The sequence below is a fragment of the Lissotriton helveticus genome, chromosome 4_1, assembly GCF_964261635.1.
Source record: "Lissotriton helveticus chromosome 4_1, aLisHel1.1, whole genome shotgun sequence".
NCBI lineage: Eukaryota > Metazoa > Chordata > Amphibia > Caudata > Salamandridae > Lissotriton > Lissotriton helveticus.
Window position 1 is genome coordinate 21,864,494 of NC_136063.1, and position 288,358 is coordinate 22,152,851.

Below are 288,358 nucleotides of genomic sequence, written 5' to 3' on the forward strand. Positions count from 1 at the left end.
TGAATGGAAGATACCCGATTGCATCTGCATGTGTCAGTCAGTGTAACTTGGGACACAAATGCCAACCCAAGGGCATATGAACAGAGCATAAGTGGCTGCTGGCTCCTGCTGTTCCCATACTGCTGTATTTACCACTAGTCTCTGATTGTAAAGTGCACTCTCTGGTTTATTTTGGCTGTTAGCACACATTTTCCACTAAGGAACTAACACTAAATGCAGATTTACCCTACTTGCATAACTTGTGCGTAATTGTATGGTAATTACCCAATGGCTGGCGGTAGAATGATGGTTTACGTCCTATGGACCACCTGTGATGCCATGAGTCTTAAGAAACAATTCCCCAGCCTGCAGGAAAACTCCACTCAGTTCAGAGAAAAATTGGAAAGTGAGTTTGAGGTAAGCAGACCCAATGGTGTGGATGAGAATCATTGGGTGCGATTGGTGGTGAGAGAATGAGTGTTGGATGATGGGGACTTGAATGCATGAGAAGGCATTACTTTATGCCACTGTGGATGTGTGTCCACTGAAAACCCATTAGACTAAGATATCAAATTCCAAAGAAAATAGGGGTGAAACCCCATCTGATTATTTGGACAGACTAAAGAATGTATTTGAAAGCAATACAGGCACAGCCCATCTGATCAAGTACGATGCTGGTGATCCCACATGCGGCTTGACTACCACCATGTTTACAATCTGTGAGAGCAGGTGCAAATCTTCTTGAAACGTCTGAAAATATATTGTTGAACTATTACTGTGTCCCATTTTGTGGTTGTGCTCCTTCTTTTCACACAAACCCAGCACTTCGCAAAAAGTCTGATTGTCACGATATGAAATACTGTTATTGTCTGCTTTCCATATTATCTGAGTCCATAATCCAAACTTGAACCCTAATTTCCTAACACCCAGAGATTCTCACAATTCTTTTTACTACTACCTAAGTTGCTAAACCTAATATTCATTTGACCCAAATATTGACTACAAGTTAACATATTTTTTGAGTGGATCAAATGGTGAAGAGATGTAATTTACCAACTGTAAATCAGCTCAATTTGCAGAACATATTGCTTTTACCCAGGCCTGCATCCTATCCAAACAAACAACCGCTACTGTGTACACAGACTAAAAGTATGCATTTGGTGTACCATATGGTGGGACATGACATGATGTCACTTGCAAACTACATAACTTGGTTAGTCCCCCCACTTCTCTTTTTTAGGACTTGTGCCTTGGAGGAGGGGGCGGTGGTAGGTGGAAGGTGGGAGTGAGGGGGTGTCAGTCAGTATAATCACATGTGCAGCTTGTTGTTTACTGTGCAGTTTTAGTTGCATGAGCAGCCGGGAGATAATCAGATTACAGCAAACCTTTGTGTAAGCTTGTAAGTAGGGTTGGTAGCGGGAGAGTGGAAGGGTTGATGCCACTGGTCAGGGTAGGGGTGCCTGCACACTGTTCAGGGGCGAGAGTAGACCGGAATCAGGGAGCAGCGTTGGGCACCAACTCTTCCCATCTCTTCTTGTTTCGGGACCCAGCAGGGGTGCATTTAAGCTTGGGGGCACACTAATTTAAAAGCAGAGAGTTAAGATTGGCCCTGAGATTTTTATTTCACTCGGGCCTTCTCTCTCCTGCGGAAGTCAGAGTCCCGCACGTTCTCTGATTAGCTCCAAGTAACATGAGAAAATTGTTGCTGCCAGCTATCACAGGACTCGGGGACTTAGCATAGCAAATGGGTACTCTCAGACACTTTAAACATGCCTATTTGAAAGTAGAATGCTCTGCTAAAACAGTTTCCATTGATTTAAGACTGAGAAGGAATGATTACAAGTAAAATAAAACTAGCAGTACCGTTATGATGATGATTCATGGGGCAACATCTTAATTGATTCATCTGCTAAAACTACTGCATTGTCTTAGATTGCTGATGTTGCCATTTATGTTATGAAAACTGATTTATTTTTAATGTCTCAACATTAAAAGACTGCTCTCAATTGCCAGAGCAAGCCTCTGAAAAGTAAAAAGTGTTCAGGATCAATCAGAAGTATGAAAGGGATTCTGAGGGGTTGTGGACCAATAGCACTGAAATGTCTACTTCTCAACCTCTGTAAGTTGTATCCTAGATCAGCCCATGTTGCTATGGGTTGATGGATATGTGCCATAGCAACTCATTGGTATGTTCCCTTCTTTTCATCCATAGCCCAGATGTATTGCCATTCCTGAGCCATCTTCTTGTCACACATGGTCAGAAAAGGGGGTTAAGGCTTCACTTGCTCCTCACTCTGCCCTTTGTGTGCATCTGAATAGACTTTATCCAGATGCTTACACATGTAAGGTTTTTGCATGACTTGGTCATAGTTTGTTTGCTTTCCGGATGGGTGGTGGTATACCCCTCTAACCATGCAGGTGCCGTTACACCAGTTAAGCAACTAGTCAGAGATGTTACCCCTCGGTTCAGGACACATTTTGTGTCAGCAGTAGTTCAGGCAGTTGCAAAGCCCTGGAAATAGACCAGCAATTCCATTGGGCCTACCACCCAGAGTACACATGCAAGGTTGAAAGAAATAATGGTACCCTTAAGAGTAAAATGGCATCATATGTTAAAATAGCCCTGTGCCCTACCATTAGCATAATGGTTCTTCAGAGCAATTACTTCTCAGAAGGCAAACTTGAGCCTGCATGAAGTATTCATGGGCCCACCCATGTTGCCCCTTCAAATCCCTCAGTTTCTGCTGATGAGTTTGATTTACAATTAAATGATGATGCAGTCTTGAAAGATTGCAGACACGGTATGCCATGTACTATAGATCAGATCCTGGTCATCACAAACAGAGCTGTCAAATCTTGTGTTCTGGTGAATTGGATCCATTCTTCCCACTGTAAGCAAGTCTGTTTGCTTACAGACACAAGTGCTCCAATTGCTGCTTCAGGGACTGTGCTTGGCCTCAGTTCACCACCAAGGGAAATTTCTCCTGCAGCCTCTCATTGCTATGACATCCTTCCAAGGTCAGCAGCTTTCCCATTCCGGATACTGAATTCCGTTGAGGGTCTGGTCTGTTATCTTTGCCACTGTTCTTAGCATCTGGTTGGTGTTTGATACTTTCTTAAAGCAAAATGAGGAACTATCCTTAAATATCTGTATTAAACTTTACTTAACGCAGAGCCGCTACTCTGCCAACAAGACTAAATCCAATGTGTGTTTGTTAGAAAAAAATGCAGCTAGATTATTAATGTATTATTTTGCTAGATATGCACTTACATGTCTGATGATGATGTGGGGCATAGCATTCTGTGAATCAGAGTTCATGTGAGTTATAATAACACCTGCCTTCATCTTTTCTGATGTGTCAAAAGTGTGCAAACAACTCCCTCTCTCCCTTCCCATGCTTAGAAACATTTAACAATCCTTTGAAGTGTGACATGCCAGATGGGATTCAACGTTTCAATGACTGAGCACGGCTTCCAGTGAGCACTGAAAAGCAAAGATTTCAACTGTATTTACTGGACATAAAAATGTGATTTAACAGTGGAGGACATTCTTTGGAATCACCCCCTTTGCAGTTCCATCTTTCTCATGGATTGTTGTTGCACAGTCACTGCCCTTTAGGGCAAGCATATTTCATTTACAGGACCAAGCCTACCAGCGACTTCCCTTTTGTCTGAGCTGGGACTTGTTCCTACCATGAGACACTTTGATGACCATCCCTTAGAATGAAAAATGGGGAGGTGGCCATTTCAACAAATGATCCGGCTACCGGTCGGTTTCCCACAGAGCGTCTTCATCGGTGGCACACGCTTGAGTATCTGTATTGTTTGGACGTCCTTCACTGTATGATTAACACTGGGCAGCCAATCCATTCAGCTAAACGAGCTGCACCCAATGGATTGATTCATTCAGCCTTTATTTATTGCTGTGTAGGATCCCTATTTCTCCTGACTTTGACTGATTAGCTCGACCGCTGTGTGTATTCTGGGAATTAGGTCCCGCACTGGACTTCGATATCTTTTCATTGTTCCCCTACCAAGATACTGCAGCTGTTTTTTGGGGTTTTTTGCACCCTCATTCTGAAGTCCAGGCACGTCCCACAGCCATTGATTTTGGTATATGCGCCTGTGGAAGGTGAGACCCATATTGGGTCGAACACCGAAACGCGCGTCGGCGCTGAAGCACCTTCGTGGACCTCAATTGTTTATTGTCTCCTCTTAATCGCCCTGAGACTTATTTTTGAATATTCTGATCTGAACTCTATGGATCATCTGATTATACATGGTTGTTTCTCCATTTTTATCTGTTACATCTAATGTCTATGTTGTTTCTGTAAAAAATGTTCCCTGCTCTTTAATGGACAACTATTGAAGTAATTCTTGAGTGGGGGTATTGGTCCACTTGTTTTTTTATTCGTGATTTATGTATTGTTGTATTCCTGAATTTCAGGACGTATGAGTATGTGTGGGTATGAATTTGGATGTCTGAATGGCTGAGTGTGTGTGGTGTGGGATGTGCTCTATTTTTATTATGTTTCTATTTAAAAATTAAATATCATGATTTGACAATAACATTTTTTGAATTGTTTTGATCCTTACATTTTGGTGTGTTCTTGTTAGTAGGCCAGCATTTCAGGTGACTTTAAAAAATCTGTGATGCATTTCTCATAATGATTTTTACAAGTAGAGAATGTTTCTTTTGAGCAGTTGGCCATTCCAACCACCCTTATATTCTTTTTAGCATTAATCACCATGCTCGAAATGATTGTTATTTTAGTTCAAATAAAAGAAACTGCAAACATTTTAGAAGAAACAGCTAAATCTACTGTAATGGTTCTAGGCTTAGTGACAGAGCAATTACATGCGCATGCTAAGATGTGATGGAACAGGGGAAAGACAAACATGTTTGTGTGCCCCTTGTAAAGTCAATATCCCATAACAATAACATGTTTTAACCATGTGCAGCATTATAATTAATCAACAAAAAGCATACACAGAAAAAAGGTACACGTGGGAAAACTAACTTGCTGATTTGAAAAAACGAATGTACTAATAACGTGAAGAAGTCATACTAATATAGTGCAGTAATATTTTAAAATTAAATAAAGGTATGTATTTGTGCTTTAAATCAGTATTTGTGTGGCAAAACTAATAGAAATTGGTAAGTAAGCCATGGATATATGTTACTATGGGTAGGTAACCTCTAACAGGGAACATTAGAATGGTGGGAGGTAAACAGAATGGCTAAAATTCTAAATCTAACATCTGTTGTGTTTGTTTTCATATTAGTTCCCATTGAGGCTCGTGCGGCCTAGTTCGAAAATGGCTGTTTATGCGAAACTTTGAGAAGTGTGGTTCTACGCATGCGCGACTGTGCGAGAGATGCTTGAACGGCCTGTGCTTGGTGAAAAGATGTCAAGGTCAGCTTGGCCTTGGACACCGGAGTTGTGCCAAAGGATGCTTGAACTTATGAGCCTGGGGAAACTGCGTGCTGCAACTACATGATGTATAAAAGATACAAGGACAGGATGACAGATTGCAAAATGGACAGTTTTGACCGTGTGGGAATATGCAAAGATGACATAGCCCAAATGTAAAACCAGTTTTGACAAAGAGGATATGAGGTGATCTTCACCACCCCTCTGATTGACCAATGGGAAATGAGTATGGACCCTATAAGTTTCATTTTTGAGTTAGATTGTTAGGGAAAAAGGGTATAAAAGAGCCTGTATGAAAGCGGGAAAAAGTTGTTGGTTCCTGAACTTCATGGCGCACCACGACATGCTGTCGGACTGAACAATTTTTGGTGTGGAAAGACTTTGAATTATTTTTGGACTTTTTATGGGACATGAATGCGGAGTCCTGATGAGAGGTAGACATCGAGGAGGTTAGAAAGACAGTCAGCTTCGGAACCTGTGTCGTTTTAATCCTGTTTCCATCTATGGACCTCTGGTAATATAATTTCTAAATTTCTATTTCTTGAATGTACTAATAAATGCTAACATTTTGATTGAAAATGTTATTTCTTTCCTGACTAAAAAATTAGATAAAGGTTTTTAAATAAAAGTATATGAGTTTTGTGCTTGTTTAAATAAAAGCAATGACATGGTAGAAAATAAAGAATAAAGGGAAATCGTAATTGAGCTGGTCTTATTTTCCATTAACTAACTTCTACAAGCTGGTCCATCGACCAAAACAGTGGTGTGCCTTGATGTTATTTCCTAAAAGTCTAGAGAAATCGTTTATATATGCATACATAGATAATGTATACAATTTAGATTTAGGTTAATAGAGTGCTTCCCAAAATTTCCTTTTCTATAACAGAAAAGAAAATGTCAGGTACAGAGTAGGACAGATGTAAGTTTCAATGGCCTTGGACCATGAGTAATGAAAATATTTGAATCAATTGATGAAATAATTTTAATTGTGGTTGTTTTATATATTAGCAATAGACTAATAATGAACTTTGTTCAAGTACTGTGAATACTTGCTGTTTCCAGGGATGCCGGGAAAGAGACACTGAGAATGTAAACAAAGAAGGGTTGGGGATCTTTGATTTACTGAACGTTTTTTCCTCACAGAAAATGAGATGGAGAGTGTTGTGAAACCATAGGGGCCAGTTTACAAATACATGTTTTAGTTTGTTTAGTAGTACCACAATAGTAGTGCTATCATATTACAAAATGCCATTTACATTCCTAACTGCTGAGGTCTGTGTGTCTGCCTCAATGATGTTTTATATGCAGAGGTTAGCATACATGTAAGTATGCATTGTAGTAGTAAATGGTGGAGAGACAGAGGAGAGTTGCTGTAAAATGGGGAATATGAGAGTAGTATGGAGGGGGTTAGGCATGGATAGCAAGGTTTCTAAGTAGGGACATGTACCCACTGACAAAACAGTAAGCCCATTGTTATTCATAAACTGTACTTGTACTCCAAGTCAGAACTGGAATAAGTCCAGCAACACAAATGGCCAATCACTCGTGCTGCAACACCTTCCCATAGAATACAATGGCAGCAGGGATATAACATAAAACCCAAGAGAAACTTTTGATAAATTGAATTAAAGTATTTAAACAATTTAAAAATATAAAAAAATGATTTTCATTTTAAAATATTACTAGTAAGTAAAGCATATTTATTTAATTTGTAACTAAGCATCTATTGTAAAATCTATTTTAATTTTAAATTTAAGGTAGCATTAAGTTGATTAAAAGTAATTTAGTACATTTGAATTAATCATCTGAATAATGTTTGTTATTCTTAATGCATAATAAAATATTGCTTATTTTACTTTAGCTAGACGTTTTACTTAACATAAGATGCAGAAAAATAATTTTATTTTAATGTCAATTTAAAATCAAGGTATGAATATGGTAACATGTATGTATATTGTTTACATTTAAAATAGATATAATCCATTAATGTTACACCTGTCAGTCTTAGGGGGTCTTCATCCAAACCTTTTGCCTTCAACCTTCCAATTTTTTCTGAATTTGGCTTTGTTGACCGTGGGACTATGTGCACTTTACCATTGTTCACCAGTCCTAAAGTGCTTGCACTCTTTCTTTATCATGGCAAAATTGGCTTACACTAGATTGGAATATTTAGTTAAGGTATAAGACCCTTCTTGAGTGGTATACAATATACACAGGGCCAGAACATTAAATTCTACTATTGGGCTTGAACAACTTATGGTGCCACCCATAAAACATGTTCCATTAATGCCAATGCAGTCTGATGCAGTTTTAATCTGCCAATTCAAGACCAAATCAAAGTGAAAAAATATTGCTGACCATGAAGAAGCGTTAGTCGGATACAAAGAGAAGATTGAGCCTAGTCGGTGCTTACCCTCTGACTTTTGCAATTTTCAGTAAAATGCTCAGAGAATGTGACGTTCATCAAGGCGTGGCTGCAGGCGGAGTCCGAGGGGGGAGTATCATCATCATCAGAAAGCTGCTGGATGAAGTCGCAGTGAAGATTTATACCTTCAGACTTAGGGCTGATTACAAGTTTGGCAGTCTTTCTGCAGGCAGCCACGGCAGTGTCCCACAGGAAGACCACCAAACCCGAATTCAGACCACCTGGCGGGCAGTGTGTGCTGTGTCGGTTACACGGTAGTGCCTTTCGAACAGTCAAAGGAGAGCCATAGAAAGGCAGCATAGTGGAAAAACCGAAGCACGTTCCTGCACTGTACGAAATGCACCATATCATTTATTTATTCATGTGCAGGAACTGGGTGTGTAGAAATACAGGGTGGCAAAACATGCGTCCCCCTGCATGTGCCCCCATGCACAGTGGTGAAAAGGGGCCCTGTAAGGGTCCCCTGAGTTGACTCACCACCATCCTTTCCATGGGAGCATGACCGCCTTTGATAGGGTCATGGTGAGGCAACTTGTAATATGTTAAGCACTGCTTCAGGGGGACTACTAGCATATTGTGACTCAGACTACTACTCCACCGCCGCGGGATCACAGATCCCCAGCAGTTGCAGTGGCCCACTGGTGGTCAAACAATTAAACTTGTAATACAGCAGCTTGACCGCCAGTCTGCCACCCGACTAGTCATAATGATATCTTTAGTTTCTTTTTTGAAAGTCAAAACTCTCCAGTGGGATAAGGCAGGAGGCTATAACTGGATACCCCTTGAGCTCAGGACTGCTGAAAAAGACTTGCTGCTGTGTAGAAGAATTGAGTGGGAGCGGCTGTAAGGTCAGCCGACTGGCTGTGCACTTTTGGCAGGTAGACAAGCAGGTTGGTCCAAGTCTTCCCTCGGTTCTCAGAGCAATTTTTAGCCAAACATTTCTAAGTCCCAAGGTTTTGGATTTTGGCTAATGGGACACCTTTAGCATCACATGTATGCAGTAGGAGGGGAGTTCAAGGATTTGGAAGTGGGTCATAATGCCAAGTCGAATTGATCTGTTCTCCTGCAACTAGATGTCCGTGGTTGGTACTTTGATCTTCTAGGTGCTCGTTTTGACCTTAAACTGTAAAAATTAATAGCTCTGATTCTACCGCCTGCATTTTGGTTATTTGAATGCCAAATAATGCATTAATATGTTCCCATTCCTTCTAAATTGATGTTGGGCCAAGCTACCGGAGGACTAAGCACAGGTTAATTTAGTGACTTTTATAGTTCACCCTGACAGAAATTGTGGCTGTTGCTTTACCACGGGTAACATCTCAGTGTACCAACAACCTAATGTCTCACTGCTAACATTAATAATTAACATAAAATATGTCTTCTTCTTGATTAAAAATGTATTAAACATTCACATTTTACCTATACTTTCCCATTCAGAGATCCTTGGGTGTGAATTCATAAGGATTTGAAATACCCACTGAACTCTAATATGCTTGCTACATTTCATGGCTGTAGTTGGCCCAGAAGCCAAGTTATTCAAGTTTGTAAATTTGTAATTTTGCAAACTATTACCTCACTTTCAGTTCTGGGGACAGGAAGTACGATTTTGGGAGATTAGTGAGCTCAGTGATCTATTCATGAATTATATGTTGTCCATGTATTAGTTTTTATTCTGTTTCTGTTACATTTGGGAGTGATAAATATTATGACTATAATTACACACTCTCCACACACATCCTCTGCACACAGCAGTAGGTTATACACATGTTATGTCCATTTCCTGCATGGATGGACAAAGCACCAGGATGCAGGAGAACGGGCAGTCCAATATATAAACATGGTAGAGGTCAGTAGGTGACTCTCTCTAGCAGGGACAGGGCTCTGTACTCTTTTTGCTGCTACCAATCTCAGTCCTCTACAGCCTGGCAAGTCACATTCTGTGAGGAGCCTGTGTATGTTGTGCACCTTCAGACCACAGATGCCTCCAGTGCACATGCATGATTGTCATGTGTGCTGAGGTGAGGTAAAACATTTACAGCTTGCTATGATGATCTTGAGGCAGAGGTGCATGCTCTGCAGAGCTATTAAAAGGACTGTTCTCCTTCCCAACAGGATCATGTTCTAATTGGCACACTATAAGATACCATTGATTCTTATATCCTTTGTTTATATCCTCTAACAGTGTTAAGTAATAGTCAATTTTTTTACTGTGGGTAAGTTTCTATTTAAGATTCCCTAATTTTGAAATCTACACCAGTGCCTGTAATATTGTGCATATACATGTTCTTACTTTAACATATTTCTGTATTGCATCTTTTGTATGTTTGAAGGTGCGCCATGGTGATAGAACCTGGTGTACTGATCACACTGTTCATCTCTGCAGTTGCATCTGACACTTGCTCTGGATGGATGAGATCTTTAATACTGCATTCAACTTGATCTACATTTCAACTACTTGGAGCCTCTTTATCTTCATTTGTATCTACATTTTACACTGGCGACGAGGAGCGGTCTCAACCCATGCAACAAGAACTTGGTCTCAATATCCAACAGCAACAATATTTTATTTCAACATTGAATAGTGAATTGGACAAATCTCTTTTGGTGTGAGTACACTCTCCATTCTCTTTGGGACTTTAAACTTAACATTCATTTAGATTATTCGCCACATGTCTCACCCCAAAACTATTATTTAAAAAAAAATTGTTGTGGTTGGGAGCCTTCAGTGCGGGCTCTGGCTTTCTTGGCAAATATTTTCTGCGTGAGGAGAGTGCAGCTGAATGAAATTATGCTTTGGTGATAACCACTAACAAGATGGCCGCCGGGTAGGAGCTCTCGGTAAGAACTCCGGTGCTGGGGATCCCATTCTTTGGCTTTTATCCCCGTTAGCGCCGAGCTGCACCCGCAAAGCCACACAAAAGTAACTGGAACGAGTAACTGGATTTTTGTACCTGCAGGAACGAAGACTGCTGAAGATCCCCGACCTGCCTGGAGGCTGAGACCGACAGGAGAGGACAGAGCCGTTCCCGCCTTCCTCTTCGGACCAGGGGCTCCCCGCTGACCAGCTTGCGGAACACGATGAGGATGCCTGCTAACTAGAGCCCGCTGTGGATGACTGGTGGACCGAGCGGTGTCAGTGGTTTGCCTTCTGGACATCGCGGGAGCGGACCAGGATCAGGATCGCTGCAGGCGCCTGAAGCATAACGGAGACCCCACTGCGGAACGGTCCTGCCCGCCTGTGATTGCTGCCGAGACCCCCGGTGGCCCGCTCTCACTGGGAGCTGTGCACCTCGCCCCGCCAGCTGAGATCTGGACATCGCATCGTGATCTGGACATCGCATCGAGATCTGGACATCGCAAGTCATAATCTCGCTGCAGGCGCCTTAAGCACAACGGAGACCCCACTTTGGAACGGTCCGAGTAGGCGCCCCGAGGTAGTGGAGACAGAGGAGGTGAGAGGCATGGCGGACTAGCCGAGTTCGGGCGTCCCCACCCACTGGGCTCTACCCCTGACTGCTCACTGCGAGCTGAGCCCTGCGCCTCGCAGCGACGCCGGAGGAGACGGACAGTGCAGGTGGCGGGCGGAATCGACCCTGCACTTCATCATCTCTTTTTGCTGTTCTGCAGATCGGGGCACTTGCGGAGAACAGCTCTGGCCAGCCCTCCCCAAGCCTGAGGATTGTCACTCTCTGCCCGGAGTTTCTTCTGCAAGTAGAGCTACTTCCCCCCCCCCTCCCTCCCCCCCGCCCGCCCTGCAGCAGAGGAGTCCTGGCGGTCTGGAGGGCTGAGAGGGGCTTGGGCTGAGAGGGGCCGCTGGTTGTTGCACCGGGAGCCCTACAGACCTAGCGGAGGTCACGGGAGGCTGTGGACGCCCCACCCGCCACTCAGGGGTGACACAATTTCTCGCAGCGGACCCGCGAGAGCTAAGCACCGCTTAGACGAGGAGTAGAGAAAAGGTACTTGTTTATGTGCTTATGCCGACATTCATTATCAAAAACCCGTTGTTTAAAATGGCGGGGGTCCAAGATTCAAAAGCTAAGGCAATAAATCACCTCCTGTGGCCACAAGGCTCCTCAAGATAAGGCTCCCTCGAGCATGAAAGTGAAACTGCCCTCCCGGCTCACAAAGCAACCACAATAAACAGAGGACTAATGTTTCTTCCCCCTCTATGTGGCGGCCCTTTTGACCAGTCTGTTCCTCTCGGGCCGCCATCTTGGACTAGTCAGTATCGCTGGGCTATTAACTAATTCACTTTATAAACTGACACTAAGAACTTACCACTTTAGACTAAGCCCAACTACTTTACTTTACTCTGACACACACCTATCTGTGTCTTGTGTCTTGTCTTCATGTAATGCATCGACTGCACATATGCCTGTCGTCTCACTAGTGTATTTTCTGCCCGCTAGTGCCATCTCTTATCCTGATAACCTGTTGTGTTTGCATGTGCATCTTGCTCCGGCATATCACTAGTGTTCACCAACCCCTGCGCTATACTGCCACCATACCAACATGGAGCTCAGCGGCAAACACACATATAAAATAAACTACCCTCCCGTGCTCACCAAAAAAGCTACTAAACACTTTAAACACGACTTCCTTAGGTCCCACCCAGAAACACCCTTTGCCGACACCTACTTCTCATCGGTCAATGGACCCTTGAACACCGACATCATTTCCCACACCACACGCAGAGCGCAATGGAAAAAAAGTGTTCCTCACCCTATTCACCGTCTCCACCTCCAGGAAATCCGCACATGGCCTAACACTATCCATCACATCGTCCCAACTCCTCCCAGGCAGAACCACCATCACTATATACAACAACGGGATTGTCTTAATTCAAGCGACAGACAGGAATCTGGAACTACTTGACAACATGTTCCCCTCTCTCAAAGAGCACCTTTCCAATCCTCGGACTTACACGCATATCACCCCCTGTCCTACCTCTCCTAACGTCACAGCTCCCACCCTTAACTCTCCTAACCCAGTTCAGCAGCAAGAAGACACGCACCTCACCTTCACACCCTGCTCCACAATCAATCACCTGCCCGTCTCAGCTACCCCTCCCCGCCCCTCATACACAGACATAGACCTGGTCCCTCCACACACCACTCGCTTTCCCAGCCCCCCTACTAACCTTCGTACCTCCGCTCATCCTCCTGTCTCCCCCCCCACACTTTGCACTCCCGTACCTTCCCCCGCACATTTTTTCTCAGAGCACCCCTCCTCCCCCAATGGCACCCCACACAACATGACTCTCTCTCCGACTTCCGCCCCCCCACACTTAGCACTCCCGCCACGCCTAGCCTGCATCCCTCCTTCAACCTCCCACCCCCCTCGCTCACTCCTCAATATTCCACCTCCTCCCCCACAACAGCCAGCCTTCACATCGCCCCCTTATTCCCTTCCCCCCCTAGCACGGATGCGCTTCCCAATAACACCTATCCTCTCGCTAACGCCCCCAACACCCACATCAGCTCCGCCTCTCCACCCGGACTGCCCCCTGTCAACGTATTCGCCGGTTCAGCGCCAGTACCCTCCCCCAACACCGCGCCCATCATCACCTTGGACATTATTATGTCCACCCTCCTCCAATTGAAAGAAGAATTTCACTCCATTAAAGAGTTGTTCTTCACACACCCCATCAGACACCCCCCCCATCACCACCCTTACCACACCTAACACCACGTCCCCCTCACCTCCTACTCGCCCTACCACACAACACTCCACACACCGGACCTCTATCCCCCCTCGCAATACCAACAATCGCAATAACAATTGCAATCTCATTACTACCAAGCGCAATACTCCTCCTTCTTCTACACCTAACAACACTTCCTCCACACCTCCTACTCGCCTCATCACACATCTTTCCCCACACTGGTGTTCTAACCCCTCTTGCAATACCACCAATCGCCCCAGACGCACCACCAACACGATCTCTGACCTTGACGTACACAGCCTTCTCCACTCTTACGACCCGGCACCCCAAAAGCCACTAGCTACCAACAACATGTCCATCCCAACGATTATATCTAACCACCTCAGGCACCAAAAGGATAACAACAGAGGCGCTGTCCCCAACAACCTCACTAATGTACCCCTCGTTTTGGAATCATCCTCCACCCTTTGCACCCCTAGCCTTAAATGCATACTTCTCAACTGCAGATCGGCCCAAAGACATTCCACGGAGGTCGCCGACCTCATCATGTCCCTGGAACTGGACCTAGCCATTGTGACTGAAACATGGCTGTCTGATTCCTCTACACCTATACTGGATATCCTAGTCCCTCCCAACTACTGTATCATTAGACTTGACAGGGACAAAAAGATAGGCGGTGGAATTGCCTGCATCTACAGAAGCAACCTCTCAGTCTCCAAAGTGGCCGTCTCCTCTCTTACTTCCTGTGAATACCTCTGCCTTGATATCATCAGCGAAAGCAAACCGGTATGCTCACTACACATTATATACCACCCACCTGGGGACAATCTCTCCTTCGTCCAACAACTCATGGATACAATAACAGCCAACTCAGGACGGCAGCACACCCAAATTTTCCTTGGCGACTACAATCTCCACTGGAATGACAGCAGTGACACAGTGGTAAACAGCCTTAAAAGCTTTCTCAACGTACTTGATCTCAACCAAATATGCAACAGCCCGACCCATAAGAGAGGTTCTACCCTTGACCTTATCATCTCCAAAGAGGGCGCTATTCAACTGGAGTCAATCCAACCTTGTGACTGGTCAGATCACCGTATTGTCTCCTTCCTCATCAAGGAAAAAACCAGACTTAACTCAGTTCAACCCCCTAAGCACAAAGTGTGGAAAAGAGACTTGAAGAAACTCAACCCAAACTCCCTACCACCTAACAGCTGCAATCGGCTACTTCCCCCTCCCGGCGATACAGACGTTCAACTTCTGACTGACTACTATCTCAATACTATGTCCACAATAATCGATGAGGTGGCGCCCATGCAACTGAAAAGAGTCTCGTCCAAGAAGACTTCCAACCCATGGTATGACGGAAGCCTCAATGAGGATAGACGGGCGATGCGAATGGCAGAGCGCACCTGGAGGTCAGCCCCTTCTGCAGTGCACCTAAAAAGTCTAAAGAAACAGAGAAACGCCTACTTCAGGAAAATAAAACGCTCAAAAAGAGACTTCTTCAGCCTCCAGCTCGCCCAAGCTAAAAACCGTCCAAGAAAACTGTTTGAGTTAGTCAGAACACAATCCAAAGAGCATCCCCAGACAATCAGCTCCATGGACGTTACTCCTTCCTGCGAAGACTTCTCTGCCTTCTTTATCCAAAAAACTGAGAGAATAAGAAGCGATCTCCTCAATGACGCTATCCTGTACTCCAACCCCCGACACACAGCAGTGCCTCAACCAAAGAACAAAGCTACTTGGTCATCCTTTGACACTTACTCCGTAGAAGAAATTGGCAGACTGCTCAGCGCCTTGAAACCTTCCAATCACCTCTCTGACCCCCTTCCTGCTAACGCTGTAAAAGACTTTTCCCCTTGGCTTCTCCCACTCTGGTCTAAGATTATCAATAGCTCTCTTCAACAAGGATCCATCCCCAACGCCCTCAAAGTAGGGCAAGTCACACCGCTACTAAAAAAACCAACAGCAGACCCCACTGATCTAAACAATTACCGCCCTATTACAAACATTCCCACTCTCGCTAAACTGTTGGAAAAATGCGTACAACTACAACTGACTAAACACATAGATAAGTTTGATCTCCTAAACGCTCATCAGTCAGGCTTCCGAGCAGGGCACAGTACCGAAACTGCCATGACTCACATAGTGGACGATGCCCTCCAAATCCTAGACCAAAACGATACCTGTCTCCTCATCCTTCTGGATCTCTACTCAGCATTCGATACAGTTAAACATGAGAACTTACTCGAACTGTTAAACACAAGAATGGGCATATCTGGGACTGTCCTAAAGTGGTTCACCTCATTTCTACACAACCGGACACAAAGAATCAAAAGCAACAACCTGCTGTCCTCTCCGGTACCTGTATCGCTAGGCGTCCCTCAAGGATCCTCCCTCTCCCCAACACTGTTCAACCTAGTTATGGAACCTCTCACTACGTTGCTACAGGCTTCTAATGTGCACTTTCACATGTATGCCGACGACACCCAACTTTATCTCAAAATACAATCTCCCAAGGACATCATGCTGCTGAACACCACGATCAGAAACACCCAATCCTGGCTTGCTGAGAATCACCTCAAACTCAATGCTCTGAAGACCGAGTTCCTCCTGATCTCACCTCCCGCTAAAATATCCACGGCTCAAACATGGCTTAAGCAATTAACGGCTCTAAATGTACAGCCCATCGTAGTAGACTCAGCAAAATCTTTAGGCATAACACTTGACACCAATCTTAACATGCAGCAGCACATCAGCAAGGCAACCAAAGGAGCGAACTTCCAAATCAATACCCTGAGAAAACTTAAACCCTTCCTTCCTGCCAAAGACTTCCAAACTGCAGTACAATTTATAGTCATCCCGCACATAGAATACGGTAGCACCGCCCTCTGCGGGCTCCCCCTAACTACAACGGCACCCCTAAGAGCGTCCCTTAACGCCGCAGCGAGACTCGTCACAGGCTCAAAAAAACACTCGCATATCTCCCCGGACATTAAATCACTGAACTGGCTACCTTTTGAAGCCAGAATTCAACTGAAAATCGCATGCATGACACACAAGGCTGTGCATCTGAATTCACCCGCCTACCTCACTCAAAAGTTGACAATTTCGGGTGGCTCCCGAACTACTAGGAGCACAAACAATCTTTTGCTGAAACCTCGAAGATTTCGGAAGGAAAAAACGTATAAACGCTCCTTTTCAGGAATGGCACCCAGGATCTGGAACTCACTCCCTCCTGAAACAAGGCTCATCTCCTCCATCACAATCTTTAAGAAAGAAGTTAAAGCGATCCTCATGGCAAAATACACATGACCTATTACTCCGTATCACTCATGAATCTGCTCTGTAAGTCCTGCCCGACCTTGGCCTATTGTACCCTGTATTATCGAATTACGTAATTGTATACGCTCACTCTTTGTATTTTGTTATAATGTTTGATGCACCTGGTTGATTATGTATATTGTTATATTGTTGACGCACCTGGTTGACTTTGCACACTTTACCCTCTCCACCTCAACGATCCTTACTTCCCTTCTACTGTCGCACCTGTGGGACTATACATCCTGCACACACCCACCTCAACTTGGCCCACCTTTAAACTCTAAATACTCTAAACACGCTTAAGCAAGTATATGCTCCTTGTTATTTCACTTTATGCTATTGACGCAATTGTTTGTCTATACTCAGTGTACCTACACTACCACACCTGTGACCTACCTCATGTCCTTTGACCTACCTATGTAACTAGCACCTTGTACCTAACTACCTCATATATTACTTTGTATATACGCTTCTTTACTTTGTATTTTTACTTTGTATTTTTACTTGTAAAGCGCTCTGATATCTGCAAAGATCTTGTTCGCGCTGTATAAAACTCTCAAAATAAAAAAAAATAAAAAAACATGGACTTTTTCATGAATAAGTGATTTATCATCCTCTTGTTTTTTAAAGTGCTAACTAGATTACCTTCAATTCTTAAAACTGTGAAGCACTAATGTGAACTTCACTAAGGTACTGAGGCCATTGGATAACAGTGACATTTCTTGGACATTGATTATCAATTAGCTATATATCACCTTGTTCATTCCTACAAAGTAATAATTGAATGTCTCTGACCACCGAGTGTATAGTTCGTTTGACTTTCTGACAGTGACAGTTGTTTAAACAGTGAAGCTGCATCTGATAATCTACTAACGCATTAACCAAGCCATTTTGAAAAGGAGTGGCATTAACTCGTTTGAACTGTGGCGCTACATCTATTAATTTAAATAGCATTAGCGTGTTTCTGATTTTGATGGCGACCCTTGACCAGTTGGTTGGTCGCTCCCCCTCCCGCTACAGCTCGTAGCTGCCGATTGCCTCATGTTGAGACCTTCTGTGACCCACCGCTGCCGTCTGCCAGTTCCAGCGGATCTCCCGCCTCTGCCTGCTCACCCCGCTGTAGCCCCGGTTGCTGTGCCCGTTTTTGCCGCCCTTGCCTCGCCTCCACCTCTGTTCCCCGCCCCCTCCCTCGTGCCCCGCTCTCTTTCCCGCCGCTGACTCCCCCGTGGCCCCGCCCCCGCTCCTGATTCGCCGGCCTCCTCCAGCTCCCCTCGCCTTACAGCTGTGACGCCCACCACACTCCCACATTTATGGCGGCCGCTGCAAGGCCGGGCGCGCCGCTGCAAGGCCGGGCGCGCCGCTGGAGCGCCGATGGCGCGCCTAAGGCAAGCCCGTCTGCACCCATCCGTGCCTGGACCACGCCCAGCGCCACGACCCCTGGACCACGCAGCATCCAGGCAGCCCTCGTCCGGTATGACGCCAATACCCTCATCTCACTCAACCCCGGACGACCCTCCAGCTGCCACAAGGCTGCCCCAAAGCGCACCCATGGCCCCTTCACCTGTCGGAACTGCAGCTTCTCCTGCATCGTAGTCACCGAGACACTCCCCACGACAGAACACAACCAGCTCCGATGCATCCTGCTCAACACCCGCTCCGCACGCAAACACGCCGTCGAGCTCTGGGACCTGCTCGACTCCACATCGCCTAACATCGCCTTCCTGACCGAGACCTGGATGAACGAAACCTCCGCCCCAGACATCGCAATGGCCATCCCCGACGGATACAAGATCACCCGCAGGGACCACACCAGTGGCGTCGGCGGAGGAATCGCCATCATCCACAAGGACACCATCAGGGTCACTACAAACACCGCCGACACCCTCAGCACCGCCGAACACATGCACTTCCAGATCCACACGGACCCCAAGACTACCCTGAGAGGCACCCTCGTCTACCGACCACCAGGACCCCGCCTCCAATTCTGCAACTCCATCGGCAACGTCATCAGCGCACACGCACTGACCTCCACCGACTACATCCTCCTCGGCGACTTGAACTACCATCTGGAAAACAACTACGACAGCAACTCTACCACCCTGATCGACAACCTCACCTCCCTCGGATTGATGCAGATCGTCACGACACCTACCCACATCGCCGGACTCACGCTCGATGCTATCTTCTCCTCCAGTCCCCACGTTGTCTTCAGCCATACCTCCAAACTCACCTCGCACTCAACCCCCCGACCAACCCCACCAACCCCGAGGAAGGGGTCCGCACCCTCAGACTCTGGATGGAAAACTCCACCAATGCCTTAGCCCCAACAAGACAACTTGCCTCCAGAGATACAAGTCAAAGAGCCAGCTGGTTCACCCCAGAGCTCCTAGCCTCCACATGCACCAGCCGGAGACTGGAAAACACCTGGCACAAGGAGGAAACACCCAACAGCCACGCTGCCCTCAAAGACGCCATCCGCAACTACCACCAACTCATCAGGACCACCAAGAAAGCCACCTTCAAGAACCGCCTAGACAACAACGCACACAATAGCAAGGAGCTCTTCAACATCATAAAGGAACTCTCAAATCCCAGCTCCTGCACCAACGACATACCCACATCACACGCCCTGTTCGACGCCCTCGCTGCCACCCTGGAAATCTCTTTACTAACAGAGGATTTAACCCCGGACATCCTCTTCCTTACAGAGACTAGGCTGCATGAACAATCAGAACCAGACCTCGTTCAAACCCTCCCCCAAGGATACCAAATACTGCGTAATGATCGCAAAACAGGAAGGGGAGGTGGACTAGCAATAATCCACAAGACATGTTATGAAATAAGCAGCCTCACCACTCCTGTCCCAGACAGTGAAAGTCTACCCTTCACAATAAAATTCAGCCCCACTAACTCGTTTTCGGGTATACTTCTATACCGCCCCCCCGGGACACAAGGACAATTCCTTCCTGCCCTCGCACCAATCGTATCAGACCTTGCCTACAGCCCTGCAAACTTTACCCTCCTAGGAGATCTTAACACTCATTTTGACGACCCTAACGACCCTAATGCCAGAGAAATAACCTCCAGTTTAGACGCCCTCGAACTCCTACAACAGGTCTCTGTGCCCAACCATCAAAAAGGCCACCTCCTGGACCCTATGTTTAGTAATTGCCATAACCTACAAATCGGAATCCCATGTCCTCTCCCCTGGACAGACCACTTTCTTATCCCTTTTATGTGGACCCCCCCAAACACCCACCAATCCAAACCCACAACAGTGCAAAAATCCCGCAATTGGTCCAAACTTCCCCAGCCAGAATGGCTGGAGAGCCTTGAATCAACCAAACTGCCCATAACCTCCAACCCCGTAGAGGGTAATGAGAATTATAACACCTGGATCACTAAATCCCTCGATCTGGTGCTCCCACTCAAAAACATCAACCCCTAAACACGGGAATACAACTGCCCCATGGTATACCACCGACCTACAAGATGCCAAACGCAACTGTAAAAAAATTGAGCCGAAACGGGGCCTTGACTACTCACCAGCTGGAAAAATAGCCTACAGGGTGGCCATCAAAACCTATAAAACTAGCATCAAACTAGCACAGGCCACGTACTTTGAGGAACAAATCAATAAGGCAGCCTCAAAACCTAAGGAAATATATTGAATAGCGAAATCACTCCTTCAACTACCAGAGACACCTAAGGAGCATGCCAATGTCCCGGCTCATTGCGACGACCTAGCGGAATTTTTCCTTCATAAAATAGAAACAATAAACTCCTCTTTCACCCACCATGCCCCTCTAGCCAGCTGCCCTCTAGATGCCGTGCCACCGTCCCCAGCTAAACTTGAACAACTCCCACCTTTGGACCTCAGCCACTTAGAGGGAATTATGCAGCAGGTTAAATCAGGCTCACCTAACGACCCGGCTACTCCGCGGATTCTCCTCCCGATCACCACTCACATCACACCCACTGTTCTGGACCTGCTCAACACCTCCCTACACACCGGCACCGTCCCACCCCCTTGGAAACAAGCTATGGTTAATGCCCTTTTGAAGAAACCAAGCTTGGATCAGAACAACCCCTCCAACTACAGACCCATTTCCCTATTACCCTGGCTCAGTAAACTCCTAGAAAGTATGTAAACTCAGTTGTGACAAACTTTCTGGCGTCAAACGCTATACTTGACCCTTCTCAGACGGGTTTTTGGCCCCTCCATGGGACAGAAACGGCCCTGGTTGCAGTGACGGAGGAGGCAAGAAGGATCTTGGACAACGGTGGCTCGACGGCCATCATCCTCCTTGACCTTAGTGCTGCCTTCGACACTGTAAACCACAACATCTTACTTCACTGTCTCAGCAAGGTGGCCATCTCGGGAATTGCAATCACTTGGCTGAAATCCTTTCTCGCAGATCGCTCCTTCCAGGTATTCGAGAAAAAATACACTTCCCCCAGCAAACCCATGAATTGTGGGGTGCCACAGGGCTCCTCCCTAAGCCCCACCCTTTTTTAAATTTATATGAGCCCACTGGCTGAGGTCGTCCACCCCTTTGGGGTGAAAATTGTCACCTACACGGACGACACACAGCTAGTGGTAGTGCTAGACCCCCCCTTTAACTCACACCATGGACCATATAAATGCCTGGAAGCGGTCACCTCATGGATAACTTCATCCTGTTTAAAACTAAATGGGGAAAAAACAGAGCTTATGCTCCTTGGAAATAACATTGGCAAGTCCATTTGACCCAATCTGGCCCACCTGCCTGGGCTGTCCCCCCCCACCCAGAGAAGTAATCAAAAGCCTCGGCATATGGCTGGACAAGGCACTCAATTTTAATCATCAGGCCACCAAGTTTTCTTCCATTTGTTTTGGGCTCCTGAGACTCCTGTGCAAGATCCTCCCCCTTCTCTCTTTTCACTCAAGACGGATCATAGGTGCAAGGCCTCATCCTATCGTGACTGGACTGTGGGAAATGCCTATACCTAGGGGCCCCGCAGTCCACCCTAAACAAACTCCAAATTATCCAGAACTGCGCAGCCAGGACCCTTCTCCAAATCCCCCGCAGAGTCTCAGTTAAAACCCGACTGAAGGACCTCCATTGGCTCCCAGTAAAATCAAGGATTGCATTTAAGGCCATGAGCATCGCCCACCGGTCTTACTGGGGGACAGGTCCCTCCATCAACCCCCCCCCTAGTAAACGCCTACCATCCCAACAGACACCTTAGATCTGGGTCCTCCCACCTCACCACAGTACCTCGAGTCAAGAGAGCTAGGTGTGGAGGCCGCTCACTTTCCAATAACCTGGCCAAGCTCTGGAACACGCTTCACCTCACAATCAGATCTGAGCCCAAACTGCTGACTTTTCGAAAGCTCCTAAAGACCTGTCTTTTTAACAAACCTGTGTAACTCCCAGCAGCTCTGCCTTTGCCACGACCTCCACAGCGCTGGGACACCTTAGGGTAGCCATCGCGCTTTAAAATTATCTTTTAATTTCATTTCATTTAATTCATTTCATTTCTTCCACCGCAAGATTACAGACATTCACGACAGCTTCAATCCACAGACGGACCCCGCCAACCTCACCGCCCCAGCCCCACCGATACCTTCCAACCACGACCACCTCACCGTCTGGACCAGCGTAACCACCGAAGACACCAGCAAAACAATGAGCTCCATCCACTCAGGCGCCCCGTCCGACCCTCTCCCCCACCACATCATCAAAGAGGCCGACCGCTCCGTCGCACCCCACCTACGGAACATTATCAACCTCTCCTTCAAGACCGCGACCTTCCCTGAGAGCTGGAAACAAGCCGAGATCAACGAAATACTAAAGAAACCCAAGGCAGACCTGAGCGAACTTAAGAACTTCCGGCCCATCTCCCTTTTTCCGTTTCCAGCTAAGGTAATCAAAAACATCGTCCACACCCAGCTCACACGCTACCTGGAAGACAACAACATCCTCGACCCCTCCCAGTCAGGCTTCCGCAAGAACCACAGAACCGAGACCGCCCTCATCGCCGCCACAGACGACATTAGACTCCTGCTCGACAACGGGGAGACGGCGGCCCTCATCCTCCTCGACCTCTCCACGGCCTTCGACACCGTCTGCCATCACACACTGCGCACACTCCTCTTCGACGCAGGGATCCGCGACAAGGCCCTGGACTGGATCACCTCCTTCCTCTCCGACAGAACCCAAATAGTGTGCCTCCCCCCGTTCCGCTGCAGAGTCACCAAGACGATCTGCGGTGTCCCACAAGGATCATCCGTCATCCCGACGCTCTTTAACGTCTACATGGCCCCGCTCGCACACATCGCCAGACTCCACGACCTCAACATTATTTCCTACGCCGACGACACCCAGCTGATCCTCTTCCTCACCAACGAACTCCGCACCGCCAAAGCCAACCTCGACCGAGGCATGAAGGCGGTCGCCGACTTGATGGAAGAAAGCCAGCTCAAACTCAACACAGACAAGACAGAGATCCTCATCCTCGGACCCAATCCCTCAGCCTGGGATGACTCCTGGTGGCCCACCTCCCTGGGCACCGCCCCTCCACCTACCAACCACGCACGCAACCTGGGAGTCATCCTCGACTCGAAACTCTCCATGACCAACCAGATCAACACTGTCTCCTAAACCGGCTTCTACACCCTCCGCATGCTCCACAAGATCTACAGATGGATCCCTACCAACACACGAAAGACCGTCACACACGCCCTCATCAGCAGCAGGCTCGACTACGGCAACGCACTCTACGGCGGAGGCCCTGCCAAACTCCTCAGTAGACTCCAAAGAATCCAGAAGGCCTCTGCACGCCTAATTCTCGACATCCCCCGCCGAGACCACATCACCCCCCACCTGAGACACCTACACTGGCTCCCCGTTGACAAAAGAATCACCTTCAAGCTCCTCACCCACCTACACAAGGCCCTTCACAACACCGGCCCTGCATACCTAAACAACCGACTATCTTTCTACGCACCCAACAGGAGACTCTGTTCCGCCGACCTCTCCCTGGCTGCTGCTCCACGCAACCACAGGACTACCTCCGGAGGCAGGTCCTTCTCCTACCGCGCCGCCAAGACATGGAACTCCCTCCCTCTCCACCTTCGGCAGACGGAAGACCCTCAGACCTTTAGGAGACTACTCAAGACCTGGCTCTTCGACCACTAGTTGCAGCCCCTCCACTCCCCCAGCGCCTTGGAACCCTTACGGGTATGTAGCGCCTTATAAATGCTTGATTGATTGATTGATTGATGGATGTTTGAAGAAGGAAGTTACATTTATCAAATTTCAACCGGTGCAACATCTATTGATTTACATGACATTAACGTGTTTCTGACATTAATGGATGTTTGAACAGGGAGGTTGCATCTATCAAACTTCAACAACATTCACCAACGTATCTATTTGTTCTCGTGTCTCTTCACTTACCGAAGTGGAATACTACATTTAGTGGTTAACCTGTCTTTATATAGCTTTCGAAGACTAATTCATGCCAATTTTAGTATTCAGTAGTATTCTTTTTGGGAAGGAAGGTGCATGAAGACTACTGATATTTGAGTGGTACTTCTTGAATATTAACAGAATACTAAGCACATACTTATTTGTAATCGCATAGTCTTCATTTACAATGCAAAACATTTAGTGAATACAAACAATTTGAATACTACTGGACTTTATCCAGACTACTATTAACATCCTATTCAAGCTGCATGCTGAATAGTAGATTGTTGCCTTATTTATTATACTATTTCTATGCGTTATTTATTATACTATTGTGGCGTTTGTGTAGATTAGGGTAGTGTTTTAGGTTTTAGGGTAGTGCTTGGAACTCGTGCAGGTCAGTGATTGAGTGAAGGGACCGGACTGGAGGTCTGGGGATGGTCGAGCTGCGGGTAGTGTTTTAGGGTTTAGGGTAGTGTTGTGGTGTTTGTGTAGTGTAGGTTAGTGTTTTAGGTTTTAGGGTAGTGTTTGGGAGTCGTGCAGGTCAGTGATTGAGTGTAGGGACCGGACTGGGGGTTGGGGGAGGATCTTGCTGGGGGTAGTGTTTCAGGGTTTTGGGTAGTGTTGTAGTGTGGTACTCCACTCAATGCCACTCTGCCTTACTCCATTTAACACCACTCTGCTTTACTCCACTCCAGTCTGCATCACTCCACACAACGCCACTCTGCTTTACTCCACTCAACATCGCTCTGCTTTACTCCATGCCACTCTGCTTTATTCCACTCCACTCAACACCACTCTGCTTTACTCCACTCCAGTCTGCATCACTCCACACAACGCCACTCTGCTTTACTCCACTCAACACCGCTCTGCTTTACTCCATGCCACTCTGCTTTATTCCACTCCACTCAACACCACTATGCTTTACTCCACTCACTCTCCTCAATTATATTCTGTTTTACTCAACTCCACTCTACTCAACGCCATACTTCTTTACTCCACTCAATGCCAATCTGCTTTACTCCACTCCACTCTGCTTTACTCCACTCAAGATCACTCTGCTTTACCCCACACAATGCCAATACACTCTGCTTTACTCCACTCTGCTTTACTCCATTTCATACTGCTTTACTCCACACTAATCCTTGCCACTTTACTCCGCTCTGCTTTACTCCACTCAACACCATTCTGCCTCACTCAACGCCGCTCTGCTTGTCCACTCCACGCCGCTCTGCTTCACCACTCCACGCCACTCTGCTTTACTCCGCTTCAATAAACATCACTCTGCATTACTCCGCTCTGCTGTGGTTTACTCCACTCTGTTTTACTCCACTCCACACCACTCTGGTTTACTCCACTCCACTTAACTTCACTCCACTCCACTTTTCTCTACACCACACCACTCCACTCAACCCCACTCTGCTTTACTTCACCCTGCATTACTCCACTCACCACTCTGCTTTACTCCACACTACTCTGCTTGACTCCTCTCCATTCAACATCACTCTGCTTTACTCCTCATTCCATAACACATAGGTAAAAGGTATTGCCATTTATAATGCAAATAGCTCTAACACCAAGAAATGCATGACCGATTACATTTGCAGTGCTTGTTGAAAAGTGCATTACAGATGATATCCAACTTCTTGCTTAGTGTTTTTTTTGTTCCTGATATGTAAGGCACCGAGGCTTGTTTTAACACTGTTTGCATTATTTTGTATACTTGTTTTTTTCATGATATAATACTTGATTGACATTTTAAGAGAGAGATTTACCTATTTGCAGATAAATACGCAATAAAAAATATTTGACGGATTTAATAACGTTGTTTTGACATTTTAACATAATTGCCCAGAGCCTTTGCACACTGGTTCTGATGTGGGCGTAGGCTGTTCAATTTGGGAGGTCTGGCTGTATCAAGTGCCCAGCCCCTGCTTCAGAGTAGATCAATGGGCCACATTTGGGCTACTTTTGGTAGGATCCAGGCAACCATGCCGCAGCCATTCCTAACATTGGTTGGAACGGAAGCGGAAGCTGAGTTGTACTAGTCTGTGGCTAAGTGAGGCGAGTAACGTGCTGCTGCACCGCAGTGTGTGCACATGGATCGGGCTGAGAGGAAAAAAGAAAATTGCTCCTTTTGTTGGTATTTTTTTGGCTTGGAGTGCAAGTGAGACTTGCTGTATTCTTGAGGTCCGCTGCGGAGCGTGATTTTGCCAAGACAGACGCACCACACCTGCAGTCCTGCCAAGTATCACGCATCAACCGTGACGCTCAAGCATTTCAGTGCGTTGATCCGCATCACTGCACTGAAATGCATTGTCACGCATTTTGCCACCTGCCAGAACGCGCCACTAGCAGCACCTGTGCACGGACTCTCTGGTGCTCTAAGAGACATGCTGCTTGCTTGCTAGGCTCCTAAATAGTTACACCGATCTCTGCTCTCAGTTCTGAATAGTGGCTGAGAGCGCTAGCCACCACAATGTATCCACTCCCAGCTGCCTGCTGTTTCCTGGAAACAATGCGGCAAATAGTGTGCCGGTAGAGTCAGTGCCACGTCACGCCCGGAGGAAGTGGAACTGTGGGAGACTCATCAGAGTGTGCAGCATGAGACGAGTCTCTGATGGCCCGGCGCCACGCAAGAGGCATGAATGTCGATTGTGGCGGGAAGCTGGGCCGTGCAAAACACTGCAGTGCACTTCACCTGGTAGCTGAGCAGTCCGTGACTGTCACCTCGCCACAGTGAAATTTGAGCGGCCAGGTCTGGCCCCATTGCTGTGGTTTGCGGCCTCGCAACATAGTGAGTGCAGCCGAGTGTGTTAATTGAATTTGCTTTTTAGTGGCAGCCCACAATCAGCTGCCTGCAGTGCCAATCGTATAACTAGCTGAAGTTCTTCTGTCCTGGGCTGTTTTTACGCTCTTGTGTACTGAGGCAAAACACAGGTCAGTCATGAAATAGCTCACTGAAAACACATCTTGACATCTGGTGAAATAGTCAATCTCAGAAATGTTTCACCTGTAGCCCATTTTAAATATATGCATGCATACAGTACCACAGAAGCGGCCCTAGAAAGACGAGTGTTTCAAAAATAATAATCACTACCTACTGTGTTCTTATAGATAGTTTCTAATACTATTTGACATTAAACCTGTACAGATAGCTCAGTGAGTTAAGGCCCAGAGCTTTAGGAACAGTTTTAATACTGGTGAGAAGAACTCTGCCTTTTATCTTTCTAGAATAACTGAAATGCATAACAGTTAAGATGGATGAAAATGTATATTAGATAAATAGAAATGTATAAGCATGAGAGCAATGAGCACCAATCCAGTCACTGCTCCACTCCCCCCTCCCAACCTGGATGCCCTGCTCTAATAATCCTCCATAGTCCTACCCACTGTACTAAATAGCTCAATTCAGAAATTGCTCGTAACCACCTGTTCTGCTAGCCCAAAGAAACATCCATCTAGACCACAGTTTTCATAGTTCCTCTCTCTCCCATTTTCTATCCCTCCTCCACTTACATCCAATGCCACCAGATCTTTTTTTTGCTCTTACCCCAAGGTTAGATCATATATAGAGGCACATCTACATAAATATTCAAGGCCAAATAAACCTGACAGAAACACCCATAACCCCAGTCTTCACAGCTTCCTCTGTCTGTCAAAGACTACCTAGTCTTCACCTCTGTCTTTTCTCCTGGTAAGGTTTGAAGTTGGTGGGGTTGGAAGGTTAGAGAGTAGAACAGCGATGGCCCCTCCTTAGTGGTGAAGGGGCATCGCCCCCCACTGCTACAAGCCAGCAGATTAAACAATAAAACGATAATAAAAAATTTATCATTTTATTTTTCCTTGGGTATGCCAAGTGACCCGAGTATACAGCAGGGCCATCCTCTAGGGACAATAGCAGGGAGGAGGAGTGGTAGGCACAGTTAGTTTGCTTGTTGGGTTGGCCGGCCATCCTAGGACGGCCAAACCAACATGCACACTTACAGTTCTCTAACCCAGCTGTGTTGTATTTCCAGGTAGAGAATGCCACAGACTGATATGCCTTAGTGAGTGTTAAACCAGTCCGCTGAGACCAATCCTGGTGATGCTGTCATGCTGGGTAATAGCATGAGAGCAGCTTCGGGATTGGGTGTGCAGTCTGGGAGCTGGACTGCACTCGTGGAAGAAGCTGGACAGCAGCAGGTAAGTAATTTATTCTTTTTTAAATATCCGCTGCCCTACCACTTTCTATTGAAAGCAGCCACCACTGGGGTAGAGGCTTCTACATAGAGGTTTTCTAACTCCAAACATTATTGAGCTAATTGGATGAACCAATAAAAGATTTGTGTATGCTAACTCAAACGGTCCCTCAGATGCTAGCATTCTCATTTACTTCATTCTTCCTGATGTTCCTATCATAAGGATTGCAAATGTTTACACGGGTGTGGAGTCACTCATGCTTTCATTCACACCTACAGTTTTTACATAACAAGGGCTCTCACCACTGCAGTGTCCAGTTATCCACTCCTGCTCCTGCTTGCTGCTTTCATGCTCGCCTGTTTCAAACCCTCCCCCAGGCTGTGTCATTCTCTCCAAGTTGTCTCCTTCAGTCTACCCAAAGGTCTCACGTCCACTTCTCCCAGGAGTACTAACCGGCGAACTGCTGCTGTCTACGTGAGGGGAAAAGCAAGGCTGCCTGGAGCACCATTTGGCATTGTGACAGCAGTGATAGGTAATCTAAAAACACATTTAAGGCTCTGTTAGTGCTTGAGGGAGTAGTGCTGCTCCCATTGCCAACAATGGTGATCTGCCGACCCTTGCATAATGGTTTTCCTTGGCAACTAGGCAACCATTGCATCATGCCCAACCTTTGGAAAACTTTGGCCCAGTCACAAAAGGGTCATTCTTGGCCATATGTGAGCACGCATGATATGTTGGCTACCTCTGGTAAAATGCTGGGTTGGCTATAATGGTAGAAATTCCTGTCCTGTTGTTGGATTCCATGATATGATGGTGCCTGTCTTCGCATGTGCAAAGTGGTGATTGGCCATAGGATTTAGTATTTTACTTTTTTAATGTTTTATTGGTACCATAGTGGCTACTGCGCTGGGTACCCTAGTACCAAGCACTGATACCGGGGTGCCTGCGACCCAATCTTCTTATTCTCTGTTTTTACCTGTTTTGAATTTAAGTGGGGTGTCGCAAAGGCATGCCTATCTTGACCACTATGGGGCCTTTCATGTTTTTTCCCCCTTCAGGACTAGAGGATTGAGATGGCTGACCCAACATTCTAATTTTTGTGGCCAGCCTATCAGGGTCCATCCTTCCACTTTGAATGGGCCAATCACAGATTATCTGGCACCAATGGTTCAGTTATTTTTAAGTTTTAACTGGTGTTTACCCTAATGTAACATGTACATTTGTAATGCACACGTTCAGCGAAAAGGTATTTTCATTATCTCAAAAAAATGTCAATCTATGTAGGGTCCACTGGAATTATGCTGCTGAAGAGGACCAAATCATGGGTCATAGTTGACTAAATTATGTGGTAGGAAAAGGCATATTTTATAGATGAACGCAGCACATTTTGTGACATATTTTTGCATTTATTATTTTGGCATTTTTATTGTTGTTGTCACTGGCGTAGTGAAGTTTTACTCCATTAGTACTACTTTAAATATCAAACACAGCAATAGGCTACAGAAAGGTGACCTTCACAAAAGGACTTCCACTATGCAGCAACAGATTAGTAACTCCATTCTACAACACTCTATTCCACTCTTCGCAATTCCACATTGCAACACTCCACACCACTAGCTAGTGCACAACATGGCTAAAACACATTGGCAAAGCCAATAGCTCTTCCATAGGTAAATATCATTGAAATGTCATGTCAAGCAGTTTTGAAACCAACTCCATTTCCTTCAAAAAAATTTACAAGTCAAAGCCATAAACGCATTGTACAAACGTGTTTAGTGAATTGTTTTTATAAGTTCTAACATTAATGGAGTCTGGTGGACAAACAACACGGGAGGAATTAGAACAATTACTTTTTTATCTGACAACTAATTGAATTTTGCAAAATTGCTCATTTTGGGTGACCTGAAATTAACCTGTCATGGCGGTTGAGCCTTACATTTACACTGTGTTAAGTTAGCATGAGCTTATTAGAAGATTAAAAGGCATTTTCCTTTCTGCTGCCTTTGCACACGGCATGTCTTATTATAAATGTTTAGCGTCTAGATGGCTGTTTTGCTTCGCACAAGAATAATATGTTTGTCTATAATAACAGCTTGGCTTGGTAAGCTTTGTCTGAACAGTGAGTGCCGAGGCCTTCAAGGTTATTTAAACGCAGTGGTTGTTGTTCGGTCTGATCAGCACACGTTCTAGACATAACATATATGCAGCTGTGGCCACCTCTGATTTTGGCACGTTTAATAATGCACTGTGCAGGCATGCTCAAACACACTTTGGAGAACATTCGGATGCAGAGAGCTGGTATAAAAAATGATGTGATCATTTCTACCAGGACCAGAGGTATGGGGCCGCCCTTGTAAACCCAGGAGACCTTCTGTAGATATAAAATATTCTAATAGCAAGGGAGTGTGAAATCTAGGCATAATCTAGTCTATTTCCAGTTAGGATTTTAACATGCTGTCTCCTTTTGTATTTTATGGAATAGTAACTATGCTGATAATCTTGTTGCTTATAATATGTCTGCTTGTATTAGCTAAGATACTGCGCTTGAGAACATGGCATTAGAAATAAATATTTCAAACTTGCACGTGTCTTCATTTACTCCCCATTTTGGAGTAACTTGAGAGTATAACGAAAGAGTGTTCATGTGTTCCACATTGAGTGAGGTGTTCTAAGTTCCATGTTATGGGTTGTCTAATCATTGGGGGTATGGAAGAACCAATGAGACACTGATTGCTACTCTGGCATGCGATTTTGGCTACTAAGGTGAGTTCTGGCACACCCTAATTCACTGAGGTACCAAGTCTCTATGCACAGTTCTGTGTAGGAGCAGAATCCCTGCCACATGGCGCCCAACGCTGGTGGTCTTATTACATGACACTTGAGAAGTACATTCAGTCCTTAACCCCTTCGCTATTGTTTCCGGTTAATAGTAGCGTCGGACAAACCTACCTACCGAATTACTACCCAGTTGTGCTACTAAGTTTTACATTGTAGCTTATTGTTCTCTGTGTCACTATGGCTGACATTGTTATACGGCAGCATACTCGCATTGCGGTTCGCAATCATTTGCAAGCATGCAATGTTGGTTTGGAGGGCATGTATCAAGAACAAGCGAGGGTCCCTGAATACAATAATACTAGGAAGAGAAAGCAGGGAATAAATACCAACAAAAAACAGGAAAGTCTCTTCTAAAAAGCAATCAAAATGTAGGTAATAAATCCATTAATTTCTATATATAAACATTGTCCCACACAAGAATATTTATTTGAAAAAGATATCACTTTTTATTTTTTATCCATCAATGGTAGCTTTTTCATGAAAATATATACAATACAATTCAATAAATTAGACATATCATACAGCCCCCAAACAACATCAAACAAGCAGACATCCTCACAAGCAACCACACCACCAAGTACAATTACACAACACTACACAGATATAACAAATTACAATACAATTCAAAAGTACAAAGAACAAGAACAAAATTATACAAGCAAAAAGCGCCAACGCGCGTTTCGGAAAGGACAAGTATCCACAGTTCCTTCCTCAGGGCGCAAGGAAAGATATATACCATTTCTTAAGAAGGGTAGAATTTCTAGGTAAAAAATAACCGGGCTATCTTTTTGGTTAATGCAAATTTGTGAAATCTCTGTAGGGACAATGAGACAAAATAAGTTTAAAATAAACTGATCTAGGAACATAGCTGCTGGAGAACCCAACACCAAGGTAAGTAAGAAAAGTCTTTAAGTGTGTAAGAATGGAAAATGGTGCCAAAAAAACAGATTAAATGTGCAAGAGTAGAATAGAAAAGGATAAATAAAGATAAACATATTCCACCAGTGACAAACAATGGAGAAAGCACTACGTCCATGATAGTCTTAAGAATAGTCCAAGGAAGATACAGCAAACCGAACCTACCACGAGGTCCAAAGCGATACAATGCTACTAGGCCACACTCAAAATTCGTCCGGCAGAAACCTACCACAGTATCAGGGGCAAAAGTGCCTAATAAGAGGAAAATAAAGGAGACACAAATATATATCCTTCTACGTAGGTGGACAGCGTATTAAAAAAAAATTATTTAAAAAGTCACAGCCGTCCTAAACCCAGGGAAGTATCTAAGAACGGAAGGCCCAGATGTACCAGACAGGGTGAAATCTCCAAGGCCGTAGGGGAAGGAGATAGCACAATAGTAACCCAATTATAATTATATACCATGCCATCCACATCTGCAATCCCGCCCGGGTCATCCTCTGTCTACGGTGTGCCCCATACCAGATGGACAGGGCGCCAAACTAAGTGGACGTCAAAAAGGTCAAGTGACAACCGGGGAAGGGCCCCAACCCAAAACAACCAAATAATAACTTACCCTCACACAATGTATCCCATGGATATAAGGGATATTCTGAAAGTTGCTAAAGTACGTGTCAACGGTAACTGCAGAAGGAAAGTAAAATAAAAAAGAGACAAAAATCTAAGACAGTCCCTTAAACAAGGGAAGATAAGGGGAAGGACGAATAACGTACCTCAAACTAGATACGATACAGTGTTAGAAAATTCATTGGGGCCAATGTTTGAGCGTGCTCCCTCTAATGCAACAGGGTCGATCCCGAGGGGCCGAAATAGGTGTACTCCCTCCGAAGATACTTGAACTGAACAGAAAAAATGACGAAATCGGTGAAACGAACCCGGATAACTAAGATGCCCCCCAAGGACCCACACAGCCCCTATGTTAATACAACGAGCCCAGAATACACCATACCTGGGATAACAACATCCTCAAGCGATAGCAAGACTTCCAACGTTTTGCCGATGGAGTGAGACCTCCTCTACTTCGGTCTCAACATATACACCTGAGGCCCGAAAATAAACTCAAAACCCCTGAATGGAGCACAATGATAGAAACAGGACTAGCAGGAAAAAATGAGGGTGCCATGATGGAACAGGCAAAACAAACTATGTAAAAAGCACGAGGACACCAGCCATAGAGAAAGGGCTGGCAAATAGCACGGGCACTTCACGCCCACAGCATTAAATAAGGAGAATAACAGAAAATAGCTCAAACAATGTCCCCTAACACCAGGAAAATGTAACTAAACTGCAATAGAGGAGAGCTCAAAGTTTTATATATTGATACAACATATAAAAGATAAGCGAACAGCTAGATCACAATAGTGCATTATGCCACGGTATAGATTCATTCAGTCCTGTGACCGCTGTCTGTAAGGTATAGATCCAGAATACCTCTCTTTTTGCTCTTAAGCCATTGATGTTATTATCATGAGGCTTATGAACTTTCTCCAGAATTCTCCATTTGATATCAGATAATGAGTGTTGCTTTTCGTGCCAATGTGCCACTAGAGGAGCCCCTCTTTTGTTGTTCTTAATATCGGACCTATGCTCGCTGAGACGAATTCGAAACTTGCGACTGGTCTCACCCACATACCCCTTCGGGCACGGGCAAAGTATCAAGTAGACCACATTGGCCGATCTACAATTTGTCATTTCCTTCAAGGGGAACTTTCTCTTACCCCATCTGTGGCTACCATAGATGGGATTCTCCCGAGTGATGGATTTCTGGAGAGGCAACACAGCGGTATTAGATTTGGAATGAACCAAGTGGTATAGACGATTCTTATTCCTACGGAACACAAAAACAGGTTTGGGTATAGCTACTCCATGGGATCCTGAATTGAGAATATGCCATTGGGAGCAAACAATCTGACGAAGTTGGTTATTAATGCTAAAATGACGTGTGACACAGATGAGTTTAGGGTCACTAGTCTCCTTTTTATTTTCCAACAAGGCAACTCTATTATAGTATTTCATCCTCTTGTATGATTCTTTAAGGAGTCTAGGAGGATAGCCTCGTCTAAGTAATTTATTTCTAAGTTCTTCAGCGTGAATCTCAAAATTTCTCATGTTGGTACAATTCTGTCTCAGCCTCAATAATTGGCTCAACGGTATGCCATCTTTCTGACTACGTGTGTAGAAACTTTGATATTGAAGAAGCGTATTACGCGCAGTAGGTTTGGTGTAGAGTGATACTTCAATCACTCCCTCCAAAGTTGAATCCAGATGTCCAGGAATTCAATATAATTCTTGCTCGTATTGGTACTGAATTTGAGATGGGAATCGCATAGATTAAGCCATAAAGTAAATTCTTCTAGCTGTTCTTCCGGTCCCCTCCAAATTAAAAAAGGAGCAATTTCATTAAAGATGAAACGGTTCTCAAACTCTCGCATATAGATGTTAGCCACATCACCACCCCCTTTTGTACAGCCACATGTGGGGCACAAGCTGCGCCCATACTCACGCCCTGTACTTGCTTAAAGATGGATTTATTGAACTCAAAATAATTTTCCTGAAGAACTGTACCTAGACATTCCAAGATAAACAAATTATCCAGATGATTGTCACTCCTCTCTAGAGCTTTTTTAACTGCTTTTAATGCACCCCTTTGGGGAATGGCAGTATAAAGTGCCTCTATGTCCATAGAGACTAGGATGTCAGAATGATGGTTAAAGGTTAGTCCCTCAATACAGCTGATTAAGTGCCAGTATCCCTGATGTAAGCTGGGAGCATCTGAACCAAATGCCTAAGAAATGTATCCACATATTTTGATAATGGTTCAGTAATAGAACCGATTGTCAAAACAATAGGCCTATAGGGGGGGTTGTGAGATGCTTTTGTGTGTTTTATGTAGCCCATAGAGCACTGGTATACTGGTATAGGGCTGATTAAGGTAATCAAATTCCTGCTGGCAGATCGTCCCTCTACCTAACGCTCCTTGAGTGAAAAGGAGGATGTCAATCTTAATTCTTTTTCCCAGGCAAGAGCTAACTCGCTGATAGTGTTCTGGGATGCGAAGCATTGCTTCAATTTGCATTACATAATCTTCAGTATTAGGAGCCACAATGCCCCCTCCCTTGTCACAGGGCTTAAAAGTAATCTCCTGATTTATAGATAATGTATTGAGTACCGTATATTCCTCATAATTGAGGTTATATATAGGTTTTGGGACAACCTTAATCAGGTTCTGGATCTTAGAGTATACAATCTTTTCAAAAATACCAACCTCTGGTTCGACTTCGTCCAGGGTAGGTGCAAAAATAGAGTCAGGACGAAGGCCTGATAGATTGTTGACATATGGTGGGTCATGGATATCAAAGAATTTTTTTAATCTAATCTTTCTAAAAAAAAGATTGTATGTCCAGATTAAGTTCAAATTTGTCGAGTCCAGTACTCGGGACAAAGTATAAGCCTTTGGACAATAGGCTCAAAGTGTGGATATCAAATGGAACCGTAGATAGGTTGAAGATAGGAATGAGATCTCGCTGCCCAGATGCATCCATTGAATCAAATCCTACCTCTCTTACGGTATTCAGTATCTCCAGTACTGGTTCCTCCTCCCTTCTGGATGTCGAGGGTAACTCTCTGGATAATATTGATCCTCTGCTTGCTGATATTGGCACCTGCCCTGGGATCTGAACCTGGTTCTTGGAGTGTACTGTCTGTTCCCTAAAAACGACTACCTCTAAAATGTTGATCAAACGCTGGTCTCCTGTAGTTGTTCCCCTTATAGTAGTTAGGTCCAGCTTCTCCTTCAGAGTCAGACGACTCAGAGAAGGTCAGTATCTTTTTGTTAGACCAATAAGGATAATCCCCTTGGTAGCCCTGGTCCCTAGGAGGGCATGGCAGTGATGTTGGTAGTAAGTGCTGAGGTTGCTTACCCATTTGAGATATTCTACTCTTGGGTGACGTTTCCTGCAGTGGAAGCAGCTACGCCGGTTTTTCACACTTACACTCACACAGCCGTGCCCCGGGACTATGTCCCTTATAGGATACAGGAAATTCCGATTTCTGCATGGCAGCACCGAGTTTGGTTTGATGGCAGCCTTCCCAACAGTGTAACGGCGGCTAGATTGGCTCCTTTGTCCATTCCAGGCGCTTCCTGGCTGGTTTTGGCTGGATTCACCCCGCATCCTCGTGCGGGGCAGGTCCCCGTTGCTGAGTTACGGACCCTATATGACTCTTCTATTAGTGTCATTTGGGCCTTAGTTCAATATATTACCCGCAATTTCCAGGGCGGGCCCCTGGTGTTGCGGCCCCTCCAGCTGGACCGAGCAGAATGAAGCTTAGTCCCGTGATGGTCAATGCAGTGATGGGCAAGCGTCCCCAAGATAAGGATGATATGCCTTTTTGGCTTGCCAAAAAATGTGACCAGCTGGAGGCTGTTTTTCCGAATTCGAGTCCCATGGAAAAACACAGGATTTGTACAATTAGTTTACCGAAAGACTTGGTACCAGAAGCCGGTGACTGTGAGTCATGGGGTAGAATTTTTGCGGCAGTGTACACGAGGTGCTTTGGCACTCCGTCAATGGCTGTCCTTCCGACGGTCATTAAGCGTGTTCTGGATGAACAAGGACCTGAGGCTGAGGTTGAATTGGGAATGAGACTCTTGTGCTCATTAGATGTAGTTTCCGATCTGGTCCTTTCTAATATAAAGGGTGATGTGGTAAACTTTCAAGTGGCTAATGCCTTACGCGAGGTCCCCGATGGCGACAAACCCCGACAGTTACCGAGTATTATTACGGCTGCGTATAAAACCATTGGCCACAAATAGTTTAAGTGCCAAGCCTTTTACTGCTAAATATAAGAAGCAAACCCAGGGCGCGAAGTCTGAAACAGACGTTCAACCCACAGCTCCAAAGAAAAATTGGAGCAGAAATAAAAAACAGGTGAAACAGCAACAGAAACAGGAGTCCCGTCCCGCATCACCACTGCCTGAGTCTACTGAGCGCGTTTATAATTTGCGCGACCGCACTACGCTTAAGTCGCCTGATCGCTTTCAGGTTCCTGATCAATGCTCTCCTCATTCTTTACAGGACACATCGGCCTTATCGTCCGGTGGTGGAGGAGGCGGCAGAGGTCGGGGTGGCCAGCAGAATCACGACCAACCCCATCCGAAAGATGAAAAAGGCAAGCAGGACGATTCTTCACAGAAGAGACTCCAGTTTCAGAAAAAGAAAGTTGCCGCTTTAACATCGAGATATGCCATAGATAGTAAAAAAGCAGCTTCGGAATCAGACATGGGTGCTGACATAGTTGGACAGCGCGGCAGAGATTACCATTGTGCGAGAGGCTCTGCGGCCACTAGTGAAGGTGACAGCGACTGACCAATATGTTGTTGTGGAGACGGTTGATACCAGCGTAGATCCCCCTGAAAGACTTTATGAAATAGTCCTTTTAATTGAAGGTGACATACAACGTACCATGAAAGGGGTATTTTGGGAAAATCTTACAACTACCTATGACATTTTGTTAGCAGAGGCTGACTGGCCCCCACCCTTTGTTCTTGCAGCTCCTAGAGGGGAGGAGGTGATCCTCCCTAGTTTCACGCACACAGTCTCCAAGGAGCAGGCGCTGAATTTTGCAGAAGAATGGGCTAAAGCCCTTGCGCCGGCTCTGTACCATACGCACTGTGGTTGGGATACATTTTCCCCACACCACGAGATTCCCTTACGGTCTCTGCCACAGCCTCAACCTCAATATCCCATCCGATGTGAAGCTAAGGCTTCCATTGCGGAAATCCTTGAACAATTGGAATATCAAGGTGTAATTGAAACTTGTGTGTCACCGATGAATAGCCCACTTTTTACAGTGACCTAGCCGGACGGTTCGTACCATTTGGTATTGGATTACCGGCATTAAAACTCGCATTGCCATACCTATGTAGTACAGAATACCCACGGCTCTGCTCTAGTGGATGGTCTTGTGCGAAAATGGTATAAGACTGCACTTGACATATCCAACATTTTTTTTGCCGAAAATTTGGATCGTCTAAGTTCCCAATTGACCATTTTTACCTGTGGCGGCAAACAAAGCCAATTTATACGCCTGGCGATGGGCTATAAAAATAGTCCGGGTATGTTTGCTGCCCGTATTGTCTCTCTCTTGGAGAGAGTTGACCCAGATGCGTGTTCGTGTGTGGATGATATCTATCTCACAGAAAACTAAATTTGGGCGCATCTGTGTCACGTTGACCACATAATTTGTAATTTTGCGGACTTCGGTTACAAATTCAACTTTGCAAAGTCTCACATTGCAGAGTACACAGTGTTGTTCCTGGGCTACGAGCTCAACAATGAAGGTCGAGGATTGGCTCCTCACTTCTTGGAGAAATGCGCACAATTGCGCACTCCTACAACTCTGAAAAAATTATAGTCCTTGCTGGGATTTTTGGATTTCAGGCGTACTTACATTCCCGAATATGCCCAGCGTATCAAGCCTTTGTATGCTTTGATACTACCTACTTTCACCTGAACATTCAGCCATTTCGCAATCTTTGCAGGCTGATGTTCTAGAATCTAAATTCTTACAGACTCATGATAACCACACCAACCTGGTGATAAGAATCATCCTTGGGGTGGTGGGTTTCACTTACCTTACTTTTAACAAAGGAGACACAGTACCTATTGCTTACAAGTCACACTTGTACACGTCGGCAGAAATGCGGTTTTCCACTGTGGAAAAAGTTTAGACAGCAGTGCAAATGGCGATTTTTAAAGAACGTGCAATGCTGCAGGGAAAACGCATGTTGGTTGTTGCCACGTATCCTGCACTAGAGGCAGTGACGAAGGCCAGTGTACCAAATTCTAAAGCTTTGCACCCACGGTGGATTACAATGGGCAGCATCTTTGACGTCTCCGGATGTCACGTTTATTTTTGATGCCTCCTTACAGTCACAAGAGTTTTTGCAGTATGAATTTGTTCATCCTGCCCCTCTGGCTATGCGGCCTTTGGAGGATTTCCATTGTATCATATACACTGACGTTTCAGCGCAAGTTGCTCATGGGCCTAAGCACACATACCTCTCAGCTTGCACCATTGTGGTAGGTACCATGGTGAATGTTGAATTCAAGTCCAAAGTCGTGCTCACGCACAATTGGTAGAGCTCCGTGCTTGATGCTTGCATTGGAGTATGCATTGGAGTATACTGATCCTAGTGTGACGACTCTGATTGTAAGTGATTCTTACTACTGTGTTCAGTCTTACAATGAGAACCTATTCTTTTGGATTCAGAATGATTTTCGTGATTCCAAGGGTAGCACAATAAAACATAAAATGATCTGGGTCCGAGTGGCTGAGCTTAAAGAGCAGTTGCCACTCATGTATGTAATTCACACTCTTGGTCATCAGCCCGTGGGAGTTCACACTGTTGGCAATTCTTTGGCCACTGAGGCCGCAAAATCAGCAGTATCGACATATTTGGTTGCAGCAGTTACACGTTCCAAAGTAAGATTGATGATGATATCTTGGTGGCTGTAGCCGCAACTGAGAAGGGAAGTAAAAATGCCAAGGGTTTCCCTTTGAAGTATTCATACCATTTAAGTCCTGATAAAGTTCCTTATGTAAAACTACCGGACTTTGGTGAAAAGTTGATCCCCAATGCATACCGCAGGTCCACACTGATTACAGCTGTCCATGAAGGTGTTGCGTCTGCGCATGCGGGCGTTTCGGCTACTATATCTCAGTTACAACAACGTTTCTGGTGGCGGGGACTGTACAAACAGACGCGTGATTATGTCCTTCAATGTGACATTTACCTGCAGATTAAACCTTCGACTGCTGCGCGTCCGCCCCAGACACAGTTGTACATTTCTAATAAACCACTTGGTTGTGTTTATTTAGATCACTGCAGTCCTTTTTCTTCTGATACTGCATATAAGTACATCTTAGTAGCAGTTGATTCATGCACACGCTTTGTGTGGGTGTGGCCACACCACAGCGCTGATTCGCGAACTGTCATAAGAGACTTGCATGTCTTTAAAGGGATTTTTGCCTGTGGCACCTTCCATTCGGATCAGGGTCCTGCTTTCGCCTCTAAGGCGTATAGGGATGCTATGACTTCATTGGGGGTCCAAGTCAAGTTTTCGTCTCCATACAGACCTGAGGGTTATAGTGTAGTTGAACGAATGAACCGTGATTTAAAGCAGTCTTTGACAGCTAGGGTTATAGGCACTGGCAGGAACTGGCTGGCCCACCTCAATAGCGTGCAGCGTGCCCTTAATAATCTCCCTAGAAGGTCTCAGGGTGGGCGGACCCCATACAAAATGCTCTTTGGTATCAAGATGTTTGTCCCAGACCTTGGCGGTCTAGACCAGGCGGCAGTTGCTGCCTCCTTTGACGTAGATGAACATTGCAATGTTTTATAGGATCTACAAAAGACGAGAGACAGTCTTGCAAAGGAACACTTGCCCTCCACATCTGATAGTGCTTTGCTGATTCCAGTAGTTGGCTGGCTACCCGAAAATTGAGAACTGGTTCGAGAAAAGATCGAGAACAAGAAAGAGTTTTGTCCCTCATATCGAGCTCCGGTACCAGTGCTTGGTGTGAAGGGCACGAGAACAGTCATTTTACCACCGCTTCCAGATCGTGAAGAACAAAGGTACATCTCCATTGACAATGCCAAATTACACAGAGTGGTCGATTCTTCTTAGTATGACTCCGGCAGTCTCATGTCCGTCGATTTTGAGAAATTCTGTTTTGGCCCCAGCTGCTGATTCCAGGGCTGATGTTGCCCTTGAGATGCCTGCAGTTTCGAGTTCTTTATTGAGCTCATTACCTGGTGTACAACTTGATGAGACTCAATATGCTTGATTTGCAAACTTGCTTGGCTACGGAATCCAGATTTTCATTTGACACTGACTCTCACACATCAAATACCCCTTCCAAGGCTTCTGTTCTTACAACATTATTTAAAAAACATTTTTTGATTCCTCCTTGGACCTACATTTGGTTGGTGCTTTTTTCGATTTACCTGTTCATGTCTATTGGATTTGTGGTGTACTTTTTCCGCCTTGTCAACGGATACTATGTTGAAGAAAGAACATGCATTCGACATGTTAATGGAACATTGGCTCCCCATTCCTCATCACACAGACTGAAGAGGGACCTGGCTTTTGTTTACATCACTGCTTGGCCCATCTTAGATGGGCTTGTGTGGGATGCTATTCAATTTCAAATCCATGGGCCCACTGAGGTTATAAATGTCCCAAATGTCCTAAGAGTTTCTATGGGGGATGTAATTAAACAAAATATACATTCTGATGATTGGGATGTTCAGGCCATTGAGGCTTTGTTTTCTGATTTGAAGTATTATGCTGCCTTTGATGCTGATGATTTGTATGTTGATTCCGCAAATTATGGTGATTTGTTTTGATATGAACATTTTGGCAATCACTACCTGCATAAAGCAAATACCAGGAGGAATACTGTTAATTACACCCAGTGGTGGAACATTGTCCCGCTTCTGTAGAAGGCAGTTCCACTTCCTTTTTAAAGAGGTTCATGTACTTTACTGATTTTAATCAGTCAAATCCTAATGCATTTTATTATAAAATGACTGAAAAGTCCACTTCCAAGGTTAGACCTACCCACCCAAAATTATTGTATTCCAAGTCCTTTTTAGACCAATTGGCCATTGGGGGATAAGAGCTGTGGAAAGGTACTATTGATCTTGAATCTGTTTGGGGTTCTAAAAGTTGGCAAGTGCAAGCCATGGAGGCTTTGCATCATGCATACCTCATCCCGAATCATATGTTGTTTTTGATTTTTATGATTTCACAAACAACTTGCTTTGGATTGGCTACTATTAAAAAATTCCTGAATTAGAAGAATATTCCGGTTGGAATAATAATACCAAGTTTTCTATCAGTGAGTTACAGACTCTGTTGCTGAATTCTTCCTTTAACATATCCAGTTTGGATCCTAAGGGTTGGTTGCTCTGGCACAAAAGTGCTGATTCTTGCCAACATCGTTTTCTGGGTTTAGCTCCAGGCTACACACAGGTCAGGGTGGATCCCCGTTTTGAAAGTGGCCATTCTGTGACTACCAATTGTGTAGGCAAATTATGTCAGAGTTGGCTCAAACATTCCACTTTGGCGCCAGTTAAGCTTCACTTATCTAAATTGACTGATGATGTTGATCTGAATTATTTCGTGAAAGGCCCAGCTTACGGTAGATCTAAAGGATGGATATATGCTATTTACAACGAGGTCTGGAAACTGTCACAGATTGAGGCGGCTTCCCGCATTAGAGCGATAGATCAAGCTAATTTGGAAAAAGTGTTAGCAGTTATAGATAACAGCATTAACACGTTTTCTTCCCGCATTGAGACGTTAGATAATATTGTATCATCTGTTGTTGATATTGTGCAGGATGAAGTGTCTGTTTTGTACCATGGTCAAAATCAATTGCGTTCTATTATGCAGTTTGCATGGACCTTGCAAACTCTGAAAGCTGGAAAAGTGCCATGGCATTACATGAATATCTCTTCGTTATTTGCCCCGTTTAATTTGACTGAGATGCAACGTTTTATGTCAATGAAAGATGCAACTTTTTCTATTTTACACATTGAAAAGTTAGAACCGTTACCATTCTCTGTAGCTGAGACCAATTCGGCAACGTGGCTTATCCACGGGTTAATAACTCTACCTTTTCCTCTTTTCAAATTCGAGGCGTGTATGAAGTAATATGCATTTGGCAGATATGAACCTCTGGGCACTGCCTATCTCCATGAGGCTTGGTTGCTTCCATTTACCTATAGATGCCTTAGGGTGGGAAAAGAGGTTTTCTTGAATGGTGAGGATTGTACTACAACGCCTGATCATTCACTGATGTGTAGAACATGCTCTTGTAACCAGAACAAGCCGAATTTAGCCTGTATTTTGAAAGGCACACCAGCACCTGCAGTCGTACCAACATTCACATTACTGGCAAACGGGATTATTTACTTTTAAACAACGAAGATTGTTGTGGGATGGTTGCCGTAATTGCTTATGTTGTTACAGTTAGTGAGCGCGTGGTTTGCCATAAAAATGTAATATTCCCGCCTCCGCATGAGAAGCTTGATGTTTCCATCTGGCCGACGATTCTGACCTTGAAAGCAGAGTTCAACAAGATGAGCCATATAAGAGTCGCCCTCACATCTGCTCGTGAAACATTTGTCCTTCACGTGGCAAACACCCGCACAGAGGTGCATGCTTTATTGAATACTGATTTACCCTTGCATTTCAGTGAGTTAATCCACACTATCTTTAATGCATTCTCCACCACAGGGCTGGCTCACTTTTTTTAAGTTGTTAGCAGTGGCCTTATGACTTCTTTTCAAACTATATTTGGTGTCTTCCCGTCATTTTTTCATTCGATTTTTTTCCAGCCTTTTTGGTGGATTTCCATTATTGCTAGCTCTGGCTGCAGGCGTACTTCTGTTGTTTTGTTTATTTTCAAATGGATGCACGTCCTGTGTTGCGAGAAGATCTGTCACGACTGTTGCTGCTCCGCAACCGAATGCTTGAGTATTATGGAGCGCTGCCTCTTACTACATTGAGTGCAGCTTATGGATTATCGTTTCAATTTTCCTTCTTTATATGCGTCCAGCCTGTCTTTCATTGCCTGAGCTGCGATTTTGACTGGGCCCTGGATTTGCGTCTCTGCAATATTGTGTCTCCCAATGCGGATTATGATCAGCTTATGAGCCCCTTAGTTGCTCATGAATTGCTTTGTTCTGGCAGAGGGATTATGGCCTTTGCAGCGATGCATGGAGACCTGGGACGTTGGAATGTTGTCGCAGCTGCGCAAGATTTCTTGGCACGCAGCTTCATTGAAGAAACACCGAGTTGCCCTCTGATGGTACTAGAGGCTCCGGTAATTGAGGAACATGTATGTTCTTTCCCTTTGCTGGATTGGATGGCTGACATGTTTTCGGATGAGAACAGTGACTTCCTATTGGAGGCTGTTGCTACATTTTTTGCATATACATTGTTGGATTGAATGGCTTCTCTCTTTTTCTTCAATTGCCGAGGTCAAGTGTTGGACATTGGATATATTTTTGTCTTCTCTCAGTCTCAGTTTCAATGTTTTAATGCCCAGACCTACTGACTTCTCAAAGTCCATGGATAGAATTATTTAATTTGCAGTTCATTCCAATCATGGAATTTGTGTTCCCGTTTTTATCCCTGTGACAAATTTGAACTTGGTTCCAACAGTCGTTCTTGAACTCTGCTTTCTAAATTTGCCCTTTATCTTATCCGTGCTCGGTTCAAGGGAGGGTTTAATGGGGATTGGGCCTTGCATTTACACTGTGTTAAGTTAGCATGAGCTTATTAGAAGATTAAACCCAATTTTCCTTTCTGCTGTCTTTGCACACGGCACATCTTATTATAAATGTTTAGCGTCTAGAGGACTGTTTTGCTTCACACGAGAATAATATGTTTTTCTATAATAACAGCTTGGCTTGGTAAGGTTTGTCTGAACAGTGAGTGCTGAGTCCCTGAAGGTTATTTCAACACAGTGGTTGTTGTTCGGTCTGATCAGCGCATGTTCTAGACATAACATATATGCAGCTGTGGCCACCTCTAATTTTGCTGCGTTTAATAATGCACTGCGCAGGTATGATCTAGTATATTTCCATTTAGCATTTTAACATGCTTTCGCCTTTTGTATTTTATGAAATAGTAACTATGCTGATAATCTTGTTGCTTATAATATGTCTGCTTGTATTAGCTAAGAAAAGGGGGTGGTGATGAACAGAGTGTCTGAATTAAGCAGACCACTCTTACCCAGTCCAAAGATCAGGGCTTGATCCATCACCGTTTTTTATCTCACTGCACCATCCCAGCTCAGAACCTGACTACATGCAAATTAGTCTGTTCCTGTCCCAGTGCATGATGGGAACAGGGCAAACCAAACTACCAAGCCAATTCTTATACTGGGAAGGAAACAAGCTTCCGGGGACCGGTTTCTGGCATTTCAGCCGTCGTCGGCCTGGCTTGCTTGAATCCTGATGGTGCAATGAGCAAGGGACTCACATCTGAGTATACCCTTCCACGCTTATGGTGGACAAAATGATTCAGAAAAGGGGGTGGTGATGAACAGAGTGTCTGAATTAAGCAGACCACTCTTACCCAGTCCAAAGATCAGGGCTTGATCCATCACCGTTTTTTAGCTCACTGCACCATCCCAGCTCAGAACCTGGCTACATGCAAATTAGTCTGTTCCTGTCCCAGTGCATGATGGGAACAGGGCAAACCAAACTACCAAGCCAATTCTTATACTGGGAAGGAAACAAGCTTCCGGGGATTGGTTTCTGGCATTTCAGCCGTCGTCGGCCTGGCTTGCTTGAATCCTGATGGTGCAATGAGCAAGGGACTCACATCTGATTATACCCTTCCACGCTTATGGTGGACAAAATGATTTCTGAATTGTTTTTGGCCACTATAGGTGTGGCAGGGTATACTCAGACATGAGTCCCTTGCTCACTGCTCCATCAGGATTCAAGCAAGCCGGGCCAACGACGGCTGAAATGCCAGAAACCGGTCCCCGGAAGCTTGTCTCCTTTCTGGTGAAGAATTGGCTTGGTAGTTTGGTCTGCCCTGTTCCCATGATGCACTGGGCCCGGGACAGACTAATTTGCATATAGCCAGGTTCTGAGCTGGGATGGGGCAGTGAGCTAAATAACGGTGATGGATCAAGCCCTGATCTTTGGACTGGGTAAGAGTGGTCTGCTTAATTTAGACACTCTGTTCATCACCACCTCCTTTTCTGAATCGTTTTTGGCCACAATAGGTGTGGCAGGGTATACTCAGACATGAGTCCCTTGCTCACTGCTCCATCAGGATTCAAGCAAGCCGGGCCAACGACGGCTGAAATGCCAAAAACCGGTACCCGGAAGCTTGTCTCCTTTCTGGTGAAGAATTGGCTTGGTAGTTTGGTCTGCCCTGTTCCCATGATGCACTGGGCCAGGGACATACTAATTTGCATATAGCCAGGTTCTGAGCTGGGATGGGGCAGTGAGCTAAATAACGGTGATGGATCAAGCCCTTATCTTTGGACTGGGTAAGAGTGGTCTGCTTATTTCAGACACTCTGTTCATCACCACCTCCTTTTCTGAATTGTATTAGCTAAGATTCTGCGCTTGAGAACACGGCATTAGAAATAATTATTTCAAACTTGCACGTGTCTTCATTTACTCCCCGTTTTGGACTAACATGAGAGTATTACGAAAGAGTGTTCATGTGTTCCACATTGCCTGAGGTATTTTAAGTTCCATGTTCTGGGTTGTCTAATCATTGGGAGTATGGAAGAACAAATGAGACACTGATTTCTAGTCTGGTAGGGGATTTTGGCTACTAAGGTGAGTTTTGGCACACCCTAATTCACTGAGGTTACCAAGTTTCTATGCACAGTTCTGTAGAGGAGCAGAATCCCTGCTACAAAACGGTGGTGATCCTGTCTTGTCATGGACAAAGTGGGAATTCAGTCACGTTCTTGACAATTCAACTGGCTCTCTACTTGCAGGAGGAGGGGTTTCCTGGTACAATCCTGTGTACGTCTGAGTCCGCTCCGGTCTTCTCACATACCACAATTATAAAATGCTTACTAAATGTATGACTAATGAGTTTGTAACAGGCGCATTAGAATCATTGACTCCAAAGATATGTAACAGATAAAATTTAGTCCTAAAGCCATCATTAAAAGAAGCCTTGTGCAAGCAACCAAATGAATAAAAGTGCTATACATTAATCAGAATTAATGCGATTTGTGTTCAATTAACATTCAATTTGAATTCTGCTAGTCTTTCTAAACTTTCGACTGTCATTGCCATTAGTCTTCAGAAGTTGCTCAGAAAGATACCACTAATCTTCAATTAGCGGTCACAATAAATGAGACTAGCCTTTAATTTTGCTCTTGACATAGCACAATAGAGTTCAATTAACATTCACTTTAAATTCTGCTAGTCTTAATTGAGTCTTCATAATCATTGCCGTTAGTATTCAGATATTGCTTGCAAAGAATACCACTAGTCTTCAAACAGTGGTCACAATCAATGAGACAAGCCTTCATTTTGCTCTTGAAATGGCAGAAGAGCATCAAATAAACAGAATATTACTAAGCTTCAAATACTATTCTTCTTGAATACTTCTAGTCTTCTTTTAGCAATCAATTGAAGTGTCCATCATGTATTTGAAGGGTAGTTGAGTGGAACCAGTATTCCCTCATTTGCATAATTCGGCTTGTGGGCATACTACATAGTCTTCATGCATACTAAATATATACTATATTTTAATAGTAAATGAATATCGCTGTAACCACTGGAATCACACTAAGTGAAGATCTTCTATTTTGGTGAGGGTATCCTGGACACACAAGCGTTCCATGTTTCCTGAGCTGCTTCCTTCGTCAAGAGGATCTTCCTTCTGATTACCTCATCGCACCACGTCACGCAGGTTATGTTACGCACGTAGCATGACATCCATTTTAATTTACTACAAGTGTTTATATGAAGGTTCAATACGTGAAGAATTTTGTAAATTTTCATCACTTTGTGGTGATGTTTAGAACGTGCATGTTGAGTGGCATTTTCCAAGACATGGAGTATCAACAAGTTCAAGTAGATGTTCGTTTTTCTTTGAGTTGACAGTTGACGATCGGAAGACTTTTATTTTTTTAGGCTGATGGACTTTAATTCACACACAAATCTAATGCAACAGTGCCATCTAGTGGTTGTGAAACGGTGACATTTGGTTTCATTAACTTACTTCTTCTTCAGAACGACCAATGAGTATTGTCTAATAATTTTGGACTCCCATTTTCGTTCTCAAGTGAACTTTCAATATTTAGGTATTTACTTCAGGCAACACTTTTTTTGTTGTAGTCTTACTGAATTTTGTGCTACATATTTTTTTTGTTTTGTTATTTTAGTGCGGGGAACATCCTTTACAACGCAACATTTACCACGCAGTGCCTTTACGACGCAACTTTTACAACGCAAACCATTACAACGCATTGCGCTGGGGGGCGCTCTAGGATAGGGAATAGGTTTAATGTACTATCCAACACCTTCCCTACTATCCATGGGGACTGGAGTTAGAATAGTAAATTAAACTATTCACTATCCAGCGCCCCAAAGCACTATGGGTTGTAATGGTATGCGTTGTAAAAAACGCATTGTAAAAGCATGCGATGTAAAAGCATGCGTTGTAATGTCATACATCCTTTTAGTGCACATATCAAGCTTGTATTTTTCTCATGGTTCCTAAGAGTGTTTTAGACACACTTTCATGATAAACTAAGTTCCACATTGCTAGTACCATCATGCAGAATGTGTCAACTCCTCCATTCTTTCTTTCTTCACCAGGTGACTCACCAATTAAATGGCAGAAGTGGAAGAAAGTTTTTGAGAGATATTCCAAAATGTGGCACTAATCTTAGTGCTGGAAGGAAACTTCTCTTCTTCTTCATTGTCTCTGCTCTGAGGCACAGGAGGTGTTTGATCATTTACCAGAGGTAGATGATCAAACATTAAATAAATACGAACAGTGCATCTTATAATTTGATAAACACTATTTGCCGAATGTTAGTATCATACTCAAGCGATATCATTTTGGTAGGACACAAAATGATGGGAAGTCTGTTGAGAACTGTGTCACTGCACTAAGGAAGTTGGCATCCGCATGTAAATTTGGGGCTCTTCTTGATGAAAGAAAAAGGGACACATTTATGTTGGGGTGTATTGTGGAGAAGGTAAGAAGTGATTTGTGGCAGACGATGAACTTTCCTTTGAGGAGATAATAACTATTGCCAAACAAATTGAACACTCTTCGAAGTGTGTAGATATACTTTCAAAACGTGAATACAAAAAAACAATGTTCATTTGGTAAAAACCACTACAAAGGAAAGAGAGTTTAAAAACAAAAATATTTTTGCAAGACCACAGAAGAAAACTGTGAGAAATGTAAGGCTTAAATGTTATAGATATCAAAGTGAAAATCACTTGGCGAATGATAAAAAATGCCCAGGTCTTAAGTCCACATGTTCTTATTGCAAAAAGATAGGACATTTTACTTCAGTTTGCAAAGTCAAGCAAAACAGGGGGAAAGTTCTTGCCATTACAGATAACAGCAATAGTGATAGTGATGATGATTCAGAATTTTATTGTGGTTAAATTGTATCTCAAGTTTCTGACAATCACAAGAAGGGTCCATTGGATGATATAAGTGTGGAAGTTGAGTCTACTAGAGTGCTGTTTGATTCAGGAGCGAAAATTACCATAACATCAAAACAATTTTTAATGAATAAAGTTGCTAAGGATGTAAAACTGCTCAAAGCTGACATCAGACCTTACGCCTACGGGGGCGAACCCATAAAATTGTTGGGTTATTTTTCAGGCTTAATAAAGTATAAAGGCAGATATGTTTCGGGGAAAATATATGTCTCACATAAAGGTGACAGCATTACTGTAATAGCATGAGGAGACACTGTGTAAACTTCCACCTTTCGGATAACCTCCGCTTTCCAATTTTGGCAATCCTGTTTGGCTAAATCAATGGATTCCTTCAAAACACATTTGAAGCGTTCCACCATACCATTACTCTCGGGGTGATATAGTGCACACCTCTTATGTTTGATAGAACACCTCAACAAGAACTCCTCAATTTAATTGGAAGCTAATTGATTTACATTATCAGTGAGTAAGGTTCCAGGTAAACCTTCTCTACCAAAGACTTCCCCAAGAAACCCTATAACTTACTTGGTATCAATACCTCTTCTGATTTTCACATCTGGCCAGCTGGAATGCATATCGATCAACACAAAAACATAACTTTCACAACCAATCCTTATAATGGGCCCCAATATATCAAAGGCTAACTCTTCCCATGGCCTCTTGGGACGGTCCCAAATGACCATGGGCTGTACTCTAGGCTTCTGACATTTCTCCCTCATGCAACATGGTATGCAGTCCTTTACAAGACATTCAATTTGCAAATCCACGCCCGGCCACCAGTAAGTACGTCTACGCCTCTGCACTGGCTGCTGGATGGATGGGATCTGTAATACTGCATTAAACTTGATCTACATTTCAAATACTTGAAGCCTCTTTATCTTCATTTTTATCCAAATGTTACAGTGCCCGATCTGTTGTGCACCTTGTGTGTGTCATTTGTTTACTGAATGCACAAAATAAAATGTAACACCTGTAAATATACTGTGATAATGCCTGCTATGGAGAGATAGCTTTCTGTTTTCATTGTGCCCAATAATTGACTCAAAGTCATGGCCTAAAATCATTCCGGATAACATGATTGAGTTCGTTGAAAGGCAAATCCCAACATAGTCAGGGGATGTAGAGGTCGCAGACACGCTCCGGGCCAAATGGCTCAATGACGCAGCAGAAGACTGGAGCAAGAAAGAAGGGACGGGGACCATTCAGACTCCAAGGAAACCGGCATGGTCCAACAGCCATCTCGCAATTCTGAAACGAGTATGCAAAAAAGTGAAAGGAACTGGCGGAAATCATATGATACAACCATCAAGGAACAGTAAAAGAAAGTGATTGGGCACTACCATGATGAAATTAAAACAGCCCAAATAGATATTTCTAGGAAAAAATACACCCACTCTTCTAGACAACTCTTCAAGGTGGTTACATCCATCACATCAATAGAACCTGATCCCACGGGGCACGTTGCAAGACCCATATTGGGGTGGGAAATGCTGCTAGTGATGGACTTCCACCTCCCTATAGGTAGAGTATGCTGGTAGTGATAGACATCTACCCCCATATGGGGTGGGCAATGCTGGTAGTGATAGGAATCCACACCCCTATGGGTAGAGTATCCTGGTAGTGATGGGCATCCACCCCTGTATAGGTAGAGTGTGCTGGTAGTGACAGGCATACATCCCCTAGGTGGTGGTCAATGATCATAGTGATAGGCATCCACCACTAAATGGGGTGAGCAATGCTGGTAGTCATAGGCATCCACCCCCCTATGGGGTAGGCAATGCTGGTATTGATAGGCATCCACCCAAATGAGTAGAGTATGCTGGTAGTGATAGGCATCCACCCCATATGGGGTAGGCAATGCTGATAGTGATAGGCATCCAAAACCTACAGGTACAGTGTGCTGATAGTGATAGGCATCCACCCCCCTATGGGGTGGGCAATGCTGGTAGTGATAGGCATCCACCACCTTATAGGTAGAGTATCCTGGTAGTGATGGGCATCCACCCCACTATAGGTACAGTGTGCTCATAGTGATAGGCATACACCACCTTTGGGGTAGGCAGTGCTGCTAGTGATAGGCAACCACCCCCCTACGGGGTAGGCAATTCTGGTAGTGATAGGCATCCAACCCCTATTGGGTGGGCAATGCTGCTAGTGATAGACATCCACCACACTATAGGTAGAGTATCCTGTTAGTGATAGGCATTGCCCCCTATAGGTAGAGAATGCTCGTAGTAATAGGTATCCACCCCTCTATGGAGTGGGCAATGCTGGTAGTGTTAGACATCCACCCCTATAGTTAGAGTATAATGGTAGTGATAGGCATTCAAAACCTATAGGTATAGTATGCTGGTAGTGATAGGCATCCACTTCCCTATGGGGTGGGAAATGCTGGTAGTGATAGGCATCCACCCCCTACGGGGTGGACAATGCTGGTAGTGATAGGCATCCACCCCCTACGGGGTGGACAATGCTGGTAGTGATAGGCATCCACCCCCCTCTGGGGTGGGCAATCCTGGCAGTGAAAGGCATCTACCCCCCATTTGGGTGGGCTATGCTGCTAGTGATAGGCATCCACCACCTTATAGGTAGAGTATCCTGGTAGAGATAGGCATCGCCTCCTATAGGTAGAGTATTGTCGTAGTAATAGGTATCCACCCCCTATGGGGTGGGCAATGCTGGTAGTGATAGGCTTTCCCCCCTACAGGTAAAGTATCCTAGTGGTGATGACCATCCATCCCCCTATGGAAAGAATATGCTGCTAGTGATAGGGATCCACCCCCTTATAGGTAGAGTATGCAGGTAGTGAGAGGCATCCACCGCCTGGGGGACAATATTGGTAGTGATAGGCATCCACCCCCTATAGGTAGAGTGTGCTGGTAGTGATAGGCATCCACCCTCCTATTGGGTGGGCAATGTGGGTAGTGATGGCTATCCATACCCCTATGGTTAGAGTATGCTGGTAGTGATAGGCTTCCACCCCCCTATGGGGTGGGCAATGCTGGTAGTTTTAGCCATCCATCCCTAATGGGGTCTGAAAAGCTGGCAATACGAGGCATCCACCCCCTTATAGGTAGAGTATCCTGGTAGTGATGGCTATCCATACCCCTATGGTTAGAGTATGCTGGTAGTGATAGGCATCCACCCCCCTATGGGGTGGGCAATGTTGGTAGTGATGGGCATCTAAAACCTATCAGTACAGTGTGATGGTAGTGATAGGCAACCAACCCCTATGTGGTGGGCAATGCTGCTAGCGATAGGCATCCACCACTCTATAGGTAGAGTATTGTGGTAGTGATAGGCATCCCCCATAGGTACAGTATGCTGGTAGTGAAAGGCATCCACTCCCCTATGGGGTGGGAAATGCTAGTAGTGATAGGCATCCACCCGTCTATAGGTAGAGTATCCTGGTAGTGATAGGCATCCTCCCCCTATAGGTACTGTGTGCTAGTTGTGATAGGCATACACCACCTATGGGGTAGGCAGTGCTGCTAGTGATAGGCAACCACCCCCCTCTGGGTTAGGCAATGCTGGCAGTGATAGGCATCTACCCCTCTATTGGGTTGGCAATGCTGCTAGTGATAGGCATCCACCACCCTATACTTAGAGTATCCTGGTAGTAATAGGCATCGCCCCCTATAGTTAGAGTATGCTCGTAGTAATAGGTATCCACCCTCCTATGGGGTGGGCAATGCTGGTAGTGATAGGCATTCACCCCCCCTTTGGGGTAGGCAATGCTGGTAGTGATAGGCTTTCACCCCCTACAGGTAGAGTATCCTGGTAGTGATGGGCATCCACCCCTGTATAAGTAGAGTATGCTGATAGTGATAGGTACCGACCCCCCTATTGGGTGGACAATGCTGATAGTGATAGGCATCCACCCCCTGTGGGGTGGGCAATGCTGGTTGTGATAGGCTTCCACCGCCCTATAGTTAGATTGTGCAGGCAGTGATGGGCATCCATCCTCCTATAGGTAGAGTGTGCTGGTAGTGATTAACCCTAGGCGGTGAACTACGCTCCGCTCGTGGAGTTTGCGAAGGTTCGGTAACTTTGCGGATCCCGTAGAGCGCAAAGTTGCAGAATACTATGTAATCTACAGCGTAGTGTAGTTGTTTTTCTTCCTCACACTCTCAATAAGTATTCTCACACGCAGGGTAACAACTTACCGTGATTCTGCATTCGCCAACTCGATTTTCTCTCCGTTTGTGTGCGCCTCAAGGTTTGCAATCCAGCCGCATGATCCAGCGAGACTCTGCGAACGCAAACACATCATTCGGACGCGCTATCTTCCTGCTGGCGGTAGTGTTGGTAAGATCACGTTCCCAAACACTCAGAAACTACAATTTGACAAAGCATATCTTCCGAGCACGAAAAAACCTTCTCGAAAATGATCATTTTGCTCCGAAAAACTCCTCAGATTGTGATTTGGCTGTAGTCTTTTGTGAAAGGAGTCCTTTTTTTCCTACTCTTTTTTTCTAGAGGAAGGAAGTGCCCCTGATTCTCCGACTATCTGTTCCTATCCAGCAGGCTCCTCCCAGTGCTTTGTCCATGTGCTGTTCACTTTCATTTGGATTTGAAGCTGAAAGGATCACTTTTTGTGTATGTCTGGTGCATCATTTCATTGGATTGGATTTATTTGAGTACTCTTGGATTTGAGATGTTATGTTACAAGTAAGTAGGAGAATTGGTGTACATGTTTGTTTGATTGGGGCTTTTTTTTACCTACAGTTTTCTGGGCTTTTTTATGTTTTTAAAAATTATTGTTGTGGATGGTCTTTTCTTTCAGTAGGGGCCTAGTTGTTTCTTTGAAATTTCAGCCAGTAGACCCAGGGGGGCCGCATGCAAAGACTCACCAAGCCATCGGGCAGCCGTGAGGGAAACAGCGGCGATTTTGGCAGATAGGGAGCGCCGGGAGACTCCCTGAACCTCGACCCGGTTGCGGGTTGCTTCTACGCCATCGGGCAGCCGTGAGGGGAACGGCACTACATCCCCCAGAAGCCTCGGGGGCGGCGGCGTACCTGTGACGGGTGCAGAGCGCCAGGAGGCGATACTTAACATCCTGCGGCAGCGAGCGCTGTGGGGGCCGCATGCAAAGACTCACCAAGCCATCGGGCAGCCGTGAGGGAAACGGCGGTGATTTTGGCAGATAGGGAGCGCCGGGAGACTCCCTGAACCTCGACCCGGTTGCGGGTTGCTTCTACGCCATCAGGCAGCCGTGAGGGGAACGGCACTACATCCCCCAGAAGCCTTGGGGGCGGTGGCGCACCTGTGATGGGTGCAGAGCACCAGGAGGCGATACTTAACATCCCGCGGCAGCGAGCGCTGTGGGGGCCGCATGCAAAGACTCACCAAGCCATCGGGCAGCCGTGAGGGAAACGGCGGTGATTTTGGCAGATAGGGAGCGCCGGGAGACTCCCTGAACCTCGACCCGGTTGCGGGTTGCTTCTACGCCATCGGGCAGCCGTGAGGGGAACGGCACTACATCCCCCAGAAGCCTCGGGGGCGGCGGCGCACCTGTTACGGGTGCAGAGCGCCAGGAGGCGATACTTAACATCTCGCGCCCTCTCGCCCGCGAGTCGCGCCCGTGGGAGCGCCCGGGGCTAAGCCCGGGCAAAGGGCGGGCCGTCTGTGGCCGTCAGGGGCAGGAGGAGGCAGGGCAGGGCCAGAGACCCTGTGCAAATTATCCGGTGACCTCCATTTCCCCGGTAAAGTGACTGGAAGTGCTGAATGACTAATTATAACTGCTGCGCCATTAACATTGGGTGTTTAGTCCATTGACATAGATTGCGTATAGGTTTGCTCTCATTACAGTATACTTGTACTCATGCCGGTGTCAAAGAAGGATAAGGCTATTGTGGGGGCGGGATCCATTGACAAAAAAATGGTAAATAAGATCAATAATGACAGAAGGGCTTCCCTGGGTAGAGGTAATCTTTCAGATCAGGATCAATTCATGGAGGATCCTTCCCCCCCGGAGGTTCTTGCTGAGACTGACATTGTCACCGATATCGGACCCGAGGTAGCCAACACAGTAGAAGCATTGATTCACCGGGCTCCAGATATAGAAGTTCTTGACAAGACTCCCTCGGATTCGGAGGAGGAGGTGGTACCTGCCCACATACACACTAGACCTGTTAGAACCTGCAGGAAGCAGCAAAACAAAAGGGGGGAAGGTACACTTATAAAAGAAGGGTAGATACCCATATGCCTGATAACCATACCTCCCCTGAGTCAATTGCGACTTTGGAGGGTAAGAACGAGATAAATATAATTCTGAGCCCAGATCAGTTTGGCTTGTTAATTCGTACCTTGGAAGCCAAATTCGAATCAAAACTAGCGGAATCTCTCCAACCTCTAGTGTGCAAACTGGATAATGTTACCGCAGAGGTAAAAAGACTTGGAGGTTTGTTAGAGAAACAGCTAGCCCATATAGACAAGTTTAACGCCCCACTCCCCTTAACTAGAATAGATCCCCTTGAGAGTGGTGGGAAGGAGGTAGCCAAGGTGGCTAAAAAAACGCATGCCTCACAACAGTCTACCAGAGTTGATCTAGAATCCCCCGGTCCTTCTGTCCCACCCCCACTTCAACCTGTTAGGTCAGTAGTACACCCAAAGCCAGGGCCTGTTATCAATCCGATTGCCGCCCCAAGTAGGAGAAGCAATTTTATTAACCTCCCCCCGGAGTGTGCCCCCTACGTAATTGTATTGACAAATGTCCCGCCTCAAAACTCGCTCTCGGCTGAGTCACCTGAGGAGTCACATCATTCCCTCAAAAATAAAGTTGTATCCTGGTTGAGCTCAAATTGTGGTTTTCCTGCAAAATATGCAGGAGAAATTATCACAACAAGGAGGGCAAATTGGATTGGTCCCACACGCAAAACCTGTAGCGGTGATTGCGTGATAGTAAATTTCAAATACCCTCAACACGTGGCCACAGTCCTGCTAAGGGCAGCTTCGATGACTAACGATGACAACAGCATTTGTGTGCGTCCATTGGGATATTTTTACAATCATCTCCCAGGAGCCTCCACCCCTAGCCTAGGATTGAGTCCCTTTATATCGTCTGGAACACGTCCACTGGTCTAAGTCAGGGACTAGGTAGGGAGAATTTCTTTGGATTTGGACCTCACATCGCAACACATAATAGGTTTGACGCACTTTCAGGACTTGAACTGTGCGATTGACGGGGGGCTGGAGAGGGTATGGTTGATGAAGCCATAGTGGACCCTGCCCCTATGGCTCCTGTACCTTCTTCTGCTAACGTTGGATATAAACCGGTAATGGGTACCCCTGATAAGGGGGAAAAGGTTAGGCTGTTAAGTTGGAATATTGCTGGCCTACGGTCCAAGAGAGGAGACCCCAACTGGTTAAATTTTGTAAGGCTATATGACATTGTCGCTATGCAGGAGACTTGGGATATGGAATGCGATTTTTGGTTGGATGGCTTTACTTCATTTTTCGTAGCTGCTTTGCCCTCTCCAGCGGGAAGGAATAGAGGGGGTCTTCTGATGTTGGTCTCGGTGAATGTAAAGGGTAAAGTTATAAAGGTTGATTGCGCCACGCATAATTTCCTTGTTATAGAGGTAACTTTGGTTGATGGTAGCAAAATACTCTTCGCAAACTGTTATAACGCACAACATGGCTACCCTGCTAATGAGCATTTACTGTGGCTAACAGATTTTTTAACTGTCTATAAGGAAAAGCAAACCACTTATTGTCATTTTATTTTGTTGGGTGATTTTAATGTACATTCGTGTTCAAATTGTAACCTAATCGACTCAGATGCCCCTGACAGTATTTCCCCCCCGCATTTTGAACATACCCAGAAGGGGGAGGTTCTTGAAAACCTACTAGCCAGTAATGATCTGTATGAGGCAGAATTTTATGATAAAAGTTCACGTGTAGCCACATATACTGGAAGGGACTGTGAATCGATAATTGATTACATTTTTCTATCGCTAGGCCTTCTTAAATATGTGATTTCATATAATGCATTATCCATGTCATCGAGTGATCACAACCCCGTGGGGATGGAGTTAGCTAATGTTTTTTCACTCCTAAATTCATCTGCTACTCCACAGGTTGTATTACCAGTTAAAGCGAAAGATCAGGGGAGGAGGATCAAATGGGGACAGGTAGTCCCAGATGATTTTTTCCTTAACATAACGCTAATGGCTGCAGATTATTTAAATATTTGTGTTAACCCTCTCTAAGGGCGAGGAGGTTTTAACTTCTTTTGAAGGTGTCTGTCGGACAGTGGGCTTGAATTTAACAGCTAAAGTCCAGGGAGATAAAAATAGACCGGTAATGGGCTGGTTTGACAATAACTGTAGTAAAGCCCATGACCTCCTTAAAAAAGCACTTAATGCTCGCCCGAGGGATAAAGTCTTAGTGGGCCAGCTCAGAAAGGATTATTCCAGGGCTATCCAAGCACGTAAAAATGAATTAAAGAGGGAAGCTTGGGCCGAGCTCATGGACAAAGCTACCCTAAAAAATAGTGCCAAGTTTTGGTCAATTATTAATACCCCATTGTTCTCCCGTGACCAAAACGCGGTGTTGGAACTTAATATCCCTGAGGAAGACTGGCTTAGCCATTTTGAAAAAATATACGGTAGCAACATGGAGCAGGAATCTTTTGAGGTCCCTGCGTCCGAACTCCCCATGGCACCAGTTAGATTTGATACAGCTGAAGTCATTAAAGCAATCGAGGGTACCGCGGGCCGAAAGGCCCCGGGCCCTGATGGGGTTCCCTCTGATTTGTTTAAGGCAAACTCTTTGTACTGGGCTGATATTTTAACTAAAGTTTTTAATGCCTCAGTCACTGTGGGATTTCCTAAATCTTGGTCCAGAGCTACTATAATCCCCGTGTTTAAAAAAGGTCAGAGGGGAGACCCAAGATGCTATAGGCCTATATCATTGTTGGACTCCTCTATTAAAATCTTAGGGAAGGTTGTCCTGGCTAGAATAACATCTTGGGCCAATGGGAATAATATTCTGACAGATGTACAATACGGTTTTAGAGCGGGGAGGAGCATGGAGAACCAATGCCTCAATCTTCACCTCATAATATCCAAGTACACGAGGGCAAAAAAGGGATCCATATTCCTAGGCTTGATGGACCTATCCACAGCCTTTGATCTAGTGAACAGATCAAGGCTGTGGACTATGCTCTTGAAAATGGGCCTTGACTGCTCATTGGTGCATTTCCTGGCGGAGTTGCATAAAGATCTAAATGCCTCCATTAGGATGACAACAGAGGGGAAATGTACAGCGAGCTTTAGGTCCTGCAGAGGGGTGCGCCAAGGCTGTATTTTGGCCCCTATGTTATTCACGTTATACGTGAATTCATTGGCGACTAACCTAACAGCTGTCACTCAGGATATTCCGTGCATGGGGGGTACGCCAATTCCGGTGCTCCTCTATGCCAACAACGCGGTGCTGATAGCCAGGACCCCGATTGCCCTACAGAAGCTGCTTGATTCCTTTGGAACTTTTATGTCTAGTCTAGATTTGGTGATAAATAGTGGCAAATCCCATACAATGTCAGTGGGTTGCTCTAAAACTAAAGATAAAAACTTTTTTGTGGCAGTGAGGGTATTTCTAGTGTAAAGGTTTTCACCTACTTGGGTGTAGTATTTGATCATAGGGGTACTTGGATACCACAGCTAACATCCAAGGCGAATGCGGTAAGTTCTGCTTCCGCAGTTTTGGGGTTCGCTAAAAGACTAGGGGGGAAACCCACAGAGGCGATCCTGGCTATTTACAAGGCCAAATCAGTCTGCATTGCAAGATATGGGGCTGCAATTTGGGGGTTTGTAAAACCTGACCACATCCAAATGGAGGAAAACAAATTTCTGCTGTCATTGCTGGGCCTACCCCAGTCAACAGCGACTTACTCCCTACACCTTGAGCTAGGACTGGAATACATCACAGACAGGTTAAAACTAGCACCGATCCTGTTATGGATTAAGCTCTGGCTAAATCCGAGCCTTAGTCTTAATCATAAAATCATTAAGGATTGTCTCAAATTAGATCACAGGAGGGATATTCAGTGGTTGTCCTATGTAGAGACCTTGGCTGTGAAGCTAGGATGCCCTGAGATCTTTGCTAGACCAGAATCCCTGTGTAAAGCAGATCTAGAATGGGTGAAGATTAACTTCACTAGGCTCTGTGTTGCCGAGCGTGAAGCGGATGAGCTGGGTAAACCCTCAGTGAGGGCACATGTAATGGTAACCACATCCCTCGAGTTGGCTCCTTATTTGTCAGTGGTGACACATTTTTTCCATAGATGGTTACTGACAAAATTCCGTTTCAATCAAATACCTATGGTTCTTTGGGATGTGAAAGGTTGGTGTAGGCTTGGGGTTTCTACTCCATGTAAATGTGATGATCAGTCCGTCCAGGACACTGCGCACTTTTTGATTTTTTGCCCCTGGTATTCCGAACCCCGGAATCGGTTTGTAAAACCAATGCTGAAAGAGATGAGATTTTCGCAGTATAAGCCCGCATTGCTATTTCTGCAAATGATGAAAACCCCCGTAATTATGTACTGTATCGCCAGTTTTCTGGCTGCATCTATAAGAATTAGGAGATCAAGATTGGACTCTTAACGCTGGAAGCTAACTATTCTGTATCATGTATTCAAATAATGGATTGTTGGGCTTGAATGGAAATGAAATTGTGCATTTATTTTTATTTTTTAATGGGTTTTTACTGTCATTATGACTGAAATTGCATTAATTGACCTTTTAAACATGTTTTAGATTGTTTTATTAATGTTTAGTATACTTTTATGATTTTAATTAATCGAATAAAGTAGTTTTGACTGACTGACTGACAGTAGGCCCAGACGTACCCACGGGTTCAACAATGTTTCTGTGGTGTCTGTTAAATTTCAAGTTTAACATCATGGATGGTGTTGGATTGAATTGCAAAATGTGCTTTTTGCAGTGGAATTTCAATTTTTGGGTGTGTGTTAATTGAATAGATTTTTTCAAGCCAGTAGGTAACACTAGAAGTTAAGCTCGCGTGGTACATCGCGGTCTTACAGTTTTTGTCTTCTTAGCGTGCTCAATCTGCGTGTTTGCACACGCAATAATGACTTTTTGGACAGATTGTGATGCCGAAAATGCTGAATTTGCAATCTGGCAAACAATATCCCCCGAGCTGCATAAAAACCTTCCCAAAAATTTTGATTTTGTTAATTTTGCTAAAAAAACTCCTCAGGTTGTCAGTTGGCTGTAGTTTTTGGAGCATGGAGTCATTTTTTTGTTTTTTTTAAAAAGAGGAAGGAAGTTCCCCAGAGACTCCAGTTCCTGTCCTTTGTATGTACTTTCTTGTTATTGTGGGTAGGCTGACCATGTGGGTGGCGCCCATTGTGTGAAGCCAAGTATTGTGCTTTTGACATAGGCCTGTATTGTCTGTCTTGTATTCCTTTTCCTTTTTTTGTGAGTGGTCTGGCCATGTGGTGGCGGACATTTTGTGGGACCAGCCACTGTGCTTTTGCCATAGGCCTACAAGCTTGTGGCCTACTCTGCCAGTAGGCCCAGAGGTACTACTCATCATCAGTCATCATGGGTGTATGAAAGTTAAACAACTGTTTTTGTGTTGTCTGTTGAATTTTAATATCATGTATGGCATGGATGGCTTTGGATTGAATTGCAAAATTAGTTTTTTGGGGTGGAATTTCAGTTTTTGGATGTGTGTTAAATAAATAGGGCTTTTCAGCCAGTAGGTACCGCTAGGAGTTCAGCTCGCGTAGTTTTGGTAACTCTGCAAAGGGCGTCAACGAAGACTTACAGTTTCTGTCTTCTAGGCGTGCTCAATCTGCGTGTTCGCGCAAGCGATAATGACTTTTTGTATAGATCTCGATGCCAAACACGCCGAATTTGCAATCTGGTGAACAATATCTCTTGAGCTGCAAAAAACCTTCTAAAAAATGATGTTTTTGTTCATTTTGCTAAAAAAACTCCTTAGGTTGTCATTTGGCTGTAGTTTTTGGAGCATGGAGTCATTTTTGAAAAGAGTAAAGAAGTTCCTTAGAGACTCCAACTTCCTGTTCCTGTCCATTGTATGTACTTTCTTGTTATTGTGGGTGGGCTGACCATGTGGGTGGCGTCCATTTTGTGAGGTCAAGCATTGTGCTTTTGCCATAGGCCCGCTTTGTCTGTCTTCTTTTTCTTTTCATGTTGTTGTGGGTGGCCAGGCCATGTGGTGGCGACCATTTTGTGGGACCATCCACTGTGGTTTTGCCATAGGCCTCCAAACTTGTGGATTAGTCTGCCAATATGCCCGGACTCCCAGAGGTACTCATCAGGGGTGCAGCAACAGTTTCTATGTTGTCTGTTGAATTTAAATAGCATTTAGGACATGGATGGCATTGGATTGAATTCCAAAATGTGTTTTTTGTGGTATAGTTAACTTGTTGAGTGTGTTTTAAATGAATGCCTTTGTTGCATGTGTATGTGTTGTTGTGTAACTTTCCAACCTTTTTAGCCATGCGGATTTTCTTTGTTTGCATTAAAGCTGTCTCGTGTAACAGGCATCCTTTGTCTGGCCATATCGTGATATAGGCCTGCTTGAGTTCATTGTTTTCTGGGCCTTGCCCTTGTGCCTGTGATGAGTAACCATGTGGGTGGGGGCCATTTTGTGGTGGTAGTTAGTAGTATGCTGTTTTTGCCACATAGGCCTGTGTGTCTTTCCATTGTTCCACTTGGCTTACTGCTTCCAGACCCATTGCCAGCTTCAGGTCCCTGATGCTGCATCCATCCCACATGATGTACAAATTAAGGCCAAACAGGTTCCACTACATTTGTATTTTTGTTCTTTGCTATTCTTACTCCTCCTGAGTATACACAGTACACTAGTAGTAATTAAAATTAAAGCACAACAAAATCCACGTTCGACTGATGTTCTTCTGGCTTTTTTGGTTTTAGGTGCACAAAAGACTGAGAAGGAGGTGTCTGTCATCATCGCCCATTGTACAGCCAGACAGATGTCCTGCTGTTGTACGTGACATGTGGTGTGACCTGACCAGACACCTCTGCAAATTGTGCAACTGATTGCTGCTGACATCTGAAGAAGATGGGCCCAAAGAAAGCAGATAGTGACACTTAAGTCTGGTGTTCCCCCAACACCTTTTTTGGGAAACCAAAAATGATGCCTGCAGCAGCGGTGTCCGGGGGCAAGCTGGGAGCAGAACCTCCGCATCAGTAGGCCCATCCCACCAACCCAGGCCCAAGCAGATGATTGTGGAAGAGGTAGCCAGCCTAATGGTGGAAAGCAGTGATGCTGAGCCTGACCTAAACTTATCGCTATCTCAAAGTAGTACATTATCAACACAGGAGGGAACACAGCAGATAAGTGGTCAACAACAACAGCCGCAATCACCACCCACAATAGTTTTTGTTGTTCCTCCCGAAGTAGGGGCAGTTCAGGAAATTGAGCCTCATGCAGAGGAAGAAGAAGAGGAAGACATTCATTCAGGAGATCCATTGTCTTCCAAATCCCCAGCAAGGAAAAGGAGGGTTAGTCCATCGAGTTATTCGCCAACCACCCCTTCTGTCGATCTAGATGTCACTTGGGAGCCACAACAACTTGAGCATGAGAGGGAGACATGTATCAAGACCAGGCTAGGGAAAAAGAAGGTTCCAGAAAGCCTTAGACTTATGGAGGTCGATGTAGAACAGCAGGATAATGATGATGAGCCAGTCATCATGAACATCACTCCAGGCCTCGAGACCAACATTATTACCCTATCCAGAATGGCTGCAACAAGGGATGTAGCACACATACCTCCAACACAGGTAACACCACCAGTCCATCCGGCATTGGCAGTGGCACCTCCAGCAGGAGACAAAAGTTAAACTCCCCAGTGTGGGACTTCTTTACGGTTAGCGAAAAGGAGGAGAACATTGCTATATGCTCCATTTGTTATACCTCTGTTAGTCGTGGTAAGCTTGGTACAAACAATGGTACTGGAGGCCAAATGACCTATTTGAAAAAACACCACGCAATCAACTGGGAGGACCACCTAAGTCCCATAAAAACTGGAACCATTGCTTTTGGTGGGGATAAACAAGTAGAAGGTCTGCTCATGCTGGAACAGGAAGAAGAAGAAGAAGAGGGAGACATTCTCTCTGGTTGTGGTACACAAAGTAGCCCTGTCCCCAGCACTGCAGTGGTACCACCCACATCCTCAGCAACATCTCAGCAAGGAGTACTGCAATGAATAAAAGTGTGACGTTGAGCCTAACAGAGAGGAATACCATGCAGCCTACCATTTTTAGCATGTTTACTAGGAGGCCGGAGGGGCAGTACGAACACAACTACCCAATAGCACTTTTGTACAATGCGTAGCTGGCTAAAATGTTAGCACTGGACCTTCTCCCTTTTTCTTTTGTTGAAGGGGTGCGTTTTCTGGAATTTGTGACGAGCATCTGCCCAAAATGGAAGGTTCCCAGCCTCTACTATTTGGCCAAAGTTGCTGTTCCAGCACTACATCACGACATGCTGGAATTGCTTGGAAAAGCCTTAAAACAGAGTGCTGTTCAGAGTATCCACCTGACAACAGACATGTGGACCAGTTGCCAAGCCACTGATTACAAGTGCATCACTTCACACTGGATCTCTTTTTCGGTGTTCGAGAAAAGATAGCTGCAGGTGATGACACTGCTGAGATTTTTAATCACACTCGCAAATATGCAACTGTAACCATGTTTGCTATGGAGAAATCTCATACTGCTGCAAACATTTTGGATGAGTTTAACAGCAAGTCCTTTGAGTGGCTCCGACCAAGAGGACTTAACATTGGTTTTGCTGCCACGGACAATGGCAGTCATGTAGTTAAGGCCACGAAAGATTGGTGGCTATTTCAGAGTCCTGTGTTTGGCACTCTGCATTAACATTGTTGTTCGAGACTTTCTGAAAAATAAAAGCAAAGTCAGCAACTTACTGACCACCTGCAGAAGAATATGCACACATTTCAACCATTCTTTTAAAGCCCGGAAGCAGCTGAGGGTCATTCAACTTGAGCATAAAATGCCAGTCAAAGCACTTATCCAGGAGGTGCCAACACATTGGAACTCAACTTATTACATGCTGATCGTCTGTTTGAGTAGTACATACCACTTAATGCTTATGTCGTGAAAAGACGATTAGGGGATCCTACTGTGAAAGCCATGACCATTGAGATGGTCAAATGGGACCTCATTAAATGCCTGACAGAGATTCTACTTCCTTTTGAGGTCTTCACATGAGAAGTCAGCAGGGAGGACTGTATTATGGACCAAGCTATCCCATTGTCGCACTTGCTTGAACAACAGCTGAAGGAGGTGTCTGAAACATATGAAGGTGTGGATGACAAAGTAGACGCAAATTATTTGCCGGACGCCTTAGCCGTTCGCTTATCTGCAAATACAAGTATTCAAAATAACATTTTGTCACATCAACATTACATTACTGCGACCATTTTGGATCGATGGAACAAATTATTAATGAACAGTAATGCAGTAATTCAATTTTCAAAAGTGGATATTGCCAAGTACAAACTTTGATAGCTGAGGAAGCCACTGATTTTGAAAACTAACGGCTCTTAATTAGAGGCCTGCCACCCCAGGACAGAACAAGTACTACAGGCGTTCTACTTCTGAGCCTGAGAGCAGTGCGTTTGCCTCCCAGCAGTCACCAACACTAACAATAACATCAACAACAGCACCAACAGGATCATCAGCTGTATAAAAAATGGTACCTGATTGGTTTCTAAGGAAAGGGTTTGGTATGTCTATTGCTGGTGCAAAGTCAAAAGAGGCAAAGCACATGGGAGCACCCCTGAACATTGAGCGGATAGTCTAGGCCTATCTGGATGACACAAAATAGGTCTTCATGGAGCAAAGCCCATAGGTGAATTGGTATGGGAAAAGAAGTTAATGGCCAGCGCTCAGCAGGCTGGCGATAAAGTTTCTGGCTTTCCCTGTCGCAAGTGTCTATTCTGAGCGTGTTTTCAGTGGTGCTGGTGTCATTGTAACTGTGAAAAGGAGCAGTCTCTCGCCCAAAAGCGTGGAGAGGTTAACCATGATGAAAATAAATCAGCATTTCATACCACTGGAGTACAAAATACGTGAATCACATCAGGAAGAGGAGATCATGGTCATCTTCCAAGATTGTGTTTTACTTTTGTTGTGTCTGTGCGTACTGTTTTTCTTTGTCAAACCTTTCCCCAAACCCCCCATCCCATCCATTCATCAAACCCTAACCTTCTTCCCCCGGGCTGTGTGATTTATATTGAGGTATAATGTGACTAAATTAAATGTACACCCACAATTGATCACACGCTTGCTGGGGCAGGTGTGGTGAAAGCAACACTAATTAAATTTCAAGGCAGGGCGAGAATCTTCTTCTGCTTGCCCACCCATGCTCAGTCTATGTACAAGCCAATTTTTTTCTCCCAAGGGACCCACCTAATACATCATAATTATTTGCTGGCATTGATTGGATTCATCATCAAATTCAGCATCCTACCACACAGCAGTAAATTTCACGTATTACTATTGTGTTAAGTCACTCACTCGACACAACTACAGTTTATTATAACTTCTTAACTTCTTGTCCTAGGCTGTCCCCACCACCAGTATGTTTTATTTTACTTTAGCAGTTGCAATATTGTTTGTTTGGCAGTCTTCTTCTGTACTGTACTTTACTTCTTTCTACTACTCCTCCCACAGTCTCTCTCAGACACGTGACTGTCTCTATTTTTTTCGTTTTCAAATTCTAGTGCCACTGTCTACTACTACCACCACAACCATGGCATCTTCTCCATTCTCTTGGGAAACCATGCAGCCATTGCTGTGCCAAACATAATCATCATCAATCACAGGTAGGATAAGTTTGGTGGGAGGTATAATGGACTAGGAGGAGAGACTGACAGTACTAGTAGGACAAGTATAACTCAGTGAGGGGTACCACATCTATGTGTTTGTGTCTGCAGCAGTAAGGAAACCTTGTGACGTAAATCATTCATAAAACAGTAACCCCCCACAAAACATTAACATCGAATGTGAAAGTATAACCTTAACAAAAATGAACTATCTCACACCTGACCCACTCTCTCCCTAACCCCGACCAATGTCCAAAATGAAAAAAGTCCAAACAATGTCCATAATCCCCAACACCCAATTCCCACCCACCAACAAAAGAAATAAAAAAGGGCCAATGCAACAGGGTCCATAGTTCTAGAGTGAGCAGCCTTTAAGGTGTTTGTCCACCATGATCTTAACCCGCTCCTCTAGCTGCTCCTCTAGCTGTGCCACACGGAGGAGAATCTTGTGGCGAAATGCCCTGCAGTTGCACTTGCATCCAGGCTGGGGGGGCAGCAGTGCTTGCAAATGTGCGGTGGTGGGCGGCTGCCTGACCACGGCGCTATACCATTGGAGGCGGCGCCAGGCTGGGGCCCGGTGCATGGGAGGAGGCTGCAGCTGCTGCCACCTTCGCCTCCTCCTCCTCCTCCTCTGCCTGAGGAACCAGCCGACGGTACTCTTGGCAGAAGGCCTCCAGTTTCCGGTGCCGTGCCCTGGCTGCCAACTTCCGTGTGGGTTTTTCATGGGAAGGAGGCTCTACATCAAGAAAGAAAAAGAATTGCAACCAATACGCTTAGCAAAACAGTAACACACATAAATTCAACACAGTGGCACAGTAGCACTAGCATGGTGTCGTGGTCTGTCCCAGCAAGGCCTACCAGTGCAAGGGTTTCACCCTTTTCTGCACAAAGTCCGAAGACCAAAAGGAAGAAGTTGGCATGGAAACTTGAATATAAATAACAATGTTTATTAACATCATGAGGTGGATCTACATTCACACAACATCCTTCGGTAGCGTATTAAGCAGCACGCTGAACTGAAGGTGCATGGTCCTTTTATACCCACACAGGGGCTCAAAATATGGCGATACAAGTACAAAGAGAAGGTTTTAGGTACATATAAGTTCAAACAGAAAATGTACAATCATCAAGTGGGAGGAGCTAACAGTGGCCAATTCTAGTAAACACATCCTGACAGTTACACACTAGTGGCAGCTGCAAAGACAGCTGCATGCTCAACTGAGCATGTGCGAAGCAGAAGAGGTTAAAAATACCTTGTCACTAGGCAGAATACAAGAGCAAATGACAGAAAGGTAGGACAGAGCACATGGCGAGCACGTGGTAGCACATGGCATACAAAATGGCTGACAGAAATACAAAATGGTTTCCACAAAACCAGATAAGATAGCCTCTAAATACAAGATGGCTTCTGCTAATGCTAACCGAATCCCTACCAAATTACAACAGATGACCCTTTTAGCATTACCTGAAGACATTCGTTCATCTGGGGTAATCTAGATGCACATCCTGTACATCGATGCTGATCAGTTCAGTGACTTATTTATTTAGCATTTGTTGGGCTTTTGTTTCTACAACATTTCTCTTGGCAGGTGTACAAGCAGTGATGCACATGGAGCAAGGCATAGGATCACATTGTATACATGCACAGCATGTAAATAATATCTCTAGCAGTATTCATAAGATAGTCAGTAGTTTCCAGCCCCAAGTGTCGAAGAGTGTCCAGAACCAGGTTGAAAAAGTCCATGTACCAGTCTCTGGGTAAATTTCTGCAGCAATCTTATGCAGTTTTGATATTGCATCATATACTGAAGGTGAGTGATCTAGTATGAACACACAACAGCTGCTACCAATGATGCAACATGCACCACCTCGATTAGCCAAAATCGCATCAAGAACCATACTATTTTGGAGTGGTACAATTCTTGCAATTTGCAGTTCTTCTGTAATGTTCCCAAGTGCCATTGCTGTCTGATTGGTAACAGCTTCCACAACACAAGTTAATCTCCTTATTTTTCTATTGTTCAGTGCAGCACCCACAAAGAAAAATAAACCTAAATTAAAATCGACATATTGTTGCAAAGTAGTATCAGTCTGATCAACTTCATCTGTACCTATTGTTCTTTTGTATCTGTTCTTGGAGATATCATTGTACAAGTTCAAGTTCTTGTGATACCATGGAGTGGTGTGGCTCACTGGTTAGAGGAGGCAGACCCGGAAGCAGAGAACGGCCCGGGACCAGGGTTCAATTCCCGACGCGGCAGGGTCGTGGACCAGGGTCAGCGGACTCGATAATTCTCGCCTCGGTGCCTACTCTAACCAGGGATCACACTCGGCAACCCTGGGCATTAGCTTGCCTCATCTCTACAAAGGCCCCCCACATTCGCCGGGGATGCCTGGTTTCACCTTGGAGATACCCAGTAGGGACCATCTCATAGGGATAGCCAGGACGGGTTCCCCAGCGGTCTACAGCGCCACGACGCCTCAGGGCAGCAGTACGCTTTACAAGACACATACATTTACATTTACATGGAGGGGCCAAAAATACAGGGGGTAACAGAAATGATACATATCATACCCCAGATCATCCAACAGGGAGTTGATAATATCCCTTATTACCGCATACAAAATATGTATTAAGTGACGATGTAAAACTACTATTATTAGCTTTTTCAATAGTTAATGTCAAAATACATTCACTCCGTCCCACTGGAATGTTCCCAATACTTTCTATACATAAATCTGCTTTACCTCTGGTCACAGTAATTACAAATGGTCCATTATTCTTCAGAGTACTTGTATTTATGAAAACATATGGTTCAGAGTTATTGTCCAGTCTATACTCCTCCTAGTCCCATTTAGTTCCTTTAGCTTGTAGATAACCATCTTCATCAGTGTAGCAAGCTTTATTGAGATGATAATTAATCCTTCCAACTGTCGCTTTCTTTGAAGCAATCAAAAGCGCAAACCAAGCATGACCTGAACCCTTATGGGAAAACTGTAGAGGAATAAAAGGTGTTCCCCCTTTCTTTTGGTGAGCAGGTATCATCCCACTCAACCAACAATCGGTGGTATTTGTGGCATTATGTGTATGATGCAACATTTGGATGAAGGTGTTATTTAGGTAGAATTGTCAATGCTTCTGCTCATGGTAGGGAAGCGTATAGTAATGGTGCCCAACCGGTGTACAAGTAGGGGCAATCAGCAATTGTTGAGCAGGAGCCACTTTCTCAACAACCCAAGTTATTGCTGCCATAGCCACCATAGCAACAACAAATCCTATGGCACAAATGATCTTCTTACTACAGATCTTAGCAACAGTTGATCTTTCGGCAGCCATGATCACTTTGTTGTTAAAAAAAAACAATCGTTGGAGCTCTTATCTCTGGGCAGCGCTGATTTCTTCACTGAGGGTCAAGACGGGTGTCACTTTGCAGGAAGGATCCCCCCTTGCCACATTGGCACTCCGTTTCACCAACCCAGGGCGGTTGCTCAACCAGTCTTTTTCAGATTCTTTCCTTGGCCTCAGTTGATATCGCCATACTCCAAGAATCGTGTGGTTCGGGAAGACTCCCTCAGATTCATCAGGTGAGATAGCGTGGCCCTTCTCCGTCTCCAAGATCTCTCAATGATAGCTCAACACAGCAGGTTCCACCAAGGCAGGCAACACTCTCCAACAGTGAGTGCTATGGACCCAGTTCTTCCTGTTCGTCACTCGAACTGCTGTCCTTGTCGCAAGGAGCACCTGCTCTGGTGCTTGCCACCTCGGCTCCAAACTGTTCGACCTCTCGGATACCTTGACCATCACATAGTCTCAAGTCGGAGTTCGTGGGCCTCACCTGCAGATCTTTCAGGAAGAGCTTCTCAAACCTTTTGATTAATAGAGATCAAACTGTTGGTTAACTGTGCCAAATAATCATTCATCAAAACACATGGTACATCATGTATGGGGCGTGGCTTTGGAACTCCCCAACTATTCATCGGCCTTCCAAATATCACTTCATATGTTGTAAGCCCAGATCGTGAATGTGGCACCAATCTTATGGATAACAATGCCAAGGGTAGTGCATCTGGCCATTTCAGAGACGTGGAAGCAAGTATTTTCGCTAACTTCAATTTCAACGTAGTGTTATATCTCTCTACCAATCCTGCTGATTGTGGGTGGAAAACTGCATGGAATTTCTGTTTGATTCCTAATCCTTTCAAGGCATGCTCAACAACTTGCCCAATAAAATGAGGTCCATTGCCACTCCATAAAAGTTTGCAAACACAATATCTAGGGAAAAACTATTTTAGAAGCACCTTCACTGTAGTTAGAGCCGTGTTATCCTTTGTAGGGTATGCCTCTATCAATTTACTGAAGGGAAATACCATCACCAGAACATACTTCAGATTATTGCAGCGTTCAACTTGGATGTAATCCATCTGCAAAACTTCAAAAGGGGCAGTCGGTGTAGCATACCCTCCTATAGGAGTTTGTGTCCCTTTACCAGGATTATACTACTAACAGATCAAACATGATTGTACTATTCTTTTAGCTGTACCGGCAATCTCTGGATGCTCCCAGACTTGTGTGAGCAATTTCGTTATTGCTAGAGCTCCAAAATGTGCCAACCCATGTGCCATTTGAACCATAGGCTGTAAATAAGCAGCTGGCAACTTCCACTTATCCTTTTATTTGTTATGCCAACTGCCCTTGTCATCTAACATTCCTTCTTTAGACCATTGCTCAAGTTATTTCACAAAGACAGATCTCTGCATATCTAATACTTCTTCTCTAGCATCATGCCAATGTTCAGCTTGTGATTTCACTAAGAAAAATGGATGTAGTGCTTTGTTACATCGCAGTCTCACAAGCTAAACAATCTGCAAAGGCATTACCTTGTCCTATCTTATCAATGACTTTCTTGTGCGCGGTACATTTAACAATGGCTATTTTCTTTGGATATGTAAGTACAGTCAAAAGATTATGCACTAGTTCTCCATGTATTATCTGCATCCCTTGGGATGTAAGAAAGCCTCTTTCCTTCCAGAGTAGACCAAAATCATGAACCACTCCAAAAGCATAGCGTCTATCTGTATAGATGTTCACACACAAATCAGTGCTAAGTTCACATGCTCGTGTCAAAACTATTAACTCAGCTGCTTGAGACGACTTTTGTGGTATACGAGCTGTCTCCACTACTGTCTCAAGTGTCGTGATTGCATATGCAGCTGAAGTCGTGCCATCTGGTAACTTCAAACAGGACCCAGCAACCCACAGTTCCCCATCTAAATCCGGAAGGGGCGTATCTTGCAAGTCAGCGCGAATCTTTGTATGTTCCTCAGTAAGGAAGATAAAATTGTGAGACTCCTGTGACTGAGCCTGAGTCATTAGATATGGCAACAACATAGCTGGGTTCAGTGTCGCACATCTCTTCAGTGTAATGTGAGGGGCTAACAGTGTCAACTCGTATCCTGCTAAACGAGCACTAGTCAGATGTTGTGTTCTCGTCTGATTCAAAAGGGCATCAACCGCATGGGGTACTAGCACCAATAGTTTATGTGACAAAACTATCCCTTCACTCTGTCGTATGGACACAGCTGTTGCTGCAACTGAATGAAAGCACCCAGGCAATGCTCGAGCAACAGGATCAAGAATCGCTGAAAAATATGAACAGGGACGCTGCTTGTCACCGTGTGTCTGTACTAAGACTGACAATGCACACCCATCTTTCTCGTGTACATAGAGTGTAAAAGCTTTCGTGTAATCTGGTGTGCCTAACACTGGTGCAGAACAAAGAGCTTGTCGTAGCGGACGAAAAGCATTCTGGCATTCATCTGTCCATGGAAGGGGCATCGGGGTGTCTTTAGTCAAAAGCGCCAGCAGGGGTTTAACAATGTGTCAAAACCCTAATATCCATTGCCTGCAGAACGAAGTTAGACCAATAAATGCATGGACATCTTTCTGAGTAGAACGTACTGGTGTGTCTAAAATAGCTTGTATGTGATCTGGTGTGAGTACACGACCCTCGTTAGACAGAAGGTGACCCAAATAGGTAACCTTCGGTCTACAATATTGCAATTTCTTCCATGATACTTTATGGTTGTGTGTAGCAAGAAAGTAGAGACAAAGTACATTTTTCACACTGTTCAGGCATATCGGCTGCCAACAAGATGTCATCGACATATTGTATGTGAGCCACTCCTTCAGACAAAGTAAAAGAATCAAGATGTTGTTTCAACGCTTGACTATAAATGCTCTACAAAATCTGTATGATCTATTATTCAAAGTGAAATCGAGCAAATAGCTGCTATCAGGATGAATAGGAATCGAAAAGAAAGCATTCATCAAATCGATTACAGCAAATGTAGTTGCTGTTGGAGGAAGTAAGGTAAGTATTGTCATTATGTCCGAAACCACAGGGTACTGCGGTACTACAATTTTGTTGACTTCTCGTAAATCAATGATGAATATGTAAACCCTAGTGTCAGTGTCTTTTTTCAAAATGGGAAGGACAGGACTATTACAGACATTATAGGGGTCTTCTTCTACAACTCCCACCTTAATCAAATCATGAACAATACGTATAAGTGCTTCTTCTCCTTCTCGAGAAATGTTATACTGAGGCAAACGTGGCAATGAAGCGCCCTCCTTGACACTAATATGCACTGGTGGAATAACCATTTGCACTACATCGGTGTCTGAAGTAGCCCACAAAGTACTAGGGAGTGAAGCTAATGCAATGTCCTCTTTAACAATACAGGATCTCTCAATCTCGGGGTAGTTGTCATTCAATATAACCTGTACTCCTGGAGAACATTGTTACGTAGCCCTGAAATACTTGAGCATATCAAGACCCACAATATTATCTGGTGTGTTTGGAGGAATCAGAAATGGACATGGACAGTAAACTTATCACCATGAAATACAAGTGGTTGTGATAGTGGGCTAAGGGAAGGTGTTCCATCAAAACCTATTGATGTAATAGTTAAGCCAGAAATGGGAGCCCTTGGAACCAAGTGTTTAGATAAGGCGCTACGAGTAGCTCCTGTATTAGCCAGAAACTGATCAGTAGAACCCAAAACATGTGCTGTAACATAGGGACCTTTCTGATCTACTGGAACGTCAACTGATTCCTAACCCCATCGTAGGCAATCCTATGAATAAACTGAATCTTTGAAATCAGATGGCACATAATCGGACATTTGATATTGATTTCCTCTGTCAAAAGCATTAAACACATCCTGTCCATGCATATTAGAATCAAACCTAGCACGATAATCCGTGCCTCCTCTAGGCCTCGACCATGTGGATACTGTTGAGCACGTAGTGCTGGACAATCAGAAGCCCAATGTCCAAATTTCCTCCAGTACACACACTGATCAACAGACAAATTCGAACCTCTAGAAGGTGGACCATAAGCCGGAGCCAACATAACCTTTGTTTTTTTTTTGCTTCTAATTCCTGTCATTCGTAATACTGAGCCATAGTTAAAAGAGAAACCGAAGAAGAAGTAGTCCATGAACTCTCGCTGGCCTTTAGGCGACTAGCTATTCCAGGCAACAGGTTTGCGGCATATTTATCGACGAACGGCCAGCTTTGTTTAAAGATCTAGCATCCCACGGTATCTCGCCAGTTTGCTCTCTGATCAACACGTCATTTACATCTGGCGTAGTTCCACTGAAGTGGAAACAGGCAGTGGTCATGCCTATTCTTAAGAAACCGTCTTTGGGCGGTGGCAAGCCAGAGAACTACCGTCCAATCTCACTTCTTCCGTGGCCTGCTAAAGTAGCGGAGGCGCATGTCAACTCTGTCCTCTCGGACCATCTTCTTCAGGCAAACATCTTAGACAGAACGCAGAATGGATTTCGGGCTGGACATAGCACGGAGACTGCCCTACTGTATATGGTGGAGCATTTACGCTCCGTGCTAGATGCGGGTCAAACGGCGGCGCTGGTGTTATTAGATCTGAGCGCCGCCTTTGACACTGTGTCCCACCCTATCCTTCTGCTTCGTCTGGAGGAAGCTGGTGTTATTGGCCTTGCTCTCCAGTGGTTCCGTTCTTTTCTTGCCAACCATTCTTTTTGCGTGGCCGTCCCGCCTTATCAGTCCAAATTCCATCCTCTGGATCTGGGAGTCCCCCAGGGCTCCTCGCTGAGTCCCACGTTATTCAATCTATACGTGAGACCGCTGGCTGAGGTAGTCAGGCAGTGGGGTATGACCATGGTGTCATACGCCGATGACACCCAGTTAGCGGTCACGATCAGCGGGGATGCGGTCGTGGATGCCCCCAGATTCCAGCAAGGACTTGGGGCGGTCGCCAGCTGGATGACTTCCAACTGTCTCCAGCTGAACGCAAGTAAGACGGAGGTTATGATCTTTGGCAAACAAACGGAACTCTGGGGAGACAGGTGGTGGCCGTCGGATCTGGGCCCTACGCCAACTCCGGTCTCTGAGTTAAAAAACCTTGGGGTATGGCTCGACCCAACTCTTGCCTTTGTCTGCCATACCAAGCGTACGGCGGCCTGCTGCTTTGGCATTTTGCGTGGACTACGTCCCGCGTTAAAAAAATTTTGATGCCACCACTAGGCAACTTGTGATTCAAGCAACCGTGATCTCAAGGCTTGATTACGCCAGTTCCCTCCTAGTGGGATTAAATCAAGCGGAAATTACCCGCCTTCAGCGCATCCAGAATGCCGCAGCGAGAGCTGTTGTGGGACTACCCAGATTTTGCCCTACTGCCAACACCCTGCGTACGCTGCACTGGCTTCCGATTGCACAAAGGATCCGGTTCAAGGCCCTCTGTGTAGCCTACAAAATTCTCACGGGATCCCCTGCTACGATCCTTTCCAATCTATTGTCCCGCTATGTTCCGGTCCGGGCTTTAAGATCTTCAGACCTAGAACTTGCGGTCGTCCCCCGCTTTAAGCGTAGCAGGGCAGGCGGCCGTTCTTTTCAAGTCCGTGCCGCAGTGTTATGGAATTCCCTTCCCCCGGCGATTCGCGCCCTCAGGGACCTGCTCTCCTTCTGTCGAGCAGTAAAAACCTTCTTGTTCCCTTAAATTTTTTCCTGCTCTGTTCTGTCTAGTTGTGTTGTGTTGCTACCTTGTCGTTCTTTATCTAATTGTTCTAAATCTTTCCGTAATGCTCCAAAAGTAACACGATCATCAACTTTACGCACAGTTCTCCACATATCAGGGGATAATATCAAACTGAAAAACAAATCATTATCGGGCAAAGTCATAGTACAAGAGCTAATAGCACCCTCAAATTCCTCATTAAAAGCTGCTGGATTCTTTCGTGGATCAGGTAATGCTGTTTTAAGGGCCATGACATCCGCTCTTTTCCTACGAGTGTAAACCCAATTATAGACAATGTAACCCTTCGCATGAGCAGAATTGTTATCACCGCTAGTTCCAGTACCTCTAGGAGGAACATACAAAGGTGCAGCTTCCCGCATAGGTCTCACATGGACTACAACATTCTTATCTGTTTCGGGAGTAGAAGCTCATGCCACATTAATTCGGGATTTTTGTGAAGCTGCATCTGCTGCCTTTTTCTCCTCTCGCAAATGGACTGCATCAGAACATAGTTTAACCAAATGTCTGATTGTATCAGCCACCTGAGAGAAAACAAAAATACCATCATCCATTTGCTTACAGTCATTTGCTATATCAACGGGCTCCAATTCCTCAGAATATTTTCTAAACCGCTCAAGAACTTCCGCGGCAAAAACCTCAGTAAAATATATTTGCGCCCTTTCAAGCCAATCCTTTATGCTATCTAATAGGTCAGAAGCAGGAGCATCACTACGAACGGTTTTACGAGCAGCAGCTCTAATGTTAGACGCACGCTCAGCGGACAACATAGAATGAGTTTCTCGTGTTTGATCCTGGTCTATAGGAGGGTCCTCATCTGAATCATGAGGAACAGAAGGAGGAGTATACAGAGGTGGAGAACGATTAGGAATAGGATAAAGAGGACTACGTACATGGTATTGGCCATTTACTTGTAAATGGTGCTCCCTATCTTCCCTCTCTTTAATTTCTTTAATTTCTTTATTTTTAATTTGTAATGCTTTTTCATGAATGCTCTTACGTTGTTCTGTTTGAATCAAGGCTTGCTCGCCCTTTATTCGCTCACGTACTTTCTCCCTCATTAGTACACAGTCGAACATGTCTTGAATAGCCTTACGCTTAAACATTCATTGTTCCACATACTGAATCTTTCGCAAATGAAATGACCCGTGCATAGGCCAACACAATTCTGGATCCTTACGAGTATATTTATTCCATAACGTGCTGTACATTATAGAAGAAATACCATACTTAATATACATGTCCCTATTAGGCATCGATTTGATTTGATTTGAATAAAATTTGTATCGCGCAAACAATAACTCGAAGGCATCAAGGCGCCTAACAAAGCATATCATAGACATCAGCACGACACCATTACATATAAGCCTGCACAAAGAGATGCATCTTCAGAGCACTTCTGAATGCCTGAAGAGTGGGTAGGGATCTTAGTTCCAGTGGAAGGGCATTCCACCACTTGGGCGCCGAGGTGGAAAAAGCCCTGCCACCCCATTTAGCTCTCCTGAATCGAGGGGATGACAAAAGAAGTCTACTAGAGGAACGCAGATCCCTAGAGGGAATATAGCGGGACAGGATGGATCCTACACCAGTGGGACTATTTTTAGCTAGGGCCCTATAGGTCATACATAGGGTCTTAAAGTTGATACGGTCCTAGACAGGAGGAGCCAGTTGTACTTCATCGAGTCTCAAATTGGTACCACTACAAAAGCAACACATCCTAGGAAGTGTGCTAGAAACAGGCATGTCAAAAATAGTTCAGAATATGCAGTATTATATCCACAGAGAAAATTCTCCTCATTACCTGCCTATATGAATTGCAATTCATATATCAATCACAAACACATCCAAATTGGCCAATCCAAATCCACAAAGCCACAGCAAGCGTCGCAAGACATCCTTACCAATCCCAGGCGTCAGACGAACTGCAAGTGTTGCAGCACGACAACGCTTACCAATCACTTGGTGTCCAGATTCCAACTGCCAAGTTCTCAAACCGGCCAAACGGTCACTGCACGGTGAATCAACAGAAGAGTGTAGTGAAGTTCCTATTATCCCAATAGGCTCTGCGCATTGGAATAATACCTTCAATAGTATAGGCCTAGACCAGACGTTAACTAGGTCTACTACTGTCGATATTAGACTTAAAGTTTTGGGTTTGCCAGCTGGCTCAGAGTTCACTAGAAACTTTCTCGAGTAGGCAAGGAGGAATTGAACCTCCCTGGATAGACAAGAAGGGATTTAGTTTCTGACAACCATAGAACATGACAACTTTGCTCACCCCTAATCAAGAGTGTATCTCTAGAGTCGTGTGAAAACAAAAGACGACTTATTTTACTCAGTCAGTACGTGCATTCTTAGTCTCACCAGATTGTAGAGAAAAGGAAGAGACGGGCGTGTTCAATAAAAAATGTTATTTATTGATCAGTCTCTTTTCTCATACAAGAGAAATGGATCGATATTATTGCAATACTTATGGTTAAGTAAAGTGCATACATTAAAAGCAGAAGTATAAAATAATACTGTAAAAACATTGATATGGTTTCTAAGCCATATGATGGTTTAAAATGGATAAAATAGATACATACACATATACATTTGACTAATCGTACTCAACTGGTGTTTCTAACTACGCCTACCCCAGATGTACCTGACCTAAGCCTAATACGTGGGCGAGAATAGAAAGTAGCAGTTTAAGTTAAGTTTGTTTTGCCAAGTGACTGACTAAAGAATTCTCTGCAAGGGGTTATTCAGTTCTGTACCTGGAATCTAGGATGAATGAGGGATGGTATCTCTCGTCTCTGGTCTCGATATTCCAGGCTGCCTGCGAGGGCTACCCGGAAGCGCCAGAGCTGGATTTCTCGGCAGGAGAAAGCAGCGTCTCGTTCTCAGCGCGTCAGGAAGGCGGGGCTGTGCCAGCGGGGTCTGCTCTGCTCTGGGCTTCGGCAAGTCTGGCTGCTCCGATCTCGTCACCACCGCGTGTGTTTGCATAGGGCAATATCGGTAATATTTATACCTTTAAGGTGCCGAGATTGACGTAAGGCTGGACATAGATACGTCAATAAGGATGTCATACGACCTGGTCGTTAGCACATTCTTTTGCTGAAGTTCTCGGTGAAATCAAAACAATGGCCACAGGGTTTTTCCCAGGTTGTCATAGGTTTGATTTGTTTTGAGAACTCCGTATGCCTTATCAGGGGCTGGAGGAATATCGCTTGTCTAATTAGATGGCAAGCGTTATGACCTAATCAGATAACACGTTCCTGTGCCGTAGTGTGGCTTAATCAGATAACGGTTCCTGCATCATGGGGGTTTTCTGCCTCATGGGATGGCTGCTAGTTAACTTGTTAACCAGAATAGGGTCAGGAATAGGGGGATCGATACAGAACCTATAGGAATACATCACACCCACTCCACGCTAACTATGGACATATTTACGAATCTATGCATAGTAAAACATACTGTAGAGTATCATGTATACCTCACCACCCCAAAATACATAAAATGCATTTTGATATTATCAAATATACGGAAAAAACAGTCACATGTAATATATGCACTCAAGCTGTAGAATAATGCTAAAGTAATCACGCATATCTATACATTATCACTAATTTGTATATGAGAATTTACACATGAAATGGCTCTTAATACAGAAAAAAGGTTCGAGACCATTCCATCACAGAATAAAATAATTATGAACATACCAGCGGGCAGCTAATGTCTATAAAGTATCTAAAAATAGAAATTTTTGTTCTCTAAGAATAGTTCTTACTTTAAGCAGAAGATAAGTGTCCCGAAAAATATGTAGAAATATTTTTGGGCTGCTGAAAAAAATTGCTGTCCGTGAACTGGAGGGAAAATTGTTCATGGTATTTTGCTATTCTAGTTGAAGGCCAAATTCAGGGAACGCCGTGTGCGAGCTTGCTCAAAAGTCTCTATTTCTGCTCTGGTGAGAACATCATATCATTTAGACTGTCGAAAAAGCTGTCAACAGCTTCCTGGGAGAGTTCCACTAACTCGGAAAAAGGTGTAACCATGCATTCGTGCGCATGATTGTCTCCATTGACGTTTTGATTAGGATTGCTGACAGAAGGTCGTACCTGATCAATGCTGCTTTCATCTTGAACTTCACTACCCCTTAATCGTAGTGGTGAAGCTTCCACGAATGCCGTCATCAGGATTGGTAGCCGTTGAGGGCAGCACAAAGCATGAGCCTTTATTGGACTCAACAATGTTTCTGCATCCATTGGCGCATCCGATTGTAGCGTCAGACAGGTGTCCAACACGCATTCTTCTCCGCATAGCAAGCACCTTAATACAGGTAAAACACATCGTTGCCACATTGGTCGAAATGAAAGAAACCAAGTCATGTTCAGGTCTCTAAGCCGGGATAGTCCCAGGATTTTTGATATCCGGTCCCGGTATCCAATGGCTAGGATTGTTTCTTCCCTTGTCGCAGGTGTTTTGTCTGTGACATGGTTTGCCATAACGAAATATAAGGACTAGGAATAGGATTCCTGCAATTAGTCCCAAAATGAGGGGAAGTCCGCCAAAAATCGAATGGACGAAATCTGGAAAAATACCCTGTATGGCTTTGAATGGTGTTAATGCCATCGAAAATACTGTCTTAAATACTTTTGAGACTCCACTGGTATCAGAAATATTTAAGATTTCATTCAGGATTTCTGCGAAATGTATAGGGGAATTAGTTGATAACAATGAGTGAATCTCTGCAGTCGTCCTTGCGACTAGGAGATCATACGTTTCTTTTGATGACGTGAGCCTGGTCGGCGTCTGAAGAAGCACTGTTTTCATTCTGCTTAAAGTATCTATTCGAATAGAAGTAATTTTCAAGTTGGGCCATGCCCTTGCCTCCCTGTCTGGAAGGGAGCTGGGGAACAATAAGCGTCCACAGCACTTGACCTTCGCAGTCGTAGTTACGAGATAAGGAGTCCCGGGCATAAGACTACAACATCTGCGGTCCACAATTAGAACGTAACTCCCATTATAGAGTCTTTGAAAGAATGGTTTTATCTTTGTTGCAGGTGCGCCTAGCTGGTGACATGAAAGGTTATTTGAGTTCCCTTCACAGGCTCCATGCAAACTAATTCCATTACACAGAAGTGTACCGCTCAGTGACATCGCACAATTATTGCCACTAAGAAACACTTTCTGTCCTTTATTACTGACACATGCATGTGAATAGGGCAAGTTCCATGTTGTTTTAATGTACCCTTTTCCCAATTTTTCGTACATGCCAGCCTGTATATATTTTTGGCAGTATTGAAACCTGAAGGTAGATATTGGAATATTAATTATCCCATGTATTATCCATTCACTGACAGGTCGTTCTGACATTGTCACTGGTAATCTCTCGAGTTTCTCAATGCTCAGGATTGTATAATCAGCACCCTTTTGTGCCATACTGATTTGTTTATCAGTGAGGTTAAAGATATTGAATAGTGACGTTGTGTTGATTAAACGCCAAGGCACATAGCCTGAACGCAGATTTTGTAACGTCCAGCCAAGCTGTACAATAGAACGCAATTGGGACTGACCGTGTTGTAACAACAGTAAGTCTTGCGATAATATGTCGATTGCTGAAGACACAATGCTGTCCAGAGAAAAAATTCTGGAGGACAGAGTCATTAACCCATTGTCCACTACAGAAAGTGATTTTTCCAAATTAATACGGTCAATTTCCCGTATACTTTCTGCTGTCTCAATTTGAGTCACCTTCCAGGCCTCGTTGTATGCTGCATATACAGAGGCTGCTATGAAACGTTTCTGACGCTGTTTGCGCGGTCCCATAATGAAATCACGCAAGTCAGCACCATCAGTAAGTAAAGTTAGGTGTTGCTTAATTTCTGCCAGTGTGGAAGTTTGTAGCCACTGAAGGCATAATTTGCCCACACTGTAGGTGGTTATTATCCCTGGGTGTTGTCTTTGGGAATATCTAGAGTCTGGCCTGGTCATTTTGAACCCCTGTGTTTTGTTCAGGAATCTGTCTTGACAGTTATTAGTATCTGTGGGCCAGATCAACCACTTTTTCCAATCAGGATGTGTTCTGTTTTGGTTTAATACATAATTTACGTCTATCTCTTCATCTGTAGAGCTATTGCTGTTCATTGTTGGTTTTGGAATAGACGGTTTATTTAAGTCTTTGATTTTGGCTAGGCCAAGACAGGTAGTTTGTTGAACAGTGTCATTTAAAAATATAATTTGTTCTGGGATCATGCAGGCTCTAAACAAAGATTCTATACCCTGTACTTGCCATTCTTTTGTACCCCAAACACTCTTTACTTCAACATTTTTGTCCCAATAATCAAAACCAAAAGTATTCATTTGTTCAAAGAATGAGTCTGAATATATCAATTTCGTGTTTGTTATCATGGTCTTTGTCCCTGTCTTATTTGACAATTTGAAATAAAATGTTTCAGCATTACTTGTGTTAAAACCTGAAAAGTATGAATATTTGTCATGAACGGTTCTTGAGCTTCCTTTTGGAGGGGTTGCACAATGTTCCCATTGATTATAATTTAAAACATTTCTAGGTTGTGCAGATCTATGTAGAAAATGGTTACCATAGTGGTTATAACAGTACATACTATCATAATTTGTCGAACCCTGCAAATAATCATGTTTTGTAAATTTAGCAGACATCACTAAGTCAGACATCATATTATTTATACTTTCAAAGTCCCAATCATCAGCAAATGAGCTTGCTTTTACAAAGTCACTCAACAAGATCTTAATTTGGTGTGGATATTTCAGGATTTCAACCGGACCATGAATTTCGTAGTCAGTGTTGTCCCATGCTACCCCACCCGGTATAGGATTGGCTGTGAAGTTGACTGAAGAAAGTTCTCTTTTCTCGACGTGTGAAGATGTGTGTGGTTTGAGGATCAAGTTGATTTTCTGACTTGCTGTGTCCATTTTAGCATATTTTCCCTCAATGAAGCGTCCCAAAGTTAGTACCATGATGAGCCAAAGTATGAGGATAAATGCACCAAAACCCACCCAAAATTCAATCCATGGAGAAATCAGATATGTTTCTTTCAGTTGTTTCAAAAGTACTTTAACTTTATCTTTAAAGGTTTTTGTTGATGGCTGTGTTTTTGATTCAGTGAAGCCTTCAGAGGAATCATCGAAGTTTATGAAGTAGCCGGATGCAGTTCTGTCAATTGTTCCAATTGCTTCAGGATTACTGTTTCTTGCATAGTCGTTTGTTACTTCATTATAGATTGGTGTGTCTCTGCTAAATGTTTTTATTTGGGTTTTCAGAGGTCTAAGTTCCATTGCATTGTTGCATAGTCCTTGTTGTAGTTCTGTAGGCGTTTCGAATGTGATTAGCCTCTTAGATTGAACCTCTGTGTTTGTAGCAAATCTTGGTGTTCTACTACTTATCGGGAGTCCACTTGGCCTACTATTTGTTATCGGCCACATGATTGTGGTTTTACCAGGTCGATGGATACAACTCGGTTCTCCTTTTTACCAGCAAGCGGCGGTAGTACAACTGATCTTGTCCCGTTGATAGACAAGACAGGAACTGCTTTTCTGTAAGAAGGCCCAAATCCCTTCTTTACCGCGATCTTTTCTCTGACTAGATCCCCGACTTTTGGAATCCAGACAGGTCTTGCTGGGACAGGTGGTGGTTCTTCAGTGGTTGTTGGCTGTTGTTTCAACTTTATGTTGCTCAGGTCTTTTCTTGTTTCGTTTAAGTCCTGCAAAATAGCCAAACGATCTTTGATATCAAAGCTTTTTTCCTTCACCACTGAAGTCTGACTGTCGAGGTCTAAGACTAACATCCTAGTTCCAAACAATAATTCGTACGGACTGAATCCCTTCAGAGAATTTCTTGGCAGGTTATTTAGACTACGTTGGACACTTATTAGATGTTTGACCCACCCAGCTCCCGAACCTAATACCTTTGCCGTTATAGATTGCTTTATGTCACGGTTTTTTCTTTCAACAATTCCGTTCCCCTCAGGGTGAAATGGACAAGAGTACCGCAATGTAACGCCCATGCTGACCATGGCCTCCTTATAAGCTCTAGAGTTAAAAGCAGGACCATGGTCCGAATGCAGCATGCCAATTGCGTATGTGCCGATAAAGACTCGCAAATCTTTTATAACAGTTCTGGCGTCAGCCGTTCGCTGGGGCCACATCCATATGAATCTCGTGCATGAGTCCACTGCAACCAAGATATATTTATAGTTACCATCCCTTTGTAAGGGACCACAGTGGTCTAGGTAAACACAGGCTAATGGTTTATCCGAGATTAGAAGGGGCGTCTGCGCTGGACGTCTCACCGTTGATACTTTCATTCTTTGACATATTTCACATTCTAAAACATAGTTCCTTGTTTGTCTTCTCATTTGTGGCCACCAGTATCTCTGTTTTAATAATGATACTGTGGCTGAGACGCCAGCATGTATAGAAGCAAGCCCTTCGTGTGCCGCTATTATCAGTCCTAACCTATGTTCCATGTTTGGAATTGCCCTATCCCCCACTCCAGGGATTCGGCAAAAGGAACATTGTTTGCATCAGTTATGTATGAGTATTTTACTGGAAAGCCTTTCGGTAGTGTTTCTATCGAATCCTTTTCTGTAGCGCTGACAGCCTGTAATATTTCGCTGTCTATTTTTGTTTTTGACCGTGTGATGGCAGCTACGGAAGCCATTTGCACAGCTGCCTTCGCGGCCTCATCAGCCAATGAATTCCCTGCAACGTGAACGCCATCACGTTGATGACTCAGCGTATGTATCACGTGAGTCTTTGGTAGTTTTTTTTGTAATAGAACTACTCGTTCCCAGAGCATCTTATGCTTGATTGTGCCTCCTTTTGCATCCTTAAAGCCATTCTGAAGCCAGATCTGCAAGTATTCATTGTAAGACTGAACGCAGTAATACGAATCGCACACTATGAGTGTGGGGAATTCTCGATCGGTATTTTCAAGCGCCATCTTGAACGCCAGTAGTTCAGCTCGCTGAGCTGTACAATCTCCTAGAGATTGTGTCTTAGTGATAGCTGGTTTGAATTTTCCTTCGTGCCAGCGACCTTTAACAATCGCGCACGCAGCACTGTAAGCTTGTTTACCCCCTACTGCGGGTTGTGCTGATCCGTCTGTATATATTATACAGCCGTAATGTTCTAGAGGCAGAATTTCGGTCGGCGGAGGACATTCAAATTTATATTGGAGAAATTCTTGTGTTTTTAAGTTAGGATCAAATTCGTATGCCACGTCTGTTGCAGCAAGAGAATTAGCCCATTGTATCCATCTCGGATGGAGCGCTTTAGCATTTGGAATGCTTGCTTTTGTTACAGCCTCTAGGGCAGGTATCGGTGTCACGATTATTATTCGTTTACCTTGTGCCAGGGCTCGTTCTTTTGCTATAGCTGTCTGTGTTGCAGTAAGAATTTTTTCCGTTGGGCTAAATTTCATTTCAGCCTTAGTGTACAAGTGTGATTTGAATGCAATTGGTACCTTTTCTCCCTCATTAGAGGTCAGGTATGTGAATCCGCATCTTCCTGGGATGACTCGAATCACAAGATTGCGTGTGTTATCACGTGTTTCTAATTTTGTTTTAATTAACATGTCTGTTTGTAAGGATCTCAGAATTTCTGCGTGTATTTGAGTCCAATTGGTTCTTTTAAAATCTGGTTTTATTAGATCATAAAGGGGTTTGACCCTTTCTGCGTAATTTGCAATGTATGTTCTTCCGAAATTTAGGAAGCCTAGAATTGACTGTAGGTTTTTTAGTGTTCTAGGTGCTTGGAGTACGGCACATTTCTCTAGGAAATTGTCAGCCAGGCTTTTGCCTTCACTTGATAATTCATATCCTAAGAACAGGACTGTTAGATGGGCAATTCTCGATTTTTTAAAGTTGAATTTGTAACCCTCTGCTGCGAACCCAAGTATTATGGTGTTCACTCTCTTCAAGTGAGTATCCAAGTCATCATCTGTTAGGTATATGCCATCGACATAAGATAATGCTTCGTCATCATATGTTTGTAGTAATTCTGTTACTCTCGCTGAGAATACCCCTGGGCTATTCTTGTACCCCTGGGCTAACCGACAGAATTGTTTTTGAGTGCCATTTATTGAGAACGCAGACAAATATCTGCTCTCTGGTGCTATGTTTTGACAAAAGAATCCATTAGAGATGTCTAATGTTGTTTTGTATTTTTTGCGCACTATGTTATTCATTAGTGCAGCACTATGCGAATTTTGCACTGCAAAAGTTTTGCAACATGAGTTAAGGTGTCGGTAATCCAAAACTAGACGATATGAATTGTCTGGTTTGGAGACCGGAAACAAAGGGTTGTTCATTTGTGAGGTGCAAGTTTCAATCACCCCCTGGTATTCTAATTGATCTAGAATTTCTTTTACCTGTTTTTTAGCTTCTTGCTTGATTGGATACTGCCTTTGTGCAGTAGGTTGTGATTTTAACTGGATTTTGTGAGGAGGAGAGTCCTCATCCCATCCTACATGATTTCTATATAAAGCAGGAGCTTGAGCTACTGCCCACTTTCTGGCAAGTGTGTATTTTTTATGAATTGGGATATGATTTGAGAAGGCAGGCATAATTATTTCTTCGCCATGAGGGCACTCCCTGACAAACTCTGGTGGCCAGTCTTTTTCAGCTAGAAGGATGTCATAGCCCTTGGAGAGATTATCCCAAAATAGTCCCCTTATTTTTCTAGTCGTATCCCCTTCTATACGTAAAGTTATTTCATATATTTTGTGAGGTTTGCTAACTCTGGTGTCTGCAGTTTCAACTTGAAGATATTCATTCGTGTCCACTGCCTCCAGATGATTCATAAGGACTTTGCGAGCTATGCTCACTTCTGCTGCGCTGTCTAGCATTGTCTGTGCCCATTCTCCGTTTTTCAGTTGTGTCCTCAGTATTCTCGGCATTGTTTACTACCTTGATACTGGCTACCTTCTTTTTTGGAAATTGTAGTTTCTTTTTTAGATGAGCAGATTCCTTGTCTTTGGACTTGGCGTGCTCTTCTCTTTGTTCTGATCGTCCTCTTCTTTCCGATTTCTACGAGGAAGTCTGAAAAGATTGAGAGGGACGTGTATCAATGTCTTGATATCTATCAGGCTTCTTTATATTATCCCTATTTCTAAGGTTATATCTTTTCCCAGAGGGGTCACTTTGGGGTGACCTGTGTCTTTGGTTCGGAGATTTTTCTTTCCGCCGAGGAGACCTTCCTCTGGACTGGAATTTCTTTTCTTTAGGATTGGATTGTTTGTTTCCATCCCAGCTCTTTTTTTGTGATGTTGAATTATTATTAAAAAATATTTTTCCAGGACTTTCAATCAGTTGTGGTTTTACTGGTATTCCACCTAAACTATCTCTACCTAGTTCCTCATAGGATTTTTCTATAATTCTGGCAATTTCAGCTGGTTGGTCTGCTATATCTGTCTCCTTTAACCTCTGGCGGATCGCCACGTTTGCTGCTTCTCCCTTTATGTTGGCTAATAATATAGCCGAGACCTGCTTGAAGTCTTTTAGTAATTTCATACCAAGAGTTAAAGCGGGTTCTGGACCGTATTCGTCTTGAATTTGTTTTAGCACATCTGGTATTACCGAAATGGATGGAACACCGTGCGTTTTTGTGTAGATGGAAGCAAAGACTGTACCCCAAGTGTCACAGTCCTCCACGTGTGGTGAGATTCCCATTGGAAGACAGATAGTCAGAATCCTGTGTTTTTCTAACGGGGTGGTGTCTGGAAACACCGCCTCTATTTGGGTGATTTTTTGTGCTAACCAGAATGGTATTTGTTCCCGTTTAGCTGGTACCTTACCTAGGCAGGATTGTATGTTCTGTGGTGTAATTTTATTTGTGTTCCCCTGATGAGGGGTCAGCTGTGGAATTTTAATTGCTGGTTGAATTGTTGAAGTCCGCATCACATATTGGACTAATTGTCTATGTAATTGTATTAATTGTTTTAGCTGTGTTAAAAGCTCTGCTGCAGACATCCCATCGATGTCTGGATGTGGTGTGTATCCGGCTAGAACCGGCCACGTTGCTCCTGGTCTACCTAATGGACCGAGCCTGGTGATGTGATTATTATGTTTTAGGGCGCCATTAAATAAGAGCGGATGCTCTTGAAATTTAAGTGGTACTTCCACCTCCTCGAAAGGAGTGTACTCATTAGGAGGTTCCTCTGTTTTGTAATAGTGGAAGACCTTTGTTACAGCATTAGCTGCTGGAAAGTTTATCCATGTGTAGAATACCTCTGTCTGCCGATATTCGTGTGCCTCATTTACGAATATGACTGTGCCACCTCTAGGTGTCAGTCCATTTTCTATAAGTTTTAAAGTTATAGATTTTCTTGTGTTGACCGGGATGATTATTATACCCGGGTCTGCTTCTTGCCTAGCAGTATCAGCTGCTGCGAGTTCAGTTGCTATTCTAACTGCCTCTCTTTCTCCTTCACTGTCTGACATTGTACTGTCCAGAAGGTTATTTTGTTTGTTTGCAGATCAGGTTCTTATGGAAACAAAGATTAGATGCACAATATTTTGGAACAGTGTATCCTTCAACGTTGACTAAACCAAGGACCATACATAGGAGTTTCCTCCTGCGAGGTCTGGCGGATATTACCTTTCACCCACTCCAGACGTCTTTGGAGTATTATGGGAAAAAGGGGTCTGAGTGAAAAAGCACGACTGAGTTACTCTAAACGTTAGTTTTATCGCCTATCCAAACGCGTTGGGCGCCATGTAGTGTAGTTCCTATTATCCCAATAGGCTCTGCGCATTGGAATAATACCTTCAATAGTATAGGCCTAGACCAGACGTTAACTAGGTCTACTACTGTCGATATTAGACTTAAAGTTTTGGGTTTGCCAGCTAGCTCAGAGTTCACTAGAAACTTTCTCGATTAGGCAAGGAGGAGTTGAACCTCCCTGGATAGACAAGAAGGGATTTAGTTTCTGACAACCATAGAACATGACAACTTTGCTCACCCCTAATCAAGAGTGTATCTCTAGAGTCGTGTGAAAACAAAAGACGACTTATTTTACTCAGTCAGTACGTGCATTCTTAGTCTCACCAGATTGTAGAGAAAAGGAAGAGACGGGCGTGTTCAATAAAAGATGTTATTTATTGATCAGTCTCTTTTCTCATACAAGAGAAATGGATCGATATTATTGCAATACTTATGGTTAAGTAAAGTGCATACATTAAAAGCAGAAGTATAAAATAATACTGTAAAAACATTGATATGGTTTCTAAGCCATATGATGGTTTAAAATGGATAAAATAGATACATACACATATACATTTGACTAATCGTACTCAACTGGTGTTTCTAACTACGCCTACCCCAGATGTACCTGACCTAAGCCTAATACGTGGGCGGGAATAGAAAGTAGCAGTTTAAGTTAAGTTTGTTTTGCCAAGTGACTGACTAAAGAATTCTCTGCAAGGGGTTATTCAGTTCTGTACCTGGAATCTAGGATGAATGAGGGATGGTATCTCTCGTCTCTGGTCTCGATATTCCAGGCTGCCTGCGAGGGCTACCCGGAAGCGCCGGAGCTGGATTTCTCGGCAGGAGAAAGCAGCGTCTCGTTCTCAGCGCCTCAGGAAGGCGGGGCTGCGCCAGCGGGGTCTGCTCTGCTCTGGGCTTCGGCAAGTCTGGCTGCTCCGATCTCGTCACCACCGCGTGTGTTTGCATAGGGCAATATCGGTAATATTTATACCTTTAAGGTGCCGAGATTGACGTAAGGATGGACATAGATACGTCAATAAGGATGTCATACGACCTGGTCGTTAGCACATTCTTTTGCTGAAGTTCTCGGTGAAATCAAAACAATGGCCGCAGGGTTTTTCCCAGGTTGTCATAGGTTTGATTTGTTTTGAGAACTCCGTATGCCTTATCAGGGGCTGGAGGAATATCGCTTGTCTAATTAGATGGCAAGCGTTATGACCTAATCAGATAACATGTTCCTGTGCCGTAGTGTGGCTTAATCAGATAACGGTTCCTGCATCATGGGGGTTTTCTGCCTCATGGGATGGCTGCTAGTTAACTTGTTAACCAGAATAGGGTCAGGAATAGGGGGATCGATACAGGACCTACAGGAATACATCACAAGAGATCTCAGTCGAGGACCGGCACCACCTGGATGGTCAGATCAGAAAGAGAGGAAAAACGCTGTGGTTTGCCAAGACGCGGGTCTCCGCGGGCAATGATCATCCGTAGCAAGATTCCAATCCTTCGTTTCGACCACTCCTTCGGGCATCCGAGTTACCGATAAGTCCCACGTTGAGGGCCAATTTGTTGTGGTGAGTCTCAGCAAGGCTTACCAGTGCAAGGGGTTGCCCTTCTCTGCACATAGTCCTAAGACCAAAAGGAAGAAGTTGGCACAGAAACTGGAATATATAATACAAAGTTTATTAACCTCATGAGGTAGATTACATTCACACAACACCCTTCAGTAGTGTATGAAGTAGCGCGCTGAACTGAAGGAGCATGATCCCTTGATACCCACGCAGGGGCTCAAAAGAAGGCAGTACAAGTACAAAGAGAAGGTTTTAAGTACATATAAGGTCATACAGAAAATGACCTATCAACAAGTGGGAGGAGCTAACAGTAGCCAATTCTAGTAAACACATCCTGACAGTTACAGACTAGTGGCAGCTGCAAAGACAGCTACATGATCAACTGAGCATGTGCGAAGCAGAAGAGGTTAAATATACCTTGTCACTATGCAGAATACAAGAGCAAACAACAGAAAGGTAGGACAGAGCACATGGCGAGCACATGGCATACAAAATGGCTGACAGAAATACAAAATAGTTTCCACAAAAACGGAAAAGATAGCCTCTAAATACAAGATGGCTTCTGCTAATGCTAACCCAATCGCTTTTTCAGGCATTATACTAACACTATGGACTCCAGTACACAGAACACCAGTCGTGTTCTTATCTCTAGCTTAGCTAAATTACATAACCTTGTTGTAGCCGGCATGCCTGCTCAGTCAGCTAAGCTTGCAACCAAGACAAATATTCGAGTCATGACGCAGACTCCCATTACTTTTATTTACTACTTTCTTCTGGTGGGGAATATCGTATTTTTCTATTACAGGTGGCAGTGGCCATACTCTCTCTGTTACATGAAGGGCCATTGCTCAATTTCACTTTCACTCTGCCCTGGCTACTACAAAAAGGCTGATTAATATTATATATCTGATCCAATGTTCGTTGCTTATATATGGAACAACGACATAAGATCAGTACAGTAGCGGTCAGTGGTGGGAGTGCTCACGGGTGGTGACGTGGGGAGGGGCAGGGTGAGGGATAGTAAACTATGGATTGCGGACGATTACTAGTAAGTAAACATATAAATAAATAAAACATTTTGTTGTGCGCACTGCATCATAATCCATAGTTTACTTCCCCCCACCCTGCCCCTCCCCCTCCCCACATCACCGCCCGCTAGCAGTCCCACCACCAACCGCTACTGCATAAGGTACTTTGTTCATTTATTGTGTAACCAACAGATAGGCCACCCTTTGCAGGCTGACTAACACAATCGAAAATAAATTAACATATGTAGGGAGTGGTCCTCAGAGTCAGAAGAAGGCGCTTGATAATATATATATATATATGATGTGCTTGCAAACTACTGAGTTAAAAGTAAATGTCTATTATTCTTCTTTACATATCTCTTAACACCCCTTAGTTGGTTTCACCAACAACCACCCATGCGTCGGCTTCTTCCTTGCTTGCCTTGGCTTTGAGTTTGACCATAAACTCGGCTGATGATTCTTGCTTTCTAGTATTCACCCATACTGGCATCTCCTTTCACAATCCACCCATCCTTCAACAACCCATGTATCTGATCTGATTTCTATCAGCCACCTATGCATGCTTCCAACATATCCTTCTCTGCCAGTCATCTCACATCTCGCCCATCCTTCCTCCTTCAACCCTTCTTTCCCTTTTTGTTCAACACATCCATCAAGGTAATCGGATCTGACTTTTCGTCTTCTCCATAAGACTTTCACACTTGAGTTGGAGTCAGATAGAAGAGGCCATTGGTTACTCAACTCACGCTGGTAATGCTATTTCTAATGCATTGCTAATGCTAAGTAAAGGGTGTCTTCTTCAACCATTGTATAATGTTCACTACAACTTCATACTTAACACTTCTCACAGTACAGTGAGTGAAGTGAACACCCATCCAGCTAGTAGAGATGCCAATAAGTAATGAATATAACTTACCGCTTCCCGCTACTGCTGCTGGCTCCCCCCTGTAGCTCCTGCAGGTGCTGCATCTTCTCCTGCCCCTGGTAGTGATGGGCATCCACCCCCTTATAGGAAGAGTATCCTGATAGTGATAGGCATCCACTCCTCTATGGGGTGGGCAATGCTGGTAGTGATAGGCATCCACCCCCTATCGGGTGGGCAATGCTGGTTGTGATAGGCATCCACCCCCTTATAGGTAGAGTATGCTGGTAGTGATAGGCATCCACCCCCTATCGGGTGGGCAATGCTGGTTGTGATAGGCATCTACCCCCTTATAGGTAGAGTGTGTTGCCAGTGATGGGCATCCACCCCCTTGTAGGTAGAGTGTGCTGTCAGTGATGGGCATCCACCCTCTTATAGGTAGAGTCTGCTGGTAGTGATAGGCATCCAACCCCTATAGGTAGAGTATGCTGGTAGTGATAGGCACCCACTACCTATAGGTAGATTGTGCTGTCAGTGATAGGCATCATTCCTCTATAGGTAGAGTATGCTGGTAGTGATAGGCATCCAACCACTATGGGTAGAGTATGCTGATAGTGATACGCATCCACCCCCTATAGGTAGAGTGTGCTGGTAGTGATAGGCATCCAACCCTTATGGGTAGAGTATGCTAGGAATGATAGGCATACACCCCATAAAGGTAGAGTATACTGGTAGCGATAGGCATCCACCCCCAAAAGGGTTGACAATGCTGGTAGTGATAGGTACTCACCCCCATACGGGTGGGCAATGCTGGTAGTGATAGGCATCCACCCCCCTATGGGGTGGGCAATGCAGCTAGTGATAGGCCTCCATCCCCCTGTAGGTAGAGTATCCTGGTAGTGATAGGCATCGTTACCCTATGGTTTGTAGGGGTACAGTATAGGGATGACATGCACAATTGGATATATGGTTGGTCCGTATCATACACGTTGTACGAGTCAGAATTGATGACCTATCAGGGGCGTAGGAATTATGCATCGTACTTGCCTGGCCAGAAACTCATTGAGAAATGCTTCCGGACGACTCACTTCAGAGTAAATGGATTCAATCCATCCGTAAAATGTTGCAGGATTCAGAGCATACGGTTCGCCCGAGATTTGGAGACATCTGCGCATTGTACTACGTTATTTGGATGGACCGGCTCCCGTAAAGTGTCGGTCTGAGCGTATTTCTATAAATGGCATTGACCGACCGAGATCGGAATCAACCCCTTAGTGTTGATTACTGAAGGTGTCTCTATATACACTGATTAAAATGATAGTAGCAGGCCTAAATTAATGTGTGTGGTAGGATTTTAATATTGCATTTTTCATTGCCTGCTCAAAATCAATAATTATTCTCTGTTGAAAATAATTATTTGTTTCTTGTTTAATTTTACTTAGTATTTCCATATATGTGAAGTTTGTTTATTAGGTAGTAAGGCATAGATACAAGGGATGTTAGTATTTCATATAGGGCATGGATAGTATATAATTGATAGAATGGTTTTGGACACATTTTAAAAGTCCATTCCATCATCCATGTTTTTGACTGTTGTAGTTTGTTTAAATTATTTGTGGTTGCAAACATAATTATTATTTTTTCGTTAGATTTGTTGTCATAAAGAAGAAAGGGTTCTTCGTTGTGAGTTATAGATATATCTGGGGGGGTATTTGTACCGCTTCACATTTTTTTGGCAAAAAACACAGTTGATGGACAGAATGTACAACAATGTCATACATTCACCCCAGTACAAGGATCTGGGCCTAAATCCATCGTTTTTTTGCACTCCAAACCACCCTGGGTTAGACACTGGCTATATGCAAATCATCTCTGAACCTGTGCCTCATGGGAACAGTCCAGTCCGAACTACCAAGCCATGTCTTTCCCAGACTGGAATCAAGCATCCAAGGACCGGTTTCTGGCTATCAGCCTTCATCAGCCTGGATAGCTTGACTCCAGTGGTGTGGAGAGCCTCGGACTCACGTCTGACCATACCCAGCCCACTCGGGGTGAAAATTGCAAAAAACACAGTTGATGGACAGAATGTAGAACAATGTCATACATTCACCCCAGTACAAGGATCTGGGCCTAAATCCATCATTTTTTTGCACTCCACACCACCCTGGGTTAGACACTGGCTATATGCAAATCAGCTCTGACCCTGTGCCTCATGGGAACAGTCCAGTCCGAACTACCAAGCCATGTCTTTCCCAGACCGGAATCAAATATCTAAGGACCAGTTTCTGGCTATCAGCCTTCATCATCCTGGATAGCTTGACTCCAGTGGTGTGGAGAGCCTGGGACTCACGTCTAAGCATACCCAGCCCACTCGGGGTGAAAATTGCAAAAAACACAGTTGATGGACAGAATGTAGAACAATGTCATACATTCACCCCAGTACAAGGATCTGGGCCTAAATCCATCGTTTTTTTGCACTCCACACCACCCTAGGTTAGACACTGGCTATATGCAAATCAGCTCTGACCCTGTGCCTCATGGGAACAGTCCAGTCCGAACTACCAAGCCATGTCTTTCCCAGACCGTAATGAAGCATCCAAGGACCGGTTTCTGGCTATCAGCCTTCATCAGCCTGTATAGCTTGACTCCAGTGGTGTGGATAGCCTGGGACTCACGTCTGAGCATACCCAGCCCACTCGGGGTGAAAATTGCAAAAAACACAGTTGATGGACAGAATGTAGAACAATGTCATACATTCACCCCAGTACAAGGATCTTGGCCTAAATCCATCGTTTTTTTGCACTCCACACCACCCTGGGTTAGACACTGGATATATGCAAATCAGCTCTGACCCTGTGCCTCATGGGAACAGTCCAGTCCGAACTACCAAGCCATGTCTTTCCCAGACCGGAATGAAGCATCCAAGGACCGGTTTCTGGCTATCAGCCTTCATCATCATGGATAGCTTGACTCCAGTGGTGTGGAGAGCCTGGGACTCACGTCTGAGCATACCCAGCCCACTCGGGGTGAAAATTGTAAAAAACACAGTTGATGGACAGAATGTAGAACAATGTCATACATTCACCCCAGTACAAGCCACTGGGCCTAAATCTATTGTTTTTTTGCACTCCACACCACCCTGGGTTAGACACTGGCTATATGCAAATCAGCTCTGACCCTGTGCCTCATGGGAACAGTCCAGTCCGAACTACCAAGCCATGTCTTTCCGAGACCGGACTCAAGCATCCAAGGACCGGTTTCTGGCTATCAGCCTTCATCAGCCTGGATAGCTTGACTCCAGTGGTGTGGAGAGCCTGGGACTCACGTCTGAGCATAGCCAGCCCACTCGGGGTGATAATTGCAAAAAACACAGTTGATGGACAGAATGTAGAACAATGTGATACATTCACCCCAGTACAAGGATCTGGGCCTAAATCCATCGTTTTTTTGCACTCCACACCACCCTGGGTTAGACACTGGCTATATGCAAATCAGCTCTGACCCTGTGCCTCATGGGAACAGTCCAGTCCGAACTACCAAGCCATGTCTTTCCCAGACCGGAAACGAGCATCCAAGGACCGGTTTCTGGCTATCAGCCTTCATCAGCCTGGATAGCTTGACTCCAGTGGTGTGGAGAGCCTGGGACTCACGTCTAAGCATACCCAGCCCACTCGGGGTGAAAATTGCAAAAAACACAGTTAATGGACAGAATGTAGAATAATGTCATACATTCACCCCAGTACAAGGATCTGGGCCTAAATTCATAGTTTTTTTGCACTCCACACCACCCTGGGTTAGACACTGGCTATATGCAAATCAGCTCTGACCCTGTGCCTCATGGGAACAGTCCAGTCCGAACTGCCAAGCCATGTCTTTCCCAGACCAGAATCAAGCATCCAAGGACCGGTTTCTGGCTATCAGCCTTCATCAGCCTGGATAGCTTGACTCCAGTGGTTTGGAGAGCCTAGAACTCACGTCTGAGCATACCCAGCCCACTCGGGGTGAAAATTGCAAAAAACACAATGGATGGACAGAATGTAGAACAATGTCATACATTCACCCCAGTACAAGGATCGGGGCCTAAATCCATCGTTTTTTTGCACTCCACACCTCCCTGGGTTAGACACTGGCTATATGCAAATCAGCTCTGACCCTGTGCCTCATGGGAACAGTCCAGTCCGAACTACCAAGCCATGTCTTTCCCAGACCGGAATCAAGCATCCAAGGACCGGTTTCTGGCTATCAGCCTTCATCAGCCTGTATAGCTTGACTCCAGTGGTGTGGAGAGCCTGGGACTCACGTCTGAGCATACCCAGCCCACTCGGGTCAAAATTGCAAAAAACACAGTTGATGGACAGAATATAGAATAATGTCATACATTCACCCCAGTACAAGGATCTGGGCCTAAATCCATCGTTTTTTTGCACTCCACACCACCCTAGGTTAGACACTGGCTATATGCAAATCAGCTCTGACCCTGTGCCTCATGGGAACAGTCCAGTCCGAACTACCAAGCCATGTCTTTCCCAGACCGGAATCAAGCATCCAAGGACCGGTTTCTGGCTATCAGCCTTCATCAGCCTGGATAGCTTGACTCCAGTGGTGTGGAGAGCCCGGGACTCACGTCTGAGCATCCCCAGCCCACTCGGGGTGAAAATTGCAAAAAACACAGTTGATGGGCAGAATGTAGAACAATGTCATACATTCACCCCAGTACAAGGATCTGGGCCTAAATCCATCTTTTTTTGCACTCCACACCAACCTGGGTTAGACACTGGCTATATGCAAATCAGCTCTGACCCTGTGCCTCATGGGAACAGTAAAGTCCGAACTACCAAGCCATGTCTTTCCCAGACTGGAATCAAGCATCCAAGGACCGGTTTCTGGCTATCAGCCTTCATCAGCCTGGATAGCTTGACTCCAGTGGTGTGGAGAGCCTGGGACTCACGTCTGAGCATACCCAGCCCACTCGGGGTGAAAATTGCAAAAAACACAGTTGATGGACAGAATGTAGAACAATGTCATACATTCACCCCAGTACAAGGATCTTGGCCTAAATCCATCGTTTTTTTGCACTCCACACCACCCTGGGTTAGACACTGGCTATATGCAAATCAGCTCTGACCCTGTGCCTCATGGGAACAGTCCAGTCCGAACTACCAAGCCATGTCTTTCCCAGACCGGAATCAAGCATCCGGAATCAAGCATCCAAGGACCGGTTTCTGGCTATCAGCCTTCATCAGCCTGGATAGCTTGACTCCAGTGGTGTGGAGAGCCTGGGACTCACGTCTGAGCATACCCAGCCCACTCGGGGTGAAAATTGCAAAAAACACAGTTGATGGACAGAATGTAGAACAATGTCATACATTCACCCCAGTACAAGGATCGGGGCCTAAATCCATCGTTTTTTTGCACTCCACACCTCCCTGGGTTAGACACTGGCTATATGCAAATTAGCTCAGACCCTGTGCCTCATGGGAACAGTCCAGTCCGAACTACCAAGCCATGTCTTTCCCAGACCGGAATCAAGCATCCAAGGACCGGTTTCTGGCTATCAGCCTTCATCAGCCTGTATAGCTTGACTCCAGTGGTGTGGAGAGCCTGGGACTCACGTCTGAGCATACCCAGCCCACTCGGGGTCAAAATTGCAAAAAACACAGTTGATGGACAGAATGTAGAACAATGTCATACATTCACCCCAGTACACGGATCTGGGCCTAAATCCATCGTTTGTTTGCACTCCACACCACCCTTGGTTAGACACTGGCTATATGCAAATCAGCTCTGACCCTGTGCCTCATGGGAACAGTCCAGTCCGAACTACCAAGCCATGTCTTTCCCAGACCGGAATCAAGCATTCAAGGACCGGTTTCTGGCTATCAGCCTTCATCAGCCTGGATAGCTTGACTCCAGTGGTGTGGAGAGCCTGGGGCTCACGTCTGAGCATACCCAGCCCACTCGGGGTGAAAATTGCAAAAAACACAGTTGATGGACAGAATGTAGAACAATGTCATACATTCACCCCAGTACAAGGATCTTGGCCTAAATCCATCGCTTTTTTCCACTCCACACCACCCTGGGTTAGACACTGGCTATATGCAAATTAGCTCTGACCCTGTGCCTCATGGGAACAGTCCAGTCCGAATTACCAAGCCATGTCTTTCCCAGACCGGAATCAAGCATCCAAGGACCGGTTTCTGGCTATCAGCCTTCATCAGCCTGGATAGCTTGACTCCAGTGGTGTGGTGTGTGGGTCCAAACTTTGCTTGGACCAGAGTCGACTTGTGGTCCTTATTAATGATACTGGTTTGCAAAATTAAGCTTGAAAGATCTGTTTTGATTATATTCTTCATACGATTAAGGCTTGAGGAGACCTCGGGTATCATATTTTGGATACCACCACCGACAGGATCTGGATTGAGCTGAGTAGAGAGAGTATCAGAATGGAAGAGGATATCAAAACATCATCACTAGTATTTTGGTCGGGCCAGAAGATATATACATCACAGAGTCATTACATTTTTTATTCAAAACCTGGTGTGATCAAGAAATTGTACATATATTTGTAGCTGGCACTGTTTTAATCCCCAAGGTAGATGGTACAGGAGAGTCGGAGTTGGTTGCACCCCCATGCCAACTGGATAAACATGTTTGCTGTATTCCACCTGGTTTTGTACTTGGGGTGTGAATCTGAACTTTTACCAGGAATGGGCCTTTTATTCGTGGTATTGCTGGTAAAGAGGCCACACTGTCAGCTGTTGGTAAAATAGAGGGTCTATTAATGGCTTGTGAGCTAATCCTACCTTCCTTTCTGCCTGGGAGGAGTCAGAAAATTTCAGAAAAACGTCCCAAGTTGGTACATATATATTGTGTTTTTTCAGAATGCTTTATAGATGTTTGGTCTCCAACTGCACCACAAGCTGTTAACCTTTTCCATAGCCTTTATTTGTAGTTTCTGATTTCATTTTTGAAAAATCCAATGATAGTTGGTTGACCAATCCCGCTGGGGACTCTTGAGCATCTTCAAGAGATGTAAAGATAATGCTGCTAAATTGTCTGACTCTTGGACAGTGGAGCCTGTGGAACCTGTTGGAAGATTCAAGTTACTATTCAGGGATCCATCTCCATTCTTTCCATCCTTTATTCACTGCTTTTTTCGGGTTGTGGCAATGTCCCCCGCAGCCGGCCTGACCTCATTTCATTGATATTGCCCAATGAGCTTCGAGCTACCAGGAGCCGCAAGCCGCACCCTATCCTAGCTGGGCCGCTTCCACGGGTACCTGGGCTCCACTTAGCGAGGACCTGGTAGATGACCCTTAAAGTGAAGGAAGTGAGGCTTTACTATTTACAAACAGCTGCTGTGGCTCATCTTTAATTTCACCGACAGCTATTAGCCTCACAACCCCCACAATCCTGATTGTTCATCCAAGCACGTGGCTCGAGGTCGGCTCTCCTGTACCCCTTCCAGTTTCTTTACGACCTTCGCAGCTCGGGTTCCCTGCAGAGCCATGGCTACTCCACCAAAATCCAGCCACCTAGGACTGGGTCCGTGCACAGGGTAAGGGCTACTCTCACCTGTGACTCCAGTAGCTGGGGCCCTTCTCTATCTCTGCAGCCCACATGACAGGGACCAGTCTTGAGGTTTAAAGCAGAAGGTACCGGCCCCTTGCTCTTCACTTGAGGTTCACTGACTCAGCTGCAGGGTTGGGACTCGCTGCAGTCAACCATCAATCGTAGTTTCCAACCATCGTCGATGGTCCCTACAGTCCCCATCAGACCTGGGGTCCAGGACCGGACTCGACGGCTGCTCCTCCACTCACAGCTCACGGCTCACACAGCTTGTCTCCGATTGTTCTGCCTGACTTCGGGACTCTTGCCTTGCTTCCGGAGGGTTTCTTCCCACAGCACTGAGAATCTGACTCTGTTTGTCTATATTTTTGAGATACTGCACATTTCTGTTCTTTCCCCAACACAGGGACCCTTGCTCGACAGTGAAAGGGCGCCTGCGTTGCGGGGGTGAATGATTTTGTGCAGGAAGGGGCATGCAGCACATATAAAGATAGAAAAAAAGGGAAAGAAATGAAAACAATGGGATGGCGTTAGATTCTGATGCATTCCTAGGAACACCCACAGCAACACACATGGAATGCCCCTTTCACTCACTGTTCTGTGTGAAAAGGGGCACATATTTTCAAGGCAATGAAAAGCAACATAAATTGGTTTCATGTGGCCTTGTGAATATGCTGTGGCACATCCAGCATGTTCAACTCAATCTATTTTTCAAATGTGTGGAGATTCATCACATAGGAGGATATAATAATTCTTCATTTACTTATAACTTTGATACTGTTTCATGAATATGCACGAAAATTGGAAAACATTTAGCATGTTTAGATTTCAGTTGATATGTCAACTATAAATGAGAGGGGGTCAAACAAGAAATCTTTTAAAGACTAATAAGTATGAATAATAACTATTGCATTTTCACAGATCAGCATGAATGTAAATTTAAATGTAAATGTACAGGAATGTATATAGCTCAAATCACCAAGCGGTTTCTAAGCGCTTGCTTAGGGAACCCGTCCTGGTATTCCCCTGTGAGATAACCCCGGCAGGGTATCCGCAAGGTGAAAGCCAGGCATCCCGCCACGAGGGGCCGTTGTGGAGATTAAGCAAGCTATTGCCCAGAGTCGCAGAGTGTGAACCCGTGAATCGAGTAGGCACCGGAGCGAGAATTGTCGAGTCCACGGACATTTTAGGACTCAAGACCCCGCCGAGCCGGGAATTGAACCCTGGTCCCGGGCTGACCTCTGCTTCCAGGTCGGCCTCCTCTAACCAGTGAGCCACACTTCTCCACATGAAAAACAGGCTCGTTACAGAATAAATCAGTTAACTGACCCGATCACTAAAATACATGCTAAGACCACAGCCTCAATTGGTGAGTGGTTTTTAAAACATTACGAGGGTATCTATCAAATAACAGAAGAGGCGGCATCTGATTCAATAGGGGAATTTTTAGGTCAACTTACAATTCCTAAACTAGACGCCGAGGACAAGAAATCCCTCACTGAGATATTCTCAGAGTCTGAATTAAATGAGGTGATTGAGTCCCTCCCTAATGGTAATGCCAATGGAGACGATGGCCTTCCGATTGAATTCTTGAAAAAATTTGGAGGAACTCTTCGAAAAGAACTTTTAATCTTAGTAAATGATTTACTCCAAGGAGGATCCCCTCCAGATTCTTTCTGCTCAGGTGTAGTGGTTAGTATCCTAAAAAAAGGAAAGGACAGGGAGAATATAAACTCATACCGACCGATAAGTCTACTAAACACAAACTATAAAATTTTCACAAAGCTTTTAGCAAACCGACTAAATAAAATAGTGGGAGGTCTGGTAGTTAACGATCAGTGCGGTTTTATTGCAGGCAGGCACCTACATACAAATACAAAGTTCGTATTGGAAGCACTAGATTTTTTTTAAACTAATAAAGTGAAGGCCCAAATCTGGTTTTTAGATGCGGAGAAAGCCTTCGATCTAGTGTCCTGGGATTGCCTGTTTGCTATTTTACACAGTTTTAGTTTTCCGAATATTTTTATCTCTCTTTTAAAACAACTATATATGAACTCCAGGGCACAGATTATCATCAACATTTCTAATGTCGGGACATGCCAGGTTAATAGAGGTACCCGACAAGGCTGCCCCCTGTCGCCAATATTATTTGGATTGTTTATTGAACCTTTGGCGATTGCGATTAGGAATATACGTACCAATACAGCCCCGGTAGCTGGCATGACTAACATAAAATTGTACGGTGATGATATCGCCCTTTTTCTAGATTCTAACCCCTTAAGTCAAGCGAAAATTTTAAAAATATTCTCTGACTTTCAAAAATTAGGTGGTTATAAAATTAATGTCAACAAGACGGAAATTATTGTAATAAACTGCACTGTAGACACTTTAATACCAGGATTAAAAAAGTGGATACCCTGATTTCCTCATTTCTCTGGGCCAGAAAGACTCCTAGGCTCGCACTCAGCACTTTATATCTTTCATCAACACAAGGAGGGCTGTCCCTCCCAAATATTAGAGAATACTATTCTGCGTCCTTTGCTCACCACAGTTTTAGGTTTTTCTTTCTAGACACTAATGAGACAGACAATTTTTTTATGAAGAAGATGCTGTCTGAGATTAAAATAACTGATCCGATTAAAGTCACTAAAGACCCAAAGAAAATTCGTCATAAGTCTCTTCAGTGGATTTTCAGACAGAAAATCCAGTTTTTGAAATTCCACTCTATTCCTAGAATATCTAATACAACGGATTTGAACAATTTTATTATAGGGCAAGAGGGATGTATGGACAGTAAAATAATAATCTCTGGAAAGACAACGGCTTTGAGAAAACTGAAGATTTCCTGGTTGGCAATAGTTGGAAGTCATGGGACCAAATAGCCAGACAGGTGCACCATTCTCATTCCATCCTGAATTGGTCTTTTCTTATGTTTTATCCAATACTCAGGGAGCTAGGTATAGGAAATCTTTATTTTAATGAAATTACCTCTACAGCGTTGAATAATAAAACTAAAAAAAAGATGAGTATTTGGATTAAAATACTAAAAGAGGACAAGGAGCAGGAATTTCCTAGTAAGATTATTGAGAGGTGGAAAAAGAGGGAGGATATTGAAATCAATCAACAAGTATGGAATAAAATAAATAAATTCAACAAAACAATCTTCTGCGGTGCAAACTTTAAACGCATGCAATTTTATAACAAATGGCTGATTTACAGAACTCCCTCCTATCTCCATAATATCTTCCCCCTCGTCCCTGACAGATGTTTTCGATGTGAGGAAAAAGGGAACTGGAAGCACATTGTCTGGGAATGTCCCAAAATTCAGCCACTCTGGAAGGAAATCGAAAAATACCTCTCCCTTGAGCTAAAGCTTCTATAATATTTGACGATTTAGTCCCTGTTCTAGGCTGCTCAGCGACCAATACCCAATATGACGAATTTCTGTTTATAGCCTCTTTAATAGCTAAATCGCTTGTCCATCAGTCCTGGAAAACCAGCCAAGTACCCACCTTCTAGGCTTGGAAGGCTAAACAATTTCGATTCCAGGGCAGGGAAAGAAAATACGCGCTTAGATCAGGGGCACTTAAGAAATATGAAAAGGTTTGGAGTGTGTTTGAGTCATAAAGTATATCTTCATAATCACCAGTCTACTTATATGCACTTTGTAAGCACTTTTGCACTATATAATTCTTTGTTGCACTTTATAACTATGTAGTGGATACTTGAATGTTGATTACTAATTTAAATCCTTTTGCCATGTTCTTTACTAAATCTTTTACAAATGTATTCTGTAATGTTGATCTTGTTTTTATGAACTCTCAATAAAAATAAATTATAAAAAAAACAAAAAAAAGAAAAAAAGAAACAAAAAAACAAAAAAAAGATCTGCATGAAATGTGCCAGACCCATATTATCTTCAGCGTAAACTCGATATAGTGAGGTTTAGTCTCATCCATTAAAGAAGGCCAGAGTTAAATTGGAAGGTCCAGAAAAGTGTTCACGTACTAGTAACGTTGGCTCTGGTTAATGAATCAGCATGATATTTAACATTCTTTTAGTAACTTAAGCCCAGGGCAAGAAGCCCTGGTTTTAAGCAGGTCCCAAAAAGGGTGCAAAATTAAAGTAGAGCCAGAGTTATCAGCAAATTAATAAATATTTTCCCCTCTTTACGGATTACGGATAAAACATACCAAAGGTAACCTAAACAAGTTATGGTTCTGCAAACTTTCATGCAGGTGCATGATATGTCTCTAGAGATATACAAAATATATATATATGAGGAGCATTGGGAGGAGCTACTCGAGGCTTCTGGGTCAAGAGATTCCAGACTTTTCTGGAAAATCGTGAAATGGGGCAGAGGTGGTTCACCCAATAACCCAGACAACAATGTTAATGAGGCATCATGGGTCGAGTATTTTAAACCCCAGTATGCAGAGATTAGGGACATATTGGCCACAGAACCTATCCCAGTGGTATTTTGCAAGGGAGATTTATTCTCAAATAAAGAAGCTGAACTTGTAATTTCAACACTGCAAGGGGGGAAAGCTCCGGGGTTAGATGGAATTCCCTCAGATATGTTTAAACACGATAAGTTTCGGTGGGCAAGGTATGTGACCGTGCTGGGAAATGCGCTCGCTAAAGGTGCTAAAATCCCAGATATATGGAAGGGGGCAATAATAATACCGATCTTTAAGAAAGGCGATCGGTCACTCCCGGCAAATTATAGACCGATAAGTTTGCTGGCCACTATCCAAAAAGTGGTGGGGAAGATGGTGGTCGACAAACTTATGGCCTGGGTAGATGAGAATAATGCTCTATCCCCCTACCAGGCAGGATTTAGGCGGGCAACCAGCACGGTAGATCAAATATTTCGTTGCTACGGTGGGGGACTGTACTCCTTGGTGAAGGCAGCCTTTATGTAGCATTTGTAGATTTGAGGGCTGCCTTCGACCTGGTGCCTAGGAGTAAGCTGTGGGTTGTTCTGAGTAAGATAGGGGTCCCACTTGAGTTGCTTACATTAATAATGCGTCTCCACGAAGGCAACTTTGCTAAAGTCCAGTGGGGGAGGAACGGGGAATCTACCACTAATTTCCCAGTTGACCGGGGGGTACGGCAGGGATGTGCCATGGCACCCCTGCTGTTCTCCTTGTTCATTAATGGTATAGTGGATAGGATGTTGGATGCAAGGGTAGACGCACCTTCGCTAGCGGGCATCAGGGTCCCGATCCTGATGTTCGCTGACGACACCCTGATCGTGTCCAAAACCCCGGCAGGACTCCAGCGAGCCTTGAACATATTTGATATGTTTTGTAAAGAACAAGGCCTCGAAGTTAATGTAAGTAAAACAAAGCTGATGGTTTTCGGACAAAGGCGCCAATCCCACCCAAGGGTATCCCTGAACAACACCAAACTAGAGGTAGTAAATGTTTTTACATACCTAGGGGTGGAGATATCGAGTAAATTTGATTGGTCGAGACACATTGAGAAGGCGGTACTGAAGCACCAGCAGATTTCAGGAGCACTCCGGGTAGAACAAGTAAAATCCAAAACTAGGCCCATAAAACCGGTCCTCATGGTCTACGATGCAAAAGCCTTGGGTGCAGCCCTTTATGGGGCTGAAGTTTGGGGTTTTGAGAGGCTTAACACCCTCCAAAGATCCGAGAACAGGTTTCTGAGAGGAATAACAAGTCTCCCCCAAAGCACCCCACTAATACCACTTGGTCTGGATCTAGGAAGGAGATTGGTTAGCGATCGTGCCCGACTAAGGCCTATCCGCTACTGGAGACGGCTATGGACGACCCCAGAAATTAGACACTATGCTGAGGGGTTTTTAGCCCTAGTTAAATCAGATGTCTTCCACAAAATTACATGGCTGAAGATGCTTAGGGACGTCCTTGCTGAGCTCGGTCTCTCCAAGCTCTGGGAAAACCCCCTTGGAGAAGTATTCCCTAGTAAAAATATCATAAAGGCTATATACTGGGATTGCATTGAACAGAAGCTCTGGAGGAGCGTAAACTCAGAATCTATGGGGGGTAGATTTATGGAAATCAAAATGAGACCTGCCCTAGAACAGTATTGGGATACTATAACTGTTCCATTAGATAGGAAATTATTTTTCCAGTTAAGGGCAGGCTCCCTCCCCCTGAGGTCATTGATGTCTAGCTGGAGAACTAGTAATAGCTCGTGTTGCCCGACATGTGGTGCCACTAACGAAAGTATTGCACATTTCCTATTCTTGTGTGAGGCCTATGTAAACCCGAGAAAATCCTGGCTGGCACCTGTTTGTAGAAATCTTGGTGTACTAAGTGGTGTCGAGGGGTTGAGAATTATTTGTACCTCCACCGAAATGTCCATTGTAGTAGGAACAGCAAAATACCTGGGGTGGGCATGGTCCATAAGGCGGAGGGCTTTATCTCCCAACACGCATTGAGTTTTACCACTTTTTGAGAAAGCTTGTATTAATTATTACTGTTAAGTATTTTATGTGTGTGAATTGTGAATTTTAATTGTAATATGCTGCTAAATGTATGTTAAGAGTTTTGACTGTATAAATTTTGGGCATGGTCCATACGGCGGAGGGTTTTATCTGCCAACATGCATTGAGCCTTAGCACCTTTTGAGAAAGCTTGCACTAATTACCATTGTTAAATATTTTATGTGTATGAATTATGAATTTTAATTGTAATATGTTGCTTTGTGTATGTAAAGAGTTTTGAATGTATAAAATTACATGCTTGTGCTTTTATGAGTGTATAACTCGAATAAAGCTTTTTCAAAATCAAAAATCAAATATATATATGTTTTAAAGAAAGTTCTCAGGAACTCAGTTCATAGGAACAGATGTCTAAAATGTGGAGGTAACCGCATTCCTTACATGTCTCTTAAACCGCAAATGACTGTCCTGAGAGCATGGTCAGTGTGCATTCATGCCTTGGTCCTTAGATGTTGATCACCCAAGCATGCTGTGGTTACCTTCACCTCAACTCAAAAGATTCCACGGAAGTTTCCAAATCACTGCTAATCACTTGGTATGGGAGCACTAATTTAGTAAAGTATGTTTTTGGCTTTCCTACCGTAGTTTATCTCACGTTCTCAAGACTTCTGTCTGCTGGGACATGCCTCAATTCAAAACTAATCTACCCTCTATTTTGATCCTGTGCCAGAGCAGCCTTTCTTTCATCAAAGGTCAAATCTTCTTCTTTTATCCCAGGGCTAAAGGAGCCATTTCTAATAACACCTGAAACACTCCTTTCCTGTCCTTGACCTCCATGTACATCCTCTTGGTTAGCATGGGTACTGCAACCTCACAAGGATACAGACCACTAACAAGTGCAAGGCTTCCAGCTCTGGAGAGCACAGGAGAAATATAGTGATGCAGGAGTCTCACCTTTATGATCTTCTTGATCCACAGGATGACCTTGCTTGCCTCTGAGGCAGTGAGACGTTTCTACAGTGTTGGGTTCTAGAGCTTTATGAAATGAAATAAAAAATCATTTATAAAGCGCATGGCTACCCGGGAGTATCCCAGCGCTAGGTCTGACACGAGCCAGGTAGAAAGAACCAAGGAAACAGAAAGTCCTATAGTTATTTATGAAAAACAAGATGTTTGGGAACCATGCGAAGATGTAGTGGTAGGGAGTTCCAGAGTTCAGCAGCGTTAAAGGAGAAGAGCCGTCCCCCACTTCTGGCCTTCCTGGTCCTAGTTACCTCGGCCAGATGCAACTTATCTGACAGAAGTTTCCTATTAGCCTTGTAGGGATGGACCATGGCTGAATTAATGGGATGCCTGTTCCTCTGTTTGGATTTCTGTGCTAGCCACAGGGCCTTGAATCTAATACGTTCCTGCACTGGGATCCAACGAAGGTAGTTAAGTGTCGGTTTTGCCGATTGTCTATTGGTGGCTCCAGTCAAAAGTCTGGCAACGCTGTTTATCTCAGTACACTACAACAGGACTGCAATTGACAGCCCTGGTAAGGATGTAACATCACTTTCCACTCTGAAAACAACAAACTGAAAGCTATTTCAAGAAAATGTGGAAAATGTGCTTGTAACTCTGGTAAGGGACATATTTGTATTGACTTCAAGGGAGATTGTTTAGCTGCTTAAGAAACACAACCAAGGCCACACTTCTGAACAATATGGGCCATCAGTTTGCTAAGCAACCATGGCAGGAGGCCCCTGTCCGGCTATCTACTTGCCTTTGGTAACCTTATGTCAACATTTCTATCTCTTAGTCTGTCCTGTAACATTGTGATGGTGCACTGGGTGCTCCACTATTTATTCCCAAATGTTAATTAGGCCTGGGCGGTAAATTCCGTTCTGCTTGCAGAATTGTCAGAATTAAGGTAATTTCTCATTCTGCGGAGAATGCGGAATTGCCCATAAATCTGTGATCCGCGGCTTTGCAGAATTTTTTTCTTCTTCGCTTTTTCAACATGCTTGTTCACAAGATATTTCTCCCTGAGCACGCAAATAGCGTTCGCGAACAGGAAAAAAGCATTGCAAATTGGTGGAACACGCAGTTCCGTGTGTTCACTGATCTTTTGCGTGCTTGCAGAGATTTTTTACCGTTTCGCAGAGATTTTCTTGGCTTACTGCGCAAATTCCGCCCACCCCTAATGATAATGTGCACCTGGACAGTAGTCCAGATGCGCATTGAGTTAATGGTGATTATTACATAATCTACCTCAAACATATTACATCACCTGACGTTTGGTGCATGAAGCTCTCCTAAGAATCACAAGAGTGCTTTTTAATTGCATCTAGAAGGGCTGGTTTGATTGATATCCTTAAACGAGAAGAGGTTATTCCGTCTTTGTAAATATTGTTCTTTAGGGCACCATGCCTTAAGCCATTTGCTTAGAATAAGCTACTTTAAAAGTATACCTTGTTGGTGTACTCTGACACATTAATTTGAACTTGAATAATTGAACAGATACTCCTGAGGAGAAAGAAACAGAAGACCTTCTCTGAGGGTTAGCGTAGTGGGTGTAGTCAGACAATTTCCGTTAGTGCGGTCAGTGCACGAGAAAATCAGGCACTGCCGCTGCCTTGTGTACAATGTTTCATGGTCCATCAAACCTGCTCAGGAGTGTACAAGTCCACACTGCATGTGGTTGTGACAGTAATGTGTCCCATGTGGTAAACAGATATCTACCTCTGGTTGATCTTTGACCTGGCATATAAGTAGGAGCCTGGCTCAGAAAGGGTCTCCACCATGAGTGTGGAAGAGGATTTTCATTGTGCAGATTTCTCCCTGAGTGTTGAGTGCTGAGGACTTCTGTGAATCATGTCCTTTGTGTGCTCAAGGCATAGTCTGCCCTTGAGACTATGTGCAACTTGGGTGCATGAAGCTCTCTTAAGAATCACAAGAGTGCTTTTTAATTGCATCCAGAAGGGCTGGTGTGATTGATATCCTTAAACGAGAAGAGGTTATTCCGTCTTTGTAAATATTGTTCTTTAGGGTACCATGCCTTAAGCCATTTGCTTAGAATTAGCTACTTTAAAAGTATACATTGTTGGTGTACTCTGACACATTAATTTCAACTTGATTAATCAAACAGATATTCCTGAGGAGAAAGAAACAGAAGCCCTTCTCCGAGGGTTAGCGTAGTGGGTGTAGTCAAACAATTTCTGTTAGTGCGGTCAGTGCACAAGAAAACCATGCAACTGATGCTACCTTGTGTACAGTGTTTCATTGTCCATCAAAACTGCTCAGGAGTGTACAAGTCTACACTGCATGTGGTTGCATCAGTATTGTGTCCCATGTGCTAAATAGATATCTACCCCTGCCCTGAGTGTCCATCTGCATTTGTAGTGGAAAAAGAAATGAAGCAAATTGGTGACATAATAAATTCTAAAGTTGTGAACAAAGTAAATTCAGAAATAATGAACAGGAACAAACAATAAATAAAAAGCCTTGACTTCCCAATCCAGATGAATAATGTAGCCTTTAAGAAATTACAAAGAGACAAAGAAAACAAATACTTAAAGCAGAAAATAAGGCAAAAAGAAAATGCTGTAAAAATATGTTCCAAACCGGATACACCTGCTGATACGATAAAAGAAGGAAAAAGAGAAGGAAAAAAAGATAGTGAGGTATACAGAAGTCAGTCTGCAACATTATTGGAGAATAATTGAAAATATTATGATATATTTACAATGCCTGGGAAAAGCCTTGCAGACTTAAAGCCACTCCCTGTAAACACAATTATATTAACGGAAAATACTGATCGAAAAGCTGATGTACTGTTATTAGAGGGGAAGAACTCCCAAGAGAAAGATGAAATACTTGGATTAAAAGGAAATGGTTGTGTACTAACAAAGAAACTCACATGTGAAGTTGAAAGCTGCCCGATTAAAAAAAAGAGATCTCTAACCTCCCAAAATGAAGAACAAAGGCATGGAGGTTATGACCAAATTAATGCATCAAAAGTGCGTTGGAGCTCGATACAACACAAAGATAATCTTGTGGTACAAAAACAACAGATAGAGGAAATTGAGAATAACTCTACGATATCAAAAGAAACAATCAAAGATATGAAGTATGAACTATAAGGGATGACCTGATAATTATAAAAAACAGTCATGAAAAACAAATGATATGTAAGAAAAACCAAACTTGTCAGGGAAAAAAGAAAGAAACATTGACTCTGAAATTACCCCGACAAATTACTCTCACGCCATTATATGATTCACGTGGCAACCATGATACTTTGAAAAGAGAAAATATCCTTCGGATCTAGAACTCTGTGTAGGCTTTTTACTGATGGCAGACGAAAATAACATTGCTAACTGCAAATACTGATTCTATAGTGGACCAAATCCTGCAGGAACAAGAAGTCTTCCGCAGTTGGGGGATAACAATCTGCCAACCATCCCCAAAGGTGTATCCAACTCCGCTTATAAAAGAAGGAAGTCCTAGAAAAAAGTCAAATGGGATAAAAGACGATCTAGTCTATTCAATACTAAAAAATCCCATGGGTGAAATAAACGGTGATGATGAAAAGTCCGCGGATCAAAGAAAAGTTGAAAAAATAAAAGAAAACAAAGGAATACATGAAAAATTGATTTTGACAGCCTTGCATGGTAACATCGAACAATGACAGAATAGATCACAAGGTAAAACAGAAGAATTGAATACAGATATTTTAACAATATGAATTTGTTCATGGAACATAAATGGTTTAGGTAAAAAGATAAAAAATGCACAAATAGATTCATTAACAAGTCTTTATCAAATTGTATTATTGCCTGACACCTGGGAAATCGATTTATGCTACAAGGATATACAGGATATTTTGCCCCTGCAATAAAACATCACAAATTTGGACGGCCGTGTGGGGGTCTGGCAACATTCGTACTGATTGACCTGGAAGTTGAACATGAGCGGCTAGACCCAAATAATTCTAATTTTCAAGTGGTAAAGTTGAACTATCTAAGAAGTAAGGAAAAAAAACGAATAATTCTAATATTAATTAATATATATATATATTTACCACCTAAACAGACTTCAAGGAAGGACATATGTGCTGCTCTTACTATCTTCTTATTGGACCAAGTAAGACCCGTCTGCAGATTTTTTTGTTACAGGTGATTTCATACAGACCCAAAATCACTAATGGTTAATCCCAGAACAAATACTTGATCCCGTAAAAAACGTTAAACAAAATCTAATTGGGAGAAACTTCGTGATGGACATGGAAGCATTGGGACTGAGAATATTAAACGGTAGATTTTAATCATATATACCACCAGCTTGGTCATTTCACTCTCGACAGTTTAAATCGAGAATAGACTATACAATGGAATCTATAAATATCTTTGATAACATTTTTCTTATCAGGAAAAGAAAGTATTTGATACCGACCATAGCCAAAAAATTGTCCAAGTAAAATTGTCATGTTCGAAACATCAAAATTACTCAACAATGGAAGGACATATCTGTACTACCAACAATAGAAAACTTACATAGAAAACAAATTATATGGATTTTATGAAGGAAAAGGCACAGAACTAATTAAAGATTGCTTTAAAGATAACATTGCGTGGTCCGCAATTGATCATTGGGAACATTTCACACGAAAAATAGTTAAACCGTATGACACCTCCTTTCGTGTCCAAAAAAAACCAATTGGTTCAAATGGAAAAAAGGGATACTAACACAAATTTCCCATATACAATCAAAAAAACCAGATGGACCCACAATAAACTCAGGAAACAGCTAAATAAGCAACCAAATAATGAAGATATACAAATAAAACAAAAAAATGTCAACAATAATTTGAGGAAACTAATTTGTAACAAAAAAATAAAGTCCAGCAGGAATTGTTGACAACAATCTTCTACGCCAGTAATCAATCAAATTCAAGGGAGTTCTGGAAAGTGATTAATGGACTAACCAGGCCGAATATATCTGTGGTTGTATTCTCCTTAATTGAAGATGAATGGTTTGCATATCTTATAAAAATCCTAAACCTAGTTACAGAACCAAATATTAAGGAAGCCAAAGCAATTATTAAAGAAGACAAACCGACAATGATGGTAAAACCCAACCTAGAATGTGATGCAGACATTTATATCACAGAAATCCAAGTTGCCAAATTAATAAAGAAGCAAAAAATGGAGCACCAGGACCTAACTGCATTCCCTTTTCTCTTTATAAGGAAGAACCTGACTTCTGGGCTATATATTTAACAAAGGTATTTAACAAAGTCGTACAAAAAGGGCAGGTTCTGAAATCATGGAGCGGGTCTCTAATATCTCCTATCTTTAAGAAAGGAAATTGGCAGTTACCGGAGAGCTATCATCTGATTACCCTCCAAGATACTGACGCAAAACTGTTTGCGGGGCTTTTACTACCGAGTTTGACAGACTGGGTAAAGGATAAAAGAATATTGCCCCCGAACCTAACCGGTTTTATCAAAGGTTTAAGAACCTCTACAAACATACTGATCTTATCTGTAATAATGGAGAAGGCACCTTTAGCTAAACAGCCTTTGTATTTTTGTTTTGTTGATTTTAAATCAGTTTTCGATTGTGTGAACAGACTCCATCTGTCTCTATGCGCATCTGCCTAGGTTAGCTGATAAACAAATATCTAATCTGTTGTACGCAGATTACGTTATACATTTAAGTCAGACTAAGGTTGGCTTACAAAGGTTAATTGATCGGATATCAATGTACGCAAAAGAAAATGATATGGTGATAAATGAAACAAGGACCAAAGTAATGGTAGTTACAAAAAATACAAGGCATAAAAATAAATATAATTGGATGTTGGAAGGAACTCGATTGGAACAGGTTGATTCTTACCGGTGTCTTAAAGTTATATTTAACGATAGTGGAAATTATCTTACTCCCAAAAAAAAATCACAAGATAATCTAATACTTCGGTTGAGGCATTTAGGATTATTCAGAAATCAATAAGTGACTTATCTTATCGCCCTTTACTTAAGATTATTTCGGCATAATTATTACAAACCCTGACATATGGCTGTGAGGTATTAAATGGGAAAGATGCAGAGATTATTAGCAACGCAGTGTCAAAAACGTATAAAATCTTATTCAGCCTGCCGAATAATGCCTCACACGTGCCCCACTAGCGCAGGTGAGGCTGGAATTTGGTATAAATAACGAGCTATTTGCGAGAAAAGGACAAGCTCTTAAAGTGTAGAACCGAATAAAAAACTATCAAAAAAACCAAATGTCCCAGCTATTATGGCAAGAAGTCAAAGACAATATGAAGCTACAGGCCTGGTGTTATCTAAATAAAGCGAAGGAAGAATTTGGTGTAATATCGATTTGGGAGAAAACTATTACTCAAGAAAGTTTTTAAAAAAACAATTAAAAAGAAGTCCAAGAATACCTTGAAATACCATGGTCGCAGAAAAACAAGCAAGTCTCTATCTCTGCTGCCAACATGACAGGGACCAGTCTTGAGGTTTAAGGCAGAAGGTACCGGCCTCTTGCTCTTCACTTGATGCTCACTGACTCAGGTGCAGGGTTGGGACTCGCTGCAGTCAACCATCAATCGTAGTTTCCAACCATCGTCAATGGGCCCCTACAGTCCCCAACAGACCTGGGGACCAGGACCGGACTCGACGGCTGCTCCTCCACTCGCAGCTCACGGCTCTCACAGCTGGTCTCCGATTGCTCCGCCTGACTTCGGGACTCTTGCCTTGCTTCCGGAGGGTTTCTTCCCACGGCACTGAGAATCTGATTCTATTTATCTATATCTTTGAGATACTGTACATTTCTGTTCTTTTCCCAACACAGGGACCCTTGCTCCACAGTGGATTGGTATTTGTGCGCTTTATAAGTGTTATAAATAAATAAATAAATAAATAAATAAATAAAGGGTGCCTGCGTTGCGGGGGTGAATGATTTTGTGCAGGAAGGGGCATGCAGCACATATAAAGATAGTAAAAAAAAGGGAAAGAAATGAAAACAATGGGGTGGCGTTAGATTCTGATGCATTTCTAGGAACACCCACAGCAACACACATGGAATGCCCCTTTCACTCACTGTTCTGCGTGAAAGGGGCACATATTTTCAAGGCATTGAAAAGCAACATAAATTGGTTTCATGTGGCCTTGTGAATATGCTGTGGCACATTGAGCACCGGATTGTCAAAAAAAGTGACATTGCGGCGGCGGAAAAGTGCCTTAAGGGGCCTCATATATGGGCATATTGTTTCCCAAACTACAGAGGTGCTGTCACAGTTTTGTATTATATACACGTATCTAATATATGCATTGATTTTCTTGTAAATGTATTGCTTCTCGACTAATTGGCTTGAAGTCTGGCAGAATCCAGCATGTTCAACTCAATCTATTTTTCAAATGTGTAGAGATTCATCACAGGGGAGGGTATAATAATTGTTCATTTACTTATAACTGTTTCTTGAATCTGCATGAAAATTGGAAACATTTAGCATGTTTAGATTTCTGTTGATATGTCAGGTTTTATCATAATCTTACAAGGAGAGCAACTTTAAATGAGAGGGGGTCAAACAAGAAATCTTTTAAAGATTATAACTATGGATAATGACTATTGCATTTTCACAGGTCTGCATGAAATGTGTCAGACCCATATTATCTTCAGCGTAAACTCGATATAGTGAGGTTTATTCTCATCCATTAAAGAAGGCCAGAGTTAAATTGCAAGGGACAGAAAATTGTTCACGCACTAGTAGCGTTGGCTCTGGTTAATGAATCAGCATGATATTTAACATTCTTTTAGTAACTTAAGCCCAGGGCAAGAAGCCCTGGTTTTAAGCAGGTCCCAAAAAGGGTGCAAAATTAAAGTAGAGCTAGAGTTATCAGCAAATTAATAAATAACTTCCCCTCTTTACGCATTACGGATAAAACATACCAAAGGTAACCTAAACAAGTTATGGTTCTGCAAACTTTCATGCAGGTGCATGATATGTCTCTAGAGATATACAAAATATATATATATGTTTTAAAGAAAGTTCTCAGGAACTCAGTTCATAGGAACAGATGTCTAAAATGTGGAGGTAACCGCATTCCTTACATGTCTCTTAAACCGCAAATGACTTTCCTGAGAGCATGGTCAGTGTGCATTCATGCCTTGGTCCTTAGATGTTGATCACCCAAGCATGCTGTGGTTACCTTCACCTCAACTCAAAAGATTCCACGGAAGTTTCCAAATCACTGCTAATCACTTGGTATGGGAGCACTAATTTAGTAAAGTATGTTTTTGGCTTTCCTACCGTAGTTTATCTCACGTTCTCAAGACTTCTGTCTGCTGGGACATGCCTCAATTCAAAACTAATCTACCCTCTATTCTGATCCTGTGCCAGAGCAGCCTTTCTTTCATCAAAGGCCAAATCTTCTTCTTTTATCCCAGGGCTAAAGGAGCCATTTCTAATAACACCTGAAACACTCCTTTCCTGTCCTTGACCTCCATGTACATCCTCTTGGTTAGCATGGGTACTGCAACCTCACAAGGATACAGACCACTAACAAGTGCATGGCTTCCAGCTCTGGAGAGCACAGGAGAAATATAGTGATGCAGGAGTCTCACCTTTATGATCTTCTTGATCCACAGGATGACCTTGCTTGCCTCTGAGGCAGTGAGACGTTTCTACAGTGTTGGGTTCTAGAGCTTTATGAAATGAAATAAAAAATCATTTATAAAGCGCATGGCTACCCGGGAGTATCCCAGCGCTAGGTCTGACACGAGCCAGGTAGAAAGAACCAAGGAAACAGAAAGGCCTATAGTTATTTATGATAAACAAGATGATTGGGAACCATACTAAGATGTAGTGGCAGGGAGTTCCAGAGTTCAGCAGCGTTAAAGGAGAAGAGCCGTCCCCCACTTCTGGCATTCCTGATCCTAGGGACCTCAGCCAGATGCAACTTATCTGACAGAAGTTTCCTATTAGCCTTGTAGGGATGGACCATGGCTGAATTAATGGGATGCCTGTTCCTCTGTTTGGATTTCTGTGCTAGGCACAGGGCCTTGAATCTAATACGTTCCTGCACTGGGATCCAACGAAGGTAGTTAAGTGTCGGTTTTGCCGATTGTCGATTGGTGGCTTCAGTCAAAAGTCTGGCAACGCTGTTTATCTCAGTACACTACTACAGGACTGCAATTAACAGCCCTGGTAAGGATGTAACATCACTTTCCACTGTGAAAACAACAAACTGAAAGCTATTTCAAGAAAATGTGGAAAATGTGCTTGTAACTCTGGTAAGGGACATATTTGTATTGACTTCAAGGGAGATTGTTTAGCTGCTTAAGAAACACAACCAAGGCCACACTTCTGAACAATATGGGCCATCAGTTTGCTAAGCAACCATGGCAGGAGGCCACTGTCCGGCTATCTACTTGCCTTTGGTAACCTTATGTCAACATTTCTATCTCTTAGTCTGTCCTGTAACATTGTGATGGTGCACTGGGTGCTCCACTATTTATTCCGAAATGTTAATTAGGCCTGGGCGGTAAATTCCGTTCTGCTTGCAGAATTTTCAGAATGAAGGTAATTTCTCATTCTGCGGAGAATGCGGAATTGCCCATAAATCTGTGATCCGCGGCTTTGCAGAATTTTTTTCTTCTTCGCTCTTTCAACATGCTTGTTCACAAGATATTTCTCCCTGAGCACGCAAATAGCATTCGCGAACAGGAAAAAAGCATTGCAAATTGGTGGAACACGCAGTTCCGTGTGTTCACTGATCTTTTGCATGCTTGCAGAGATTTTTTACCGTTTCGCAGAGATTTTCGTAGCTTACTGCGCAAATTCCGCCCACCCCTAATGATAATGTGCACCTGGACTGTAGTCCAGATGCGCATTGAGTTAATGGTGATTATTACATAATCTACCTCAAACATATTACATCACCTGACGTTTGGTGCATGAAGCTCTCCTAAGAATCACAAGAGTGCTTTTTAATTGCATCTAGAAGGGCTGGTTTGATTGATATCCTTAAACGAGAAGAGGTTATTCCGTCTTTGTAAATATTGTTCTTTAGGGCACCATGCCTTAAGCCATTTGCTTAGAATAAGCTACTTTAAAAGTATACCTTGTTGGTGTACTCTGACACATTAATTTGAACTTGAATAATTGAACAGATACTCCTGAGGAGAAAGAAACAGAAGACCTTCTCTGAGGGTTAGCGTAGTGGGTGTAGTCAGACAATTTCCGTTAGTGCGGTCAGTGCACGAGAAAATCAGGCACTGCCGCTGCCTTGTGTACAATGTTTCATGGTCCATCAAACCTGCTCAGGAGTGTACAAGTCCACACTGCATGTGGTTGTGACAGTAATGTGTCCCATGTGGTAAACAGATATCTACCTCTGGTTGATCTTTGACCTGGCATATAAGTAGGAGCCTGGCTCAGAAAGGGTCTCCACCATGAGTGTGGAAGAGGATTTTCATTGTGCAGATTTCTCCCTGAGTATTGAGTGCTGAGGACTTCTGTGAATCATGTCCTTTGTGTGCTCAAGGCATAGTCTGCCCTTGAGACTATGTGCAACTTGGGTGCATGAAGCTCTCTTAAGAATCACAAGAGTGCTTTTTAATTGCATCCAGAAGGGCTGGTGTGATTGATATCCTTAAACGAGAAGAGGTTATTCCGTCTTTGTAAATATTGTTCTTTAGGGTACCATGCCTTAAGCCATTTGCTTAGAATTAGCTACTTTAAAAGTATACATTGTTGGTGTACTCTGACACATTAATTTCAACTTGATTAATCAAACAGATATTCCTGAGGAGAAAGAAACAGAAGCCCTTCTCCGAGGGTTAGTGTAGTGGGTGTAGTCAAACAATTTCTGTTAGTGCGGTCAGTGCACAAGAAAATCATGCAACTGATGCAACCTTGTGTACAGTGTTTCATTGTCCATCAAAACTGCTCAGGAGTGTACAAGTCTACACTGCATGTGGTTGCATCAGTATTGTGTCCCATGTGCTAAATAGATATCTACCCCTGCCCTGAGTGTCCATCTGCATTTGTAGTGGAAAAAGAAATGAAGCAAATTGGTGACATAATAAATTCTAAAGTTGTGAACAAAGTAAATTCAGAAATAATGAACAGGAACAAACAATAAATAAAAAGCCTTGACTTCCCAATCCAGATGAATAATGTAGCCTTTAAGAAATTACAAAGAGACAAAGAAAATAAATACCTAAAGTAGGAAATAAGGCAAAAAGAAAATGCTGTAAAAATATGTTCCAAACCGGATACACCTGCTGATACGATAAAAGAAGGAAAAAGAGAAGGAAAAAAAGATAGTGAGGTATACAGAAGTCAGTCTGCAACATTATTGGAGAATAATTGAAAATATTATGATATATTTACAATGCCTGGGAAAAGCCTTGCAGACTTAAAGCCACTCCCTGTAAACACAATTATATTAACGGAAAATACTGATCGAAAAGCTGATGTACTGTTATTAGAGGGGAAGAACTCCCATGAGAAAGATGAAATACTTGGATTACAAGGAAATGGTTGTGTACTAACAAAGGAACTCACGTGTGAAGTTGAAAGCTGCCCGATTAAAAAAAAGAGATCTCTAACCTCCCAAAATGAAGAACAAAGGCATGGAGGTTATGACCAAATTAATGCATCAAAAGTGCGTTGGAGCTCGATACAACACAAAGATAATCTTGTGGTACAAAAACAACAGATAGAGGAAATTGAGACGATATCAAAAGAAACAATCAAAGATATGAAGTATGAACTATAAGGGATGACCTGATAATTATAAAAAACAGTCATGAAAAACAAATGATATGTAAGGAAAACCAAACTTGTCAGGGAAAAAAGAAAGAAACATTGACTCTGAAATTACCCCGACAAATTACTCTCACGCCATTATATGATTCACGTGGCAACCATGATACTTTGAAAAGAGAAAATATCCTTCGGATCTAGAACTCTGTGTAGGCTTTTTACAGATTGCAGACAAAAATAACATTGCTAACTGCAAATACTGATTCTATAGTGGACCAAATCCTGCAGGAACAAGAAGTCTTCCGCAGTTGGGGGATAACTTATTTATTTATTTATTTAAAGAATTTATAGAGCGCTGCTGACACCTTGCAGGTTTCCTGGCGCTGGAGAAAACTCTTAACTGAGGCAAATCGTAACGGGGGCATAGGGGGAGGGTTTAAGGAAAGAGCCAGGTCTTAATGCGTTTCCTGAAAGGGAGGAGGTGGGAAATTTGGCGAATATCAATGGGCAGACTGTTCCAGAGTTTAGCCGCTGCGATTTGGAAGGATCTGCCCCCGATTCTAACTTTATAGTAATTCGGCACTTTTACAAGACAGGCAGATGTAGAGCGCAGGGTCCTGTTGGGGGTGTACCAAGAAAACAAGGCTTGCAGAGGTTTAGGTCCGAGTCCATGCAAAGCTTTGAAGACCAGGCAGAGGGCTTTGAATGCCACCCGCTGCTTCAGTGGTAGCCAGTGTAGCTCGGCTAGGGCTGCTGTGGCCGAGGATCTCCTAGTCCAGCCGAGGGCTAGTTTGGCAGCCGCTGACTGAATTCTTTGCAGCCGATCCAGCAACACGGTTGGAGACTCGAGTAACATCGCGTTACAGTAGTCAAGGCGACTAAGAATAGTGCACCTGACTATCGTTGCTCGGGCATGTGCGGGTAGGAGTGGCATAATTTTGCGCAGAGAACGCAGCAACGCAGAACAAGTCCCCACTGTTTTTGTGACTTGAGTTTCCATGCTCATAACAATCTGCCAACCATCCCCAAAGGTGTATCCAACTCCGCTTATAAAAGAAGGAAGTCATAGAAAAAAGTCAAATGGGATAAAAGACGATCTAGTCTATTCAATACTAAAAAATCCCATGGGTAAAATAAACGGTGATGATGAAAAGTACGCGGATCAAAGAAAAGTTGAAAAAATAAAAGAAAACAAAGGAATACATGAAAAATTGATTTTGACAGCCTTGCATGGTAACATCGAACAATGACAGAATAGATCACAAGGTAAAACAGAAGAATTGAATACAGATATTTTAACAATATGAATTTGTTCATGGAACATAAATGGTTTAGGTAAGAATATAAAAAATGCACAAATAGATTCATTAACAAGTCTTTATCAAATTGTATTATTTCCTGACACCTGGGAAATCGATTTATGCTACAAGGATATACAGGATATTTTGCCCCTGCAATAAAACATCACAAATTTGGACGGCCGTGTGGGGGTCTGGCAACATTCGTACTGATTGACCTGGAAGTTGAACATGAGCGGCTAGACCCAAATAATTCTAATTTTCAAGCGGTAAAGTTGAACTATCTAAGAAGTAAGGAAAAAAAACGAATAATTCTAATATTAATTAATATATATATATATTTACCACCTAAACAGACTTCAAGGAAGGACATATGTGCTGCTCTTACTATCTTCTTATTGGACCAAGTAAGACCCGTCTGCAGATTTTTTTGTTACAGGTGATTTCATACAGACCCAAAATCACTAATGGTTAATCCCAGAACAAATACTTGATCCCGTAAAAAACGTTAAACAAAATCTAATTGGGAGAAACTTCGTGATGGACATGGAAGCATTGGGACTGAGAATATTAAACGGTAGATTTGAATCATATATACCACCAGCTTGGTCATTTCACTCTCGACAGTTTAAATCGAGAATAGACTATACAATGGAATCTATAAATATCTTTGATAACATTTTTCTTATCAGGAAAAGAAAGTATTTGATACCGACCATAGCCAAAAAATTGTCCAAGTAAAATTGTCATGTTCGAAACATCAAAATTACTCAACAATGGAAGGACATATCTGTACTACCGACAATAGAAAACTTACATAGAAAACAAATTATATGGATTTTATGAAGGAAAAGGCACAGAACTAATTAAAGATTGCTTTAAAGATAACATTGCGTGGTCCGCAATTGAGCATTGGGAACATTTCACACGAAAAATAGTTAAACCGTATGACACCTCCTTTCGTGTCCAAAAAAAACCAATTGGTTCAAATGGAAAAAAAGGATACTAACACAAATATCCCATATACAATCAAAAAAAACAGATGGACCCACAATAAACTCAGGAAACAGCTAAATAAGCAACCAAATAATGAAGATATACAAATAAAACAAAAAAATGTCAACAATAATTTGAGGAAACTAATTTGTAACAAAAAAATAAAGTCCAGCAGGAATTGTTGACAACAATCTTCTACGCCAGTAATCAATCAAATTCAAGGGAGTTCTGGAAAGTGATTAATGGACTAACCAGGCCGAATATATCTGTGGTTGTATTCTCCTTAATTGAAGATGAATGGTTTGCATATCTTATAAAAATCCTAAACCTAGTTACAGAACCAAATATTAAGGAAGCCAAAGCAATTATTAAAGAAGACAAACCGACAATGATGGTAAAACCCAACCTAGAATGTGATGCAGACATTTATATCACAGAAATCCAAGTTGCCAAATTAATAAAGAAGCAAAAAATGGAGCACCAGGACCTAACTGCCTTCCCTTTTCTCTTTATAAGGAAGAACCTGACTTCTGGGCTATATATTTAACAAAGGTATTTAACAAAGTCGTACAAAAAGGGCAGGTTCTGAAATCATGGAGCGGGTCTCTAATATCTCCTATCTTTAAGAAAGGAAATTGGCAGTTACCGGAGAGCTATCATCTGATTACCCTCCAAGATACTGACGCAAAACTGTTTGCGGGGCTTTTACTACCGAGTTTGACAGACTGGGTAAAGGATAAAAGAATATTGCCCCCGAACCTAACCGGTTTTATCAAAGGTTTAAGAACCTCTACAAACATACTGATCTTATCTGTAATAATGGAGAAGGCACCTTTAGCTAAACAGCATTTGTATTTTTGTTTTGTTGATTTTAAATCAGTTTTCGATTGTGTGAACAGACTCCATCTGTCTCTACCACATTGAGCAAGGCAAATGCGCATCTGCCTAGGTTAGCTGATAAACAAATATCTAATCTGTTGTACGCAGATTACGTTATACATTTAAGTCAGACTAAGGTTGGCTTACAAAGGTTAATTGATCGGATATCAATGTACGCAAAAGAAAATGATATGGTGATAAATGAAACAAGGACCAAAGTAATGGTAGTTACAAAAAATACAAGGCATAAAAATAAATATAATTGGATGTTGGAAGGAACTCGATTGGAACAGGTTGATTCTTACCGGTGTCTTAAAGTTATATTTAACGATAGTGGAAATTATCTTACTCCAAAAAAAAAATCACAAGAAAATCTAATACTTCGGTTGAGGCATTTAGGATTATTCAGAAATCAATAAGTGACTTATCTTATCGCCCTTTACTAAAGATTATTTCGGCATAATTATTACAAACCCTGACATATGGCTGTGAGGTATTAAATGGGAAAGATGCAGAGATTATTAGCAACGCAGTGTCAAAAACGTATAAAATCTTATTCAGCCTGCCGAATAATGCCTCACACGTGCCCCACTAGCGCAGGTGAGGCTGGAATTTGGTATAAATAACTAGCTATTTGTGAGAAAAGGACAAGCTCTTAAAGTGTAGAACCGAATAAAAAACTATCAAAAAAACCAAATGTCCCAGCTATTATGGCAAGAAGTCAAAGACAATATGAAGCTACAGGCCTGGTGTTATCTAAATAAAGCGAAGGAAGAATTTGGTGTAATATCGATTTGGGAGAAAACTATTACTCAAGAAAGTTTTAAAAAAAACAATTAAAAAGAAGTCCAAGAATACCTTGAAATACCATGGTCGCAGAAAAACAAGCAAGTCTCTATCTCTGCTGCCAACATGACAGGGACCAGTCTTGAGGTTTAAGGCAGAAGGTACCGGCCTCTTGCTCTTCATTTGATGCTCACTGACTCAGGTGCAGGGTTGGGACTCGCTGCAGTCAACCATCAATCGTAGTTTCCAACCATCGTTAATGGGCCCCTACAGTCCCCAACAGACCTGGGGACCAGGACTGGACTCGACGGCTGCTCATCCACTCGCAGCTCACGGCTCTCACAGCTGGTCTCCGATTGCTCCGCCTGACTTCGGGACTCTTGCCTTGCTTCCGGAGGGTTTCTTCCCACGGCACTGAGAATCTGATTCTATTTATCTATATCTTTGAGATACTGTACATTTCTGTTCTTTTCCCAACACAGGGACCCTTGCTCCACAGTGGATTGGTATTTGTGCGCTTTATAAGTGTTATAAATAAATAAATAAATAAATAAATAAATAAAGGGTGCCTGCGTTGCGGGGGTGAATGATTTTGTGCAGGAAGGGGCATGCAGCACATATAAAGATAGTAAAAAAAAGGGAAATAAATGAAAACAATGGGGTGGCGTTAGATTCTGATGCATTTCTAGGAACACCCACAGCAACACACATGGAATGCCCCTTTCACTCACTGTTCTGCGTGAAAGGGGCACATATTTTTAAGGCAATGAAAAGCAACATGAATTGGTTTCATGTGGCCTTGTGAATATGCTGTGGCACATTGAGCACCGGATTGTCAAAAAAAGTGACATTGCGGCGGCGGAAAAGTGCCTTAAGGGGCCTCATATATGGGCATATTGTTTCCCAAACTACAGAGGTGCTGTCACAGTTTTGTATTATATACACGTATCTAATATATGCATTGATTTTCTTGTAAATGTATTGCTTCTCGACTAATTGGCTTGAAGTCTGGCAGAATCCAGCATGTTCAACTCAATCTATTTTTCAAATGTGTAGAGATTCTTCACAGGGGAGGGTATAATAATTGTTCATTTACTTATAACTGTTTCTTGAATCTGCATGAAAATTGGAAAACATTTAGCATGTTTAGATTTCTGTTGATATGTCAGGTTTTATCATAATCTTACAAGGAGAGCAACTTTAATTGAGAGGGGGTCAAACAAGAAATCTTTTAAAGACTAAATAATGACTAATATGACTAATAACTATTGCATTTTCACAGATGCATGAAATGTGTCAGACCCATATTATCTTCAGCGTACACTTGATATAGTGAGGTTTATTCTCATCCATTAAAGAAGGCCAGAGTTAAATTGCAAGGGACAGAAAATTGTTCACGCACTAGTAGCGTTGGCTCTGGTTAATGAATTAGCATGATATTTAACATTCTTTTAGTAACTTAAGCCCAGGGCAAGAAGCCCTGGTTTTAAGCAGGTCCCAAAAAGGGTGCAAAATTAAAGTAGAGCCAGAGTTATCAGCAAATTAATAAATAACTTCCCCTCTTTACGCATTACGGATAAAACATACCAAAGGTAACCTAAACAAGTTATGGTTCTGCAACTTTTCATGCAGGTGCATGATATGTCTCTAGAGATATACAAAATATATATATATGTTTTAAAGAAAGTACTCAGGAACTCAGTTCATAGGAACAGATGTTTAAAATGTGGAGCTAACCGGACTCCTTACTTTTCTCTTAAACCGCAAATGACTGTCCTGAGAGCATGGTCAGTGTGCATTCACGCCTTGGTCCTTAGATGTTGATCACCCAAGCATGCTGTGGCTACCTTCACCTCAACTCAAAAGATTCCACGAAAGTTTCCAAATCACCGCTAATCACTTGGTATGGGAGCACTTATTTAGTAAAGTATGTTTTTGGCTTTCCTACCGTAGTTTATCTCACGTTCTCAAGACTTCTGTCTGCTGGGACATGCCTCGATTGAAAACTAATCTTCCCTCTATTCTGAATCTGTGCCAGAGTAGCCTTTCTTTCATCAAAGGCCAATTCTGCTACTTTTAGCCCAGGGCTAAAGAAGCCATTTCTAATAACACCTGAAACACTCCTTTCCTGTCCTTGACCTCCATGTACATCCTCTTGGTTAGCATAGGTACTGCAACCTCACAAGAATACAGACCACTAACTAGTGCATGGCTTCCAGCTCTGGAGAGCACAGGAGAAATAGAGTGAAGCAGGAGTCTCACCTTTAAGATCTTCTTGGGATGTACGTTGATACAACGCATGCTTTTACCACGCGTTGGGGGGTGCTGGATAGTGAATATTTAATTTTCTATTCCAACTCCAGTCCCCGTGGATAGTAGGGAAGGTGTTGGATAGTAAATTAAACTATTACCTATCCTAGAGCGCCCCCCAGTGCAATTCGTTGTAATGACTTGCGTTAAAAAAACCTGCGTTGTAAAGGCACTGCATGATAAAAGTTGCGTCATAAAGTATGTTTCCCATCTTTTTGATCCACAGGATGACCTTGCTTGCCTCTGAGGCAGTGAGATGTTTCTACACGTCAGTGTTCCAAGTCTTCCTGTCGGGTTCTGAGCTTTATGAAATGAAATAAAAAATAATTTATAAAGCGCATGGCTACCCGAGAGTATCCCAGTGCTAAGTCTGACACGAGGCAGTTAGAACGAACTAAGGAAACAGAAAGGCCTATAGTTGTTTACGAAAAACAAGATGATTGGGAACAATGCTAAGATGTAGTGGCAGGGAGTTCCAGAGTTCAGCAGCGTTAAAGGAGAAGAGCCATCGCCCACTTCTGGCCTTCCTGATCCTAGTTATCTCGGCCAGATGGAACTCATCTGACCCAAGTTTCCTATTAGCCTTGTAGGGATGGACCATGGCTGAATTAATGGGATGCCTGTTCCTCTGTTTGGATTTCTATGCTAGGCACAGGGCCTTGAATCTAATACGTTCCTGCACTGGGATCCAACGAAAGTAGTGGAGTGCCAGTTTTGCCGATTGTCGATTGGTGGCTCCAGTCAAAAGACTGGCAGCGCTGTTTATTTCAGTACACTACTACAGGACTGCAATTGACAGCCCTGGTAAGGATGTAACATCAATTTCCACTGTGAAAACAACAAACTGAAAGTTAATACAAGAAAATGTGGAAAATGTTCTTGCAACTCTGGTAAGGAACATATTTGTATTGACTTCAAGGGAGATTGTTTAGCTGCTGAAGAAACACAACCAAGGCCGCACTTCTGAACAATATGGGCCATCAGTTTGCTAAGCAACCGTGGCAGGAGGCCACTGTCCGGCTATCTACTTGCCTTTGGTCACCTTACGTCAACATTTCTATCTCTTAGTCTGTCCTGTAACATTGTGATGGTGCACTGGGTGCTCCATTATTTATTCCCAAATATTAATTAGGCCTGGGCGGTAAATTCCGTTCCGCTTGCAGAATTTTCAGAATTAAGGTCATTTCTCATTCTGCGGAGAATGCGGAATTGCCCAAAAATCTGTGATCCGCGGCTTTGCAGAATTTTTTGCTTCTTCGCTCTTTCAAAATGCTTGTCCACAAGATATTTCTCCCCGAGCACGCAAATAGCGTTCGCAAACAGGAAAAAAGCATTGCAAATGGGAGGAACACGCAGTTCCGTGTGTTCACTGATCTTTTGCGTGCTTGCAGAGATTTTTTACCGTTTCGCAGAGCTTTGCGTAGCTTGCTGCACAAATTCCGACCACCCCTAATGATAATGTGCACCTGGGCAGTAGTCCAGATGCACATTGAGTTAATGGTGCATATTATATAATGTACATCAAACATATTACATCACCTGACCTTGGGTGCATGAAGCTCTCCTAAGAATCCCAAGAGTGCTTTTTAATTGCATCTAGAAGGGCTGGTGTGATTGATATCCTTAAACGAGAAGAGGTTATTCCGTCTTTGTAAATATTGTTCTTTAGGGCACCATGCCTTAAGAGATTTGCTTAGAATAAGCTACTTTAAAAGTATACCTTGTTGGTGTACTCTGACACATTAATTTGAACTTGAATAATTGAACAGATACTCCTGAGGAGAAAGAAACAGAAGACCTTCTCTGAGGGTTAGCGTAGTGGGTGTAGTCAGACAATTTCCGTTAGTGCGGTCAGTGCATGAGAAAATCAGGCACTGCCGCTGCCTTGTGTACAATGTTTCATGGTCCATCAAACCTGCTCAGGAGTGTACAAGTCCACACTGCATGTGGTTGCGACAGTAATGTGTCCCATGTGGTAAACAGATATCTACCTCTGGCTGGTCTTTGGATCTGGCATATAACTAGGAGCCTGGTTAAGAAAGTGTCTCCACCATGAGTGTGGACGAGGATTTTCATTGTGCAGACTTCTCCCTGAGTGTTGAGTGCTGCGATCTTCTGTCAATCATGTCCCTTGTGTGCTCAAGGCAAAGTCTGCCCTTGAGACTATGTGCAACTTGGGTGCATGAAGCTCTCTTAAGAATCACAAGAGTGCTTTTTAATTGCATCCAGAAGGGCTGGTGTGATTGATATCCTTAAATGAGAAGAGGTTATTCCGTCTTTGTAAATGTTGTTCTTTAGGGCACCATGCCTTCATCTATTTACTTAGAATTAGCTACTTTAAAAGTATACATTGTTGTTGTACTCTGACACATTAATTTCAACTTGAATAATCAAACAGATATTCCTGAGGAGAAAGAAACAGAAGACCTTCTCCGAGGGTTAGTGTAGTGGGTGTAGTCAGACAATTTCTGTTAATGCGGTCAGTGCACAAGAAAATCATGTACTGATGCAACCTTGTGTACAATGTTTCATTGTCCATCAAAACTGCTCAGGAGTGTACAAGTCCACACTGCATGTGGTTGCATCAGTAATGTGTCCCGTGTGGTAAACAGATATCTACCCCTGCCCTGAGTGTCCATCTGCATTTGTAGTGGAAAAAGAAATGAAGCAAATTGGTGACATAATAAATTCTAAAGTTGTGAACAAAGTAAATTCAGAAATAATGAAGAGGAACCAACAATAAATAAATAGCCTTGACTTCCCAATCCAGATGAATAATGTAGCCTTTAAGAAATTACAAAGAGACAAAGAAAACAAATACTTAAAGTAGGAAATAAGGCAAAAGAAGAAAATGCTTTAAAAATATGTTCCAAACCGGATACACCTGCTGATACAATAAAAGAAGGAAAAAGAGAAGGAAAAAAAGATAGTGAGGTATACAGAAGTCAGTATGCAACATTATTGAGAATAATGGAAAATATTATGATATATTTACAATGCCTGGGAAAAACCTTGCAGACTTAAAGCCACTCCCTGTAAAGACAATTATATTAACGGAAAATACTGATCGAAAAGCTGATGTACTGATATTAGAGGGGAAGAAATCCCAGGAGAACGATGGAATACTTGGATTAAAAGGAAATGGTTGTGTACTAACAAAGGAACTCATGTGTGAAATTGAAAGCTACCCGATTAAAAAAAAGAGATCTCTATCCTCCCAAAATGAAGAACAAAGGCATGCAGGTTATGACCAAATTAATGCATCAAAAGTATGTTGGAGCTCGATACAACAAAAATATAATCTAGTTGTACAAAAGCAACAGATAGAGGAAATTGAGAATAACTCGATATCAAAAGAAACAATCAAAGATATGAAGTATAAACTATAAGGGATGACCTGATAATTATAAAAAACAGTCAAGGTAAACAAATGATATGTAAGGAAAACCAAACTTGTCAGGGAAAAAAGAAAGAAACATTTACTCTGTAATGACCCTGAAATTACTCTCACACCATCATATAATTCACATGGCAACCATGATACTTTGAATAGAGGAAATATCCCTCGGATCTTGAACTCTGTACCATCACTAGAAAAAGGACAACTGAAGATACCGATTGTATACGCTTTTTACTGATGGCAGTACCAATAACATTGCTAACTGCAAATACTGATTCTATAGTGGACCAAATCCTGCAGGAACAAGAAGTCTTCCGCAGTTCGGGGATAACAATCTGCCAACCATCCCCAAAGGTGTATCCTACTCCGCTTATAAAAGAAGAAATTACTAGGAAAACGTCAAATGGGATAAAAGACGATCTAGTCTAGTCAATACTAAAAAATCCCATGGGTAAAATAAGCGGTGATGATGAAAAGTCAGCGGATCAAAGAAAAGTTGAAAAAATTAAAGAAAACAAAGGAATAAATGAAAAATTGATTTTGACAGCCTCGCATGGTAACATTGAACAATGACAGAATAGATCACAAGGTAAAACAGATATTTTAACAATATGAATTTGTTTATGGAACATAAATGGTTTAGGTAAGAAGATAAAAATGCACAAATAGATTCATTAACAAGTCTTTATCAAATTATATTATTGCAGGACACTTGGTAAATGGAATATTTTATGCTACAAGGATATAAAGGATATTTTGCGCCTGCAATAAAACATCACACATTGTATGGGGGTCTAGCAACATTCGTACTGATTGACCTGGAAGTTGAACATGAGCGGCTAGACACAAATAATTCTAATTTTCAAGCGGTAAAGTTGAACTATCTAAGAAGTAATGAAAAAAACCAAATAATTCTAATATTAATTAATATATATATATGTATTTACCACCTAAACAGACTTCAAGGAAGGACATATGTGCTGCTCTTACTATCTTCCTATTGGACCAAGTAAGACCAGTCTGCAGATTTTTTCGATACAGGTGATTTCATATAGTCCCAAAATCACAAATGGTTAATCCCAGAACAAATACTTGATCCCGTAAAAAAACGTTAAACAAAATCTAATTGGGAGAAACTTTGTTATGGGCAAGGAAGCATTGGTACTGAGAATATTAAACGGTAGATTTGAATCATATATACCACCAGCTTGTTCATTTCACTCTCGACAGTTTAAATCGAGAATAGACTATACAATGGTTTCTATAAATATCTTTGATAAAATTTTTCTTATCAGGAAAAGAAAGTATTTGATACCGACCATAGCCAAAAAATAGTCCAAGTAAAATTGTCATGTTCGAAACATCAAAATTACTCAACAATGGAAAGACAGATCTGTACTACCAACTATAGAAAACTTACATGGAAAACAAATTATATGGATGGTATGAAGGAAAAGGCACAGAACTAATTAAAGATTGCTTTACTGATAACATTGCGTGGTCCGCAATTGAGCAATGGGAACATTTCACACGGAAAATAGTTAAACCGTATGACACCTCCTTTCGTGTCCAAAAAAAACAATTGGTTCAAATGGAAAAAAGGGAAACTAACACCAATTTCCCATATACAATAAAAAAAATCGGACCCGCAATAAACTCAGGAAACAGCTAAATAAGCATCCAAATAATGAAGATATACAAATAACACAAAAAATTTCAACAATAAATTGATGAAACTAATTTGTAACAAAAAAATAAAGTCCAGCAGGAATTGTGGACAAAAATCCTCTACGCCAGTAATCAATCAAATTCAAGGGAGTTCTGGAAAGTGATTAATGGACTAACTATCCTAAACCTAGTTACAGAACCAAATATTAAGGAAGCCAAAGCAATTAATATAGAAGACAAACAGACAATGATGGTAAAAACCAACCTAGAATGTGATGCAGAAATTTATATCACAGAAACCCAAATTGCCAAATTATTAAAGAAGCAAAAAAATGGAGCACCAGGACCTAACTGCATTCCCTTTTCTCTTTATAAGGAAGAACCTGACTTCTTGACTATATATTTAACAAAGGTATTTAACAAAGTCGTACAAACAGGGCAGATTCTGAAATCATGGAGGGGGTCTCTAATATTTCCTATCTTTAAGAAAGGAAATTAGCAATTACCGGAGAGCTATCATCTGATTACCCTCCAAGATACTGACGCAAAACTGTTTGCAGGGCTTTTACTATCGAGTTTGACAGACTGGGTAAAGAATAAAGAATATTGTCCCCGAACCAAACCGGGTTTATCAAAGGTCTAGGAACCTCCACAAACATACTGATCTTATCTGTAATAATGAAGAAGGCACTTTTAGCTAAACAGCCTTTGTATTTTTTTTTGTTGATTTTAAATCAGATTTAGATTGTGGGAACAGACTCCATCTGTGAACAAAACTTAAAGATCAAGGCATTACAAACTTACTACTTAAAATGATAGAATTACTGTACACTGATACTTGGATCAGGGTAAGAATTGGTGATGGCCGAACACTAACTAACAAAATACCTATGACGGGAGGACTTAAACAAGGGTTCGTCCTTGCCCACTGCTATTTAATTTATTTTTAGCAGATCTCTCTACCGCATTGAACGAGGTAAATGCGCATCTGCCTAGGTTAGCTAACAAACAAATATCTAATCTGTTGTACGCAGATTATGTAATACATTTAAGTCAGACTAAGGTTGGCTTACAAAGGGTAATTGATGGAATATCAATGTACACAAAAGAAAATTATATGGTGATAAATGAAACAAGGACCAAAGTAAAGGTAGTTACAAAAAATACAAGGCCTAAAAATAAATATAATTGGATGTTGGAAGGGACTCGATTAGAACAGGTTGATTCTTACCGGTGTCTTAAAGTAATATTTAACAATAGTGGAAATTATCTTTCTCAAAAAAAAAAAATCACAAGAAAATCCAATACTTCAGTTGCGGCATTTAGGATTATTCAGAAATCAATAAGTGACTTGTCTTATCGCCCTTTACTAAAGATTATTTTGGCATAAATATTACCAACCCTGACATATGGCTGTGAGGTATTAAATGGGAAAGATGCAGAGATTATTAGCAACGCAGTGTCAAAATCATATAAAATCTTATTCAGCCTGCCGAATAATGCCTCAAACGCGCCCCACCAGTGCAGGTGAGGCTGGAATTTGGTATAAATAATCAGCTATTTACGAGAAAAGGACACGCTCTTAAAGTGTAGAACCGAATAAAAAACTATCAAGAAAACCAAATGTCCCAGCTATTATGGCAAGAAGTCAAAGACAATATGAAGCTACTGGCCTGGTATTATCTAAATAAAGCGAAGGAAGAATTTGGTGTAATATCGATTTGGGAGAAAACTATTACTCAAGAAAGTTTAAAAAAACAATTAAGAGACTTATTAATCACCTGTCGCTGATAAGAGACATGTAAAAAGAAAACATACATGGCCAATCATAAATGGATTTATCAAAAAAGAAGTCCAAGAATACCTTGAAATACCATGGTCGCAGAAAAGCAAGTCTTAATCAGAGCACACTTTGGCTTATTGCCGGGTCTATGCCATTTACCCACATGGAAAAAGACTGAAGAGAACACTGAATGTAGGCTATGTAAATTTGGTCAAGAAACTATTATACATTTACTATGTTTTTACCCCGTATTAGAAATGGAAAGGAAATTTATCCTAAAGAGACTATTTAATGACCGTCGAATAAGGACATGCAGGCAAGCATTGATGTCTTGCCTAAATTCCAAAGATATATTTTTGATCTCTGCATTTGTAAAATTCTTGAGTGCTGTTGGAAAAAACTAGATGAGTGATATTGGAATTAATATTTTCACTGTATCTCAAAATATACAGTGTATTGTATTTTAGTAAGACATGATAGTAATTGTGTATATAGTGTTTTAAATCGTTTTATATTTGATGACATTTTAACTATTTTTATAAGATTTTAATTAATCAAACAAATAAAAAATAAACTTGAAACTCCGAAAAAAAAAATCTCATCCTGTCGCTCTCAACAGACTGCACTACAACAAAGTCCAACTTCCACAATTCTGGATGAAGGAAAACTGTCTAAAGTTCATCATAGAGAAGAGTGAAGTGTTATTCTTTGGCAACCATACACCTCCCCTTCAAAGCAAAAAGACTGCTATTCCAGGCTCTTATCCTATCACATCTTGATTACAGAAATTTACTTTAGTTTACAATCAGGAATTACATCTTAAAAGATGCTTTAATAAATACTCAAAGACCACCTTATGGATGATAGGTCTAACATCGCTGTTGAGTGAAAGCTCAGAGCTCTGACTCTCCATGGAGTAGCCATGCACGGTCCCATTTCATTCATTCATTCATATCTGCCACTTCAAATCAAACCTGGTCTAAGGAGCATTCTTAGACCAGATACATGGCTCACCGGTTGAAAGTCATAAGTCTTAACTAATGGCATGTTCTGGCATGGACATGGCACCATTCCCATTTCTACCTATACTGCTTATATCAGAGTCATCTAGGGTAAGCAAACATCCAGTCTACTTTTGAGGAGGTCTTAAAGTGCCCCTCTTTTCTAGCAGCTTACAGAGCTTACTATTACAGTGGGTTATTGTCACACCTCTGTGCTGGCTGTCCACTCCTCAGTGTTTCTCTGAAGTGGATAATGTGAAGAAGATATTAGATAACAAGGAACACTGAAGAGAATATATAGAAAATTTAAAATGTATGATAGAAGAGTGATACAGGTCTGTGTTATGCTTGGTGTCGGTATCTTCATTATACGTGTTGAATGAATTATCAAACGTTTGCCTCAGTATTCAAGTGGTTGTATTCCACTTTGCATATTTACTTATAAGTTAATAATGTATGAATGAGATAATGCACAAAATTCAATGAACATCTGCAACATATCAGGCAGGAATTAAAACACTTATGTGGATGAGGTATTTAGCGCACCCAGTAAACCTCCACCGGGTGAGGTATATTCTAGGTTGCGTAAATACCTCTCTCTATTCTTCTTCTTATTATTAAACAGCATTTGTTGAGGGCATAGCTACCCAAAGGCATCCCAGCGCTAGCAGCAAGACAGAGAGGAGCTAAGTGCTTTAAAGAGAAGCGTTGTGGAACAGCCATGTTTCAGGAGCATTCGAAAAGGCAGTTGGTGGGATTCTGACCGAAGATGTACAGGAAGAGTATTCGAGAGTCTGGCTATGTTGTATGTGAAGGACTTTCCTCCACATCTCAACCTTTTAACTTTGGGGTTCATGGCCAAATTTAAATTAGCTGAGTATAAACATTTCATGGGGTGATAGAAGGTGATGATAGATAAGTATTATATGACATTGAAAGCCAATGTAAGGTCTTTAAGGCTGGCTTAGCCAACTGAGTTTTGGACGTACCAAGTAGTAGCCGAGAGGCACAGTTCTGAACAACTTGAAGTCGCCTTATCTTTCAGTTAGCAGCTCTCAAATAAGTCCAGTCCAGTCCAGTCGAGAGAGTACTAAGGCCTGGACCATGGTTCTTCTTGCTCTCATGGGATTAGGGGTACTATTTTCTGCAGGAGTCTGAGAATGCGATAGCAGGCCCCTGCCAGTATCACAGTTTGGTAGTCAAATTTAAAAGATTTGTCCAGCCAAACACCTAGACTTTTGATTTTAGTATTGGGAGTAGGATTGGCCCTGGCAATGTGGGAAGCATGTTGATGCAGTTTTTACCACTACTAATCAAATTCTTCATGTTTTGCTTATTCTCATGGAATTTTCCCTGATAAATTACAGCTTTATTGACCATTCAAAATGTTTAAACGGAAAACTGTCAGAGATGAGGATATTATCCTATGCAGCCAATTCCGTCCCTGGGTCAATACCCTAAGCAGAAAATTAACGTTACTCAGAATTATGGTTCTTGCACACATTATTATTTTTAAAGAAACTAGAATTCAGCCCTGCACTTACAGTTGTGGCTTCAGTACAATTTGGTATGAAAAAAATTCACATTACATCATATAATAGGATTTTTTTAGTACATCTCTAAGTGCATCCGTTCACAAGGCAGTCACAAATGAAAAGTTCAACCACATTATGTGTTTTCCTGTGTACAGAACTCGGGTATCCTGTGCCCCTCCTCTTCTGTGACAGTATAAATGACATGTCCTGAGCATGAGACGTACAAAGGACTCAGGAAGGTGATCAGGCACAGAGACTACATCACCCCACTCCTTACTCTCCTAGCACCATGAGGGCCATCCTTGCAGCTGTCGTCATGGTCCAGGCACTGATAACTGGAGGTAAGATGGTCATAACCTTCTGTATTCTTGAAGTGTGTCAACGCGCAAAGGTGCACATTGATACGAAGAAGGTAGTGTTCAGGATAGGGCTTACCTCTCTCCAGAAATCTGCTGTAAAGTGACATGGTTCAAGCTAACTCTTACTACTATCACATTATTGCCATTTCCTCTCCCCCTGTATTCGTCTTCTTTAGCTCAGTTTTAAAAACTCTTTAATTGCAATGGATGTCCCCAAACTTAAATCTTTGTGTTCTCTAGGCTTACTCTTGATGCACTCTGGAGTAGGCTATGACACAACCTTGTCTCAGTGACTTGTAGTCCTCTAAGGATGTCACAAGTTACAGAGGTTCTGCGAAGTTACACCTTGCTCAGATTTTGAGTTGCAGTAACTGTACCCAGGGACTATTCCTGTATCTCTCTGTGACATCAGAGTCCAGTGACCTCATAGAAACTAAGCACTGTTTGTTAATGAATGTAAATCTTCATTAACACAATTTGGATTGTGTTTTCAATAATGATCCTAAACATTGCAATAGGTGCAATGGAAGAATGATCACAATCCCCTTTAGGGTACCTGTTGTCATGGTCACCATTAGATGATCACTAACACAGTTTTGCATGAAAGTTGACTGTAAGATGGAGTATGGCTGCTGCCAGCAGAGAAGCAACAGATTATGTAGTTTCACAACAACTTATTCCTTCCTCATGCTCTTTTGTCCCCAGTGTATGACAGACAAAAATACACAAGGGTTCCTCCAGTCGGCCATTGCTGATAACGTTGAATAGAAAAGAATTACAATTGCTTTTCCACACAGTACTTGCATCAGTTTGACTCAGTTTGTTTCCTGTGAAATAAATCATTTGTCTCAATTAGCCCAGGAGTGAGTTGGTGAAATTGTGTTCCTGAGTTTGGATCTTCAAATAACAAAGCTACTCGCTACGATGGCCCAGTCACTGTCATGAAGTTTGAAACATAAATTGTTCCAAAACCCAGAATTATACATTATTGGACTGTTTTATGCTTGTTGGCTATTGAGCTGATGCCTAACGAGGTATCTTGTGCTCTATCTTTTTTGCATATATAGGGCCTCATGTATGAAAAGTGTTGCATCGCTGGGGGAAACAGAGATGAAACACTTTTCAGTGTATCCTCCTTGCGACACCATGGATGAGCCGTATTTACTGTACGGCGCACCATGTAGCAACGATTGACAGATGCGTCAGGAATCCTGACCTATCTGTCGGCTCAAAACCCACATTATGCTGGAGTTGTGCTGTGAGGCAGAAATAAGGGTTTGATGCAGTGGCGTCCTAGAAGTGCTGCAGTGAAATGTCACTTCTACTAGGCTTTCTTGAGTTTGAACGCCCACCATGCATACATTATACCTGACACAGGTATAATGTATCCAGGGGTTTTCAAAGTGACACATCTGCACTTTGTAAATATGGCGCAACATGGCACAATATTAACAATACCACAGCATCAAAAAAAAGTAATGCAACAGCGGTTCCAAAGAGTTGCATACGTGTTGCAAAGACAAATAAATAAGCCCTTTACGTTGTTCATGTCCTGGGACTCGTTTTTATGAATTAAATAAGGATTTTTTTTTTAGCTCTTTGTAAGTTTTATCTGTGTGACTCTTTTGTGGATAGTATTGAGCCAAATAAAGATGTATTGATAGATTGCAAAAAGTATAAGGCTGGTGTCCAAACTCAACTTCAAAGTGTATATGAAAACTATTAAAAGCCAGACATACTCACACTTTTACCATCCAAGGCAACTTTGTTTGTTAAACCAGAACTTGGCTGGACTGTGACCAGACAAGACGGGGAAATCTGATCCATGAGGGAGAGATCCCCGAGGGGGACCGTCTCCGGCGATCGTACAGACAAGTACCCTCCCTCCCCACAAACAGGCACCACACCAAGTCGAGTTCAAGGCTTTATATAAGGTTCTTAAGGCAAGGATATCAGCGATACAGGATAACTTGGACCCGGGGGTCCTCTCACTTCTAGTCTCTGTAGGGAAAGGGGGTAGCGGGACAGTCTTGGTACCGGATCGGTACAGGTAGTGGTAAAAGGCGAGCTCACAATCCTCGAGCTGGAGGGTCTGTGGATCGGGCCGCGGCAGCGCCAGCAGGCCAAGGTGATAGTCTCATAAAGCAGAGGGCCGCGGCAGCGCCAGCAGGCCAAGTCGATGGTTTCACGAGGCAGAGGGCCGCGGCAGCGCCAGCAGGCCAAGACGATGGTTTCACGAGGCAGAGGGCCGCGGCAGCGCCAGCAGGCCAAGACGATGGTTTCACGAGGCAGAGGGCCGCGGCAGCGCCAGCAGGCCAAGACGATGGTTTCACGAGGCAGAGGGCCGCGGCAGCGCCAGCAGGCCAAGACGATGGTTTCACGAGGCAGAGGGCCGCGGCAGCGCCAGCAGGCCAAGATGATGGTTTCACGAGGCAGAGGGCCGCGGCAGCGCCAGCAGGCCAAGACGATGGTTTCACGAGGCAGAGGGCCGCGGCAGCGCCAGCAGGCCAAGACGATGGTTTCACGAGGCAGAGGGCCGCGGCAGCGCCAGCAGGCCAAGTCACGGATGAGTTCTTCTCGGGTCTCTCGACTCCAGGATACAACTGCCTTCCTGGTCTGGCCCTGCCCCAGTTATAGGTCTGGTCCCCTTTGATGTCCGGACCCTCGCGCCTGGGGGCCGGGAGGTCCGGGATGAGGGAGTCCAGACACCCAGCAGGGGGGTGGAGCCAGCGCCCAGGCGGCCTGGGGTGATCGACACCTGGCGGAGGAGAGCCGTTGACGATTCCTTCTCCCATTGACTCGCCAAGTGATCACTCTGCCTCCTGGGAGGATGGTGGGGCCTCGATGTCGGGACCGGCCGGGCCCGGGGTTAGGGTCGAGTTGAGGCCACGCGGCCTCGTGCTGCAGTGCCCCAAGATGGCGGCCGGGTCGATGTCGTGGGGTAGATGGTGACCCGGGCCAGCTGGGTCCGGAGCTGGTGTCTTGTAGTGGAGGGATTGCAGGGTACTTCGGGTGGTCGTTTGTGGACTCTGGCTGGGGATGCAGGGAGAGCCAGGGTCCTGGTCCCATTGCGGGGAGGGGGGACAGCTCGAACATGCGGCCTGTCCAACATGCGTCCCCCCCAGCTGAAGGCGGGGAGAGTCAGCCATCTTCCTGGGGACTCTCCTCGCTGAGGCGGAAAAAGCGTGACAGGCCGTCGGCGTTGGCGTGGTCCTGGCCTGGACGATGTTCCACCGTGAAGTCCATCCCCTGCAGGGAGATGGACCAGCGCAACAGCTTCGGGTTCTCCCCCCGCATTTGCATCAGCCATTGCAGGGGTCGGTGGTCTGTTTGCACCCGGAAGTGGGTGCCGAAGAGGTATGGCCGGAGCTTCTTGAGTGCCCAGACTACGGCGAAGGCCTCCCTCTCAATGGTGCTCCAGCGCTGTTCTCGGGGCAAGAGGCGTCTGCTGATGAAGACCACCGGATGGTCGACCCCTTCGGTGTTGAGTTGGGAGAGGACGGCCCCCACACCATGATCGGAGGCGTCCGTCTGCACAATGAATTCCCGGCTGTAGTCGGGAGCCTGGAGCACGGGGGCCGTGCACATGGCGGTCTTTAGCTTCTCGAAGGCTGATTGGCAGTCCGGGGTCCAGTTGACGGTTTTGGGGCTCTTTTTGGAGGTGAGCTCTGTGAGGGGCCCCACGATGCTGCCATAGTCCTTCACGAACCGCCGGTAGTATCCGGTGAGCCCCAGGAAGGCCCGGACCTCCGTTTGGCTCGTAGGGGGTTGCCAGGCCTGGATGGCAGCAATCTTGAGTTGGAGAGGGGCCACCAGCCCGCTTCCCACTTGGTGTCCCAGGTAGGTCACGGACCCTTGGCCAACTTGGCACTTGCTGGCCTTGATGGTGAGCCCGGCTTGCTGGAGGGCGTGTAGAACCTCCCGCAGGTGGCGGAGGTGGTCGGTCCACTGGTGGCTGTACACAGCAATGTCGTCCAGGTAGGCGGCGCTGAAGTCTTCCAGGCCCGCCAGTACCTGGTTTACCAGCCGTTGGAACGTTGCCGGGGCGTTTTTCATGCCGAAGGGCATGACTTTAAAGTGGTAGTGCCCGTCTGGGGTAGAGAAGGCGGATCGTTCTTGGGCCCTAGGGGTGAGGCCGATCTGCCAGTAGCCCGCTGTTAGGTCGAAGATGCTCAGGTAGCGGGCGGCCCCCATCCGGTCAATTAGCTCGTCTGCCCGGGGGATGGGATGAGCGTCGGTCCGGGTAACTGTATTCAGCCCTCGATAGTCCACGCAGAACCGGAGCTCAGGGGCAACGCCCGGGGCAGCTGCCTTGGGAACCAGGACGACTGGGCTCGCCCAGGGACTGTCTGAGGGTTCGATCACTCCTAGGGTCAGCATCTTGGACACCTCGGTCTGGATGCAGGCTCGTACCCGGTCTGGTACGCGGTATGCTCGGTGTCGAATAGGAGTGCTGTCCCCGGTGTCCACATCGTGGAGGCACCAGGGGGTGACTCCGGGGGTGAGGGAGAACAGGGAGGCGAACTGCCTCAGGAGCGTTTGGCAGTCTTGGCGTTGCTCCGGGGACAGGGCCTCGGAGAGCTGGACCCCTTCCACTGAGCCATCCTGCTCGAGGGCCCTCAGTAAGTCCGGAAGGGGTTCGGAGTCTTCTTCTGTCCCAGTATCGGTAGCCATCAGGAGGCTGAGTTCGGATCGCACAAAATGGGGTTTGAGCCTGTTGGCATGGAGGACCCGTAGGGGGTTCCGGGCAGTCTCCATGTCGATTAAATAGGTGACGGGCCCCTTGCGTTCGATTACCTTGAAGGGCCCGGACCATCTGTCTTGGAGGGCACAGGGCTCAACCGGGGACATCACCCAGACCTGTTGTCCAGGTTCGAACTCAATGGAGGACGTGTGCTGATCGTACCACCTCTTCATGTCCTCCTGACTGGCCTCGAGGTTGGCTTTGGCGGTGTCTCGGAACCGCCGGGTCTGGTTGCGGAGAGCCAGGAGATACCGGTAGATGTCCGGGGGAGTTTTCTGGGGAGGCTGCTCCCAACCTTCCTTGACTAGGCTGAGGGGGCCCCGGACGGGGTGCCCGTACAGTAGTTCAAAGGGGCTGAAGCCGAGGGACTTCTGCGGGACCTCCCGATAGGCAAACAGGAGGCATGGAAGCAGTACGTCCCACTGGCGTCGAAGGGGTTCTTCTAGACCCATAATCATCCCCTTGAGGGTGCGGTTGAATCTCTCGACCAGTCCGTTTCCTTGCGGGTGATAGGGGGTCGTGAATTTGTAGGTGACCCCGCATTGCTGCCAGAGGGACTTCATATATCTGGAGATAAAGTTCGTGCCCCTGTCACTGACGACCTCCCGGGGGAACCCCACCCGGGAGAAGATCCCCATCAGGGCCCGGCCCACCACGGGGGCCGTCACAGTCCGAAGAGGGATGGCCTCGGGATAGCGGGTGGCGTGGTCTACAAGGACCAGGATGAACCGGTGTCCTTGGGCTGTTCGAGGGTCGAGGGGCCCCACAATGTCTATTCCCACTCGTTCAAACGGGGTGGTGACGACAGGAAAGGGTTGTAATGGTGCTTTGATTTTTCGGCCACTTTTTCCGCTGGCCTGGCAGGTGGGGCAGGCCTTGCAGTGGTTGGTGACATCCTTCCGCATGTGGGGCCAGAAAAAATGGGTCACCAGGCGGTCGTAGGTTTTATCCTGCCCCAGGTGTCCGGCAAGGGGGACATCATGGGCTAAGTTCAGGAGGAAGTCTCGGAAGCGAAGGGGCACCACCAGCACCCGACTGGCCCCTAGTTCTGCAATTTTCTGCTCGCTGTAGAGCAGGTCTTGGTCCCAGTAGATCCAGTGGGCCCCCGAGGTATCCCCGGTGCTCTGGGCCAGGGCTTGCTGCCGGAGTCCTTCGAGAGAAGGACAGGTTTTTTGCTCGGCCCGGAATTGTTCCTGCGTGGGGCCTCCCTCCTGCCGCCATTGTGCCAGGTCAGGGACGTCCCGAAGCTGGTCGGGTCCTTCTTCGGTTTGGGTCAAGGGAATGGCTTCTGGGGCGGCCTCCTCTGGGATGAGCGCGGGAGGAGGTTCTGGCCACTCGGGCTCTTCTGGGCTGGGGACCGCGCGGGCGGTCATGGACCGGGTCGTGACGCAGACCCATTCGGGGAGGCCAAGCATCCCCAGGTGCTCCCTCCGTTCGACAGCTGCCCAGGGAGAGCTTTCAAGGTCGTTTCCTAGGAGGCAGTCCACGGGGGCATCATCGCGGACAGTTACTTTTAACATCCCTGTTACTCCTCCCCACTCGAAGGGGACGCAGGCCATGTGGCATAGGCTTTCGGAGTTGTCGGCTGATCGAACAGGGCAAAGAATGTTCGGCAAGATTTGGTCTGGAGTGACGAGGTGGCGTCGGACCGCCGTTACACTGGCCCCGGTGTCGCGGAGGGCTTCCGCCCGGCGACCATTGATGTTAACCCATTGACCGTACTTCTGTGTGTTGGCGGGAAGGGGGGCCCGCGGAATCATGTCTCTCTCCCCTAAGCAGACCAGTGCCATGGCGGCGGGTGCCCATTCCGAGGGATCGGTCTCGTACTCCTCTTGGTCTTCCGGGATTATTTCTTCCCCTAGGGCCGCCGCTGCAACTTGGCGGGGAGTCGTGTTCGGATTCTTTGGGCAGTTGGGATCACTGGCGTAGTGGCCGGGTCGCTGGCACCTGTGGCACGTAATGTTGGCCCGGAAACCGGCCCGGACGGCAGGGCTTCCCCGGCCAACCGGGGTCGAGGGGTTTCTGGGGGGTGACGAGGGGCCGGTGTCTCTCCCCCGACCCTGACTTCCTCCTCCCCCTCGGGGGCGATACGATCTGGATACTTCGCTGGGTGCGCTCCGGCCAACTCGGGTGCTTTCCCACCGGTCGGCTTCGGCGGCGAGTTGTCGAGGGTCGGTTAGCTTGCTGTCCAGGAGGTGTTGCCGGAGCTCCACGAAGCAGTTGTTCGACAGGTGTTCCCATACGATAAGGTCAAAGAGTTGTTCGTAGGTGGTTACTTTGTTGCCCTTGATCCACCCCTCGAAGGCTCGGCTAAAAAAGTTCACGTACTCCACCCAAGTTGTACCCGGAATCCGTTTGCAGTCGCGGAACCGTTGGCGGTACATCTCAGGTGTGAGCCCGTATCGAGTGAGGAGGGCGGCCTTCATGTGGTCGTAGGAGGTCATTAGCTGGTCCGGGAGTTGCAGCAGGGCGTCCCGCCCTTCGTTGACAAACCTCCCCCATAATCCGGCTCCCCAATCGCTTCGGGGAATCCGGTGGGAGGTCATTGCCACCTCATAGGCTTTAAACCACTGCTGGATATCATCGTTCTTGTGGTATTCCCGGATGACATCTTTGGGGATGTGAACCTTGGGCTCGGTCGAGGCAGACGGGGTCGGTCGTTCGGGGAGCCCGAGGTCTTTATTCTGTTTCTGAATCTCCAGTGCTTTGAGATTGCGCTCATGTTCGTACTCTAGTCTCTTTTCCTCTAGCTCCCTCTGTCTTTGCTTGTCTTCCCGCTCTTCCCTGAGCCGTAAGTGTTCCAGGGTTATTTTTTGTTCTGCCAGCTTGAGTTCCCCATCCAAGCGAAGTCGGGCAAGTTCTAATTCGTGGAGTCTGGTTTTTTCTCTTTCTCGGATCTCTTCCAGGGAGAGATCCGCTCTTTCTTTAGTTGGTGCGGGGCTCGTTTCGGTTGTTTGTGTTCGGGGTACGGCCGTACCCGTTTCTGCCCAAGCTTCTAGGGCTCGTTTGAAGTCTTCCTTTGTGCTAAGACCTGTGGTTGGAAGTCCAAGTTCTATGCAATATTGCTTCAGTTCCCGGTGGTTGTAGTCTTCCAATTTTTCCATCTGAAATTTTTCCGTTGTTCCGCTCTCTATTGACATGGTTGTTGTGTGTGGTGGGGCGAGTGACTTTCTGTACGATTATGCGTAGGTTCGGATCCCGTCGCTGGCCACCAATGTTAGACGGGGACCCTGAGGGTCGGCCGGATACCGAGGGAGAGATCCCCGAGGGGGACCGTCTCCGGCGATCGTACAGACAAGTACCCTCCCTCCCCACAAACAGGCACCACACCAAGTCGAGTTCAAGGCTTTATATAAGGTTCTTAAGGCAAGGATATCAGCGATACAGGATAACTTGGACCCGGGGGTCCTCTCACTTCTAGTCTCTGTAGGGAAAGGGGGTAGCGGGACAGTCTTGGTACCGGATCGGTACAGGTAGTGGTAAAAGGCGAGCTCACAATCCTCGAGCTGGAGGGTCTGTGGATCGGGCCGCGGCAGCGCCAGCAGGCCAAGGTGATAGTCTCATAAAGCAGAGGGCCGCGGCAGCGCCAGCAGGCCAAGTCGATGGTTTCACGAGGCAGAGGGCCGCGGCAGCGCCAGCAGGCCAAGACGATGGTTTCACGAGGCAGAGGGCCGCGGCAGCGCCAGCAGGCCAAGACGATGGTTTCACGAGGCAGAGAGCCGCGGCAGCGCCAGCAGGCCAAGACGATGGTTTCACGAGGCAGAGGGCCGCGGCAGCGCCAGCAGGCCAAGACGATGGTTTCACGAGGCAGAGGGCCGCGGCAGCGCCAGCAGGCCAAGTCACGGATGAGTTCTTCTCGGGTCTCTCGACTCCAGGATACAACTGCCTTCCTGGTCTGGCCCTGCCCCAGTTATAGGTCTGGTCCCCTTTGATGTCCGGACCCTCGCGCCTGGGGGCCGGGAGGTCCGGGATGAGGGAGTCCAGACACCCAGCAGGGGGGTGGAGCCAGCGCCCAGGCGGCCTGGGGTGATCGACACCTGGCGGAGGAGAGCCGTTGACGATTCCTTCTCCCATTGACTCGCCAAGTGATCACTCTGCCTCCTGGGAGGATGGTGGGGCCTCGATGTCGGGACCGGCCGGGCCCGGGGTTAGGGTCGAGTTGAGGCCACGCGGCCTCGTGCTGCAGTGCCCCAAGATGGCGGCCGGGTCGATGTCGTGGGGTAGATGGTGACCCGGGCCAGCTGGGTCCGGAGCTGGTGTCTTGTAGTGGAGGGATTGCAGGGTACTTCGGGTGGTCGTTTGTGGACTCTGGCTGGGGATGCAGGGAGAGCCAGGGTCCTGGTCCCATTGCGGGGAGGGGGGACAGCTCGAACATGCGGCCTGTCCAACAATAGGGCTTACCTCTCTCCAGAAATCTGCTGTAAAGTGACATGGTTCAAGCTAACTCTTACTACTATCACATTATTGCCATTTCCTCTCCCCCTGTATTCGTCTTCTTTAGCTCAGTTTTAAAAACTCTTTAATTGCAATGGATGTCCCCAAACTTAAATCTTTGTGTTCTCTAGGCTTACTCTTGATGCACTCTGGAGTAGGCTATGACACAACCTTGTCTCAGTGACTTGTAGTCCTCTAAGGATGTCACAAGTTACAGAGGTTCTGCGAAGTTACACCTTGGTCAGATTTTGAGTTGCAGTAACTGTACCCAGGGACTATTCCTGTATCTCTCTGTGACATCAGAGTCCAGTGACCTCATAGAAACTAAGCACTGTTTGTTAATGAATGTAAATCTTCATTAACACAATTTGGATTGTGTTTTCAATAATGATCCTAAACATTGCAATAGGTGCAATGGAAGAATGATCACAATCCCCTTTAGGGTACCTGTTGTCATGGTCACCATTAGATGATCACTAACACAGTTTTGCATGAAAGTTGACTGTAAGATGGAGTATGGCTGCTGCCAGCAGAGAAGCAACAGATTATGTAGTTTCACAACAACTTATTCCTTCCTCATGCTCTTTTGTCCCCAGTGTATGACAGACAAAAATACACAAGGGTTCCTCCAGTCGGCCATTGCTGATAACGTTGAATGGAAAAGAATTACAATTGCTTTTCCACACAGTACTTGCATCAGTTTGACTCAGTTTGTTTCCTGTGAAATAAATCATTTTGTCTCAATTAGCCCAGGAGTGAGTTGGTGAAATTGTGTTCCTGAGTTTGGATCTTCAAATAACAAAGCTACTCGCTACGATGGCCCAGTCACTGTCATGAAGTTTGAAACATAAATTGTTCCAAAACCCAGAATTATACATTATTGGACTGTTTTATGCTTGTTGGCTATTGAGCTGATGCCTAACGAGGTATCTTGTGCTCTATCTTTTTTGCATATATAGGGCCTCATGTATGAAAAGTGTTGCATCGCTGGGGGAAACAGAGATGAAACACTTTTCAGTGTATCCTCCTTGCGACACCATGGATGAGCCATATTTACTGTACGGCGCACCATGTAGCAACGATTGACAGATGCGTCAGGAATCCTGACCTATCTGTTGGCTCAAAACCCACATTATGCTGGAGTTGTGCTGTGAGGCAGAAATAAGGGTTTGATGCAGTGGCGTCCTAGAAGTGCTGCAGTGAAATGTCACTTCTACTAGGCTTTCTTGAGTTTGAACGCCCACCATGCATACATTATACCTGACACAGGTATAATGTATCCAGGGGTTTTCAAAGTGACACATCTGCACTTTGTAAATATGGCGCAACATGGCACAATATTAACAATACCACAGCATCAAAAAAAAGTAATGCAACAGCGGTTCCAAAGAGTTGCATACGTGTTGCAAAGACAAATAAATAAGCCCTTTACGTTGTTCATGTCCTGGGACTCGTTTTTATGAATTTAATAAGGAATGTTTTTTTAGCTCTTTGTAAGTTTTATCTGTGTGACTCTTTTGTGGATAGTATTGAGCCAAATAAAGATTTATTGATAGATTGCAAAAAGTATAAGGCTGGTGTCCAAACTCAACTTCAAAGTGTATATGAAAACTATTCAAAGCCAGACATACTCACACTTTTACCATCCAAGGCAACTTTGTTTGTTAAACCAGAACTTGGCTGGACCGTGACCAGACAAGACGGGGAAATCTGATCCATGCAGCACTACAGCTGAGCTTTGCAGACTGTAATGTTGCAAAATGGCGGCATCTATAGATACACTATGACTAGTCCATTCATTGTTCTATACTGGATTACCTGTCTGCTGCAAATTCACTTTTATGGGACATTTTATCAAAATGTAACAAATAAAAACCTTACTCAAGATTTTATTTTGAAAACAGTTTTGGCATCCTTTCACCAGAAGACATATACCTCTAACAGCAAGTTACTGTTGTCAGATGTTTTACCAACATATCAACCAGTTTACTTAGAAAAGTAGGATCATAAACTAGATTTGGTTTATTGCTGATTAAGTACAGAATGTGCAACTGTTGATTGATCAGCAGGTCTGACCCACAGAAGAGGTCTGAAGTTCTGTCGTGATCCTGTGTCTTACAGGACAGGACTGGCTACCGGGTGCTTCAGTGGGCTAGCAGGGTGGGGGCTGCTTTCACTGCTGTGGGGGCAGGTTTACTAGCTGGGGTTCTGCGGGCCATGTCCCTCTTGCAAAGATTTTAAATAAACAATGCAACAACAAATAGTTTTAAAGTGTGTTTTCCTTTGTTTATTTAGAATGAAACGCCCAGTAGCCAGTCCAGTTGTGGCGTCTTCCACAGCAGAGACGCCGTTCATTTCAGCATGGAAACATGGGTTATGGAACATGCAGCAAGGGGTGAACTGTTATTCCATCAAATGTATGTTCATAGCCTGTTCTTCTGTTCTGTATATTTGTCATGAAGTCATGATAAGAACAAGAACAAACCTCTCACAAGTATACAATCACAAAATCTGAAAAATCTCTTTCATTGACTATTTATATTAACATTGTCCCAGACCAAAGCAAATTATGTCAGCATATTTTATTTTTTATTTTTCCAAAACGTTTGAGCATAAGCAGCATGACAAAAACACATGATCATAATACTTATTCTATATGTACAGTCTTTACAACAAATATTATCATACTATGTACAGTAGCCCCCCAAAAAAATATCAACACAAAATCATTCATACATATCATCAAACAAAACAACCAAACATTCATCAAAGAATCACAAATACCACCAATACACCCCAATAACACTAAAGCAATAAAGACAATACCTAACAATAAATAATTACATAAAAAATATACACAAAACAGCAGCACAACACAAATAGAGCGCCGACGCGATCCATTTCTTGTGGGCATAAATTGTCCTTTTACATTTTAATCAGATTCTTCAAATCCAAATGAATACATGATAACTTGGGGGCTCAATCTTGAGTCTGTAACTGGACTGACAAAAATAGTCCAATGTTCAAATTATGTCCAAAGAAATATAGACGCTGTAGGCTGGTAAATCCCAGACCATACCAAATGAAATACCGGCTTCCAGGAAACGACATCATGGTCAGAATAAGACCAATGGATATCTGGGTGACGGTCTGCTCTCTCAGCGTAATGTGCCGGTGGAATGAATGTCCCAGCAATTAAAACGGACACCAGAAACTGTTCTAAACAAAATGAAAGGTTGGAATGTAGCGATGCAAGCATAAACAAGGCAGCCAATTAAAACCTTGCAGCTCCCAGTTCGAATGTCCCGGAAGACAACACTGGCACTTATACAGGGAAGTAAGGCATAAATGCTTCCTGCAAAGTCCTCCCTGAAGTAGATGCGGGTACTAGATTTCTCACGCAGTTCGTCGTCTGAATCCTCGTCCCCAGTGGCGACACGAATATAGTCATGATAATCCAGAATATGCAAACACAATCACTTATTGTTTAGTTCAGAAATCATTCTAAGCTATCATAAACACTATATCTGTGCCTCTTTATAATTCTATTATTTCATTTATTTTATTCATTTGCTTTTCAGGCTCTTTCTTTTTATTTTGGTAGAACGTTTGAGGTTCTTAAACACATGCAGCCCAAAGTACTAAAGTGGGTGGGGGGGTAGATCATATCAAAGGGCGGGCAGAAATTCTCTCCGCCTGCAGAGTTTTGCCCTCTCTGCATTACACTTGTGATTCAGAGTTGTGGCACAGTTTTTTTTCACGTGCATTTCGCCAATTTAAAATTGTCTAGTGCGAACGAGACTTTGTGTCCCCTAGCGTGATTTTCTGAGGCTTAAACACCACCTGTCGAGAATTTCTTAAAGTTGGGAGTCGCTGTAGGTCGCAACCGTTGGTGTTGAGAAAGCTGCCTCTCGAGTAGAAAATCTACTTGAGCAGCAGAAAGAAGCAGCACCCTCTGGTGGACAGTGTGGTGGGATTCACGCAAAAACGGGTGTCCGCGCCTTGGTACTCACCAGAGTTAAAATCCGCTAAAATTATCTGCAGGCAGAAAGAGTGGATCTGGAGATTGAACTATGATCCAGATCATAGAAAAAATGATTGCGCTGCACTAGAGGATTATAGGAGCTTAATTATACAGGCAAAATCCTCCTACTATTCCAGGAAGATACAGGACGCCGTCCATTCAAGTAGAGAGCTATTCTCCACAGTCAATACTTTATTGAGTTGCCCCCGAAGTGAGAGTTTTCAACCCGACAGGGCATTCATTGACAAAATGGCGACCTACTTTCAGAATAAGGTGCTAGCTGTTTATAATGATCTATCCACATGAGCAGATAAGATACTGCCAGAGCAAAGCAGGAGCGATGGTGTATGTAAAGCACAAGGTGCTTTCCCATCGTTTTCCCCGTTGGATGCCAACATGCTGGCCGATTCACTGATGAACACCAAGTCAGGCTCTCCAATGGATCCCTGTCCACCTTTTGTGCTTCACTTGGCACCGGCAGAATCAAGTGCTCTACTACTGCCGGTTTTGAATCAGGTCCTGAGATCGGGAGTTTTTCCACTAACCTGGAAAAAGGCCTGTATTCGGTCTTTGTTGAAGAACCCCAAGCTAGACCCCTCAGTCGAGAAGAGCTACCGTCCCATTTCCTGCCTGCCGCTGCCAGCCAAGCTAGTGGAAAAAGCCATGAACGTGGAATTATCCGCACATCTACAGACATGGCATATTCTTGATAGCACCCAACATGGCTTCAGGGCAAATTATTCCACGGAATCTGCCCTGCTGATGGCAGCGGAAGAAATCCGGATGGGAATGGATGAGGGAGGCAGGGTCACGTTGATTTTATTGGATCTAACGGCGGCCTTTGACACCGTAAACCATGAGGTACTTATCCAACGGCTGCAGGATATTGGTGTCAAGGGACTAGCATTGGATCTCCTCTCCTCCTTTCTGTCGGACAGGGAGCAAGTTGCCTCCTGGAATGGCCATCAGTCAGACAACTTTACTCTACCGGGAGGAGTTCCTCAGGGCTCTGCGTTATCTCCTACCTTGTTTAATATTTATGTCTCCCCTCTGGCCAAGATAATAAAGAACCTGGGCTTTAAGCTGGTGTCATACGCTGATGACACTCAGCTGATTGTCTCCATGTCCCACTCTGTAGACGTCAAGCCCGCTGATTTCGCCGGCTGTATGTCGGCTGTCATGCAGTGGATGAACTCTAATTTTTTTAAACTGAATACAGAGAAGACAGAAGTCCTAGAATGTGTACAGAAAGCTTCTATCTGGAACCACAACTGGTGGCCTACGACGGCGGGAGCCTGTCCGGTACCAGTGGTGAAAGCAAGGAACCTTGGGTTAATTTTTGACAAAGATCTGGCTTGGAAGTCCCAGGTGAACCAGGTAGTGTCTGCATGTTTCTTTGTGCTTATAGGGCTGAGAAAGATCTTGCCGTTTAGCCCTTACCATCTTAGGAAAACGGTTTTATTCGCCACTATATTTTCAAGAATAGATTATGGCAATGCCCTTTATTTGGGAGCAGGGTGTGCACAACTGGCCAAACTGCAGTCCATTCAGAACGCCTCTGCCAGATTGCTACTCAGTCTTCCCAAATACCATTCTACTTCACAGGCCATCAGGCAGCTACACTGGCTCCCACTCCAGAGTAGGATTTACTTCAAAGCGCTGTGCTTAGTGCACAAAGCACTGGCCGGAGGGGCGGCCTCTGATCTCCAACATCTATTATCAATGTACACACCAACCCGTCCACTGAGGTCTGCCTCTCGCGGGCTGGTCTTGGTGTCTAAGATTAACAGACAACGTTGGGGAGGGAAGAGCTTCTCACATCTGGCCTCGAAGCTTTGGAGTGCATTACCTCAACAGCTAAGGCAAATCCCCAATCATTTGCGGTTCAGGAAGGAAATTAAAACATGGCTCTTCACTAGATAGGATAGTGGCAAGTTCTTCAGCATGTTACCCTACACAGCGCTAAGACGCCTCGGCATTAGTACGCTTTACAAATACCAGCACTCACTCACTCACTCACCAGAACTTTCTTATCTTCTCCTTATCCTCAAAACATTTCAACCCAAAGAGTGAAAGTCTCCCACTCCAGGCACCGAGGCCTATTTTCAAACACGCATTGTTTTAAAAAACAAAAAAAAAAAAAAAGGTATATACAGAACTTTCTATTGAATTTCTCTTTCCTGCAGATTGCCTATTATGCGAGCAGTGCTTCGCTCTCCACAACAGCAGCTGCTCAGGTATCATGACGCAGTGCCCTCCTGATGTCACTCACTGCGTTGCAGGCCTAGAGAACAACACAGTGGGTGAGTGCAAAGTGTCACGTATTTGTAACACGTGACCCCATTGGAAGCATTGTGGCCATTGATGAAGGTGCCTAAAGCTTCCTGTCTGACCTCCAGAATGCCCTGCCCTTGTGTCCACAAGGAACCAACTTCTGTTTGGCTAATATGTGCTGCCTGGCTTAAATTCCTCAATCCTCACACCCAGAGCTCTTTCTTGTCTGATTTCAAACTCTTAATTTGCAAACAATGTACGGAAGAAAACAAGCTCAGAAAGGGAAGAATTGTGGAAATCGATATAAAAGGAAATGAGGTAAAGCTCAGGGGTAGAATGCCATGGAGTTAGCAGCATTGTGGGTGGAGGGAAGTGTGACACCCAATTCATAAAACGTTCAGAAAAATGTATTGCCTAATTAAAATTGTCATGTGATGAATAAAATAGATCTATGTTTTTTTGTTTTTTTAAATAACGCATGAACTATTGCTCAAACACATTGAAGATGAACAAGTAGTGGCTGTACCTGTTTCACCACAAGACTTCTTCAAGATGACCATGTTTCTGCTACAACTTATGCTCAGATCTGTTTTATGTTACATCAAAGTATGCATTTTTCCAACAGGGAGTGATGTTATTCTAACTGCTTTCAAGGACTGTCTGGATCCTTCCCAAAAAGCAGCCTGCGACAGAGAGTTCTCTATGAATACCGCAGTGTTGTCTTTCCGGATCAGTAGAACATGCTGCGACTCCGACTTCTGCAATGGAGGGGATTTGCAGGGTATGTATGATTTGTGACTCTGAAAACGGTAACACAGGGATTGTCATGGTACATGCAATCTGTGAATCCCACATCAGTAATGCCGGAGATGCGTAGAGTATGTGCAGTCTGTGGCTCCAACATCTGTAACAGAAGAGATGTGTAGGGTAGGTGCAGTCTGTAACTCCCACATCTGTACTAGAAGGAATGTTCTGTCTATTACTCTGATATCTATAACAGAGGAGATGTGTAGGGTATGTGCAGTCTGAGACTCCAACACCAGTAACCGAGAAGTTGTGTATGGTAAGTACAGTTGGTGACTTGGAAAACTTTAACACAGGGGATGTGTTGGGTACGTGCAGTCTGTGACTCCCACATCTGTAACGGAGTGAAGTGAAGAATGTGCTGTAACGGAGGGGATGTGCAAGGTACATGCAACTTCTGACTCTGAAATCTGTAACAGAGGTGTATGGTACATACTGTTGGTGACTGAAAACTGTAACACAGGGGATGTGTAGGGTACATGCAGTCTGTGACTCAGATATCTGTAAGAGAAGGAATTTGTAGGGTATGAGCAGTTGGTAACTCCCACATTTGTAACAGAGGGGACATCTGTAGCAGAAGAGATGTGCAGGGCACAAACAGTCTGTGACACCATCTGACAGAGGGCAAGTGAAGGGTGAATATACTTTGCCCCTCTGACTTCTACAGCAGAGGGTTTAGCAGAGTAGGTACAGTAACATATGGAATGTGCAGGGTAAGTACAGTCTGTAAAGGTGAGTGAGGGTGTGTTTGGAAGGAATCAGCATAGAGGATCAGTGGGGCTTGTGTGAGCGTGGTAGGTTGTTTGGTGTTTGCAGTGTGTGTTGTGTGTGGTACAGAGGGTGCAAGAGACACAGGAGAAAGACCCTGTGGTGTTGTCTGGTGGGCCTCGGCCATAACTCAGGGACAAGCAGCTGAGTGTGTGATGAGGACGCATGATAGGGGAGCAGTGGGGCTTCTGTGACTGTGTTCGGGTCTTTGGTGTTTGCCGTTTGTGTTGTGTGTGGTGCATGTCAGAGGGTACAAGAAACACAGGAAGGTGACCCTTGGAAATTACTCGGTGCATTGGATGAGCGGATGACCCCGACAAGGTCCTTGGGAAGCCTCACAGCTGGCACTCTTGAGAAAAGTGCCTGGACAATGTCCTTGGGATGCCTCACAGCAGGTTCTCTTGAGCAAGTGCCCAGACAAGGTCCTTTTGGATGTCTTACGGCAGTGACTCTTGAGACACGTCCCCGTACAAGGTCCTTGGGATGCTTCACGGTTGGGACTCTTGAGAAAAGTATCCAGACAAGGCCCTTTTGGATGCCTTACCACAAGGATTCTTGAGATACATGCCAGACAATGTCTTTGGTGTGACTTTTTTGAAACGTGCCCAGACAAGACCTTGGGATGCGTCATGGCAGGGATACTTGAGGGCACACAAAAGGGTAAGAACTGGTCACTGCTAGGTGGACAAAGCACTTGTCGTCTAGGCATGGCCTCGGGGACATGAACTCAACACATTTGGTAGCAAGTTGAAGCCACAATCCGATGGACTAAGTGACAGAAGTTGAGCTGTCACAGCAATTGAAAGCGATTCATGACATCCTTGAAAGGACATCATGACTGTAAGGTTGATGCATTGCAGGATTAGGTAAGTTATGGTTATTAATATGGAATAAAGTATAGGATGTACACTTTATAACCTGATATGAGAGGACTTGCGTTACAATCCAAAATAAGCCAGAAATGACCATGTTGATGACCAATACCATCATGACAACTGTGTACCAACTAATGATGTGAATACACTGTGGCAGTTCTAATGCCAGAATCGTCTTGGTCTCCAGAATTGATGGGAAAGAAGGAATGGCCAGAAGGCCAGTGAGATGCTCGCACAGCTGGTGGGGGGAGGGTGTGTTAATGGGAAGAAGGCACCAAATAGCAGCAGCAACAGGTGGCAAACTAGACTTGGAAAAGAAGTGCAGAAGTGACAAAGAGGGATAAAGTTTAGAGCAAGTAGGCAGCAAATGGTAAGTGTGGTGAGAAACTGTAAAAGAGTCAAGAAAATAAGGACTTCAAAGGGGACCAAGAGTGGTGAAACAAAAGGGAGAAGGGGAGTGAGAGGGAGGATTAAGTAGACGGTTAGAAAGAAAAGGAGGATAAGCTGGTGGGCCTTGAACAACACTGGAACAGGGTACAAAAGGGTGATGGCCCCAAGAGCCCAGGTGGCGGTCAAGTGTCATCGGCTTCATGGCTGTTTCCCATGAGGCTGCAACGAGGGGAGGCTTAGAACATTGTGGAAACCACCCATGGGGTGGAAGGAAGACATAAAGAAGAGCAAGAGGGCAGAACGAAGAGAATGTGTAAGAGGATATAGATGGTGAAACACATTTAAAGGAACGTCAATGAAAATGCGACATTAGATGGGCAAGTCTTCATTGGCCTGATTCACAAAGGTAAATTAAATTTTAAGTAACTTTTGGTTGTCAAACGATCTGAGTGGAAGTTACTAAAGAAAATCAAAAAATTAAAACATTATTAAGTGCAGCACCACACAGGGACAAACACTGCTACTGAAACACCCCCCATTAACACATAATGGAGGTAGGAGATTAAGATAAAACCCTGTAGAAAATAATGTTAATTCAATTATTTAATGTTCAAAAGTTCAAAATGCAAATACATATACCTTAAGTTTATTGTCACTAACCCTGGGCGAAGCACTACGCTACGCTCGCGTAGTTTGCGAAGTTTGCGCAACTTCGCACTACGCGAGCTGCACGTAGCACAGTGCGAACACGCGTAGAGCAGCGTAGCGTAGTGCAGCGGTCATTTTTTGCTTGTTCGCGGTCCTGAACGTCATGTTCGCGACCGCGAGCAAGCAAAATGACATCCTGGCGAGATTGTCAACGCAGGGAGGTCAGGTTTCTCATTGCGAGTGGTCGCGCATGCTCGTGACCGCTCGCGATGAGAAACTACCAGTCAGCGTTGAGAAAGCTGCTGCTCGAGTAAAATTCTAATCAAGCGGCAGAAAACTACAGCTTGCACTGTGCAAGATGTCGATTTCAATGATTGCACAGTGCCAGATGCTTGTCCGCACTGTGCAATCATTGAAAACGCATCTTGCACAGTGCGAACATGCTACTACGCAGCTCGCGTAGTGCTACGTGAAGTTTGCGTAGTGCGAAGTGCACTTCGCGTAGCTTCGCGTAGCGCTACTTCGCGAACTATGCCCAGGGTTAATTGTTACATGTCGGAGACCTGCCTGAACCCCTCCGTAGCACCCAACATCACCATAGCCATCCCGGATGGCTAAAAGATCACCCATGGGGACGGTACCAACAGAGTATGAGGAGGAATTGCTATTGTCCACAGTAACACCCTCAGAGTCTCGACCAACACCGATGACACCCTCAGCACCGCCGAACATGTGCACTTCCAGATCCACACCGATCCCAGCACCAATCTCAGAGGAACCCTCATCTACAGACCCCCAGACCCCGACCCCTTTCAGCGATTCCATCGCCGACTTCATCAGCACACACGCCCTTGCCTCCATGGACCAATTCCTCCTCAGGGACCTGAATTTCTACCTGGAGAACAACTGCAACACCAACTCCACCACCCTGATTGACAACCTCGGACTCAGACATCTCAAGTCAATACCCACCCACGCCGTCGGCCACACGCTGGACCCCATCTTTTCCGCAAGCCCCCATGTCTCCTTCAACCACACCACAAACCTCACTGGACCGACCACCACTGCATCCACTTCGCCTTCAGCAAGCCTACCACGCACCACCGCACCAAACAGATGCCTTGGCGTTGCAGGAGCAAAGTCACTGAGGACCAGCTAACCACTACCTCGCCCTGAGCCCAGCCACCTACTCCACCGACCCCGATACCGCCACCCTCAGACAGTGGATCGACAACTGCACCAACACCCTCGCCCCGCTCAATACACACTCCATCAGCCACACCAGCAGGAAAGCCACTTCGTTCACTGAAGACCTCCAGGGCTCCAAACGAACATGTCGAAAACTGGAGAAGAACTGACACCGCGAATGGACACCGAACAGCTACGCAGTCCACAAGAATGCCACTCGCAGATACCATCACCTCATCAGATCCGCAAAAAGGTCCTCATTCAAAGACCGCCTAGATAACAACGGACACAACAGCAAAGAGCTCTTCAACATCGTGAAGGAATTCTCCAAACCCAGCTCCAACACCAACGACATCCCGCCTTCACCAGACTTGTGCGACTCACTGGACACCTTCTTCGACCACAAGATCACCAACATCCATGACAGCTTCAACACCACGATCGCACAGTCAACCACCGAGACCACCGCCCCCACTAATACCACCCGCACCAAATGTCTGCTCGCCTGGACCAGCATTAACGACAAGGACACCAGCGAGATCATGAACACAATCCACTCCGGATCACCGTTAGACCCATGCCCTTACCAAATCTTCAACAAAGCCAGCACAGCCATCGTACCCCATCTCCGGAAAATAATCAACATCTCCTTCGAGACAGCAGCCTTCCCGGAAAGCTGGAAGCACGCCGAGATCAACGCCTTACTCAAGAAACCCATGACAGACCTCCAGAACTTCCGACCCATCTCCCTGTTCCCATTCCCAGCGACGGTCACCGAGCAAATCGTCAACAAACAACTGACCCGATACCTCGAGGAGAACAGCATCCTGGACCCGTCCCAGTCCGGCTTCCAAAGCAACCACCGTACCCAAACCGCCTTCATCGCCACCACTGATGACATCAGGACCCTGCTAGACAACGGAAAAACAGCGGCCCTCATCCTCTTGGACCTGTCAGCCGCCTTCGCCACGGTCTGCCGACGCACACTACGGACACGCCTTCACGACGCCGGGATCAAAGATTAGGCCCTGGACTGGACCACATCCTTGCTCTCCGGCAGAACTCAGAGCGTCCGCCTCCCCCCTTCCACTCCAATGCCACCGAGATCATTTATGGCGTACGCCAGGGCTCATCCCTCAGCCCGACGCTGTTCAACATCCTCATGGCACCCCTCTCCCATGTCGACCAACAGCACAACCTCCACATCATCTCCTATGCCGACGACACCCAACTGATCCTCTCCCTCACCAAAGACCTTCACACCTCCAAAACCAACCTCCACAAAGGAATGAAGGAAGGCCGTCGCCGAATGGATGAGGAACAGTCGACTGATGCTAAACTCAGAGAAGATGGAGGTCCTCATCCTCGGCTCCACCCCTTCAGCCTGGGATGACTCTTGGTGGCCGACAACACTGGGAACAGCCCCAACATACCCATTTTCTGTAGCCGAAACAAATTCTGCAGTTTGGCTTATTCATGGGTTAATAACGCTACCTTTTCCACTGTTTAAGTTCGAAGCATTGCATGAAGCACTATGCCATAGGCAGATATGAACCATTAAGTAGTGCACACCTCCTTGAGGTTTGGTCTCTTCCGTTTGCCTATAGGTGCCTGAGGGAGCGTAAAGAAGTTTATTTAAAAGGTGAAGATTGCACCTCAACTCCTGACAATTCATTGGTCTGTAGGAATATACAATTGCATGGCTCTTGTAATTCAAAAGCCCAGAATTTGGCCTGTATGTTAAAAGGTACACCTGCCCCGGCTATTGCACCTACTTTCAGGTTGTTAGCGAACAGTATTTATTTATTATTAAATAATTAAATTGCCGTGGTATGCCGGCAGGGATACCGTACTTAGTGATTGTCTCCCAGCGTGTAGTCTGTTGTAAGAACGTGCTCTTTCCTCCTCCGAATGGGAAGCTCGATATATTCATGTGGCCTTCCATTCCGACCTAGAAAGCAGAGTTCAACAAGATGAGTTGCATAAGAGCTCTTTTGTCTCAAAAAGAAGTCGCCCTTACATCTGCGCGTGAAACATTCATCCTTCACATGGCTAGTACTCCTACCGAGGTACATGCCCTACTAAATACGATCTCCCACTGCATTTTGGAGCATTTATTCACACTATATTCAAAGCCTCATCGACCTCATGCTTGCCGCACTTTTTTAAAGTAGTAAGTTCAGGCCTTTTGACTTCATTCCAAACTATATTTGGTGTGATACCGGCATTTTTTCATTTGATTTTTTCCAGCCTCTTCAGCAGTTTACCGTTAATTCTCACCTTGGCTGCCGGTGTACTGCTGTTAATTTGCTCGCTTAAAAATGGTTGCACATTCTGTGCTATACAAAAAAAGAATGGGACGCAGGACCTATTTTCCACTCAGTGAAGAGTGGGAGGTCCAGCACAATAGAGGCCTCAATTGACATCAACTAGCAAAATAGGGGGTTGTGCTGTTCCTCAGTTCCAATTAGCTGCTGAAGTCACAAGTGACTGGGTCCCACTATATCCAAGGAGGATAAAGTTGGGGATCCTTATATTGGATCTTAATGCCCTCACACACCCTTTCAGGTGTCAAGCTTCATCATTTGGGCTGCTCCTTATTTGGTCGGCTTTGCAAAACCCAACGGGCTCACCTCAAGGAGGGGCACTTTACCCGAGATCTTCTATCCAACTGTCATTTGGTGAAGTGTGGGTGTGGGGCCAGAACTGTATAGATGTGATGAAGTGATTAAAATAGGATTGGGAGTACCTAGAAGGACAAATTTTATTCTGGGGGGTCTCCTATCCTAGTTAAAAACAGTGTACAAGGCAATCATCAAAGGGTAATGACTTGTGTTGTCCTTGTTAGAATGTCTTGGTCAACATGTTTCTCGCTAACTTGTTAATTCAACTAGCGATTCTTCAGGACCTAGAAATATATTATCTACATCTAGTGTGGGTGGCGTGTGTCATCGCGCATAAAGGCAGTCTATGTGAGACTCAAATACCTTATTACAACCATTAACTACCTGTTGTGGGAGACAAAAAAGGGAGTAGGAATAACATATGTGGTGTTATCCTGTAACATATGCAGAGATATGGTCATATCGTGACTCCACAGCTAAAATAATACCAAAGTGGTGGACGCAAATGCGTGAATAGTACTTATAAAAATAAACAATGGATAAAAACAGTGGTGGTGAGAAGCTACTGTGAGCTATGGTGACTATGTGGAGAGAACACAGTGTACAGAAGAAATAGCGTGTAGAGGACTCACCCAATTAAGATGGTCCCCAGGCTTCAACAGTGCCCGGTGGATTCACGCACAAGGCAATGTTCCTGTGTGTAGAAAACTGGAAATCGGGAAATCGGGGGGGGACACATATACTGGGTAAAATATATATATGCATAGTTATAACAAGTGTATCTCTCTTACTAGCTCATGACCTGCCCTCGTGTCACTATAGGGGGCGGCGTGCAACGGTGGAGCTAGTTAGACCGCACAGGAGGAGTCTGTGTTCTGTGTCTAAATTGCACGTATTTCAACAAGGAGGTGGTGAACCAATAAACCAGGTTGGTGGGGTATCATATGCTGTCCCCGGAGGTATATCTAATGCAGTATGGAGGTGATGGTGGAGCGAAGTGCTCTCTCTGTTCTGTGCGTGCTATATGTACCTGTGGTCACTATGGCGAACTAGCCAAAGATTGACCAGATCTCGGAGGTTTTACTAAGGCTTACAGTGTTCAAATATCTGCTCAAAATTGGAGGGTCCCTGTAACGGGAGAGAGATGGGTAGATCCTCCCCTTAAGAAATGGCAGAGGGAACGGCTCACTGCTGGGGAGCTACGGAGCATGTGCACAAAGTAATCGGGATGCCATGTAGCCCCTTATGAGCTAGGAAGAGTGTCTATGATGTCGGCTGCGGGTTAGTGCCGACATGGTACACTGTCGGGGTTAGCGTGCCTCTCCTGCGGGAATTGTAGGTCAAGTTTACAGTTAAGTCAACTCCCTATTACAATAGCAATAACCTACTCATAGCGGAGCTGTGTGATAGATACGGACTGCCATTGCTGTATACTTACGGTTCACGCATTTTGCGGATGCCCCCTGACCTGCCCTATCCACCGGGTCTGGGAGGTGCTGAATCCGCCATTGTTCCATGTAATGACACTTCGTGTAACCTAAAAGAAAACCAGAGTCGTAATACACCATCCCAGTACCATAAGGTCAAATACAAAGGGTAGGGAAACAGTGCAAGAAAAACATTTCACAATGCCATAGCAAGGAGAAAATACATGATACATGCAATAAATCACATTTGGGTGGGATAATCCTCGCCTCCGTGTCCTTAATAGAATTGAAAATTCTTGTCACGAATGTTTGCACATTTTTAATTCTATGGCAGGACAGGAGGCTCAGATTATGCTTGTTCAAAGCCGGTTCACCACCACAGAAGCAACATCCACAATGGGTTTGAAATAATACGTTTTAAACACAGTATCGGAAGACCAATCAGCGGCCTTCATAATGTCCGTCAAACTCACACCAACAGTAAAAGCCTTAGAGGCCATGGCACCCCGAGCTGAATGAGCTCCGAAAATGGAGACATCAATCCCAGCTTCAGACAAAAGCCAACGTACCCAACGGGCCAGGGTAGCCGGCGCCACAGGCCTAAAAGGCTTCTGCAAAGCAATCAGCAACTGACCAGACAAATCTGTGCGAAAAGGAGCAGTACGCACCTCATAATCCTTTATGCATTGGACCACACATAACTGTGGGTTCTGAGGAAAAGCAGGATATGTCACAGAAGACATGTTACACTTGGTGCGCCGGGAAACCGTAAAAGTGACCCCGTCCGGAGAAAACGAACGCCCCGCGAGGTCCAACGCTCGCACATCCGAAATGCGTTTACAAGACACCAAACAAAGTAGCATCATCAGCTTCGCTGAAAGTTGTTTACGAGACAAGGAAGTGTTGTGAGGCCAAGCCTCCAGAAAACGCAAGACAATGGATACATCCCAAAGGGCCACATATTTCGGACAAGGCGGTTTTACCAGCCGAATGCCACGAAGCAATTTAGAAATCAAGGGATGCTCTCCAATAGGCTTCCCGTCAACAAAATCGTGGCCCGCAGAAACAGCAGAGCGAAAAGAATTAACTGTCCTATAAGCAGAACCAGAAGACGCTATGGAGGCAAGAAAATTAACTACTAAAGTAACATCCGCTGAAGCGGGATCCAAGTTCCGTTCAGAACACCAACCACTCCATCGTCGCCAAGCTGATGCATAACTCTTGTGCGTGTTGGGGGCCCAAGCCTCACCGATAAATCGTGTAGCATCTCCAGATAAGCCAGGGACTTTCCAGCGTTCCCCGAAAGGCGCCACGCAACCAGCCGGAGCTGACCCGACAGAACTAGAGGATGCGGGCGGAGAAGAGGATCTAACAATAAGTTCCACTTCTGTGGAAGCAGGAACGGCGTCGAGCAACTCATCTCCAGAAGATCCGGAAACCACGCCTGAGCCCTCCAAAGAGGAGCTATCAGAATGATCTCCGACTGGAAGTGCTTTGTTCGTGCCAGGACTCGCGGAATCATCGCGAATGGGGGAAACGCATAGCAAAGGTGAAGGGGCCAAGTCTGGAGAAAGGCAACGTGGCAAGAGCCTCCGGATCCGGACGCCAGCTGTAAAACCTGGTCAACTGGGCATTGAGGCGAGAGGCGAAAAGATCGATCCAAGGCCGACCCCAGAGGCGAGACAGGTGCCGAAAGACACGGGGATGAAGCCGCCAATCGCTGAAATCCTGCAGATGGCGAGAGTTCCAATCGGCCACCTGATTCTGGCGACCCGGGAGATACTCTGTAATAAGAGTGATCTTCCTCTGAAGGCAGAAGTGCCAGAAGTCCTTCGCAATCTCGGCCAAGAGCTTCGACCTTGTCCCTCCTAGTTTGTTCACATTCCTCACCGCAGAGATGTTGTCCATGCGGAGCAGTATGCAACAGCTGGTGGCCTGAGGAGCAAGGCTGCGGATCGCAAAAGATCCCACCAGGAGCTCCAGACAATTGATGTGAAGACTCAGTTCGTCCTGTGACCAACGGCCGCCAGTTGTCACAGACCCGCACCGGGCTCCCCATCCCGAAAGACTCGCATCCGACTCCAGCACTACATCCGGAGTCGATCCGAACAGGGCTTTCCCGTTCCAAGCCTCCATGTGGTTGAGCCACCACAGCATCTCCGACTTGGCGTCCGGTGACAGAGGAACAAGATCGGAATAGCGAAGACCCTTCTGCAAGTGCCTGATTTTGAGACGTTGCAGGGCCCGATAATGCAAGGGACCCGGAAAGATCGCCTGAATGGATGAAGCCAACAGTCCGACAATCCGAGCGATCGATCGTAAGGAGACACTCAGTTTGGACAACAGTAACGTCAACTCTCTCTTGATAGACCTGACCTTTTGGGAGGGCTAGAGGAGTTGACAAGAGACCGAGTCGACTAGGAAACCCAGGAACTCGATCGACTGAGGGGGATGCAAAAGAGACTTTTGAGGATTCACGAGAAACCCTAGAGACTGCAACAGGTCGACCGTCCATGCCAAATGGGTCAGTAGTTGGACAGGACACTGAGCCATCAACAAAATGTCGTCTAGATACACGATCAGACGCACCCCGCGTGCCCTCAAGGATTCCATGACAGGTCTGAGGAGCTTCGTGAAGCACCACGGAGCGGACGAGAGACCGAACGGGAGAACCGTGTACTCGAACCACGTCCCTAACCATTGGAATTGAAGGAAACGGCGATGCGGCGGAAAGACGGGGATGGACAAGTAAGCGTCCTTCAGATCCAGGCGAACCATCCAGTCGCCCTTGCGAAGGAGATCTCGGAGAAGATGGATGCCCTACATCTTGAAGTGGCGATAGACCACTCCGTTGTTGAACTCCTTGAGGTTGAGCACCAGGCGAGAACCTCCCCCCTTCTTTTCTACTAGGAACACATTGCTGACGAAACCCTGCGGATGCAGAGAAGTCCGCACAATGGCTCCCTTCATCAGAAGGGACTCGATTTCCGCGGAGATGACGGCCTGATCTCGTTGGGAAAAAACAAGGGGAGAAGGGGCGAGAGGTTGATGGGGAGGATGGTAAAACTCTATGCGATAACCCTGAACGGTCTGTAACACCCAAGCATCACTGGAGATTGTACGCCAATTGGGGAGGAAATATTGCACTCTGCCCACCAAGACAACCGAACTGTAAGAAATTAGGCTCACCTGTGTTTGCGAAATCTTGACGTCCTCCCTGTTGTCCGCCATAACCGCCTTTAGAGGCCTGCCCACGGCCTTTGCGGCAGGGGTAGAAATTGGATTTGGTACCGGAATAGGAAGACTGCTGACCTCTACCTTGCTGGGACTGATTGCCACGTTGTTGGCCTGAACCACGGCCGAACGAACGTCCCTGGGAGCGTCCGGCCCTGCCAAAAACCGGGCGGAACGCCCTGCGTAGCTGAGATTGCGCCTTATCCAGGCCACTAAATGTAGAGACGAACTTCGTCAGCTCCTTGAGGAACGGTTGACCAAATAAAAGACCCTGGGCAAGGGGCCCAGATTCCGAAGAAGCCAGTTCCGTTAAACGTGGGTCCATCTTAAGAAGAATGGAACGGCGACGCTCTGTCAAAAGAGCACAATTCGCATTGCCCAACTGGCAAATAGCCCGTTGGGCCCAACCGATCAGCTCATCCGGGTCGATGCCAGAAGCAGACCCAGCCTGATACCCTATGTCCAGTATCTTAGTGAGCGGACCAAGGAGATCTAACAATTTATCCTGGCATAGACGCCAGGATCTATCAATGCCCTTCTTTGGATCCTTGGTGAACTTCCGAAGGTAGGTAAGGATTGTGGGATCCACCTCTGGCGTTTCTGCGAGTTTATCCGCCAAATCCGGGCGTGGACATTTGAACCGCAGACGAGAACGCACCTCCTGGTCAAAGGAGTCCCGAATATGGGCTTGAACGTACTCCGCGACCTCAGGAGCCGGGAGCCAAGACTTCGAACTCGGATGGATTATGTCTGTAGGGTCAAAGGTAAGCACCGGAGGATGCGCCGATGCGTCAACAAAATGCTCCTTCCTCGATTTCTTAGCAGGAGGAGCAGAAGGACCAGAAGAGGAGGACGAGGAAGAGGCATCATCAGTATCTGGGGTAGAGGGCATAGCCAATTTAGAACTCTTGGAGCTTGACAAAGATTTGGCCAATTTTACAAAATCCGATCTGTGAGGATTCCCCGGGGACTTAGAAGATCGCTTAGCAGACGCAGAAGTAGGAACCCAGCCCTGCTGTTGCACATAGTCCGTCAGATGACGCTTCAAAGGGCCAATGGCACGAACCAGCGCAGAAGTAACAGAATGTTGCACCCCTTGATCAAGTGCTTCGACCAAATTGGATTCAAAGGAGTCCTCAGGCTCCACGTCGTAAGAATAAGAGTCTTCTTCCTCATAACCAGCCATGAGAACAACAGGGAGGCTGAAAGGATAGAGAGACTAGACGCCCACACAGAAAATGAAACAGGACACAAAAGTGACCCAGTCAGGGGGAGTGACAACCCCTCTGCAAGCCAACAATGGAGAGTCACACACTCCCCACGCAAAGCAATTGAAATGTGGAGGGACAGGCTTGCAGAAAAGCACTCTAGGCAAAAGCCTCTATTAATTATCCAACCCCAACTATGTAGAAGCAAGGGTGTCAAATGGGGAGCGCTTCGGCAGGCCGTGGGCACAGGCTGTGAAGAACGCCAGCCGTCAGCGTGTCAGGTAATCCGTGAGGCACACGGAAAAGTAAACAAATGGGCCGTCGCGCATGCGCAGACGCCCGCCTGCCGGCAAATGCAAAAATAGAGCGGCGCGCGACTGAACCGCGCGACCGCTCTTGTCCCCAGTCCCACTCCACCAGCGACGCAGGCACAAAGGCGCCCGAGCCGAAAGAGAGGCGAATCCGCGCTCTCCCAAGAGACGGGAGAAGACAAGCCGAAAACCGCACAGAGCACGAGCGTAGCAGGGACACCTACAAAGGACACACGCTGTCAGCAGGCAAGCGCAATGAGCGCGCACAGTGCAAATACAAAGCAGACGCCGAAGACTGCCAAAATAACACACTCTGCAAGCAGGCAAGCGCAGCGAGCGCGTACAATGCAAATAGAAAGCTAGTAACTCAATAAGCACAACAATTAGTAACAAGGAAGGAAAAATGACTTAACTGGCTGCGAAGCAGCAAAGAAAGAGGAAGTCTTGCCCTCTATGGTTCTTTATATAGTGATGTGTGCTCTATGGTTACCTAAGTGCTCATGGGAGCTGTAGTTTTTCGTTTCTTTACTGTGTTCCTATTGGCTGCTGTTTGTAGTAAAGAAATCGAGAAAGCATAATCTGAGCCTCCTGTCCTGCCATAGAATTGGAGAACAGTATCTATATGGTAATGTTAGTGTAGTGGGGGTAGAAGAGTAGTCTCCCTTGAAGATTCACCCTGGTTTTAGTGCATAGTGTCCCATAGAGATAACGTGGACATGGGTTGTTTACAAGGTACTCCAGGGTATTTCATTGTTAAGCCCGCTGCAGTGCAGGGATAGATGATGTATCCATCTTTGTGCTTTGTTGAAGATACTTTTTGGGGATACATTGGGGAAAACTTCTAGAATCACCCACTTAACGGAATCCGGTGAATGTCTTTTTTCAAAGTAGTGGGCACACATTTTAGTGTTAGTTTTCTGACAACGGAAGTTGCTGCGATGTTCCGATACTCATAGTTTGATCGGTCGTGTGGTCATGCCTATATATGCATGGGTAAGTGAGTAGGTATATACAATTGGCTGTGTTGCAATTTGTATGTGTGCGTATTTCCCACTTGAAGGTGTTGTTCAATGTAATTGCCTTCTGTGTTGAGGTGAATGCGCAAGCTGTGCACAAGCCACAGGGATAGTGGTCTGTGACAGTTGGTAATTGCCGCAATGTATCTTGTCTACTTTTATTCTTAGGCTTAGGTATGGTTTTGATGAGCATGTCTTTGAGGTTTCTGGACCGCTTGAAGGCAAAGCGTGGTTGGTCAATTTGTAAAGTGCCAGTATTGAGTATGCCCCAATGCTTTTTTAACACTTTTGTGAGTTGGTTGGATGCTGGTTTGTACGTCGTTACACATGACAAGGTCTTGGTTTTCTGTTTATCTCTGTGCTCCAGTAGACTCTATTGTTATTGCGTGCCCTTTTCCTGGACACGACAATGCTCCTCAGAGGGTAGTCTCGGTCAGCGATGTTTTGTGCCAGAGATGATGCCTCCATTTTGTAATCACTCAATGCGCTACAGTTTCTCCAAACTCTAAGGAACTGGCCAAACAGTAAGTTATCCTTGAGTGATTTTGAATGGTGGCTGCTGTAAAGTAGTAGGCTGTTGCGGTCTGTACTTTTCTTGTACATTGTGGTTGCTAAAGTTCCCCCATCAAGTTTGATAGTTAGGTCTAGAAATAGTATCTCAGAAGGGGAGGCTGAGTTTGTGTACCTGAGGTAGGGGTTCAGATTGTTGACCCATTCACTGAGGTCCTGGGTCTCTGTGCACAGTTTTGTGTGGGAGCAGAATCCATGCAACAATACATGAAACATACAATCAAGCTAGTGAGCTACTCAAACCACACACATTTCTACAGCAGTCGCAGATAACAAATCCTTTTTATAGACAAACATACAGTTGAGAAATCTGGCACTCATGAAACAAATCTAACATTTCTGTAACTGCATACAAAGTGGGGTGTCTAAAGCTATGATTGTGAGAATATGGTGATTGAGACATGACTTAGCGACATTTTTATGAACAGAAGTATGCTTCTCAATTCCTGTCCTTGGTTGTTTCAGTGCCTCCTTCAGACAACACACCCAACGGATACATATGTGAAGATTGTTTCAATGACCAGTCCACGGACCCTTGCACAGCAACTGGAGTGGTTCAGTGCACCGGGAAGCAGAACACCTGTGTCCGCATCTCTGGAACTATCTCCAGGCCTGGTGAGATTTGTTAATTCTTGCACTTAAGAGTTATATATCCTGCAGCACTACTCTTCATGATTCCCAACTATTTCTTAAGATTGTAATTCATGGCTAATTATTTACAACTCATAGAAACTCACTGAATGTCTTGGGCAAGCATCATCATTCTACAAAGCACACATCATGTAGATATTCCTTATGTTTGTTTTTGGTTATGTGTGGTTATGTTTATAACCTGGTATCTGATCAGACGGTCTTTAAATGGTGCCAATATCCTTTCAAAAACTGTTGATTTTTGTGAACTGCAGTGTTTGTGAAATGAAGTCTAAGGCTCCCCGGATGCGTGTGTCTTGTTACATCCATCCGACCCCTTGATAGATGTCGCTGCACTTCAACAGTTCCATCGGACTCCTTCATCAGCTTGGCCTTCACTGCATTGGTTGGCGCTTGTCAATGTCTCCCGGTAAAGACTATGTGCATAGCTGATAAAGCACTTAAACAGACATCGATAACTCTTGCTTAGAACAAATTGTAATCTATACGTAACAGCGGTCAGCTTTGTTCCTCTAACATTTGTCTTGCAGGTCTTAATCAAAGTAAGTCAACAGAAGGCCACATATTCTAACATTCTTGTGTAATATCTGTGGGAAAAGTTGGACAGGTATATGCTATCCACTAATTAAAGTGGGCAATCTTTATTGAAAGCTTTCCTAGTGGTAGCTATGGAGAGCAGCCTTCAGGCTAATTCTCAAAGGAACGTAAAGCAGCTTGAATTACCAGATCATAACCTCCTGAATGACCAAATGAAAGGAGAACCACAAAAGTGTTAATATAAAATATGTATTTATTACTAAGCACTCTCTTTATCAGATTAGGTCACAAGATATACAATATTAAATCACTAGAACAACAGTAAATAGCACAATACACAGTGGGCTCCAGGGGGAGACAAAACCATGGTGTGGTATAACAACCACAACTTGACTAAATCAAGTGCCTAGAGCACCTAGAAGCGCTGGGACTCCTAAACCACCTAAAGTAGTGACACTGGGGACCAATGGAGTACGTGTGCAGTGTGAGGACACAGGCGCGAGCTCCGTACAATGGGAATGTCGTGTTTTGAATTTTAAAGATTAAGGACACTTAGGAGAGGACTTTAAGCAAACCCTTTCAAACGTAGAAGGTTCTAAGGCTAGCACCCTTGAGAGTACTGGACTACCTGTGTTACCACACCCAGGAAAGCCTAGTGCGTGGGTGTCAAGTGGTGTCGGGAATCTTTGTTGTTTTCAATTGCGTGATGCTGAAAATTGCTGCTGCCGTGAAGAGGAATAGTGTCCGGTGTGATCCAAGCGTGGGTCGGAGCTGAGAAGACCCTGAGAGCAGAGTGGACAGAGTATTGGTGACTTCAGGGTGACCAGAGGCTCAGTAGATGAATGCCCACTGATGTCGGTGCTTCAGGTGAGAAGAGGTGAAGCTTGACACTGCAGTCAAGAGGACCAAGAGACATCAATGATGACCAAAGTGACAGGCAAGCTGTCCTATGAAGGATGTCGAGTGCTGGGGAGTCAGTGTCCGGATTGAACACCAACAAGCCGTGGCAACTGCAACCCATGCGGTCAGAGGAAAGATGCTTTGTGAGGACCAGCAAGGTCCTGGGGACACTTCAAGCTATGGAGAGTCAGGGCACATCTGGAGCAACCAACCAGGAAGGCCCACTGAAATTCAAAGTTACCTTCACAGGGACCCACAGGCCAACGGACCAGGGATTGCAAAGGGACCTCAAGAGGAACCACAACATACCAGCCCATGGAACACTTGTGGAGTCTAGGCTACCAATCTTCAATGGAAACACTGCTTGGGGTCAGGACTATAAGTAGCCCAAAGTACAGCCTCAGGGATCGCTGTAAAGCATATGCTGCTGCAAATAGACATAGTGTCCAGGGGTTTGGATTGCATGGTCCCCACATGCTGAGAGCACTAGTAAACCTCGGGGACACTTGGAAACCTACCTCCTGTGTTGCAGAAATCTTTGGAGTCCTCAGGAGCTTCAGAGATGCATGTGTCTTTGGTGCCTGCTGTGCAGGGGAGTAACTTCTTTACTCCAATGGAGATTCTTCAGTCATCTAGCGTTGTGTAGATAGTCGAAGGTACTTGGTTTCTGTAGCGTAGTTTAATCCAAGTAAATGTAAAGTCCTGTAGTCAGGTGTTCCTCCTTTATACTCAAGGAAGGGGTGGAGCAAACTCTGGGGACCCAACTATGGGAGGGTCAGGACAGAGGGGTGGCTACACCCATGTCCTTTGTCCAGTATCGCACCACGGCAGGAGCAAATGGCTCCTGCACCCGGTTTGACCTGGACTATGCACAGGGACACCAGATGTGCCCCCAGTGCAGACATCAAAGCACTCTCAGAGTGTACCCACCCAGCGCCAATACACTAAAGCCTGTCTGGGAGGTGGTTACACCTCCCTCTGACAGGCAGTCTATTGTCGTACCTTCCCTTGCTCGAGCTTGGCTCTCTACTGGGTGTACCAGCGTAGTCATGTTTCTCCCTCTAGGAGGGTGAAATCATATCTCTCACACCAGTTACTGGTGTGGAGGTATGATTCCAAGGTGTTTGACACCAAACACAACATATACAACACAAGGTTATGGGTTTGCCAATCGTGTTCCGCACATCTGATAGCTGTCCTTGTTTCAAAAAAAGAGTACCAACTGTTATTATCCACAACTCAGGCCAAGGTGCTCCAAAAGATGTTTAACACCTACCCACCAAGGTGTCAATTTGTCCACGGATTCAAACGAACCCAGGTCATACAATTATATACATACCACCTGAGCACACAACATCATTATTTCTATAATCCAATATGTTTATGGTGCCTTTTGAAGCATATCGCAGTGTCTCTAAACCCTATCGTCCAAAATCCGTATTTTTCCAAAAGAGAATGCAATAGTCCAATCACAGTCTTCAATTAGGTGTATGCTTTTAATTTGCAGATCAATAATAAATAGCACCACAGCAGGCGACGCGCGTTTTGCCCACAGGGCTTTTTCAAGGCTGCAAAAAAAGTATTTATAAATGTCTTTAGGACAATGTACTCACATTATTCCCAATCAACACATTTAAATATGCCATTTACATAAAGACCATCTTGTGATCCAACAGAGAAACATTCCTATTCAATTCACACACACATATTGACATAACACAGTAGTGGACAGTGCCACCCAGAGACAATCCATTTATGTTGGTGGAAAATACATAAGTAAAAAGAGTTCTAAAACCTACTCAGTTGTGTGATCCGTGCACAGTTGGCACGGTGCATATTCTTTCACATACTCAGATATAGTGGTTGTGGAATTATACATGTCACCCTATGCCCATATCGCATCCATCACCTAGTGCATACCTCATGCACGTGTTTAATCACTTATCTCACCTTCATTTAATATTTTGGACACCCGAATCTTCTAACTCGAGGGAACAGATATCTGCCTTTCAAATCGTAATGGCCCAGATGTTTACGAAAACGATCTTGGTTTAGTTGAGATTAGTAGTGCCTATTTGGCATTCTAAGAGAAGAGTAATTTGGTATAATTTAACATTGGTCATTTTTGTTTCTATTATTCATTTGGGCTGTTAACCCACCATTGCCTTCTATTTTGATACATGATGGCCAGAGTAAGATAGTAACAATATATATCCTTAGCTTAATTTTAGTATACCATCATTATCATTAACGGTGCCATATGCAACTGCCGTTTGTCCGGCATGTTGCAGGGAAATTACCCGCATAAAGAGACCCCTATTAACAATATAGTACCATGCAGGTTCTCATGTATTGAGACCAACTTTGGGAAATCACCCCTCATATTCTTTTTTTTTTTTAAAAGAAAGAAACCTGAATACTCGTAACGTGTTGTTATCATTCATTGGGATACACATTAGTTATACAGATAGTCTTAGTTAAGCATAGCAAGGACCTTACCCCAATAGGTAATTAAGTCCCAGAAGTATAAGGTTCCTTGTCGTGTGCATCCAGGCACTAATACCGGTCCAATTTGTAAGCACCAGGGTTTATTCACGGTCGGATCACGATAAATCCAAACGACTTGAGTCCATCACTAAATACAAGCCCGTGGTATTAAGCACAGGCGTAGAGAAAGAAACACGAAAAATGCATGTCACTTCACATCATAGGGTTATTGCCCACCCACTACTGAATACTCGAAATCTATTTAAAAAAAAAAAGGGTCTCAATTCTTAGTTTGCCCCAATTTACGTGTTACGCATTACTAGGGCGCAAATCTATCGCCTGCTGGATTTTAGAGCAATCTCATCCTTACCTCACATTCGGGTACAGCAACCCCCCAGTTAGTAAGTTCTATGTTGTAATTCTTGTAGACGCCAAACCGCTTTTGCCGCGCATATTTGAGGCCATCGAGATCCCCACTTCCTAGTTAACATAAAAAACGGACCTCGTCATCGCATCATTACTGTGTTACATCCTGCACGGTCTCCATTTCTTAGTGGTTTCACGATTGCTCTGATTGCATGATATTGCCCCATTTTCTCAAAGTGGAGTATATTATTTTGAAAGAGATTTTGTTTGTTATGCTATGGCGGATGAACAATCGCACCTATATGATCAGAGCATTCAGTTATCTGTGCACTTTGTTATATCGTGTTTCTTCATAATTAATCATAAAAGCATGAAATCATCATTTTGTTGGTAAAAATCAAGTGAAATATCCATACACTACTAGTTATCTATTTATAATGATAAAAATACTACCCGTGCAGAGCCTATCCAGGCTAATCTGCTAGGGAGTACCTCTAATCCACCAACATAAAGGACGGACTCTCATGGTCTGTCCATAGTTACATTGAAATTGAAAAAATCATTATTTTATCCAGGAAGGTAAGAGAGAGACCATCAATTAGCATTTGTCATGTTACATTGCACATGATCGAACATGTTTCAACAACACTTTCTACCCAAGCTATTGTTATTTGGATGCATATCAGCGACTGGATCATGTTTTATTATTGCTTTAAGAGTCACAGAATATGATTTTATGGTATTAATAACTCTCATGTTTCTACATAATATGGGATTCTTACTTTGATATATGAGTTAATCCCACTGAGGTGATAGCATCACTGTCAAGTACTATCTTTCACCAGATCGTCCAATCAGTTTAATGGCATACTACTACCTGACAGTATACTTAACTCACAAAAATTCATGCAGATCATTTTCAATATTGATTCCACACTCAACCGCACGAAGCTTAATGATCCATGTGCTCTCTGTTCTCCGTCAACGTAATAATCTGTTGCCACCTCTTGGCCCCATGTTTACGCTCTCAATTCCATGTAGGCCTAACTTGTGTAAGTCATTTAGATTGTGTGTGTTATTGAAATGTACAGCCAAAGGATACTGTGTGTTGTTGTTTTTAATGGGACGAATATGCTCCTGAATTCTATCCTTTAGAGGTCTGATGGTACTTCCTATGTATATTTTACCACAAAGACATACAATGCAGTAAATCACAAACTTAGTATTGCAGTTGATAAAGCTGTTAATCTGGTATGTCTTTTCTGTATTATATTTAAACTGCACTATTTTGTGTAGACCAAAGCAGCATATATTGCATCCCCCACATCGGTAATAACCTCTTGGGGTATTTGGAAACCAAGTCAAGTTTCTCAACGGTGGTAAGAAGCTCGGACACAGATGTTGTCTTAGTGTTTTACCTCTGGCATGTGTGACAATTGGATTATTTCCTACTACCGCTTTTAGATCTGTATCGTGCGTTAGTAGATGCCAATGTTTCTGGATTATTTTGAAAACATCGGTACTGGCACATGAATATGGCGTGATGAAATTAAGCTTTTTACAATTTTCACCCTTTCTGCCCTTCTTATTTATCAGTAAATCAGGTCTCTTGATTTTATTAACTTTGGCTCTAGCCTGTTTAATGACAGTTTGCGAGTATCCTCTCTGTGCAAATCTGCGTTCTACATTATCAAGTTCTTGGTTTAAAACAGATTCAACGCTACAATTCCGTTTAATGCGTAGCATCTCTCCGAACGGTATATCATTTATATGGGATGACGGGTGTGCGTTTATTGCGTGCAGTGTGGAACTGCATGCCGTCTCTTTTCTATATGGCAAGGTTTTCAATCTGCCGTTATCTGTGATGATTGTTATATCCAAAAAATTTACTTGTTTGGTACTGAATTCCTTAGTAAAACACAGGTTATACTCATTGTTGTTAACAAATGCATGAAATTCCTCTAGTTCTTCTTTTTGTCCTGCCCAGAAGAGCAAGACAACATCAATATATCTGCCCCAATATAGGATATGTTCTAACAGATGGCCCGGCAGTTGCGCCAAATATGTACCTGCTCAAATAATCCCATATATAGGTTGGCATATGATGGGGAAAATTTCGCCCCCATGGCCACGCCTCGTTTTTGGCGGTACCATTGGCCATTGTGTAAGAAAATGTTGTTGTCCAAAACCAATGTGATCAAATCCAGTAGCATTAATGTGTGTTCATAGCATTCTATGGGACGACTATCCAAGAAATGTTCAATTGCACTGAGACCAAGGTCTCCTGGTATACAAGTGTATAGCGAGCATACGTCCATCGTTACCAACAGATGGCCTTCTGCCCACTCTACGTCTGATATCTTACTGAGCACATCACGGGTATCTTTTATGTAAGATGTCAAGTTTATTACATGCGGATGCAAATACATGTCAATATACTCTGATATCTGTTCAGTAGGCGAGTTGATCCCGGAGATTATTAGTCTTCCGGGAGGAAATCTGCCTTGCTTATGTACTTTTGGAAGCACATATATGCATGGGTTCGTAGGCGTGTCATTGTAGAGATATCTATATTCTGTATCAGAGATAAGTCCTTTGCCCTGCCAATGTGTCAGTTGTGTCTCAATGAGTGTGACTACAGAGCTTATTGGATTACTTGGTAATAGCATATAGGTGGTTTGATCTGCCAGTTGTCTATCTATCTCTTGTAAATAGTCTGCCCTATTCAGGAGCACTATGTTCCCTCCCTTGTCCGCCACATATGAAGGTAGCGGATATTGGCTTAAAACCAAAATTCAGATTCACACCTCATCTACCCAGTAATAACTCTATTGACATTTTTCAAGAATTAGTACATGAAGATCTGTATAAATTGGAGGATAGATTTAAATCTGACTGTCACAAGATGAAACACAATCTTTCCCGGGATGAAAGTGAAGCTTTGAAGAAACTTGCCTGTGATACCTCCCTTGTCATCCGTGAGGCGGACAAGGGAGGGAACATAGTGCTCATGAATAGGACAGACTATTTACAAGAGATAGATAGATACACAACTGACACATTGGCGGGGCAAAGGACTTATCTCTGATACAGAATATAGATATCTCTACAATGACACGACTGCAAACCCATGCATATATGTGCTTCCAAAAGTACATAAGCAAGGCAGATTTTCTCCCGGAAGACCAATAATCTTCGGGATCAACTCGTCTACTGAACAGATATCAGAGTATATTGACATTGCAAACTACCATTAAACAGGCTAGAACCAAAGTTAATAAAATCAAGAAACCTGATTTACTGATAAATAAGAAGGGCAGAAAGGGTGAAAAATGTAAAAAGCTTAATTTCATCACGCCATATTCATGTGCCAGTACCGATGTTTTCAAAATACTCCAGAAACATTGGCATCTACGAACGCACGATACAGATTTAAAAGCGGTAGTAGGAAATAATTCAATTGTCACACATGCCAGAGGTAAAACACTAAGACAACATCTGTGTCCGAGCTTCTTACCACCGTTGAGAAACTTGACTTGGTTTCCAAATACCCCAAGAGGTTATTACCGATGTGGGGGATGCAATATATGCTGCTTTGGTCTACACAAAATAGTGCAGTTTAAATATAATACAGAAAAGACATACCAGATTAACAGCTTTATCAACTGCAATACTAAGTTTGTGATTTACTGCATTGTATGTCTTTGTGGTAAAATATACATAGGAAGTACCATCAGACCTCTGAAGGATAGAATTCAGGAGCATATTCGTGCCATTAAAAACAACAACACACAGTATCCTTTGGCTGTACATTTCAATAACACACACAATCTAAATGACTTACACAAGTTAGGCCTACATGGAATTGAGAGCGTAAACATGGGGCCAAGAGGTGGCAACAGATTATTACGTTGACGGAGAACAGAGAGCACATGGATCATTAAGCTTCGTGCGGTTGAGTGTGGAATCAATATTGAAAATGATCTGCATGAATTTTTGTGAGTTAAGTATACTGTCAGGTAGTAGTATGCCATTACACTGATTGGACGATCTGGTGAAAGATAGTACTTGACAGTGATGCTATCACCTCAGTGGGATTAACTGATATATCAAAGTAAGAATCCCATAATATGTAGAAACATGAGAGTTATTAATACCATAAAATCATATTCTGTGACTCTTAAAGCAATAATAAAACATGATCCAGTCGCTGATATGCATCCAAATAACAATAGCTTGGGTAGAAAGTGTTGTTGAAACATGTTCGATCATGTGCAATGTAACATGACAAATGCTAATTGATTGTCTCTCTCTTACCTACCTGGATAAAATAATGATTTTTTCAATTTCAATGTAACTATGGACAGACCATGAGAGTCCGTCCTTTATGTTGGTGGATTAGAGGTACTCCCTAGCACACAGCTTTCCAAACTTTTCATGTTGGTGACACACTTTTTCGACATGCATCATTTTGTGACACAGTAATGGAGTGTAACGAGCGAGCGACTGTTGGGAGCGAGCCTGAACCATCTACATGGGAGGTTAATAAAGCAATTCTGAATCTGTTCTAACATAGACAGTGACTGGCAAAACTGCCCAGGTAGGAGTGCAGTAGACTGTGCCAGGAAAAGGAAGCAGCATCTGTCTACTACAGCTCAATGCAAGACAGGAGAGGGTGCAGGGTCTGCAGGGCAATAGGAAAGGCAGTCTGGCAGGTGGCATAGTCTGGCAAGAGAAACTGAACCGAGTGAACCACTGTGTAAATTACAAGCTGTAGCAACAAGCAGAAAAGAAAGGTCGGAAGAAAGAGAGCAGGGGACGGAAGGAAGAGTATGCCTGTCATGACTTGATGAAAGGGAGGAGAGGAAGCAGATCCTGTCAGGCAAGGATGGGGGCAGTCCGTCAGGCACAAGTACTGACAGAAGAGGTGGTCAGGGATGCAGACAAGAGGGACTGACAGGAGGAGGCTGCTAGACAGGAGCACTGACAGAAGGGAAGCAATCAGGATGTGGTAGGAAGGAATGACAGGAGGGGGTGAGGGATTTTTAAAGCAGGAGGTACTGACATGAGGGGGGTCAGGAATGTGACTAACAGGAGGTGGCTGACTGATAGGGGCAGTGACAGCAGGGGGGTCAGGGATTTGGAAAACAGGAGGGTCAGAGATCCACATCCTATTATAATAAGACTGGGGTGGGCCAGAGGGATGGGCAGGAGAGGTAGATGCTGACAGGAGGGTATCCCTGCAAGGAGTGGACGAGGGGCAGTCTTGCAGAAGTAATGACAGGCACGCAGAGGTGTGCAGGCAGACCAACTATTGCACTTAACCAATAGATCCAGAATGTGCAAATAAATTAAGTAATGTGTAAATAAAGATGAGCAATCATATTATGGCCTTTGCATTCTGTCTTTGACTTATTTTTTGCGTAATATTGCATCTGGCTACTGAAAGTTTGGAAAGCATTGCACCTGTTTTGTTTTCCTGCACAAAGTCGACCAGGTAAATTAAAAGTAGGCAAAATTAGTGTTGTGAAAAACCACAATATTCTGAGATTTTAAGCATCGAAAAGGGAAAATATACAGTATTACAGCATTTTCCCCCATTCCGTCTTGAAAAACTTGAAGGTAATACCACACTGAGGAAAAACTAAATATTATTCTATCAATATTGTACCAGATAAACATGTCCATGGGAAGTGATGAGCAGTCCTTCTACGTGGGCTGACGTCAACTGGCCCATGACCTTGGCAGTGCCAGTGATTTAAATGCTCAGGCCCTCCTTTCATCCAGTACCGACCACAGTCAGTACATTACACACACAACACGACATTCACGGCGCAGAGTGCCCTCCACGTGTGCCCCTGGTCATTCTCAGAACACAAACTACATTTTCTGTGTTACTTGGAGGCAACATGTCCATTTTGAAACCAATGTTAGCGTATGGATCACGCGCACACAGTGGCCAATGAAGCTCGCCCACGGCCACTGAGCACTTCATTGATGGAATCTGCTCACCACCCACATTCTTCCCAAATTATGGCAAAGCGAGGGGTGGATTACCTCACCATCTGTGGAGAAGGCTTTGTGGGACTCGACTCCCCCTGCAACACCACAGAGGCCACAGGGCTCTTACAGGCTTTTTTTCAATAGAGGTAGCAGCCTATGGCTTTTGATTGTTTCAGGATCTAAACATAAACAAACTAACACCATGAAATTAGTGAGATAAACTAAATTGGATAGTCACAAAAATTATAGACTCAATGATATTATAAAGACAAGGAAATATAATCAAAATTAATGGTGGCTGTATGATGGCTCTTCAACGTGAGTTTCAGCGCAACACTGCACGTTCATCAAGAAAGCCACAAGATGTTCTAGATTTGCTGATGTAAATGGTAAAATAGCAAGTGCTAAAAATCAGCTGCCAGATCGTACAAAACATTATATCCGAATCCTAATATAGGAAGCGCCAATGTCTATGCCTCTAATGTTGAACGCTGTAAATTTTAAACTGCTGTGTGTATTGTTCACTAATCTAACAAGCATTTGCAATGCAATAGGTCTCGCATTTGAGAGAGTTTAAGTTATTGGCTTTGTAAATGACAATGCCTTTTATTTATGTTTTAAAAACCAATACATAAATAAAAGGCACTGTCATTTAAAATGCCAACAGCTCAAACTCTCACAACTGCGAGACCTATTGCATTGCAAATGCTTGTTTAGCAGGGAGGTGTGTCTGAAGGGAGTTGATTGTGCAGGGAGGTTTGCCAAACTATAGGTTTGATTACACGTGGAGTTTGTGTTCACGTGGAAATCTATTGGCAAGAACTTGAGCCTGTATAGAGTTATATGAGCAGTGAACTGTGTCTTCATGGGGATGCAGCCGCATGGAGCTGTGCCCACAAACAATTGTGCCTGCAGGACACTGAATGCGCAGGTATGACTCTGCAAGGGTAGTTTTGTGGCAGGGTGCAGTTGTTTCTCAGTGAGCTCGTCTCACAGGGGGTTATGTCTGCAGAGTTGAGTGTGCAGGAAGTTGAGTGTGCAGGGAGTTAGGTGTGTGGAGAGAGCTGTCTACCTGCAGCAGTGTTTGCACCGAGTTTTGTCTGCACAGTTTCGTGTCTGTGTGACATGTCGCGCCCACACGGACCTGTCACCTCAGGGAGTTTGCATGAAGCCGCAGGATCGCCCTACCTTGCAGTCGCTGAGGTTCTGCAGCACTTCCTTCCCTCCCGAGGTCCTGATCTCGATGCCAGCGACGCTGTTGCACGTGGGCGACTGAGGGGGCCCCGGGTCCCCTTGCCTCTTCTCCTGGGGCACCTCCGACTTGCTGGGGCTGCGGGGGCTCCTGGCACCCTTCTGCCCCACTCCCAAGGCGCCGAAGTCCAGCGTCTTGGACTCGAAGGCCCCCCCCACGCTGCTGAACATGCCCCCGTACTTCACCCGGGGCACCTGGGCAGTGGTGCCCGGCCGGGCCAGGTAGAAGGGCAGCTCCTCCTCCGGGTCCTCCTCCCGGGTCCGCCGGTTCCCCGAAGCCATGCTGGGAGGGTGGGAGTCTCAGGGGACAGAGGACGGGCGAGAGGGGGAGAAGAGAGCTGGGGGCGCAGGGATGGGGCTGAAAGTGGGGAGAACTGGGAGGGAGGGGCTGGTCGGTGATGGGTGGCGGAGCCGAGAGAGGCAGCCAAGGGAGGGTGCTGCTGCTCAGAGGGAGGGCGGAGGGGGCTCGGACTCCGAGAGGATGACAGAGCAGAGCGAGAGAGGTGCCAATGAGGCTGTGAGAGCGGGGAGTGACGAGCGCCGCACCGACAGGGACGGACGGAGGCTGGGGGGAGGAGCGAGCGGGCAGGGAGTGGAGGCTGAAGCAGAGAAGAGAGCAGGGTGGGACGGGGGCTTGAACAGAGAGGAGAGAAGAGCAAGCGGCGAGGGCGCCTGGAGGGCAGAAAAGGGAATGTGGAGGAAATTCGGATGTAGGAGGCTAGAGCTGAGAAGGGTGTAGGTAAACTCAGAAAGTGCGACGCAGGTAGGATAGGGAGCAACTAGTGGGATACTGATGAAGATGAGGTACAAGGAATGAAGAGATGCAAGTGTAGTAGGGGGAGTAGATGAAAGGAAGGCGTAGAAAGTTGAGACTGAGCGAGAGAGAAAATTAGAAACAGAAGTTTTAGAGGATGGGTGGTAGATAGTAGTGCAGACGAGAGCAGCCGGGTCACAAGAGGTCAGAGCCTGTGTGCTGTGAGGTAGTGGAGTAGGGCGTGTGGAGAGCAGCAGGGTTCCCGGAGGGCCACTTCAAAGAGATATTGGAAGTTTAATTCTGGAATATGCCGCTATGGTTGCCTCCACCTTTTATTTAATTGCTTCCTCGCGCCATATTTAAATTAGGGAGGGAGCCCACCCCTCGTATGCCTTTAATTCACCACCGCAGCCCAGGAGTTTATTCAAGTCCCCGCTGGGCCGCCGCGCTGCCTGCGACGACCCAGAAGCGGTTGGCCAGCCGGCCAATTCCATCGCGGCCCCAACCGGAAGTACCGCCCCATCGCGGCGAGAGAGCGAGAGCTGCCCGAGGAGCCACGAAGGCTCCTGATTGAGTCCCGGTCTTGAGATGGGGGACCGGGTGAAGAGCGGCCGGGCGCATGGGGAAGGAGGGGCTCTAATGTGGTGAGAGAGCCCCGCAAAGCGCTACCGCCGCCCGAGAGCCAGAACCGCCGCCGAGCACCGCCAGAACAGGTGAGTGTGTTGAGGGAGAGGAGGGGTGAGTGGGGGTGGGGTGTACGCGTGTGTCCCCGATTGAGTGTGTCTGTGCGTGCGTCTGTCTGTCTGTGTGTGCGTGTGTCTGTTTAAGGGGGGTGCGTGTATGTATGCAGTGTGTGTATGTGCGCATGCGTGTGTGAGGCTTTGTTTGTGAATGGGAATGTGAGGCACGGCGACATGCGCGCTCCCGAGGTTAAATCTCGGCAAGGGAAAGCGCGTGGAACTCTGCTGTACACATTCCCCGAAAAGTAACTACATAAGTTGTCTCGCCAGACAGCAAAGCTTCGCTTTGCTTTCGTCTAGGCGAGACCTAAAAACTATGATGCATGTAGTAAAGGAAATTATATTCAGAGAGGAATATTTTCACTGCAAGTAACAGAAACTGTGTTATTTCTGAATGAGATGAGTACCTCTGCTCTGGTATTTGTAATATGTGAAGTCGCTGAATCAAGCCGAGGCCACGTTAGTGTCAGAACTTCACGATTGTGAAATCATTTGCTGAATGTGCATGGTTATCAGTCGATCATGCTCAGGAACAGCAACATGTTCCCATTTTATCATTGCTACTAACCCTCTGACGTTGGTCAGTTTTTGAGGTGAGGAGACCATTATTGGTTCACTGTCCGATCTCGGAGGAAGCTGGGTGGGCCATGACCCGGAGGAATCGGACACGGAGGGGGTGTTAGGTTGGTTACTTTAAAAGTGTTTATCTGGGTCTGGGGTTTGGAGCTCATATATGCTGCGGCCTGGATTGCGGGTGCTGCTGGCACTTGAAAGCTGTGGGCCTTGATTGACACAGAGGATTGAGGGGGCTGAAGGCAACCTGGGCCCTGGGGGACAAAGAAACTGAGACGGTGCGAGAGTTTATAGTCTGGGCTACAGACAGAGAGACAGACAGGGCGGCGGTCTCGGAGGACACTGTGTGGGCCAGAGGAACCAGACACGGAGGGGGTGTGAGCTTGTGATTCTCGCCGTTCTTGATAATCTGCGGTGATACTAACTACTGCTACTCCATTCTTACCGCTAGCCTCCTGCTCATCACCCTTCTTCCTAAACATGGTGCAATTTTCCAACCTGCCGCGATCAGAGAACGACAGTCTTCGATCAATGCACTCATCGCTGTTAGGCTGCCATCTAGTGGTGGGTGCGTGTTCTAGCGCTTCATGGCGCGACACACCTGCACATGGCAGGCGACACAGTACGGTGTCGCGACACAGAGTTTGGAAAGCTCTGCCCTAGCAGATTAGCCTGGATAGGTTCTGCAAGGGTAGTATTTTTATCATTATAAACAGATTACAAGTAGTGTACGAATATTACACTTGATTTTTACCAAGAAATGATGATTTCATGCTTTTATGATTACTTATGAAGAAACACGATATTACAAAGAGCACAGATAAGTGAATGCTCTGATCATATAGGTGCGATTGTTCATCCGCCATAGCATAACAAACAAAATCTCTTTTAAAATAATATACTCCACTTTGAGAAAATGGGGCAATATCATGCAATCAGAGCAATCGTGAAACCACTAAGAAATGGAGACCGTGCAGGATGTAACACAGTAATGATGCGATGACGAGGTCCGTTTTTTATGTTAACTAGGAAGTGGGGATCTCGATGGCCTCAAATATGCGCGGCAAAAGCGGTTTGGCGTCTACAAGAATTACAACATAGAACTTACGAACTGGGGGGTTGCTGTACCCGAATGTGAGGTAAGGATGAGATTGCTCTAAAATCCAGCAGGCGATAGATTTGTGCCCTAGTAATGCGTAACACGTAAATTGGGGCAAACTAAGAATTGAGACCCTTTTTTTTTTTTTTTTAAATAGATTTCGAGCATTCAGTAGTGGGTGGGCAATAACCCTATGATGTGAAGTGACATGCATTTTTCGTGTTTCTTTCTCTACGCCTGTGCTTAATACCACGGGCTTGTATTTAGTGATGGACTCAAGTTGTTTGGATTTATCCTGATCCGACCGTGAATAAACCCTGGTGCTTACAAATTGGACCGGTATTAGTGCCTGGATGCACACGACAAGGAACCTTATACTTCTGGGACTTAATTACCTATTGGGGTAAGGTCCTTGCTATGCTTAACTAAGACTATCTGTATAACTAATGTGTATCCCAGTGAATGATAACAACACGTTATGAGTATTCAAGTTTCTTTCTTTTAAAAAAAGAATATGAGGGGTGATTTCCCAAAGTTGGTCTCAATACATGAGAACCTGCATGGTACTATATTGTTAACACAGTACTATATTGTTATTGTCTTATTTGGGTAATTTCCCTGCAACATGCCGGACAAACGGCAGTTGCATATGGCACCGTTGATGATAATTAAACGTGGGTGTAAAATCCGTTTCGCTGGCGAATTTGCGGATTTTTGACGATTTCGCAATCCTCGAATCGCGCAAAATTACCCAATAATTCGCAAATTTGCAAGCTACGAATTATTTTGCTTGCTCGCGCTTGAAAAATACAATATCGCGCTCGCGACGTTGACTGAGCCTGCCGAGTTGTTTTTCTCCCGGTTTTGCGTGTGCTGCGCCATTTTTGATCTTGCTGCGTGATCGCGGGAGAGTTTTTGGTATGCAATTACGTCATCGCTACTTGCAGTCTTGCACGGCGAGAGTTTGACAACGCGAGTACGCCATAAATGCCCGCGACGGCACGCAGCTGACTTCCGGCGGGAGGTTTGAATAGCTCGCGTTCGCGAAATTGCAAAAATTGCATTTCTGCACAAGAAATCCACCGCAGGAAGCATAAACCTTGTGAAAATTATGATTTTTATGAGAATAACTCCTCAGATTGACATTTGGCTGCACTTTTTGGTGCAGGAGTCCATTTTTTGGGGTGGGGTGGGAGGAAGGAAGTGCCTCAGATTCTCCAACTTCCTGTTCCTGTCCAGCAGGCTCCTCCCAGTGCATTGTCCATGTCCTGGCCACTTTTCATTTGGCTGTTGGGCTGGAAGGATTACTTTTTCTTGCTGCTGGTGGATTATTGTATTTGAGGACTTTTTGGACTTTGGAGTTTGGATCACTTTTGGACTTGAGATTTTACAAGCAAGTTGGTGTTGTTTGTTTGGGGCATTGCAGTTGAGGCAACTCCAGTTCTAAAACTTTTTTCAAAGTTAACAAAATATATATTGTGGTGGGTAGCTAGCCACAGTATCCAGTAGGCCCAGGGTTAGTCATGACTGCATCATACAACTGTTTCTCTGATTTTTTTTTACTTAATTCTCATTTATGTCATGGAATTTTAGCTCACTGTTATATGTTTTATATTTTTATATTTTGGGGTGCCTGTAAAGCCTCACTAGCCAGAAGGCCCAGGGGTAGTGAGTGGTGCTTGGGCCTAGTCTTTCTGTGGGGTGTCTTGAATATAAACATCATTGAGGGCATGGATGGCATGGGATTGTGGTGATTTTTATGTGTTTTTCGATTTTTGGGGGTGTTGTTGGGGACTGGGCATGTGGGTGGCAATCATTTTGAGTGCTGGTACAGGTAGGGCCTGGCCATGTGCTGGGGGGCAAGGGGCCATTTTGAAGGCAGGCAGTGTTCTCAGGCCTGCACCCATTTTGCCTAGCTTTCATCCATTATGCCCAGGGGTACTCAGTGGTGCATTAGCCTAGTCTTTCTGTGAGGTGTCTTGAATTTAAACAGCATTGAGGGCATGGATGGCATGGGATTGTGGTGATTTGTACGTGTTTTTCGACTTTTGGGGGTGTGCTTGGGGACTGGGCATGTGGGTGGAGGCCATTTTGACTGCTGGTACAGGCAGGGCCTGGCCATGTGCTGGGGGTCAAGGGGCCATTTTGAAGGCAGGTAGTGTTCTCAGGCCTGCACCCATTTTGCCTAGCTTTTATCCATTATGCCCAGGGGTACTCAGTGGTGCATTAGCCTAGTCTTTCTGTGAGGTGTCTTGAATTTAAACAGCATTGAGGGCATGGATGGCATGGGATTGTGGTGATTTGTACGTGTTTTTCGACTTTTGGGGGTGTGCTTGGGGACTGGGCATGTGGGTGGAGGCCATTTTGAGTGCTGGTACAGGCAAGGCCTGGCCATGTGCTGGGGGTAAGGGGCCATTTTGAAGGCAGGCAGTGTTCTCAGGCCTGCACCCATTTTGCCTAGCTTTCATCCATTATGCCCAGGGGTACTCAGTGGTGCATGGGCCTAGTCTTTCTGTGGGGTGTCTTGAATTTAAACTTCATTGAGGGCAAGGATGGCATGGGATTGTGGTGATTTTTATGTGTTTTTCGATTTTTGGGGGTGTTGTTGGGGACTGGGCATGTGGGTGGCAATCATTTTGAGTGCTGGTACAGGTAGGGCCTGGCCATGTGCTGGGGGGCAAGGGGCCATTTTGAAGGCAGGCAGTGTTCTCAGGCCTGCACCCATTTTGCCTAGCTTTCATCCATTATGCCCAGGGGTATTCAGTGGTGCATGGGACTAGTCTTTCTGTGGGGTGTCTTGAATTTAAACATCATTGAGGGCATGGATGGCATGGGATAGTGGTGATTTTTATGTGTTTTTTGATTTTTGGGGCTGTTGTTGGGGACTGGGCATGTGGGTGGGGGCCATTTTGAATGCTGGTACAGGCAGGGCCTGGCCATGTGCTGGGGGTCAAGGGGCCATTTTGAAGGCAGGTAGTGTTCTCAGGCCTGCACCCATTTTGCCTAGCTTTTATCCATTATGCCCAGGGGTACTCAGTGGTGCATTAGCCTAGTCTTTCTGTGAGGTGTCTTGAATTTAAACAGCATTGAGGGCATGGATGGCATGGGATTGTGGTGATTTGTACGTGTTTTTCGACTTTTGGGGGTGTGCTTGGGGACTGGGCATGTGGGTGGAGGCCATTTTGAGTGCTGGTACAGGCAAGGCCTGGCCATGTGCTGGGGGTAAGGGGCCATTTTGAAGGCAGGCAGTGTTCTCAGGCCTGCACCCATTTTGCCTAGCTTTCATCCATTATGCCCAGGGGTACTCAGTGGTGCATGGGCCTAGTCTTTCTGTGGGGTGTCTTGAATTTAAACATCATTGAGGGCAAGGATGGCATGGGATTGTGGTGATTTTTATGTGTTTTTCGATTTTTGGGGGTGTTGTTGGGGACTGGGCATGTGGGTGGCAATCATTTTGAGTGCTGGTACAGGTAGGGCCTGGCCATGTGCTGGGGGGCAAGGGGCCATTTTGAAGGCAGGCAGTGTTCTCAGGCCTGCACCCATTTTGCCTAGCTTTCATCCATTATGCCCAGGGGTATTCAGTGGTGCATGGGACTAGTCTTTCTGTGGGGTGTCTTGAATTTAAACATCATTGAGGGCATGGATGGCATGGGATAGTGGTGATTTTTATGTGTTTTTTGATTTTTGGGGCTGTTGTTGGGGACTGGGCATGTGGGTGGGGGCCATTTTGAGTGCTGGTACAGGCAAGGCCTGGCCATGTGCTGGGGGTAAGGGGCCATTTTGAAGGCAGGCAGTGTTCTCAGGCCTGCACCCATTTTGCCTAGCTTTCATCCATTATGCCCAGGGGTACTCAGTGGTGCATGGGCCTAGTCTTTCTGTGGGGTGTCTTGAATTTAAACATCATTGAGGGCATGGATGGCATGGGATTGTGGTGATTTGTACGTGTTTTTCGACTTTTGGGGGTGTTGTTGGGGACTGGGCATGTGGGTGTAGGCCATTTTGAGTGCTGTACAGGCAAGGCCTGGCCATGTGCTGGGGATTAGGGGCCATTTTGAAGGCAGGCAGTGTTCTCAGGCCTGCACCCATTTTGCCTAGCTTTTATACATTATGCCCAGGGGTACTCAGTGGTGCATGGGCCTAGTCTTTCTGTGGCGTGTCTTGAATTTAAACATCATTGAGGGCATGGATGGCATGGGATTGTGGTGATTTTTATGTGTTTTTTGATTTTTGGGGGTGGGGGCGATTTTGAGTGCTGGTACAGGCAGGGCCTGGCCATGTGCTGGGGGGCAAGGGGCCATTTTGAAGGCAGGCAGTGTTCTCAGGCCTGCACCCATTTTGCCTAGCTTTCATCCATTGTGCCCAGGGGTACTCAGTGGTGCATGGGCCTAGTCTTTCTGTGGGGTGTCTTGAATTTAAACATCATTGAGGGCATGGATGGCATGGGATTGTGGTGATTTTTATGTGTTTTTCGCTTTTTGGGGGTGTTGTTAGGAACTGGGCATGTGGGCGGGGGCCATTTTGAGTGGTGGTACAGGCAGGGCCTGGCCATGTGGTGGGGGGCAAGGGGCCATTTTGAAGGCAGGCAGTGTTCCCAGGCCTGCACCTATTTTGCCTAGCTTTCATCTATTATGCCCAGGGGTACTCAGTGGTGCATGGGCCTAGTCTTTCTGTGGGGTGTCTTGAATTTAAACATCATTGAGGGCATGGATGGCATGGGATTGTGGTGATTTGTACGTGTTTTTTGACTTTTGGGGGTGTTGTTGGGGACTGGGCATGTGGGTGGAGGCCATTTTGAGTGCTGGTACAGGCAGGCCCTGGCCATGTGCTGGGGGGCAAGGGGCCATTTTGAAGGCAGGCAGTGTTCTCAGGCCTGCACCCATTTTGCCTAGCTTTTATACATTATGCCCAGGGGTACTCAGTGGTGCATGGGCCTAGTCTTTCTGTGGCGTGTCTTGAAAATAAAAACCTTATTGAGGGCATGGATGGCATGGGATTGTGGTGATTTTTATGTGTTTTTTGATTTTTGGGGGTGTTGTTGGGGACTGGGCATGTGGGTGGGGGCCATTTTGAGTGCTGGTACAGGCAGGGCCTGGACATGTGCTGGGGGGCAAGGGGCCATTTTGAAGGCAGGCAGTGTTCTCAGGCCTGCACCCATTTTGCCTAGCTTTCATCCATTGTGCCCAGGGGTACTCAGTGGTGCATGGGCCTAGTCTTTCTGTGGGGTGTCTTGAATTTAAACATCATTGAGGGCATGGGCCACCACTCTCTCAAACTCCATCCCTGAGCTCTCCTCTGAGCCTGACATGGCCAATAAACAGTTTAATTCCTGGATTACTCCCTCGCTTGACAAACTAATCCCTAAAAAAGCTACTCTTAAACACACAAAAAGAGTGCCCTCCTCTCCATGGTATACATCAGAGCTCAAAGTCCTGCGCCAGGAGTGTAAGAGAGCGGAACGCACTTGGCGAAAAAATAGATCTATAGCAAATAAAGGTGCCTATTCTATTTCCCTTGCAACTTATAAACCATCTATCCGCAAGACTAAAACCATATTCTTTCAGGAAAGAATAGAAAAAGCAGTATGCTCGAGCAAAGAATCCTATGTCATTGTAAAAGAGCTTCTGAAGACCCCAGAACTTGGACCGACAAACCCCCCAGACTCCAAGGCGGATCAGGAAAAATGCCATCAGTTGGCTAACTTCTTTCAAGAAAAGATACAAAAAATCCTTGACTCAATCCCCCCTGCCGGTCCGTGCGAAGATAACGATCCCTCGAACACTCGGACATCTATTTGTCTCCCCTCCTGGGGTCAAGTAACCATTGAAGAAGTAGAAAAGACTTTAAACTCCATTAAAAGTGGATCTCCTAGAGACTAAGCCCCGCTTCGGACCCTTAAAGAAGTAACTCCCATCATCGTTCCCCCCCTACCCACCTGATCAATGCTTCACTCCAACAGGGAATTGTACCCCTGAGCTGGAAGGCGGCAGTTGTTAAGGCTCTACTGAAGAAGCCCTCCCTGGATCCCGAAAACCTGGCCAACTTCAGGCCGATCTCTCTTCTCCCAGGGATAAGCAAGATTGCCGAAAAATTAGTTAATAATAAACTGTCACAGTTCCTGGAGGACAACAACAGACTAAAAAACTCTCAGACAGGCTTTCGTCCAGGGCATCGCCCTCCTGGCAGCGGTAGAGGAGGCCAGAGCACTCTTAGACGAAGGAGGATCAGTGGCAGTGATCCTCCTCGACCTGAGTGCGGCCTTCGATACCGTCAATCACCAACTTCTCATCAAACGGCTCGAAAGAGTCGGGGTGGTAGGCTCCGCCCTATCCTGACTCTCATCCTTTTTAGACCAGCGTACCTTTCAGATCTGGGAAAACAACACCTGCTCCTCCGAAACTCCCCTCCAATGTGGCGTGCCCCAGGGCTCGTCCCTGAGCCCCACATTATTTAACATCTACATGTCCCATTGGAGGAGGTTATCACCCCGTTCGGAGTGAGTGTCGTCAGCTATGCTGACGACACACAATTAGTTGTATCACAATCTCATCCCAGCCAAAAACCAGCAGATCTACTCAACTGCCTTACGCAGGTCCAACACTGGATGAACAGTTCAGCCTTAAAACTGAACGGAGCAAAAACTGACGTCCTTTTCTTGGCCAGAAAGGAATCACTCTTCCCCCGAACATCTGGCCAGACTGTCTGGGCCCCCTCCCTGAACCAAAACAAGAGGTAAAAAGCCTGGGCATGTGGCTCGATACAACCCTTTCGTTCTCCTCGCAAGCAAAAAAAGTAGCCGGGACATGCTTTGGCCTGTTAAAATCACTGAGGAATATCCTGCCCCTCTTGCCCCCCAACTCGCAAAAACTGCTAATTCAAGGCCTGATAATCTCTAGGCTGGACTATAGCAATGTGATATACCTGGGCGCCCCAGAAGCAACGATGAACAAACTTCAGAGAATTCAGAACATTGCTGCCCGGATCCTCACTAAGACTCCTACCAGAGACTCGGCCAAACCAGCACTAAAACTCCTCCACTGGCTCCCTATGAGGGAGAGAGTCAAATTTAAGGCCCTGTGCCTAGCTCACAAACTGCTACAAAATCAAGGCCCTCCCATTCTTAGAAAATTTATCAAACCCTATAAATCTTGCAGATCCCTCCGCTCGGATACGGAGAATCTCATCATCGCCCCCAGATTCAGGAAGGCACGCACAGGCGGAAGGCGTTTTTCAGTTCACACCGCACGCCTTTGGAACGCACTCCCCCGCGACCTGAGAAACGAACCTCACTATCTTCGCTTCAGGAAGCGGCTGAAAACTTATCTCTTACCCCAATGAAACCCGCCTGTCCGGACTACTGAACTCCCGTCCCTTCCCTCAGTCCCCCTCCTTTCCTGGCCCTCTGACAGGTTGGGGTAGGGTTCTTAGCGCTGGGATACCCCCGGGTGACTACGCGCTCTACAAAATCTTTTAATAATAATAATAATAATAATAGTCTTTATGTGGGGTGTCTTGAATTTAAACATCATTGAAGGCATGGATGGCATGGGATTGTGGTGATTTTTATGTGTTTTTCGATTTTTGGGGGTGTTGTTGGGGACTGGGAATGTGGGTGGGGGCCATTTTGAGTGCTGGTACAGGTAGGACCTGGCCATGTGCTGGGGGGCAAGGGGCCATTTTGAAGGCAGGCAGTGTTCTCAGGCCTGCACCCATTTTGCCTAGCTTTCATCCATTATGCCCAGGGGTACTCAGTGGTGCATGGGCCTAGTCTTTCTGTAGGGTGTCTTGAATTTAAACATAATTGAGGGCATGGATGGCATGGGATTGTGGTGATTTTTATGTGTTTTTCTCTTTTTGGGGGTGTTGTTAGGAACTGGGCATGTGGGCGGGGGCCATTTTGAGTGGTGGTACAGGCAGGGCCTGGCCATGTGCTGGGAGGCAAGGGGCCATTTTGAAGGCAGGCAGTGTTCTCAGGCCTGTGCCCATTTTGCCTAGCTTTCATCTATTATGCCCAGGGGTACTCAGTGATACATGGGCCTAGTCTTTCTGTGGGGTGTCTTGAATTTAAACATCATTGAGGGCATGGATGGCATGGGATAGTGGTGATTTTTATGTGTTTTTCGATTTTTTAGGTGCATAACTGATGTTCCTCTGTCTTCCATTGCTTTTAGGTGCACAAGAGAACCACCAGTGCCAAGTAGAATTACTGCAGCGGTGTGTGCAGCACAACATCACGTGACGTCACGTGTGGCCACAGACAAGACAACTCTGCAACTCGTGCAACTGCGGCCTGCTGTTCTGACATCTGAAGAAGATGGGCCCAAAGAAAGGTGGCCGTAGCGCCTCAGCGAAGAAAGTTGCCAGTGCCACTGCCAGTAAGAAGGAGAAGAAGAAGCAAGTGGCACCACCTACCAAGGAGACAGGTGTGCCCACCGACACCTTTTTTGGGGAAAAAAACTACGCCTGCAGCAGCAGCGGTGTCCGCCGTGGACCAAGCTGGAAGCAGCACCTCCGCCTCATTGGGGTCAGTGCCACCACGGCAAGTTAGGTCCAAGACCATGAGTGCTGCTGAGGCAGCCACTTTACTTTCTCAATCACCATCGACCAGTCATGTTAGCTCATCACAAGAAAGTACCATCCAATCAACGCCGGGTGTAACTCAGCTTACGAGTGTTCAATCTAGTACAAGCGCAAGTACATGGGCAAGGAGAGGCGCAAGTACATGGGCAAGGAGAGGCGCAAGTACATTGGGCAAGGAGAGGCGCAAGTACATGGGCAAGGAGAGGCGCAAGTACATGGGCAAGGAGAGGCACAAGTACATGCACAAGGAGAGGCTCAAGTAGAGAGGCTCAAGTAGAGGTGCATGGAGAGGTGCCACTAGAGGTTCATGGCCTACAACGCTTGTTCCTCCAGAAGCAGGGGCACATCAGGAAATTGATATTCAAGTGGAAGAATCATCCGAGGAAGCCACTCCTCCTAAGGATGATCCATTGTCTTTCAGATCACCAGCAAGAAAAAGGTTAAGGAGGGCTGCTACTACTACAAGTTCTTCTTCAAGCCCCCTTCATTCTGATGACCTTGATCTTGATTGGAACCCAGCAATGCAGTCTGACAGTGAGGCACGCCAAGAGCCGACAAAGGTAGCTAAGCCTAAAAGGAAGGTTCCTGCAAGGCTTCGACTTATGGTTGCTGACGATGAACAAGAAGTGGTGCCTTCTGCTGCTGATGAAGAGTCTGATGATGACCCAGTCTTCACAGACGTCATGCCAGCCACAGTGGGCATGCAGCAGACAAACATTTTAACCCTAGCTCGAATGGCTGCTGAGCGGGATGTGGTCGGCGTGGCACTGGTATCACCACCAATGCAGTGAACTACAACACCAACACGACCTCCAGCTTCCATATTTTCTCATCAGAAGGGCCGGCAGGGACCTCCATCCAGCTCGACCTCCATTACCTCAAGTAGTGGTGCTGTAAGTGAACATCAGAAACAAATTCAGCCACGCCCGCCCTCCACTTCATCTGGCATTGAAAGTCAAAGTAGCGCCTCCACCACCAGCAGACATCTCCAGTCCCCAGTTTGGGACTTCTTTACTGTTAGCAAAAAGGCGGAAAACATGGTAGTTTGTTAGATTTGTAAAACTGTAGTTAGTTGGGGTAAGCTTGGTACCAACTATGTTACCAGAGGCCAGAGAGGTCATCTCAAAAAACACCACCCTATTCAGTGGTATACGCACCTAAGTAAGATCCAGGAAGTCCAAAGTAGAACTGATCCAAATGTATCCATTGACATTGCATCTGATGATGATGACGAGAGGCTGATCGTGCAGGGGGGAAGTGAAGAAGCGACAGACATTTTTTCTGGTACACCCAGTACCCCTGGCAGCAGCACTGCAGTGGTAGCGCCCACACCCTCTACCCCTGCAACATGTATGAGGCACACTAAGAGTCTGGGACAGACACCAATGCAAAAAACTAAATCAATGAGCCTAACTGGTTTGAAGTCTGCATCATCATCATCATCATCACGTAAAATGGTCCAGCGCACCATTAGCAGCATGTTTTGGTCGGATGCGCCATTTGAACGCAACCACCCAACGGTGCGTCTGTATAACGCAAAGCTGGCTAAAATGCTAGCGCTGGACCTTCTCCCTTTCTCTTTCATGGAAGGGGTGGGTTTTCGTGAATTGGTGGCAACAGTCTGCCCTAAATGGAAGGTTCCTAGCCTGTCCTATTTTGCAAGGGCTGCTGTTCCAGCACTACATCAAGATGTGCTGGAGGTGATTGGCGCAGCTATTCTGAAGAGTGCTGTTCACACTATCCACATGACAACAGACATTTGGACCAGTTGCCAAGCCCTTGATTACATGTGCATCACTGCACACTGGGTCTCTTTTGCAGGGGTCGAAAAACAGTTAAAATACAAAGATGTTGACACGGATGAAGTTTTTCAAGCTACTCGCAAACATGCAACAGTAGGCATGTTTGCCATGGAGAAATCTCATACTGCACCTAACCTTTTGGGGGAGTTTAACAGGAAGGTCAATGAATGGCTGCATCCAAGAAACCGCACAGTTGGTTATGTTTCCACGGATAATGACAGAAATATATTTAAGGCCATGGACAACAGTGGCTATTTCAGAGTGCCGTGTTTGGCGCACATAATTAACATCGTGGTGCAAGCCTTCTTGAAAACAGAAGAGCCAGTCGTCAAAGTACTGACCATCTGCCGAAAAATCTGCACACATTTCAACCATTCTTTTAAGGCCCGGAAGCAGCTGAGGAGCCTTCAATATGAACGTAAACTGCCAGTCAAAGGACTAATCCAGGAGGTGGCAACACGTTGGAACTCAACCTTTTACATGCTTGAGCGTCTGTCTGAGCAGTGGGAGGTAATACATGAGTTTGTCTTTAAACTGGGTTCTACTCACAAAGACTTGATGCTAGATTTGGAGGAACGGAAGCTAATTGCAAGCCTGACAGAAATGCTTCGTCCTTTTGAGCTCTTCACGCGTGAAGTCAGCAGGGAGGACTGTTCTTTGAGCAAAGATATCCCATTGTTGCGCATGCTAGAGCACCAACTAAAGGAGGTGTCTTCATCGTTCCGAGATGATGGTGAAAAGCGAGAAGCATATGGTTTGGCGGAGAAGCTATTATGGTGCCTACTTGACAATGAAAGGCTTAAAAAGATACATACAGAACAACATTACATTTGTGCCACTATTCTTGATCCACGGTACAAAAAGACACTGCCCAACAATACTTTCATTCCTTTTTCTGAAGCAGATTTTTCAAAGTACAAACATTGGCTAGCTGTGTCAGCCACTCGGTTTGAAAAAGACCGGCAGAACCTTCAAGGAGGCAGCACAAGTACAACTGAATCAGCAGGCCATCCGGCATCAAGTTCCACTTCTCAATCCGTGGCCGAAGGGAGTCACTTTCCCTCACAGCCGTTAACGACACCAGCAACCATATCATCATCCTCACCTGCACCAGGCCGCAAACAAATATTGTCGGAAGGGGATTGGCTAACTCAGCAAGGGTTAGCTCGGTCCACTGATGAAAATGTCGCAGATGGTACGCAAAGTGGATCAACCCTGGAGAACCTTGAGTCGGTGGTGCCGGCCTATCTGGATGACCCAACAGAGGTCTGTCATAATGAGAACCCATTGGGATATTGGTATACGAAAAGCTCAAAATGGCGACTGATCACCAACCTGGCTCTAAATTATTGTCTTGCCCACTCGCAAGTGTGTCTTCTGAACGTGTTTTCAGTGCAGCTGGTGCCATTGTTACTTCAAAAAGGACCCGCCTTTTGCCCAAAAATGTGGAGAGGTTAACAATAATCAAGATGAATCAGCACTTCATACCAACCGATTACAAAATACGTGAATGCACGCAGGAAGAAGAGGACACCGACTTATGTGACGACGACGGAAGTTCTTCTAGGTCACCAGACCTACTCCCGTCTCCATTCATAGACTTGGAGGACGAGCTCTGCTTCCCTGACTCCGAGGACTGAAAATTACTTCATTTTTTTTCGTACTTATTCACTTTTATTCCTGTGTGTCTTTCTTTGTTTTGCTACTTTTACCACAATAAAACTCTAATCACTAATCACAGTAAGACCATCATCAGCACTGCCTTCATCTTATTTTCCTTATTGATTTGAAGGTGCCGCAGTCTGCATTCAGATGTTCACAAGTTCACAACTCAATCATGCTCCTCTATCCTCCTCCTCCAGACTCCCCCTATCCATTTCCCTCAAGGCAGATGGATGGATTATGGAGAAAAAACAAACTTTGTCTTCGTACACGAGTCCCCTCAAGTGGGACTGAAATAACTGACTGACTACATGCTTGCTGATTGTTGACAGACCTACTTCTGAAATTTACAGGAGAAGCTGCCCTGTGGGCCCTCACTTTCCGAAGAAGATGCAGACATAAAGTAGAAAAGGTAATGAATAATGAGAAGATGGCATGCAGTGGCCAGCAATGTTTGTCTGTCTCTGTTGAAAGCAATTGCTGTTTGTTTTTTGTACAGGTACAGGTTCCAACTGAATTTATTGTAGCTCTACTCACGATAGCTATGACCAAAAACGTTTTCATTTTCAAAAACCAATTTTACCTCCAGATCTCCGGAGTAGCGATGGGGGCTCCTTTCGCCCCGGACGTGGCGATTTTGTACATGGCGGCATTTGAAAACGACACTGTGCTTAACAATTTGAATCCATTCAAAGACCAACTAAGTATTTGGATGCGATACATAGATGATATCCTTCTTATCTGGAATGGCAGTATGGATGAACTATCAGCGTTCTTTGTGTGGTTGAACGAACAATCACCTCATTTAAAATTTACAAGTCAATCAGACCAGAAGAGGATCAACTTTCTAGACATCACCATCTATGAAGACTCAGGAATCCTATTGACCACTCTGTATCGCAAACCTGCGGAGAGGAACTCACTGCTACAATACACCAGCCACCATCCCCGTGCCCTTCGCGACAATTTACCATTCGGTCAGTTTCTCCGCATTCGAAGAAACTGCTCCAATAAGGAACACTATCTCCAGGAGTCAGAGGATCTTGCCAACCGCCTCCAAGAACGAGGGTATCCAAAACGACTGGTAAAGAAATCGAGAAAGCGGGCCTGGTTCTACCCTCGCGAAGAACTACTCATTCTAAAAGACAAGGAATCTGGTAACAACGAAAGAATAGTCTGTGTGACCACATATTCCACCAAGAGTAATCAAATCAAACGTATTATCAACAAACATTGGCAATTGGTATCCGACGATATTGATCAAAAGGTGACTCCCCTACATGCCTTTAAGAAAGCCAAGAGTGTTAAAGACCACGTGGTACGGTCTTTTCTATCCATTCCTGAAGACCCTACAATTATTTCAGTATGGAATCTTCCACCCGTTGTGGGCCACTTCAGGTGCGGTAAATGCAAGGCGTGTGACACAACTATCCAAACCAAAGAATTCGCACACCTTCAACACACTATTCAACTCAAGTTCCACAGTAGTTGTAACACGTCTAACGTCATCTATGCGATTGTGTGCCCATGTGGACTAATCTATATCGGACAAACCCAACAAAAGGCAAAGGTGCGAATTCTCCAACACATGAGTAGGATAAGATGTGAAGTACAGGGCGCTCCTCTAGTTGACCACTTTAAACTGGCTAACCATCCCCCTGATAGTCTTAGATGGGTGATAATAGAGAAGGCAGTGTTGGGACCCAGAGGGGGCAATATTTCCAATATTCTGAATATCCGCTAAATAAAATGGATGCTTCGTTTTGATTCTATTCAGAATGGTCTTAATGAACACGACAGCTCATTCTCCCAGTTAGCAATATCACCTTGAATTCGCGACCCAGGCCAATAACCATATGCTTTAATCGATTAAGACTGCAGAGGTATACCTCACTAGTGGGATTATTTGTGTAGTATTAATTATCTTTATTAGACCATCTGGCCTCCCATATTACTGTACGTCAAGTGTGTGAACTATCCTTGTGATATCCTATACCTTCGTACGTGTGTACTGTGTGGTAATGACATGGGCCTTTACCCTTATGCGAGAGGTACGCCCGAATAGAAAGCACTACTAGTACATCAATGCCTTGATAAAACTATGACTGAGTCAATTTCTGACATTCACGGCTGATCGACCGATTTAGACAACTATGTACATATACCAAGCTTGATATTGCTGTAGTTTTCCATTTGACTACCATTATTGCATTTATGTTAATTCACAATTGTTTGTATTTTACGTTTCTCAATTTATCAGAAATTGCACGTTGGTACTGTGTGGCAAATATATGGGCCTTTACCCTCATGCGAGAGGTACGCCCGAATAGAAAGTACCAAGTACTTTATTGCTTTAATACTATGATTGTTTCGATTCCCGACATTCATGGCCAAATAGATCAACTCAGGCAATCAACTCTGATGTTGCTGTATTCTTCTATTTGACTACCATTATCCCATTTATGCTATTTCACAATTGTGTATATTTTACCCATATTGACTTTTGACTAGTTAACGTCAATTTGTCTTTTAAGTCTTTTTTCACTGTCCATCGTAGTGGTCTCCATGGTTACTCTGTAACAACTGTATTAATATCGCTTAATTTGACGAAATTATTCTTTTCTATCAGAAATGTTGAGTAAACCAATATCACTCTAGAATAAATTTTTGAAGTCCCTTAACCTTGTTCTCACCCCCATCGCGGGTGTTTTGCCTGTCCTAAACGTGTCTGTCTTCGCTGTCCATTCTCACGAAGTTCAAACACGCCCCCGCTTCCATGGTTACATACCTAACCAGGAAACGCGCCTCGCCGCTTCCCAACGCGAGTGCAGATTGAAACCCGATCAAGTCGGTAATCGGTAAGCTGCATCTTTTTTCCGATCACAACCGTTACTGGCTATATGACAAACGCCCTAGGGGCACCCGCATCCGATGACTAACCAGCTTCTCGGTCACGCTGTTTTTCAGGTCAACAGATGTGCTGTTTGAACCACCTATTCCTTTGTACTAACGCCGATCCTGCTGGACGACACTGGTATGTTGGCCCCCAATCCCTCGTTTTTTAACGGTCAGTTGCTCTTAATCCGTTACAATGTTGATCCTTTCTTTGCCTAAAGTCAAATTATCACCATCTTTCAGAAATCGACTGTTCTGCCGCCCCAGGGCTGGCCCCTCCTCCTCCTCCGCCGCTCTAATCTACCCTCACTCAAGTAAGTGTAGGGTTTAATGTAATCCTCCAATGTCCATGATCATTTCAGGCCATGATGAATTTTAACCATGAATGTTTGTCTTGATCTCTTAAATTTCAAATTTAATTAATTTAGTTCTCTCCACTCCACCCCTCCAGCTTTCCACATATCCATTTCCATGATGACGTAAGCTGTGACAAGATAGAGCGCCAATTCTAACGGTATGCTCTTTACTGTGTGCTCTGCCTAACCCAATTAAGTGTTGTCACATTTGATGGACATTATACTCTGAAATTGATCAAGTAATCCGTCTATATATACATTCATTAGGTTGCCTGCCCAGTCCCTTGTCCTGATGAAGACCCCGCTGCAAGGGCTCAACTAACCCTGCGATATTTTGAGGGTCGAAACGTCGACAACGTCTCCCTTCATGTCAACTCCATATTTCATTTGATATTGGTTGCTCTACTGGAGTATGACTGTTCTATGCATCGCTATTGAGAACTACTCAGTCCTTTGTTCCTTCTTGTATTGTTAATTAAAACACGAATGTATTCCGTGATACCGCATTGATCTTATTGTCACAATCCTATACCTACACACTCCTCACATCACCACCTTTCCCCCCCCCTGTTTTTGGCCACTGTACAACCTATTATATGCTCCAACTAGTGTCAGTATATTTGTTATATTGTTCCTCATTGTGAATTAAAACAGTGCGGCTTCATTGCTTGTTTTTGATGATTTCTTTTTAAAGCAACCAAGTGAAATTATTTTCTCTACACTGAGACCCCCTCTTTCAGTAGTTTGTTTTTTGTGAACAGCGCAATTTGCCATGTTTTCAATATACCAGTATTGCAGGTTTTTGGGTTTATTTGGGGGTGTTCTAGATTTGCGGTGCTGGGTCGGGGGGTCAGGGAGCACTGCTGGCACAGTCTAATGTTGATTGCATTTGTTTTTTAGGAAATCCATGGTGGAAAAGGGGAATTAGGGCCTAGCTGCACAGCCCATTTGGACTGAAGTCTCACTTTTTAAGGTTTTGCTTTTTGGCTGTTTGGGGGTCTTCTACTTTTTTCCGCCTGGGTTGACGGATCTGGGGGCATTGCTTGGAAGGTCTAATACCGGATAAAAGTGTTTTGGAGAAAATCGGAGGTGACATTTTTTATCCATTTTCAGGCATTTTGCTCACTTTAGCATTTTTGGGGGCCTGTTTGGGGGGGTTCCTGGTGTTTGGGGGTGGGTTTTGGGGTCTTGGAGCAACGCTGGGTATGGATACTTTTGATTGCAAGAAATTTGAAGCAAATCCATGGTGGCAAAGGGGAGTTAGGGCCAAGCTGCAGAACACGCGCGGAGTGATTTTGGAAATTTGCCGGAAAATTTCAAAGTCCCCATTTTTGTATATTTGCTTTTTGCCTGTCTTCTACTTGTTTCCGCCTGGGTTGACGGGTCTGGGGGCATTGCTGGGAAGGTCTAATACCGGATAAACGTGTTTTGAAGAAAATCGGAGTTGAAAAAGTTTTTTCGTTTTTGCTCGCTTGTCTTTGGGGTGCTGTTTGGGGGGGTTCCTGGTGTTTGGGAGTGGGTTTTGGGGTCTTGGAGCACTGCTGGCACAGTATAAATTTGATTGTATTTGTTTTTCAGGAAATCCATGGTGGAAAACGGGAGTTATGCCCTAGCTGCACAGCGCGCTTGGAGTGATTTTGGAATGAGGCCTAAATATTTCTAAGTGTGAGCTTTTCCGGTTTTGCTTTTTGCCTGTTTAGGGGTATTCTACTTGTTTCCACCTGGGTTGACGGGTCTGGGGGCATTGCTGGGAAGGTTTAATACCGGATAAAACTGTTTTGGATAAAATACATGGTGAACAAGTTTTTCAATTTTTAGCGTTTTCGCTCACTTTCATGTTTTCGGGGGCTTGCTTGAGGGGTTCCTGGTGTTTTGGGGGTGGGTTTTAGGGCCTTGGAGCAACGCTGTGTATGGATACTTTTGATTGCAAGAGGTTTGAAGCAAATCCATGGTTGCAAAGGGGAGTTATGGCCTAGCTGCAGAGCGCGCGCGGAGTGATTATGGAAATTTGTCAGAAAATTTTTAAGTCCCCATTTTTGTATATTTGCTTTTTGCCTGTTTGGAGGTCTTCTACTTGTTTCCGCCTGGGTTGACGGGTCTGGGGGCATTGCTGGGAAGGTCTAATACCGGATAAAATCGGAGTTGACATTTTTTGCGTTTTTGCTCACTTGCTTGTCTTTGGGGTGCTGTTGGGGGGGTTCCTGGTGTTTGGGGGTGGGTTTTGGGGTCTGGGAGCACTGCTGGCACAGTATAATTTTGATTGCATTTGTTTTTCAGGAAATCCAATGTGGAAAACGGGAGTTATGGCCTAGCTGCACAGCTCGTTTGGACAGAATTGAAAGAAGGCTGATTCTAAGTATGAGATTTTCCATTTTTGCTTTTTGCCTGTTTGGGGGTGTTCTGCTTTTTTGCGGGTGGGTTGTCGCGGCTTGGGGCATTGCTGTGAAGGTATAATACCGGATAAAATTGGTTTGGAGAAAATCCATGTTGAAAAGCGTTATGGCACTTTTTTTTAACTTAGGGCTCGTTAGGGTTAGCACTGGCAGCAGTATTGCATGGGTTCTGGGGTCTTAGAGCACTCGTGGGAATGTGTAATTTTGGTTGCAAGTGGTTTAAAGAAAATCCATGGTGGGAAAGGGGGGATGTGGCCTAGTTAAAGAAAGCGTTTGCCACTATTCTTAACTTAGGGCTCGTTAGGGTTAGCAGTATTGTATTGCATGTGTTTGGGCGGGGGTTCTAGATTTTTACGACTGGGTGGTGTCTTGGAACACTTGTTGGAATGTCTAATTTTGATTGCAAGTGGTTTGAAGAAAATCCATGGTGGAAAAGGGAGGTTTTGGCACGATTTGAAATTAGGCCTCTGCGAGGTAGCAGCAGTATTCTGCACGTTTTTGGGAGGGTAATGTGGGGTGTTCTAGTTTTTGGGGATTGTCATCTCTGAAAGTGACAGTATAATTTTTGCACTACACAGCGTGCCTTGTATATTTTTTTCTCCGAGGTGTCCTTAACACTTACTGTTGTGTTTTTCCATCATCAATTACAGGCAGGCTTTTACCCTGTGCCATTGATGTACTACTCCGCCTTACAATTAGCGATCCGCAAATCCACATCAGGCAGGCAGTGGACAGTCAGTGTGTCTGGTCACCAAGATTGATCGACGGAGCATCCGATGGAATGAAGGAGTACCGCGAATAAGAGGAATGGCTGGATGCATCAACTTCACAAATTCAACGGGACAACTACAAAAAACAGTAACAGTATCCAAAGTTCTCCTTATCTTTTAAATGATATTCTTGTGAACTTGAACTTACTTCTACGAGTGTGACTCTGTGCATTTGTTTGATCTCTGCTTCAAATTCATCCCTCCAGCTATTTGATACATCTTTGCTATGTTTAACACTAATTTAATGTTCTAAGTGTTTATTCTCTGAGGGCAGAGAGGCAAGTGAAATTGCGTAATGACTGCAGCCCTGTACTGCTAACTTGTTCCTTCGTAGTTACTAGTAAGTTGCAGTAAGTAGTAGTACTACTTTTCAGTAAGCTAACCATCCATTTAGTAAACAACTTCTGGCATGCAGTAGTGCACTTCCTTTATGTCCCTTTAAAGGTTTAGCAATATCTTCAAATCCAAAGATTTGTTTCTCTTCATTGTTGTTTGACTGTCCATGCTGTGTTTTTTTCCTCTCTACCAAACCTTCCCAAAAATCCCCATTACCATCCAATGTTTAAACCCTAACCCTCTTCCCCCGGGCTGTGTGGTATTTCATTGAGGTGTGACTGACAACAACAATAAATTCCACACACTTGCTGGGGAGGATAAGGTCAAAGCAACCGGTGGCGTAGTTTTGCAAGCTGTTGCTTCATGTCCCCCTGGCGCTGATGTTTTTCGGCCAACCGTTCCAGGTAGTCCACTCTTTTGCGTAGTTGGCGCACACAAACGATCCTTGATCTTGGGGGGGCGCTGATGTTGTTGCTGCTGTGCGGCGGTGGTGGGAGGCTGTCGGGCCACGGCTCCGTTTGGCTGTAGGCTTCTGGCTGGTGGACCCGGGGGCAGTGGAGGAGGATGTAGATGTTGATGTCTCCTCATGCTCTCGAGCCCACAACTGCCGATACTTGACACAAATAGCCTCCAGCTTACGGGCCCTAGCCCGGACAGCCATCTCCTTACGGGTGAGCTTTTTGGGAGTAGCATCTATTAAGAAAGAAAGAAAAATACTGCAGCCAATAGTCTTTAACATAAAGTCAAAATAATTCAATGGAAGGTTGACACTCAGTAACACCAGCAAGTAGCAAACACAGTATAAAATTTTGGCATGTATCTTTCCGCCGTCTTTGTAAGCCTGTGACACTGTGAGTTTCAGGAATTCCACTAGCAGTGCTATAGGTGGACTCACTACTACATACATAGTCAGAGAGTACAAAAAAAAGGCCTTTTTTACTTTTTTTCTCTTGTTTTGCAAAAGAAATTACTGGTACGTGAACTTGTGGTAGCCGCCATAATGGCAGCTCACTCAGCTTTCACCCAAGAAATACAGACACAGGCCATGATGATGCAGACTTGCAGTACTTTAAGCAGTACATGCAGGTGGGGATAGGAATGTCTTACTTTTCTATAGGGGTGGCACTGCCACTGGCCATACTTCATTCACTCAGCGTCTGCTCTACTACATCATACACCTCTGCTATCGACGAGGAGGATAAAGTAGATAACATCCAGGCTTCCAAAGTACATCTATGATTCTTCTTAATGTCTCAAATGTACCATTTATTTTTGTCAACAACCAACTAACACCCTTTTCATTATTTTTTGGAAACCGCCGTCTTCTTTCTTATGTTGAATTGCATTCAACAAAACCATTCTTTACAGTCATAAATAAATATTAAGACTCGCTCGTCCTTTGTTACAACCTTCTTTAACTTTTCGTTCTTCACATCCCTAAACTACATCTGATATGACTTGGCTTCACAATAAAAATTTGCCAGCTGAGTTGAAGTGAAATAGAGGGGGCCATTGGTTACCAGAGAAGTACCGCCGCTAATGCTATTACAAGTCAAGGTTGACTGTCTTCTCCGTGATTGCCCAAAAAGTAGTTCTAAATTAGTAAATGTTCTTGACAGTACAGTGTACTTATACTAGTGTACTGTGTACTACTGTACAGTACATCATACACTCCTTTACAAGCCTACTCAATAAAATGTCATTAAGTAAGGAAAATAATACCTTACCACCATCCGCCGCCGCTGAGTCTCCCGCTCCAGCTCCTCCTTTTGGCGCCGCTGCATCCAGAGTGGACCCCTCCGAATTGCTGACCCGGGCACTGGTGGTCATCTGTGCCGCATTATGACGTCTAGGAAAAACATGTCATATTTTCAGATGCCATACACAACCCCCTATTTTGTCTCGTAATGGAAGAAAATGTTACATAACACATTTTTTATTGCAGGGATTTAAAAAAAGTAACGGTTTTGGGAAGGGTGTTAACCTTTTATATGCTTATTCCATTAAATGCTACACTTCTTCTTATGACAACTGATGAATGCTTGCTTAAGGTGCACCATTTTTCTCATTACAGAAAGAAGATTCCATTGCCCTTCTGCCAGACGATTCACCAACTACTACTGAGTCATCACCAGCAGTACTTTAAGTACTTTAAAGAAGGTGGGGGCTCACACACAGTTATTCTAATAATTACCTGTGTCTGTTAACTATTATTAAGTTTGATTCATACTAATTTCATTCATGGGAATGTTGTTTAAACTTTAACGTCATCTTCATCCATCAGAATACTACGCTATTAAAAATAAAGAAATAATGTTTTCATTTCCTAATTGAAAATAAAACTTTAAAACTAACAAACACTGTGTGGTTTTTGTTCACGAGTGAGTGAGCGGAAAGGTTTGAACTACTGCACTTGGCAGTCATGTTTCAGTGACTCAGATAGGCCGGGACTCGGAGGTAGTCTTCTTCTGTTCTTCTGGGTCGTAAAATCATTGGTCAGACATTCTAGATGGTTGGTCATGGAAATGGGGGTTCAACTTTTTTTCGGACTGATGTATGTCGAAGTCGAACTGCACCTATCATCAACAATGTCCTATTTATCTTGTCCATACTTTTTTGTTTGCAGAATAGTCCCTGAAACACTAGCGGTATTGGATGTGCTCCTCTCAAATTAAAAAGGCAAGTGCTACCTTTTACTTGGTGTAAACAATGACATTTTGTTGTTGGAAATTGTCAAAGCATTTACATTAAGAAGACTGGAATAGACAGCAAAGGCAACCCAGAGGACTGCACTCAGTGCCTAGAGCTATTGCTCTATCACAGTTTTGTTTCACACCATTTGCCGAATGGGCAAGCTTAGCTACCTATACAGACCGACTCATAATTGTAAATAGCAGTAGCACAGAGAGTGATGGTAGAGGCAGGATAAGAATGTAGAAAGTAGTCTACATTAGAAGAAGATCAAAGACTATTTTGTAAAACATAGAATTATTAGGAACCAGTTTGTAATGAATAGGAGCTGTAAAAGTTAGGGAAGTATAAGTATTAATAGAACTACTTCCTGAGGCCAGCAGAAGAGCCTGCAAGGGACTGAGCCTCTCCGCCTTCTGCCACCGGAGTCTCTGTCGCCGTCGCCGCCTCGCCCCTGGGAGGTCCTGGTGATCATGAAATAATGAAACACAACATGGATTATTGTTTTTTGGGAAATATTTGATTTCTTTGTACTCAATCTAAAATTATGTCGGGGAAACAAATTAACATCAATTGCATCTGATCTGGTCAACTAGGAGGATAGTAGTACAGTATTGCAGGATTCGCAGACCATCTAATAGGAAAGTTATGTAATTCACTAACTACATCAACAACAAAAAGGTTCTACTGCGACTGCCACCACTCAGCAGCACGAGACGTCGCGTGACAGACACAGTCCGTCATCATGATTGCAGACCACTAACAAATGTCCTATAACAAGTAATAAATATTATACTCAACGTATAAATCTACCACTATCTCTTCAAAGTGGCAGCAGCAGGTGTACAAAGAAGGACTAGACTTGAGTCTACTGTCTCTAGCATTACGCAGTAATGTTCTCAAATGACTAAAAAGTTGCAAACAAATAAGCATAGTAGCAACGCCAATAACCAGGCGAGCACCTGCAATGACAGAAGCTATTTAAACATTAATTTACCTGCAATGTAATCGAACCAGCAGCATTCGTACTCTTCAGGAAAAAAATAGATTAGCAATATAACAGAGCAGAAGGAAAAAAAGTAGTTATTAAATAGCTACTTACCAAGGCCAGGGATCTCCACACTGAGCAGGTCGAGCAAGTAATGCTCCCGGTCCAAGATGTCACTCCACCGGTGCGTCACTTGCTGGTAGGTGCGCCGGACCCCAGACTCCTTATACATACGCCGGCACACCTTCTCCCACAGCTGGCGACGCTCCCGGAGGCCGTAACCGGAAGCAATCCGCCCACCTGCTGCCACGGTTTTAGGGAGGTGGACTTGCACAAACACCATCAAGGCGGCCACCTCCACCGCGGAGAAGATCTCCCTGGGCTGGACTTCCTCGCCCCTCAAACGCCCGCAAGGGAGCCGGGTACGGGGTGCTGGGCCCTTCCCCTTCCCCTTGTCGGCTCCCTTAGCCATGGTCCTGGGCACAAGAAGAAGGAAAGAAGAATAGGTGTGAAAAAAATAAGAGAGAGAGCGAAAGAAAAAAAGTAGGTAATAAAGTAACAAAAACTTTAAAAAAAACACAAAATATAGATGTAGGAAATTGAAGAGAGAGATATAAGCAAAGAAAACACAAAAAAAGTTCAGAAAAACATAGGATTACGAAGATGTGAGATGGATAGAAAGGTAGCATGCCCAAAACCATAGCAGTGAATGAAAAACAAGATGGCCGCGCCCGTAGAGGACCGCGGGGGTAAGTTCTCCCGATATTTTCCCTGCGAGCACGCAAAAACGCCCATGAACACGTAATCGCGCGCCGCATACGATGCGAGCATGCAACAAGCGCCTGGAAACGGAAATACGTCACGCAAACAAGATGGCTGCGCCCATACACGACCGCATGGGCAACCTAGTGGTCTATCTGCTGCAAGCAAATCCGCGAATAAGCAAAAAAACGCGCAAACACGCAAAAAAAAGGAAATCTGCAAATTCGCACAAATTTGCGGATTGCAAGTTCGATTTCGCACGGATTCGCACCCAGCAAACCTCGCAAAATGGCAGAAAAACGAATTTTGGAAAACTGAAAGCACTTAGCAGGTGCAAAAGTTCAAGCTAATTTGTAACCATTCCCTTTAGTGCTTCCTGAGGGGCCCCTCCAGAGTTCAGTTGCCTACTTGCAACTATTCTCTGACCCTGCTCCGACCCTCAAAGCAGGGTCAGAGAATAGTTACAAGTATGGCACAATGCTCCTGTTAAAAAAATTAAACTGCAACAGGAAGCACTTACAGCTAAGGAAGCAGGTGCCAGACTTGAAGCTCAAATTCAGTGACACATTAACCAGCCCCAAATGAATTCATCTCAGTTGGGCAGGTGTGCTTTCCCCCCATAATCTACAGTGGTGAACCAGAGGGTGGCACTGGTGAACCAGAGGGTGGCAGTCTTGAACAAGAGGGTGGCAGTGATCAACCAGAGGGTGGTAGTGATGAACCAGAGGGTGGCACTGATGAACCAGAGGGTGGCAGTGCTGAACGAGAAGGTGGCAGTGATGAACCAGAGGGTGGCAGGGATGAACCAGAGGGTGGCAGGGATGAACCAGAGGGTGGCACTGATGAACCAGAGGGTGCTGTGATGAACCAGAGGGTGGCAGTGGTGAACCAGAGGGTGGCAGTGATGAACCAGAGGGTGGCAGGGATGAACCAGAGGGTGGCAGGGATGAACCAGAGGGTGGCAGGGATGAACCAGAGGATGGCAGTAGTGAGTGCTGAACCTGAGGGTGGCAGGGGTGAACCAGAGGGTGCTGTGATGATCCAGAGGGTGTCAGTGGTGAACCAGAGGGTGCTGTGATGAAGCAGAGGGTGGCAGGGATGAACCTGAGGGTGGCAGGGATGAACCAGAGGGTGGCAGGGATGAACCAGAGGGTGGCTGTCATGAACCCGAGGGTGGCAGTGGTGAACCAGAGGGTGGCAGTTATGAACCAGAGGGTGGCAGTGGTGAACCAGAGGGTGGCAGTGATGAACCAGAGGGTGGCATTGGTGAACCAGAGGGTGCTGTGAAGAACCCGAGGGTGGAAATAATGAACCAGAGGGTGGCAGTGATGATCCTGAGGGTGGCAGTGGCGAGCCAGAGGGTGCAGTAATGAACCAGAGGGTGGCAGTGATGAACCAGAGGGTGGCAGTAGTGAGTGCTGAACCTGAGGGTGGCAGGGGCAAACGAGAGGGTGCTGTGATAAACCAGAGGGTGTCAGTGGTGAACCAGAGGGTGCTGTGATGAACCAGAGGGTGGAAGTGGTGAACCAGAGGGTTGCAGTGGTGAACCAGAGGGTGCTGAAATGAACCAGAGGGTGGCAGTGGTGAACCAGAGGGTGGCAGTGGTGAACGAGAAGGTGGCAGTGCTGAATGAGAAGGAGGCAGTGATGAACCAGAGGGTGGCAGGGATGAACCAGAGGGTGGCAGGGAACCAGAGGGTGGCAGGGATGAACCAGAGGGTGCTGTGATGAACCAGAGGGTGGCAGTGGTGAACCAGAGGGTGGCACTGGTGAACCAGAGGGTGGCAGTGCTGAACCAGAGTGTGGCAGTGATGAACCAGAGGGTGGCAGGGATGAACCAGAGGGTGGCAGGGATGAACCAGAGGGTGGCAGGGATGAACCAGAGGATGGCAGTAGTGAGTGCTGAACCTGAGGGTGGCAGGGGTGAACCAGAGGGTGCTGTGATGAACCAGAGGGTGTCAGTGGTGAACCAGAGGGTGCTGTGATGAAGCAGAGGGTGGCAGGAATGAACCAGAGGGTGGCAGGGATGAACCAGAGGGTGGCTGTGATGAACCCGAGGGTGGCAGTGATGAACCAGAGGGTGGCAGTGGTGAACCAAAGGGTGGCAGTTATGAACCAGAGGGTGGCAGTGGTGAACCAGAGGGTGGCAGTGATGAACCAGAGGGTGGTATTGGTGAACCAGAGGGTGCTGTGAAGAACCAGAGGGTGAAAGTAATGAACCAGAGGGTGGCAGTGATGATCCTGAGGGTGGCAGTGGCGAGCCAGAGGGTGGCAGTAATGAACCAGAGGGTGGCAGTGATGAACCAGAGGGTGGCAGTAGTGAGTGCTGAATCTGAGGGTGGCAGGGGCAAACGAGAGGGTGCTGTGATAAACCAGAGGGTGTCAGTGGTGAACGAGAGGGTGCTGTGATGAACCAGAGGGTGGCAGTGGTGAACCAGAGGGTTGCAGTGGTGAACCAGAGGGTGCTGAAATGAACCAGAGGGTGGCAGTGGTGAACCAGAGGGTGGCAGTGGTGAACCAGAGGGTGGCAGTGATGAACCAGAGGGTGGCAGTGATGAGTGCTGAACCAGAGGGTGGCAGCAGGGGTGAACCAGAGGGCGCTGTGATGAACCAGAGGGTGGAAGTGGTGAGTGCTGAACCTGAAGGTGGCAGAGGTGAACCAGAGGGTGGCAGTGATGAACCAGAGGGTGGCAGTTGTGAACCAGAGGGTGGCAGTGATGAACCAGAGGGTGGCACTGGTGAACCAGAGAGTGCTGTGATGAACCAGAGGGTGGCATTAATGAACCAGAGGGAGGTAGTGATGATCCCGAGGGTGGCAGTGGCAAACCAGAGGGTGGCAGTAATGAACCAGAGGGTGGCAGTGATGAACCAGAGGGTGGCAGTAGTGAGTGCTAAACCTGAGGGTGGCAGGGGTGAACCAGAGGGTGTTGTGATGAACCAGAGGATGTCAGTGGTGAACCAGAGGGTGCTGTGATGAACCAGAGGGTAGCAGTGGTGAACCAGAGGGTGGCAGTGGTGAACCAGAGGGTGGCAGTGGTGAACCAGAGCGTGATGTGATGAACCAGAGGGTGGCAGTGGTGTACCAGAGGGTGGCAGTGATGAACCAGAGGGGGGCAGTGTTGAGTGCTGAACCAGAGGGTGGTAGCAGGGGTGAACACGCAAGGAGCCCCACGAACATGCAAAAAAACAAAAATTCGCAATATCGCACGAATTCGCAAATTATGCAGATCGCGAATTCGTATTCGCACGATTTCGCGGACCACGATTTCACTGATTTCGCCCATACTTAATGATAATGATGGTATACTAAAATTAAGCTAAGGATATAGATTGTTACTATCTTACTCTGGCCATCATGTATCAAAATAGAAGGCAATGGTGGGTTAACAGCCCAAATGAATAATAGAAAGAAAAATGACCAATGTTAAATTATACCAAATTACTCTTCTCTTAGAATGCCAAATGGGCACTACTAATCTCAACTAAACCAAGATTGTTTTCGTAAACATCTGGACCATTACGATTTGAAAGGTAGATATCTGTTCCCTCGAGTTAGAAGATTCGGGTGTCCAAAATATTAAATGAAGGTGAGATAAGTGATTAAACACGTGCATGAGGTATGCACTAGGTGATGGATGCGATATGGGCATAGGTTGACATGTATAATCCCACAACCACTATATCTGAGTATGTGAAAGAATATGCACCGTGCCAACTGTGCACGGATCACACAACTGAGTAGGTTTTATAACTCTTTTTACTTATGTATTTTCCACCAACATAAATGGATTGTCTCTGGGTGGCACTGTCCACTACGGTGTTATGTCAATATGTGTGTGTGAATTGAATAGGAATGTTTCTCTGTTGGATCACAAGATGGTCTTTATGTAAATGGCATATTTAAATGTGTTGATTGCGAATAATGTGAGTACATTGTCCTAAAGACATTTATAAATACTTTTTTTGCAGCCTTGAAAAAGCCCTGTGGGCGAAACGCGCGTCGGCTGCTGTGGTGCTATTTATTATTGATCTGCAAATTAAAAGCATACACCTAACTGAAGACTGTGATTGGACTATTGTATTCTCTTTTGGAAAAATACGATTTTGGACGATAGGGTTTAGAGATACTGCGATATGCTTTAAAAGGCATCATAAACATATAGGATTATAGAAATAATGATGTTGTGTGCTCAGGTGTTATGTATATAACCAAACACTACATGTTTCCATGCGGCTGTTTTAAAGTTAGCATTTACCACAAGATTATAATGCACGTAAGGGTATATGGTTAGCTGCATCACAGAACAACCCCAGAGAATAGATTCAGAAGGCTGCAGAGGTGCTCTGCTCATGCATGGGCACCCTCTCACATAAAACACAGTAGTCTGCCTTCAGGATTGATAAGGCCTTTCATAGGGGTGAATGATAGGTTTATATGTGCAGTGATATAAGGTAGATATAGTGAACCTATATCTAAGTAAGGGGTGCATGCACCACCTTACACAGGTTGCAGCAGCAGACCTGTGATGCCAGTTTGAAGGGTCTCAATACATGCTGCAGCCCCTGGTAGTCCTCTGTGGTACCTATCCCCTAGTTACATAGTATACTATATAGGGAATTATAAGGGTATCACAGAATCTAATATGGAGTATACCTAGAGTACATGCAATCAATTTAGAGGAGAAAGCAGCTAGGCTGGGGTCCTGGACAGCAGGATCCCAGCCAGACTAAGTCAAAAACAGTGAAACATCAGCAACAAGTGGGGGTAACTATAAGAAGCAGATCCTACTGTCCCATAAATCAATTTACATTCCATTACATGTTATAACTAAGCATGGGCGGATTTTGCGGATCCACGATTCGCGGATTCAGCGGATTCACGGATCGTGGATCCGCAAAATCCGTGGATTCAGCGGATTTGCGGATTTGGGGGCGGGGCTTCCTCGAGCGTGTGGGCGGGGCCAAACGGACGGGGCTTCCACGCGAGCGCACATGCCTCTTGTGTGTCTAAAAGGTCAGAGACCGATCAGAGCAGCAGATTAAGAGACAGAAGCCCCTGGTCACAGGAACAGCACGGGGGTTGCGCTCGTAAAAGTCAAAGATGCCCAGCCTCCCAACGCTCACGTTTTTTTTTGGGCTGCTGAATGAGTCACTGCATTTGCGCTTCAACTAGTTCCAGCGACCAAGTGTGTGTCACTATGCAATCGCGCCGAAGTGCGCAGGGGTCCCTTGAGTGAAATGTCCATCATAGTGGGTAAATGGCGGGAAGACGGTGCACACCTCGAGTGTGTGGGCGGGGCCAAACGGACGGGGCGTCCATGCGAGCATGCCTCTTGTGTGTATAAAAGGTCAGAGACCGATCAGAGCAGCAGATTAATTTTTGGGCTGATGAATGAGTCACTGAATTTAAGCTTCAACTAGGGCACATGCTTTATTGATATTTGCAAGTGTTTCCTGTTGAGGTTTATTTTTTTGTGCCAGGACCGTCGTGCCCGAATGAACCCTGCCCTTCATATTTATTCAAGAAGACACCACTGTTGAAATAATTTACGATGGCGCCGGCAAGCTGCCAGCGCCATCCTGCAAAAGTTACTTAATTAGCTTCAACAGGAAGCTCCAACTGCTAAAATAAAGCAGGCGCTCGAGCCCCTGCTGTATCTTATCTGTTAGAGCTTCCTGTTGAAGCTAATTAAGTAACTATTGCAGGATGGCGCTGGCAGCTTGCCGGCGCCATCGTTAATTAGGCGCGCTTGAACTTTTGACCGCAAAATCCGCTCCGATCGCGGATTGCGGATTTTCGGCAAATCCGCGAGAGTTCGCGGATCGCGGATTTGCCGAAAATCCGCAAAATCCGCGATCGGAGCGGATTTTGCGCTCATGCTTAGTTATAACATACCATGACATGGCTGAATGATGCAATTCAATGAGTTATGACACAACAATGACTTCTTAATGGCAATTAAACCAGGGCTTTGAAAATGTATTTGATGTGATTAAGCAAATTCAGGAAAAACACAGCCAAGTGAGATCATTTCAAATCAAATCATAGATTGTAAATCATGTTGGCCAAGCTGCCTGTTCAGGACACATATTGTGTAAGATTTTTCAGGACCAGGAGAAAAAAAGTGCATCCAGTCCTACCAATGCTTGGAAAGAAACATTGTGGTCTGTATGAGCAACTCGAGCAGGGCTTGGTTTGCACTTTTCTGTCCAAGGAAGCATATGGCTGATGGGGTGAACAATCACATCCAGGGCTTCCATTTGACACCCAAATGGCAGGTGTGCTTTGCTAACATGAAGATGGTGGGTAGAAGGGTGGTTCCACTTCTTGAGGATAGCTGGAAAACCTTCAAATGAAATAAAGGTGATGATGAATGTCAAAATGATGTATGTGACTAATTCCACTGGAGTGAGACAAAAACATGTTATGATTTTATTAGTACTGGTCCAAACTCTGAGTGTATCATTCCAAGGAGAGTGTGTACTGGATTTGTAAATATTACTATCATGGTTGTCATAAGTAGAGCTAGAAAAAAAAATGTAAGCACATTTTAAAAAGGTAGAATCCCATTTGTTACATTTCCATGAATGTGCTATCTCTCCACATGTGAATTTCGGGGCATATTATATTGTATCATAAATATTGTTATAAGAAAAGGTAATGACTAATTTAGAACTATAACTCAAATCCTCAGCATGTGAAGATATCCATTACTGTGTTTTATGTGCCTTATAGAGCTTGTTGTAAAGTTGTAATCCTTACCTGGGGCATTTATTTTGGAGCCGCCACCGCCGAGAGTCACCAACATCATCACTGGGGCACTGTTTAAGGAGCCACCACCGCGAGAGTCAGGTGCCATTCCTGGTAGGTCGGAGAGAGGCAAACTACGCCTCCCAGCATCCCCAGCAGCGCGCATGCCACCATCTAGCGCACGGAGGCACTTAAAAGGACTGTCGGTGGTGCGGGAGCTCATTGTAAAGTTGTAATCCTTGACTGGGGCATTTATTTTGGAGCCGGCACCGCCGAGAGTCACCAACATCATCGCTGGGTCACTGTTTATGGAGCCGCCACCACCGAGAGTCAGGTGCCTTTCCTGGGAGGTCGGACGCCGGGAGAGAGGCAAACTATGCCTCCCAGCATCCCCTGCAGCGTGCATGCCGCTGACGCCGCCAGCTAGCGCACGGAGGCGCTTAAAAGGACTGTCGGGCTCCCACGGTACGGGACGCGCGTGGGCCTAGGGCGGGCCCGTCTGTGCTCATCAGGGGACAGGAAGTGGCAGGGCGACCACCCTTGACTAAAATTTTTGGGGGGACTTTGTTCTGAGGCGTGGGTAAGAACTTTACTGACTAAAGCTTTGCGTTGTCTCCCTAAGGATAGTCTTCTTTTTCTAAGTTCCTGATTTTTTGTAGTTTGTGTGGCCATTTTGTAAGTTACGAGACTAAGGGTTTTTGGGATTTTGGGAGTCTAAGGAACTAGATCAATCTATCATTTTTTGGAACTGGTTGAATAACAGAAGAGTATGGAGAAACGCAAGAGTGCAGTAGGCACATTAGACTCCTTTCTGATCAGAGCTGAGTCGCTTCTCACAAACGAGATCCAGCTAACAGAACGGCTGACACCTAATATTACCATCCAAAGTAATAATAAACCCCCTTCGGCTAATTCACTATCGATTCCATCAAACCAAGAACGGGATGTTGATAGCTTAACATGTTAGAGTGTATTCTACCAAAAGTACAAACTAGGTGAAAATGTACCTATCAATGTTAATAGTGCATAAGATCTGTTGCGCCCCATTGGCGTTCAGAAGAACTTATAGTTCAAGGTTCTCTGACCTCATGAGCCTAAGCGTGGTATTGGGGGATGCCTTCCTCACTGCTCAGTAAAGGAACGGTTACTGCACGGTCTAATGGACTGCCTTCCCCTCAACGCTGCTCCGACGAAGTGTGACACTTCGTCGGAGCAGCGTAGAATACACTTTAACATTCTACATCCATGTGAGTAAGGTGAGGATAACATGCATATCCTCGTCCTGAAGAAGGAGTCGCTGTACTCCGAAACATGTCGACGTTTTTAAAGGTTTATATACCCTAATACGTATATCTGTCAACCTCACCTTGCACTTTTTAACAATACCAGCCGAGGACATAATAAATAATTTTTTCCTATGAGCCAGGTATTTTTTTAAACCTCCACTTTTTCACCTCACCTCACTACTCACACTTCTTCCCCAAAACACACACCTACACATAGTTCACTATCAAGTGCTCCTACGTATCCGTAAGTCGTAGCACGCCGCATCCCGTAGAGGGGTACGAAGGCCCCGATGATGAAGCATGACACCAAGGGGCCTGTTGGTGTGTGAGGGGCATTTAAACAACACTGTGTGCTCCCCATCACTTTAGGGATCACTACCACTTTCTGAGTGGATTCTATTTTGTTTAAACGATAGCAGCTTAACCTCATGAACTAGACCAAGAACTCGGAAACAAACCAAAAAAGCCTAAGGGAAAGTATCAAGAACCAGACAGAAGGGCGTTAAGGGGGGCATAGAATGTTAGGAACAAAGGTGGCCCAAGTTCAAGTCCCCAAGTGTCTCCTCAAACAGAGGAACAAATAGATGGAACTCAAAAAACTCAAAGTACGTGGGTAGAAACAGATATTTAATTTAATGGATAAAATCCAACCCTGCCTTGGAACAAGGGGTAAAAGCCCTATTCATCTGGAGGAATCCCCGCCCTTAAACCTGGTTAGCAAGCACGGGAGGCCAAGGGAATCCCACTCGCCCATTTTACCATCACGGGCAGCAGAGGCCTCAAGACCAAAGCTACCCAACAGGGGGGGGAGAAAAGAGTAGACCAGGGCAAGATAGACTAAATGAATCCTACAAGATGTCTCCGAACCCGAGTCCTGATACCCTAGGTCTACCACCAGCCTCCTGCCCATATGTAATAATTCTAACCGGGGTTCCGGTTTTGAAAGAGGGACAGAGCGAATCCTGGTTATCTCTCCGTAATAAAGCGGCGGACTGGCTGACCAAATTCAAGAATTTCAGACCTCAGAATATTACTGAAATCCTGATGGGTGAGTCGGTGCTTCTGCAAAGGCCATCGCCAGCGATTGTATTGTTATAATCTTTCGCCGTCCGCAGCTGGTCCGATCCCTTTTGAACCCCAAAGGAAACTTTCGCCCAAAGAAAAAGTATTACTGCGCTTCCACTGGGTTTTTTCTATAAACCAACCTCCAGGCTGAGAGGAGCAGGGCACGGCTCAATCCTAACGGCAAACATGTTTGAGTCATTATCCTTCCTTGATGCCATGGACTGACAATCAACTTGTACAGCCAGCAGATTGCTCAGCCCGGTGAAAAGACACAGTAAGAACCATCTATGGAATATTTCTAATTTGTTTCAATTGGTGGGAGTGAGGGTCACATCACCGCCTTCTACTTTGAATTATAATATGGCCCCTGTAGAGGTGGTGCAAACATCTAATTTAGTCAATCTTGGTAACAGTTCGGTACCAGAGAGTTTGTGCTTTAGAAATAATGTTCCTGTAAACCCTGGCAATATAGTTAACAACCTTCCGCCAGTTCAAGCAGGAAACCGTCTATTGCTAAGTTCCAATGAGGCAAGAATGTCGAGGGGGTTACCACTCAGTATTCTCTTTTGGAATGTAGCTGGTCTACACCCAAAGGTCAATTATTATGAGGGGCTCACCTTCTCGTGAAATTACAGCATCCTCTGTTTCCAAGAGATGTGGGCTGTTTCACCTATTCACTTAAATGGTTATGAAACATACTTTTCACCCGCGTTTTCCATCTCCAACTGGGTGTGCAAACGGAGGCCTGACGGTCTACTTTTCCAATCTCTTAGCAATTGGGAAAACTAAACCATTAAAAATGGAGGTGAACTTTCAAATAATAATCCTTGACATGAATACATCTGAAAATTTCGTCTTAGTTAATTTCTACAATAATTTACAAAAGACCCAGTTGCTTGACACTCTAAAAGAGATCCGCTATATCCTAATGGAACTTAATAATAAGAATCAAAATAAGAGAGTTTCCGTCATTTGGGGCGGCAACTTCAATTTATCTCCCTGTGGCAAAAATGACAATACAACTTGTGGCATTCAAGATGAGAACACTAACAACTTGACTCATTTTCCACACACTCAGAGTAGGGATTGTCTAAATGAGGCCATATTTATCTTAAAACTCACTCTGGCGAACAAACTAGTGCTCCCTCCAGTACCCTTGACTCAGACTTTTAACGGTACGGGAGCTTCTACCTGAATAGATTTTATTTTTTTGTCAAGCAATGCAGCATCCCTTATTTTGAATTTTAAAACCCATGATAATGCATTTAGTGATCACTTCCCTAATAGTATCACACTTTCTACCCCGGCCAGATGAAATAAGACTAAACGAATGAGTGCACTTGGTGAAGAAAATGTGGTCCTGAACAGATTAAATGGTTACTCGCTTCAATGGGAACGAGCTGACCCGGCAAAGATAACTAAGGAAGTAGTGAAGAATTCTACTAATGCCATCGAAAAATGTTTGCATGCCTCATCTATCCCGCAAGTTATTTTAGATAAGTAAAGGAAGCCCTGCGTATCAATACTAAAGGGAATAAGCGGAAAACAGAGGGCTGGTTTAACAGTGCTTATACTAAAGCCCATTCAAATCTAAAAACTGCCCTCCACAAACCAGAAAGAGACAAGCGAGAAATTATACAACTCAGAAAAACGTATCAGTCTGTAATCAAAGTAAGGAAAGCTGAACTGAAACAGGAGATATGGGCAGAACTTCATAAAAGCTGCTCGATGAAAGATAGCACTGCTTTCTGGATGAGATAATTAAAACTCCATTCCTGTCAGGATTTAAGGAAAACGACAAAATAGAAATAGCTATTGAAGAATCATCATGGGTGGAACTTTTCACTCAGATTTTCGGATTAACGGCTAGTGCAACAACTAACCAGAATCAACTAGGGATGACTAACTGCTCTCACAAGCCCGCATTCACCCCTCTTGTTTTAGATTTTACTCAGTCCGAAATTGAACTTGCCTGAATGGCAAGTAAAGGGGGTAAGGCGCCAGGCCCCGATGGGGTCCTGGTCGACATTTTTAAATTTAACATGGGTCTTTGGACGCCAATTTTGGTCAGGGTCTTGGAAGCAACCTGTGCAGTGGGTTTGGTGGATTCTTGGTTGGACTCAATCCTGGTCCCGGTATTTAAAAAAGGAGATTGTCAAAATCCATACTGTTATCCTCCCATTTTGCTACTAGATTCTCTGGGTAAAGTTGTTGGGCGCATCATACTTGAGCGCCTTCAGCAATGGACTGATGACAATAAGATATTATCAGATCTCCAGTACGGGTTCAGGGAGGGTATGGGCACCACTGAGCAAGTTTTAAATCTGACACTGTTAATTGGTAAATATGTAAATGCAAAGGGTGGGAGACAGCATTTGGCCTACGTAGACTTAACGTCAGCTTTCAATTGTGTAAGCCATTCAAAACTGTGGGGTATTTTAACAGAAATGGGCATCAAACTCTCCCTAGTTAATTTCCTGCGTGAAATGTACTCAAATGCCACGGCCAAGGTGAGATTTGGAGTGGGAGGTGAGCTGACAGCGCCGTTTAGGGTTGAGTGGGATGTCAGGCAGGGCTGTGTCCTGGCCCCCTTCCTTTTTATACTTTATACAAAAGGCCTAGAAGCAGCCATGTTGGAGGGGTGTCAGGACCTTCCCCTTATTTCAAATCGCCCGATACCAGCTCTCCTCTACGCGGACGACGCTGTGATCATTGCTTGCACTCCCCTGGAACTCCAACGCTCACTCAATAGATATAACACATATATGTTCAACCTAGACTTAAAAATTAATATTAAAAAAACTTTTATAATGGATGTAGGGCCTAGGCATAAAAAAATGAGAGGCATTTTTATTAACAATACCAAGGTGGAGAATACAAACACGCACCCCTATCTTGGAATTTTAATTGATGATAAATGCACTTGGAGAAAAGCTTTAGAGGCCAGAAAACTGCTATTTGTAAGGTCCACCTCGGCACTAGTAAGCTTTACACAGAGGCTAGGTAAAAGACCTCCGGCCGAGATGATTCAGCTTTATCACGCGAAATGCATTAGTACTGCCATCTAAGGAGCTGGGGTGCGGGACTACGCCCAGACGGAAGCGCTTCAAAAAGTTGAGAACAGTTTCTTGAGGTTCCTACTCGCTGTTCCGAGAGGCACCTCGACCTTTGGTTGCCACCTAGAATTAGGTTTGCCATGCATCACCGACATCATAAAAATGCAGCCAATCCTTTTGTGGCACCGTCTTTGGTCATCTACTAAGTTAGTTTTTACTCAATGCATTCTGAAAGACTGTCTCGCACTCAAAAATTCAGTTACGATTGACGGGCTTCTATATGTTAAGAAGTTTCTGTACGACCTGGGCCTAGAAAGATATTATTATAATCCATTGCTTATTCCAGAGCTTTCAAGAAAAGGGTTGAAAAATCGATGCATGACTCATCTGGAAGACTTGTGTCTTGTCTCTGAAATTAACAAAAACTCAGTCCAACACTCATAGCTGATCCAATCCTCTATGGCCATTCAGCCTTATTTAATCTGCAATTTGAGCGGTTATGAAAGGTTTCTGTTGACCCGCTTTAGGTTCAATATTTTTCACCAACTGGTTGCATTTCCCAAAACCAACGATTGGTAGAAGCTACTACCAACTTGCCCATGTGATGATGTCTCACCTCAATCTTTAATTCATGTTGCACTTTTCTGTAAATTTTACGTAGATCCAAGAAAGCTCTGGTTAATTCCAATTTTAAAAATTTTAGGCTTACGTCAATTCCGTTCTGCCCGTTTCGCATTGCGACTCATGGATTCAGAATGCTTGGTGATAAATATTGTGAAATTCCTGAAATTCTGTATTAGTCATAGGAGTAACCTATAATAAGATTACTGTTGCACTTTCTACTCCATTTACCATTGAGGTTTGATTGATATCTAATAATCAGTGTGGTTTTTAATAACATGTATGTATATTAAGTTATTTTAACTGGACAAACTGGTCTTTTAAACTATTTGTGTTAATTATTAACAATGTATTGGGCCTTTATGTCTGCACTTTTATTGTTTTTCTTAATTGAAACCAAATAAAGTAATTTTGAATTTGCGTATGCCTTATATTTTACCCAAACTCCAAAATGCCAGTTGTTGCACAACCCTATAACCACAAAATCTAAGCACATTAAATCCACAAGATTACTTTTAGTTGTCCTGCTTATTGGGGGAAGAGCTGATAGGATGCAGACGTAGATGCCAAACAATACTATTCCCTCATTCTCTGCAATTCTTACCTTTGTGCTATGACTACATACCCATCATACAGGTAATCCCAAGGGAGCCCTTCATAATACCCTTTGAAATAATGAGAAGATATGGAAGTTAGTGAGTGACAAGTGAGCACAAAGGTGATAATCCAACATTACAACATTTTCCACTCTGTCTCCAATACTCACTATGTAAATGCTCAGTAATTCACTGCTCGTGTCAGACCCAGCCATGATACACTGGGCATCTTGGCATGTGTACACGTCTCAGTTATTTGAGAGAACTCACACTCTTCAACACACCACTGAAGTACAGTGTTTTTTTAAGTTGTATGCTGGAAATAAGTCAATCATAAGAGATTGCACAAAGAAATAATAAATACAAATAACACATACTTTCTTCCATGATGGCTGCATTTTAATTAATAACAACTGAGTAGTCTTGGTTTTCAGTTGAATGAAATGTGTGAAGTGTCTGACATTCTTTGCAAAAGAAAAAGAAAAAAAGGAGTCCAATAACTGTATAACATCACATGATTTCTCACATAATATCCATCAAATAATATGATGATCACTGTGAGCAATAAAAAGCTGAGACTATAAAGTACAAGTCAGGCTGACAGTGTCCTTGTCCCATGCACCGCTCTTAATTCCAACCACGAGGACATGTATGGACCGTCTGTAATGTTTACAATTCAACAATAAATCCCAGGCCCTGGAACCTGGCCCAGGTGGACTCCTACAATTACTGTTGTGGGTCAGCGGCCAATCTGAGACCCTGGGTCCTGGGATGGAAGTGATTTCCTTCCTAAATGCAGAAAACATTGATCTGACAGCAATGTTAATGACTGATTATTGTTTGTGTTTTTCAACAGGTGAAGCTGCAAGATCATATAGCGGGAAAGGATGCTCTACGCAAGACTTCTGCAAACTTGGAGTTTTTAACATTGCGGGAACGCAAGCCTATGATTATGGCTTTAAGTGTTCACTTGCCCTGAAAGTTTGAGACCTTTGTTCATCCCCCATAGGCACTCCTACTCCATCTTAGTAGCTGTCAGGAGAAACATTCCTAAGGCTCTACAAGTATGGGGGTAAGGCAGTAAGTTCAGAGACAGCCTGACTTCAACATGGCGTTCGCGGCAGACACCGTACCGCGTATGGGCACTGGGGCTTCTCATACAGCTACAGATTTGCACCAGGGGAGGAGTGGCACCCAATCTCCACATCACTAGGACACATTAAATCTCATAGCTCCAGCAAGTTGATAGGGCCAATTGAATTGTATAAATATGTGGCGGGGGCCCACCTGCACTTTGAGAGTCACCTGTAAATGGTTACTGGATGTCTCTAACTCCAAGGTCAGACTCCCTTGCCTGACCCCAAAATAGCATCCACAGTTTCTCCCCCCCTACCAGACACTGACTAGACCTTGATCATACCCACCATCGGCCTATATGGTAGCCCTAGCTCCCTCTCTGATTTTTTTTTACTCCCTCCCCCACCTCCTTCTTGTACCTCAACCTTCATAGCCTATGCATCTATTGCAATCTGTTTTTACCGAACATTGAGACCTGAGCAACATGGCTGTTGCCCGGTGGAGTAGCTGGACAACTAATGAGGAGATTGGCCTTGGTTTCCCCCTTGACAGTTCCTACTCATCTCCCCGCTATTACTCCTTCCTCCCCTCCCTCCCCTCCCTCCTACGAATCTTGAAACATTGTTTATGTGTAATGTATCTTACTATGCTCTTGTATCTGATGTAAATTTTAACACAACAATCCTAAATGTAAAGCGCTCTGATACCCTTGTGGGTCAAGTTCGCGCTATATAAAACGTTATAAATAAATAAAATAAATAAATAAAATGAATGTGGAATGCAGTGTCTGGTCCTCTAAAACGGAAGCCTTTGAACTCATGTCAGCCTCTCTGAGACACAGTCTACAAGTAGTCAATGTGCTCAGTACAATCCAGGCCGGGATACGGTTTAACCACAGGCTTCTCTATTCAGCAATCTTATGCACCTGGGCATCTCAGAGGGTTATCTTAGATTCATGCATTGAGTGGTCCAAGCCCTGCCCTGCAATCACCCATCAATACTGTCTTTTGGTTGTAGAAGGAGCTTCTCCTGATGTGATACTAATGCTGACTTCACGAGTAGCAATGAACAACCATTCTTGCTTTTCTTCTGCTTCTTGGTTTTAGAGATGAATACTTCTAACATAAAGTAATGGAGAATATCTTGCACAGATGTGTTGATGGTGTCAAAATACAAGAGCTCAGGGTTAATGGTCCATATCGCCAATGATAAAGTTCATTGTAATCCAGCTATCAGGATGCTTTGTTCTACAGCTATGACTCTAAATAGAAAGAAAACATACACCTGCTTTATATTGCACGTTGAAAAAATGAATAAATATTAGTTTACACAACTTTATCTATGATGGGTCTGTGTCTTTAATGGCTAGCTAGGGGTTTGGTGCTTAATGATAGAGGAGTAAAATGAATGAAGGTAAATACACAGCAACATAGACCAGTGACTTTAGTTAGGATGAAGCATCAAAGAATCCCTTCAATGCAATGCAGGCAACAGAATGAAGACCCAGAGTCTTATTCTATCAGTTAGACCTGCCCATGCTCAAGACCTCTGATGGAACCCTCACTGTCGTCATGACATGGTGGATGCCTTGACTGATATTACGGTGGAGTCCAATAGAGGGCAGTTTGCACCAGAGTGAAGTTCACTGCGTATCTGGAAAAAGAAAAACAGAATGGAGTGTTAGAGCATGTCTTTTTTACACAACATGATCACCTGATCTATTTGTTTTACAATCACTTTGTTGTATCTGCACTTTACAGTAGGTTTCATCCACCTTATACACCCCTCCTATTTTTCCCTTATTGGTTTACTCCACCTGTCAAACGTTCCATGGTGAACGTCGTTCTGTCACTTTGACTAGGGTTATGTATGTTTGCTGTTCAGCACTGTGGACATGACAATAAATAATTGACTAACTACACAGAGTGCTTAGTTATTTCACACTTCTACACTAGGGTGTTCACATGATTGTTTTTTTCATGAGCATCAGTGTATGTCAGCTCAGGGCTGATATTGTTTTTAAACTCTCCACTCTGTTTTTCTTGTTCCAGATATGCAGTGACATTACAGCTTTCTTTTAACATCAACCTTACATATGTCATATGAATCTGGAAAGCATGCTAATTATTGTGTTCCTATACAGGAACATTGAGGAGTGGCACCAATAGGAATTTGTGTCCTGTAGTTTTTGATGAAGAGCCAATAGGGGCAAGGCTCAAAACATGTTAACCGAATTGAAGAGATAAACTCTTTGTTACCTATTTCTTCCTACCAAAACCCCTAATTTTAACTATACCGACTAAAGGCAGGGATAAAGTAGGGGCCCTCCTAGTTATGTATTTTGAACTTGGTAGCATTCGCATTCCAGTCCCCTCGCAAACACTGTCTATATCATAGACTTTATCTACAAGTGCTCCCGTGTTTTTGCCTGGTCACAGCATGCCTCGATCTGCAGCGTATCCAGAGGAACCCCAATGAGGAAGCATGCCACCAAGGGGAAACCCTGGTTGGTGACGGTTTTCTAAGAAACACTATGTTTTTCTACAATTTCCATTGTGGTGGAGAGTTTGCCTTCTTCTAGCCCCTTCCCCATGCTGGGTTTTTCTATTATTGAGAATAAATAAAATAACACTAATCCAGTTAATAGCTTTGGTGGACCATGACCAGGCTGATGTCAATGGACCACGGCTCGCAGTTTACCTTCTAACTTCATCATTTACATCCACATCAACCACCAGAGTACACTTCTAAGGCCCTAGCAACTCAGGGGAGGCACCTGGAGACTTACTAGGTATTTCTAGGAAAAGGCCTCCTGCAGCTTTTTTTACTTCTATGCAGACAGTCAAGAAGTCAGCAAAATGACTATTGAAGTTCACTCCTTAGCAACGGGCACAAGAGGGGTCAGGTCCAGTCTTTCAGAGCTCCTCACAGGTCACAGACAGCAGGGTCATTCCTCATTTGATCTTCTCAGGTCCAGAAAGACTCTGAAGAGGGTTCCTGAGGATGCCACATTCATGTTTGGTACGAGGATGTATGACGTTACAACGCATGCTATTACCATGCATGCAGTTACAATGCAAGTATTACAATGAAAACCATTACAACGCATTACACTTGGGGGTGCTGGATAGTGAATAGTTTAATTTACTATTCCAACTCCAGTCCCCGTGGACACTAGGGAAGGTGTTGGATAGTAAATTAAAACTATTCCTTATCCTAGAGCACCCCCCAGTGTAATGCGTTGTAATGGTTTTCGTTGTAATACATGCGTTGTATGAGCACTGCGTGGTAAAAGTTGTGTTGTAAAGGTTGCATACCCTGGTACGAGCTAGTTGGTAGGAACTCCTTTTACAGTACAGTAGTTGTTGTTTGCTCTACTGAAACAGGCCCAAAATAGCATGTGACAGGACATTTTCAAGATGTCGTAAGCCTTCAATGACACTTAGCTTAGGCTCTGAGTGATGGGGTGTGTGTGGAGTGTCTACTTTGGTAATTGCAGTGTTCTCCCACATCTAACAATAAAATCCAGTTTGAAGCAGACACTGCACCCACAACAAGTCCAGAGATAGAAATCTGTTCTGAAAAAAGCAGAGTCCTTCAGCAACCGGACTGGGGATCCCAAAGAATTTTCAATTGTTTATGGTAAACCGGACTTAGTAATATGTATTATACTTTGATAGTAACAAGATGGGCTTACTCGCCTTCGGGGACAAATTACTGCTGTTGTACACCAAACAGAAAGTGTTTTGGTCCAAAAAAACTACATTTCCCAGGATCTCTGGTGGTGTTAACTAAGGACTTCCTGACATATATGTGTGTTAACCCTATGAGCCCTGCAATGCAAAAGCTGCTGCACCTGAATGAAGGAACTAAGTGCCTCAGCCCACTTTCTCTAACTGACTAGTTCCGCATAGCTGCCACACAGTTCTGAACCACTAGGGGGCCTCGCAGTCAGAAGCACCCGCAAAGGCTTTAAGCAACTTTAACCATGTCAGTTCGACAACACCAAGTAAGAGCGTATCTTTTATGGCACCCAACTGTGTCAGTTGTGGGGCCCATTACTCTAAACTGGGCTTGTTTGTCTAAAATATATTTTTGTGTTTGTTGTTAGGCCCAAAAGATCTTGCATCTGTTTTGGTCAGCCTTAAGTAATTTTGGGATTTTCCTCACAGGTGTTGGTACACCACATGGGAACAATTCATTCACTTTCCGCATCTTTTTACATTTTACAGACCATAGCTGTTGTAGCGCAAGCATTTTGGGTAAATGAAAATACGGTTATGTAGGCATGTTTTAAACACCTTTTCAAGAACAAGTAGCAAGTTATTAGTTGTTTCACTTGCTCTAAACTTAAAGGATGTTTATTTCTTTTTTAGGTTTCGCCTCGCGATCCGCTGCGCAGCATCGTTCGCGCAGGCGAAATCTAATGTTAAAACAGTACTGGCTTTGGTCCCGCCTTCTCTTCCATTGGCTAGCTCCATAAATGGCATGGAATTAGCCATTGGAAGAGCGATCTGTCCGTCATTGCCGGAGCAGATTTGTGGGCGTTCCCGCAATTTTTACTCATCCTGCCCCGTTGCGATCGTCAGGCGGCGGTGGGCGGTTGTTTATTTATTTATTTTTTCTTGGCAATGCGTCCGCCATTTTTTCGTGGAGCTGGGAAGGGCGGGTCGATCTCCATGGAAGTGGACGCTCCAGGCAGCCTCTCTCTCCACATAAGCACGCTGCATGCGGCCTCTCTCTCTCCACATAAGCACCCTCCAGGCAGTCCCCTCTCCTTGGTATTTGATAACATTTACTTTTCGGCAGCCTCTCTCTCCACATAAGCACGCTGCATGTGGCCTCTCTCTATCCACATAAGCACACTCCAGGCAGTCCCCTCTCCTCGGTATTTGATAACATTTACTTTTCGACAGCCTCTCTCTCCACATAAGCACGCTGTGTGCGGCCTCTCTCTCTCCACATAAGCACACTCCAGGCAGTCCCCTCTCCTCAGATTTGATAAAATTGAGTGCAGAGTGTGAGTGCAGAGTGCAAAGTGAGTGTGCAGAGTAGTGAGTGCAGAGTGAGTGAGCAGAGTAGTGAGTGCTGAGTGTGAGTGCTGAGTAGAGAGTGCAGAGTAGAGAGTGCAGAGTAGAGAGTGCAGAGTGCAAGGGAGTGCAGAGTGCAAGGGAGTGCAGAGTGCTAGGGAGTGCAGAGTGCAGAGTGCAAGGGAGTGCAGAGTGCTAGGGAGTGTAGAGTGCTAGGAGTGCAGAGTGCTAGGGAGTGCTAGGGAGTGCTAGGGAGTGCTAGGGAGTGCAGAGTGCTAGGGAGTGCTAGGGAGTGAAGAGTGCTAGGGAGTGCAGAGTGCTAGGGAGTGCAGAGTGCTAGGGAGTGCTAGGGAGTGCAGAGTGCTAGGTAGTGCAAGGGAGTGCAGAGTGCTAGAGAGTGCAGAGTGCTAGGGAGTGAATGAATGAATGAATGAAATGATTCTTATCTTGCGCAGACTTAGCCCAATGGGCGTCAAGGCGCCTAAATAAATATAGGATCTAAGACCTCCTCACAGGAGCATTCTCTCATTGGTAGGCACTCTTGAAAAAATAAGTTTTGAGGGCCTTTTTGAATAGTTCTAATGAGGGGAGAGTTTTTATTTCGATAGGGATAGAATTCCAGAGCTGAGGGGCACCCACGGAGAAAGCTTTGGCTCCCCATCTAGTGAGTTTTACACGGGGCACAACCAGCTGACACAGTCCCGCAGAGCGGAGACCTCTTGTGGGACCGTAGCGCGTAATAAGAGAGCCAATAGCACTCGAGGAACCTTCTGTCAGCGCTCTGTAGGTCAGACAGAGAATTTTAAAAGAGATTCTGTGCTGGACAGGAAGCCAGTGAAGGTCCTTCCTAGCTGCAGTGGCAGAAGAGGTTTTCGGAAGAGCCAGAACAAAATGCGCTGCAGCATTCTGAACAATCTGCAAGCGGTGTAAAAGACTCTTATTGACTTCCATATACAAAGAGTTGCAGTAGTCTAGCCTCGAGCCCACCAGGGCGACTGCAACCTGTTTGCGCGCCTGGGGGGAAAGATACCCGCGAATTCTGTTCAGTACCCTAATCACACCCCAGCAGGTGGCCACGGTCCTGTTGACTTGAAGGGATAGAGAGAGAGAGGTGTCAAAAATTACCTCAAGGTTTCTGGCAGATTGGGAGGGAGTGGGGCAGATGCCAAGAGAAGATGGCCACCACTCACTCGACCAAGCATCTTGGTCCTTCCCAAAAATCAGCACCTCCGTCTTTTCGCCGTTCAGTTTTAGGGAATTTATAGTCATCCAGTCTGCCACATACTGCATGCATACCCTAAAACTGTTGGCAGATGTCCTGACAGAGGAGTGAGCCAGTGACACCATAATCTGGGTGTCATCTGCGTAGGACACCACCTCCATCCCCTGAGATCTAACTAGTCTTGCCAGGGGAGCCACATAGATGTTGAACAGGGTCGGACTTAAGGCCGACCCTTGTGGCACCTCACACTGCAATGACTTAGCAGGGGAGAGGTAGTTCCCACGCATCACTCTCTGCTCCCTTTCCAACAGAAAGGAATTGAGGAGACTCAGGGCCGTCCCCGTGACACCAGCTTCCCTAAGCCGAGATGTAAGAATGGCCGGGGACAGGGTGTCGAACGCGGCCGTGAGGTCCAACAAAACCAATACAGTAGTTTGGCCACTTTGCGTCGGATGTTATCGACAACACAAGTAAGGGCGGACTCAGTGCTGTGGTGTTTTCTGAAACCATGCTGCGTGTTATCAAGGTATTCAGAAGAATCAAGAAAGAGAGACAGATGAAGATTCAGATGCGCCTCAAGCATCTTAGCAGGAGCAGGGAGAAGGGAGATCGGCCTGAAGTTTTTCAGAAGGGCCGGATCGAGGGAGGGTTTCTTAAGGAGAGGTTTCACAGTCGCCTTCTTCCATACAGATGGAAAAGAGCCCTGGGTGATAGCCTTATTCATAGTCTCAAGCATAGGAGGAAGAAGGCTATTTCTACACTCTTTCAGTTTTTTCAGAGGTAGAGGATCCAGGGGGGAAGCAGATTAAGGGCCCGATGTAGGTAAAATAGATTTACCGATTTTTAATTACCGAATCATACCGATTCGGTAATTAAAAATCGGTAAATCTAAGGTGTGGTGATGTAGGAACATCCAGATGTTCCTTTTACCGAATCGGTAAAATTCGGTATTTACTGATTCGGTAAATACCGACCGGTAATGCCCCATTCATTCCTATGGGCTTTGAAGTAAATACCGATTTTGCCATGGGTGCAGGGGGTGTCACTTTGACACCCTCTAGCACCCCCAAAAAAGAATCGGGGGCCATGTGGCAGGCATACCTGCCCTAAGGGCAGGTCTGCCTGTCATATGGCACAGGGGTGCATGCACACATGTGCATGCACACCTGAATCGGTATTTTACCATCAAATATAATTGATGGTAAAATACAGAATCGGTAAGGGTTGTGGGACTCAGAAGAGTCCCACCTACATATCAATAATACAGAATAGGTATGAATACCGATTCGTTATTATACAGATTCGGTAAATTTACCGATCGGTAAATTTACAGAATCTGTAAAATTATGGGCCCTACATACCAATTCTCATTTACCGGTCGGTAACGGCCGAAAATACCGATTTTCGTCCGTTACCGACCGACCTACATCTAGCCCTTAGTCCTGTCAAGTAGCAGGTTCAGTCCTTCAAGGGATAGGGATGGAAATTCCATAAGTAAGTGGGAAGGATTTTTACCTAAAGAATCCAAACTGGAGATGACAGGCGGGATAGATTGATCCAAAGCATGGCATTGAGCTTCCAAAGAGACATGTATGTCAAAAATTTTGCCATGAAAGAAGTCAGAAATACTATTGCAAAGTTCTTGTGAACTGACTACGGGATCTGGAAGTTGCAGGGAGCATAAGGTGTCAGCGATTTTAAAGAGCTCCCTGGAAGAGGAAAGAGAGCTGGTGAGATTGGAGAAATACTCCTGCTTCTCTATTACCACTCTTCGTTTGTATTCCCGTAGTGCAGACTTGTGAGCCTCTCGATCATTAAGATCCCACGATTTCCGGAGTGCAGAGTGCTAGGGAGTGCAGAGTGACTGCAGAGTGCTAGAGAGTGCTAGGGAGTGCAGAGTGCTAGGGAGTGCAGAATGCTAGGGAGTGCTAGGGAGTGCAGAGTGCTAGGGAGTGCTAGGGAGTGCAGAGTGCTAGGGAGTTCAGAGTGCTAGGGAGTGCTAGGGAGTGCAGAGTGCTAGGGAGTGAAGACTGCTAGGGAGGGCAGAGTGCTAGGGAGTGCACAGTGCTAGGGAGTGCTAGGGAGTGCAGAGTGCTAGGGAGTGCAGATTGCTAGGGAGTGCTAGGGAGTGCAGAGTGCTAGGGAGTGCAGAGTGCTAGGGAGTGCAGATTGCTAGGGAGTGCAGAGTGCTAGGGAGTGCAGAGTGCTAGGGAGTGCTAGGGAGTGCAGAGTGATAGGGAGTGCAGAGAGCTAGGGAGTGCAGAGTGCTAGGGAGTACAGAGTGCTAGGGAGTGCAGAGTGCTAGGGAGTGCAAGGGAGTGCAGAGTGCTAGGGAGTGCAGAGTGGCTGCAGAGTGCTAGGGAGTGCAGAGTGCTAGGGAGTGCAGAGTGCTAGGGAGTGCAGAGTGCTAGGGAGGGCAGAGTGCTAGGGAGTGCAGAGTGCTAGGGAGTGCTAGGGAGTGCAGAGTGCTAGGGAGTGCAGAGTGCTAGGGAGTGCTAGGGAGTGCAGAGTGCTAGGGAGTGCAGAGTGCTAGGGAGTGCTAGGAAGTGCAGAGTGCTAGGGAGTGCAGAGTGCTAGGGAGTGCTAGGGAGTGCGGAGTGCTAGGGAGTGCAGAGTGCTAGGGAGTGTTTGGGAGTGCAGAGTGCTAGGGATTGCAGAGTGCTAGGGAGTGCTAGGTAGTGCTAGGGAGTGCAGAGTGCTAGGGAGTGCAGAGTGCTAGGGAGTGCTAGGGAGTGCAGAGTGCTAGGGAGTGCAGAGTGCTAGGGAGTGCAGAGTGCTAGGGAGTGCAGAGTGACTGCAGAGTATTAGGGAGTGCAGGGTGCTAGGGAGTGCAGAGTGCTAGGGAGTGCTGAGTGCTAGGGAGTGCTAGGGAGTGCAGAGTGCTAGGGAGTGCGAGGGAGTGCAGAGTGCTAGGGAGTGCAGAGTGCTAGGGAATGTTAGGGAGTGCAGAGTGCTAGGGAGTGCTAGGGATTGCTAGGGAGTGCTAGGGTGTGCAGAGTGCTAGGGAGTGCTAGGGAGTGCAGAGTGCTAGGGAGTGCAGAGTGCAAGGGAGTGCTAGGGAGTGCAGAGTGCTAGGGAGTGCAGAGTGCTAGGGAGTGCTAGGGAGTGCAGAGTGCTAGGGAGTGCTAGGGAGTGCAGAGTGCTAGGGAGTGCAGAGTGCTAGGGAGTACTAAAAAGTGCAGAATGCTAGGGAGTGCTAGGGAGTGCAGCATGCTAGGGAGTACAGGGTTCTAGGGGGTGCAGAGTGCTAGGGAGTGCAGAGTGCCAGGGAGTGCTAGTGAGTGCAGAGTGATAGGGAGTGCAGAGTGCCAGGGAGTGCTAGTGAGTGCAGAGTGTTAGGGAGTGCAGAGTGCTAGGGAGTGCAGAGTGTTAAGGAGTGCTAGTGAGTGTAGAGTGCTAGGGAGTGCAGAGTGTTAGGGAGTGCAGAGTGCTAGGGAGTGCTATGGAGTGCAGAGTGTTAGGGAGTGCAGAGTGCTAGGGAGTGCTAGGGAGTGCAGAGTACTAGGGAGTGCTAGGGAGTGCAGAGTGCTAGGGAGTGCAGAGTGCTAGGGAGTGCAGAGTGCTAGGGAGTGCTAGGGAGTGCAGAGTGCTAGGGAGTGCAGAATGCTAGGGAGTGCTAGGGAGTGCAGAGTGCTAGGGAGTGCAGAGTGCTAGGGAGTGCTAGGGAGTGCAGAGTGCTAGGGAGTGCAGAGTGCTGGGGAGTGCAGAGTGCTAGGGAGTGCTAGGGAGTGCAGAGTGCTAGGGAGTGCAGAGTGCTAGGGAGTGCTAGGGAGTGCAGAGTGCTAGGGAGTGCAGAGTGCTAGGGAGTGCTAAGGAGTGCAGAGTGCTAGGGAGTGCAGAGTGCTAGGGAGTGCAGAGTACTAGGGAGTGCTAGGGAGTGCAGAGTGCTAGAGAGTGCAGAGTGCTAGGGATTGCTAGGGAGTGCAGAGTGCTAGGAAGTGCAGAGTGCTAGGGAGTGCTAGGGAGTGCAGAGTGCTAAGGAGTGCAGAGTGCTAGGGAGTGCAGAGTGCTAGAAAGTGCAGAGTGCTAGGGAGTGCTAGGGAGTGCAGAGTGCTAAGGAGTGCAGAGTGCTAGGGGGTGCATAGTGCTAGGGAGTGCAGAGTGCTAGGGAGTGCAGAGTGCTTTGGAGTGCTAGGGAGTGCAGAGTGCTAGGGAGTGCAGAGTGCTAGGTAGTGCATAGTGCTAGGGAGTGCAGAGAGCTAGGGAGTGCAGAGTGCTAGGGAGTGCTAGGGAGTGCAGAGTGCTAGGGAGTGCTAGGGAGTGCAGAGTGCTAGGGAGTGCAGAGTGCTAGGGAGTGCAGAGTGCTAGGGAGTGCTAGGGAGTGTAGAAAGCTAGGGAGTGCTAGGGAGTGTAGAGTGCTAGGGAGTGCAGAGTGCTAGGGAGTGCAGAGTTCTAGTGAGTGCAGGGTGCTAGGGAGTGCTAGGGAGTGCAGAGTGCTAGGGGGTGCAGAGTGCTAGGGAGTGCTAGGGAGTGCAGAGTGCTAGGGAGTGCTAGGGATTGCAGAGTGCTAGGGAGTGCAGAGTGCTAGGGAGTGCAGAGTGCTAGGGAGTGCTAGGGAGTGCAGAGTGCTAGGGAGTGCTAGGGAGTGCAGAGTGCTAGGGAGTGCAGAGTGCTAGGGAGTGCAGAGTGCTAGGGAGTGCAGAGTGCTAGGGAGTGCAGAGTGCTAGGGAGTGCTAGGAAGTGCAGAGAGCCAGGGAGTGCAGAGTGCTGGGGAGTGCAGAGTGCTAGGGAGTGCAGAGTGCTAGGGAGTGCAGAGTGCTAGGGAGTGCAGAGCGCTAGGGAGTGCAGAGTGCTAGGGATTGCAGAGTGCAGAGTGACTGCAGAGTGCTAGGGAGTGCAGAGTGCCAGGGAGTGCTAGGGAGTGCAGAGTGCTAGGGAGTGCTAGGGAGTGCAGAGTGCTAGGGAGTGCTAGGGAGTGCAGAGTGCTAGGGAGTGCTAGGAAGTGTAGAGTGCTAGGGAGTGCAGAGTGCTAGGGAGTGCTAGGGAGTGCAGAGTGCTAGGGAGTGCAGAGTGCTAGGGAGTGCAGAGTGTCAGGGAGTGCTAGGGAGTGCTAGGGAGTGCTAGGGAGTGCAGAGTGCTAGGGAGTGCAGAGTGCTAGGGAGTGCAGAGTGCTAGGGAGTGCTAGGGAGTGCAGAGTGCTAGGGAGTGCAGAGTGCTAGGGAGTGCTAAGGAGTGCAGAGTGCTAGGGAGTGCAGAGTACCAGGGAGTGCTAGGGAGTGCAGAGTGCTAGGGAGTGCAGAGTGCTAGGGATTGCTAGGGAGTGCAGAGTGCTAGGGAGTGCAGAGTGCTAGGGAGTGCTAGGGAGTGCAGAGTGCTAAGGAGTGCAGAATGCTAGGGAGTGCAGAGTGTTAGGAAGTGCAGAGTGCTAGGGAGTGCTAGGGAGTGCAGAGTGCTAGGGAGTGCAGAGTGCTAGGGGTTTATAGTGCTAGGGGGTGCAGAGTGCTAGGGAGTGCTAGGGAGTGCAGAGTGCTAGGGAGTGCTAGGGATTGCAGAGTGCTAGGGAGTGCAGAGTGCTAGGGAGTGCAGAGTGCTAGGGAGTGCTAGGGAGTGCAGAGTGCTAGGGAGTGCAGAGTGCTAGGGAGTGCAGAGTGCTAGGGAGTGCAGAGTGCTAGGGAGTGCAGAGTGCTAGGGAGTGCTAGGAAGTGCAGAGAGCCAGGGAGTGCAGAGTGCTGGGGAGTGCAGAGTGCTAGGGAGTGCAGAGTGCTAGGGAGTGCAGAGTGCTAGGGAGTGCAGAGCGCTAGGGAGTGCAGAGTGCTAGGGATTGCAGAGTGCAGAGTGACTGCAGAGTGCTAGGGAGTGCAGAGTGCCAGGGAGTGCTAGGGAGTGCAGAGTGCTAGGGAGTGCTAGGGAGTGCAGAGTGCTAGGGAGTGCTAGGGAGTGCAGAGTGCTAGGGAGTGCTAGGAAGTGTAGAGTGCTAGGGAGTGCAGAGTGCTAGGGAGTGCTAGGGAGTGCAGAGTGCTAGGGAGTGCAGAGTGCTAGGGAGTGCAGAGTGTCAGGGAGTGCTAGGGAGTGCTAGGGAGTGCAGAGTGCTAGGGAGTGCAGAGTGCTAGGGAGTGCAGAGTGCTAGGGAGTGCTAGGGAGTGCAGAGTGCTAGGGAGTGCAGAGTGCTAGGGAGTGCTAAGGAGTGCAGAGTGCTAGGGAGTGCAGAGTACCAGGGAGTGCTAGGGAGTGCAGAGTGCTAGGGAGTGCAGAGTGCTAGGGATTGCTAGGGAGTGCAGAGTGCTAGGGAGTGCAGAGTGCTAGGGAGTGCTAGGGAGTGCAGAGTGCTAAGGAGTGCAGAATGCTAGGGAGTGCAGAGTGTTAGGAAGTGCAGAGTGCTAGGGAGTGCTAGGGAGTGCAGAGTGCTAGGGAGTGCAGAGTGCTAGGGGTTTATAGTGCTAGGGAATGCAGAGTGCTAGGGAGTGCAGAGTGCTTTGGAGTGCTAGGCAGTGCAGAGTGCTAGGGAGTGCAGAGTGCTAGGGAGTGCATAGTGCTAGGGAGTGCAGAGAGCTAGGGAGTTCAGAGTGCTAGGGAGTGCTAGGGAGTCCAGAGTGCTAGGGAGTGCTAGGGAGTGTAGAGTGCTAGGGAGTGCTAGGGAGTGTAGAGTGCTAGGGAGTGCAGAGTGCTAGGGAGTGCAGAGTTCTAGGGAGTGCAGAGTGCTAGGGAGTGCTAGGGAGTGCAGAGTGCTAGGGAGTGCAGAGTGCTAGGGAGTGCAGGGTGCTAGGGAGTGCTAGGGAGTGCAGAGTGCTAGGGAGTGCAGAGTGCTAGGGAGTGCTAGGGAGTGCAGAGTGCTAGGGAGTGCTAGGGAGTGCAGAGTGCTAGGGAGTGCAGAGTGCTAGGGAGTGCAGAGTGCTAGGGAGTGCTGGGGAGTGCAGAGTGCTAGGGAGTGCTAGGGAGTGCAGAGTGCTAGAGAGTGAAGAGTGCTAGGGAGTGCAGAGTGCTAGGGAGTGCAGAGTGCTAGGGAGTGCTAGGGAGTGCAGAGTGCTAGGGAGTGCAGAGTGCTATGGAGTGCAGAGTGCTAGGGAGTGCAGAGTGCTAGGGAGTTCTAGGAAGTGCAGAGAGCTAGGGAGTGCAGAGTGCTGGGGAGTGCAGAGTGCTAGGGAGTGCAGAGTGCTAGGGAGTGCAGAGTGCTAGGGAGTGCAAGGGAGTACAGAGTGCTAGGGAGTGCAGAGTGCTAGGGAGTGCAGAGTGCAGAGTGACTGCAAAGTGCTAGGGAGTGCAGAGTGCTAGGGAGTGCAGAGTGCCAGGGAGTGCTAGGGAGTGCAGAGTGCTAGGGAGTGCTAGGGAGTTCTAGGGTGTGCAGAGTGCTAGGGAGTGCAGAGGGCTAGGGAGTGCTAGGAAGTGCAGAGTGCTAGGGAGTGCAGAGTGCTAGGGAGTGCTAGGAAGTGCAGAGTGCTAGGGAGTGCAGAGTGCTAGGGAGTGCTAGGGAGTGCTAGGGAGTGCTAGGGAGTGCAGAGTGCTAGGGAGTGCAGAGTGCTAGGGAGTGCAGAGTGCCAGGGAGTGCTAGGGAGTGCAGAGTGCTAGGGAGTGCAGAGTGCTAGGGAGTGCACAGTGACTGCAGAGTGTTAGGGAGTGCAGAGTGCTAGGGAGTGCAGATTGCTTGGGAGTGCTAGGGAGTGCAGAGTGCTAGGGAGTGCTAGGGAGTGCAGAGTGCTAGGGAGTGCAGAGTGCTGGGGAGTGCAGAGTGCTAGGGAGTGCAGAGTGCTAGGGAGTGCTAGGGAGTGCAGAGTGCTAGGGAGTGCAGAGTGCTAGGGAGTGCTAGGGAGTGCAGAGTGCTAGGGAGTGCAGAGTGCTAGGGAGTGCTAAGGAGTGCAGAGTGCTAGGGAGTGCAGAGTGCTAGGGAGTGCAGAGTACTAGGGAGTGCAGAGTGCTAGTAAGTGCAGAGTGCTAGGGATTGCTAGGGAGTGCAGAGTGCTAGGGAGTGCAGAGTGCTAGGGAGTGCTAGGGAGTGCAGAGTGCTAAGGAGTGCAGAGTGCTAGGGAGTGCAGAGTGCTAGGAAGTGCAGAGTGCTAGGGAGTGCTAGGGAGTGCAGAGTGCTAAGGAGTGCAGAGTGCTAGGGGGTGCATAGTGCTAGGGAGTGCAGAGTGCTAGGGAGTGCAGAGTGCTTTGGAGTGCTAGGGAGTGCAGAGTGCTAGGGAGTGCAGAGTGCTAGGTAGTGCATAGTGCTAGGGAGTGCAGAGAGCTAGGGAGTGCAGAGTGCTAGGGAGTGCTAGGGAGTGCAGAGTGCTAGGGAGTGCTAGGGAGTGCAGAGTGCTAGGGAGTGCAGAGTGCTAGGGAGTGCAGAGTGCTAGGGAGTGCTAGGGAGTGTAGAGTGCTAGGGAGTGCTAGGGAGTGTAGAGTGCTAGGGAGTGCAGAGTGCTAGGGAGTGCTAAGGAGTGCAGAGTGCTAGGGAGTGCAGAGTGCTAGGGAGTGCAGAGTACTAGGGAGTGCTAGGGAGTGCAGAGTGCTAGGGAGTGCAGAGTGCTGGGGATTGCTAGGGAGTGCAGAGTGCTAGGGAGTGCAGAGTGCTAGGGAGTGCTAGGGAGTGCAGAGTGCTAAGGAGTGCAGAATGCTAGGGAGTGCAGAGTGTTAGGAAGTGCAGAGTGCTAGGGAGTGCTAGGGAGTGCAGAGTGCTAGGGAGTGCAGAGTGCTAGGGGTTTATAGTGCTAGGGAATGCAGAGTGCTAGGGAGTGCAGAGTGCTTTGGAGTGCTAGGCAGTGCAGAGTGCTAGGGAGTGCAGAGTGCTAGGGAGTGCATAGTGCTAGGGAGTGCAGAGAGCTAGGGAGTGCAGAGTGCTAGGCAGTGCTAGGGAGTGCAGAGTGCTAGGGAGTGCTAGGGAGTGCAGAGTGCTAGGGAGTGCTAGGGAGTGTAGAGTGCTAGGGAGTGCTAGGGAGTGTAGAGTGCTAGGGAGTGCAGAGTGCTAGGGAGTGCAGAGTTCTAGGGAGTGCAGAGTGCTAGGGAGTGCTAGGGAGTGCAGAGTGCTAGGGAGTGCAGAGTGCTAGGGAGTGCAGAGTGCTAGGGAGTGCTGGGGAGTGCAGAGTGCTAGGGAGTGCTAGGGAGTGCAAAGTGCTAGAGAGTGAAGAGTAATAGGGAGTGCAGAGTGCTAGGGAGTGCAGAGTGCTAGGGAGTGCTAGGGAGTGCAGAGTGCTAGGGAGTGCAGAGTGCTATGGAGTGCAGAGTGCTAGGGAGTGCAGAGTGCTAGGGAGTTCTAGGAAGTGCAGAGAGCTAGGGAGTGCAGAGTGCTGGGGAGTGCAGAGTGCTAGGGAGTGCAGAGTGCTAGGGAGTGCAGAGTGCTAGGGAGTGCAAGGGAGTACAGAGTGCTAGGGAGTGCAGAGTGCTAGGGAGTGCAGAGTGCAGAGTGACTGCAAAGTGCTAGGGAGTGCAGAGTGCTAGGGAGTGCAGAGTGCCAGGGAGTGCTAGGGAGTGCAGAGTGCTAGGGAGTGCTAGGGAGTTCTAGGGTGTGTAGAATGCTAGGGAGTGCAGAGTGCTAGGGAGTGCTAGGAAGTGCAGAGTGCTAGGGAGTGCAGAGTGCTAGGGAGTGCTAGGAAGTGCAGAGTGCTAGGGAGTGCAGAGTGCTAGGGAGTGCTAGGGAGTGCTAGGGAGTGCAGAGTGCTAGGGAGTGCAGAGTGCTAGGGAGTGCAGAGTGCCAGGGAGTGCTAGGGAGTGCAGAGTGCTAGGGAGTGTAGAGTGCTAGGGAGTGCAGAGTGCTAGGGAGTGCAGAGTGACTGCAGAGTGTTAGGGAGTGCAGAGTGCTAGGGAGTGCAGAGTGCTAGGGAGTGCTAGGGAGTGCAGAGTGCTAGGGAGTGCTAGGGAGTGCAGAGTGCTAGGGAGTGCAGAGTGCTGGGGAGTGCAGAGTGCTAGGGAGTGCAGAGTGCTAGGGAGTGCTAGGGAGTGCAGAGTGCTAGGGAGTGCAGAGTGCTAGGGAGTGCAGAGTGCTAGGGAGTGCTAGGGAGTGCAGAGTGCTAGGGAGTGCAGAGTGCTAGGGAGTGCTAAGGAGTGCAGAGTGCTAGGGAGTGCAGAGTGCTAGGGAGTGCAGAGTACTAGGGAGTGCTAGGGAGTGCAGAGTGCTAGAGTGCAGAGTGCTAGGGATTGCTAGGGAGTGCAGAGTGCTAGGGAGTGCAGAGTGCTAGGGAGTGCTAGGGAGTGCAGAGTGCTAAGGAGTGCAGAGTGCTAGGGAGTGCAGAGTGCTAGGAAGTGCAGAGTGCTAGGGAGTGCTAGGGAGTGCAGAGTGCTAAGGAGTGCAGAGTGCTAGGGGGTGCATAGTGCTAGGGAGAGCAGAGTGCTAGGGAGTGCAGAGTGCTTTGGAGTGCTAGGGAGTGCAGAGTGCTAGGGAGTGCAGAGTGCTAGGTAGTGCATAGTGCGAGGGAGTGCAGAGAGCTAGGGAGTGCAGAGTGCTAGGGAGTGCTAGGGAGTGCAGAGTGCTAGGGAGTGCTAGGGAGTGCAGAGTGCTAGGGAGTGCAGAGTGCAGAGTGCTAGGGAGTGCTAGGGAGTGTAGAGTGCTAGGGAGTGCTAGGGAGTGTAGAGTGCTAGGGAGTGCAGAGTGCTAGGGAGTGCAGAGTTCTAGTGAGTGCAGAGTGCTAGGGAGTGCTAGGGAGTGCAGAGTGCTAGGGAGTGCAGAGTGCTAGGGAGTGCAGGGTGCTAGGGAGTGCTAGGGAGTGCAGAGTGCTAGGGAGTGCAGAGTGCTAGGGAGTGCTAGGGAGTGCAGAGTGCTAGGGAGTGCTAGGGAGTGCAGAGTGCTAGGGAGTGCAGAGTGCTAGGGAGTGCAGAGTGCTAGGGAGTGCAGAGTGCTAGAGAGTGCTAGGGAGTGCAGAGTGCTAGGGAGTGAAGAGTGCTAGGGAGTGCAGAGTGCTAGGGAGTGCAGAGTGCTAGGGAGTGCTAGGGAGTGCAGAGTGCTAGGGAGTGCAGAGTGCTAGGGAGTGCAGAGTGCTAGGGAGTGCTAGGAAGTGCAGAGAGCTAGGGAGTGCAGAGTGCTGGGGAGTGCAGAGTGCTAGGGAGTGCAGAGTGCTAGGGAGTGCAAGGGAGTGCAGAGTGCTAGGGAGTGCAGAGTGCTAGGGATTGCAGAGTGCAGAGTGACTGCAGAGTGCTAGGGAGTGCAGAGTGCTAGGGAGTGCAGAGTGCCAGGGAGTGCTAGGGAGTGCAGAGTGCTAGGGAGTGCTAGGGAGTGCAGAGTGCTAGGGAGTGCTAGGGAGTGCAGAGTGCTAGGGAGTGCTAGGAAGTGTAGAGTGCTAGGGAGTGCAGAGTGCTAGGGAGTGCTAGGGAGTGCAGAGTGCTAGGGAGTGCAGAGTGCTAGGGAGTGCAGAGTGTCAGGGAGTGCTAGGGAGTGCTAGGGAGTGCAGTGTACTAGGGAGTGCAGAGTGCTAGGGAGTGCAGAGTGCTAGGGAGTGCTAGGGAGTGCAGAGTGCTAGGGAGTGCAGAGTGCTAGGGAGTGCTAAGGAGTGCAGAGTGCTAGGGAGTGCAGAGTGCTAGGGAGTGCAGAGTACTAGGGAGTGCTAGGGAGTGCAGAGTGCTAGGGAGTGCAGAGTGCTAGGGATTGCTAGGGAGTGCAGAGTGCTAGGGAGTGCAGAGTGCTAGGGAGTGCAGAGTGCTAAGGAGTGCAGAATGCTAGGGAGTGCAGAGTGTTAGGAAGTGCAGAGTGCTAGGGAGTGCTAGGGAGTGCAGAGTGCTAGGGAGTGCAGAGTGCTAGGGGTTTATAGTGCTAGGGAGTGCAGAGTGCTAGGGAGTGCAGAGTGCTTTGGAGTGCTAGGCAGTGCAGAGTGCTAGGGAGTGCAGAGTGCTAGGGAGTGCATAGTGCTAGGGAGTGCAGAGAGCTAGGGAGTGCAGAGTGCTAGGGAGTGCTAGGGAGTGCTAGGGAGTGCTAGGGAGTGCTAGGGAGTGCAGAGTGCTAGGGAGTGCAGAGTGCTAGGGAGTGCAGAGTGCTAGGGAGTGCTAGGGAGTGTAGAGTGCTAGGGAGTGCTAGGGAGTGTAGAGTGCTAGGGAGTGCAGAGTGCTAGGGAGTGCAGAGTTCTAGGGAGTGCAGAGTGCTAGGGAGTGCTAGGGAGTGCAGAGTGCTAGGGAGTGCAGAGTGCAAGGGATTGCTAGGGAGTGCAGAGTGCTAGGGAGTGCAGAGTGCTAGGGAGTGCAGAGTGCTAAGGAGTGCAGAATGCTAGGGAGTGCAGAGTGTTAGGAAGTGCAGAGTGCTAGGGAGTGCAGAGTGCTAGGGAGTGCAGAGTGCTAGGGGTTTATAGTGCTAGGGAGTGCAGAGTGCTAGGGAGTGCAGAGTGCTTTGGAGTGCTAGGCAGTGCAGAGTGCTAGGGAGTGCAGAGTGCTAGGGAGTGCATAGTGCTAGGGAGTGCAGAGAGCTAGGGAGTGCAGAGTGATAGGGAGTGCTAGGGAGTGCAGAGTGCTAGGGAGTGCTAGGGAGTGCAGAGTGCTAGGGAGTGCAGAGTGCTAGGGAGTGCAGAGTGCTAGGGAGTGCAGAGTGCTAGGGAGTGCTGGGGAGTGCAGAGTGCTAGGGAGTGCAAGGGAGTGCAGAGTGCTAGAGAGTGAAGAGTGCTAGGGAGTGCAGAGTGCTAGGGAGTGCAGAGAGCTAGGGAGTGCTAGGGAGTGCAGAGTGCTAGGGAGTGCAGAGTGCTATGGAGTGCAGAGTGCTAGGGAGTGCAGAGTGCTAGGGAGTTCTAGGAAGTGCAGAGAGCTAGGGAGTGCAGAGTGCTGGGGAGTGCAGAGTGCTAGGGAGTGCAGAGTGCTAGGGAGTGCAGAGTGCTAGGGAGTGCAAGGGAGTATAGAGGGCTAGGGAGTGCAGAGTGCTAGGGAGTGCAGAGTGCAGAGTGACTGCAAAGTGCTAGGGAGTGCAGAGTGCTAGGGAGTGCAGAGTGCCATTGAGTGCTAGGGAGTGCAGAGTGCTAGGGAGTGCTAGGGAGTTCCAGGGTGTGCAGAGTGCTAGGGAGTGCAGAGTGCTAGGGAGTGCTAGGAAGTGCAGAGTGCTAGGGAGTGCAGAGTGCTAGGGAGTGCTAGGAAGTGCAGAGTGCTAGGGAGTGCAGAGTGCTAGGGAGTGCTAGGGAGTGCTAGGGAGTGCAGAGTGCTAGGGAGTGCAGAGTGCTAGGGAGTGCAGAGTGCCAGGGAGTGCTAGGGAGTGCAGAGTGCTAGGGAGTGCAGAGAGCTAGGGAGTGCAGAGTGGTAGGGAGTGCTAGGGAGTGCAGAGTGCTAGGGAGTGCTAGGGAGTGCAGAGTGCTAGGGAGTGCAGAGTGCTAGGGAGTGCAGAGTGCTAGGGAGTGCTAGGGAGTGTAGAGTGCTAGGGAGTGCTAGGGAGTGTAGAGTGCTAGGGAGTGCTAGGGAGTGTAGAGTGCTAGGGAGTGCAGAGTGCTAGGGAGTGCAGAGTTCTAGGGAGTGCAGAGTGCTAGGGAGTGCTAGGGAGTGCAGAGTGCTAGGGAGTGCAGAGTGCTAGGGAGTGCAGGGTGCTAGGGAGTGCTAGGGAGTGCAGAGTGCTAGGGAGTGCAGAGTGCTAGGGAGTGCAGAGTGCTAGGGAGTGCTAGGGAGTGCAGAGTGCTAGGGAGTGCAGAGTGCTAGGGAGTGCAGAGTGCTAGGGAGTGCAGAGTGCTAGGGAGTGCTGGGGAGTGCAGAGTGCTTGGGAGTGCTAGGGAGTGCAGAGTGCTAGAGAGTGAAGAGTGCTAGGGAGTGCAGAGTGCTAGGGAGTGCAGAGTGCTAGGGAGTGCTAGGGAGTGCAGAGTGCTAGGGAGTGCAGAGTGCTATGGAGTGCAGAGTGCTAGGGAGTGCAGAGTGCTAGGGAGTTCTAGGAAGTGCAGAGAGCTAGGGAGTGCAGAGTGCTGGGGAGTGCAGAGTGCTAGGGAGTGCAGAGTGCTAGGGAGTGCAGAGTGCTAGGGAGTGCAAGGGAGTACAGAGTGCTAGGGAGTGCAGAGTGCTAGGGAGTGCAGAGTGCAGAGTGACTGCAAAGTGCTAGGGAGTGCAGAGTGCTAGGGAGTGCAGAGTGCCAGGGAGTGCTAGGGAGTGCAGAGTGCTAGGGAGTGCTAGGGAGTTCTAGGGTGTGCAGAGTGCTAGGGAGTGCAGAGTGCTAGGGAGTGCTAGGAAGTGCAGAGTGCTAGGGAGTGCAGAGTGCTAGGGAGTGCTAGGAAGTGCAGAGTGCTAGGGAGTGCAGAGTGCTAGGGAGTGCTAGGGAGTGCTAGGGAGTGCAGAGTGCTAGGGAGTGCAGAGTGCTAGGGAGTGCAGAGTGCCAGGGAGTGCTAGGGAGTGCAGAGTGCTAGGAAGTGCAGAGTGCTAGGGAGTGCAGAGTGCTAGGGAGTGCAGAGTGACTGCAGAGTGTTAGGGAGTGCAGAGTGCTAGGGAGTGCAGAGTGCTAGGGAGTGCTAGGGAGTGCAGAGTGCTAGGGAGTGCTAGGGAGTGCAGAGTGCTAGGGAGTGCTAGGGAGTGCAGAGTGCTTGGTCGTGCTAGGAAGTGCTAGGGAGTGCAGAGTGCTAGGGAGTGCAGAGTGCTAGGGAGTGCAGAGTGCTAGGGGGTGCAGAGTGCTAGGGAGTGCAGAGTGCCAGGGAGTGCTAGTGAGTGCAGAGTGCTAGGGAGTGCAGAGTGCTAGGGAGTGCAGAGTGCTAGGGAGTGCTAGGGATTGCAGAATGCTAGGGAGTGCAGATTGCTAGGGAGTGCAGAGTGCTAGGGAGTGCAGAGTGCTAGGGAGTGCTAGGGACTGCTAGGGAGTGCAGAGTGCTAGGGAGTGCAGAGTGCTAGGGAGTGCTAGGCAGTGCAGAGTGCTAGGGAGTGCAGAGTGCTAGGGAGTGCTGGGGAGTGCAGAGTGCTAGGGAGTGCAGAGTGCTAGGGAGTGCAGAGTGCTAGGGAGTGCAGAGTGACTGCAGAGTGTTAGGGAGTGCAGAGTGCTAGGGAGTGCAGAGTGCTAGGGAGTGCTAGGGAGTGCAGAGTGCTAGGGAGTGCAGAGTGCTAGGGAGTGCAGAGTGCTAGGGAGTGCTAGGGAGTGCAGAGTGCTAGGGAGTGCTAGGGAGTGCAGAGTGCTAGGGAGTGCAGAGTGCTAGGGAGTTCTATGGAGTGCAGAGTGCTAGGGAGTGCAGAGTGCTAGGGAGTGCTAGGGAGTGCAGAGTGCTAGGGAGTGCAGAATGCTAGGGAGTTCAGAGTGCTAGGGAGTGCGAGAAAGTGCAGAGTGCTAGGGAGTGCTGGGGAGTGCAGAGTGCTAGGGAGTGCAGAGTGCTAGGGAGTGCAGAGTGCTAGGGGGTGCAGAGTGCCAGGGAGTGCAGAGTGCCAGGGAGTGCTAGTGAGTGCAGAGTGCTAGTGAGTGCAGAGTGCTAGGGTGTGCAGAGTGCTAGGGAGTGCTAGGGAGTGCAGAGTGCTAGGGAGTGCAGAGTGCTAGGGAGTGCTAGGGAGTGCAGAGTGCTAGGGAGTGCAGAGTGCTAGGGAGGGCAGAGTGCTAGGGAGTGCAGATTGCTAGGGAGTGCAAGGTGATAGGGAGTGCAGAGTACTAGGGAGTGCAGAGTGCTAGGGAGGGCAGAGTGCTAGGGAGTGCAGAGTGCTAGGGAGTGCAGAGTGCTAGGGAATGTTAGGGAGTGCAGAGTGCTAGGGAGTGCTAGGGAATGCTAGGGAGTGCAGAGTGCTAGGGAGTGCAGAGTGCTAGGGAGTTCTATGGAGTGCAGAGTGCTAGGGAGTGCTAGGGAGTGCAGAGTGCTAGGTAGTGCTGGGGAGTGCAGAGTGCTAGGGAGTGCAGAGTGCTAGGGAGTGCTAGGGACTGCTAGGGAGTGCAGAGTGCTAGGGAGTGCAGAGTGCTAGGGAGTGCTAGGCAGTGCAGAGTGCTAGGGAGTGCTGGGGAGTGCAGAGTGCTAGGGAGTGCAGAGTGCTAGGGAGTGCAGAGTGCTAGGGAGTGCAGAGTGACTGCAGAGTGTTAGGGAGTGCAGAGTGCTAGGGAGTGCTAGGGAGTGCAGAGTGCTAGGGAGTGCTAGGGAGTGCAGAGTGCTAGGGAGTGCAGAGTGCTAGGGAGTGCAGAGTGCTAGGGAGTGTTAGGGAGTGCAGAGTGCTAGGGAGTGCTAGGGAGTGCAGAGTGCTAGGGAGTGCTAGGGAGTGCAGAGTGCTAGGGAGTGCAGAGTGCTAGGGAGTTCTATGGAGTGCAGAGTGCTAGGGAGTGCAGAGTGCTAGGGAGTGCTAGGGAGTGCAGAGTGCTAGGGAGTGCAGAGTGCCAGGGAGTGCTAGTGAGTGCAGAGTGCTAGGGAGTGCAGAGTGCTAGGGAGTGCAGAGTGCTAGGGAGTGCTAGGGATTGCAGAATGCTAGGGAGTGCAGATTGCTAGGGAGTGCAGAGTGCTAGGGAGTGCAGAGTGCTAGGGAGTGCTAGGGACTGCTAGGGAGTGCAGAGTGCTAGGGAGTGCAGAGTGCTAGGGAGTGCTAGGGAGTGCAGAGTGCTAGGGAGTGCTAGGGAGTGCAGAGTGCTAGGGAGTGCAGAGTGCTAGGGAGTGCAGAGTGCTAGGGAGTGTTAGGGAGTGCAGAGTGCTAGGGAGTGCTAGGGAGTGCAGAGTGCTAGGGAGTGCTAGGGAGTGTAGAGTGCTAGGGAGTGCAGAGTGCTAGGGAGTTCTATGGAGTGCAGAGTGCTAGGGAGTGCAGAGTGCTAGGGAGTGCTAGGGTGTGCAGAGTGCTAGGGAGTGCAGAGTGCTAGGGAGTGCAGAGTGCTAGGGAGTGCTAGAAAGTGCAGAGTGCTAGGGAGTGCTGGGGAGTTCAGAGTGCTAGGGAGTGCAGAGTGCTAGGGGTGCAGAGTGCTAGGGAGTGCAGAGTGCCAGGGAGTGCTAGTGAGTGCAGAGTGCTAGGGAGTGCAGAGTGCTAGGGAGTGCAGAGTGCTAGGGAGTGCTAGGGAGTGCAGAGTGCTAGGGAGTGCTAGGGAGTGCAGCGTGCTCGGGAGTGCAGAGTGCTAGGGAGTGCAGAGTGCTAGGGAGGGCAGAGTGCTAGGGAGTGCAGATTGCTAGGGAGTGCAGAGTGCTAGGGAGTGCAGAGTGCTAGGGAGTGCAGAGTGCTAGGGAGGGCATAGTGCTAGGGAGTGCAGAGTGCTAGGGAGTGCAGAGTGCTAGGGAGTGTTAGGGAGTGCAGAGTGCTAGGGAGTGCTAGGGAGTGCTAGGGAGTGCAGAGTGCTAGGGAGTTCTATGGAGTGCAGAGTGCTAGGGAGTGCAGAGTGCTAGGGAGTGCTAGGGAGTGCAGAGTGCTAGGGAGTGCAGAGTGCTAGGGAGTGCAGAGTACTAGGGAGTGCTAGAAAGTGCAGAGTGCTAGGGAGTGCTAGGGAGTGCAGAGTGCTAGGTAGTGCTGGGGAGTGCAGAGTGCTAGGGAGTGCAGAGTGCTAGGGAGTGCAGAGTGCTAGGGAGTGCAGAGTGCTAGGGAGTGCTAGGGACTGCTAGGGAGTGCAGAGTGCTAGGGAGTGCAGAGTGCTAGGGAGTGCAGAGTGCTAGGGAGTGCAGAGTGCCAGGGAGTGCTAGGGAGTGCAGAGTGCTAGGGAGTGCAGAGTGCTAGGGAGTGCAGAGTGCTAGGGAGTGCTAGGGAGTGCAGAGTGCTAGGGAGTGCAGAGTGCTAGGAAGTGCTAGCGAGTGCAGAGTGCTAGGGAGTGCAAAGTGCTAGGGAGAGCTAGGGAGTGCAGAGTGCTAGGGAGTGCAAAGTGCTAGGGAGTGCTAGGGAGTGCAGAGTGCTAGGGAGTGCAGAGTGCTAGGGAGTGCTAGGGAGTGCAGAGTGCTAGGGAGTGCAGAGTGCTAGGGAGTGCTTGGGAGTGCAGAGTGCTAGGGAGTGCAGAGTGCTAGGGAGTGCTAGGGAGTGCAGAGTGCTAGGGAGTGCTAGGGAGTGCAGAGTGCTAGGGAGTGCAGAGTGATAGGGAGTGCAGAGTGACTGCGGAGTGTTAGGGAGTGCAGAGTGCTAGGGAGTGCAGAGTGCTAGGGAGTGCTAGGGAGTGCAGAGTGCTAGGGAGTGCTAGGGAGTGCAGAGTGCTAGGGAGTGCTAGGTAGTGCAGAGTGCTAGGGAGTGCAGAGTGCTAGGGAGTGTTAGGGAGTGCAGAGTGCTAGGGAGTGCTAGAGGAGTGCTAGGGAGTGCTAGGGAGTGCTAGGGAGTGCAGAGTGCCAGGGAGTGCAGAGTGCTAGGGAGTGCTAGGGAGTGCAGAGTGCTAGGGAGTGCTAGGGAGTGCAGAGTGCTAGGGAGTGCAGAGTGCTATGGAGTGCTAGAAAGTGCAGAGTGCTAGGGAGTGCTAGGGAGTGCAGAGTGCTTGGTCGTGCTAGGAAGTGCTAGGGAGTGCAGAGTACTAGGGAGTGCAGAGTGCTAGGGAGTGCAGAGTGCTAGGGGGTGCATAGTGCTAGGGAGTGCAGAGTGCCAGGGAGTGCTAGTGAGTGCAGAGTGCTAGGGAGTGCAGAGTGCTAGGGAGTGCAGAGTGCTAGGGAGTGCTAGGGATTGCAGAATGCTAGGGAGTGCAGATTGCTAGGGAGTGCAGAGTGCTAGGGAGTGCAGAGTGCTAGGGAGTGCTAGGGACTGCTAGGGAGTGCAGAGTGCTAGGGAGTGCAGAGTGCTAGGGAGTGCTAGGCAGTGCAGAGTGCTAGGGAGTGCAGAGTGCTAGGGAGTGCAGAGTGCTAGGGAGTGCAAAGTGACTGCAGAGTGTTAGGGAGTGCAGAGTGCTAGGGAGTGCAGAGTGCTAGGGAGTGCTAGGGAGCGCAGAGTGCTAGGGAGTGCAGAGTGCTAGGGAGTGTTAGGGAGTGCAGAGTGCTAGGGAGTGCTAGGGAGTGCAGAGTGCTATGGAGTGCTAGGGAGTGCAGAGTGCTAGGGAGTTCTATGGAGTGCAGAGTGCTAGGGAGTGCAGAGTGCTAGGGAGTGCTAGGGAGTGCAGAGTGCTAGGTAGTGCAGAGTGCTAGGGAGTGCAGAGTTCTAGGGAGTGCTAGGGAGTGCAGAGTGCTAGGGAGTTCTATGGAGTGCAGAGTGCTAGGGAGTGCAGAGTGCTAGGGAGTGCTAGGGAGTGCAGAGTGCTATTTCAATTTTATTTATTATGTTTTGGCTCTCAAAAGAGGGCCACATAAAAATGTACAGAATTCAACACAAAGCAAATACAGTACAACAAAGAGAACAAAACATATACCATTTAAGAAGCCTCGGTTAAATACAATACTGACATTTGAAACAAAACTACAAAAAGTCGGAACGTCAAAACATCTCCAGGAACATATTAATAAATAGCTAGGAAACCTTTAAAAAAGCTAAAAATATGAAAGCAGAACATTCCATTAGGAGGGCAATAAAGTGCAGAAAGAAAGCCATTCAGAGTGACAATGCCAAGGCGAAGACAGATAGCCTTTACCCATCTAGAGCGCAATTTACGAAGCGCAGGGCAAATTAGTAACACATTCATACAGTCCTGGATATTCACTTTACATAAATTGCACAAAGGAGAGGAGCCATACCATTTAGACAACAATCGATTAAGAGGTATTAAATCGTAGCGTAGAAGAAACCAAAATCTACGTATACCATGCGGTAGGGTCGATAAAACATAGGGTTGTGGTAGTTTCATCTGATAAGAATCAAGGAGAAGATCTACATTCCTTTTTTCACAAATGAATTTTTTATCAGATTGGAAGCATAGGTCCCATGAAGCTGCTTTCAAAACCAATTTTAACTGTAAAGGAGAGTACAGAAAAAGAGCAGTTTCATCTAATTTTAATAGGGTTACAGCTTTTCTAAAATTACAAACAAGTTGAGAAAACTCATTAAAATTATCCAACAATTCATTTCTGAGGAGAGCTCTCATTGTCCCTACTTCTGCTCTCGCAAGGCAAGCCACCCATCTTACAAGGGCACATAATCCCTGGACCCAACTACTCCTAAGACCAAAGTCGAGCCTACAGGCTGCCAGAGAGCACGCAGTATTTAGGGAAGTAAGAGATCTTAAGAGTTTCCCCTCAATCTTATGGCAAAAGTCCCAGTTTTTCACCTCGATAAGTTCGATACCATACAGTATTGTTGCGGGGATTTTAGATCTATACACTTCCAATAAACTCGGAAAGTGCTGTTTCCCCGTTGCATGGTATAGGGAATTTAAACCTTTGCCATGGGCAATGGCTTTGCGTGAGCAGTGCTCTATATGGAGCTTCTCACTCAGGTTAGCCGTAACGATTTTCCCTAAAAAAGTATAGGACTTTACCACCTCTAGTTTTTGATCCCCAATAAACCAACCATAATCTACGGATGGGCACCTCTTCTTGCCAGCTATACACATGACTTTACTTTTAGTAATATTGATCTTCATGCCATGAGCTACCGCAAAAGTGTGAAGAGCATGTAGCCGATTTGCTAGTCCTTTAGGAGTTAGGTCAAGGATGAGGACATCATCGGCATACATCAGGCAGGAAATCGGGGACCCCCCACCACCGGGGCAATGCCCTCTCTGGCAGCCAAGGCGGCGGGTAGGTCTGCCGTGTATAGGGAGAACAAAAGGGGAGCCAATAAGCAGCCTTGTTTAAGGCCATTCAAAGTTGAAATTATATCAGATAGCCCCCTTTCGCCCCCCAACAGGACCCTACATCAGGTCTCTGTATGTAAAGCCCTCACCAGCTCCAACAGATAGAGTGGGAGCCCAAGCGCCGCCAATTTTCTCCACAGCGTTCCACGATCAACTTTGTCGAACGCTGTGGAGAAATCAATAAAGGCGGCATACACAGCCCCCCCTCTCACCTGGACATACTTATCTGTGACCACATGAAGAGCGGTGAGGTTATCTAACGTACCGTGGTTCCTACGGAAACCAGTCTGTTCTAATGGCAAGATATTATTCTCCTCAACCCAAACGGAGAGGGATTTTAAAAGACATTTCGCAAAGACCTTTCCGATGGAGTCGAGGAGAGCAATCAGACGATAGTTACTAGGACTATCCCTAGTTCCCTTCTTAAAAAATAGGGACCAAGATACTTCCCCTCCAAGAGGCAGGTACAGTTTTAGACAAAAAACAGGCTTTGTACAGAGGGTACAGGATTTTACTCCACCTTGCAGGATCCGATTTCAGGACCGTCATGGGGAGTTCATCAGGGCCCATTGCCCCTGAGACACGCATGTTTTTTACAGCCATCTCAATTTCTTTTTCTGCGGGGTAATTAGTAAGACCCACAGGAGTGGCGCCGATGTCAGTATCATTACTAATAATAGTACCGATGGCAAGATCATCATTTAAACTCCCGTTCCCTGCATAAAGATCCCGAATATAGGTAGTCCATACCTCTTCCGCTATAGGGATAGGAGATGGGCTTACTCTAGAACCGCACCCCTTTCCGATTATTGCCCAAAATTCTCTGATCCTGCCATGAACAACAGATTCCCTCAAACTAATCCATACATTATCCTCCCGTTCCTTTTTTATTTTTAGCTGGAGTCTACTTCTCTTTCTTTTTAGCCTGGAAATTTCTTTTCCGCGTTCCATGACTCTGTCTAGATATTGTTCACGGACTAATTTGTTTATTTCCTTGTTCAGGCTACGCAATATGCTAGGGACCACTACTCCATTTCTGAGTCTGGGAGTTTTTTTAGCATAAGAAGTGATCTTTCGCACAAATTCTGTAAAGTAAACTATTTCATTCCCACGCCACTCATTTAAAACTAATAGGGTGTCGGATAGAAAATCCTGCACCCCAATAATGGCTGAAGGATTCCAAAAGCACCTTCCAGAAGAAGCGTGGAAGGCAGCATCACTGCCGTGTATAGACCAAGGTGCGATTGTCAAAGGATTTAAAGAAATAGTTACAAACAATATGCTATGGTCACTCAGAGGAGTAGCTATGACCTTAAGGTCCTGAATAGAAGGAAACAGACCATAGTCTGCGATTACATAATCTAAGATAGAAGACCCAAAGGGAGACTTGTGAGTAAATTTTGCAGGCACGTCAGACGGAAATCTCCCATTTAGTATAAGTCCGTTGACGGCCGCTAGTTCTTTTAACAAAATCTTCCCTCGTTTATTTGTCACTAATTTATCAGGGAAGAGTGATTGAGGAATAAAATATGCCTCTTCCTTAGGTTTATTCCTAAAAAGTTCCAAACTAACATTGGAGATTTTGCAATTCAGGTCTCCCACAAGCATAATTTCCGGAGGGGATGGGACATTTTTGATTAGTTCAATGTATTGAAATACCTGCTTTAATATCACATTAAAACACTCCGCCGGAGGAATATAAACATTCAAAATTACAATTGGGGACTTTATGCCGTTATTAAACAGGTTATCAATGGTTATAGCATGGAAAAGTTTGCTAGGATCAATATAATGGGAGAATCTCCATTGCAATTTATTTGATAATAAACACGCGATACCCCCCCTGGCGTGACCTTTCTTAGAAGCGACAGCAGGCACTTCCAGGGCATAATAATCCTTAGAAACCTTCAACGTATTGATACACCACGTTTCCTGTAAACAGATCACGTTAGCTCCAAGAGAAAATAAAAAATCAAATTTCTCTGGGCTACTGTGAATCCCTGCCGCGTTCCAGGAAATAATATTTAATGAGGTGTTAAAGATGTTGAAACAATCTGGGATTATCTTTTGTTTTTGTGGATAAGGCACTATGCAGCCAGTTCCACCGATTATTATCCTCTGAAAAAGAGGAATTCTGAGTCAGCGGAAGTGGCTTCACTTGGGAGACCGAGCGTTTTCCCTTAGATACCCAAATCCTCAGGTCTCTAAGAGGTGAGGCTACCCCATTTTGCTCCTCCCCTCTGAATACCTCCCCAGAAGACAGGTTTATGTTACCAAGGTTGAAAATCGGGAGAATATCAATACCTGTACGTTGAAAGTTCTCAGCTTGCTGCAGTATCAAATTTACAATAATAGGTGAATAAAATTTAACCCTTATACTCGTTACCTTGACTTCACCAAACAGGGAAACTAACTCAATGTCCCTAGTTTGAATATGACGGAGACTTTCTATCTCACTAAAACGCTTAAGGAGCCAGGCTCTGTTTAAGGGCAAGTCAACATCAAATAGGGGTAAGAAGTCTAACACAAGAGTTTCCACTGGAGCTTTTAAAGATATTAAAGGGCGATCCGGGGGATAGCGATTTCCCCTCTCTGAAACTACAAAGAAAGGAGAGGCCAAAGGATTAAGAGACCCCGATTGATATTGAATTGAACCTCCAGTCGCTGTCGGTAGAAAGAGACTTGGAAGGGGACCCCCCATTTGTGGCAAGTTTCAAGTTTCAAGTTTATTTTTATTATGTTTTGGCTCTCAAAGAGGGCCACATAAAAAGAGAAATAGACATTACATAATACAATAATAACAAATAATATGAATATATGAACTTACATAAACAATAATACAGGACAAAATACAAGAGTTATCATCTTTTAAAGTGAGCCACGGCATCATTACAGCATCCTAATAAATATTTAAGAACCCTTTAAAAAATTTAAAAATCCTACAACAAAACAATTCATTAGGAGGGCAGTAAAGTGCATGTATAAACAGTTTAGCATTTAAGATTCCCAATTGTAGACAAATAGGCTTAATCCATTTAAATCGCAGAGAACGTAAGGCAGGGCAAACAAACAAGACGTGGTTACGATCTTGAACAGCGAGATCACAGAAATTACATATCGGGGAGCTACCGTGCCATTTTGCTAGGAGTGAATTAAGTGGGAGTAGATCATGTCGTAGGAGATACCATAACCTACGCACCCCATGGGGAACATTCCACTTCAAATATTGTTGAGTCAGCTTGGGGGAGTATGTCTCCAATAAAGGTTTCCTATTATATAATTTGGGTTGGACAAGAGTATCCAATCTGTAACATAGCTCCCACGAGGCTCTTTTTAGTGAGATTTTAAGCTCAGAAGGAGAAAGTGAGAATAAGGTATCCTCATCCACCTCCAGCAGTGCTACAGCTTTCCTAAAGTTTTTTAGTAAAGAGGAAAAATCATTTAGATTACCCAGTAATTCCTTTTTAACAAGTTCTCTCAATGTACCTGGTTTTCCTCTAGCCAAGCATGCTACCCATCTTACTAATGCAACCAATGCCTGTGTCCAACAGCTGCGGAGTCCGAGTTCTAATCTGCATGAAGATGTAGAACATGCATTGTTTAGGGACATAATTTTCCTTAGCACCAGTCCTTCCATTTTTTGAAGGAACCCCCAAGATTTCATTTCCACCAATTCAAGTCCATACAGGAGAGTAGCTGGCACTTTTGCTTTAAAGACTTCCAAAAAAAGAGAGAAATGTCTCTTCCCCGTAGCATTATATAGCGAGCATAACCCCCTTCCATGGGCCAAAGCTTTACGAGAGTTATGTTCGATATGAGCTGTCTCACTGAGATTAGATGATATTATTTTACCCAAGAACGGATATGTTTTAACCACGTCTAGCCTTTGCCCCCCTATAGACCACTTATAATTGCTTGATCTACATTTTCTTTTACCAAAAATGCACATGATTTTACTTTTTGACGAATTAATTTTCATATGGTGTGATACGGCAAATTCATGCAATGCAAGCAGGCGATTAGATAGACCCTTCGGAGTCAAATCCAAAATAAGAATATCGTCTGCGTACATTAGAATAGATATAGCTGATCCTCCAATTTTCGGAGCAGTACCCTCACAAGATGAAATAAAAATTGGGAGGTCAGCTATATACAAAGAAAACAATATAGGTGCTAACATGCACCCTTGTTTGAGGCCGTTCTGAGAGGGAATAGATGTTGTAATACCCTCTTCCCCTCCTTGTAGTACCTTACACCATGTGTTCATGTGCAAGGAACGGACCAACGCAAGTAAATATCCTGGCATACCCAATGTCGCCAGTTTTCTCCACAGCGTTGGGCGGTCCACTCTGTCAAACGCCGCGGAGAAATCTATAAATGCGGCATATAAGCCACCATCACGGATACGTACATACTTGTCACTGATCACCTGTAGCATCGTCAAATTATCAAGCGTTCCGTGATCTTCACGAAAACCAGTTTGTTCCATTGGTAAAATCTTATTAGTTTCTGCCCATTCCGTAATTAACATTAATACGCATTTGGCGAAAATTTTCCCTATGGCATCTAATAACGCTATAAGGCGATAATTAGATGGCAGCTCCCGCTCCCCCTTTTTAAAGATAGGAATTAATATACTGCCCCTCCAGGAGTCAGGGACAGATCTAGTTAAAAAGCAGGCCTGAAATAAGGGGAGAAGAATCCGACTCCAAGTACAAATATCCTGCTTAATGATTGTCATAGGTAGTTCGTCTGGACCCATGGCTCCAGTAGAACGCATACTCTTTATTGCCAACACTATTATTTTTTCTGTAGGTAAATTGCACCTTTGTAGATCATTTGATTCCATCATACCAGTATCCTCCAATACTTCATTTGGGGCATATAATGCGGTTACAAATACTGTCCATACTTTTTCGCTTATGGATATAGGACGGGGAGTTATTATGGTACCACAACCTTTTCTTATTATAGACATAATATTTAATGAGGTGTTAAAGATGTTGAAACAATCTGGGATTATCTTTTGTTTTTGTGGATAAGGCACTATGCAGCCAGTTCCACCGATTATTATCCTCTGAAAAAGAGGAATTCTGAGTCAGCGGAAGTGGCTTCACTTGGGAGACCGAGCGTTTTCCCTTAGATACCCAAATCCTCAGGTCTCTAAGAGGTGAGGCTACCCCATTTTGCTCCTCCCCTCTGAATACCTCCCCAGAAGACAGGTTTATGTTACCAAGGTTGAAAATCGGGAGAATATCAATACCTGTACGTTGAAAGTTCTCAGCTTGCTGCAGTATCAAATTTACAATAATAGGTGAATAAAATTTAACCCTTATACTCGTTACCTTGACTTCACCAAACAGGGAAACTAACTCAATGTCCCTAGTTTGAATATGACGGAGACTTTCTATCTCACTAAAACGCTTAAGGAGCCAGGCTCTGTTTAAGGGCAAGTCAACATCAAATAGGGGTAAGAAGTCTAACACAAGAGTTTCCACTGGAGCTTTTAAAGATATTAAAGGGCGATCCGGGGGATAGCGATTTCCCCTCTCTGAAACTACAAAGAAAGGAGAGGCCAAAGGATTAAGAGACCCCGATTGATATTGAATTGAACCTCCAGTCGCTGTCGGTAGAAAGAGACTTGGAAGGGGACCCCCCATTTGTGGCATAGCTTCCAAGGATGTTGGCGGACACAGTTCGCTTTCCACCTTAAAAAAGGTAGAAGAGGGTGGGTTCACTTCCATATCAATATCCGCCTTTGCGGATATAGAAGAAGGATCCAAGACGATCACTTCATTCTCCAGTGTGGTCAAAGAATTTTGAAAAATTATCCGACGCTGCCTTTTCTTCTTGTATTTTCTAATTGGTTTCTTTTTATTCCCCTTATTGTTTCTAAGTTTACCATTTTTTACCTTTACCTCCTGTTTATCATCAATAGGTTCTTTGTTATTTTCAGACATGAAGATGGGAAAAAGGTCTTGAGCCACTTTAAGGCCAGATATGGATTTATCTTCCTCCACAATCTCAAGAACTGAGTTATTAATACAGTTGGGCGCTGCAGTTAGGGGGATAGCTACAGTGTGGGATATCAAAACCGATGTCCCAGCTTTCTTGTTAGATTCCACTGGAGCCACATTTATTTCCCTCAGTGACAGGCTATGTTCGATCTTGGGGGAGGGAACACTTCTCATATCGGGTGACTTTTGTAACAAGGACTTCAGTATTTGGGTGACAGAATCCAAAATACAGTCCGAGTTACCAACAAATTTCCCTAAGAGAGATAAAATAGAGGCTAGTAATTGTTCCAAATCAATCATTAATTCAGAGATTGGTTTTTCACATGCTTCCACTGGCCGGCAAATACCAGATAGGTCAAGACCCGGGGGCCCAGAAACGTCTAACAAATCGGACATGTCCTGACCATTCAACGAGGGGGTACTACTATACAGCAATAGTCCAGATGGGGTAGCACCCCCCGAAGATTTGATAGGGGCCAGAGACTCCACTTTCACTGTATTTACATAACGGACGCAAAGTTCAAGGTCAATGGATAGTGCTGACAAATCACCACCCAACCTATCCTTCGGCGGGGTTTGAGACACAGATGGTTGATTAGTGAGTTCCCTCTCAGGTACTGAGAAGGCGAACTTACTCTCATCCTTCCCCTCCGAAAGGACACGGGGAGGGGACACCACTGGCACAGACTGTTGTAATACAGGCTGCACAAGAGGGGGCGGCGGGGATGTAGTAGCTTGAATATGGACCCCTAAGGCCATGGCACTGGAGCCTTTTTTAGTAGATAAATTAGCGTTCTTAGGGGAGGGCAAATCCCAAAGCTCGAAAAGTTGGCATTGGCCCTTCAACGGGGGGTTATTTACAGATTTATTTCTTATGCGAGTAATATCTTTATTTGCATCAGGTATACCACCCACTTCCCTTCCTGAACGCAGTTTCTTACACATCTTCTAGGAAAATTTATCCACAAAATTATATTATAAAAGTGAATTTCCTCCGGATGAGTAAAAGCAAACAATGATACGGTACTCCTAAAATAAAAAATATAGTCCTGGAGAAGCAACGGTGACTGCAGAGTGCTAGAAAGTGCAGAGTGCTAGGGAGTGCTGGGGAGTGCAGAGTGCTAGGGAGTGCAGAGTGCTAGGGAGTGCAGAGTGCTAGGGGGTGCAGAGTGCTAGGGAGTGCAGAGTGCCAGGGAGTTGGTGAGTGCAGAATGCTAGGGAGTGCAGAGTGCTAGGGAGTGCAGAGTGCTAGGGAGTGCTAGGGAGTGCAGAGTGCTAGGGAGTGCAGAGTGCTAGGGAGTGCTAGGGAGTGCAGAGTGCTAGGGAGTGCAGAGTGCTAGGGAGTGCAGAGTGCTAGGGAGGGCAGAGTGCTAGGGAGTGCAGATTGCTAGGGAGTGCAGAGTGCTAGGGAGTGTTAGGGAGTGCAGAGTGCTAGGGAGTGCTAGGGAGTGCTAGGGAGTGCAGAGTGCTAGGGAGTGCAGAGTGCTAGGGAGTTCTATGGAGTGCAGAGTGCTAGGGAGTGCAGAGTGCTAGGGAGTGCTAGGGAGTGCAGAGTGCTAGGGAGTGCAGAGTGCTAGGGAGTGCAGAGTGCTAGGGAGTGCTAGAAAGTGCAGAGTGCTAGGGAGTGCTAGGGAGTGCAGAGTGCTAGGTAGTGCTGGGGAGTGAAGAGTGCTAGGGAGTGCAGAGTGCTAGGGAGTGCAGAGTGCTAGGGAGTGCAGAGTGCTAGGGAGTGCTAGGGACTGCTAGGGAGTGCAGAGTGCTAGGGAGTGCAGAGTGCTAGGGAGTGCTAGGCAGTGCAGAGTTCTAGGGAGTGCAGAGTGCTAGGGAGTGCTGGGGAGTGCAGAGTGCTAGGGAGTTCAGAGTGCTAGGGAGTGCAGAGTGACTGCAGAGTGTTAGGGAGTGCAGAGTGCTAGGGAGTGCAGAGTGCTAGGGAGTGCTAGGGAGTGCAGAGTGCTAGGGAGTGCTAGGGAGTGCAGAGTGCTAGGGAGTGCAGAGTGCTAGGGAGTGTTAGGGAGTGCAGAGTGCTAGGGAGTGCTAGGGAGTGCAGAGTGCTAGGGAGTGCTAGGGAGTGCAGAGTGCTAGGGAGTGCAGAGTGGTAGGGAGTTCTATGGAGTGCAGAGTGCTAGGGAGTGCAGAGTGCTAGGGAGTGCTAGGGAGTGCAGAGTGCTAGGGAGTGCAGAGTGCCAGGGAGTGCTAGTGAGTGCAGAGTGCTAGGGAGTGCAGAGTGCTAGGGAGTGCTAGGGATTGCAGAATGCTAGGGAGTGCAGATTGCTAGGGAGTGCAGAGTGCTAGGGAGTTCTATGGAGTGCAGAGTGAGTGCAGAGTGCTAGCGAGTGCAGAGTGCTAGGGAGTTCTATGGAGTGCAGAGTGCTAGGGAGTGCAGAGTGCTAGGGAGTGCTAGGGAGTGCAGAGTGCTAGGGAGTGCAGAGTGCTAGGGAGTGCAGAGTGCTAGGGAGTGCTAGAAAGTGCAGAGTGCTAGGGAGTGCTGGGGAGTGCAGAGTGCTAGGGAGTGCAGAGTGCTAGGGAGTGCAGAGTGCTAGGGGGTGCAGAGTGCTAGGGAGTGCAGAGTGCCAGGGAGTGCTAGTGAGTGCAGAGTGCTAGGGAGTGCAGAGTGCTAGGGAGTGCAGAGTGCTAGGGAGTGCTAGGGAGTGCAAAGTGCTAGGGAGTGCAGAGTGCTAGGGAGTGCTAGGGAGTGCAGAGTGCTAGGGAGTGCAGAGTGCTAGGGAGTGCAGAGTGATAGGGAGGGCAGAGTGCTAGGGAGTGCAGATTGCTATGGAGTGCAGAGTGCTAGGGAGTGCAGAGTGCTAGGGAGTGCAGAGTGCTAGGGAGGGCAGAGTGCTAGGGAGTGCAGAGTGCTAGGGAGTGCAGAGTGCTAGGGAGTGTTAGGGAGTGCAGAGTGCTAGGGAGTGCTAGGGAGTGCTAGGGAGTGCAGAGTGCTAGGGAGTGCAGAGTGCTATGGAGTTCTATGGAGTGCAGAGTGCTATGGAGTGCAGAGTGCTAGGGAGTGTTAGGGAGTGCAGAGTGCTAGGGAGTGCAGAGTGCTAGGGAGTGCTGGAAAGTGCAGAGTGCTAGGGAGTGCTAGGGAGTGCAGATTGCTAGGTAGTGCTGGGGAGTGCAGAGTGCTAGGGAGTGCAGAGTGATAGGGAGTGCAGAGTGCTAGGGAGTGCTAGGGACTGCTAGGGAGTGCAGAGTGCTAGGGAGTGCAGAGTGCTAGGGAGTGCTAGGCAGTGCAGAGTGCTAGGGAGTGCAGAGTGCTAGGGAGTGCTGGGGAGTGCTGAGTGCTAGGGAGTGCAGAGTGACTGCAGAGTGTTAGGGAGTCCAGAGTGCTAGGGAGTGCAGAGTGCTAGGGAGTGCTAGGGAGTGCAGAGTGCTAGGGAGTGCTAGGGAGTGCAGAGTGCTAGGGAGTGCAGAGTGCTAGGGAGTGCTAGGGAGTGCAGAGTGCTAGGGAGTGCAGAGTGCTAGGGAGTGCAGAGTGCTAGGGAGTGTTAGGGAGTGCAGAGTGCTAGGGAGTGCTAGGGAGTGCAGAGTGCTAGGGAGTGCTAGGGAGTGCAGAGTGCTAGGGAGTGCAGAGTGCTAGGGAGTTCTATGGAGTGCAGAGTGCTAGGGAGTGCAGAGTGCTAGGGAGTGCAGAGTGCTAGGGGGTGCAGAGTGCTAGGGGGTGCAGAGTGCTAGGGAGTGCAGAGTGCCAGGGAGTGCTAGTGAGTGCAGAGTGCTAGGGAGTGCAGAGTGCTAGGGAGTGCAGAGTGCTAGGGAGTGCTAGGGAGTGCAGAGTGCTAGGGAGTGCAGAGTGCTAGGGAGTGCTAGGGAGTGCAGAGTGCTAGGGAGTGCAGAGTGCTAGGGAGTGCAGAGTGCTAGGGAGTGCAGAGTGCTAGGGAGTGCTAGGGAGTGCAGAGTGCTAGGGAGTGCAGAGTGCTAGGGAGTGCAGAGTGCTAGGGAGTGTTAGGGAGTGCAGAGTGCTAGGGAGTGCTAGGGAGTGCAGAGTGCTAGGGAGTGCTAGGGAGTGCAGAGTGCTAGGGAGTGCAGAGTGCTAGGGAGTTCTATGGAGTGCAGAGTGCTAGGGAGTGCAGAGTGCTAGGGAGTGCAGAGTGCTAGGGGGTGCAGAGTGCTAGGGGGTGCAGAGTGCTAGGGAGTGCAGAGTGCCAGGGAGTGCTAGTGAGTGCAGAGTGCTAGGGAGTGCAGAGTGCTAGGGAGTGCAGAGTGCTAGGGAGTGCTAGGGAGTGCAGAGTGCTAGGGAGTGCAGAGTGCTAGGGAGTGCTAGGGAGTGCAGAGTGCTAGGGAGTGCAGAGTGCTAGGGAGGGCAGAGTGCTAGGGAGTGCAGATTGCTAGGGAGTGCAGAGTGCTAGGGAGTGCAGAGTGCTAGGGAGTGCAGAGTGCTAGGGAGTGCAGAGTGCTAGGGAGTGCAGAGTGCTAGGGAGTGTTAGGGAGTGCAGAATGCTAGGGAGTGCTAGGGAGTGCAGAGTGCTAGGGAGTGCAGAGTGCTGGGGAGTGCTAGGGAGTGCAGAGTGCCTGGGAGTGCTAGGGAGTGCAGAGTGCTAGGTAGTGCCGAGTGCTAGGGAGTGCTAGGGAGTGCAGAGTGCTAGGGAGTGCAGAGTGCTAGGGAGTGCAGAGTGCTAGGGAGTGCTAGGGGGTGCAGAGTGCTAGGGAGTGCAGAGTGCTAGGGAGTGCTAGGGAGTACACAGTGCTAGGGAGTGCAGAGTGCTAGGGAGTGCAGAGTACTAGGGAGTGCTAGGGAGTGCAGAGTGCTAGGGAGTGCAGAGTGCTAGGGAGTGCTAGGGAGTGCAGAGTGCTAGGGAGTGCAGAGTGCTAGGGAGTGCTAGGGAGTGCAGAGTGCTAGGGAGTGCAGAGTGCTAGGGAGTGCTAGGGAGTGCAGAGTGCTAGGGAGTGCAGAGTGCTAGGACGTGCAGAGTGCTAGGGAGTGCTAGGGAGTGCAGAATGCTAGGGAGTGCAGAGTGCTAGGGGGTGCAGAGTGCTAGGGAGTGCAGAGTGCTAGGGAGTGCAGAGTGCTATGGAGTGCTAGGGAGTGCAGAGTGCTCGGGAGTGCAGAGTGCTAGGGATTGCAGAGAGCTAGGGAGTGCAGAGTGCTAGGGAGTGCTAGGGAGTGCAGAGTGCTAGGGAGTGCTAGGGAGTGCAGAGTGCTAGGGAGTGCAGAGTGCTAGGGAGTGCTAGGGAGTGTAGAGTGCTAGGGAGTGCTAGGGAGTGTAGAGTGCTAGGGAGTGCAGCGTGCTAGGGAGTGCAGAGTGCTAGGGAGTGCTAGGGAGTGCAGAGTGCTAGGGAGTGCAGAGTGCTAGGGAGTGCAGAGTGCTAGGGAGTGCAGAGTGCTAGGGAGTGCAGGGTGCTAGGGAGTGATAGGGAGTGCAGAGTGCTAGGGAGTGGAGAGTGCTAGGGAGTGCAGAGTGCTAGGGAGTGCAGAGTGCTAGGGAGTGCTAGGGAGTGCAGGGTGCTAGGGAGTGCTAGGGAGTGCAGAGTGCTAGATAGTGCAGAGTACTAGGGAGTGCAGAGTGCTAGGGAGTGCAGAGTGCTAGGGAGTGATAGGGAGTGCAGAGTGCTAGGGAGTACAGAGTGCTAGGGAGTGCAGAGTACTAGGGAGTGCTAGGGAGTGCAGAGTGCTAGGGAGTGCAGAGTGCTAGGGAGTGCAGAGTACTAGGGAGTGCTAGGGAGTGCAGAGTGCTAGGGAGTGCAGAGTGCTAGGGAGTGCTAGGGAGTGCAGAGTGCTAGGGAGTGCAGAGTGCTAGGGAGTGCTAGGGAGTGCAGAGTGCTAGGGAGTGCAGAGTGCTAGGACGTGCAGAGTGCTAGGGAGTGCTAGGGAGTGCAGAATGCTAGGGAGTGCAGAGTGCTAGGGGGTGCAGAGTGCTAGGGAGTGCAGAGTGCTAGGGAGTGCAGAGTGCTATGGAGTGCTAGGGAGTGCAGAGTGCTCGGGAGTGCAGAGTGCTAGGGATTGCAGAGAGCTAGGGAGTGCAGAGTGCTAGGGAGTGCTAGGGAGTGCAGAGTGCTAGGGAGTGCTAGGGAGTGCAGAGTGCTAGGGAGTGCAGAGTGCTAGGGAGTGCTAGGGAGTGTAGAGTGCTAGGGAGTGCTAGGGAGTGTAGAGTGCTAGGGAGTGCAGCGTGCTAGGGAGTGCAGAGTGCTAGGGAGTGCTAGGGAGTGCAGAGTGCTAGGGAGTGCAGAGTGCTAGGGAGTGCAGAGTGCTAGGGAGTGCTAGGGAGTGCAGAGTGCTAGGGAGTGCAGAGTGCTAGGGAGTGCAGGGTGCTAGGGAGTGATAGGGAGTGCAGAGTGCTAGGGAGTGGAGAGTGCTAGGGAGTGCAGAGTGCTAGGGAGTGCAGAGTGCTAGGGAGTGCTAGGGAGTGCAGGGTGCTAGGGAGTGCTAGGGAGTGCAGAGTGCTAGATAGTGCAGAGTACTAGGAAGTGCAGAGTGCTAGGGAGTGCAGAGTGCTAGGGAGTGCTAGGGAGTGCAGAGTGCTAGGGATAGGGAGTGCAGAGTGATAGGGAGTGCTATGGAGTGCAGAGTGCTAGGGAGTGCTAGGGAGTGCAGAGTGCTAGGGAGTGCTAGGGAGTGCTAGGGAGTGCAGAGTGCTAGGGAGTGCAGAGTGCTAGGGAGTGCAGAGTGACTGCAGAGTGTTAGAGCGTGCAGAGTGCTAGGGAGTGGAGAGTGCTAGGGAGTGCTAGGGAGTGCAGAGTGCTAGGGAGTGCTAGGGAGTGCAGAGTGCTAGGGAGTGCAGAGTGCTAGGGAGTGAAGAGTGCTAGGGAGTGTTAGGGAGTGCAGAGTGCTAGGGAGTGCTAGGGAGTGCAGAGTGCTAGGGAGTGCTAGGGAGTGCAGAGTGCTAGGGAGTGCAGAGTGCTAGGGAGTTCTATGGAGTGCAGAGTGAGTGCAGAGTGCTAGGGAGTGCAGAGTGCTAGGGAGTTCTATGGAGTGCAGAGTGCTAGGGAGTGCAGAGTGCTAGGGAGTGCTAGGGAGTGCAGAGTGCTAGGGAGTGCAGAGTGCTAGGGAGTGCAGAGTGCTAGGGAGTGCTAGAAAGTGCAGAGTGCTAGGGAGTGCTGGGGAGTGCAGAGTGCTAGGGAGTGCAGAGTGCTAGGGAGTGCAGAGTGCTAGGGGGTGCAGAGTGCTAGGGAGTGCAGAGTGCCAGGGAGTGCTAGTGAGTGCAGAGTGCTAGGGAGTGCAGAGTGCTAGGGAGTGCAGAGTGATAGGGAGTGCTAGGGAGTGCAGAGTGCTAGGGAGTGCAGAGTGCTAGGGAGTGCTAGGCAGTGCAGAGTGCTAGGGAGTGCAGAGTGCTAGGGAGTGCTGGGGAGTGCTGAGTGCTAGGGAGTGCAGAGTGACTGCAGAGTGTTAGGGAGTGCAGAGTGCTAGGGAGTGCAGAGTGCTAGGGAGTGCTAGGGAGTGCAGAGTGCTAGGGAGTGCTAGGGAGTGCAGAGTGCTAGGGAGTGCAGAGTGCTAGGGAGTGCTAGGGAGTGCAGAGTGCTAGGGAGTGCAGAGTGCTAGGGAGTGCAGAGTGCTAGGGAGTGTTAGGGAGTGCAGAGTGCTAGGGAGTGCTAGGGAGTGCAGAGTGCTAGGGAGTGCTAGGGAGTGCAGAGTGCTAGGGAGTGCAGAGTGCTAGGGAGTTCTATGGAGTGCAGAGTGCTAGGGAGTGCAGAGTGCTAGGGAGTGCTAGGGAGTGCAGAGTGCTAGGGAGTGCAGAGTGCTAGGGAGTGCTAGAAAGTGCAGAGTGCTAGGGACTGCTGGGGAGTGCAGAGTGCTAGGGAGTGCAGAGTGCTAGGGGGTGCAGAGTGCTAGGGAGTGCAGAGTGCCAGGGAGTGCTAGTGAGTGCAGAGTGCTAGGGAGTGCAGAGTGCTAGGGAGTGCAGAGTGCTAGGGTGTGCTAGGGAGTGCAGAGTGCTAGGGAGTGCAGAGTGCTAGGGAGTGCAGAGTGCTAGGGAGTGCAGAGTGCTAGGGAGGGCAGAGTGCTAGGGAGTGCAGATTGCTAGGGAGTGCAGAGTGCTAGGGAGTGCAGAGTGCTAGGGAGTGCAGAGTGCTAGGGAGTGCAGAGTGCTAGGGAGTGTTAGGGAGTGCAGAATGCTAGGGAGTGCTAGGGAGTGCAGAGTGCTAGGGAGTGCAGAGTGCTGGGGAGTGCTAGGGAGTGCAGAGTGCTAGGGAGTGCTAGGGAGTGCAGAGTGCTGGGGAGTGCAGAGTGCTAGGTAGTGCCGAGTGCTAGGGAGTGCTAGGGAGTGCAGAGTGCTAGGGAGTGCAGAGTGCTAGGGAGTGTTAGGGAGTGCAGAGTGCTAGGGAGTGCTAGGGAGTGCAGAGTGCTAGGGAGTGCAGAGTGCTAGGGAGTTCTATGGAGTGCAGAGTGCTATGGAGTGCAGAGTGCTAGGGAGTGTTAGGGAGTGCAGAGTGCTAGGGAGTGCAGAGTGCTAGGGAGTGCTGGAAAGTGCAGAGTGCTAGGGAGTGCTAGGGAGTGCAGATTGCTAGGTAGTGCTGGGGAGTGCAGAGTGCTAGGGAGTGCAGAGTGCTAGGGAGTGCAGAGTGCTAGGGAGTGCTAGGGACTGCTAGGGAGTGCAGAGTGCTAGGGAGTGCAGAGTGCTAGGGAGTGCTAGGCAGTGCAGAGTGCTAGGGAGTGCAGAGTGCTAGGGAGTGCTGGGGAGTGCTGAGTGCTAGGGAGTGCAGAGTGACTGCAGAGTGTTAGGGAGTGCAGAGTGCTAGGGAGTGCAGAGTGCTAGGGAGTGCTAGGGAGTGCAGAGTGCTAGGGAGTGCTAGGGAGTGCAGAGTGCTAGGGAGTGCAGAGTGCTAGGGAGTGCTAGGGAGTGCAGAGTGCTAGGGAGTGCAGAGTGCTAGGGAGTGCAGAGTGCTAGGGAGTGTTAGGGAGTGCAGAGTGCTAGGGAGTGCTAGGGAGTGCAGAGTGCTAGGGAGTGCTAGGGAGTGCAGAGTGCTAGGGAGTGCAGAGTGCTAGGGAGTTCTATGGAGTGCAGAGTGCTAGGGAGTGCAGAGTGCTAGGGAGTGCAGAGTGCTAGGGGGTGCAGAGTGCTAGGGGGTGCAGAGTGCTAGGGAGTGCAGAGTGCCAGGGAGTGCTAGTGAGTGCAGAGTGCTAGGGAGTGCAGAGTGCTAGGGAGTGCAGAGTGCTAGGGAGTGCTAGGGAGTGCAGAGTGCTAGGGAGTGCAGAGTGCTAGGGAGTGCTAGGGAGTGCAGAGTGCTAGGGAGTGCAGAGTGCTAGGGAGTGCAGAGTGCTAGGGAGTGCAGAGTGCTAGGGAGTGCTAGGGAGTGCAGAGTGCTAGGGAGTGCAGAGTGCTAGGGAGTGCAGAGTGCTAGGGAGTGTTAGGGAGTGCAGAGTGCTAGGGAGTGCTAGGGAGTGCAGAGTGCTAGGGAGTGCTAGGGAGTGCAGAGTGCTAGGGAGTGCAGAGTGCTAGGGAGTTCTATGGAGTGCAGAGTGCTAGGGAGTGCAGAGTGCTAGGGAGTGCAGAGTGCTAGGGGGTGCAGAGTGCTAGGGGGTGCAGAGTGCTAGGGAGTGCAGAGTGCCAGGGAGTGCTAGTGAGTGCAGAGTGCTAGGGAGTGCAGAGTGCTAGGGAGTGCAGAGTGCTAGGGAGTGCTAGGGAGTGCAGAGTGCTAGGGAGTGCAGAGTGCTAGGGAGTGCTAGGGAGTGCAGAGTGCTAGGGAGTGCAGAGTGCTAGGGAGGGCAGAGTGCTAGGGAGTGCAGATTGCTAGGGAGTGCAGAGTGCTAGGGAGTGCAGAGTGCTAGGGAGTGCAGAGTGCTAGGGAGTGCAGAGTGCTAGGGAGTGCAGAGTGCTAGGGAGTGTTAGGGAGTGCAGAATGCTAGGGAGTGCTAGGGAGTGCAGAGTGCTAGGGAGTGCAGAGTGCTGGGGAGTGCTAGGGAGTGCAGAGTGCCTGGGAGTGCTAGGGAGTGCAGAGTGCTAGGTAGTGCCGAGTGCTAGGGAGTGCTAGGGAGTGCAGAGTGCTAGGGAGTGCAGAGTGCTAGGGAGTGCAGAGTGCTAGGGAGTGCTAGGGGGTGCAGAGTGCTAGGGAGTGCAGAGTGCTAGGGAGTGCTAGGGAGTACACAGTGCTAGGGAGTGCAGAGTGCTAGGGAGTGCAGAGTACTAGGGAGTGCTAGGGAGTGCAGAGTGCTAGGGAGTGCAGAGTGCTAGGGAGTGCTAGGGAGTGCAGAGTGCTAGGGAGTGCAGAGTGCTAGGGAGTGCTAGGGAGTGCAGAGTGCTAGGGAGTGCAGAGTGCTAGGGAGTGCTAGGGAGTGCAGAGTGCTAGGGAGTGCAGAGTGCTAGGACGTGCAGAGTGCTAGGGAGTGCTAGGGAGTGCAGAATGCTAGGGAGTGCAGAGTGCTAGGGGGTGCAGAGTGCTAGGGAGTGCAGAGTGCTAGGGAGTGCAGAGTGCTATGGAGTGCTAGGGAGTGCAGAGTGCTCGGGAGTGCAGAGTGCTAGGGATTGCAGAGAGCTAGGGAGTGCAGAGTGCTAGGGAGTGCTAGGGAGTGCAGAGTGCTAGGGAGTGCTAGGGAGTGCAGAGTGCTAGGGAGTGCAGAGTGCTAGGGAGTGCTAGGGAGTGTAGAGTGCTAGGGAGTGCTAGGGAGTGTAGAGTGCTAGGGAGTGCAGCGTGCTAGGGAGTGCAGAGTGCTAGGGAGTGCTAGGGAGTGCAGAGTGCTAGGGAGTGCAGAGTGCTAGGGAGTGCAGAGTGCTAGGGAGTGCAGAGTGCTAGGGAGTGCAGGGTGCTAGGGAGTGATAGGGAGTGCAGAGTGCTAGGGAGTGGAGAGTGCTAGGGAGTGCAGAGTGCTAGGGAGTGCAGAGTGCTAGGGAGTGCTAGGGAGTGCAGGGTGCTAGGGAGTGCTAGGGAGTGCAGAGTGCTAGATAGTGCAGAGTACTAGGGAGTGCAGAGTGCTAGGGAGTGCAGAGTGCTAGGGAGTGATAGGGAGTGCAGAGTGCTAGGGAGTACAGAGTGCTAGGGAGTGCAGAGTACTAGGGAGTGCTAGGGAGTGCAGAGTGCTAGGGAGTGCAGAGTGCTAGGGAGTGCAGAGTACTAGGGAGTGCTAGGGAGTGCAGAGTGCTAGGGAGTGCAGAGTGCTAGGGAGTGCTAGGGAGTGCAGAGTGCTAGGGAGTGCAGAGTGCTAGGGAGTGCTAGGGAGTGCAGAGTGCTAGGGAGTGCAGAGTGCTAGGACGTGCAGAGTGCTAGGGAGTGCTAGGGAGTGCAGAATGCTAGGGAGTGCAGAGTGCTAGGGGGTGCAGAGTGCTAGGGAGTGCAGAGTGCTAGGGAGTGCAGAGTGCTATGGAGTGCTAGGGAGTGCAGAGTGCTCGGGAGTGCAGAGTGCTAGGGATTGCAGAGAGCTAGGGAGTGCAGAGTGCTAGGGAGTGCTAGGGAGTGCAGAGTGCTAGGGAGTGCTAGGGAGTGCAGAGTGCTAGGGAGTGCAGAGTGCTAGGGAGTGCTAGGGAGTGTAGAGTGCTAGGGAGTGCTAGGGAGTGTAGAGTGCTAGGGAGTGCAGCGTGCTAGGGAGTGCAGAGTGCTAGGGAGTGCTAGGGAGTGCAGAGTGCTAGGGAGTGCAGAGTGCTAGGGAGTGCAGAGTGCTAGGGAGTGCTAGGGAGTGCAGAGTGCTAGGGAGTGCAGAGTGCTAGGGAGTGCAGGGTGCTAGGGAGTGATAGGGAGTGCAGAGTGCTAGGGAGTGGAGAGTGCTAGGGAGTGCAGAGTGCCAGGGAGTGCAGAGTGCTAGGGAGTGCTAGGGAGTGCAGGGTGCTAGGGAGTGCTAGGGAGTGCAGAGTGCTAGATAGTGCAGAGTACTAGGAAGTGCAGAGTGCTAGGGAGTGCAGAGTGCTAGGGAGTGCTAGGGAGTGCAGAGTGCTAGGGATAGGGAGTGCAGAGTGATAGGGAGTGCTATGGAGTGCAGAGTGCTAGGGAGTGCTAGGGAGTGCAGAGTGCTAGGGAGTGCTAGGGAGTGCTAGGGAGTGCAGAGTGCTAGGGAGTGCAGAGTGCTAGGGAGTGCAGAGTGACTGCAGAGTGTTAGAGCGTGCAGAGTGCTAGGGAGTGGAGAGTGCTAGGGAGTGCAGAGTGCTAGGGAGTGCTAGGGAGTGCAGAGTGCTAGGGAGTGCAGAGTGCTAGGGAGTGAAGAGTGCTAGGGAGTGTTAGGGAGTGCAGAGTGCTAGGGAGTGCTAGGGAGTGCAGAGTGCTAGGGAGTGCTAGGGAGTGCAGAGTGCTAGGGAGTGCAGAGTGCTAGGGAGTTCTATGGAGTGCAGAGTGAGTGCAGAGTGCTAGGGAGTGCAGAGTGCTAGGGAGTTCTATGGAGTGCAGAGTGCTAGGGAGTGCAGAGTGCTAGGGAGTGCTAGGGAGTGCAGAGTGCTAGGGAGTGCAGAGTGCTAGGGAGTGCAGAGTGCTAGGGAGTGCTAGAAAGTGCAGAGTGCTAGGGAGTGCTGGGGAGTGCAGAGTGCTAGGGAGTGCAGAGTGCTAGGGAGTGCAGAGTGCTAGGGGGTGCAGAGTGCTAGGGAGTGCAGAGTGCCAGGGAGTGCTAGTGAGTGCAGAGTGCTAGGGAGTGCAGAGTGCTAGGGAGTGCAGAGTGATAGGGAGTGCTAGGGAGTGCAGAGTGCTAGGGAGTGCAGAGTGCTAGGGAGTGCTAGGCAGTGCAGAGTGCTAGGGAGTGCAGAGTGCTAGGGAGTGCTGGGGAGTGCTGAGTGCTAGGGAGTGCAGAGTGACTGCAGAGTGTTAGGGAGTGCAGAGTGCTAGGGAGTGCAGAGTGCTAGGGAGTGCTAGGGAGTGCAGAGTGCTAGGGAGTGCTAGGGAGTGCAGAGTGCTAGGGCGTGCAGAGTGCTAGGGAGTGCTAGGGAGTGCAGAGTGCTAGGGAGTGCAGAGTGCTAGGGAGTGCAGAGTGCTAGGGAGTGTTAGGGAGTGCAGAGTGCTAGGGAGTGCTAGGGAGTGCAGAGTGCTAGGGAGTGCTAGGGAGTGCAGAGTGCTAGGGAGTGCAGAGTGCTAGGGAGTTCTATGGAGTGCAGAGTGCTAGGGAGTGCAGAGTGCTAGGGAGTGCTAGGGAGTGCAGAGTGCTAGGGAGTGCAGAGTGCTAGGGAGTGCTAGAAAGTGCAGAGTGCTAGGGACTGCTGGGGAGTGCAGAGTGCTAGGGAGTGCAGAGTGCTAGGGGGTGCAGAGTGCTAGGGAGTGCAGAGTGCCAGGGAGTGCTAGTGAGTGCAGAGTGCTAGGGAGTGCAGAGTGCTAGGGAGTGCAGAGTGCTAGGGTGTGCTAGGGAGTGCAGAGTGCTAGGGAGTGCAGAGTGCTAGGGAGTGCAGAGTGCTAGGGAGTGCAGAGTGCTAGGGAGGGCAGAGTGCTAGGGAGTGCAGATTGCTAGGGAGTGCAGAGTGCTAGGGAGTGCAGAGTGCTAGGGAGTGCAGAGTGCTAGGGAGTGCAGAGTGCTAGGGAGTGTTAGGGAGTGCAGAATGCTAGGGAGTGCTAGGGAGTGCAGAGTGCTAGGGAGTGCAGAGTGCTGGGGAGTGCTAGGGAGTGCAGAGTGCTAGGGAGTGCTAGGGAGTGCAGAGTGCTGGGGAGTGCAGAGTGCTAGGTAGTGCCGAGTGCTAGGGAGTGCTAGGGAGTGCAGAGTGCTAGGGAGTGCAGAGTGCTAGGGAGTGTTAGGGAGTGCAGAGTGCTAGGGAGTGCTAGGGAGTGCAGAGTGCTAGGGAGTGCAGAGTGCTAGGGAGTTCTATGGAGTGCAGAGTGCTATGGAGTGCAGAGTGCTAGGGAGTGTTAGGGAGTGCAGAGTGCTAGGGAGTGCAGAGTGCTAGGGAGTGCTGGAAAGTGCAGAGTGCTAGGGAGTGCTAGGGAGTGCAGATTGCTAGGTAGTGCTGGGGAGTGCAGAGTGCTAGGGAGTGCAGAGTGCTAGGGAGTGCAGAGTGCTAGGGAGTGCTAGGGACTGCTAGGGAGTGCAGAGTGCTAGGGAGTGCAGAGTGCTAGGGAGTGCTAGGCAGTGCAGAGTGCTAGGGAGTGCAGAGTGCTAGGGAGTGCTGGGGAGTGCTGAGTGCTAGGGAGTGCAGAGTGACTGCAGAGTGTTAGGGAGTGCAGAGTGCTAGGGAGTGCAGAGTGCTAGGGAGTGCTAGGGAGTGCAGAGTGCTAGGGAGTGCTAGGGAGTGCAGAGTGCTAGGGAGTGCAGAGTGCTAGGGAGTGCTAGGGAGTGCAGAGTGCTAGGGAGTGCAGAGTGCTAGGGAGTGCAGAGTGCTAGGGAGTGTTAGGGAGTGCAGAGTGCTAGGGAGTGCTAGGGAGTGCAGAGTGCTAGGGAGTGCTAGGGAGTGCAGAGTGCTAGGGAGTGCAGAGTGCTAGGGAGTTCTATGGAGTGCAGAGTGCTAGGGAGTGCAGAGTGCTAGGGAGTGCAGAGTGCTAGGGGGTGCAGAGTGCTAGGGGGTGCAGAGTGCTAGGGAGTGCAGAGTGCCAGGGAGTGCTAGTGAGTGCAGAGTGCTAGGGAGTGCAGAGTGCTAGGGAGTGCAGAGTGCTAGGGAGTGCTAGGGAGTGCAGAGTGCTAGGGAGTGCAGAGTGCTAGGGAGTGCTAGGGAGTGCAGAGTGCTAGGGAGTGCAGAGTGCTAGGGAGGGCAGAGTGCTAGGGAGTGCAGATTGCTAGGGAGTGCAGAGTGCTAGGGAGTGCAGAGTGCTAGGGAGTGCAGAGTGCTAGGGAGTGCAGAGTGCTAGGGAGTGCAGAGTGCTAGGGAGTGCAGAATGCTAGGGAGTGCTAGGGAGTGCAGAGTGCTAGGGAGTGCAGAGTGCTGGGGAGTGATAGGGAGTGCAGAGTGCTAGGGAGTGCTAGGGAGTGCAGAGTGCTAGGTAGTGCCGAGTGCTAGGGAGTGCTAGGGAGTGCAGAGTGCTAGGGAGTGCAGAGTGCTAGGGAGTGTTAGGGAGTGCAGAGTGCTAGGGAGTGCTAGGGAGTGCAGAGTGCTAGGGAGTGCAGAGTGCTAGGGAGTGCAGAGTACTAGGGAGTGCTAGGGAGTGCAGAGTGCTAGGGAGTGCAGAGTGCTAGGGAGTGCTAGGGAGTGCAGAGTGCTAGGGAGTGCAGAGTGCTAGGGAGTGCTAGGGAGTGCAGAGTGCTAGGGAGTGCAGAGTGCTAGGACGTGCAGAGTGCTAGGGAGTGCTAGGGAGTGCAGAATGCTAGGGAGTGCAGAGTGCTAGGGGGTGCAGAGTGCTAGGGAGTGCAGAGTGCTAGGGAGTGCAGAGTGCTATGGAGTGCTAGGGAGTGCAGAGTGCTCGGGAGTGCAGAGTGCTAGTGATTGCAGAGAGCTAGGGAGTGCAGAGTGCTAGGGAGTGCTAGGGAGTGCAGAGTGCTAGGGAGTGCTAGGGAGTGCAGAGTGCTAGGGAGTGCAGAGTGCTAGGGAGTGCTAGGGAGTGTAGAGTGCTAGGGAGTGCTAGGGAGTGTAGAGTGCTAGGGAGTGCAGCGTGCTAGGGAGTGCAGAGTGCTAGGGAGTGCTAGGGAGTGCAGAGTGCTAGGGAGTGCAGAGTGCTAGGGAGTGCTAGGGAGTGCAGAGTGCTAGGGAGTGCAGAGTGCTAGGGAGTGCAGGGTGCTAGGGAGTGATAGGGAGTGCAGAGTGCTAGGGAGTGGAGAGTGCTAGGGAGTGCAGAGTGCTAGGGAGTGCAGAGTGCTAGCGAGTGCTAGGGAGTGCAGGGTGCTAGGGAGTGCTAGGGAGTGCAGAGTGCTAGATAGTGCAGAGTACTAGGGAGTGCAGAGTGCTAGGGAGTGCAGAGTGCTAGGGAGTGATAGGGAGTGCAGAGTGCTAGGGAGTACAGAGTGCTAGGGAGTGCAGAGTACTAGGGAGTGCTAGGGAGTGCAGAGTGCTAGGGAGTGCAGAGTGCTAGGGAGTGCAGAGTACTAGGGAGTGCTAGGGAGTGCAGAGTGCTAGGGAGTGCAGAGTGCTAGGGAGTGCTAGGGAGTGCAGAGTGCTAGGGAGTGCAGAGTGCTAGGGAGTGCTAGGGAGTGCCGAGTGCTAGGGAGTGCAGAGTGCTAGGACGTGCAGAGTGCTAGGGAGTGCTAGGGAGTGCAGAATGCTAGGGAGTGCAGAGTGCTAGGGGGTGCAGAGTGCTAGGGAGTGCAGAGTGCTAGGGAGTGCAGAGTGCTATGGAGTGCTAGGGAGTGCAGAGTGCTCGGGAGTGCAGAGTGCTAGGGATTGCAGAGAGCTAGGGAGTGCAGAGTGCTAGGGAGTGCTAGGGAGTGCAGAGTGCTAGGGAGTGCTAGGGAGTGCAGAGTGCTAGGGAGTGCAGAGTGCTAGGGAGTGCTAGGGAGTGTAGAGTGCTAGGGAGTGCTAGGGAGTGTAGAGTGCTAGGGAGTGCAGCGTGCTAGGGAGTGCAGAGTGCTAGGGAGTGCTAGGGAGTGCAGAGTGCTAGGGAGTGCAGATTGCTAGGGAGTGCAGAGTGCTAGGGAGTGCTAGGGAGTGCAGAGTGCTAGGGAGTGCAGAGTGCTAGGGAGTGCAGGGTGCTAGGGAGTGATAGGGAGTGCAGAGTGCTAGGGAGTGGAGAGTGCTAGGGAGTGCAGAGTGCTAGGGAGTGCAGAGTGCTAGGGAGTGCTAGGGAGTGCAGAGTGCTAGATAGTGCAGAGTACTAGGAAGTGCAGAGTGCTAGGGAGTGCAGAGTGCTAGGGAGTGCTAGGGAGTGCAGAGTGCTAGGGATAGGGAGTGCTAGGGAGTGCAGAGTGATAGGGAGTGCTATAGAGTGCAGAGTGCTAGGGAGGGCTAGGGAGTGCAGAGTGCTAGGGAGTGCTAGGGAGTGCTAGGGAGTGCAGAGTGCTAGGGAGTGCAGAGTGCTAGGGAGTGCAGAGTGACTGCAGAGTGTTAGAGCGTGCAGAGTGCTAGGGAGTGGAGAGTGCTAGGGAGTGCTAGGGAGTGCAGAGTGCTAGGGAGTGCTAGGGAGTGCAGAGTGCTAGGGAGTGCAGAGTGCTAGGGAGTGCAGAGTGCTAGGGAGTGTTAGGGAGTGCAGAGTGCTAGGGAGTGCTAGGGAGTGCAGAGTGCTAGGGAGTGCTAGGGAGTGCAGAGTGCTAGGGAGTGCAGAGTGCTAGGGAGTTCTATGGAGTGCAGAGTGAGTGCAGAGTGCTAGGGAGTGCAGAGTGCTAGGGAGTTCTATGGAGTGCAGAGTGCTAGGGAGTGCAGAGTGCTAGGGAGTGCTAGGGAGTGCAGAGTGCTAGGGAGTGCAGAGTGCTAGGGAGTGCTAGAAAGTGCAGAGTGCTAGGGAGTGCTGGGGAGTGCAGAGTGCTAGGGAGTGCAGAGTGCTAGGGAGTGCAGAGTGCTAGGGGGTGCAGAGTGCTAGGGAGTGCAGAGTGCCAGGGAGTGCTAGTGAGTGCAGAGTGCTAGGGAGTGCAGAGTGCTAGGGAGTGCAGAGTGCTAGGGAGTGCTAGGGAGTGCAGAGTGCTAGGGAGTGCAGAGTGCTAGGGAGTGCTAGGCAGTGCAGAGTGCTAGGGAGTGCAGAGTGCTAGGGAGTGCTGGGGAGTGCTGAGTGCTAGGGAGTGCAGAGTGACTGCAGAGTGTTAGGGAGTGCAGAGTGCTAGGGAGTGCAGAGTGCTAGGGAGTGCTAGGGAGTGCAGAGTGCTAGGGAGTGCTAGGGAGTGCAGAGTGCTAGGGAGTGCAGAGTGCTAGGGAGTGCTAGGGAGTGCAGAGTGCTAGGGAGTGCAGAGTGCTAGGGAGTGCAGAGTGCTAGGGAGTGTTAGGGAGTGCAGAGTGCTAGGGAGTGCTAGGGAGTGCAGAGTGCTAGGGAGTGCTAGGGAGTGCAGAGTGCTAGGGAGTGCAGAGTGCTAGGGAGTTCTATGGAGTGCAGAGTGCTAGGGAGTGCAGAGTGCTAGGGAGTGCTAGGGAGTGCAGAGTGCTAGGGAGTGCAGAGTGCTAGGGAGTGCTAGAAAGTGCAGAGTGCTAGGGACTGCTGGGGAGTGCAGAGTGCTAGGGAGTGCAGAGTGCTAGGGGGTGCAGAGTGCTAGGGAGTGCAGAGTGCCAGGGAGTGCTAGTGAGTGCAGAGTGCTAGGGAGTGCAGAGTGCTAGGGAGTGCAGAGTGCTAGGGTGTGCTAGGGATTGCAGAGTGCTAGGGAGTGCAGAGTGCTAGGGAGTGCTAGGGAGTGCAGAGTGCTAGGGAGTGCAGAGTGCTAGGGAGGGCAGAGTGCTAGGGAGTGCAGATTGCTAGGGAGTGCAGAGTGCTAGGGAGTGCAGAGTGCTAGGGAGTGCAGAGTGCTAGGGAGTGTTAGGGAGTGCAGAATGCTAGGGAGTGCTAGGGAGTGCAGAGTGCTAGGGAGTGCAGAGTGCTGGGGAGTGCTAGGGAGTGCAGAGTGCTAGGGAGTGCTAGGGAGTGCAGAGTGCTGGGGAGTGCAGAGTGCTAGGTAGTGCCGAGTGCTATGGAGTGCTAGGGGATGCAGAGTGCTAGGGAGTGCAGAGTGCTAGGGAGTGCTAGGGAGTGCAGAGTGCTAGGGAGTGCAGAGTGCTAGGGAGTGCAGAGTACTAGGGAGTGCTAGGGAGTGCAGAGTGCTAGGGAGTGCAGAGTGCTAGGGAGTGCTAGGGAGTGCAGAGTGCTAGGGAGTGCAGAGTGCTAGGGAGTGCTAGGGAGTGCAGAGTGCTAGGGAGTGCAGAGTGCTAGGGCGTGCAGAGTGCTAGGGAGTGCTAGGGAGTGCAGAATGCTAGGGAGTGCAGAGTGCTAGGGGGTGCAGAGTGCTAGGGAGTGCAGAGTGCTAGGGAGTGCAGAGTGCTATGGAGTGCTAGGGAGTGCAGAGTGCTCGGGAGTGCAGAGTGCTAGGGATTGCAGAGAGCTAGGGAGTGCAGAGTGCTAGGGAGTGCTAGGGAGTGCAGAGTGCTAGGGAGTGCTAGGGAGTGCAGAGTGCTAGGGAGTGCAGAGTGCTAGGGAGTGCTAGGGAGTGTAGAGTGCTAGGGAGTGCAGAGTGCTAGGGAGTGCAGCGTGCTAGGGAGTGCAGAGTGCTAGGGAGTGCTAGGGAGTGCAGAGTGCTAGGGAGTGCAGAGTGCTAGGGAGTGCAGAGTGCTAGGGAGTGCAGAGTGCTAGGGAGTGCTAGGGAGTGCAGAGTGCTAGGGAGTGCAGAGTGCTAGGGAGTGCAGGGTGCTAGGGAGTGATAGGGAGTGCAGAGTGCTAGGGAGTGGAGAGTGCTAGGGAGTGCAGAGTGCCAGGGAGTGCAGAGTGCTAGGGAGTGCAGGGTGCTAGGGAGTGCTAGGGAGTGCAGAGTGCTAGATAGTGCAGAGTACTAGGGAGTGCAGAGTGCTAGGGAGTGCAGAGTGCTAGGGAGTGCAGAGTGCTAGGGAGTGCAGACTGCTAAGGAGTGCTAGGGAGTGCAGAGTGCTAGGGAGTGCAGAGTGCTAGGGAGTGCAGGGTGCTAGGGAGTGATAGGGAGTGCAGAGTGCTAGGGAGTGGAGAGTGCTAGGGAGTGCAGAGTGCCAGGGAGTGCAGAGTGCTAGGGAGTGCTAGGGAGTGCAGGGTGCTAGGGAGTGCTAGGGAGTGCAGAGTGCTAGATAGTGCAGAGTACTAGGGAGTGCAGAGTGCTAGGGAGTGCAGAGTGCTAGGGAGTGCTAGGGAGTGCAGAGTGCTAGGGAGTACAGAGTGCTAGGGATAGGGAGTGCTAGGGAGTGCAGAGTGCTAGGGATAGGGAGTGCTAGGGAGTGCAGAGTGCTAGGGAGTGCTATGGAGTGCAGAGTGCTAGGGAGTGCTAGGGAGTGCAGAGTGCTAGGGAGTGCTAGGGAGTGCTAGGGAGTGCAGAGTGCTAGGGAGTGCAGAGTGCTAGGGAGTGTAGAGTGACTGCAGAGTGTTAGAGCGTGCAGAGTGCTAGGGAGTGGAGAGTGCTAGGGAGTGCTAGGGAGTGCAGAGTGCTAGGGAGTGCTAGGGAGTGCAGAGTGCTAGGGAGTGCAGAGTGCTAGGGAGTGCAGAGTGCTAGGGAGTGTTAGGGAGTGCAGAGTGCTAGGGAGTGCTAGGGAGTGCAGAGTGCTAGGGAGTGCTAGGGAGTGCAGAGTGCTAGGGAGTGCAGAGTGCTAGGGAGTTCTATGGAGTGCAGAGTGAGTGCAGAGTGCTAGGGAGTGCAGAGTGCTAGGGAGTTCTATGGAGTGTAGAGTGCTAGGGAGTGCAGAGTGCTAGGGAGTGCTAGGGAGTGCAGAGTGCTAGGGAGTGCAGAGTGCTAGGGAGTGCAGAGTGCTAGGGAGTGCTAGAAAGTGCAGAGTTCTAGGGAGTGCTGGGGAGTGCAGAGTGCTAGGGAGTGCAGAGTGCTAGGGAGTGCAGAGTGCTAGGGGGTGCAGAGTGCTAGGGAGTGCAGAGTGCAAGGGAGTGCTAGAGAGTGCAGAGTGCTAGGGAGTGCAGAGTGCTAGGGAGTGCAGAGTGCTAGGGAGTGCTAGGGAGTGCAAAGTGCTAGGGAGTGCAGAGTGCTAGGGAGTGCTAGGCAGTGCAGAGTGCTAGGGAGTGCAGAGTGCTAGGGAGTGCAGAGTGATAGGGAGGGCAGAGTGCTAGGGAGTGCAGATTGCTATGGAGTGCAGAGTGCTAGGGAGTGCAGAGTGCTAGGGAGTGCAGAGTGCTAGGGAGGGCAGAGTGCTAGGGAGTGCAGAGTGCTAGGGAGTACAGAGTGCTAGGGAGTGTTAGGGAGTGCAGAGTGCTAGGGAGTGCTAGGGAGTGCTAGGAGTGCAGAGTGCTAGGGAGTGCAGAGTGCTAGGGAGTTCTATGGAGTGCAGAGTGCTATGGAGTGCAGAGTGCTAGGGAGTGTTAGGGAGTGCAGAGTGCTAGGGAGTGCAGAGTGCTAGGGAGTGCTGGAAAGTGCAGAGTGCTAGGGATTGCTAGGGAGTGCAGAGTGCTAGGTAGTGCTGGGGAGTGCAGAGTGCTAGGGAGTGCAGAGTGCTAGGGAGTGCAGAGTGCTAGGGAGTGCTAGGGACTGCTAGGGAGTGCAGAGTGCTAGGGAGTGCAGAGTGCTAGGGAGTGCTAGGCAGTGCAGAGTGCTAGGGAGTGCAGAGTGCTAGGGAGTGCTGGGGAGTGCTGAGTGCTAGGGAGTGCAGAGTTACTGCAGAGTGTTAGGGAGTGCAGAGTGCTAGGGAGTGCAGAGTGCTAGGGAGTGCTAGGGAGTGCAGAGTGCTAGGGAGTGCTAGGGAGTGCAGAGTGCTAGGGAGTGCAGAGTGCTAGGGAGTGCTAGGGAGTACAGAGTGCTAGGGAGTGCAGAGTGCTAGGGAGTGCAGAGTGCTAGGGAGTGTTAGGGAGTGCAGAGTGCTAGGGAGTGCTAGGGAGTGCAGAGTGCTAGGGAGTGCTAGGGAGTGCAGAGTGCTAGGGAGTGCAGAGTGCTAGGGAGTTCTATGGAGTGCAGAGTGCTAGGGAGTGCAGAGTGCTAGGGAGTGCAGAGTGCTAGGGAGTGCAGAGTGCTGGGGAGTGCTAGAAAGTGCAGAGTGCTAGGGAGTGCTGGGGAGTGCAGAGTGCTAGGGAGTGCAGAGTGCTAGGGAGTGCAGAGTGCTAGGGGGTGCAGAGTGCTAGGGAGTGCAGAGTGCCAGGGAGTGCTAGTGAGTGCAGAGTGCTAGGGAGTGCAGAGTGCTAGGGAGTGCAGAGTGCTAGGGAGTGCAGAGTGCTAGGGAGGGCAGAGTGCTAGGGAGTGCAGATTGCTAGGGAGTGCAGAGTGCTAGGGAGTGCAGAGTGCTAGGGAGTGCAGAGTGCTAGGGAGGGCAGAGTGCTAGGGAGTGCAGATTGCTAGGGAGTGCAGAGTGCTAGGGAGTGCAGAGTGCTAGGGAGTGCAGAGTGCTAGGGAGTGTTAGGGAGTGCAGAATGCTAGGGAGAGCTAGGGAGTGCAGAGTGCTAGGGAGTGCAGAGTGCTGGGGAGTGCTAGGGAGTGCAGAGTGCTAGGGAGTGCTAGGGAGTGCAGAGTGCTGGGGAGTGCAGAGTGCTAGGTAGTGCCGAGTGCTAGGGAGTGCTAGGGAGTGCAGAGTGCTAGGGAGTGCAGAGTGTTAGGGAGTGCAGAGTGCTAGGGAGTGCTAGGGGGTGCAGAGTGCTAGGGAGTGCAGAGTGCTAGGGAGTGCTAGGGAGTGCAGAGTGCTAGGGAGTGCAGAGTGCTAGGGAGTGCAGAGTACTAGGGAGTGCTAGGGAGTGCAGAGTGCTAGGGAGTGCAGAGTGCTAGGGAGTGCTAGGGAGTGCAGAGTGCTAGGGAGTGCAGAGTGCTAGGGAGTGCTAGGGAGTGCAGAGTGCTAGGGAGTGCTAGGGAGTGCAGAGTGCTAGGGAGTGCAGAGTGCTGGGGAGTGCTAGGGAGTGTAGAGTGCTAGGGAGTGCTAGGGAGTGTAGAGTGCTAGGGAGTGCAGCATGCTAGGGAGTGCAGAGTGCTAGGGAGTGCTAGGGAGTGCAGAGTGCTAGGGAGTGCAGAGTGCTAGGGAGTGCAGAGTGCTAGGGAGTGCTAGGGAGTGCAGAGTGCTAGGGAGTGCAGAGTGCTAGGGAGTGCAGGGTGCTAGGGAGTGATAGGGAGTGCAGAGTGCTAGGGAGTGGAGAGTGCTAGGGAGTGCAGAGTGCTAGGGAGTGCAGAGTGCTAGGGAGTGCTAGGGAGTGCAGGGTGCTAGGGAGTGCTAGGGAGTGCAGAGTGCTAGATAGTGCAGAGTACTAGGGAGTGCAGAGTGCTAGGGAGTGCAGAGTGCTAGGGAGTGCAGAGTGCTAGGGAGTACAGAGTGCTAGGGATAGGGAGTGCTAGGGAGTGCAGAGTGCTAGGGATAGGGAGTGCTAGGGAGTGCAGAGTGCTAGGGAGTGCTATGGAGTGCAGAGTGCTAGGGAGTGCTAGGGAGTGCAGAGTGCTAGGGAGTGCTAGGGAGTGCTAGGGAGTGCAGAGTGCTAGGGAGTGCAGAGTGCTAGGGAGTGCAGAGTGACTGCAGAGTGCTAGAGAGTGCTAGGGAGTGCAGAGTGCTAGGGAGTGCAGAGTGCTAGGGAGTGCTAGGGAGTGCAGAGTGCTAGGGAGTGCTAGGGAATGCAGAGTGCTAGGGAGTGCAGAGTGCTAGGGAGTGCTAGGGAGTGCAGAGTGATAGGGAGTGCAGACTGCTAGGGAGGGCAGAGTGCTAGGCGGTGCACAGTGCTAGGGAGTGCTAGGGAGTGCAGAGTGCTAGGGAGTGCAGAGTACTAGGGAGTGCTAGGGAGTGCAGAGTGCTAGGGAGTGCAGAGTGCTAGGGAGTGCTAGGGAGTGCAGAGTGCTAGGGAGTGCAGAGTGCTAGGGAGTGCTAGGGAGTGCAGAGTGCTAGGGAGTGCTAGGGAGTGCAGAGTGCTGGGGAGTGCAGAGTGCTGGGGAGTGCAGAGTGACTGCAGAGTGCTAGAGAGTGCTAGGGAGTGCAGAGTGCTAGGGAGTGCAGAGTGCTAGGGAGTGCTAGGGAGTGCAGAGTGCTAGGGAGTGCAGAGTGCTAGGGAGTGCAGAGTGACTGCAGAGTGCTAGAGAGTGCTAGGGAGTGCAGAGTGCTAGGGAGTGCAGAGTGCTAGGGAGTGCTAGGGAGTGCAGAGTGCTAGGGAGTGCTAGGGAATGCAGAGTGCTAGGGAGTGCAGAGTGCTAGGGAGTGCTAGGGAGTGCAGAGTGATAGGGAGTGCAGACTGCTAGGGAGGGCAGAGTGCTAGGCGGTGCACAGTGCTAGGGAGTGCTAGGGAGTGCAGAGTGCTAGGGAGTGCAGAGTACTAGGGAGTGCTAGGGAGTGCAGAGTGCTAGGGAGTGCAGAGTGCTAGGGAGTGCTAGGGAGTGCAGAGTGCTAGGGAGTGCAGAGTGCTAGGGAGTGCTAGGGAGTGCAGAGTGCTAGGGAGTGCTAGGGAGTGCAGAGTTCTAGGGAGTGCAGAGTGCTGGGGAGTGCTAGGGAGTGTAGAGTGCTAGGGAGTGCTAGGGAGTGTAGAGTGCTAGGGAGTGCAGCATGCTAGGGAGTGCAGAGTGCTAGGGAGTGCTAGGGAGTGCAGAGTGCTAGGGAGTGCAGAGTGCTAGGGAGTGCAGAGTGCTAGGGAGTGCTAGGGAGTGCAGAGTGCTAGGGAGTGCAGAGTGCTAGGGAGTGCATGGTGCTAGGGAGTGATAGGGAGTGCAGAGTGCTAGGGAGTGGAGAGTGCTAGGGAGTGCAGAGTGCTAGGGAGTGCAGAGTGCTAGGGAGTGCTAGGGAGTGCAGGGTGCTAGGGAGTGCTAGGGAGTGCAGAGTGCTAGATAGTGCAGAGTACTAGGGAGTGCAGAGTGCTAGGGAGTGCAGAGTGCTAGGGAGTGCAGAGTGCTAGGGAGTACAGAGTGCTAGGGATAGGGAGTGCTAGGGAGTGCAGAGTGCTAGGGATAGGGAGTGCTAGGGAGTGCAGAGTGCTAGGGAGTGCTATGGAGTGCAGAGTGCTAGGGAGTGCTAGGGAGTGCAGAGTGCTAGGGAGTGCTAGGGAGTGCAGAGTGCTAGGGAGTGCAGAGTGCTAGGGAGTGCAGAGTGACTGCAGAGTGCTAGAGAGTGCTAGGGAGTGCAGAGTGCTAGGGAGTGCAGAGTGCTAGGGAGTGCTAGGGAGTGCAGAGTGCTAGGGAGTGCTAGGGAATGCAGAGTGCTAGGGAGTGCAGAGTGCTAGGGAGTGCTAGGGAGTGCAGAGTGATAGGGAGTGCAGACTGCTAGGGAGGGCAGAGTGCTAGGCGGTGCACAGTGCTAGGGAGTGCTAGGGAGTGCAGAGTGCTAGGGAGTGTAGAGTGCTAGGCAGTGCTAGGGAGTGCAGAGTGCTAGGGAGTGCAGAGTGCTAGGGAGTGCTAGGGAGTGCAGATTGCTAGGGAGTGCAGAGTGCTAGGGAGTGCAGAGTGCTAGGGAGTGCTATGGAGTGCAGAGTGCTAGGAAGTGCAGAGAGCTAGGGAGTGCAGAGTGCTAGGGAGTGCAGAGTGCTAGTAAGTGCAGAGTGCTAGGGAGTGCAAGGGAGTGCAGAGTGCTAGGGAGTGCAGAGTGGCTGCAGAGTGCTAGGGAGTGCAGAGTGCTAGGGAGTGCAGAGTGCTAGGGAGTGCAGAGTGCTAGGGAGTGCAGAGTGCTAGGGAGTGCAGAGTGCTAGGGAGTGCTAGGGAGTGCAGAGTGCTAGGGAGTGCAGAGTGCTAGGGAGTGCTAGGACGTGCAGAGTGCTGGGGAGTGCAGAGTGCTAGGGAGTGCTAGGGAGTGCAGAGTGCTAGGGAGTGCAGGGTGCTAGGGAGTGCAGAGTGCCAGGGAGTGCTAGGGAGTGCAGAGTGCTAGGGAGTGCAGAGTGCTAGGGAGTGCAGAGTGCTAGGGAGTGTAGAGTGCTAGGGAGTGCAGAGTGCTAGGGAGTGCAGGGTGCTAGGGAGTGCTAGGGAGTGCTAGGGAGTGCAGAGTGCTAGGGAGCGCTAGGGAGTGCTACGGAGTGCTAGGGAGTGCAGAGTGCTAGGGAGCGCAGGGTGCTAGGGAGTGCAGAGTGCCAGGGAGTGCTAGGGAGTGCAGAGTGCTAGGGAGTGCAGAGTGCTAGGGAGTGCAGAGTGCTAGGGAGTGTAGAGTGCTAGGGAGTGCAGAGTGCTAGGGAGTGCAGGGTGCTAGGGAGTGCTAGGGAGTGCTAGGGAGTGCAGAGTGCTAGGGAGCGCTAGGGAGTGCTACGGAGTGCTAGGGAGTGCAGAGTGCTAGGGAGTGCAGAGTTCTAGGGAGTGTTTGGGAGTGCAGAGTGCTAGGGAGTGCAGAGTGCTAGGGAGTGCTAGGTAGTGCTAGGGAGTGCAGAGTGCTAGGGAGTGCAGAGTGCTAGGGAGTGCTAGGGAGTGCAGAGTGCTAGGGAGTGCAGAGTGCTAGGGAGTGCAGAGTGCTAGGGAGTGCAGAGTGACTGCAGAGTGTTAGGGAGTGCAGGGTGCTAGGGAGTGCAGAGTGCTAGTGAGTGCAGAGTGCTAGGGAGTGCTAGGGAGTGCAGAATGCTAGGGAGTGCTAGGGAGTGCAGAGTGCTAGGGAGTGCAGAGTGCTAGGGAATGTTAGGGAGTGCAGAGTGCTAGGGAGTGCTAGGGATTGCTAGGGAGTGCTAGGGAGTGCAGAGTGCTAGGGAGTGCTAGGGAGTGCAGAGTGCTAGGGAGTGCAGAGTGCTAGGGAGTGCAGAGTGCAAGGGAGTGCTAGGGAGTGCAGAGTGCTAGGGAGTGCAGAGTGCTAGGGAGTGCTAGGGAGAGCAGAGTGCTAGGGAGTGCAGAGTGCTAGGGAGTGCAGAGTGCTAGGGAGTACTAAAAAGTGCAGAATGCTAGGGAGTGCAGAGTGCTAGGGAGTGCAGAGTTATAGGGGGTGCAGAGTGCTAGGGAGTGCAGAGTGCCAGGGAGTGCTAGTGAGTGCAGAGTGCTAGGGAGTGCAGAGTGCCAGGGAGTGCTAGTGAGTGCAGAGTGCTAGGGAGTGCAGAGTGCTAGGGAGTACAGAGTGTTAAGGAGTGCTAGGGAGTGCAGAGTGCTAGGGAGTGCAGAGTGTTAGGGAGTGCAGAGTGCTAGGGAGTGCTAGGCAGTGCAGAGTGCTAGGGAGTGCAGAGTGCTAGGGAGTGCTAGGGAGTGCAGAGTGCTAGGGAGTGCTAGGGAGTGCAGAGTGCTAGGGAGTGCAGAGTGCTAGGGAGTGCTAGGGAGTGCAGAGTGCTAGGGAGTTCAGAATGCTAGGGAGTGCTAGGGAGTGCAGAGTGCTAGGGAGTGCAGAGTGCTAGGGAGTGCAGAGTGCTGGGGAGTGCAGAGTGCTACGGAGTGCAGAGTGCTAGGGAGTGCTAGGGAGTGCAGAGTGCTAGGGAGTGCAGAGTGCTAGGGAGTGCAGAGTGCTAGGGAGTGCTAGGGAGTGCTAGGGAGTGCAGAGTGCTAGGGAGTGCAGAGTGGTAGGGCGTGCTAAGGAGTGCAGAGTGCTAGGGAGTGCAGAGTGCTAGGGAGTGCAGAGTACTAAGGAGTGCTAGGGAGTGCAGAGTGCTAGGGAGTGCAGAGTGCTAGGGATTGCTAGGGAGTGCAGAGTGCTAGGGAGTGCAGAGTGCTAGGGAGTGCTAGGAAGTGCAGAGTGCTAAGGAGTGCAGAGTGCTAGGGAGTGCAGAGTGCTAGGAAGTGCAGAGTGGTAGGGAGTGCAAGGGAGTGCAGAGTGCTAGGGAGTGCAGAGTGCTAGGGGGTGCATAGTGCTAGGGAGTGCAGAGTGCTAGGGAGTGCAGAGTGATTTGGAGTGCTTGGGAGTGCAGAGTGCTAGGGAGTGCAGAGTGCTAGGTAGTGCATAGTGCTAGGTAGTGCAGAGAGCTAGCGAGTGCAGAGTGCTAGGGAGTGCTAGGGAGTGCAGAGTGCTAGGGAGTGCTAGGGAGTGCAGAGTGCTAGGGAGTGCAGAGTGCTAGGGAGTGCAGAGTGCTAGGGAGTGCTAGTGAGTGTAGAAAGCTAGGGAGTGCTAGGGAGTGTAGAGTGCTAGGGAGTGCAGAGTGCTAGGGAGTGCAGAGTTCTAGGGAGTGCAGAGTGCTAGGGAGTGCTAGGGAGTGCAGAGTGCTAGGGAGTGCAGAGTGCTAGGGAGTGCAGGGTGTTAGGGAGTGCTAGGGAGTGCAGAGTACTAGGGAGTGCAGAGTGCTAGGGAGTGCTAGGGAGTGCAGAGTGCTAGGGAGTGCTAGGGAGTGCAGAGTGCTAGGGAGTGCAGAGTGCTAGGGAGTGCAGAGTGCTAGGGAGTGCTAGGGAGTGCAGAGTGCTAGGGAGTGCAGAGTGCTATGGAGTGCAGAGTGCTAGGGAGTGCTAGGGAGTGCAGAGTTCTAGGGAGTGCAGAGTGCTAGGGAGTGCAAAGTGCTAGGGAGTGCAGAGTGCTAGGGAGTGCAGCGTGCTAGGGAGTGCTAGGAAGTGCAGAGCGCTAGGGAGTGCAGAGTGCTGTGGAGTGCAGAGTGCTAGGGAGTGCAGAGTGCTAGGGAGTGCAGAGTGCAGAGTGACTGCAGAGTGCTAGGGAGTGCAGAGTGCTAGGGAGGGCAGAGTGCCAGGGAGTGCTAGGGAGTGCAGAGTGCTAGGGAGTGCTAGGGAGTGCTAGGGAGTGCAGAGTGCTAGGGAGTGCAGAGTGCTAGGGAGTGCTAGGGAGTGCAGAGTGCTAGGGAGTGCAGAGTGCTAGGGAGTGCTAGGAAGTGCAGAGTGCTAGGGAGTGCAGAGTGCTAGGGAGTGCTAGGGAGTGCTAGGGAGTGCAGAGTGCTAGGGAGTGCAGAGTGCTAGGGAGTGCAGAGTGCCAGGGAGTGCTAGGGAGTGCTAGGGAGTGCTAGGGAGTGCAGAGTGCTAGGGAGTGCAGAGTGCTAGGGAGTGCTAGGGAGTGCAGAGTGCTAGGGAGTGCAGAGTGCTAGGGAGTGCTAAGGAGTGCAGAGTGCTAGGGAGTGCAGAGTGCTAGGGAGTGCAGAGTACTAGGGAGTGCTAGGGAGTGCAGAGTGCTAGGGAGTGCAGAGTGCTAGGGATTGCTAGGGAGTGCAGAGTGCTGTGGAGTGCAGAGTGCTAGGGAGTGCTAGGGAGTGCAGAGTGCTAAGGAGTGCAGAGTGCTAGGGAGTGCAGAGTGCTAGGAAGTGCAGAGTGCTAGGGAGTGCTAGGGAGTGCAGAGTGCTAGGGAGTGCTAGGGAGTGTTGAGTGCTAGGGAGTGCTAGGGAGTGTAGAGTGCTAGGGAGTGCAGAGTGCTAGGGAGTGCAGAGTTCTAGGGAGTGCAGAGTGCTAGGGAGTGCTAGGGAGTGCAGGGTGCTAGGGAGTGCTAGGGAGTGCAGAGTGCTAGGGAGTGCTAGGGAGTGTAGAGTGCTAGGGAGTGCTAGGGAGTGTAGAGTGCTAGGGAGTGCAGAGTGCTAGGGAGTGCAGAGTTCTAGGGAGTGCAGAGTGCTAGGGAGTGCAGGGTGCTAGGGAGTGCTAGGGAGTGCAGCTTGCTAGGGAGTGCAGAGTGCTAGGGAGTGCTAGGGAGTGCAGAGTGCTAGGGAGTGCTAGGGAGTGCAGAGTGCTAGGGAGTGCTGGGGATTGAAGAGTGCTAGGGAGTGCTAGGGAGTGCAGAGTGCTAGGGAGTGAAGAGTGCTAGGGAGTGCAGAGTGCTAGGGAGTGCAGAGTGCTAGGGAGTGCAGAGTGCCAGGGAGTGCAGAGAGCTAGGAAGTGCAGAGTGCTGGGGAGTGCAGAGTGCTAGGGAGTGCAGAGTGCTAGGGAGTGCAGAGTGCTAGGGAGTGCAGAGTGTTAAGGAGTGCTAGGGAGTGCAGAGTGCTAGGGAGTGCAGAGTGTTAGGGAGTGCAGAGTGCTAGGGAGTGCTAGGCAGTGCAGAGTGCTAGGGAGTGCAGAGTGCTAGGGAGTGCTAGGGAGTGCAGAGTGCTAGGGAGTGCAGGGTGCTAGGGAGTGCAGAGTGCCAGGGAGTGCTAGGGAGTGCAGAGTGCTAGGGAGTGCAGAGTGCTAGGGAGTGCAGAGTGCTAGGGAGTGTAGAGTGCTAGGGAGTGCAGAGTGCTAGGGAGTGCAGAGTGCTAGGGAGTGCTAGGGAGTGCTAGGGAGTGCAGAGTGCTAGGGAGTGCAGAGTGCTAGGGAGTGCTAGGGAGTGCTACGGAGTGCTAGGGAGTGCAGAGTGCTAGGGAGTGCAGAGTTCTAGGGAGTGTTTGGGAGTGCAGAGTGCTAGGGAGTGCAGAGTGCTAGGGAGTGCTAGGTAGTGCTAGGGAGTGCAGGGTGCTAGGGAGTGCAGAGTGCTAGGGAGTGCTAGGGAGTGCAGAGTGCTAGGGAGTGCAGAGTGCTAGGGAGTGAATAGTGCTAGGGAGTGCAGAGTGACTGCAGAGTGTTAGGGAGTGCAGGGTGCTAGGGAGTGCAGAGTGCTAGTGAGTGCAGAGTGCTAGGGAGTGCTAGGGAGTGCAGAATGCTAGGGAGTGCTAGGGAGTGCAGAGTGCTAGGGAATGTTAGGGAGTGCAGAGTGCTAGGGAGTGCTAGGGATTGCTAGGGAGTGCTAGGGAGTGCAGAGTGCTAGGGAGTGCTAGGGAGTGCAGAGTGCTAGGGAGTGCAGAGTGCTAGGGAGTGCAGAGTGCAAGGGAGTGCTAGGGAGTGCAGAGTGCTAGGGAGTGCAGAGTGCTAGGGAGTGCTAGGGAGAGCAGAGTGCTAGGGAGTGCAGAGTGCTAGGGAGTGCAGAGTGCTAGGGAGTACTAAAAAGTGCAGAATGCTAGGGAGTGCAGAGTGCTAGGGACTGCAGAGTTATAGGGGGTGCAGAGTGCTAGGGAGTGCAGAGTGCCAGGGAGGGCTAGTGAGTGCAGAGTGCTAGGGAGTGCAGAGTGCCAGGGAGTGCTAGTGAGTGCAGAGTGCTAGGGAGTGCAGAGTGCTAGGGAGTGCAGAGTGCTAGGGAGTACAGAGTGTCAAGGAGTGCTAGGGAGTGCAGAGTGCTAGGGAGTGCAGAGTGTTAGGGAGTGCAGAGTGCTAGGGGGTGCTAGGCAGTGCAGAGTGCTAGGGAGTGCAGAGTGCTAGGGAGTGCTAGGGAGTGCAGAGTGCTAGGGAGTGCTAGGGAGTGCAGAGTGCTAGGGAGTGCAGAGTGCTAGGGAGTGATAGGGAGTGCAGAGTACTAGGGAGTGCAGAATGCTAGGGAGTGCTAGGGAGTGCAGAGTGCTAGGGAGTGCAGAGTGCTAGGGAGTGCAGAGTGCTGGGGAGTGCAGAGTGCTAGGGAGTGCAGAGTGCTAGGGAGTGCAGAGTGCTAGGGAGTGCAGAGTGCTAGGGAGTGCTAGGGAGTGCAGAGTGCTAGGGAGTGCAGAGTGGTAGGGAGTGCTAAGGAGTGCAGAGTGCTAGGGAGTGCAGAGTGCTAGGGAGTGCAGAGTACTAGGGAGTGCTAGGGAGTGCAGAGTGCTAGGGAGTGCATAGTGCTAGGGATTGCTAGGGAGTGCAGAGTGCTAGGGAGTGCAGAGTGCTAGGGAGTGCTAGGAAGTGCAGAGTGCTAAGGAGTGCAGAGTGCTAGGGAGTGCAGAGTGCTAGGAAGTGCAGAGTGCTAGGGAGTGCAAGGGAGTGCAGAGTGATAGGGAGTGCAGAGTGCTAGGGGGTGCATAGTGCTAGGGAGTGCAGAGTGTTAGGGAGTGCAGAGTGATTTGGAGTGCTTGGGAGTGCAGAGTGCTAGGGAGTGCAGAGTGCTATGGAGTGCATAGTGCTAGGTAGTGCAGAGAGCTAGGGAGTGCAGAGTGCTAGGGAGTGCTAGGGAGTGCAGAGTGCTAGGGAGTGCTAGGGAGTGCAGAGTGCCAGGGAGTGCAGAGTGCTAGGGAGTGCAGAGTGCTAGGGAGTGCTAGGGAGTGTAGAAAGCTAGGGAGTGCTAGGGAGTGTAGAGTGCTAGGGAGTGCAGAGTGCTAGGGAGTGCAGAGTTCTAGGGAGTGCAGAGTGCTAGGGAGTGCTAGGGAGTGCAGAGTGCTAGGGAGTGCAGAGTGCTAGGGAGTGCAGGGTGTTAGGGAGTGCTAGGGAGTGCAGAGTGCTAGGGAGTACTAGGGAGTGCAGAGTGATAGGGAGTGCAGAGTGCTAGGGAGTGCAGAGTGCTAGGGAGTGCTAGGGAGTGCAGAGTGCTAGGGAGTGCTAGGGAGTCCAGAGTGCTAGGGAGTGAAGAGTGCTAGGGAGTGCAGAGTGCTATGGAGTGCAGAGTGCTAGGGAGTGCTAGGGAGTGCAGAGTTCTAGGGAGTGCAGAGTGCTAGGGAGTGCAAAGTGCTAGGGAGTGCAGAGTGCTAGGGAGTGCAGAGTGCTAGGGAGTGCTAGAAAGTGCAGAGCGCTAGGGAGTGCGGAGTGCTGTGGAGTGCAGAGTGCTAGGGAGTGCAGAGTGCTAGGGAGTGCAGAGTGCTAGGGAGTGCAAGGGAGTGCAGAGTGCTAGGGAGTGCAGAGTGCTAGGGAGTGCAGAGTGCAGAGTGACTGCAGAGTGCTAGGGAGTACAGAGTGCTAGGGAGTGCAGAGTGCCAGGGAGTGCTAGGGAGTGCAGGGTGCTAGGGAGTGCTAGGGAGTGCTAGGGAGTGCAGAGTGCTAGGGAGTGCAGAGTGCTAGGGAGTGCTAGGGAGTGCAGAGTGCTAGGGAGTGCAGAGTGCTAGGGAGTGCTAGGAAGTGCAGAGTACTAGGGAGTGCAGAGTGCTAGGGAGTGCTAGGGAGTGCAGAGTGCTAGGGAGTGCAGAGTGCTAGGGAGTGCAGAGTGCCAGGGAGTGCTAGGGAGTGCTAGGGAGTGCTAGGGAGTGCAGAGTGCTAGGGAGTGCAGAGTGCTAGGGAGTGCTAGGGAGTGCAGAGTGCTAGGGAGTGCAGAGTGCTAGGGAGTGCTAAGGAGTGCAGAGTGCTAGGGAGTGCAGAGTGCTAGGGAGTGCAGAGTACTAGGGAGTGCTAGGGAGTGCAGAGTGCTAGGGAGTGCAGAGTGCTAGGGAGTGCTAGGGAGTGCAGAGTGGTAAGGAGTGCTAGGGAGTGCAGAGTGCTAGGGAGTGCAGAGTGCTAGGAAGTGCAGAGTGCTAGGGAGTGCTAGGGAGTGCAGAGTGCTAGGGAGTGCTAGGGAGTGTTGAGTGCTAGGGAGTGCTAGGGAGTGTAGAGTGCTAGGGAGTGCAGAGTGCTAGGGAGTGCAGAGTTCTAGGGAGTGCAGAGTGCTAGGGAGTGCTAGGGAGTGCAGGGTGCTAGGGAGTGCAGAGTGCTAGGGAGTGCTAGGGAGTGTAGAGTGCTAGGGAGTGCTAGGGAGTGTAGAGTGCTAGGGAGTGCAGAGTGCTAGGGAGTGCAGAGTTCTAGGGAGTGCAGAGTGCTAGGGAGTGCAGGGTGCTAGGGAGTGCTAGGGAGTGCAGCTTGCTAGGGAGTGCAGAGTGCTAGGGAGTGCTAGGGAGTGCAGAGTGCTAGGGAGTGCTAGGGAGTGCAGAGTGCTAGGGAGTGCTGGGGAGTGAAGAGTGCTAGGGAGTGCTAGGGAGTGCAGAGTGCTAGGGAGTGAAGAGTGCTAGGGAGTGCAGAGTGTTAGGGAGTGCAGAGTGCTAGGGAGTGCAGAGTGCTAGGGAGTGCAGAGTGCTAGGGAGTGTAGAGTGCTAGGGAGTGCAGAGTGCTAGGGAGTGCAGAGTGCTAGGGAGTGCTAGGGAGTGCAGAGTGCTAGGGAGTGCAGAGTGCTAGGGAGTGCTAGGGAGTGCTACGGAGTGCTAGGGAGTGCAGAGTGCTAGGGAGTGCAGAGTTCTAGGGAGTGTTTGGGAGTGCAGAGTGCTAGGGAGTGCAGAGTGCTAGGGAGTGCTAGGTAGTGCTAGGGAGTGCAGGGTGCTAGGGAGTGCAGAGTGCTAGGGAGTGCTAGGGAGTGCAGAGTGCTAGGGAGTGCAGAGTGCTAGGGAGTGAATAGTGCTAGGGAGTGCAGAGTGACTGCAGAGTGTTAGGGAGTGCAGGGTGCTAGGGAGTGCAGAGTGCTAGTGAGTGCAGAGTGCTAGGGAGTGCTAGGGAGTGCAGAATGCTAGGGAGTGCTAGGGAGTGCAGAGTGCTAGGGAATGTTAGGGAGTGCAGAGTGCTAGGGAGTGCTAGGGATTGCTAGGGAGTGCTAGGGAGTGCAGAGTGCTAGGGAGTGCTAGGGAGTGCAGAGTGCTAGGGAGTGCAGAGTGCTAGGGAGTGCAGAGTGCAAGGGAGTGCTAGGGAGTGCAGAGTGCTAGGGAGTGCAGAGTGCTAGGGAGTGCTAGGGAGAGCAGAGTGCTAGGGAGTGCAGAGTGCTAGGGAGTGCAGAGTGCTAGGGAGTACTAAAAAGTGCAGAATGCTAGGGAGTGCAGAGTGCTAGGGACTGCAGAGTTATAGGGGGTGCAGAGTGCTAGGGAGTGCAGAGTGCCAGGGAGGGCTAGTGAGTGCAGAGTGCTAGGGAGTGCAGAGTGCCAGGGAGTGCTAGTGAGTGCAGAGTGCTAGGGAGTGCAGAGTGCTAGGGAGTGCAGAGTGCTAGGGAGTACAGAGTGTCAAGGAGTGCTAGGGAGTGCAGAGTGCTAGGGAGTGCAGAGTGTTAGGGAGTGCAGAGTGCTAGGGGGTGCTAGGCAGTGCAGAGTGCTAGGGAGTGCAGAGTGCTAGGGAGTGCTAGGGAGTGCAGAGTGCTAGGGAGTGCTAGGGAGTGCAGAGTGCTAGGGAGTGCAGAGTGCTAGGGAGTGATAGGGAGTGCAGAGTACTAGGGAGTGCAGAATGCTAGGGAGTGCTAGGGAGTGCAGAGTGCTAGGGAGTGCAGAGTGCTAGGGAGTGCAGAGTGCTGGGGAGTGCAGAGTGCTAGGGAGTGCAGAGTGCTAGGGAGTGCAGAGTGCTAGGGAGTGCAGAGTGCTAGGGAGTGCTAGGGAGTGCAGAGTGCTAGGGAGTGCAGAGTGGTAGGGAGTGCTAAGGAGTGCAGAGTGCTAGGGAGTGCAGAGTGCTAGGGAGTGCAGAGTACTAGGGAGTGCTAGGGAGTGCAGAGTGCTAGGGAGTGCATAGTGCTAGGGATTGCTAGGGAGTGCAGAGTGCTAGGGAGTGCAGAGTGCTAGGGAGTGCTAGGAAGTGCAGAGTGCTAAGGAGTGCAGAGTGCTAGGGAGTGCAGAGTGCTAGGAAGTGCAGAGTGCTAGGGAGTGCAAGGGAGTGCAGAGTGATAGGGAGTGCAGAGTGCTAGGGGGTGCATAGTGCTAGGGAGTGCAGAGTGTTAGGGAGTGCAGAGTGATTTGGAGTGCTTGGGAGTGCAGAGTGCTAGGGAGTGCAGAGTGCTATGGAGTGCATAGTGCTAGGTAGTGCAGAGAGCTAGGGAGTGCAGAGTGCTAGGGAGTGCTAGGGAGTGCAGAGTGCTAGGGAGTGCTAGGGAGTGCAGAGTGCCAGGGAGTGCAGAGTGCTAGGGAGTGCAGAGTGCTAGGGAGTGCTAGGGAGTGTAGAAAGCTAGGGAGTGCTAGGGAGTGTAGAGTGCTAGGGAGTGCAGAGTGCTAGGGAGTGCAGAGTTCTAGGGAGTGCAGAGTGCTAGGGAGTGCTAGGGAGTGCAGAGTGCTAGGGAGTGCAGAGTGCTAGGGAGTGCAGGGTGTTAGGGAGTGCTAGGGAGTGCAGAGTGCTAGGGAGTACTAGGGAGTGCAGAGTGATAGGGAGTGCAGAGTGCTAGGGAGTGCAGAGTGCTAGGGAGTGCTAGGGAGTGCAGAGTGCTAGGGAGTGCTAGGGAGTCCAGAGTGCTAGGGAGTGAAGAGTGCTAGGGAGTGCAGAGTGCTATGGAGTGCAGAGTGCTAGGGAGTGCTAGGGAGTGCAGAGTTCTAGGGAGTGCAGAGTGCTAGGGAGTGCAAAGTGCTAGGGAGTGCAGAGTGCTAGGGAGTGCAGAGTGCTAGGGAGTGCTAGAAAGTGCAGAGCGCTAGGGAGTGCGGAGTGCTGTGGAGTGCAGAGTGCTAGGGAGTGCAGAGTGCTAGGGAGTGCAGAGTGCTAGGGAGTGCAAGGGAGTGCAGAGTGCTAGGGAGTGCAGAGTGCTAGGGAGTGCAGAGTGCAGAGTGACTGCAGAGTGCTAGGGAGTACAGAGTGCTAGGGAGTGCAGAGTGCCAGGGAGTGCTAGGGAGTGCAGGGTGCTAGGGAGTGCTAGGGAGTGCTAGGGAGTGCAGAGTGCTAGGGAGTGCAGAGTGCTAGGGAGTGCTAGGGAGTGCAGAGTGCTAGGGAGTGCAGAGTGCTAGGGAGTGCTAGGAAGTGCAGAGTACTAGGGAGTGCAGAGTGCTAGGGAGTGCTAGGGAGTGCAGAGTGCTAGGGAGTGCAGAGTGCTAGGGAGTGCAGAGTGCCAGGGAGTGCTAGGGAGTGCTAGGGAGTGCTAGGGAGTGCAGAGTGCTAGGGAGTGCAGAGTGCTAGGGAGTGCTAGGGAGTGCAGAGTGCTAGGGAGTGCAGAGTGCTAGGGAGTGCTAAGGAGTGCAGAGTGCTAGGGAGTGCAGAGTGCTAGGGAGTGCAGAGTACTAGGGAGTGCTAGGGAGTGCAGAGTGCTAGGGAGTGCAGAGTGCTAGGGAGTGCTAGGGAGTGCAGAGTGGTAAGGAGTGCTAGGGAGTGCAGAGTGCTAGGGAGTGCAGAGTGCTAGGAAGTGCAGAGTGCTAGGGAGTGCTAGGGAGTGCAGAGTGCTAGGGAGTGCTAGGGAGTGTTGAGTGCTAGGGAGTGCTAGGGAGTGTAGAGTGCTAGGGAGTGCAGAGTGCTAGGGAGTGCAGAGTTCTAGGGAGTGCAGAGTGCTAGGGAGTGCTAGGGAGTGCAGGGTGCTAGGGAGTGCAGAGTGCTAGGGAGTGCTAGGGAGTGTAGAGTGCTAGGGAGTGCTAGGGAGTGTAGAGTGCTAGGGAGTGCAGAGTGCTAGGGAGTGCAGAGTTCTAGGGAGTGCAGAGTGCTAGGGAGTGCAGGGTGCTAGGGAGTGCTAGGGAGTGCAGCTTGCTAGGGAGTGCAGAGTGCTAGGGAGTGCTAGGGAGTGCAGAGTGCTAGGGAGTGCTAGGGAGTGCAGAGTGCTAGGGAGTGCTGGGGAGTGAAGAGTGCTAGGGAGTGCTAGGGAGTGCAGAGTGCTAGGGAGTGAAGAGTGCTAGGGAGTGCAGAGTGTTAGGGAGTGCAGAGTGCTAGGGAGTGCAGAGTGCTAGGGAGTGCAGAGTGCTAGGGAGTGCAGAGTGCTAGGGAGTGCTAGGAAGTGCAGAGAGCTAAGAAGTGCAGAGTGCTGCGGAGTGCAGAGTGCTAGGGAGTGCAGAGTGCTAGGGAGTGCAGAGTGCTAGGGAGTGCAGAGTGTTAAGGAGTGCTAGGGAGTGCAGAGTGCTAGGGAGTGCAGAGTGTTAGGGAGTGCAGAGTGCTAGGGAGTGCTAGGCAGTGCAGAGTGCTAGGGAGTGCAGAGTGCTAGGGAGTGCAGAGTGCTAGGGAGTGCTAGGGAGTGCAGAGTGCTAGGGAGTGCAGAGTGCTAGGGAGTGCAGAGTGCTAGGGAGTGCAGAATGCTAGGGAGTGCTAGGGAGTGCAGAGTGCTAGGGAGTGCAGAGTGCTGGGGAGTGCAGAGTGCTGGGGAGTGCAGAGTGCTAGGGAGTGCAGAGTGCTAGGGAGTGCTAGGGAGTGCAGAGTGCTAGGGAGTGCAGAGTGCTAGGGAGTGCAGAGTGCTAGGGAGTGCTAGGGAGTGCAGAGTGCTAGGGAGTGCAGAGTGGTAGGGAGTGCTAAGGAGTGCAGAGTGCTAGGGAGTGCAGAGTGCTAGGGAGCGCAGAGTACTAGGGAGTGCTAGGGAGTGCAGAGTGCTAGGGAGTGCAGAGTGCTAGGGATTGCTAGGGAGTGCAGAGTGCTAGGGAGTGCAGAGTGCTAGGGAGTGCTAGGAAGTGCAGAGTGCTAAGGAGTGCAGAGTGCTAGGGAGTGCAGAGTGCTAGGAAGTGCAGAGTGCTAGGGAGTGCTAGGGAGTGCAGAGTGCTAGGGAGTGCAGAGTGCTAGGGGGTGCATAGTGCTAGGGAGTGCAGAGTGCTAGGGAGTGCAGAGTGATTTGGAGTGCTAGGGAGTGCAGAGTGCTAGGGAGTGCAGAGTGCTAGGGAGTGCATAGTGCTAGGTAGTGCAGAGAGCTAGGGAGTGCAGAGTGCTAGGGAGTGCTAGGGAGTGCAGAGTGCTAGGGAGTGCAGAGTGCTAGGGAGTGCAGAGTGCTAGGGAGTGCTAGGGAGTGTAGAAAGCTAGGGAGTGCTAGGGAGTGTAGAGTGCTAGGGAGTGCAGAGTGCTAGGGAGTGCAGAGTTCTAGGGAGTGCAGAGTGCTAGGGAGTGCAGAGTGCTAGGGAGTGCAGAGTGCTAGGGAGTGCAGGGTGTTAGGGAGTGCTAGGGAGTGCAGAGTACTAGGGAGTGCAGAGTGTTAGGGAGTGCTAGGGAGTGCAGAGTGGTAGGGAGTGCTAGGGAGTGCAGAGTGCTAGGGAGTGCAGAGTGCTAGGGAGTGCAGAGTGCTAGGGAGTGCAGAGTGCTAGGGAGTGCTAGGGAGTCCAGAGTGCTAGGGAGTGAAGAGTGCTAGGGAGTGCAGAGTGCTATG

General features: G+C 47.1%; 1 protein-coding gene across 1 annotated transcript; it reads left to right on the plus strand.

Annotated features, from left to right (window-relative positions):
- Positions 1–55,367: 55,367 nt before the first annotated feature.
- Positions 55,368–217,991, plus strand: LOC144827827 (uncharacterized). The gene is made up of 6 exons (XM_078685992.1): positions 55,368–55,716; positions 134,328–134,450; positions 149,857–149,973; positions 150,570–150,725; positions 165,473–165,622; positions 217,831–217,991. Exons 1-6 carry the CDS (start codon positions 55,368–55,370, stop codon positions 217,959–217,961), a joined length of 1,026 nt encoding a protein of 341 aa, XP_078542118.1. The 3' UTR covers positions 217,962–217,991.
- Positions 217,992–288,358: the final 70,367 nt, after the last annotated feature.

Bases quoted from the DNA above. Each gene is read 5' to 3' on its own strand.
- LOC144827827 (XM_078685992.1), top strand. From the start codon at position 55,368: ATGCCGGTGTCAAAGAAGGATAAGGCTATTGTGGGGGCGGGATCCATT. The intron at 55,717-134,327 runs GTACACTTATAA...CCTGAGCATGAG, and splicing joins GCAAAACAAAAGGGGGGAAG to ACGTACAAAGGACTCAGGAA. The intron at 134,451-149,856 runs GTAAGATGGTCA...TCTTTCCTGCAG, and splicing joins CCAGGCACTGATAACTGGAG to ATTGCCTATTATGCGAGCAG.